The sequence below is a fragment of the Didymosphaeria variabile genome, assembly GCF_027946475.1.
Source record: "Didymosphaeria variabile strain IMI 356815 chromosome Unknown scaffold_5, whole genome shotgun sequence".
Classification (NCBI taxonomy): Eukaryota; Fungi; Ascomycota; class Dothideomycetes; order Pleosporales; family Didymosphaeriaceae; genus Didymosphaeria; species Didymosphaeria variabile.
Genome location: NW_026611624.1, coordinates 3009799 through 3289702, shown reverse-complemented (window position 1 = coordinate 3289702; position 279904 = coordinate 3009799). Strand labels below are relative to the sequence as shown.

Here is a 279904-nt window from a genome sequence, read left to right as displayed (position 1 = left end):
TCTATAAAGGACTGAAGTCAGATATTAGGTATAAAATAATTAGGATGGAGAAACTGATAACTCTACCCATAATAATTAAATAAGCTGTCTAAGTAGACGACGAGTTATTCCTGTAGAAATAAGATAATAAGGGAGGAAGCGGATATGGCGCGAATAGCTAAAACTGTAAAACCCATAATAAAGGGGACCTAATGGTCTTGGATGCTAACAAAGAAAAGGGATTGAGTTAGGACGCAATAAAGGAGAAGTAACGTAAAGAAGGCACCTGCTTTAGCTGTGGTAAGAAGGGTTATATAGCTAGGAACTGCCTAAGTAAAAGCTAGGATAAGTCTGTAAAAGGTACTAAAGAGGAACTAAGGAAACAGGAAACCTTAAGGGACGCTAAGGAGAAACTGGCTAGCAGTAAGGAACATAAGGCCACCTATTGGGCTAAGTGCTCCTAGGATACGTGCACATCGCATATAAAGATAAAGAAAGATACAGGATACTGGCTAATAGGTAAAAAGTTAGCGGCAACCTGAGAAGGATAAACAACTCCATGGCTTAAGGAACAAAATGCCCAAATCCTAGGATTCTTTAACATAAGCGACTTAAACAGTAAGTTAGAGGATGAAGAACAGGAGAGTAGTTTGGACGAATTAATTAACACCCCGTCCTAGTTAACTCTCTAAGGAGAAGAACCTTTCTCCTCGTCACCTATATAAGAAGCACTCATGTCTCCTAGAAAGAACGTCCGTATTAGAGGAATAGAGTACTTCTAGCCAGAAGGACTAGCCCTTAAAGTGGCTAAGATAATTAGGTTGGCCAATTTTAGATAACAAATTAAGGGAATACGCTTTTACTACAGAAACTCGTATGGAGAAATAATCCACAAAGTTTATAAAAACTAGAAGGTCTAGTTCCTAAGGAATACCAAGTTCACCAGCTTTAATAAGTGGGTCGAAAGGAACATGATTCTAGCGGCGGAGATGCCAGATAGCCAAACCTAGGCTTAAATAGCCAACAAAATTAGATAGGTAGACGAAGCACACACACCCTAAATTATAATAAAATACTGGATTCTAATTAAAGAAGAACGTTCGGAGGATAAAATTAAACCTATGGAAGGGGATGACCCCCAAACGCCGACTAAATATCTAGCGCATTACAAACTCTTATGGACGTTGTGTATAGTGGATAACTATCTAATGCACCTAGCACTAAAGAAGAAACACTGCGCCTTCCTAATCTAAATAATAGATAACCTACACAATAATCTCGTCTAAAGAGACGAAGTACACGGATAGCATCTAGAAAAGAAGGTTGGTGGATACCTAGTACTGGCTCTAGGACCCCTCCTACTACACAAGTGTGTTAAGGGACGACTATGGTACGAATGCCTAGAAAATAAGTGCCTAAAGCACGTGGCAATAAAAATCTAGACTAAGCATTGGCCAAAGGGCAAAGAAGCCCTTAGAGGGATGCTTAGGCCACATATAATACTTGAGGGAGAATACTAAGGGAGACCTATCTAAGCCATAATTAATAGTGGAGCTACCCGGAACTTCATATTAAAGGACTTTGTGGAGGAAGAAGGGCTCTGCTATATAAATAAAAGGGAACGACGGATCCTATATAATATTAAGGGACTGCTGTTCTAGGAGTAAATTAATATAGAAACCACGCTAGGAACCTTCCTATTAGACGGATTAGTAATTAATAATTTTACCATGGATCTGGCCAAAATGGATAACTAACAGGATGTGATCCTTAGGATGCCATGGCTAAGGTAAGTTAATCTAATTATCTATTGGGGAACCAAAGGAATTAAGTACCCCTATTGGCTGGCCGCCAGCAAAGAATAAATTCCAGGTATCCCAGAATAATACCAGGAGTTTACAGACATCTTTAACAAATTAGAAGGTTATTTACCGGAACATGCAGACTGGGATTGCGAAATTAAGCTAGAAGAAGGGGAATAACCCATATAGGGACTAGTTTACAAGACTATAGAAAAGGAATTTGAGGTCACTAAATAATATATTAAAAACAACCTTAAACGAGGATACATTCGACCTTCTGAATCTTCTGCGGCTTATAGAGTCACGTTCGTAGAGAAGAAAGATAACCCTAAACCACAGTTTTGTATAGATTTTAGGAAAACTAATACCATAACCAAGAAAGATTAATACCCGCTACCACTAATCTCGGACCTACAAGATTAGTTATGAGATGCGAAGATCTTTACACGCTTAGATGTTAAAAATGCATACCACTAAATTAGGATGAAGGAAGGCGAGGAATGGAAAATAGCCTTCTAAACCAAGCTGGGACTCTTTAAATATAAGGTTATGCCCTTTAGGCTTACTAACGCCCTAGCAGTGTTCTAATGACGAATTAATACCGTCTTAAGAGGATGCCTGGGAGAATACGTAATGGCATACCTAGATAACGTACTAATCTATTTAATAAATAAACAATAACACGAAGGGCACGTTAAGGAAGTGCTTAAACGAATAAGTAAGGCTAAGCTATACCTTAAGCTTAAGAAATGCGAGTTCTATGTAACCCAAACTATCTTTTTGGGGTTTGTGGTTAAACTAGGGAAACTTAAGATTAAATAAACCAAACTACAGGAGGTCTCTAAGTGGGGAACCCCTGAGTGTATTAAAGATGTTTAGTCCTTCCTAGGATTTTGTAATTATTGCAGGAAGTTTATCCTAGGGTGGACCAGGATTACGGAACCACTTATAAGGTTGACTAAGAAGGAAGTCCCTTTTGAGTGGATAGATGAGTGCTAATAAGTAATGGATTAGCTAAAAGAAGAATTTGTAAAGGAACCCGTTCTATGGATCTTTAACCCACGCTACCTGGCAATACTTAAAACCAACGCGTTAAATTTTGCTATAGGAGTATACTTGCTCCAGCGAGACCTAAAAATAGACGAGAAACACCTATGCAGCCATTATTCCTAAAAGATGAAGGCTACAGAGCTTAACTACGATATCTATAATAAGAAAATATTAGTAATAGTCGAAGCCTTTAAGGAATGGAGAACGTATCTCTAAGGAGCCAAATATTAGACACCTATGTTCTTAGATTATAAGAACCTAACGGGATTTATGACTAATAAAGCCCTCACCCCTAGGCAAGTAAGATGGGCATAGACCTTATTAACGTATAACTTTAAGATTATACATACCAGAGGAACGGAAAACCTTAGAGCTAATACCCTAAGCAGGCGACCGGACCTCTAAGGAAAGGTAGAGGTATTAGGAGCCTTGCTTAAGTTTGACGCTGATAGTACTATCGTATATAACGCACCTAAGCTTGTAGTAATAGTGGAAACACAAGCTAGCGTATGGCTTAATTGGATCTAGAAGGAAACTACGATTAATAAGGAAAGCACGAGCTACTTACTGGTAGGAATAAAGTACAAAGACGATATATATAAGGTCTTTAATAGGATCTTTATTCTAGTAAAGATCTAGAGAGAATTCGTACGATAATTCCACGAAGTGCTAGTATACGGCCACTAAGGAATTAAATAAACACTAGAATAACTAATAAGGGACTACTACTTCCCTTAAGCCTAGTAGATAGTTATGGAGGTCCTTAGGGATTGCGTAGACTACTATAGGAATAAACCAAATTGGCACGCACCGTATAGGTAATTATAACCCATGGAAGTACTAAATAGACTATAGGGAGTTGTCATAATGGACTTTATAATAGGATTACTAAAGTCTAAGGACCTAGACAACAAAGTTGAATATAATGGAGTAATGGTCGTTATTAATAAAATAACTAAGTACGCTTACTTCTTGCCATATAAGGAAGTTAGTAAGGTGGAATATGTGGCGTTCTGGTTCACCTCTACGATAATAGTATAGCACAGTACCCCTAATAAGATTATTACTAATAGAGATGTACGCTTTACATCTAAATTCTGGTAGATAGTATTCGCCCTTATAGGTATTAAATATAGCATGTCTATGGTATACTATCTACAAACAGATGGCTAGACTGAAAGAATAAACTAGATAGTAGAATAATTCCTTAGGTGTTACCTAAACTACTAATAAAATAACTGGGTGGGGTTGCTCCCTATGGTACAATTAGCCTATAATAGCTTATAATATAGTGCTACTGGAGTCTCACCGTTCTTCGCGAACTATGGATTCAACCTAGCAGCTTATTAAGTGCCCAGAATAATGAGATCCTGGAGCGTAGACGGAGAAGATTAGGCAAAAGAAATTACGTAAATCTATACCTAACTCTAGTAAGATGCCATATTCCTGCAAGGAAGGATGGGCAAATACTACGATCTTAAGCACAAGCCCACGCCTACGCTAGAGAAGGGAGAGAAGGTCTGGCTACTACAAAAAAATATTACTAGTAAACGACCATTAAATAAACTAGACTATCTGAAGATAGGACTATACGAGGTCCTTGAATAGATTACCCTAGTTTCGTTTAAACTACGCCTCCTAAATAACATAAAAATATATCTAGTGTTCTACGTAGCCTTACTAGAAAAGGCACCATAAGACGCAGAACCTGCGGTTTACGAAGTAGACACATACAGAGAATAGTAAGAAGAATAGGAAGTGGTAAGCATTAATGAACACTAACTAGTAAACGGTTAAAACTACTATAAGGTTAAATGGCTAGGACGCGACAGAAAAGGGAACCTATGGGACGATACCTAGGAACTAGAAAGTAATCTTAACTACCCTAAGAAGTTGGAAGAATTTCAGTCAAACTAATCTCTTAAAGAAAGCCTGGAGACATTAGACTAAGAGTTGGACCGCCTTATAGCAAATTATAAAGAACGCCACTATTAGAGAAGGTGTGAGCAGTGTCTTAAGAGACTGCTTTACCCTCTTTAGGACTATCCTATAGACTAGCGGCCTTTAGCTCCGCTTCTTCCTAATCTAGCTCGGCCTCTAGGAATGCTAACTAATAATCCTCCCACTTATTAAGAAGCTCCTTCTATTTCTGTAACCGTAATACCTTCGCTTGGGCAGCAGCAAGGGCATCTAGAATCTCCTCCTGAGCTTTCTCAGCCTCGATAAGTTCGGCTTGAATTTTGGCTTGGGAGCGACTAGTGTTACGCACTATAAATAATCAGTACAGATAGAATAATGGTGGTAGACAATATACTCTCAGCTACTAAGATGCCATTAACATTGTAAGAACTACAGACATTTAAACGAATACAAGCTTTGCAAGTGGGACGCCTAGGCGTATCACACAGAGAAAGCTTGCATGGAATTTTTAACCAATTATAGCAAGAGCAAGGCATAGTAAGGAATCTACAACGACTAATTTTATTAGTAAGCGCGAGTCGTTCGTTAGTTTTACAAGAAGGCATGGAGGGCGACAATAACCCAACTTATAATAGGGCTCGCCCTACTAATATAGTACCACCCCTGCAACAGATTAATCTTTAGGCTAAAGACTTAGAAGGGAGAGATAGTGTTACGGCTGCTACGCCATAACAGAATTACAGGACTTACATCAATGACAGCAGCGACCAATCAGATTATATAGGAGAAGAATACGATTATGGGTTAGATGCTGAGCATAATATGGGCACGTGAGGGAGTCACGTGATTGGATCTGTAGATCTGTGGAATAGAGCCACAGAGCCTAGATCTATAGGATCTGTGGGCAGAGCCTACAGAGCCACCATTGGATAGTAGTATATAGAGATAACGGATTACCACTAGGTAAGCCTTTATCGTTAATCCACGATACAGTTATCTGCATCTAGTTTCCTCGCGGAAGATTACTATTAAGCTTTTGGCAACATACTCTTATAGTAGTAATTAATTAATGTTTATACCATACGTGATCTATATAACCCTACACGCTACTCATCTCTCACCAGAACCCCAATAGGGCCACGGCTAGTGACAGAGTCCTAGAGGCCCCGTTACACTAGTCCTCTAACTTCTTATATTTTAAAGGGGCCTACCTATAGGTAATCTAGTTTTTTACTTTACTTTTTAGTTTTTAGATTTTTTTATAATAGGAAAACTTTATCCCCCCTTCTTAAAGGTTAGTCCCTTAATCCTTTATTTATCTATATTTTTAGATACTAAGAGGGATTTTTACGTAATTCTTTTGCGTAGGATTTTATAAAGTTCCCTTATTTTCTAAGCTTTATTATAAGCTCCTATAGAAAGACTTTCTATATCTCTTAGATTCTAGTAATAGACTAGTTTATATCTATAGTTAGCATAGTATAGGGAGTACCCTATTATACCTAACTTAGAGCTATTATACGCTAATTACACTGTTAGTAAGAGTTCTACCTAGTTATTCTACTATTTATTAATATAGAATTAAAGGTATTATTCTAGTATCTAGTTTATTTATTCTATCTATCCGTCTATCTAGGGGTGGAAACTCATTAAGAGTTTTCTATATATTCCTAGCGTTGCGGGTGAACGTATTCTAGTATTTAGATATAAAGAGTTTATTATAGTCTATAATAAATTCTTTAGGTAGGCCATATTCTATAAATAGCGCGTTATCTACCTTATATACTAGTTCCTTTACTAATATAGACTCTTCTATTAGCCTAAACTTAGTAGCTTTCGTAAGTTAATCTACTATAACTATAATAGTATCACATATGCGTTTTATTCCTAGTTATAGCAATCTTAGGAGTTTTACTATAAAATCTATTATTACACTTTACTATAGCCTTTCTACTAATAGTAGTAGTTATAGGAGTCTGTAAGGCTTATGTCTCTTAGGCTTATTCTTATAACATACTAAATAGTTGCTTATTTCCTTTATAACTTTTTACTTAAGTTTTAAGATAGTGTATTTATTTATAATGTAACGCGTTATTTCTTTAATACCTAGGTGTTTCTATTCCCTAGATTTATGTAGCTTCCTAATTAAGATAGGTATATATTAGTCTCTAATAATTATCCTTTGTTAGTGGTCCCTCTAGGTTTTATTAAAACTATTTTAGAGTAGATTATACTCTTATTTTTATTCCCTAGAGAGTTAGGAGTAGTCTCTTAAATTATACACCTCTAGTCCTATATACTAGAAAGAGGCTACTTAAGCTTTAATTTTTAGTTAGTTATACTCTAGCGTCCTATCTTTACGCGCCCTTAATATAGTATTATAGAGGTTAGATTTATCCTCTATTAGGTTTAATCTTCTACTTAAGGTGTCTGCAGCGCCGTTAAGCGTTCTAGGTTAATAGTAAATAGCAAAATTAAAGTTTACTAAGAATTCTACCTATTGTACTTATTATTAGTTAAGTTTCTTAGTTAATATAAAGCTAGTAAGGTTTTAGTAGTCTATCTACACCTTAGTCTTAAAGTATACTCCTATAAGTTAGGCTTTCTATTATTTAAAGGCATCTACTACCCCTAGTAGTTCCTTATTATAGATATTATAATTAAGTTCTACTCCTAAGAACTTTTATAAATAGTAGAACACTAGTCTCTACTTCTTATCCCTATCTAGCTATAAGAGGATTACTCCTATTATATAGTTAGATACGTCTATTTCTACCCTTATAGGTTTCCTTAGGTTAAATATCTAGAGTAGAGGTACTATAAGAAATATTCCTTTTAGCCTCTTAAATACCTCTAGAGGCCTTCTAGTAATTAGCTAGATAGCCTTATTATTCTTTTTCTTTATAAGATTAGTTAGTAGTGCCGTTATCTTAGAATAATCCTTAATAAACTTCTAGTAGAAGTTAGTAAACCCTAGGAAGGACTAGATATCCTTTACTAACTTAGGAACTAGCTATTTCTATATAGTAGCTATTTTCTTAGGATCTATAAATACTCCTTCCCTTAAGATAATAAATCCTAGATACTCTATTTTTATAATATAAAACTTATATTTATCTAGGTGTAGAAGTAACTTATACTCCTTTATTTTCTTAAGTACCTTCTTTATATATTCTACGTATTCTTCTAGCGTTCTACTAGAATAGATAAGTACATTATTAAGGTAGACTATATAGAATATATCTAAGTATTTATATAATACCTTATTTACTATAGCCTAAAATGTTATAGGCGCGTTTATTAGTCTAAAAGGCATAACTATATATTTATAGAGACTAAACTAGATTCTAAATATAGTCTTCTACTTATAGCCTTTAGCTATCTATATGCGATAATAACTATTGCATATATTAAATTTAGTAAACTATTTAGTCCTATAGAGCCTATCTATTAGCTCTATTATTAGTAGTAAAGGGTACTAGTTCTTAATAGTGGCGTTATTTAGCTACCTATAGTCTATATAGAGTTATAGCTTACTATTCTTCTTAGGTACCTATAGGATAGGGAACGCTATAGGGCTCTAACTATCTTAGATATAACCTCTTACTAGGTTTTTTTATAAGTACTCCCTTAGTTCCTATTCCTAATCTATAGATATTAGCCTTAGCTATTCTAGTTATAGTTTTATACCTTCTTCTAGTAGTATCTTATAATCCTATTCTTAGTAGTTAGGGAGTTCTTCTCCCTTAATTTCTTTAAAGAGTTCTATATACTTCTTATACTCTAGTAGAATTATTATCTTTTTTATTCTTTCTTAGAGATCTAAGCGTTATATCTAGATAATTCTTACTTATCCTAGGTTTTCTTTTAAAATCTTAGCTATCTAGATAGCTAAGATTCCCCCTATTTATCTTTTAACCTACTTATTTAGAGCTTCTAGAGTTATAGGTTACACCTACTTAGTATATTAGGCTCTAGTAACCTTTAAGGTTACTCCTTAACTCCTTATAGTCTATTTTACCTAATCTATATTAGGGTTATATATAACTAGCTAGTTATATCCTATAATAGCTTCTAGGCTTCCTAGGTCTATTATTATAAAGCTATATTAGCTTTTAAATCCCTTAATTCTAACTAGTAGTAGCATTATTTCTAGGTGTAGCTAGCCTCTACTATAGTCTTAGGAGAGCGTACTATCTACTATTTCTAACTAGGCTAGTACTTCTTTATTTTAGTATAGTAGATTATATTTTTCTACTATTTCTAGTAATATTAGATATCCTATTATACTAGGGTCTATTAAAGCCTTTACTTAGAATCCTCTAACTATAATCTACTTTATTATTTATAGTTTTATAGTGCTTTTAGCTTCTACCCTATAAGCCTTTAAAATGCCTTTACTAGCTTAGTTCCCTACCTAGTAGTATACTAGTTTTTTAACCATTTTTTTTCTCTATTATACACGCCTTTATAGTGGCATTATTTATGTAGTAGGTAGTTAGTCCTTAGTTATTAGAGTACTATCCTAAAGGGATTTAATACCTTCCCCCTTAGGTGTTATACTTTAGACCTTACTTCTAAAGCGTCCCTTAGGCACTCTATTATTACTCTCCTCTATTATTAGTTTACTATAAGTATACGTAGGCATTTAGATTCCTTACCTATTTCTTTATACTACTAATAGCCTATTATTATATATTCCTAGTGTAGTATAAACTTATAATTTAGATCTAATAGATCTATTACTATAGATTCCTTTTTACTAAGGTGTCTAAGGTATTCTAGCCTTCTATAGTCTATCTATTCTTAGGTTCCTATATAGTCTATATCTTTTTACTTTAGACACGTATCTACGCATTTATATTATAGGGTTTTATTATATTAGTTAGGGCCCTTAGGCTAATTACCTATTAAGTGTTTCTAGTTCTAATAGATAGGGTAATTATCTATATAGTATACTTCCTATACTAGGGGCCTATAGTCCCTTTTCTAGACATTAAATTAGTATATATAATAGTTCCTATCTTTACACTTATTTTTATCTAACCTATAGTATTCCCTATCCCCTAGGTTTTCTTATACCTAGCTCCTTCTATCCTAGTAGTAGAAATAGTCTATTATATAGCACTACTAGAACTCCTTCTATATATATATATTAATTATCTTAAGTTACTAGGTAGGGTTCTATAGTTTCCCCTAATAGGTTACTACCTATTTATACATTTAGTATATATCTAGTTCTATAATCTTTATTTTTATATAGTATTACCCTACTAGGTGCCTAAGTTCCCTATAGACCTAGTATTACTACTAGGTTACTCTACACACTACTATACCTCCCTTAGTAACTTAGTAGCCGTCTTTATCTAAATACCCTTTAGGATTAGTTAGTTAGGTTTCCTAAGATTTCTCCTTAGAATCTAGTATTATAGTATTATTAGGGACTTCGCCTAATTCTAGTATCTTAGGTTATAGCGTTGCTATAGCTATTCTAATTATATTAACTCTTTTACCTTACTCCTTATAGTTAGGGTAGTTAGCTTTAAAATACCCTTACTTCCTATAACTTAGGTAAGCCTTATCCTTAAAGTATTATTAGTAGATCTTATCCTATTTCTTTTACTATAGGGTATATTCCCTTTTATTTTACGCTTTATCCCCTATAATTATATTACTATCCTTATCCTATTTATCCCTATAGTTATACCTCTTTTAAGTATTAGCTTTCTAGTAGTATATAGGCCTAGTTACTTCCCACTTTTCCTAGTTTTATTTATATAGGTAGTTATCTATATGTATAGCTAGTTCTATTAGTACTCCTAGGTTATTAGGTTCTATATAGTACATAAGGCCGTCTTTTACTAACTCTTTTAGACTATTATAGAAGGCTAATTAGAGTAGCATATTATTCTAGTCTATCTTAGCTTAAAGTTACTTAAATATTAAGGCATATTTACCTATTAATATAGTTTATTTTAGCCTTTAGATCTATTACTTAGCCTACTTTGCTTTATTAACTTTGCTAAATATAATAGTTATTTATTCTTAGAACAACTTCTAGTCCTTAAAGACTAGTTTAGTATTCTCCTAATATTCCTTAATATTATCCTTATTTTCTATATAGTTGTCTACTAGGGGTTATATCTATCTAGTAGCCTATTCTACTATATATATTCCTATAGCTAACATTTAGTCTTATTCTTTACCTATAGTAGCTTTATAAGAGCAATTATATAGCTCTATATTAGTAAGGAATAGTTTTAACTTTTCTTAGTCTCTATTAAAGAGTTCTAGGACTTTAAATATTCCTTTAACTAGGGCAGTAACTATTACCTATCCCTAGAACTATTCTATTAATTATGCTAGTTGCTCTTAGAGTTATTAAATCTAATTAGCCTAGTTAGCTATAACTATAGCTACACTAGTTATAGGTCTAGAGGTAAAGCTTCTAGGCGCTACCCTTAACACTTATAAGCTAGTTAGTGTTACTATTACGTCTTGTACCTTTAGGTAGTTAAAGTGTTATAAGGGGTTTCTACGTACCTAACCTAGGTCAGACCTTATAGGTATTTAGTGGACAAGAGTGGATAAATAATAATAGGGCGCAAGAATATCCTAGCCTTACTATATAAGGCAAGGTAATAATTATATAAGAAGACTAATAGATCTTAGTATAGAAGATATACTCTAATTTTAACTATAGAACTTTAACTATAAAAAATAGGAAAGATTCTAAAGTCCCTTTAGACTATATACTATTCTTTATTATCTAGGAGATCCTACTTAGACTCTAAAGTCTTAGGACCTCCTAAGGTCCCTAGGGCCTTTAAGGTCCCTAGGGTCTCCTACTTATACTAGACCTTATTATATAATAGATAATATAAGCTACCTATCTAGCTAGCCTATAGGGCTTAATCTAGCTTACCTCTATTATTAATGTCCTAAGTGTAATCCTCCCTACTCGCCTTACTTAGTCCTGCCGTGATCGTAATACCCTATAGGTGCCCTATAAGTCCTAAAGTAGTTTTAATAAATAATCTATATAACTTTACGCCTTATTATAGAGGAGGGAGATATATTATAGGTAGAGTTTTATAAAGGAACTTAGTCCTAGACCTTATTATATAAACCCTATAATTAGTAAGAATTTAGAAGGGTATATAAGCTACCTTAGGAGACTTACTCTCCTCTCTATTAAATCTATTTTATACTCCTATTTATACTTAGCCTACTCGGCTAGGTGCCCCTAATAGTAGCTTCCTATAAACTAGTATTAAGCTAACTAAGTATATATTATATAGTAGACTTTTAGAGAGTAGAATTATAATTAATTCTAGTTTATTATAGGAGGGGATTAAACTTAGTGTTAGAATAGAAAGGGAGGGTAAATATAGTAAAGGTATCTAGAATAGGTATATTAAGTTAATAACTAGGCTCTATAACTCTTTAATTTAAAGTTATAATATTTATATTACTACCTAGTTCTCTTTTTACGTAGTTATAGTTCTTTATAGCTAAGTTAATAGCTCTTATACTTAAAAGAGGTCTATTAGGTATTCTAAGATCTCTTAACTACCTTATTTCTTATTTAAGCTCTCTTTTCCTAGGAAGACTAAATTTAATATAATAGACTAGCCCTAGGATTAAAATATAATAGGTATTAATTAAAGTATAAATTTAGTCTTAAGGGAGAGAAGGTATCTTACTAGGTTTTCTTTAGGTACCCCTTTTATACTAAGGTTCTAACTAAGAGGGAAAGGCTAGGGTAATAGTCTTAGCCTATAATAGTAAGGTCTAAAGTAGGTAGTAAATAATTAGATAAATAATTTACTATTTAAATTTCTTAAATAGCTTATAGTTCTTTATACTTTAAAATAGGCTAATAAATACTTGGCCTTACCTTTTAGGGCTAGTTAGTATCTAAATAGGGTATTTAATACTTATATACTATAGATTCTAATATTACCCCTCTTCTAAGTAGCTTTCTAGCCTTAGAGAAGCTTCTTAGCTCTTTTAAATATAAAAAGCCCTTATATAGGCCTAACTAGTGTTATAAATTTTTAGTAATTACTATATAATTAAAGTAATTACTAACTTAGTTACTACTTATAAAAATATAATTAGTAATAGTAATTAGTAACTAAGATTTTCCTAAATATAGTTAGTAATAGTAATTAGTAATTAAAATAGTAATACTAAGTAATTACTTAGTTACTATTTTAGTAATTAAAATAAAGTTATTAATTTATATAAATAAAGACTACTAGAAAACTTATTAGTTACTATTAATTACTATATTAGAAGAATTACTACTATTTTATAAGCTTTATATAGACTTTTTAACACTTTTATAAAAAAACGTTTTATACTTAGAAACGTTTTCTTTTTTCTCTAAACTTTTTAATTTTATCTATATAATAAGAAGCTACTATTAACTTTTTTAACTATACTATAGGACTAATTGTACTAATCTAGTTCTTATTAGTATTTTAGATTATAGTTTTCTATACTTTTAACTTAATTACTAAATAGTAATTATATTATTATATATAATTATATTTTTCTAAATATAATTAGTAATAGTAATCAGTAACTAAGTAATTACTTAGTAATACTATTTAGTAAGTAATATATAATTAAGTAATACTTATTATAGATTAGAGCTATACCTTTAAGAACTCTAAGGTGCTTTCTAAAGCGGCTAGCCCTACTAGCGCGCCTTAGTAGCCTTAGTAGCCCCGCACCTTATAGAGAAAGGCCTAGCCCTACACTACCTACTCTCTATAGCATTATTTTACTTATTTAGGTAGATAATATATAATTATCTTATATTTATTTAGATTATATACTAGACCTTTACACTATAATACTATCTAGTCTATAGGCTATAACCTATAGAGATCTTCCCTATAGGCCTATTATAATCTAAGAATTATAATAGTATACTAGTAGTAACACCTATCTATAGAAGATATTAAGTATAAAGCCCACCTATAGGACTCTCCTTTAGAATGTAATATAAGGGATTATAGAAGGTAGGCATATATATATATAAGAGATAACTACCTATAATAAGGACATAGCCCTTTCTATATAAATTAGTAGATAATTAGGCCTAACTAATAGCTCTATAGAGCGTAACTAATAAAACATAACCTATCTATAAATAAACTTAACCTATCTATAGATAAAGCTAACCTATCTATAGATAAAGCTAACCTATCTATAGATAAAGCTAACCTATCTATAGATAAATATTAAAGATAACACCTATAGATTATAGTATAACTACTTACTCTATAGAGCTAATAATATAATAACTCTATAGAGACCTCTACTATTACCTAATTAGGTATAGGCTATAGCCTTACCTCTACTATTTTCTAGCTTCGCCCTTAGGGCGTAAAACACCTTATAATAAAATAGCTCTTAAATAATAATATAATAATTATATTACCCTTACTATAGGTATAGTAAGTAAAGCTATCTATTACCCCTTAGTTATTAATAAGACTCTCTACTTCTAGTTACTACCTTTAAGTAGACCTACTATTATAACTTTCTAATAAGACTAACTATCTATATAGTAGTAAGATAATTTTATACCCCTAGAAACTTACTCTAGTGTATATTAGGGATAATATTATCTTTAAATAACTACGTCACTCTATATATATTTATAGTATAGTCTATTTATCTAACTATATAGAACGTTAACTTAGGAAACTATAAAAATAAGGCTCTAGTTAAAAAAGCGTGTAGCTATACCTACTTAGACTAAGTAGACCCTTATAGCTATACCTACTTAAACCTCTATATAATTTAAATAATAAATTACTTAGCTTCTTCTACTTACCTTATCTCTATATAACTTATTAGAGCAAATTAAGTAAATAACTAAGATATCTACTATAGCTAAGTCTCTAGATTATAATAAGCGTAGGGCGTAAGTACTACCTAGAGGTTAGGTAGATAGCTTTCTTACTAATAAGCTACGTAAAACTAGCTATATATATTAGTAATAGTAGTAGATTCTCTCTACTATCCTAGGACCTAATAACCTATTATAAGACTTATATAAAATACTACTATTATAGCTTATATTATAAAGACTCCTAGTATTATAAATATAACCTACTATAGTATCTCTATATAACTAGCTATCTATAAAATACCTAAGCCTTAAAAATAAAATTACGCTATTTATAGTACTACCTTATAACCCCTTTAGGATCTTTACGTTAAAGGATTTAGGAGAAACCCCTTATATAGTAAATATTAATACTAACTCCTATTACTAAGTAGTTATATTTATACCTAAGTTACCTAAGTTCTATAAGGTCTATAACCTATCTCCTAACTAATAGTATAGATAGATAATAATTCCTTAACCTATACTTTATTACTTAACCCCTTTATTATTACCTTAGGCTGCTTCTATACTACCTATAATTATCTTATATAAAGAGTTAAGCTAAGATAATAAGTTAGTTATAATAAATAATCTAGACACTATAGTAATTTATTATAAGGGAAAAGAACCTTCTAAGATACTATAGCTAGAGGACTTTAAGCTGCCTATGCTACTATTACTAGATAAGATATATTAGTTCTCTATATAATATAGTGTCTATACTACCTTTTAAGCTATAGAAGGTAATAAAGACTAGTTATAATTAGAATATATAATTAAGGATACTAAGGGTAATAATATACTTAAGGCTTTAATTATACCTAAGTAAATAGATAACTTTATAATAAGTGTCTAAGTATAACCCTATACCTAGTATAAAGTAATTCTAGCGCAGGTATATATAAACTATAAGTTAATCTAGTAATTTAGTAATCTTAACTTACTTAAGGATACTTTTAAGAAAATAAAGAAAGCTACATTTAAATATATTACTATAGATAAATAAAACTATATTAACTTTAGCTTACTCTTTAATAACTATAATAAATAAGGTAAGAACCTTACTAGAGCTTAATAAGAGGTTACTATCTTTAGGTCTTAGGCTTTTAAAGTAAAAGAAGCTATTTAGGAGTTACTATAGACTATTAAAATTACTTAGATTAAATAAAATACCTCTAATTATAATATTCTACGTCTCTATTATAAGCATAATAGTATTATAGATAACTTTACTTAAGCTAGGGCTAAGTTAAACTATATAGCTAATAGGGGTAATTATTAAACCTACCCTTATCTCTAATAAGAATATAATAAAGTAGAAGTAGACTATAATTACTACTACTCTTAATATAATAAAGTTTAATAAAACTACTACTTAGCTATCTAAGATAATAAGAATCTATAGTATAAGCTTAATAGTATATATTATAATTAAGAACCTTAGATCTTATAGTAAAACTAGCTATTACTACTAAAATAGTTTAGTAGACTAATAACTTCCTAACCTATATTATAATACCCTCTATTACCTCTAACTATATAATATATATTATAGGCTACTTAAGACCCTACTTACCTATTATAGCTAATTAAGTAAGATATTTATACTCTATATATAAACCCTATACTTAACTCCCTTTCTAAAGGAGCCGCCTTATACGCTAAGGGTTAAGGTATTAGAGACTATAATAGGCGTAAAGGATATAATAGATACCCTAGTTATAATAACTAAGACTATAATTATAATAACTCTCTAGGCGTATAAGATTATTATAACTATAGAGCTCTACCTACCTAACCTACTACTTCTAACTTATTCTATACTAGCTACAGCCGTTTATTATATAAGCTACCTAAAATTAATAACTTTTATAGTAATAGTAATAGGGAAAACTATAAAATATAGTAAATTACTATAGTAGATAAGTGCTCTTTAATTCCTACTAAAGCTAAGCGCATAAAATACTTATATAATAAGATTAAGAAGCCTACTTATAACCTTATTCTACCTATTTTACTTACTACTAGCACCTATCTTCTACTACTAAAGCCACTTAATAACTACTACCTTAACTATAACTAAATTCTTAAGGCTAAAGCTAAGCTATATAATAGCTCTCTAATATAGAAGTTAGAATAAATAATATAAAAATAGTAGAGACTATTCTTAGTAACTATTACTTTAGCTTATTATAATTCTATACTAACTCTAGATAAGGAGTATAAGAAAATTTAGTATACCTAATAACTAATAAATAAGGTCTTAGTAGATATAATATTAGTAAACCCTACTACTAATAACTCCCTAGTAGAGTTCCTTATAGTAGTATACTAGAATGCCTAATATCTAGCTAATAGTAAGAATATTACTTCTTATAAAAAAGTAGAGAATACTTAGTTATAATTTACTACTACTAGTAGCTTTTACTATAACTATAAACCCTAACGTAACTAGGATTAAGATGTTTAATACTTAGTATATAATAAGAGCGTAGGTTATCTAACTAAGCGTAAGCCTAATAACCTAATCTATTAGCTATATATTAAGAAGGCTATAATACGTAAGAAAGGTATATATTATTACTATAGAGAAAAGGGATACACTATAGTAGAGAATAGCTCCTACTAGTAAAAGGTATTAAAGGATATCTCTAGCCTTATCTCTACTATTATAGTAGAAGATGTTAGTAACTATTCTAAAAATAAGAATTAATTCTTATATAATAAAGATATTAATAACCTAGCTAAGTACGGAAATAAGAAGCTCTAGGACTAAATTATAACCTATAGCTAGATAATTAGTATATAGAATAATAACTTACCTAGTAATAAATCTATTAATAAATTTATTAATTAGAAGCCGCTACTACAGTTAATAAAGGCATTATTAAAGAGCTAATTATAGTCTATACTATCTCTACTATTACCCTAAATAAGATGCCTAATATAAAGTAGGTAACTAAGTAGTTAGAATTCTACTACTATATTAAGATACCTACTACTTATAAATAGCTCTAGAGTCTTAGCTTAATTAACTTAGGTACTACTACCTACTTTATCTATTTATAAGTTATTAAGAAATATAATCTTAAAGTTATCTAGCTTATACACCCTATTAGTCTAGTACTTACTAATAGAATACCCTTTACTAAACTCTATACTATAGTTAAGGTACTAATCCACTATAGATCCTATATAAGTTTAGTACTTTATTATATTACTAAGATTAGTAAGTTTAATATACTTATAGGGATAAATTAGTTAGATTACTACTAGTATATACCTAAGTTTAGGCCTATTTATTCTTTAAAGTTTACATTAGTATACTATCTTATTAACTATTATAAAGGGGCCATACTAGAGACTATCTATAATAATAAATTACCTACTAGTTTTATACGCTCTAAGACTAAGAGGAATAGTATTAATATTATCTCTAGAAAAGTTACTACTATAATAGCCTATAAGGACCCTAAGGCTATTACTTTTATTAAACCTTATTACTAGAAGTAATTTAATAAGAATCTAGGCCCTAATCTAGGTAGCACTAATAGCACTAACACTAACTAAGAAGTTTATAAAGAACACCTTTTTATAAATCTAGTAGATATAAACTATACTATAATAACTAAGGCGGACTTTCATAAGTATATAGATAAGATAAAATAACCTAAAATAATATATAAGGAGCTTCTTAGTAAACTACCTACCTAGCTAGCTAATAAAGTAGAAGTATTTAATTTAAGGAAAGTAAATAAGCTACTACTATACTATAAGGGCGTTAACTATAGTATTAATATAAAAGGCGCCTATATACGTCCTAAAATCTATAGGCTTACTTATAATAAAGTCTAAGCTATAAAAGCCTATATTAATAATATACTAGGTAAAGGCTTTATTTATCTTAGTATATTACCCTACATAGTACCTATTTTAGTTATTAAGAAACCTATAGGTAGATTACGTATATATATTAATTATTATATACTTAATGCTACTATAAAAAAAAACTAAAACACCCTACTAGCTATTAAGGAGATAATAGCGTAATTTACTAAAGCTAAAGTACTTACCCTTATTAATATTATTACTACTTTTAATTCTATACAAATTAAGAATAGAGATAAGGAAAAGATAGCCTTCTTAACTAGATATAGCCTTTATAAATACCTAGTTATGCCTTTTAGTCTATGCAACGCACCTAGAATATTTTAGAACTTTATTAATAATATATTATAATAATACTTAGACAACTTCTATATAGCCTATCTTAATAATATACTTATATATAGTAAATAAGAAGAAGATTATAAAGAGTATATATATACTATTATTAGTAAGCTCTATACTACTAGACTATTCTTAGATATTAATAAGTGTAGCTTTAAGATTAATAACGTTAAGTATCTAGGCCTTATTCTTACTATAGATAGCTTAGAAATAGATCCTAATAAGGTTAAAATATTACTTACTTAGTAACTACCTTAGAACCTTAAGAATGTGTAAGCTTTTCTAGGCTTTATAAACTTCTACTAGTGCTTTATCTTTACGTTTAGCTAGATTATAAAACTACTAATAGAACTTACTAAAACTATAACCTTAGAAAGTAAGGTAGATAAGTTCCCTATTATTATAGGGTTACCTACTACCTTAGCCTTTAAGTAGCTTAAATAAGTCTTTACTATAGCACCTATTCTTATTTACTTTAACACTAATTATAAGACTTAGCTAGAAACTAATACCTCTAGCTTTATAATAGCTATAGTTCTATTATAGATATATAATAGAGTGCTATACCCTATTACTTTCTTATTATATAAGATAACACCTACTAAGTGTAACTATAAGATTTATAATAAAGAGTTACTTACTATTATTTACACTTTTAAAGAATAGAGACTTAAGCTCTTAGGCACTAAAAAGCCTATTAATATTATTTTTAACTACTTAGCGCTATAATACTTTATAAGTAATAAATAGTTAAACTATAGATAAGCTTACTAGGTAGAATTTCTATCTAAATTTAATTTTGTAATTAGGTACTATTCTAGTAAATAGGGCATAAAACTAAACGCCCTTACGTAATGCCCTAGTAATCTTTCTAAAAGCGTAAATAATAAATAGTAATAGCACTAGGTCTAAACTATACTTAAGCTATATTACGTTACGCTAGAAGTTAAAGAGGTAATACTATATAATAATAATAAAAGTAGGGTAAGATATGCTATTTATATAGCGTAACTTATTATTAGTAAGGCTATGTATATAGTTATTAACCTAGTATATATAATATACTCACTTAGTAAGGTTTATAGCTATAATAAGGAGTTAATTAAAGAATTATTAGTATTATTTACCTTAGTATCTATAGTGTAGGAGCCTAAAGTAGAGGATAAGTCTATAAGAATTCCTACTACTAATAATGGTACCTCTAGTAAAGGTAATATATATAATAAGTTAGATAAGTATAGCTATAACTTCTTTCTAGCTATTAAAGAAGCTCTTATAGCTAATAAAGATCTCTAGAATATTATTACTATAAAAATTTAGGGTAGGCCGCGTATTCCCTACTACCTTATTTATAGTAATAAAAAGTATTAAGTAGAGTTTAGTAATTATAAAGTTATAGATAGTATCCTATATATTTATAATAAAGTCTAGATTCCTAATAATACTAAACTACGAATATCTATTATTAAGGACTTATATAACAAGCTTTACTCTAGCTACTTAGGTAAGCATAGTATATATAATAATCTTACCTACTAGTACTACTAGCCTAATATAACTATAGACGTTACTAGGTATACATATAACTATTTTACTTATATATATATAAAACCTAGGTAGAATAGTAAGAAGGGCCTTCTCTACCTACTACCTATTTCTAATTGCTATTAGAATAGTATCTTAGTTAACTAGATTATTAAGCTACTAGCCTATAATAATAATAATTCCTACTAACTATATAAAAATATTCTAACTATCGTTAATTACCTATCTAAGACTAAAAAGTTTATAGCTATTTTAAATATTAAAGTAGATATATTAGTCTAAGCCTTTATCTAATATATATAGCGTAATAAAGGGTACCTAGTAGATATTATAAGTAATTATAGCTCTTAGTTTATTACCTATTTTTAGAAAAGGCTCTACCTATACCTAGAAATAAAGCCTAAAGTGTCTACTTCTTACTATCTAGAGATAGATAGATAATCTAAAAATACTAATACCTAGGTTAAGTAATACCTATAAGCGTATACTAATTATAAATAAAATAACTAGGCTATATACTTACTAATAGTAAAATTTATTACTAATAGCTAAACTAGCTCTATAATAGGCTTAGCACCCTTTATAGTAACTAAAGGCTATCTATTTTATAGTAAGGTTATACCTACGCCTCTACCTATAGTATTAACTACACCTATGCACCTTAAAGTTACTAGAACTAATAAGCTAGTCTTTAAATTAAATAACCTCTAAGACTTCTATAAGTAGAATATAGCCTAGTCTTAACTAAAGTAAGCTAAATATACTAATACTAATTAGTGTTAAATCCAGAAAGGGTAGCTAGTCCTAAATAGGTTAAGGTTAGTTCTTAGGCAAGACTTACTAAGGGGAGGAAGAAGGGGTTCTTATTAATATAAAAGTATTTTATAAAGTGTAATAAGTTAATAAAGAGGCCTAAGTAAATCTAAATAATAGATTAAAACTTAGGTTAAATATAAGTATAAAGGTTTATTCTTATATTCCTATATAGGAATCTTACTTAGTTACTTAGGAGCCCTAAATAACTAAGTAGGTTACGTAATAGCTCTTAGCTACTTAGTTATTTAGGAACCCTAAGTAGCTAAGTAAGTTATGTAACTACTATCTAAGTAACTTAGCGTATCTTTATTTTATTATAATCTTAGTTATTATATCTTCTACCTTTATAAGCGCCTAAACTTCCCTACTATTATCTAGTTTATAATATTATCCCTCCCCTTTTTATTCTTTGCCCTAAAGAATTATGCCTACTAACTATTATCCTATAAAGCGTTGTTATAACCTTATTTTTACTATTAAAAACTATAGCATTATTATAGTATTAAAATGCTTATTCTATTAGTTATACGCCTATATTTATAAGGTCCATATTAGTTTAGGGAAGTATAGTAAGTATTAAAAGTAAGGTTTAAAGTATAATGTTACTATTACTTAGAATAAGTTCTTATAGTTAGTTACTAAGAAGAAGAAGTTAGAAGCGTAATTAGATAAAGTATAAAAGGAGTAGGATACTACTTTTAAAGCTATATATATAGCTTAAGTAAAAGAGGATTAGTTAAAGAAGTAGTTATTATAGAATAAGAAGTATACTAGTAAAGTTATTATAGTAGAGAGTGTAGCATTAGTAGAGTTAAATAAGAATCCTATTTAACCTACTTAGCCCACTAGTCCTATAGAGCTTCGCCCCTCTATCTAGTTAGTAATAGATAATCTTCCTTCTAACTTCTAGGAAAATATTCCTCCTACATCTAGTGGCTAGGTATATTACTAAATTATTATTATAGAGTAGTTTTCGTCTCCTCTAAAGTTGCTTCTAGTTACTCTAGTGTAGTAGTAGTTATGGACTCTCTTCTTTACTTATTTAAGAAGTAGCTAGTAGTTCTTTCTTAACTTACCCTCTAGTTCCTATATATTCTCTAAGTATAGGTAACCTTTCTATTTAACTAACTATTCCTATAGGAATTTATTATCCTAGAAGTCCTTTCTTCTAACTTTATAGTAACCTAGGAGTGTTTTAACTTTAAATTCTATTTCTTCCTCTAGCTAGTAATAGAAGGTGGTTTTAACTAGTGTCTCTAGGTCTACTAGTTCTAATAATAATATATAAAATACTAGGTGTATCTTTGCATCTAGTAGTAATTCTAATTTATAGTTTACTAGTAATATTTATTTAGAAATGTAAAATAGTCTAACCTTAATATAGTCTAGTTTCTTATACTTTTTCTTTTAAGTTTAAAGGTTCTTTATAAGTAGATATGCTTTATCCCCCTTCTTTAGCTAAGGTGCTATTTTTTATTTCTAATTTATATAGGAAATAGCTTACTATTAAGCTTTCTTAAGGTTTTCTTAGAGTTTATTATATATCTTTTCTATATTATCTACTATATCTATAGCTTCTTTTGCGTTAATATTTGTTAGTAGTTATTAGTTAAAGAGATTTAGATATTTTCTATATATAGCATAATAAGGTGTTTGCCCTATTACTATTAATACCTTATTATTATATGCTAATTATGCTATAGGTAGTAGTAAAACCTAGTTATTTTTCTATTTATTATAGTATATTTATAGATATATTTCTATAGTTTAATTTATCCTTTCTATTTTTCTATCTATCTGTAGATAATATGCTATAGATAGTTTTTATTTTATTCTAATAAGTGCTATAAATATTATCTAGAAGTTTAATATAAAGAGCTTATCTCTATTACTAATAATTATCTTTAGAATGCTATAGTGTCTAACCTACTTATCTTAAAAGAGGTAAGCTAGTTCTTTAGCTATTATATTCTTTAGATATAGAATTAATTCAATATAGCTTATAAATTAATATATAATTACTAAAATACTATTATATAAGGTTTTTATAGCTAGGTTAATTAAGTCTAGTATTCCTATAACAAAGTCTATAGTAATATCTTTAAAAGGTGCCATTAGTATCCTAATTAGTTATATTTCTCTATATTTAAGATATATACTATATTTATTCCTCTAGCATTCTACACATTTTTAGATATAACTAGTTACAGCTTCTTTTATTCCTCTAAAGGTGTAATTTTGTTATATAAGTTCTATTATTTTCGTGATGCCTAGATGTCCGTATATAGGGTTATTATGGTATTATCTAATAATCTTAGTCTATAGTTATTTTAGTACTTCCTAGTTTATAACTAAAAGTTAATTAAGTTCTACTATTAGCTTAAGAGATCTATTTTTATTTTTATAAAGGATTACTAAGTAGGTCTTAACCTTTTCTCCTACTAGATTACTTCGTCTACTAAGTATATCTGCTTATCCGTTTTCCTTTCCTACTATATAGATAATTTTAAACTTATACTATCTAGTAGTTTACAACTATCTTTATTATTATAGTGTTAGTTCTTTTGTTATTATAAACCTTAGTAGGTTCTTATAATTAGTGTAGATTTCTAGTATTAAATAACTAAGAGTGTAGATTCTCTAGTGTTTTAAGGCTTTAATAATAGCGTAGAGTTCTTTATTATATATATTATACTATATTTCTATATTATTAAACTTATATAAGTAGTAGGCTACTAGATGCTATTTACTATTCTATTCTTATTTTATATATACTCCTAGTGCGAGATTACTTATGTTAGTTTTAAATTATAGTAGTTTATTACTCCTAAAATAAACAAGAACTAGTTCTATAATATATACTATTTTAAGGAGTTAGAATAACATTCTACACTTATTTATTTATTTAAAAGGCGTATCCTTTCTAGTAAGGTTTATTAATAGTATTATAACCTTTACGTAATCTTTAATAAATTATTAATTAAATCTATAGAATTCTAAGAATTCTTAGATATTCTTTATAGTTTTTAGTATAGGCTAATTTCTAATACTCTCTATCTTACTTAGTACTATCTCGATTCCTTTAGTGGTAATAATATGTCCTAGGAATTTAAGTTATTTAACATAGAATTAGTATTTCTTAAGTTTAATTCTTAAGTGTACCTTATTTAGTGCTTTTAGTACTATCTATACGTACTTAGTATAGTTAGATTTATTCTTAGAAAAGATAAGAATGTTATCTATATATATAATAATAAATATATCTAAATATTTATAGAGTACATTATTAATAAGCGCCTAAAAGGTTACTAGTATATTAGTAAGTCTAAAAGGTATTACTAGGTACTTAAAGAGTCTATAGCGTAATTAAAATGCTATTTTCTATTCTTTACCTTCTTTTATTCTAACTAGGTAGTATCCGTCTTGTAAGTCTATTATTATAAAAACTTTTACTTATAAGAGTCTATCTCTAAGCTCTAAGATATTAGGTAATAGGTATCTATTTTTAATTATTATATTATTAATTACTTAGTAGTTAACGCATAGTCTATCTAATCTATCCTTCTTTTTAATAAATATAAAAGGACTTACTACTAGTAACTTTAATAGTCTAATATATCCTTTTACTAGGTTTATCTTAATAAATTTATATTCTTTATAGAGTTCTTCTCCTATCTTACTATATAGTAGTCTAAAGGGTGGCGTCTTCCCTTCTTCTAGGTTAATTATATAATCCTAGGGTTAATATTCTAGTAAGTTTACTTTTCTTTCCTTTTTTATAAATATATATATCTATACTTTATACTCTCTTAGTACTTCTAAGGATATACTTTCTTTCTTCTTCTTATACTTTATAACCTAGTAGTTCCTACTAGCGTCTACTAAGGGTAATTTCTATTTTTTAACTTTCTATTATAAGTCTATATTATTAATAATACTCTTATCTACTATTAATCTCTATTATTACGTAGGCTTAGCTTATAATACATATTTATAGTATTCTAAGAATAGTATTCTTAAATCCTAATTAATATATAGATTGTGCTTCCTTAACTAGGGTAATCCTAATATAACATTATACCTAGATCTATCTAGTATATTAAGTGTAATTATCTCCCTATATCTATAGATCTAAAGTATAGTAGTAACTTTGTAAGTAATATATAGCATATTTAGTATTTAACTTCTATTTATAATATAGATAAAATATACTTTATCCTTAAGTATTAGCTAGAGTCCTACTTATAGTGCTACTTCTTAGGATATAAAGTTTTCTAATACACCTAAATCTAGTAGTACCTTAATCTATATTTTATTAAGCTAAACTAGTAGCTTAATTAATACCTTACTATTAATAGCATTTAACTCTCTAATAGTATCTCTTTACCTATCTATTAGTCTTTAAGGGTTTCTTAGGCCTTAGGGGCTAGGATCTAGTCTAAAAAAGAACTATTTTTAGGAGCTAGGTAGTCTATATTCCCTTTTTATTATTCCTTTTACTCCTACTCTTCTTTTCTTCTACTATAGTTATTCTTCTACTATAGTTTCTCTTTAGAAGCTTTACCTTTCTATACTATACTTATTTCTATATAAATATTAATAATTATCCTTAGTTAGTTAGGGTTCTTACTAAATCTATAAATACGCTTATTGTCCTAGTGTCTACTATAATTAATATTTAAGTAAGTTTACTATCTATCTTAGGTGTATATTCTATTATAGAGCGTACTAGTTACTACATTTTATGTATTATTTATACTTAGAAAGTACAATTTTTCTTACTTATCCTATAAATATTTGTCGTATTTGTTAATTAGGTAATTATATTATTCCTAGCGGCATTATCGCTTATATAGTAGTTATTTACCTTTATATAGCTCTTTAGCTCTATAGTAGATTAGGTACTAGTCGTATTTATATTTAATCTATTAGATATTTAAGTGCTATAGGTTTTAGTAGTCTAGGTAGTACTTTTATAAGTAGTCTAGGTTCTTATTATAGAAGTTTTTACTAGGGTCTTATTATATATATCTATAATCTACCTATTGTCTATCTTCTTTTATAATAATTTCTAGTCGGCGTTTATTATAAGCTTCTAGCAGTATAGAGAATAATAGTAAGATTATTATAAGTAATAATAATATATCCCTATCTTATAGTTAGATTAGTAGTTTATCTAAGTATTCTTATACGTTTACTCTATTAGTAAAGATTACTTCTTTACCTTTAAACTATAGGTAAGGTATTAGTGTTTACTTAACTTCCTTATCTACTATTTTAGATTATTCTTCTTCTGTGTCCTTATAAAGTTATAAATTAGTTAATAACTCTAATCTAGATTTATTATTAAGTATAAGGTTATTAATAGCGTCTATAATAGTCTATTCTTCGTCCTTAATTTCCTTTATTAGGACAGTAAGTACATTTAACTACCTAATAACCTTATTCTTAGATCTATAGTTTCTAGTAATATGGCCTAGTTTACTATATATAAAATATATATAAGTCTTAGTCCCTTAGTGTTAGGTTCTATCTAAGATATATATATTAGGCTTATAAAAGCCTAATCCTTTTTCTTTTCCTTTACCTATATAGTTAAACTAGACATCTTCTATTAGCTAGTATCTATAGGAGTCTGTTAAATCCAGAAAGGGTAGCTAGTCCTAAATGGGTTAAGGTTGGTTCTTAGGCAAGACTTACTAAGGGAAGGAAGAAGGGGTTCTTATTAATATAAAAGTATCTTACGAAGTGTAACGAGTTAATAAGGAAGGCCTAAGTAAATCTAAACAATAGATTAAAACTTAGGTTAAACACGAGTATGAAGGTTCATCCTTATATTCCTATATAGGGATCTTGCTTAGTTGCTTAGGAGCCCTAAATAACTAAGTAGGTTACGTAATAACTCTTAGCTACTTAGTTGTTTAGGAACCCTAAGCAGCTGAGCGAGTTACGTGACTACTATCTAAGCGACTTAGCGCGTCCTTATCTTGTTGTAATCCCAGTCGTTGCATCTTCTGCCTTTATAAGCGCCCGAACTTCCCCATCGTTATCTGGTTCGTAACAGAGTCTTATAATGCGCGTTAAGGTCCTTTTAGTAGTACCCTATAGACTATAGGTGCTAGTTATCTAAAACTAATATTCCTTAGGTTACATTAAAATTCCTATTATAGTATAAACCATTCTCTATTAATCCTAATTAATTTGTTATATAATTTGTTAAGGGTCCTAATAATTCCCCTACTATATAGAAGTTCTTCTTGTAGAGGTTTCTTAAGACCTTATTTATATATTATTATTAGTAACTTATTATCCTAGTTAAGTTATATAGTGTTCTTACAGAACTCCGCTATATACTTAGCTACTAATTATTATTATATTATTGTTTAAATATTTTATACTATAATAGGTACCTTATTAGCGATTCTAAACATCTACTTAAGATGTTTTTTAAAGTTAGTATAGTCTTTAATAATATTAATTGCGTCTATATAGTTATCTACATATTCCTTATCTTTATTATCGTGGTCTATTTCTAGATACTTAGTTATCTAGAGTTAAATCCATTCTCTAGTATTACCTTATATATATATAGCTATAAAGATAACCTTTTATTTATCTTTAGGTTATTTATTAAGTTTAAAGAAATAGAGGTCTAACTAAAGAAGCTATATATTAGTATACTTTCTATTACTATAATATAAATTAGGTTTATATACTTTACTCTTAGAGTTACCTATTAGAGTAATAGTATTATTATCTAAAGCTATAGAAGAAGTAGGAGTCCTTATAGTTATATTAAGGGTGTTTAAGATGTTAAATCTAGAAAGGGTAGCTAGTCCTAAATAGGTTAAGGTTAGTTCTTAGGTAAGACTTACTAAGGGGAGGAAGAAGGGGTTCTTATTAATATAGAAGTATCTTATAAAGTATAATAAGTTAATAAGGAGGCCTAAGTAAATCTAAATAATAGATTAAAACTTAGGTTAAACATAAGTATAAAGGTTTATCCTTATATTCCTATATAGAAATCTTACTTAGTTACTTAGGAGCCCTAAATAACTAAGTAGGTTATATAACAGCTCTTAGCTACTTAGTTATTTAGGAACCCTAAGTAGCTAAGTAAGTTATATAACTACTATCTAAGTAACTTAGCGTGTCTTTATCTTATTATAACCCTAGTTATTGTATCTTCTACCTTTATAAGCGCCCGAACTTCCCCACCGTTATCTGGTTTGTAATAATTAGCTACCTATACTAGAGCTTTACGTTAGAGATTAAGTTATACTTAATACTAAGTTTATTAAGATAATAAGGCCTAGTAGATTACTTAATTTTAAGCTATAAGGACCTTTTACTATTACTTAGGTTATTAATTATAGGGCTACCTTTAAACTATAACTACCTCTAGAAATAGATTATATTTATAGTATTTTCTATCCTTAGTTACTTTACTATTATATTATAGACCTATTACCTAGTTAAGCCCTAGAAGCTAAAGAACCTTTTAAAGTTAACCTAGATAACCTAAAAGAATATATAGTTAAAGCTATTTATAATTACTATATTAATTACTAATTAAGTAATAAGTATAGACGCTAGAAGAAAGGCCTTTTATAGTATTTTATAAAGTAGAATAACTTCCTAATAGGTATAGATAACCTATTCTAGGAGCCTTAGTCCCTATTAATTACTATACCTAAATTAGTTTATAAATACTATAGTAGCTACTTACATAAGCCTACTATATATACTAAGTTTAGAGATCTACTATAATAGTAAGAGGTGCTAGACTAGGAGATAGAGGAGCTATATAAGATATAAGCCTATAGAAATACTCTACTACCTAGTAAGTAACTAAGTTATTCTAGATAAGGAGGTTACCTCTACTAAGGCCTACTAATATAACCTATAGCCTCTTTATATACGCTCTACTATATATCTATAAAGTATACTTACTAATATAGCTATATTACCCTATAATAGATTTACCTACTTGCCTAGACGCTATTCTACCTAATTATTTTAATTATAGTATACTCTAGTCTTAATAGAGCTAAGGCTTTTAGAGGGGGGGATAGTATTATAGATTAGAGCTATACCTCTAAGAACTCTAAGGTGCTTTCTAAAGTAGCTAGCCCTACTAGTACGCTTTAGTAGCCTTAGTAGCCCTATACCTTATAGAGAGAGGCCTAGCCCTACGCTACCTACTCTCTATAGTATTATTTTACTTATTTAGGTAGATAATATATAATCGTCTTATGTTTATTTAGATTATATGCCAGACCTTTATAATACTAATTACTAAAAAATTTATAATACTAGGCCTAACTAGGGCCAGCGTTTTATTTACTTTATAACTTACTAGTTACCCTTTTTCTTTTATATAGTATTACTATTTACTTAAACCTTATTTATATTAGAGCTAGACCTCTACTAAAGGCTTACTAATATATATATTATAATATATCTAGCTTTACTACTAATATAATACTAAGTTTCTAGTTATTACTATTACTATTACTATTACCTACTTAGCCTTTTATATACCTAAATTCTCTATAAGCTCCTACTACTAGATAAAAAATCTAATATAATAGAATTACTACTTTTATCCTTTATTCTTTACCTTTTATTCTTTATAGGTTATATTTATATCTATAGCACTATACTAAGTAGAATCTCTTATATCTAGAGAATACTTAGCCTACCTATTAACTTTATAGTAAATACTTTATTTTACCTAGTTTATACCTTTACCTTATAGTAGTATATAATACTATAGAGGTGCCTAATCTATATCTCTTTTTTATCTAGGTGCTATACTATAAGCTACTCTATTTTATATAACTAGAGTACCTTAACTATATCTATAGTTATAGTTACCTATACCCTACCTATATCTTCTTCCTTTTTTAACTAGTTCTTAACCTAGTTTATTTTCTTACTATATAGGAACCTCCCTATAGTAGCCTAGAACTCTAGAAAGTAGCTTATAGTATACTTCTAGACTTCTTTATTATTACTATAGATAGTAGGGTAAGCTACCTATAGTATATTAGCTAAATTAATCCTAATATAGAGGTTATATATTAGTAAGCCTAGTATAGAACTATAAGTAACGCTACTAAAAATAGAGAATAAAGGATAGTATACTAGAAGTAGGTATATTAAGCGCCTTTACTTTAGTTAGAATATATTATAATTACTTTAGTTAGAATATATTATAATTAAAGTACCTAGGTATTTAATAATTAATAAATTATAGGATAAGAGAGAAAGTATTATAGATAGCTATTACCTATCTATAAATACTTATCCTCTCCTAATAGTGCTCCTAACGCTTTCTCTTAATAACTATTTTAAAGGTTATAGTTAAGGTCTTTAGGCCACTCTCTATTATTAAAATTCTTAGCCTCTATAGGAGCACTATATAAGCTACGTAAATACCCTTTCTAGTCTAGCCTATATATAGGCTACCCTTAGTTACCTTCTTAGTTTACCTAGAGTACTTAGGAATAGTATTTCTTCTTAGACGTTAAATCTGTAAGAGGCTAAGAGCCTCCTTAAGTACTTAGTTATCTAAACCTTAGAAGCTTAATAGGGGTAACTAAGCTTATTAAACCTTAGAAGCTTAATAGGGGTAACTAAGCTTATATTAAAGTATAAAAACCTAAGCTAGAATATAGATAGAAATCTTATTAATCTATAAAAGTTCTACTCTAGCTATTTTAGCTTACTAAGCACCTAGCCCCTTATAAAATCTTCCTACTATAAAAACCCTTCTAGTAATAAACACACGATATAGGCCTAACTAGTGCTACTTAGCCTATATTAGTATAATTTAGAGTAACTTAGCTCTAAATAGCTTTTTTATATAAACTTATTAGTTTCTCTTACTTATTTTAGCACTAAGACTTTAGTACACTAAAAACGTTAATATATTCTAAATAATAGAATTTACTAAAAACCTTTATTTTTTTTATTTTCTACTTTCTAGCTACTAACCCTAGGTAATAGTAGAATAGCGTATTAGTAACGTGCCTAGATGCCCTCTAGTTTATACTAAGGCTATAAGTTTAAATCTCGCTCTTATTATAAAAAAGGCCCTTTTTAGTAGAAAAAAAGAAGTCTTTTTACTACTTCTTTTTATATACTTCTATAAACCTTAGAAGAGTTCTAATAAGCCTTCCTTATAATAAAAGGCCTAAAAAGAAATAAGACTAATTCTCTATTTTATATAGAGGGGTTTTTCTACTTCCCTTTATACTTTATTATTAGGACCTATAGTATATAAGCGTTAAATACCCTATTTAGGTACTAACTAGTCCTAGAAGGTAGGGCCTAGTATTTATTAGCCTATTATTAAAGTAAGAGCCTTAGAGATAACTAAGCCTTACTTAAGTAATTATAGGATAAAGGCTAGCTAAAGTAGCCTATATATAATTTATTAAATTAATTACGTAAGAATTCTTAGTATAAGTAAGGGCCTATCTTAGGTTATAAGTACTTATATATACTACCAATCTAGTATAATCTCCTATATAGTAATTCTAATTAATTAGCTTATTTACTAAGCTTATTTTCCTTAATAGTTATAAGTCTAGCGCTTTAAAGTAAAAATAGGATACTTTTCCCTATGCGCTTTCCTTTAAAAATACTTAGTAAAACTACTCTACCTATCTAAAAATTAATCTAAAAAATTAATTACTCTATTATAATAGTAGAAGCCTAGCTAGAGTAATACCTACTTAGGGATTATTTAACTAGCCTTACTAGTATAACTATCTTAAAATTATTACTAGTACTAAAGGAATCTAGGGCAAAATTAATCCTAATACTCTAATATAAAACTAATTAATTAAATAAAACTAAAATAACTTATACCTCCCTAATTCTAAGTTACTTATATAACTAGAGCTATTAACTATTTAAGAATAGGAGGAGTATAATTAATCTATTAAAGACTATAAAAAGTATAGAGAAAACTATAGAATTAAAATTATAGAATATTAAGTAGTATTCTTAGACTAGTAGGCTAAAAGTGTAAAAATTATAAATCTCTAGAACTAGGTAAATAAGACTATTTTACTTAATCTTATAGAAGTAGTAATAAATACCTATTTTAAAATAGAGTAACTAACACTTTAAAGCTTAATTTAAAAGCTTAAATAGAATCTAGCTCTAATAAATATAAGTATAATAACCCTTATGAGATCTAAATATTAGAACTACCTTAAAAAAGTTTATTAGTAAAATAGTAATATTTCTAAGTAGTTTACTACTTAGTAGATTATTTATTATAAAGCACTTACTTTAGTGTTATAAATTTTTAGTAATTACTATATAATTAAAGTAATTACTAACTTAGTTACTATTTTCAAAAATATAATTAGTAATAGTAATTAGTAACTAAGATTTTCCTAAATATAATTAGTAATAGTAATTAGTAACTAAGTTAGTAATACTAAGTAATTACTCAGTTACTATTTTAGTAACTAAGACTAAAAAGTTAGAATTATAACTTTTAAAGTTAATAATCAGGCTATATATATAGTATATATATATATAAAGCTTAGTTATAGCTTAGTTCTAGTCTCTAAGGTCTTATAATTAAAGTTTTAAGTTTTCTATATTTATAGACTTTAGACTTTATAACTTATAGCTATACTATTATATATTTACTGAATATTAGTTTACTATTCTATACTAACTAGGTAAATATAGCTTTCTAGAAACCTTTCTCTATATTATAATTATACTATAGTACTAGTAACTACGTTCTATTAACCTATTATAATACTTTAAAAAGTTATCTTTTAGTTATTTATAAGACCTTATTAGTACTTTTAGAAACTTATAAGATATAATTAATCTTTATAATAACTTATAAGTACTTTTATAATAATATAAAGAATCTATATCTTTATAGAATTAAGTATAGATATTAGCTTTTTATAATCTTTTATATAATTATATAAGTATAGCTTTTGAATATATAATAATCTATTCTTAGTAAACTATTTTAATCCTACTAGGTAGAACTACTATAGTACTATTATTAGCTAAAGTAAGTTACTACTTTCGTTTTTAGAAACCTAGTAAGCTTATCTTTTAACTTTTAGACTTTTTAGAAGATCTTACTTATCTTACTAGTTAGTTATATAAATATAACTTTTTAATTACGGAATTATATATTTATAGTAAACTATTTTAATCCTACTAAGTAGATTTACTATAGCATTAGTACTAGTAAAAATAAGTTACTACTTTCGTTTTTTAAAGAAAACTAAACTTTTAAACTTTACTTTTTATATTTATTATATATTCTTTCACTTTTTCACGGTTATAGTATATAAGATAGGCATATAAAGAATATAAAAATTAATTTAGTAAGTAAAAACTAGTAGGAAATCTAGTCTAATTCTATCCTTTCCTCTATATCTAGAGAATCTTCCTTATTAATAATCTCTTCCTTTTTATTAATAACCCCTTCCTCTTTAGGAATAACCTCTACCTTTTTATTAATAACCTCTTCCTTTTTAGAAGGCCCTTCCTTATTAAAAAGAAGGAGATTAGTAATAAAATCCTCCTCTTTTCTTTTAAAACTTCCTTTTAGGAAAGATCTTTTAGAAGGAAAACTTTCCTTTCTAAATTTATTAATTTCTTCTAAAGAATAGTATTCTTTATTTAAGAAATTAATAGCTTTAAGAAAATAAAGATCTTCTTTAAGAAAGAAGTCTTTATTATCTTTAGCTTCTTTCTTATTAGAAAGTTTACTTTTTATAAGTAAAACAGCTTATTATTAGTAATATTCCTAGCTTTAAAGCTAGAAATAAGGTCTAAAAAAGTTAGTATTTTTTAAAAGATAGGAGTAGAAGTTAGTACTTACTATAGTCTTTAAATAAAATACTAAGTTTTAGTAGGTAAGTATTAAGCCTTTTAAGGAGAACCCTCTCTTTAATATTAGAAGAATATAATAGATCTTTAAAGTCTAGATCTATTTTATCCTCTCTAATAATATCTAGTAGTATAGTTAGTAGAAGCTTTTTTTTAGAAAAAAGAACTAAAGAGGAAAAGACTTACTTAGAGTATTTCTAAATTTAGTACTATTATAGTACTTAAGACGCCTTAAATAGTAAACTATTCTTAAAATATTTAAATATTCTAGAATAGAAGTACTAAAGTTATCTTTAAAGCTATTAATAATAGTTTTTAGCATAGAATCTATCTTAGTAGATTTAACTACTATACTTCTATTAATAGAAGTTCGAATAAATTCTTATGTAGGAGTAGACATTTTAAAAGTAGGTAGGTGGGTAGGTAGGTAGATAGGAAGATAGTAGCGTAGGAAGTAGATAGTAGCGTAGGAAGTAAAGTAGTAAGCTTAGATGGTAGCTTAAAGAAAATAAAATAGAAGAAACTACTAGATTTATATACTAGTTTCTTTCTATAGAACTTTATATGTAAACGTTAGGTATTAGAAATCTATATTAGAAATCTAGATTAGAAATCTAGTATTAGAAGTCTAGTATTAGAAATCTAGTATTAGAAATCTAGTATTAGAAATCTAGTATTAGAAATCTAGTATTAGAAATCTAGTATTAGAAATCTAGTATTAGAAATCTATATTAGAAATCTATATTAGAAATCTAGATTAGAAATCTAGATTAGAAATCTAAAGTTTAGAAATTCAGAAGTAGAAACTTAGTAAGTTAATCTATATAAAAGCTCTAAGTTTCTACTAGAAATTCTTATAACTTTTTAGTTAACTACTTCTACTACTTTTACTAGAGTTCTAGAATTGTTATTTTTCTACCTACCTACACTATGGCTTTAAAGTTTTATTTTATAAAGGAGGATTTACTAGATCCTAACCTAGAACTACCTAGTATTTTAAAATTAGCTAGCGTCTTTAGTACTAGAAAGTTTACTTTAGAAATTCTACCTTTTAAGGAAAATAAATCTAGGCTTTTTAAAGCTACTTATAGTATTTATACCTATAGTAAAATTAGTAATTGGCCTTTTAATACTACGAATCTAAATAGTCACTTTAGAAATAAACACTATAGCTATCTAAATAGTAGTTTTTAAAATTCTAATCTAGAAGTAGAGAGTAATACTAGTAGTATTAATACTATTACTAACTATTTAAGTAATTCTAGTAGTAGTAATCTAGTAAGAAAAAGACCTAGTTTTATTTTATTTAATAAAGAATAATATAAAAATTTCTTACTTAGGTTTATTATAAATAATAATTTACCTTTTAGTATAATAGATAGTACTAGTTTTAAAGACTTACTAAAGTATCTAAAGATGATTTACCTAGTATTAGTAGAGAAACTATAAGAAGTAAGTTATCTACTTTATATAAAATAGAAACTTATAAATTAAAAGAGGAAATTAATAATAATAATAGTAAAGTATCTATTACTTTAGATAAGTGGAAGTCTAGTAATAACCTAGATTTTCTAGCTATTACTATACACCTCTATAATAATAGATTTTAATTAGAAAGCTATTTAATAGGTTTTAAGAATTTAAATCACCTAGATACTTATAGTAGTACTAATATTTACCCTATAATAGAAAAGGTTCTAGTTAGAGTATAATATTAGTAATAAACTTTAGGTATAACTAGAGATAATGCTACTAGTATTAATAGTACTATAAATATACTAAGTACTAATCTAAAATTTAAATACGATTATAATATAGTTAATATTAAGTGTTTTTCACATATTTTAAACCTAGTAAGTAATAGTTTTCTAGACTATACCTTTTTAATACTAATAATACTAATAAGTTTAATAGTAATATAGAATATATATTTTTAGAAATAATATAGATATTAATAGCTTATTAAAAGAGGGTAAGGCTTTACCTATTACTATTAGGAATTATATAAGTAGATTTAAAAATAATTACTTTCTTAAGAATACCTTTAGAAAAGTAGTAAAATAAAAGAATAAAAATAGTACTAGTAGAATAGAAAACTTAATTAAAGATAATACTACTAAGTAGTTATCTACTTATAATATAATTAAAAGATTTATATACTTTAGAAATATAATAAGGTTAATAGTCTAGGTGAAGCTAGTAGAAAATAAAATATTAATTTAGAAACTAAAATACTAGAGAAAGATTAGGATTATCTTATAGATCTAGTAACTATTCTAGATATTTTTAGAAAACCTACTATTAAGCTATAAATAACTAACTATTCTAATAACTATTATACTATAGTTTATATTACTAAATTATATAGAAGCTTTAATTCCTTAAGTAATAAAGATTTTTAAAATCCTTTTCTTACTACTAGATTAAAAGAAGCTAAAAAGAAGCTACTAGAATATTATCCTATTTTAGATAATAATATAGATAAACTTAAAGATTTATATTTAATTAATATTCTAAATTTATAATGGAAATTAGACTGGTTAAGACTATTTAGTAACCTATTCTAGATATTTAGTAACCTATTTAGATATTTAGTAACCTAAATATTAAAAAGAAAATAATTAGCTTTATAAAGCCTAAATTTAGGCACTTACATAGAAGAAATTAGGCCAAAATACCTAAATAGTAGGCTAAAAGAACTAAATTCTATACTAAAATAGCCTATTACTTATAATAGAGAAGCTAAAGTTAAAAACTAATATAAAGAAGGAAAGAGGTAGTATATAACCTAGAGTTAGTATAATAACCCCCTAATTTAGTAGGTATAAGTATATTCTAGCCTTCTCTTTAGGCTCTAGTGCCTAAAGTAAGCACTAATTAGTAGAATAGGGTATATAGTATAAAGTAGTTATAATAGGTTATTATATTTTATTATTTACTATACTAATTATAGCCCTTCCCTTAAATACCCTTTAAGCTCTACTAGAGAAAGCCTAAAGTTAGGCCTTTTTACCCTTTTTATAGCCTATACTACTAGCTAGTCTACCCTATTATATAAGGTAGAGGCTAATTTATATTTCTCTAGCTACTAGCTTTACTATGCCTTTAGGCCCTCTATTACTAATTATAATTTCTTTTAGCTCTTTTTTAGTATCTTTACTAACCTAATTAGTAATCTTACCTTTAAACACCTATTTTAATAGGCTATTTTTTAGTACTCTATTACCTAAGCTACCTAACTAATAGGCTAGTAAGCTACCTAGGCTCCCTAGCTAATAGGCTAGTAAGCTACCTTAGCTACCTAGCTAATAGGCTAGTAAGCTACCTAAGCTACCTAGCTAATAGGCTAGTTAGCTACCTAAGCCACCTAGCTAATAGGCTATAGAGCTATCTAAGCCGCCCCTAGTACTAACTACCTAGAACCCTAATTATAAAGGCTACTATTTCTAGCCTATTTCTATTATATAGATACCTAGCATTATTAAAGCTAAGATCTACCTAGAGGCTATAAAGTAGCTCTTATTAGCCTACTAACCTAATAGATATACCTTTTCTATTTAAAATATAAAGAAGGTAGAGGGTTTATAAGTATATATATACCTATACTATATAAAGGGTTACATAAGGGATACTACTATAAAAATAAGCTAAACTAGAATAACTAACTACTTAGTAAAGGCTACCCTATACTAATTTTATAGAAAGGGCTTAGGTATAGCCTAACTAGTTAAGTATAAATATAGGCTCTATAACTACCTACTAGAAATAAACTTTATAGTACTACCCTACTAGAGAGGCTTTACTAAAGTAGTATTAGTATAGGTATATACCTCTATTAGCCTAAAATAGCCCTTTTAAGAAATTCTAAAGTAGGTTCTTATCCTTAATATTACTATTACTTCTACTAATATTAAGAATCTTATAGCTAAGGTTAGGGCTAAAGCCCTTAATAGTATAATAAAAGTTAGAGTACTTCTTTACTATCTATATATATATAAGACTACTAAAGGCTATAAGTAGTAGAAAAGATAGGCCTTTAATATTAAGAATTAACTAAACTTTCTATTTTTTATCTACCTAAACTTAGCTAGGCTAATAAAATAGTACTAGTAGGTACTCTCTCTAGACTATACCTATAAAACTAATAAGTTTAATATACTACTTTTTTATATTACTAGAATAACTAGTTATAAGAAAATCTTTACTATTACCTACTACTTTCTTATAGGGGAGATAGAGGAAGCCTATCTCTAAGTAATTAAAATCCTAGCTTATTACCTAGAAGAGCTTAGTTATAGCCCTATAAAGACTATCCTTACTAACTAAGAGGCTATTCTTAAAAATACTATAGCTAAAATTTAGTCTTAGACTAGCTAGTACCTTTATATCTAGTATTTAAATATATAAGTAAAGATATAAGCTATTAAAAAGGTATAGGATATATACTATAGGGTAACTAATAAAGAGAAAGAGTATATTAATAAGAATTAAAAGGGGTTTCTAAGTACCTAGAATACCTTAGTTAGTTACTAAACTAAAAAGAACTTTAACTACTAATAGGCTACTATAGAGGTAGATTATACCTTATACCTATTACTATTAGGCTATATATATACTAAGCTCCTCCCTTAGTAGAAATAATAAGTAGAGTATTTTTACTACTTTATATATAATTTTAGGGAGAGGGTAACCTCCTACCTAAAAGCTTATTATAAGAAACTAAAAGCTAACCTTAGTATCTAGTAAGGCTATCTCCTTAATATTATAAGTAATATTAACCTTATATTATATACTTAGATAGCTAAGTATAGGGTAGCTCTTATCTTTAATAAGACTACTAATAAGAAGGAGTACCTAATCTACTAGCTATATAAGCTCTACCCTATTTATATAATAATAGTAATTAAACTAGTTAAATAATAGCTACTTCTTACTATAGAGGCCCTAGTAACTAGTTATAAAGATAACTATTTAGGTACTTTTATAGCTAAATATAGCCTACCTTATTACTATTATTTCTATAATATAGTAAAGGAGGCTAAAGAGCTAGGTAAATAGGTAATTAACCTAGTACTTATTATAAAATAGTAGTAGTTTAACCCTAAAAACGCTCCTAAGGAGCTAGAGATTTAGTATATTACTAGGGACCCTATAGTAGTATATAGTAAAAAGTACCCTAAAAATACTACTATAAAAACTCTACTAGGTACCCTATTTACTAGGTAGTATACTATACTAAGAATAAAAAAGAATTACTAGGACCTATTAGCCTATAAGTATATACTTACTACTTAGGTAGGTAATAGGGAGGATATACCTACTAGGTAATAGTTATAGGCTACTAGGCCCTATAGGTGCCCTCTAGGTAGGAGTAATACCTAAATTAAGGCTATAGTAAAGGCTAGTATAGGTAAGTAATAGGCTACTATAAAGGCTATAGCCTTTAGAAGTAAGTAAGATACTATATACCTTTTACTAGTATAGGTCTATAATATAATACTCTACTTTAGTAGCTACCTTAGGGTAGGACTATTTAGTTAAGTACTAAAAACTAGGTAGAAGTATACCCTAGCTAAGAACCTAGCGCCTATTACTAGTATTAAGTAGTAGGGCTAGCTACTAGAATTAAAAAATAAGCCTAAAAATTAGGCTATCTAGGTAAGTTTACCCTAAAATGTAATCTAATATAAAAGTACCTACCCCCTAAAGGTAATTATAAAAGTTATACCTTAATTAATTTAAAAATATATACTAAAAGTTTAAAAGTATATAGAGAGCACTAAAAAAGTATATATAAGTATAATGTTACAATTATAAAGAAGACTAATAGGGTATTAGTAGGAACTAGTATAAGGAGAGATAATACTAATAGTAATAAGGCTATAAGTAGTCTCTATTAGAAGCGCTAATAACTAATATTATATAATAATATCCTACATAAGTTAAGGCTTAGTATAATAATAAGATTATGTAATAATATCCTATATAATAGTAATGTCCTAGGGACAATAATAGCTTAGTAAAATAATAGTAAGGAATTAGATAATAGTAAGGGTTAGAAAGATTAGTATATAATCTAGAATACTCTCTATTTATTTCCTATTCTTTATAGTTAAATTCTATAGTTAAAATTAAAGTATATCTTCTATACTAAGATCTATTAGTCTTCTTATATAATTATTACCTTACCTTCTAAAGCAAGATTAGGATATTCTCTCACTCCCCTTTATTATTTATTCACTCTCGTCCACTAAATACCCGTAAGGCCGGCCTAGGTTAGGTACGTAGAAACACCTTATAACATATAAAGGTATATATATATAGGCTAGGAAGTACTAAAAAATATATATAAGTATACTAAAAGGTATATATAAGCGCTAAGGTATATATATATAGGCTAGGGAGTACTAAAAAATATATATAAGTATACTAAAAAGTATATATAAGTGCTAAGGTATATATATATAGATATATATAGCCCTAATTAAAGATCTTTAAAATTTCTATATCTAATTTATAATAGGAGTAGAGTAAACTACTCTACTAGTATTATATAGAGCTCTATAATTTTCTATATAAAAAAAGTTCTACTTAAAAATTTTCTAAGTAGTCTACTATATACTACTATAGATATATTAAATAAGGTTCCCTAAACCTATAAGAAGAAGTTAATATTAGGTTAAAAACCTTAATTACTTTACTTACTTCTAGACCTTTAGGGTTACTAAAAGGTAGCTTATAAGGTTAGGTTAAAATCCTACTAGCCTTTTTATACGGGTTAGGGGGTAGGTTACTTTATAGGGCCCTATTTCTTACTAGTCTAATCTATATTCCTAGTAGCTACTAGTAATATTAACTCTAATTAGCTAGTTATTTTAGGGTTAGATCTACTCTTAGCTACTTACTTAAGTTAGTTAATACCTATATTTATAAGTAGTCTAGCTCTTTAGCTTAGCTACACCTAGGTTTAGGGAAGAGAACTAAAGCCCTATTATTTTATAGTAGTAGGTACTACTTTATACCTATAAATTATTAGTAATTACTACTATCCTTTACTAGGTATTTAGGGGTAAGCTTTAGTAAATAATAGCCTATAAAAGGGCTTAATCTACTATAAGCTTCCTCCTTTTAGGAGATATATATAGTAAAGATTAGTAGCCTTATATTTAATACTTTCTATTATAGACTATTCTCTACTAAAATTAGTAAGGTTAGAATAGATATAAATTATAAATAGTATTAATTTAAAAAAGGTTAGTACTAGCTTTAGTAATACTTAGGTACTTTTACACTACCTTTATATAGGGTTTACCTAGGGCTAGATAGTTAGTACTAGCTTTAGTAGTATTTAGGTACTTTTATACTACCTTTATATAGGGTTTACCTAGGGCTAGAAAATAGAATACTTTATAAGTTTATATTAGCTTAGTATTAGCTTTAACTATATTTAGGTACTTTATCTTACCCTTATATAGGGTTTACCTAAGAGTTATATAAATTAAATACTTTTATATTTTTATATTAGGTAGGTTAGTACTAGCTTTAGCTATATTTAGGTACTTTTATTCTACCTTTATATAGGATTTACCTAGGAACTAAATACTATAATACTTAAATAAGCTACTAACTAAGTAAAAGATAGTAAAGTTCCTTACTTTATACTTTTATAGGTTACTTAATAGGCTCCTCTATTAGTTATATATTAGTGTTATAAACTAGAATATACCCTAAACCTTAGCGTTATATATTCCTTATATACTAGCTATTTTAATAATTAATTTTATAATAAAACTAGTCTATATAGCACTTATTATGCGCTAATAGGAAACTATAAAGCTAATAATAGTTATTACTAGTTAATATAAATTATATAGATACCTACTAGTAATACTAAGTTTCTAGGTTTTTTTCCTATTAGCTATATAGTAAACTATAAGCTTATTATAGCTATAATTAGGTAATATAAGTAAGGGTTTAGCTCTAGGTATATCTAGAAAGCCTAGATAGTATAAAGAAGGGGTAAGTTATAGGTAAAGTTGTATATAAAATCTATAGTAGGGTTTAGTAAGTAGTATTAATTAAGATCTAGTAAGTAGTAATTAATACTATAAGAATATAGGGTTAGGTATAATAAACTTATATACTTAATTAGAATTAGCTATATACCTTTAGGTATACCTCTTTACCTAATAATAAAAGAGGGTAATAGAGAACTAAGTTTACTATTCTATAAGTTTAAGGATAAGGTTCTTATAGCTTCCTTTAGAGAATAAAAAACTATTATATATAAAGTTCTAGTAAGATCTTAAGTTTTAGTAAAAAGTAAGATAGCCCTACTTAATATAAACTAGTCTAAAGTCTAAGTAAGTAGCCTAGATACTACTACTTAGTTTTAGCTAGGTAGGCTACTATTATTAAGAAATTAATATAATAATTTTATTACTAAGGTAGTAGGGGTCTATACGCCTATTAGTATAATTATAGTTTATATTTATCTAAAGGGTATAATTATTAAGTTATATTACCCTAAATAGGGGTAACTTTTAATAAAACTATAGTATAATATAGTATAAATTTTATAACTTTATAGTATAGTTAGTGCACTTTTATAGTAAGTATTACTAGGCCTACCTTAGTAGATACCTTAGACCTTTAGCACTTATCTTATAGAGCCTTTATAGTAAGGTATATAAAGGGCTATTCCCTTACTATCTCTCTTACTTTTTTTATTCCCTAGGACCTATACCTTCTATACTCTATAGATAGTGTCTCTTCTTAATAAGGTTAAGCCCTAAGGCTCTCCTTTATAGTCTATTAGTAATAGTGCTATAAGTACTTATCTAAGGGATAAATATTTACTATTTTTAATATTTAGGTTGCCAAATATCTAAATAGGTTGCCGAATATCTAGAATGGGTTACTAAATAGTCTTTACTATTAGATATTCTAAAAGCTTTAGACTATAGTCCTACTATAATTAATAATATAGTAGACTACTTTAAAGAAGTCTATAATAACTATAAAGAAATTCATAATACTAATATAAGTAATCCTACTAGTAATATAGATCTAGATTTAGATTTTAGTAATAGTAATAGTAATAATAAATTATATATTACTAGTAGTAATATTTATAATTTAGAAATAGAAAATAAATTAGAACTCTATTTAAAAGAGCCTAGAGTAGCTAGAGAAACTAGTATAGAAGAATACTATAATTCTAATAAAACTAGATTTCCTATTATTTATAGAATAGCTAAAGACTATTTAGCTATTTTATCTACTTTTAACGCTAGTGAATCTACCTTTTCTAAAGTAGGTAATATAGTTACTAAAAAACGGAATAGGTTACTACCTAGTACTATAAAAAAGCTAATAATCTTAAAAGAAAGAAAAATAGTAGTAGGTAAAGAAGAAGAGATTAATAATAATAAACTATTAATTACTACTAATAAGGTTAGTAAAAGATCTAGAAAAAGAAAGGTAAATAACCTATAAATAGTAGTATTAATATAGAAGAAGAAGAACTAGAAGATAGATCTACTACTAGTGTTACTAGCTATAGTAGTAATAGGAGTAATAGTAGTAATTATAGCTAAACTACTAAAGTTTAATATAATAAGTAGTAAAATAATAAGTTAAAAAGTTTATAAAAATAAGTTACTAAAGTTTTTATAAAAAAACGAAAATAGTACCTTATTTTTACTAGTACTAATACTATAGTAAATCTACTTAGTAGGATTAAAATAGTTTACTAAGAATACATAATTACGTATTTAAAAAGTTATATTTACTTAACTAACTAGTAAAATAAGTTAGATCTTCTAAAAAGTCTAGAAAGTTAAAAAGGAGCTTACTAGGTTTCTCTAAAAACAAAAGTAGTAACTTATTTTTACTAGTAGTAGCACTATAATAATTCTATTTACTAGGACTAAAATAGTTTACTAAGAATACATAATTACGTAGTTAAAAGGTTATATTTATATAACTAACTAGTAAGATAAGTAAGATCTTCTAAAAAGTCTAAAAGTTAAGAAAAGAGCTTTCTAGGTTTTTCTAAAAAATAAAAGTAGTAACTTATTTTTACTAGTACTAATGCTATAGTAAATCTACTTAGTAGGATTAATATAATACACTAAGAAGATATAATTATATATTAAAAAGGTAATACTTATGTAATAAAATTAGAAGATATAGTATCTTTTATAAAATTAGATTTTAAGCTTAATCTTCTAGAAACTAAGAGTTCTAAGTTCTATAAGCTTTTATAAAACTTACTATAAGTTATTATAAGTTACTATAAGACTTCTAAGCTACTATAAGTTACTATAGAATATTATTAGTTCCTATAAAAGTAACTTATTTTAACTATTTAATTATAACTAGATTTAATAGTATAAGATTAGCTTTTAAATAGTAATATACTATAGTATAGTGTCTAGTACCCTAATCTAGTTACATAATAGAAATATTTAGAATTTTAAACTTTAGTTACTAAAAAAGTAATTATATAATTATATATAATTATATTTTTAAATATATAATTAGTAATAGTAATTAGTAACTAAGTAATTACTAAATAGTAATAGTAACTAAGTAATTACTTAGTAATACTATTTAGGTCTAGACCTAGATCTAGGCCTATAGAACTATATAGGACACTTATAATAAGAGAGAACCTTCTATTCCTTTTTATACTTTCTTTATTTCTTTTTATACCTTTTCTATACTAATGTAGCACTAACTAATAGTAATCTAAATACTAATATACCTCTTACCTCTAGCTAACTAACCTTATAGTATACCTAGTACTTTCTAATAGTAACTTAATCTCTCTAGGTAGACTAATAATACCTCCTATACCTTCTATCTACACCTACTAATACCTTATAGCCTAAGTAATATACTCTAGCACTCTTAACTATATCTACTATATTATTATTAATAGCTACCTTTTACTTAATTTAATCTTAGCATAAGTTACTTTATATTAATAAGCTAGTGTAGATATAACCCTACTTACTTATATACTATTACCTATACTATAAAGGTAGGTTTATCTCTTATCCTATAGTAGATAAAACTAGTAGTATATAAAAGTACCCCTCTTAGTATATAATCTAAGCTATAGCCTAGGTAGGTGTTATACCTACTAGAAATATAATCTAGATATTATATAATAGTAAAGCTATTATGTAATCCTTATTAGCCTTTATATAATTAGTAAAAGGTCTAGTATAATAGGAAAATATATATTAATATAAAGTAACTATATAAACGCCTAATTAGTAGTAAAGCTATATAGAATTAGAAAAGTAACCTTATTACTATAAACCTAGATTTAGATTTAGCCTAGAGGGCTACCTATAGCTATAATAGCTCTACCTATAATAGGTACTATTACTATCTTTTTAAAGTTCTACTAGGGATTAGTATTATATAAAGAGAGGGATAAGAGTAGGAGACTTATATATAAAGATAAATTAAAAGGATTATATATAGGAAGATTAGATAGAATTAAAAATATTTAACTTTATATAATTTAGTAAGTACTTAAAACTATAAACTAAAAAAATTCTAAACTCTTAATTATATAATATACTAGTAGAAAGAATATAAAAGTTATAAGAAATAAAACTATAGTACTGGAAGCCTTCTTATATACTTAATAATAAGACTCTTAAAAACTACTACTATAATTTTATAATAGAGAATACCCTACCTTACTTCTATTTTATATAATAGAATAACTTATACTATAATTAAATAGAATAAGGATCTAGCTAATTATATACCTATTAAGATCTACCTTCCCTATAGTAATTTTATTATTTAAATAGAAGGAAATAGGTGTTTTTTTTTAGTTTTTTTTTTTTAGAGTAAAGCTGCTATTGCAACTACCTATTAGTAAAGAAATGGCTAGTTAGTACTATAAATTATCTAGAAATGGCTCTTTATTATGTCCTATATACGATAAGAGAAATAGGGTTTATAATTATATATATAGGGTGTATAATCTACTACTATAAATAGGGGAAGCTAGTAAGGGTAAAAAGGGGAGAGATAAATATAGAATTATATACTACTACTACTACTAAAAAAGAACGTTACTAGTATATATATAATTATATATATATAAGTATTTTAGATAGTATTAAGGTATATAAAGAATAAAGTAAGCTAACTTAGCTAAAGTATAGAAGGGTTTTCTATCTAAGCCCCTTATAAAGCTTAGAAAGGTAGATATAAATAACTAAAACTAGTTACCTTTTTATATTTCCTTTTACTTATAATATATTACACCCTATACTACGTATACACGTAAATATAGCTAACCTAATAATTAGAAATTTTTTTTTTTTACTAAGACTAGAATATCTAAGTATTTTAGTAAAAAGTAGTAATAATAGTTTAGAATCTAAAGCTAAAGTAATATTAGATATTAAAAAAAAAAAAAAAAAAAAAAAGTTTTTTTAAAAACAATAAGTAGTATAATTCTTTTTATACCTACTAATAGTAGTTTACCTAATTTTAATAGAGTAGATATAATATAACCAGTATTACTAATTTTTAGTAATTAGTATTACTTAATTATATATTAGTTACTTAATTATATATTAGTTACTTAATTATATATTAGTTACTTAATTATATATTAGTTACTTAATTATATATTAGTTACTAAATAGAATTTTTTTTTTTTTTTTTTTTAGAGTAAAGCTGCTATTACAACTACCTAATAGTAAAGAAATAGCTAGTTAGTGCTATATATAAACTAGAAACGGCTCTTTATTATATTCTATATATAATAAGATAAGATAAGAAAAGAAATAAGAAAGGTATATTTTATAAGGTTCTAGCTTACTAGCTTAATGGTTTCTCTACTACTAGAAGGTCTAACTAAGTTATAGCTCTATACCTCTAGAAAGCTATGATAAGTGGCGTAGTATACTTCTTAGTTAGGCTAATACTAAGCATATATTTATATAGAGGTCTTATAATATTAAGATTAGTAAAAGAAGATAATAGAGAGGCTCCTACTATATCTATTAAGTGCGTTAGTAGTAGTAATATCTAGTTATTAGAAAGTAACTTATAAGATAACTAAGTAGAAAAGGTATATAATACTTTAAGTAGTAATAGATATTCTATTCTATCTATAAATACTATAATAACTAGATAACTAATTCTTAGTAATAGATATAACCTAGCCTATACTAGTAAAGAATTTATCCTATATAATATATAATTACTAGTTAATATGCTCTAGAAGCTCTAGTACCTTAAATATAGCCTTAGACTTTACCTCTAATAAATACTTATGCCTAGTATAAGGATACTAAAGCTTCTAGTTCTAGAGAATAAGTTTATAGAGCTTATTAGTAAGTTAAGTATACTATTACTACGTAATATATTACTAACTAACTATATAGGCTAAATCCCCTAGTAGGCATAGAAGAATAAGGACTTTATTATTAACTAATAGAAGGATATTATTAGTATAGTTATATAGTATAGTCTAGGCTATTACCTATAGCTATATATATATAAGTATAGGGGGGCCTTTTCTTTTTAATTTCTACTAGTCTATAGCTAGTTAATATATATACTAACTATATTTAGTGTAGCTATAGTATACGCTATAAGTATTATACCTAGGTAGTAGTTATATAGGCCTTTAGGTAATAATATATATAGTATATATATAATAGGCCTTTAGGTAAAATTAATAATCTCTTTCTCTTTCTACTTATATTAAATAAATATGCAGTCCTAGGAAGAATATATAGGGTTATATAAAAAATATATAGAAAATAGTAATTTATAATAAAAAAAAGTTTTATAATAAGGCTATATCTCCTCTACTAGCTCTATGTAATTAACTAAAGCTTTAATACCTATAGAAAGAGTATTATCTAATACTAATTATATAAGGGCTATATTAGGTTTACCTTTAGTAAGTGTATTTACTAGGTTATTCTTTCTAGTAATCTATTACACTTTAGTAATCTCCTAATTTTTATATAATTATTAAAGAAATATAATATTAATTATAAGTTTCTTTTTATTTATTGTTCTAAGCTTTACTAGGTAATTATATAATAAGTATAAGTCTATATATATAATAACTAGGATTAATAGAAATTCTAGTATATAAAAGATTTAGTTAATAGTTATACTTAGTATAATAGTAATATTAAATCTAGTAACTATCCTATAGAGTTTATTTACTAAAACACTCCTTATAACCCTTTTATACTTAGTAGAGCTTTAGTAGATAATATTCCCTTATATAGTAAATTTTTACTTATATAATTTTTTACTTTAAGTTTAATTAGGTATCTAATCTAGGAGCTAAGGTCCTAGTTATTTATAAATAAACTATTTATAAAGATAAATAGTTTTACCCTCTATAACTCTATTAAAATATATATAATCCTCTTTAGTTATTCTTTATCTACTACTCTATTTATATATTTAGGGCCTTAATATCTACTAGTAGAGGTTTTCTTATTTATATAGTAATAGATAGGTTAAATATAGCTTTAGTTAGTATATTAAAGTAATATATACCCCTTATATATATTATTTAATATAGTTTTATATAGCTTTAGGGTCTTCTAGGTTAATTATATAAAATTCTTAACTTTATCTTTTCTAGGTAAGTAAAATAGTACTATTCTTAGCTAGTATAATTTTTTCTCTATTAAATTCTAAATATTTATATAATAATAGGAATAGTTTATTCTTTATATAAAGTTTAGTAGTATAGAGCTTAGTTTCCTCTCTTTAAGAGAAAGCTTAAAATATAATACTTAAGGTATTATCTATCTATATTTTTATAAGACTAAATATCTTAATTCCTTCTTAGGTATATAGAAAATAAAAGTTATATATTAAAAAACTATCTTAAGTCTCTATATATAGTAATTATAGTAAGTTTTAAACTAGTAGAGTTCTAATTCTACTATACTATATAGTAGTTATATAACTTAAAAGATTATATTTTTAGGAAAAATATAATCTATTTTCTTAAGTAGTCTTATATATAGTATATATAATAGCTTATTCTTAAATTAGGTATATATTTAGGTAATATTATATAGTTTATAACTTATATTATATAAATATAGAAAAGTTATACCTAAAGTAAGTAATAGCCTTTAGCTTATTTTTTAGATAGTTAGAAATTAAGTAAAAATAGATTTTTTCTCCTTATTAGAGTAACTAGTAAAGATATAGTAGGACTTTTTATATAGGGCTATAGCCTTACTCTTTACTTCTTTTACTATCCTTAATTTAAAGATTTTACTAGAATATTTAGTAGAATTATATACTATAACTTTAAAAATACTATTAATAATAAATATATTTATTTCTATATAGTCTACTTTCTTAAATAGTATACTAGGTGTAGTAATAATATAGTCTATATAGAGCTAAATTATAAATATAAAATCTACCTTCTTTTTCTAGGTTATGAAGATATTAGCTATATAGACTCTAGTATTCTTATATAGTTTTCCCCTTTTTCTTAGCTTCTCTAGCTCTAATTATATAATAGTATCTTCCTTTTCTAGAGGTATAGAAATATTATTCTAGAGTAAAGATTTATAGTATTCTTTAGAATAGGTCTATTATACTATTAGTAGTTTATTCTTTAGGTTAATAGTAATATCTAGGCTATTTATTAATTAAAGTATATATAGACTTATCTCTTCTTTCTTTTCCCTCTATATTAATACCTTAGATTTAATTAGAAGTAAGAAAATAGTATTAAAGTCTAGTCTATTTTTAGTATTAATTACCTAGCTAAGTATAACTTTTATATAATCTATTTATAATACTTTAGTTACCATTCTAATTATATTTACTTATACTATAATATTAGATAAAGGAGCTAAAGTATTACTTATTCTTAGATAAGCCCTAAAGACTAGTAAAGTGTTAAATCTAGAAAGGGTAGCTAGTTCTAAATGGGTTAGGGTTAGTTCTTGGGCAAGACTTACTAAGGGAAGGAAGAAGGGGTTCTTATTAATATAGAAGTATCTTGTAAAGTGTAATAAGTTAATAAGGGAGGCCTAAGTAAATCTAAATAATAGATTAAAATTTAGGTTAAATATAAGAATTAATAGTAATTCTTCTATTCCTATATACATAACTAATCCCATAATATCCTATAGTTTTATAAAATCCTAAACATGGGATCCGTAGGATTCTATAGTATATTACGTAACCTTCCTATTACGTGGTCCTAGTGTCCTAAGGCTTAGTATATAGAATACTATAGGACATTACCTAATCCTTTAGTAGGGCTATAGCCGCCTTTTATTATAAGTAGCTTTCTTCCTATGTTAGATCCTAGATCCTAATATCACCCCCTTTCTCCCTTTTATATACCCTTATATAATAATTAATATCCTCCTACAGTACTATCTATTATTATACTATTAGTAATTAAATAAATGCTATTAGGTGGATTACTATAGTGTCTTGCAAATATTATATTAAGAAGGGTTTAGCGTATAGGATATTATTATTAAAGGTGTAGTATAGGAATTACTATAAGAATAGTATTTCTAAATGTAAGCTATCTAAGCTAGTAGTTCCAAATTTCTCTTAGATTAATTCTAAAGTTAATTATCTTAAAAAATTAGAGGAGGCTATAGCTATAAAAGAGGAAGTAGTAATTACTACTCTATAAGCTATATAAGTAAAGCGTAATTATCTATTAAAATAGAAGCGTCTGCTTAAGGAGTGAGAAAATAAGTTACTAGAGGATTTAATAAAGTTTATAGAAGAGATTAAGCACCTAGAGGGGCTTAAGGCCCTAGGGTAGGACATTATTTAGTTAAAGGATAGTCTAATACTAGGTATTCTTACGTTAGACTAGTCTACTTATCCTCTACCTATAGATCCTAATGCTCCTAAGGTTGCCTCTTAGGTGTGTTTTTTATAGTACTATTTAATTTTCTATTAATAGTTATTTAGATTATTAATTAGTTCCTATATATTCTTACTGTGTGGGTATCCTTTCTACTTTATAAGATATAACTATTATTGTTAATTATAGTCTAGAATTATTTTAACTTTGAATTTAGTTTCTTCCTCTAGCTAGTAGTAGAAAGTGGTTTTAACTAGTGTCTTAGGGTCTGCTAGTTCTAATAGTAATATATAGAATATAGGGTGTATTCTTATATCTAGTAGTAATTCTAATCTGTAGTTTACTAGTGATATTTATTTAGAAATATAAAATAGTCTAACCTTAATATAATCTAGTTTCTTATGCTTTTTCTTTTAAGTTTAAAGGTTCTTTATAAGTAGATATGCTTTATCCCCCTTTTTTAGCTAAGGTGCTATTTTTTGTTTCTAATTTATGTAGGAAATAGCTTACTATTAAGCTTTCTTAAGGTTTTCTTAGAGTTTATTATATATATTTTTTATATTATCTACTATATCTATGGCTTCTTTTACGTTAATATTCGTTAGTAGTCGTTAGTTAAAGAGATTTGGATATTTTCTATGTGTGGTATAGTAAGGTATTTGCTTTATTACTATTAATACCTTATTATTATGTACTAGTTATGCTATAGGTAGTAGTGAAACCTAGTTATTTTTCTATTTATTATAGTATATTTATAGATATATTTCTATAGTTTAATTTATTCTTTCTATTTTTCTATCTGTCTGTAGATAATATACTATAAATAGTTTTTATTTTATTCTAATAAGTGCTATAAACGTTATCTAGAAGTTTAATATAAAGAGCTTATCTCTATTACTAATAATTATCTTTAGAATACTATAGTGTCTAACCTACTTATTTTAAAAAAGGTAAGCTAGCTTCTTAGCTATTATATTCTTTAGATATGGAATTAATTTAACGTAACTTATAAATTAATATATAATTACTAAAATGCTATTATATAAGGTTTTTATGGCTAGTTTAATTAAGTCTAGTATTTCTATAACAAAGTCTATAGTAATGTCTTTAAAAGGTGCTATTAGTATCCTAATTAGTTATATTTTTCTATACTTAAAGTGTGTGCTATATTTGTTTTTCTAGTATTCTATATATTTTTAGATATAACTAGGTATAGCTTCCTTTATTCCCTTAAATGTATAATTTTGTTATATAAGTTCTATTATTTTTGTGATGCCTAGATGTCTGTATATAGGGTTATTATAGTATTATTTAATAATCTTAGTTTATAGTTATTTTAGTACTTCTTAGTTTATAACTAAAAGTTAATTAAGTTCTACTATTAGTTTAAGAGATCTATTTTTATTTTTGTAAAGGATTACTAAGTAGGTCTTAACGTTTTCTTCTACTAGATTACTTTATCTACTAAGTGCGTCTGCTCGTCTATTTTCTTTTCCTACTATATAGATAATTTTAAACTTATACTGTCTAGTAGTCTATAATTATTTTTATTATTATAGTGTTAGTTCTTTTATTATTATAAACCTTAGTAGGTTCTTATAATCTATGTAGATTTCTAGCGTTAAATAGCTAAGAGTGTATATTCTCTAGTGTTTTAAGGCTTTAATAATAGCGTAGAGTTCTTTATTATATATATTATACTATGTTTCTACATTATTAAACTTACATAAGTAGTAGGCTACTAGATGCTATTTACTATTCTATTCTTATTTTATATATACTCCTAGTGTGAGATTACTTATGTTAGTTTTAAATTATAGTAGTTTATTACTCCTAAAATAAATAAGAACTAGTTCTATAATATATACTATTTTAAGGAGTTAGAATAACATTCTACACTTATTTATTTATTTAAAAGGCGTGTCCTTTCTAGTAAGGTTTATTAATAGTATTATAACCTTTGCGTAATCTTTAATAAATTATTAATTAAATCTATAGAATTCTAAGAATTCTTAGATATTTTTTATAGTTTTTAGTATAGGCTAATTTCTAATACTCTCTATCTTACTTAGTGCTATCTTAATTCCTTTAGTAGTAATAATGTATCTAAGAAATTTAAGTTATTTAATATTAAATTAGTATTTCTTAAGTTTAATTCTTAAGTGTATCTTATCTAGTGCTTTTAGTACTATCTATATATACTTAGTGTAGTTAGATTTATTCTTAGAGAAGATAAGAATGTTGTCTATATATATAATAATAAATATATCTAAATATTTATAGAGTATATTATTAATAAGTGCTTAAAAGGTTACTAGTGCGTTAGTAAGTCTAAAAGGTATTACTAGGTACTTAAAGAGTCTATAGTATAATTAAAATACTATTTTCTATTCTTTACCTTTCTTTATTCTAATTAGGTGGTATCTATCTTATAAGTCTATTATTATAAAGACTTTTGCTTATAAGAGTTTATCTCTAAGCTCTAAGATATTAGGTAATAGGTATCTATTCTTAATTATTATATTATTAATTACTTAGTAGTTAACATATAGTCTATCTAATCTATTCTTCTTTTTAATAAATATAAAGGGACTTACTACTAGTAACTTTAATAGTCTAATATATCCTTTTACTAGGTTTATCTTAATAAATTTATATTCTTTCTAGAGTTCTTCTCCTATTTTACTATATAGTAGTCTAAAGGGTGGCGTTTTCTCTTCTTTTAGGTTAATTATATAGTCCTAGGGTTAATATTCTAGTAGATTTACTTTTCCTTCCTTTTCTATAAATATATATATCTATACTTTATACTCCTTTAGTACTTCTAAGGGTATACCTTCTTCCTTCTTCTTATACTTTATAACCTAGTGGTTCCTACTAGCGTCTACTAAGAGTAATTTCTATTTTTTAACTTTCTATTATAAGTCTATATTATTAATAATACTCTTATCTACTATTAATCTCTATTATTACGTAGGCTTAGCTTATAATACATATTTATAGTGTTCTAAGGATAGCGTTCTTAAACCCTAATTAATATATAGGTTGTGCTTCCTTAACTAGGGTAATCCTAATATAATATTATACCTAGATCTATCTAGTACATTAAGTATAATTATCTCCCTATATTTATAGATCTAAAGTATAGTAGTAACTTTATAAGTAATATATAATGTGTTTAGTATTTAACTTCTATTTATAATATAGATAGAATAAGCTTTATCCTTAAGTATTAGCTAGAGTTCTACTTATAGTGCTACTTCTTAGGATATAAAGTTTTCTAATATACCTAAATCTAGTAGTACCTTAATCTATATTTTATTAAGCTAAACTAGTAGCTTAATTAATACCTTACTATTAATAGTATTTAACTCTCTAATAGTATCTCTTTACCTATCTATTAGTCTTTAAGGGTTTCTTAGGCCTTAGGGGCTAGGATCTAGTCTAAAAAAGAACTATTTTTAGGAGCTAGGTAGTCTATATTCCCTTTTTATTATTTCTTTTACTCCTACCCTTCTTTTCTTCTACTATAGTTATTCTTCTACTATAGTTTCTCTTTAGAAGCTTTACCTTTCTATACTATACTTATTTCTATATAAATGTTAATAATTATCCTTAGTTAGTTAGGGTTCTTACTAAATCTATAAATACGCTTATTATCCTAGTGTCTACTATAATTAATATTTAAGTAAGTTTACTATCTATCTTAGGTATATATTCTATTATAGAGCGTACTAGTTACTACATTTTATGTGTTATTTATACTTAGAAAGTACAATTTTTCTTACTTATCCTATAAATATTTGTCGTATTTGTTAATTAGGTAATTATATTATTCCTAGCGGCATTATCGCTTATATAGTAGTTATTTACCTTTATATAGCTCTTTAGCTCTATAGTAGATTAGGTACTAGTTATATTTACATTTAATCTATTAGATATTTAAGTGCTATAGGTTTTAGTAGTCTAGGTAGTACTTTTATAAGTAGTCTAGGTTCTTATTATAGAAGTTTTTACTAGGGTCTTATTATATATATCTATAATCTACCTATTGTCTATCTTCTTTTATAATAATTTCTAGTCGGCGTTTATTATAAGCTTCTGGTAGTATAGAGAATAATAGTAAGATTATTATAAGTAATAATAATATGTCCCTATCTTATAGTTAGATTAGTAGTTTATCTAAGTATTCTTATACATTTACTCTATTAATAAAGATTACTTCTTTACCTTTAAACTATAGGTAAGGTATTAGTGTCTACTTAACTTCCTTATTTACTATTTTAGATTATTCTTCTTCTATGTCCTTATAAAGTTGTAAATTAGTTAATAACTCTAATCTAGATTTATTATTAAGTATAAGGTTATTAATAGCGTTTATAATAGTCTATTCTTTGTCCTTAATTTCCTTTATTAGGACAGTAAGTATATTTAACTACCTAATAACCTTATTCTTAGATCTATAGTTCCTAGTAATATAGCCTAGCTTACTATATATAAAATATATATAAGTCTTAGTCCCTTATTATTAGATTTTATCTAAGATACGCATATTAGGCTTATAAAAGCCTAGTCCTTTTCCTTTTCCTTTACCTAAGTAGTTAAACTAGATATCTTCTATTAGCTAGTATCTATAGGAGTCTCTTAATTAGTATTAAGGTCCTTTTAGCAGCACCCTATAGACTATAGGTGCTAGTTATCTAAAACTAATATTCCTTAGGTTATATTAGAATTCCTATTATAGTATAAACTATTCTCTATTAATTCTAATTAATTTATTATATAATTTATTAAGGGTTCTAATAATTCCTCTACTATATAGAAGTTCTTCTTATAGAGGTTTCTTAAGACCTTATTTATATATTATTATTAGTAACTTATTATCCTAGTTAAGTTATATAGCGTTCTTATAGAACTCTACTATATACTTAGCTACTAATTATTACTATATTATAGTTTAAATATTTTGTGCTGTAATAGGTACCTTATTAGTAATTCTAAATATCTATTTAAGGTATTTCTTAAAGTTAGTATAGTCTTTAATAATATTAACTACGTCTATATAGTTATCTACATATTCCTTATCTTTATTATTATAGTCTATTTCTAGATACTTAGTTACATAGGGTTAAATCCATTCTCTAGTATTACCTTATATATAAGTGGCTATAAAGATAACCTTTTATTTATCTTTAGGTTATTTATTAAGTTTAAAGAAATAGAGGTCTAACTAAAGAAGCTAGATATTAGTATACTTTCTATTACTATAATATAAATTAGGTTTATATACTTTACTCTTAGAGTTACCTATTAGAGTAATAGTATTATCTAAAGCTATAGAAGAAGTAGGAGTCCTTATAGTTATATTAAGGGTATTTAAGATATTAAATCTAGAAAGGGTAGCTAGTCCTAAATAGGTTAAGGTTAGTTCTTAGGTAAGACTTACTAAGGGGAGGAAGAAGGGGTTCTTATTAATATAGAAGTATCTTATAAAGTATAATAAGTTAATAAGGAGACCTAAGTAAATCTAAATAATAGATTAAAACTTAGGTTAAATATAAGTATAAAGGTTTATTCTTATATTTCTATATAGGGATCTTACTTAGTTACTTAGGGGCCCTAAATAACTAAGTAAGTTACGTAATAGCTCTTAGCTGCTTAGGTATTTAGGAACCCTAAGTAGCTAAGCAAGTTACGTAACTACTATCTAAGCGACTTAGCGTATCTTTATCTTATTATAACCCTAGTTATTGCATCTTCTGCCTTTATAAGCGCCCGAACTTCCCCACCGTTATCTGGTTCGTAACACTCTAATAGAGACTACTTATAGCCTTATTACTATTAGTATTATCTCTCCTTACGCCAGTTCCTGCCGATACCCTATCGGTCTTCTTTGTGATCGTAACACTTTATACGAGTTAATTAGATATACCTACTGCCAAACATCTAGCTCACCGCTTAGTCCGCTAACAGCTCGAACTCTTCCTCCAATTTTTAGCGGACTTCCCTCCCAAACAACCCACTCTTCACCACCCGGTGCTTTTGGCTCATCTATTCCCAGCGCTTTGTACACGTTCCTACCAACAAGATCAAGACCTTGGTCAAGCTTTAACCTCCCCTCACTGTTTGCGTATGCAATGCCCGCCAGCAACCCCAAATCCCTCGTTTCCCAAGTTTCTTCCACGCTGATACCCACCAAAACACCCGCATCGAGAAGCAGATTGAGGGTTGTGCCGTTGGTCAGTGGTGCGCCCATCAGACACCGCTTCTGATCCCACGAGCCCTGGTGTGGTTGCAGTGGAGCAACAATGACGGGGATCTTGGCTGTTGCGAGTTCCGTGGCCACCAGGTGTGCTTCTGCGGCACCGATGATAACAACGTTGAGGATTGGCTTAATGGATGATGTTTTGGCCTTCGAGATCGCAGATTCGATCGTGGATTTCAGGCGGATGATGGAAGCGATAGTGTCGGCGCTATGAGCGGCAAGGATCAAAGGTAGTGTACCATTGACAACGCGTTTGAGATATGTCTTTTCTGCATAGATATCCTTGTTCGGCACGTCAGGAACGGTATCGTTGTCGTTCACTGCATCTAGAAGCTTCCCGCGCACAGCTGCGATAGCGGCAGATATACTAGCCGTCCCTTCTTTCTTCGCAGCAAGGGTCAGCACATAATGTAAGCCTACCTCATCAGCCCACACGGCATTTTCCTCTAAGCTATGTTTTGCGCCGGTACGGAACCCTGCACTGATACCCTTGGCTTCGAAGCCGTATTCGTTGGGAGCGGAAATGGCGCGTGTGACGCCATGCGCGTAGGCATGTGCGAGCTGCTTGCCGCCGAAGAGAAGACCATCGGTCGCGCGTGTTACGCCATCGCTCGGAGGTGGACCGTCATGCGTATCAGATTCTGAGTCAATTTCTGCAAGGCCAAGTGTGGTACTAAAAGCTGTGAGAGGAGGTGTCAGATGGCCATTTTCAAGATGTATAACAGGTGCTTTTGCGGATCTCGCAGCTTCCATCTCGGCAACGCAAGCGCCCAAGCATATCAACTTCCCATTCTCGAAAACTGCAGACGTGCTGTCGGCGTGCCGATCCATTGAAGGAGTATCCTTGTAGGTCTTGGGGTAAGCGTACGAGATGCCTGTGAATACAACAGATCCTCTGACCGAGGACATCTTGAGCTCGTTCGCAAGCGCCGTATCTGGCGTGATCGGCTCCCGTTCCGGCTTTCTTAGTTCATAGGGGTTTTCGAATTGTGGAGCGCCATCAATCCAGACTTGCACAGGCGCTGCGCCAGCGGCCAGCGGGTCGGAATCCCACAATACGATATCTGCATCGAAGCCCAATTTGATCTTGCCAATGCGACCGCCCAAGCCCAATAGCTCAGCAGGAGCTGAAGTTACACCGGCAAGAGCAGCATGGTAAGGTAGTCCGTTTCCGTATGCTTTCGCAGCCTCAAAGACCACATGTTGTGAGTTCAAAACTGGGTTATCGGATACATATGTCGGAGTGATGTTGTGAGCATAAAGATGAGCTCCAGCTCGCTCAGAGGCAGTATAGGCTTCCACTTTGTAGTACACTATATTCAGTCAGCATTGTGCTCATCGTCTACATAGCCATGCGAAATGGCTCACTGTTGTCTGCAAATAGTGCAGCAGCGGGTGTTCCGCCCCAAGCGCGCTTGAGCACTTCCGGTACCAGAAACGTTTGATGCGCGTGATGGAACGCATACACGCGAAACTTGAACTCATTCGTGTGCCTTACGAAAGCCTCCAGATCGGGAATCGTATAGCAGTGGGTATTGACCCTAACTTGACCTCTGAGCACTGCACCCAGTGACTCCCACTGCAAGTCTTGCTTCAAGTACGTAGCCATGTTCTCAACACCCACAGCATCGGCAGCGATACACCAATCATCTTGCTCACTGACATACTTCTGTGCCTGCTCAAGGGCATGGCGAAACTCCCACGCTTCGCCCAAACGACTGACCGGCCCATGCTCGCCTACCTTTCCATATGTACGCTTTGGGTTCTCACCGCAAGCCATCTTCATATAGCGCCAATTCCTATCAGGGTCCGCATAGAGATCTTGCTGGCTAATCTCCTCTCTGCCGTTCTTGTTGCCTACAGCGAACTTGAGGACGTAGGCTTCTCCGCCGACATTGTTCCCGCTTCCGGGAAGAAACAGACTTGTCGTGACACCACCGCTCTTGATGTACTCCATCTCCGGCTGCAGAGGGTCCACGCCGTCGATTGACCGGACATACGGAGTGATGTCAGTGGACATTTCGTTGGTGTCATCTTGTAAACCGCCTTCGCTTGACAGTCCAGCATGGCTGTGCATGTCGACAATACCCGCCGTCAACAGGCGGCCATGAGCCTCGAAAACGTTGGTATCGGAAGGCACGGACGCCAGTGGAATGCTAGGGCGTATTTGCGCAATCAGACCCTTGTCAACAAGAACATCGGACGATACCCATGACCAGCCTTTGCCAGCTCTTGCATCTTCGGCGGACGTACCTGCTGCAGGCTCGCCAGTCCAAATGGTAGCATTGCGAATTAGCCAGGGCTTCGTGCCCGTGACCCAACGTTTGTTATGATCACGTGCTGTGCTGGGCTCGGTCGGTCTCTTGCGTAGAGCGACACATATAGCGTGATCTTGTTGCAGCCGGTCAATTGAGAGAATGCTTGTAGGCTTCAGCGTGTTGGTGGCAATTTGGTACGCAGAAAAGGCGAGAAATGCTAGACAAGCTGTGGTGAGGATGCGGAAGCCTCGTCTCCTTCGTTTGCGGTTTATCCAGGTCGGCTGTGGCGCGGTCGAAGGTGCGGTTGCATCGCGGTATGTGGGAAGGCCATTGGAAAGTCGCTTATCCATGTTGGGTGGCGATGCGAGGTTATGCGATGCGCTTTGGGCCTTGGTACGGTTGCAGAGAATAGATCTCTGGAGAGACCAAGCCTAGATATACGAGAGTTGCTCCGTTCCACTCTAATTCGAAGAGGAAGGTCATTGGCGCCGTCGTCGTTGAGATAAGACGTTTGTGGATGTCCCCACTACCGGTAGGCTGGCGCCCCCGCACCCGCGAGAATCCAAGCTTCACTTGACCTTGACCTTGTCTCGGCCCTCATGACCGAGTACACAACGATATATATAAGTGCTTCTTCAGCATTTTACTGCGCGGGAAGGATAGACTGTTCGATGTGAAGGAAAGGTTTGCGAAAAATGGTCATGTGCGGCAGGTCGCCGGTTCCGTTGTTATTTCCGCTAAACTGTGTTGGGATTCCCTCCACAACCACAAACCCATTACGACACGTGAGATCGGGACATCAGCACTTCGCACGATCGCGTGACAAAATGGTTCACGCGTAACGTTCGAGCTTTTGCAGAACATTAAAGATCTCGAGGAACAGTTGCGTGCCGGACTGCATAGATAATCTCAGAGCCCACAAGGACTCCAAAGCGCTGTTCAGCTTTCAAGTCTAGTTTCGATGGCTTCGTGTAGAACGTTGATCAAATATTGCCTAGGTTCATGAAGCGGTAGGCACGTTGTCAGTCCAAGAAGCCCATCGACACCTCGAGAGAGAACCCTCCTCGTCGGCATTTCTAATATCTGCATCGCGCATCATCAGCTTACGTGTTCATGGGCTTTTTGCGATCATCCCACTCGCTCACCGAATTGTCTCGAACCAATTTACCGCCTGCGGGATGGGGTTCCTGGGGCAGCGCTGCAGACAGACATCTTGCATCCGGGTGGAGTGCAACTGGGCCGACGAAACCTGGACGCACGTGTGCGCATCTATCCATAGCTCCTCAATTTTGTTAATCGGGACTGTGGGGTAGCGCAATTTTACTGAGATTGCCGACATGGATGTGCGAGAGGCGACGAGATCAGTCTTATGTACATGTTGTGGGCGTAACCATCACTCGCCATTCGCAAACATTCCTGTTGTGCTCTATCGAGTTGAGAAGCATCGAAGCACCTCAACTCAAGTTCACTACCCAGCGCAGGGCTTGTGGCTTCTGGCCATGTCGAGTAGGGCGTTTCTCCTGTTGGCACATCCTGAACGAGTGCTCTCGCTCCAGTGCCATAATCTCTTTCTCATCTATACTCACTAATACATGAGTAATCTATTCACTCACACCTTGATGCCCTCAATTTCTGGGCTTCTCCAACATCCCCTCGCCGCATCCCCAACTACCGACACTGCGAGATCTTCGTTCTCCACAGGCCCGGCTAATCTTCCGATCGTGCTTCGCCATCGTATAACATTTACCCAGCCAAGCTTTTTCTAGTACTACCATGCACCCCAGATGCCAAGGTTTTACAGATCCTACTTATTGATGAATACAATCAAGCAGGAGCACGTGCGACTCGGCACTCATCTACACGACCTATCATGATGTTGGCGATTACGACCAGCAATCTGCGAAGAAACGTAACGCCGCACAACTTTGCGAGGCCTTGGTGTAATGTGAGGAGGAGTTGAGCTGGCTGGCACAGTATCCCTGTGGTCATGTTTCTTGCGGCATTCAGCTTCCGAAACTCAATATCAGCATGCAAACGCTGAACGTATAATAGCCCAAGAGGCACCCCGTGCCGAGACTTCAACCCATTCTCCCTCTCACAAACGATTGTCCATTTTAATAGAGTCGAAATGGTTCAACTCTCTCAAGCTGTGACTGCCGCCATTCTGGCAACTGGTGTCTTTGCTCACCCAGGCGGCAACGTCAACAAGGAGATTTTGAGGCGTCAAGCTCATCTCGATCATTCTGAACGCCGCAATGTTCAATCATGCAAAAGAGATCTCATCGGGAGTGGCTGGGTTAGGGAACAACACCAGAGGCGTGAGGCCAGGCTGCACGAACTTCGAGTTGCTGCTGGCTTTGCCCAGCCGGGAGACCTAGTTCGTCGAGATGTTGGCGAGGTCGAAGAGGAGTACGGTGTCCAGGCTTCATGCACCCTTGATCCTGAGGCGACTGAGGGCCCATACTGTAAGCGAGTTAGCCAGCTGCATAATCTTTCAATCACTAACTTGGACAGGGGTCGTGGGTGAATTGGTCCGCCAGGACCTACTTACTGGAGAGAAGGGTGCTATCACACACTTAGACATCAACGTTGTCGATACTTCGACCTGCAAGCCTGTCACTGACGCATATGTTGAGATGTGGGGTTCCAACTCTACTGTAAGTATAAGTTTGACTTTTCGTCAACCTCAAGCTGACGGTTCAGGGTGTTTACACTGGCGTTCAATCCCGTGGCAACGGCGATGGTGGCTCATCATCCCTAGTGAGCAATGCGCTTCGTGGATTGCAGCCGACCGGTGCGAATGGAACGGCCACATTCATCACTGTCATTCCAGGTCATTACGTTGGTCGCACAAACCACTTGCACAGTAAGACTCATTCCAATATTTCGACAAAGCTCCGAGCTAAACTTTCTCAGCTATCGTTCACCACGGTGCCACCCTCCTCCCTAACAACACTATTGCAGGCGGCACCATCTCTCACGTTGGTCAGTTCTACATCGAGCAGAACTTTCTCAATCAGGTCGAGAAGACCGCACCATACAACACGAACACTCAAAAGGTGACTACTAACGCCCAGGATATGCTCTTCAACATGGGCAAGCAGGGTGGCGACGATCCAGTAATGAAGATCTCGCTCATCGGCAGCAAAATTGAAGACGGCCTTTATGCAACCATCGATGTTGGTGTGAACCCGAAAGCTAGGCGCAACCCGGCACCCGTGAATATGTGGACATCCTCTGGAGGCAAGCCGTACCCGAATAGCCCATGGACTGGATACCCCGACACGTAAGTACTCGTTGCTTGTACGGGATCACGAACTGATAATCGATAGCTGCAAAAATTGTGGTTTCGGTGGAAGGCCTCCGACTATGTGAGGGCATACTGCGGAAGAAGTCGCTAGGCAAAAAAAGAATCCGCTCGCCTCATACTATATGTTTCACGTTGTCACTGCCCTATGGATGTGACCTATCTATAACTATATGTCGGTTTTGCCGGCCTCAAAATCATCCTTCCTTGCCTCCCGTGCCTATTACATTTAACATCGACCTCCTTCAACACAACACTTAATCGAAAGCGATTTGCATCCGCAATAGCCTACTTGCCGATCAAATCTTCGCATGTCCCCAACCTCTTCTTCGCCAATAGTCACCTTTGAGCTTCTCTACAGCGTGCAACCACAGCCTCACCTTTCCATTATCTTGGTCACCGTTTCCCTTCCTCCGTGATGAAAGGCTGCAATATCATCCCAATGAATCGCCCAATGAATCGCATCTTCCCCACAGACACTTCATGATCACAGCCTTGATCTCCCAGCCTTCTTCATCGGGTCCTGCACGATCAATGTTACCATGTCAGCGTGAGACGTTCGCTGCAGCGACTGGCTCAGCTTGGTTACCGTTATCTTGAATCTGGCCGACTGCTGCAAACTTCCCATCAAATCCAAGCATGGCTGGATTCAATGGGTATGTCGAAGAGACGGTTTGCCACTTCTAGTGTTTATTGGGGTAGAATGTCGAACGTCGTGTGGCCTTCATTCATCAAACCGTCAGAGTTTCAGCTAACGTACCTGTGTTGTGTCGTTTGGGGGCGCGACGCAGCCGTGTCTGGAGACTGGTCAATAGAGGAATATGGCTCGGACTAGGGATCAGAAGAGAGGGTTCAATTGCGATTGGTGCTGGTGATGGTGGGACGTTGAACGATATTGTACAAGTGTTTTTGATACTGCGTACTGGATACGCCGGACTTTCAGTATTTAGGTCTCAAAGCGGATTATGGTGGCACTCATTATTGAGCGCTAGAAGGTTTGAGCTGCTATATTAACATACTGGCCGTTGACACTAGTAGTCTCTTATGGAATAAAGAAAAGGGTCCAATTCCGACGTAATTTCTAACTAATTTCTAACATGATCAGTCAGGAGCTGTCCACTATACTTACGAAGCGGTCTTGATAGGTTGAGCCGGATGTGTGTATATCTACAGGTACAGTGTACCTGATACCATTCTCGTACCATATAGGTAGCTTTCGAAAGCTGCATATTCTCAAGCTCAGGTCAGAAGTGACAAAATCACACGAACGAGGCGTTCAAGATTCAAGATGCACTTCTTCCCGCATTGTTTTGAAAGTAGTGGATAGATTTTTCAGGGCCACGACAACATTGTACTATGAAGGAGCAGGAACGTTGTTCGAGTATAGGGCATTGTATAACTGTATAATGAACCAACATCGTGTGTGTCTTCCCTCATATAAGTAGCAGTAACTGCAAGGCCAATACCTCTAGACAGAAGGAATGACACACAATCGACAAACAGTTCACGACATTGTAACCAACATGTCCGTTCTGAACATCATTCTTGGAGTTTGGGGAAACGGCGCCCGTATGTTCTATGCGTCACTAAAGCAGCGGCTTTTTGCCCCAACAGCGCTCAACCGTATGAATGGCGCGAGTACAGTTTTGTTAGCTGGCAGTAAGATTCATGCCGACCCTTTCGCGGTGAATTCGCCAGTACACCCTAGCGATAGGTCGACGCCTAATTGGATGACCAACGGTATATCTCATTTCCATACGTATGAGGACCACATAGAGCCTTTCCCTGTTCTCACAATGTTCGATGTGGCAGAGTGTGAAGAAGCGGCTATGCAAGCTGCGCACGCTCAGGCTGATCTTTTGCCAAAACCACATCCGACATTTCTACCCGTCCTAGCCCCTATGGACGGCATGACTGCAGTAAGAACAGCAGTCATGCGAGATGATGACATCTTCATTCACGAGGCCGAAGCTCGTGATGCCCTGCGCACTGCTTTGCACTTCGCTGCCAGCAAGGCAAGATCACGGTACCAGCATTCTCATCCAGCCTTTACCACTCCGAAAACTCCATGGGTTCCGTACTCTTCTCCCCTCGCTGGCGAGATGATGAAGTACATCGGCAAAACTTATCAAAGTTGTCGCAACTCGATTCGGGCAGCGCCACCGTCCCAGATCCGCCTCGAGCTTGAGACGTGTCTTGTCCTTGCTTTCGCGCCGTACGTACTTTCTGGTGCTTTCAAATCTGCTAGTGGGAAGAACTCGATTGTGCCCGGATTTATTGCTTCCGCAATCGAGAGAGGTGCTTGTGGGGTTCCTTCTGCTACTCGTGAAGTTATTCAACTCTGCGAGGAGGGTCTTGTCGATGATGGAGAAGACTTATTGGGGATTTGGGCGGCGTGGATGTGGGTAGTGAAGGCTTATATAGGGGTCCTTGTGCTGCGGGATAGGCGCCGTCCAAAGGAAGATATCATCTGGGATTGAGTCGGCCTAACGAAACCCCCCTATTGCGCGGGCCGGCATTATCAGTTCGTCTAACCGGATGTGGAGATGATAGACTTATCACCACCAAATGCACATATGAGAGAGAGTCTGGAGGTCGCTTGCTTGGATTGATTAGTCTGGCGTTGATTGTATTTCTCTCATTGGTTGAAACATTTACGTCGTGCCGTTTAATATATACATGATATAGTTTGTGATTTTGTTTCAAAAGAACACATTATTGCTTTTGCTCATAGAGTAGTCACGTCTTCTCTCATGAAGCAACGCACCGACTCTACAGATGATTTTTATGCAATGTTACTGGTTGAGGTTAGCTGATTGTATCAATATGTGATATCATCGCCATCGTCAGAGCTACTTCAAATTATATCACTATGATGACACCTACTTAGGTTAGGACAATGAGTCGTTGATGTCTAATCGGGTGGGTGTGTTGTACCCTTCTGGATTGGATAAACCACTACAAAATACAAGTTGTATCGGTACTTTACGAAAAGGATAAGTCACCTTCCATGGTAGTAGGGTAGCTTCGAGATCAGATCTATATAACCTATCAGCCATCTGGTTAGCTGGGCTCCTTGGATAACGCTAATCTAGAGTGAAGTTTTACCAAGAAGGCCACCTTCTCGCCATACAGCCAATCAGCTTGTTAAGGATCACGTATATCTTACCTGAAAGCTAACCTAGTACTATAGAAGGTGGCACCTTTTCGCAAACGATAAGAACATATAACACTATCTCCCTAATTGAAGTTATCACACAATAGCGTTATCGCTGTATCGTGCATAACATCAAGATAAGCGATTCGGCGTCCGCAGTGACTTCAGCGGCCTCAAGCCTCGGCGCTGCCGCAGCAGGTCCCTACAACTACGCAGACGCAAACACTCCGGCTCAACATTCCTTGAACCAAACTGGTGAGTGTTACTCCACCACCTTCGCCTCATACGCCAGCAGATATAGTGTTGGCAATGCAACATACAATGCTCATCGCCCTGGTTGTTCCGGATTTGATATAAGTCGATGAAAGCAGGGAATGGCTCTGTGCTGCCAGTGGGAAGACCAATGGAGTAGCCGGCATCGCTCACTGTTGTGACGACGACGGCTCTTGCTCGCTCAGCCTTCCGCTTTTGGTGCTCATCAACTATATCGAAGTATTTAGCGGGGTTCGTGTTCGTCTTGTTGGTTGCTCTAGCGCTATTCCGCTTTACGATCTTGGAAGAACCAATGGATGCAGATTTTCCGGCCTTGGAGTCCTTCTTGAGCAACTTCGGAGCCATTATGCGCGAGCTAAGTAGTTGTGCGTTGGAGAGGGTCGATCTTGAGAGTAGAAAGCTCCTTATAAGCATGAATTGCATTGTGTCACCAATATAGTAAAGCTGTAGAAGCTCTTGTTACTGCACAACGCTGAAAGTCACAATGATAGTTGTGAATATGACGCACAGACTATGTCTAGTATTCGCGAACAAAGAAGCAGAACAACGACAGCAGCTTGGGAGAGTCTACTCGGGAGCTTTACGCAATTGAGAAAGTTTTGCATCGACTTGTTCGACGGGTCGCGAGTGCTCCGACTACAAATGAACGACAGCTGGGAATGGCTTAGTGAAGTTGCTTATGGTTGAAGACGCAGCCTACACGCCCTTCCCACTAGGCGCCTTCTCAGAGCTGATGATGAAAGTGAAGGTTTCGATCATCGTAAAGTGCGATAACTACCGTGAATTAATTGCGTAAGCGTATTCAAGAGCTCACCAGCATACCGCTCCGATATATCAGTACCTTTTTGCAGATACTATACCATAGGTATCATGTACAACCTCGCCCGAACGTCGACAAGTTTTTGACAACTACATCGATGAATTCGCCCACATTATATATACAGGCGCAAACCACGATGTGTCCCCTTCTCGAAAGTTTTCAAAGAGAGCAGGGTTTCTGGGCTGTATGGCACTGCAAGTTCTGGGTGAACCCTTACATTGATTGCATACATCGGTGCACAAGCTTCCTGTTTCTTCCCGAGAGCGGCAAACGTTCGTAGCGATCTGGCCATGGCACAAGGAATGGTAACACAGTAATCTATGGATTTGTGGTGTTAAGGCGATTGGTCTTGGTAGGGCTGGACCCTGCTTGATGTTGCGTCAGGAAGCGTTGTGTGGTGAGGGAGAAGTTGCACAGTCACATGATGTGGTGTCGGCCAATCGAAGGTCGTCCATATCGCTTACGCGGTACTTCGCCCAATCACAAATCAAATGACCGTGCTGACCGGAAACAAGGGCTATGACATCACGCTCGTTCCTGAGACGGTCCCCAGCCCAAGCTCCACAAATGGCCTCGAGAGAAGCCAACAACTGGTACGCTAAAGAACCCCCCTCACGCTGTGAACAGCCCACCCGCATTTTCATGCTTCTTCACCGCTCCACAGAGAAACCTAACGCAAAAAACACGACGTAAGAGCTCTGCAGCCTCTAAAGTACTTTTACCACATACGACAGCCTCCTCTATCAGCAATATGGCCGCCGCTACCGCTTGCCCAGGTGTGTTAAGCTGCTGGAGCTCTGCCTATGAATGCATCACTGGAGCTTCCGCCTGCGCGTATTCGAATAGCTGCTAATACCTGCCCAGTCATCGGCTCAACCAACGATGTTCTTCCACCTAACCATCCCGACGTCGACCTCACCAAAGATGGACAAGTAGGACACTCGCGCAAGCTACCCATAGCTGCTCTATGCTGACATTGTTTAGACCTGCCCCGTGGTAGGCGCCACCACCGACCACCACCACAACCTCCACAAGCACCCCTCAGTCCCCATCCCCGAGCCCAAGTCGCCCCTCGCGACCGAGTGCCCAGCACTGAAGAACGCGGTCCAGGAGCCCAAGAGCCAGGCCATGGACGACGCTATTTGTCCCGTGGTCGGGACCGCTACTACAATTCTACCCCCCGATCACCCCGATACGACCAAGGCGAAAGAGGGCGATGTATGCCCAGTGACGAAGGCGACGGTGGAACACCACAAGGAGAAGGTGCATACGCATCCCAGCTTGCAGGCGGCCAGTGATGTGGCTGTCTGCCCTGTCACGGGACAACATGGTCCCGCACATGCGTAGGCGGACATGATGGTGTATAGCGATAAGGTTGTTTGGGGCGTTAGACCGGCGCTTTGGCTTGTGATGTATGTTATGATTATGACACGGGATAAAGGCCTTGCTAGGCATCTCCATTGAACACCAATTGTACAAATGACAAAGCTGCGTGCGACGAATCTTGCTACTCTCAAGACGATTGACAGTGCGATACATCAAGGCCTTCAAGGAGATGATGCGCACTTTGCACACGCGAGATGGCCAAGCGAAACTTGATTGTCGTTATGAAGATCATGATTGGGATCGTGCGAGTATCTACGGCCGTAAATGGACCCACCTAGTAGTTATAGATAGGCATAGAGGGAGGGAACCCCGTAAGCCTCTCGCCCGGGGCAGGTCTGAACCTCTTCTCCTTATACCACTCTTGCGCCGTCTTGGATAGCTCCTCCACCTCGCTGAAGTCAAAGGCAGGCTTGGTAAGGCCATGGTAGATATCCTTGGACAGATCCGTACCAATGTTGTATACTTGGGCAAGGTACTTCTTCTGCGAGTTTGTCAAGTACCCTGAAATTCAGCTAAGTGTGTACATCAATGCCCGCCATCGCATTCCACTTCGTCCACCTCGGGTGGCGGGCATTGATGTACACACTTAGCTGAATTTCAGGGTACTTGACAAACTTGAGCATGTTGGCGGTATGCTTGATCGTGTACCTTGTCTCCTGCTCGCTCATGACGAGACGCGCGAGGAGCACGGCCCCCTCCTGAGGTAGCTCCTTGGATGGCCGTACGCCATGGCAGCGTAGATGGAGCCGATAGCGAGCGGCGTATGCGTCCGGGTGATAGTTTTCTGACGTCTGTCCACATTGATCGTGCAGGCGGGATGCGCACGATGTCAACAGGACGTCAGATGATTTCGCGTTCGCGCTAGAGAGCCGACGCTTTGGTGTGTTTGTGTGATGCTCAGGTTGCGTCAGGCCAATCAAAGCAGGGCTGATTCCAGCTGTGCTGCGGCCCAGTGGTCCGCGGAACACCAGCACACTCCCTACCAGTAATCAGCTTCGGGAGAACATAGCTGCCAATCGACATGGAGCATTATTCACGCGGCTGCTGCTTCTGTCCAGCTGATGTTGCTGTCGTCTGTGCATCGTACATAGTACGTAGTTGTTGCGTTCGTTGACCGTCTGCACCACCCACCCAGCTAACGCATCGCGGTGCAATTGGCTCGAATAAAATGCCGTCCCTGTTCTCACCTTCTCTGTCTACTTAGAACCTTCAATCCACAGTCTTGTCCGTGAGCAATCTCGACATGTTCGCTACACGCAACTTCGTAGCTCCAGTCGCTCGCGCTTCGTTTTGGCCTCAGCTACCTCGCATGCCAGTGCACGTCCAACTATTATCCTTGCGTGCTCGTGTTGCAGCAATGTCGACCGTCAGCGACGTTATCATCCATGATCACAAGGAGCTGAAGGACTATTTCAACGAAATCGTAAACTCGACCGACCACGATCATCAGGCTCGATACGGAAACCAGTTCGTCTGGGAGTTGGCCCGCCATTCGATCGCTGAGGAACTGATTGTCTACCCGGCTTTCGAGAAGTACCTCCCGGAGGGTAAGACCATGGCTGAGAGCGATCGCAAGCAACACCACCAGGTGAGAGGTGTTCGTTGTGTCGGGTGTTGACCTCGCTGATGACCCTAGCTCAAGGAACATCTCAAGGAATTTCAAAACATGAAGGCCTCCCATCCGGAATACGTTCCGAAACTCAAGTCTCTCTACACCTTGCTAGAACAACACATTGCTGAAGAGGAGAGGGACGATCTTCCCAAGTTCGAAAAGGCACTCAGCAACGAAGATGGCGTTTCCGCAAAGCTTGCCGCCAACTTCCAGCGCACCAAAAAATTCCTACCCACGAGGAGTCATCCCTCGGCTGGAGAGGCACGTAGCATCGTTTTGAATAGTCAAGCCCAAGCTTATGTACAATCAGAATCCCGCTTTCGAGTCAGCCATGGGACTGTTGGCAGCTCCTATCGATAAGCTGGCGGACATGTTCCGCAAATTCCCCGTTAAATAGAGCACGAGGTGTTTCTTCAAGCTTTGGGCGAGGACGGGCTGTGAACAAGGCCGACGTTCAAGGGGGGTCGGGGGTTGGAGAGCAAAAACGGTACGGGGATCAAGCTACTGTACGCTCCTCTGTGTATATAGATTAGCGTAAGAGGGTCTGGTAGATGCTAAAGTAGTGCACTAAGCTGCCAAAATAAGCTTACTACTATCGTATCAGGAGCTCTGCGGCCACTGTCCATGGGAAACATATAGAAAAGCGGGGCTTGATCACTATCTAACAGGCTCAGTTAGATGCGTAACGTTAGTTAATAGATTTCTACTCCTACGTTACCTCTACTAAAGCTATATAGCGAGTTATGTACACGCTAATAGTAAGAATAGTGATCACCCTGGTTTCCGCGCAATTTTTTCTATAGGTGGTGGCCGCAAAATTGTGAATAGCCCTAATATAGTTAATAGGCCGATAATCAGCCTTCCATAGTACACGGATTAGCTGAAGTTGACGAAAAGGTACCCAGAGCCATTGGAAGGCGGGCGTATAACTTTTTCAAAGCCACGAAACGACATATTCCAGTTGGTTGATGATGCGAGTAGTCAAAAGGGACCTACTTGTAGTACGAAACATAATGGAATCATGGTGACGACTTAATTTGCAGCAGGATGATGGGTTTGCCAGGGACGAGACGCGTTCGGCCCACTGAAGAGAAACTGCTCGATTAATTGGAAGAATAGAACAATGTTATGCTTTCGAATACCAGCCGAGTGCACGAATTCAGCCTCCGAAATCAACACAACAATCCGGGTACAATCCGGGTATACTTTGTGGTCCCGGGACATACAATGTAGAGGTTGCCTATCTAAATGCACTAGTCCTTGTGCCAATTTCTCCCTATTCGCATACGCTCCTCCAACTGGATACTGCGCCGCCCTCCGTCTTGTGGTCGCATGGACTGTACTCTCTTTCCTTCCTTCGCTATCATTGTCCCTTCACATATACGCGTCCTGTAGATCGGGCAGCGTTTCCCGGCGGCTAAATTACCTACTCGTGCACTGTTTCCTTCCTACGATGAGCTCACCACCCGCGTCGAGCGTTTGGCCACTTATCCGAACTGGAACGCCAAGGTTTATTGTTGGATATATGGAATATCGTGCCGTGCAAGGTTGATTTCTATCGACCCAGATTACGCTGCACGTGGGCGCGCAATGACCCAACTTCATCAATCGCAAACTCAAAATCAGAACCACGGACCAACTTACTAGACTCCTCGAATGGTCTGGGCGGACTTATCAGAGCGACATGCGACGTTGTATATTCCCTTGTCGAAGGAAATTAACTCGGGCTGTGACGACCAATCGCCGTCCCTTGTTGATCAGCTAGCTTGGGCGGAAATATACAGCAAGACGTGGACCGGGTCGAAAAACATCTGGTGGGATGGATAGGTGTGATAGAAAGAAGAGAGTTGAAATCCCTCTAAATATCCTAGGTGCGATTTGTACCATGAAGCGGTTTTCCAGCATCTACCATACTTGGCAATGCCCGAAACTTGATCTGCTCTATTCTTCACGCAACCTTGGAACGCGAGCAGCAAGCTGTCTCACTGTCGCCTTTCAGCATGCTTCACAGGATACTCTATTACCTGATGCTATTCTCCAGCATTACGTACGCTGCTACATCTACCCAGTGGCGAAGTCGATCCATCTACCAGATCCTTACAGATAGATTTGCGAGAACCGACGGCTCAACGACAGCACCATGCGACCCGGGTTACGAAGGCTTCTGTGGTGGCACTTGGGCTGGTATCACACAGAAGCTTGATTATATCCAGGGCATGGGTTTCGACGCGATCTGGATCTCCCCTGTGGTGGAACAAGTCTCCAACCCTACACGGGCATACCATGGATATTGCGCCAAGAACATTTACTCCTTGAATGACAAGTTCGGCAACAAGGATGATTTGAAGACGCTTGCGAAGGCGCTGCATGATCGCGACATGTATTTGATGGTGGATGTGGTACCGAACCATATGGCTTTTGACGGGAATGCGACAACTACGGATTATAGCACTTTCTACCCTTTCAATGATCGCTCGTTCTTCCACAACGTTTGCTTCATTACTGACTGGACAAACGTCACGCAGATACAGCGATGCTGGCTCGGCGGAGAAATCAACCCGTTGCCCGACCTCGATACCACTCTGCCTGAAGTGCGGACAGAGTGGAATACCTGGATCAAGTCGCTAGTCGCAAATTACTCCATCGACGGCATTCGTGTAGATACAGCTCAAAACATCGAGGAATCTTTCTTTCCCGCTTTCGGCAAGGCTGCGGGGAGTCTTCGCTCTAGGGGAGGTTGCCAGCTACTACACGCAGTATGCTTGCAATTATCAAAGATACATGGACGGAATCTTGGGATATCCGGCTTACTACACATCGGTGTGGTTCTTCAATGACACTCGTGCCCAATCATATAACATGCTATATGACTTTTCAAACACAAGCGCACTTTGTAGGGATACAAGTCTTGTTGGGGAGTTTATGGAGAACCACGACAAGCCGCGGTTTGCCAGCTATACGGACGATATGAGCTTGGTCACGAACAATATCGCATACATCATGCTAAAAGACGGTATTCCCATCATTTACCAGGGTCAGGAGCAACACTTGAAAGGTGGCGAAGACCCCCTTCAATCGCGAAGCAATATGGCTGTCCGGCTATAACACAGATGGAGAGCTCTACAAGTTCATCAAAAAATTGAATGCAATTCGAAAGATGGCTATAATCAAAGCAACATCCATCGTCACATCGTTTCTCACAAGCAAGGCGACCGTCGTTTACTACGACGCGCACAACGTAGCTTTTGCGAAAGGACCAGAGAGCGCGATGGTCTTGACGGTGATCAACAACAACGGAGCCAAAGCCGTGAACTACACTCTGCAAATCGCGACATCTGGGTTTGCACCACTGACTGAGGTCGTGGAACTATTGACCTGCACGCGGACAACGGTTGGTCTATTGGGAAATTTGACGGCGACGGTGACTGCGGGAAGGCCAATGGTTTTTTATCCTTACAGTCTTCTCGGAGGCACGAGCTGGTGCGGACTGTAGATTAATCGCCACTTTACATAGCATGATTGCCTCAAGTTATTGCATGCGAGCCCAGTGCGCCATACCACTGCCGATGTTCGTACTATTTCTGAAGTTGTGCAGGCTCTACTTCTCCGTATGGGCACTTGTCATCCTTGTATGCTAGGCACGATATGATCTTCTGTAGGAATGTGGCAAAGTCCTGCATGTTGGTAACCACGATCGGGAGTGGCTAATATTCTAGTTCTTCCGAGGCTGTACCTCTCGATGACCGTGTCTCTATGCGAGTCTGTCTGTTTAAGTGGACAAAGCGAATACCTGGTATGTACTGATCGATGATGAATGCATCGGGTCTGGTCGCAGAGCCCACCCCATCTTTCCATATCGGGATACGTCTTCTACAGATTTCGAAGGCGTGTCTGTATACTTCAGGTCTAATCTCCGCAGGAAGATCCAAGAGTGATTCTACCGGTTCGGGCGGGCTGATAGTCCTGTCGGATTACTTCAAACGCAAGTATTATAACAATCAAAGATGCAGGGACTCAACCTACTATAGAAGCCGTGAATTGGCTAAAGTGCTATATGAAAGGTATTCATTACATAAAAAGGTGGCCGAAGAACCTTTGTATAGCATAATTATTATTAGTGCTTGTCTAATTTAGTGTCTTGCGGCTTGCGGCTTGCACATAGCGCATATCCATGCGCACAAGAACTGGTATCAAAAGAATTTTGACACAGAGTCACCAATACGGCACAAAACCTGACTGTCTGCGCCATTCAAGCCAGCGACAACCTTTCCGCTGGCATAAGCGTCGCCGGACTATCAGATGGCGTTCCAAATCTATTGTAGAAACGTGGGCACACATAACTCTGGGTATCAATATGGCCATGAAGATCCCCAGAAGGAAAAAATACGGAAAAAGAGGATCGCTTCATCATTGATTTCGGATTTCTAGCGTCGAAGACAGGTTCTAGTCCAGTTCCAATACAATTAATCATCAATGCGAAACTATCACGATGGCCGAATGATCACAAAAGGATACTGTTGCGGTCTAACCAGGCCAGCAATGCTTGCATGCCATGACGCAGCGCTTCCCAACAACATCAAAAACGGCGTTCACGAGCGACATGTTGCAGAGTTGAACCGCATCTATGTCGACGACAATGCACGACTGCGCTCAGACAATCTGTCTGACATTACAGACGCGGTCTTGGAGATCGGGTTCCAACCGGACACATCTCTCGTTCTATACTAGGCTTCTCTACGATAGTTGGGCAAAGACTCTTTAACTTTGACAATGAGATGATGACAAAGACCAGTCATCATGTCTAACCAAATTCAACTCGTAGTCCCTATGTCTAACCAAAATTCAACTCGTTGTCCCTGCTAAGTCTAATACTACGCGTTACCTATGTTCCCGCCGGGCTCCAGGGCCTTGAAAGTACATATCGCATCATAAGACCCAAGGGAGCATTGCAGGATTCTCACATGGCGGACACAAGACGTACTCGCCACGACAGTAATCGCAGATGAGCACTTTAAGTAGTTGGGAACATAGACTAGTATGCATTGAGCCTGTAACCTCGAATATCTACCCTATTAGTCAACAACAACTACCTTTAAAGATCCATTGCCATCTCCAGATGTCAGGCAGAACTTTCCAGCCGCAGAGTCTTTGCGTTTGCGTTATCTTGCTCGACAGGCGCGCACACATGCCGCCCTGCCGAGATACCGCCTCTCATATCCTTGATAGAGACACATCAACTTTCTGTCTTTCGCGTAACTCCATTGGTGACCGCACAGTGAAATTGAGAAGAATGACAGGCATGATGTACGCCTGTTCCAGAATCAACAGAAGGTCTTTGCCAAGCGCGCTAGTGAATAATCTGACCTCGGTTACACTTGCCATCTTCCCCTTGGGCGCCTCTGGTCCCAAGAATTACCTCTCATTCCATCATGACTCTACCACATGTACGCACGTCGGAGCTCCAGATCTTTGACTTCATGCCTTGTGTTATCTTGGATTTGGTCCCACTCGGAACCCGAACCCGCTGAGATGCAGATGTCCTTATATTGCCATTCAAGCCCCAGTCTGCGACCTCCCGAGTCTGAAGCCAGCCGTTGTCCCAGATGTCCACAGACCGCTCGCTGACTAGCAAGTATAGCCCCTCGCGATTTACTCTGTCAAGATGTCACTCGCTAGGATACTACCTCGCGCACTGCGTGCTAGGTGTCGGACGGAAGTTTTTCTTCAAGTGGGAGCCGATGGAAGGCTCGATCAACAACGAAAACTCTGGTCTACGACTCTAGACGTTGGCGAATTTTGCAATGGCAAGAGCTACTTGGTGGTCGATCTGTTGTAGGTAGCCGTGTTAACGTAGGCCTTACAATTGTTCTAGAACAGCAAAGGTACGTCATTACGGTTCATTGCATACCCTTACGTTTTTGTGATGACTGGAGGCGACTCCATACACTTGAACTGCAGAAACTGTAGTCTACTGTCATTCATACGTTGAGGTTGGCTTATGCTAGCCCGCGTTAAGAGTGATGGGGAGCTGCGGGTTCGATGGACGAGACTAAGAAAGCTCTGATAAGCGCGAAAAGGCTATGAGATACGCAGTCATGAATCAAGTTGTCGATAGTTGACTTTTTTCAGGTTTGCAAGATGCGCCGGCCATTCGCGCGGTCATGAAGCCACTTTCATCGCTCTACCATGCTTGAGTACTGCGCCGCTGCAATGCCCGGCTGCAATCTCTCGACCACAGCGAAGAGCGAGGTACTGTGCACGCCACCAGGTGACATGTGTGCGAGGCGGCCACGGAGCGGTCACTACGACGGTCCACCAGCGACTGGGCAAGTCCGCAGCGCCGGACTTCAGCTCATCGATCTGTACCGATTTCCTATTTGGAGTTCCCGTTTGCACAGCTTACTTATTTCCGATTGAACGCCTAGGAAACGCCAGCTTGCCGTCAAAGCTTCTATGATAAGTTGTAATGTCGTGTTGGTCGGCTGCAAATTGCGAATGCCTAGAAGCTCCCTTGGGTGAGTTTGCCGACCCCACGCTCGGTCTCCGTCTAGGACGCGCCGTGGGAAGCGTTCCCAGAGTCTGGTTCTAAGCTTCATCTGAAGCTGGGCCTCGTGTGGAGCCCTTCACCATGTGGCCAAACGGTGCCACGAAGTCCAAGAGACGAAGGCACGGTCGTGGTCGTGGTCTTGGTCGAGCGTTCGTCGTTCAGCGTAGGTTATCGCCTTCTAGGAAGGTTGAATGGCACCTACACTTGGAACGTGTTCGTCTCTTCTTTGGTACGATGCCGTACCGTACTACATGGGACAACGCGGGGTATGTGGGCGCGACAAGCTTTCGTCGCTTCTCGCAGGGCATTGCCTCGTGAGGGCGCGCTTCGAAAGCCACGGCGGTGTCCCGAAAGCGTTGGGCAACACGCAGCCTCAGCGCGTTCGGCGACAGGGGCACGCTCATTCCAGTCGTTCGAATACCGTATGCGATTTCGATCGACAGGGCTCGGCGATCATTGCATCATATCCTTCAGGTGCTCCAGCGCGGGTGGGGCATACGCAAAAGAGCGTCTCTCCTGTCGCATCGAAATGCCGGCAAAGAACAAGCACAGCGAGACACAGCGAGTCGCCTCCACGCGCCAGAGCCGGACGGTTCGTGTCCCCGACGAGCGAGCAGGGCGCACGTGATGTCAGCTGGCGTCTCCATGCACAGCCTGCGCAGGGCCGAGGGCAGGGCTCGTGTGGCTTTCCAGCGGGCGTCGCCAAACCGCCGCGGCTGCCGGCTGCCAGGTCCCTGGCGCCCCTGATAGGGCCAGCGCGGGGCTGGGCAGGCTTCTGATGCCGCTAGTCCCCACAGCCGTTTCATGAAACACCACATGGAGTGCGCGAAGACCGCGCGCAGCCATTCAAGTCCGACAAGCCTTCGAAACAGGAGCTGCCATGCGCCGCCCTCAGTGGCCGCCGACGATCGACCGCCTGTCCTCATTTACGATAGCTCTGGGCGGAAATTGCGTGCAGGCGGACTGGCACTTTTAATAGAGACGCCCTGTTCGCAGGATTCCGGACTACAGTCCTCACATCACCTTCCTTTCGTGCTTTTGTGTGCCCTTTCTTATACCACACGCTCCCTTTGCTACATTCACTCCGCAGGACGATCTTCGTACTGGTACCTTCTTTATTCTTGCAACAAGAGCTCTTCTTTAGAGCGTTCATTCATTCACCTATTCACTCTTTGATTCACCGTCGACCAGTATTACCTAAGACTCGACGTCACCGAACAAACGATATTCTCTGCGAGGACTATCTTCTACACCCGAGAAGGCACAAGCCAAGGCTTCCCTAACTCGGTCACACCTTCCATATACCCACATCCCAATTCGGATTTTCCGCACACATCATGCGCTACATTCTCACCGCGAGCGCCTTCGCGGCCATCGCGAATGCGCAGACATGGTCGCAGTGCAACCCCATGGAGAAGGAATGCGATAACAACCCGGCCATCGCGAAGACCTTCGAGAGCAATTTCAAGAGCGGAGAGGGTGCACTCAAGGGATGGCAGCAAACCGCAAAGGGCGCCGAGTTCACCGACGAGGGCATCCTGTTCAGTGTCAAGAAGACGGGCGACGCTCCTACGATCCAGAGCGACGGCTACCTCCACTTCGGTTACGTTGAGGTCACAATGAAGGCTGCCCGAGGCGCGGGTATCGTTTCATCCATTGTCCTCGAGTCTGACGATCTGGACGAGGTTGACTGGGAATTCATCGGCAGCGACGCCACCCACGCCCAGATGAACTACTTCGGCAAGGGCAACACCACCGTCTACGATCGCATGATCATGGCCGATGTTGCCAGCATCGAGGAAGTGCACAGGTATGCGCTGAATTGGACCTCCGATGCCCTGACCTGGCTTATCGACGATGCCCCTGTGCGCACCCTTAACTACGGTGATGCCAACGGCGGCAAGAACTTCCCCCAGACACCTTGCAACGTCCGCATTGGTATCTGGGCTGGCGGTGACTCCAAGGACCAGGGAACCCGGGACTGGGCTGGCGGCAAGGTCGACTACTCTCAAGCTCCCTTCAACCAGGTCGTCGAGAAGGTCAAGATCACCAACTACTCTCCCGGAAAAGAGTACGAGTGGACAGACAAGTCTGGCTCGTTCGAGTCGATCAAGGTCATCGACGGTGAGGGCGTTTCCAGCGGCGGTTCCGCCAACAAGACTGAGCCCTCCACCACCGAGAAGGCCGGCGAGAACGGCGCTGCTGCGACCAGCACTCCCTGCACCGAGGAGGCTACCACCAGCACCCCACCCCCGGAGGAGACTCCCTGCGACTGCGAAGTTGAGACTGTTACCGTGACTGGCCCTCCCCGAGCACCGAGACTTCTGATGTCCCGCAGCCGCCTCAGAGCACCCCTCCCCACCGCAAACTTCGGACAGCCCGCCCCCACCAGAGTCGACCAGCTGCACTGAGTCCACCACGGAGTCGGTCCCGCCCCCACCTGCCACCTCCGACTCCCCACCACCTGAGTCGACCAGCGAAGTGCCCCCACCGCCTTCCAGCTCTGATGTGTAAGTCATATCAAAGGAAAATAAGGAACTTGAATCTTGCTGACCGTTTCCATAGCCCGCCGCCATCCACCTCTGATGTTCCCCAGAGTCTACTCCCCGCCAAGCCCACCAACTGAGAGCACCAGCGAGGTCCCACCACCGCCGCCGGAGTCGACTTCTTGCACTGAGTCTACCACCGAATCTGTTCCCACCCCCTGCCACCTCCGACTCGCCGCCGCCTCCTGAGACGACCGAGGAATCGAGTACCGTTCCGCCCTCGCCTCCTCAGACCACGCCCCCGACCGAGGAGAGTAGCTCCGTCCCGCCGCCTGAGGAGACGCCTTGCACTGAATCGACCGAGTCTGTCCCAACTCCGCCAGCCACTTCCGACTCTCCCCCCCCAGCAACCGAGACTACCCCAGCTCCCGAGACCTCTGCTTCGGCCCCGCCGCCAGAGGAGACTCCTTGCACTACCACCACGGGAGGTCCCTCCCCACCGCCAATTGAGACCCTCCGACAACTGCACTACGCTCGTGAGCGTCACTGCGCCTCCTTACCCGATCACCCCCACGGGCGGCATCATCGTCGACACCAGCGCGCCTCCCAGCGTTCCCTACCCCACCAACCCCACGGGCGCCATCCCCAACCCGCCCAACGGCACCAGCCCACCTGTCCAGGAATTCCCTGGCGCGGCGTCCACCAGCACTGTGAGCTACCTGCTCGCCGTCGCTGCTGGCCTCATGGTGCTCGCTTTGTAAGCACTCTAGAAGACGGATATGGAGCTTCACTTCTCGGCGAATGAATGTTTAATGGGCGCTGGCTTGGTGGCAGAAACGTGGGTATAGACATGGACGGGGTGTGCACTAGACAGACACTCGTGTGTAATGTTTGGGTGTGGGAATCATTGCGATTGGGATTTCTTGGCTGTGTATATACCTTATACCTTTCTCTCTGTTCAACTTCAATGTCCGGCTAGGCCGGTTTACATAACCTCGATTCTGGGTTTATTCTCGCTTGCATTCTGGGCGCACCACGGGCATATAGACAGCATGAAAGATAAATTCATTGCATACAATCGATACAGGTGTCTTCATCGTGAAGAAGACGTGGAGACGCAACGACGCCATCACAGGTATAGCAGGTCATGAGCTTCTATGTAGCAAAATGGGATACAAAACGGTCATGTAGAGTTACCAGTTAAGCATCTGATGCGTACCTCTGTTGCGGACCGTTCTACTTCCTGAATTGTAATTGTAAAGCGGAAAGAGCTTCTTCTCCTAGTATTCGTTAATACAGAGTAGCAAAGGCATGAGGTACTTACCTCCAAACGGATCTACAAGGATCTCATCCTCTTCTGCGATCAAGCAGCCGCCCCCGAACTTGAGCTTGTGCTCCCCGCCTTCTTCAAACGCAGTCACTGCATGCAGTCTCGTGGCGGGTTCTGTGCCTTCCTTGAACCAAGAGATCTTCTTTGGCAACATACTCCGGTCCTCGGTGAGATTTCGGCCAAGAATCCAGTCCCCGGACATCAGGCGGCCATCCTTCAGTGTGAATGTCGCCGGTTCAGAGCCGAGTTGCGCCTGGACAACGCTGTCGGTGTTGGGGGCAACGGGAGCGACTGGCTTCCCGTTGATATGTATGGTGAAAGACTCAGTAAGGCTCCCCATCTCCAACTGTCGGCGGACAAAAATCGGCGATGGTAATGGCCAGGATAATGCGATAATGCCCACGAAGAGTAAGCACACAAAGAGGACAGGACCGCTTCTAGGCAGAGCGAGCATGGGTCAAGCGCGTTAGGTGATGGAGACGGAGGAATCTGGAAAAATCTGCGGCTGGATTCTGCAAATGTTGTAGTGATCAGGACGCAAGCAAATGAGAGTGCTACTCATTTCATGCGAGGAGTGTGGAGTTGGAAAGTTGGGCTTCGCCACTAGTCCTACAAACGTACCTATAGTATGTTAGCGCCATGGCTCTCTATAGTAGAAACACGGCACCTGCCCAATCGCGCCACCGCCCCGGCACCTTCCAAACGCGTACTCCATCGCTTCCCTTTCGCCCACTCAAGAGCCACCTCGGAGGCCCAAATGTACCGCCACCTGGGCCATGTTTCCTCCGGCTCCAATACTATGAGCGCGTAGCAATATTATTGAGCCAAGAGATGCCACTGGAAGCTTGCACGGCGTCAACCGAGTCCGTACCATTGGGCAAGTGCACCACAAGGCGGCGACTCTTTCATCCATGATGTCTCGCTCTGGCCGAAGTCATGTTCAGGTAGCCAAGACTCCACATTTCAGAGCATGTCCAATGTTAATAGTACTGTGCTAACAAACAAAAGGGACGTCTGATAAACTGGGCCAAGAATAAGCTCACTTGGCCATCAGCCGAGCTACTTATGCTGGACTAGTCCACGTCGCAGTGATCGTCCAAGCAATGCGGTGTATGCACCACCCCCATGTTCGTATCTGCGCATCCCTCCTGTTATCTGCGATCGGCAGCAGCATCTTGGGCTATCTCCCGCTTGTTTGTCTAATTGAACGACCCTAGACTCTCGGTTTATACGCCTATTCATGCATGACTTCGGGGACCTAACTGGCGAGAGGAAGATGAGACAAGATTCACCTTCCGCATCTGCTTCACTACCGATAACGTGTGATCACTCAGACATTCAGGTACATGCCATAGCCAATGGCGGCCCTAACCTCGCTTGCGTGCCCCTGGAAAGACCCCATAGTCGATGAACTGGGTAGAACATGTTTGGAAGGACCTTCACCACCACTGCTTGGTACGGGCTCGGCCGGTTTGTGGGTATCCTGGGCAAGAGCTGCGATTGTGTCGGCGTATACGACCAGACTGAGAGCCACCACTGATATAAATTGCACCATGTTCTTCTCAAGTCCTTCATCCAGTCGCTCCATTCGCTTCAGGACCAGCTCCCATCATTCTTCAGACCTTCCGGACAGACCTCCAACATGCAGCTCAAGAATCTCTTCCTCGCGCTGCCCGCACTCGCGGCTTCTCTGCCTACAGCTGAGCCTCAGGATGATTTCTCCGTCCAGATTGTTGGTGGATCTGCTGCCACCGCCGGACAGTTCCCCTACATCGTCAGTGTCCAGGTCTCTGGCTCGCACTACTGCGGCGGTTCCCTACTGAACGCCGACACTGTCATCACGGCTGCCCACTGCGCCACTCGATCGGCTTCATCTTACACCATCCGTGCCGGAACTCTCGTAGGTTATTCCATGCAATATCGAACATGCAGGTCCCCATGCTGACATACACAGACCTGGGCCTCCGGAGGCGTCACGTCCAAGGTTTCGCAAGTGATTGTCAACCCCTCTTACTCGGGTAACAACAACGACATTGCCATCCTCAAGCTGTCCACATCGATCCCCACGAGCTCGACCATCAGCTACGTCAGCCTTCCCGCCTCCGGCTCCGACCCCGCTGCCGGCTCTTCCTCCACTGTTGCTGGATGGTATGGACCCGATCCCCCAAGATCTCTCGATAATGACTAATCCATAACACAGGGGAACCACTACCTCCGGCGGCTCCTCGATCCCCGCCTCCCTCCGCTACGTCACCGTCCCTATCGTCGCCCGCGCAACCTGCCAGTCTGAGTATGGCACATCCTCTATCACCACCAACATGGTTTGCGCTGCCGAGGCCGCTGGTGGAAAGGACTCTTGCCAGGGTGATTCTGGAGGTCCTCTCGTTGCTACTGGCACAAAGACTCTCATTGGTGTTGTTTCCTTCGGTAATGGTTGTGCTCTCCGCGGATACGCTGGTGTGTACACTCGCGTTGCGACCCAGCTGTCTTTCATCAACTCGAACGCATAAATAGGGTATTGGGTTAAAAGTCTGAAGATTGGGGACGGATGATGTTCAGCTCTGGAGTAATACCTGGAGCTTGGATATTGGACCTGGCGATAGAACATCTTTGATGAGGAATGACTGGGGCGATGGCATCAGGGTCTTTCTGTGGGGGCTGATTCTGTTCGATGGAGCACTACTTCAAAACTGAATTTACTGAATTGACTATGGAACCGCTGACAGAACTATGCATTCCCATCACACTTTGACCAAACATTATTCAATCTCTTCCACTTTACTTCCCACATTCTTCCCTTCCATATTCATAGTTGCAATGTGACGTGCTTGATCCACAAGGTTCTAATATTATACCCGGAAGACAATCCTCATGTGCCCCAAGCAGTACTATAATCATCGAGTGCAAGTCGCCGTAGGCTGAGTGTGCTGGGAAGATCTCGATTTTGGCTGGACTCAGTCTGGAGGCTCGAATCAATCGAAGACCATTACAGGTGCGCTGCTTAGACGTTGAATTAGACGTTCAGGGGGGAAATGTACGTTGGATTTAAACATGGGGCGCTTGTTGCAAGCCAGGGTTATAGGCTGGGGAAGTAAGATGACCGGGTGTTGTGCAGATATGATACGCGTCGCCTAACTCGATCTGAATGCCCGCCCGGTCCCTCTACCCAACCAAGTGATTGCGACTCTTGCTGTACAATTACGCTAATCGGGTAGTATGGTGATCATGGGCCATATGCTACAGAAGACGCCAGGCTTTGAACCGCGATACCCTCTGGCATAAACAGTGAGCAGAGTCTGCTCATATGCTCGGCTTGCCGAGGTCGACTGCTCATCATGTGATATCTGATCTAAATCAAGCGTGAAATGGTCTCTGTCCATAGCATTAGGCTTCTCCTATCTCGAGTTCCTCGATGCAAGTGTAAACCTTTATAGCAACATACCCTCCCCAATAGCTTTCCTATGCCCTTACCGCCCCGGATGCAGCCCCAACCCCTCGACTCCCCGCTCTCTCTCCACCCACTTCTTCACAAATTTCCCCCTCTCCTTCTCCTCTTTATCCCAATCTGCCCAACTCCTCTTCACCTCCCTCTCCAACCTCCTAGCCTGAGATCCCGCGATGGCCTCATTCTTCCCCCCGATTCTTTGGATGGAACGCACTACGTGGCCGCGCCAGGTGGTATCCACGACGGGGGCGCCTTTGATGGTGTGGGAGGGACTTCTAGCTACAGGAGAATGGGTGTCGGGAGTGAAAGACACGGCTTTCTTGGGACCCTTGCTTTTGGACTTGGATGAGGAGTGTGACAAGAGGCTGGATCTGCGACCGGAGGTTGCGGCGAGCAGAGGCTCGCGTTGTGGTAATTTGGGCGTGTTATTATATACCTTGGTTATATGATAGATTATGAAGCTTAGGAGGCGCTGGCAAGGGCGGATGTGCTGGTGTCGAGTGGTGGAATCATGGGTATCTAGGGACGTGTCCATAGTCACCGTGCTGCAGATTCTGGAGCGCAAAGTGCAGGCTGATAAGACTTGGCTCGCGTTGGGATGCTGTATCTGGGCGTGTGTAGTGTATGCTGGTATGACTTGAGTCGCACTACGTTGTTGGAGTTGGGATTACGTATATGTGGTATATAGACGGTAAGGTTGAGATGGCGAGGGAACAAAGACGATGTGTCGGGCATTTGTAGGAGCAGTGAAATTGTCTTTTGGGTAATCTACGGTACAGTGCTGAAGCGACCCAGGCTTTACCGTTTCTCTTCCCGTGCGCACTCAACAGTTTCCTACAACAACTTTAACAATTACGTCAGATTATATATCCACAGATCGCCAGATGACCGTGAAAAAGGATTCCGCAACACTCCAACTGACGTGTACGCCTACATGTGATAAAAGACCTCTGCGGCGCGAACCCGTCCCAGTTCCAGCGTGAATGAGCTCGGCTGCAATCTCGGTTGCAAAGGTCGCGGGACAGTCTTATTGAGTTTGGCGCACTTCGTCTGTTGTTCCATTTGCATTGGTCGTACCTGATCCTCCTTCTCGTCGTCGTGGTTCCCAGATGTGCTTGGATATTGCTCTGCTGTCTGGCATTAGCGAAGTCCTTGACAGACCATGCAGTCGCGGGTCATGCTTTTCCGTCTACTCCGGTATTGCAGATGCACATAGTATGACCTCGACTGAGTTAAAGGGAACGTACATGAAGGCCCACCTTCGCGAACCTCTGCCCATCGTCGCTCGCGAACTTTGCGATCGCGTGCTTCTTTGTGTTTGGCGGCTCTGTGGGTGCGCCTGGCGGTTAAGTAGGTATTGAGGCGAGAGAAGAGGGTGCGGACTGCACTACAGACCATGGCGGCGGAAGTGACGTGTTGGGGGACCGGTCAACTCGCGCTTGGAAGATGGGGGAAGTCGTGTCGTGTCTGCGATCAGATTGCGTGTTCAATGACCTGGAAGCTGTGTGAGGCGGGCTGACTGCGCGGACTGCTCGTAAGGACTCATTGCGTGAGGAATCCGCGCGTTGTAGACTGTTGGGATGGAAAAGAGGGGAGAGGGGGGCTAAATTAAAAAGCTGGAACCAGGGCTCATGACCTTGCCTGTATGTGTAACACGTCGACTGGGAATGGTCAGTCCTTGACAGCGAAAGCTGGCTATGTCCCCAGATCGCGCATATCCAGTGCTCGGTACACAGAGCGTGCTGCTCGGCGCCCAAGTGAGCAAGACTAAGCAAGGAGAATGACTTGACGGAAAGAGGAACGAAGAAGGTCTGACATTGAGAGACAGCTTGGAGGAAGGCGCTAAAAGTGAGTACGTGAACCTGGTGAGTATACTTGGGTAGGCCATAACGAGGGCCGAAGCTCAAGCTCGTCTACAGGAGCAAAGAAATGCGAGTTAGTCAGCTGTGCTGCGCACTCGAATAACGAAGGCGCTTTGACCTGAAAGTCCAGTTGATTTTCACTATACAGGTATCGGTAGGTAGAGGGCCCGATAGATATTGTCGAGGAGTGACGGGCACAGCACGGTGGGCAGTTTCTCCGGGCTTGGCAAATCGCGGGTCAAGCGACAGTCGCGTCGCGTCTGCTGCTAGTCGTGCGGGCATGCACGACGACGCCTGGACGACCATGTCCTGACCGCTCACACCCACCTGTAGCAACACGCATCAACGCATCACGCGTGCAGGGACGAATTGACGCATCGCGCACGCCCGCGCAGCCGCCACAATGGGCCACATCAAGCACATCACGATTCAGGGCTTCAAGACGTACAAGAACCAGGTCAAGACCGAGTCATTCTCGCCCAAGAGCAATGTCATTGTCGGTCGCAATGGCGCCGGCAAGACCAACTTCTTCTCGGCAGTACGCTTCGTGCTGGGCGACGATTATGAGAACATGAGCAAGGAGGAGCGCCAGGCGCTGCTGCACGTACGTTGACTTAGGCATGCGACAAACAGGACATGTGCTCACAGGCGCAGGAAGGATCTGGCGCCCCCGTGCAGTCGGCCTACGTTGAGGTCGTCTTTGATAACAGCGACGGCCGCTTCCATAACAGCAAGGACGAGTTCACCCTCCGGCGTACCATCGGCTTGAAGAAGGACGAGTTCTCCATGGACCGCAAGAACGCGACTCGCCGCGAGGTTAACGAGATGCTCGAAGCTGCCGGCTTGTCGCGATCGAACCCCTTCTACATTGTGCCCCAAGGCCGCGTGGCTACACTCACAAACATGAAGGACGAGGAGCGGCTGAACATGCTCAAGGAGATCTCGGGTTCCAGCGTGTACGAGAAGCGCCGCGCCGACAGTCTGAAACTGATGAACGACACGGACAGGTCGTGCGAACGCATTGACGGCCTCGTCGACGACATTAACACCCGCCTGCAGGAGCTCGAGGGCGAGAAGTCGGAACTCGAGGCCTACAACAAGAACGACCGCGAGCGCCGTGCCATTTTGCATACCCTGAACACACGCATCGAGGAGCGTCTAGAGGCCGATCTCAATCGAATAGAGGCCCGGAGACACAATGGCGCTGCGGATGTTGACAGCCAAAAGGCTGTGTTTGTGCAAAATGAGCTGGAGATGGACCAGATTACTGATAAGACCACGGAGCTACAAAGTGAAATCGACTTGTTGACAGCCGAGCGAACCCGCCTAGAGGACGACCGACGGAAAGCTTCGCGGCAAAAAGCTGCCATCGAGCTTGAGCTTAACGATCTCACCGACGGCCAATCGGCTGCAAAGCAGACTCAGAAACAACGCGATAGGGAGCTGGAGCAGGTGCGGCAAGACATCACCGCCCGCGAGAATGAGCTCTCGGAGCTGCTGCCCGAGTATACTACGAAGAAGGAAGAGGAGGATAACGTCAATTCCCAACTCGCCGAAGCCAGGGGACAGCAGAAGCGCCTCTTTGATAAACAGGGTCGAGGTGCTTCATACACCAGCAAGAGGCAACGCGACGATGCACTTCGGACAGAAATCGACGGCATTACGATGCAATTAGCGACTAGAAAGTCTGTGCAGATGCAGACTGACGACGACATAAAGGAGCTTCGAGTAGACATTGAAACTCTGGAGACGGAAATCTCCGATCTAGAGGCCAACCTATCCAACGAAGGCGACAACACTATCGGCCATGGAGAAGCCGTTCAGAAAACCAAGGATGCTCAACAAGTGCTTCTCGACAAACAGTCAAATCTCAACCGTGAGCAATACAGATTGCAGTCGCAGGTTCAAAACGCAAGCACGCAGTTGCGACATGCCCAAAGCAGCCTCAATCACTTGTTGGACCACGCAACTAGCCGCGGTTTAGAGACCTTGCAACGTCTGAAGGAAAGGCACAACTTGACCGGCATCTATGGTACGGTGGCAGATCTGATCCAGGTTCCCGCACCTTATAAGATCGCCACAGAGATAGCTGCGCAGGCGTCACTGTTCCACGTTGTTTGCGACACCGACGAGACTGCAGCGAAGTGCATCTCGTTACTCAACAAGGAGAAGGGGGGTCGTCTCACTTTCATGGCGCTGAACCGCGTCAGCCCACGGAACACACAGATTCCTCAAACCGCTGATGCGCAGCCATTGCTACCAAAACTTCGATACGATCCCAGGTTCGAGAAAGCTATTAAGCACGTATTTGGCAGAGTTGTCGTTTGTCCAGAGCTCAGCATCTGTCAGAGCCTTGTAAGAACGCATGAAGGAGTCCTGGCCCTCACCCCAGACGGCGATCGAGCACATAGGAAAGGTGGATACCATGGTGGATACTTCGATCCCAGCAAGTCCAAGATCGACGCATACAATAAGGCTGCCGATCTGAGATCGCAAGTCGAGGAACTGGAAACTCGTGAAAGCGAGATCAGGGATGAGCTAGACAGCCTTCGACAACAGGTCACCGCTGCGGCAAGCGAGGTTCGCAAGGCTGAGTACCAAAAGAACCATGCTGAAGACAGCTACATCCCAATGAGGCAGCGATTACGCGCAAAACAAGCAGAGTTGCAGCAAAAGAAAGACCGACTCGAGCGTTTCCAGCGAAACGCAACGCAGATTGCGCAAGACATCAACAATCTTGCCAGTCAGCAAAGTGACCTTGAGGCGGAGCTTGCATCCGATTTCAAGAAGGCGCTGACAAGGGACGAGGAAGAGCAGCTGCAGAGTCTAGGTGGGACCATCAGAGAATTGAACAAACAAGTCGCTGAGATCACATCGCAACGATCCGACCTGGAGAGTCGAAAGGCGGAGATTGAGGTCGAACTTCGCGAGAGCCTGCGACCAAGGCTTGACCAACTGCTGGCTCAACAAAGCGGCTCAGGCAATGGCGGAAACCAGTCGACACGGTTGAAGGAAGTTCAGCGCCAACTCAAGGCTGTCGATAGGACGATTACAGACCTAGACCGGCAAATACATGAGCTGGAGAGCTCACGCGACGAAGCCAGCTCGCAGCTCACAGAGCTGGAAGCCTCGAGGGCCGAGAAAGAGCAAGTGAATCGCAAGATCGCAAAAGCCATAGAAAACCACCAAGGCAACTTGGATAAGAACATGCAGAAGCGCGCCGAGCTAAAGAAGCAACTGGATGAGGTTCAGCGAGATCTTCGTGATCTCGGTACGCTGCCTGAAGACATCTACCGCCGGTACGCCAAGTGGTCTGAAGACAAGGTAGATTCCAGTCCCTCAATATGCAGTGCTAAACTAACGTGGTGCAGCTCGCCAGCGAACTCGAGAAGGTCAATAAGGCCCTCCGGAAGTTCAAGAACGTCAACAAGAAAGCCTTCCAACAATACGAAGACTTCACCAAGCGCCGCGAACAACTAATTCAACGCCGCGGCGAACTCAACACCTCACGCGAATCCATCGAGAATCTCATCGAAGTGCTGGACCAGCGCAAAGACGAGGCCATCGCGCGCACGTTCAAGCAAGTCTCCAAATACTTCTCTGAAGTCTTTGTGCAACTCGTGCCCGCGGGCAAAGGACGGCTTATCATCCAGCGGCGCTCCGACCGCGAAGCGCGCCGTGGCGAAGACGACGCTGAAGAAGACGCTCGACGAGCCAAAGGCGCCTCGGTGGAAAATTACACGGGCGTCGGCATCGCCGTGTCCTTCAACTCAAAGCACGACGAGCAGCAGCGCATCCAGCAGCTTTCCGGCGGCCAGAAGGCGCTATGCGCACTCGCCCTTGTTTTCGCGATCCAGCAGTGCGACCCGGCGCCTTTCTATCTCTTTGATGAGATCGATGCGAATCTCGACGCGCAGTACCGCACTGCTGTCGCAGAGATGCTGCGGAAATTGTCCGGTAAGGGCGGGGAGAGCGGCGAGGGCGGAGGCCAGTTCATCTGCACTACATTCAGGCCCGAGATGGTGCAGGTGGCGGATAAGTGCTATGCTGTCAGTTTTGTGAATGCGAGTAGTAGGATTGATGTGTTTGATAGGGAGGGGGCGTTGGATTTTGTGGAAACGAGTCAGAGGCCGGGAGCTTAGGCGGTTAATGGGGCCCAGAGTAAGTATGTTGCGATTCAGATGTAGGGGGGAAACGAGAGACGGGTGGCGATGAAGCAAGAGGATTTCTATCCTGAAGGTTTCTTTTCATGTGACTATGTTCATGGCAAGGGTGCTACGTGTATGACACAGGGATCGGGCGTGGTATACCAAGGGTTCAATGGAGTCGAGGTCAAAGTCATTTCGTAGTTCTTGTGCTCTGCTTCTCTTGGTGCGTTACTATCATCGAGCAGTGTTTGCCGTGCAGACTGGTAGCGACGCAGAGGGCAACGGTGCGAAGGTTGGCATCGCGATGAACGAAGGCATGGACGCAGCTTTGGGAATTGCTTCATGTGTTGTTTGAGCGGGTCGCGCGACTATATCCGGACAGGAAGCATGCTTACCCTTTCGACAAGAGTACCGAATGCTTGGCCACTTCGCATGACTTTCCATACTGCCCCTACATGGCCATTCGTGTACGTTTGCAAGGAGACGGCTTCACTTCTCAGGACACTAGCCGCGGTTACGAGCAACGCCAAAAAGCAACGTCAAGTCCGGAAACACGCACAACAGCCTACACCCAGTTTCCGTCGTCATCAGCGATTCGTTGCGGAACTGCACATCAGGACGAATCGTTTCTTGACTGTAAGTCTTGAACAGTAAAATCTTTTTTTGCACACGTCTCGATGGTAGACGATGATTTCTGGATGCACAAGTGTTATCTTGATCCGGTTCCACATTTGGGTGACGGGATACTGTGTGGACACCGCCCAGCATCGGATACATGCAGCCAGGCATTGCGTACCTTTCGCAGCTGTATTGCTATATTTGTTTCGTCTAGCGAGTGGAAACCTTGCAACAAGGCAGACTAGGTCCTGGCGGCATGAATGCTGTCGTCTATGTAGGTGAACAGGGCCTGCAGGGTACACGATCCGAGTCGGTCGTCGGCAGCACGCAGGTTGCTTTTGCCGTGTAGCACCTCTCAATTCCCCTTGCGGGTGTCGATCGGAGCGGGAGCATCTGTTTCCGCGAGGCGGGGATGAGTGAGGCTTCATGGGAATCTACGTCAAAACGGAGGGTGCGGAGATTCTTTGCTCCACGTAGTACCGTCCACTTTGCTTGACCTCTGCCGTCGCGTCGCGATTGGATGAAGAAAGTGGTGATGGTCCGCAGAAAGTGTTTGTAATGCAGGACCGGGGGAAGCGAGTGTGGACGAGCGAGGGTGCTTGCCCTTTCCCGGATGCCCACGCGCCGCCGCCGAGCTGCCGATTCCGCCAACCTGCGGCCCCCATCCCTCCTTCTTCCCAGCTCGTACACTCCGACGGCCACCTCCTTTGATCCAACATGTGTGCGCTCGGCTTCTTCGCACGAGCACACCAGGCGGGGATGCGCGTCGAGCTCGTGCCGACGACGTTCCACCGCAACCGTTGCGCCAGCGAGTCATTACACGGTTGAGCGATCCCTGCTCCCGCATCCTTCTGCTCCCTGATTGCATGTCGCTCGGCGCGTGGTTTTAAGTACGACCGTTGAGCCGGGGGACTGGGTCGGGCTTCGTACCATGTCTACACCTCGACATCTGTACTGAACCACACGTGCACGCGCTTCTTCGTCGTCTGTCGTTCCCGCTCCAGCTTACACGTCCTGATCCCCTACCATCTGGAAAGGCCCTGCTGTCAACCATCTCATTCCGTGATCGCGGGCTTAGCGGCATCTCAGAAGCGAGGAGGGGTCGTCGAAGCAAACTGTCGAGGTTGGGGACTGCTGGCGAAGAGAAGTGGGCACCGCGAGAGCAGAGGGTGGCTGGAAGAAGAGTGTTCATCGCATGCATAATCATTCGGCGTTCCGTAACGTCACAAAAGTCCGAGTCTCAGCCTTACCGCGGCTCTCCTACGCTGAATCCTTCCACGGTTGCCACTGAGCCTCACTGCACGAAACTGGTTGCGCAATCAAGACCGGAAGCTTAGCCCGGACTACTCAGAACAAAGTAACGGATCAGGCATCCTCGAGACTGATGAAACCTTACACTCAAGGGTTCGAATTCCTACAAACAGAACGTTCAAGGCATACTCGGGCCAAAGTTGAGCCAGCATCCAGGTACCCAGAGCAATCTCAACATACACATATCCCAAGGCTGCACACATTTAGCACATCTAGCCCATCAGACAGACTACTCCTACTTCCAGCATGCCACGCAGAACTCGAGCATGCGCGACATGCCGCCAGAAGCGTATAAAATGCGACGCCACGATGCCCCATTGCCTCATGTGCATACGCTTCAACAGACAATGTCCGGGTCCCACCGATGCGCCCCTTCTCTTTGTGGATACATCTTCCTATCCTTCTGGAAAGAAGCCCCGAGCCAAGAAACCCTCGCCTCAAGCCACTTCTCTGGAAGTCGCTCGACGATTTGAAGACGGCAGAGGTATAGCGGTCGGAGTCGGGCAATTGCCGGACGAGATGGCCTATGTATTACAGGTGGACGTGAGCCCAAGATACGTTCTGGGCGAGGCATTCTTCCAAAACCTGACCGCATTTATGTGCGCTGAAGGCAGACATGTCCCAGGTGCAGTTCGGCGCACCCCGAGCTGGTTGCACGCCCTGCCCAGGATGGCCGCTACGCTTCCTCCATCTGCAGCACGAAGCCCATCATCTGCCAACGGGAACGAAGCCCTGGCCTTAGCCCTTCGAGCCACGACTGCGGCGTTCAGCAGCTTAGAGATGAGGAACGATGCGCTACTACACCATGCCTACGGGCTGTACGGTGGTAGCTTGCGTACTCAAGGGAGGGTACTGCAAGAGAGAGGCGACAAAGCTGGAGACTTGTACATGGTCATGACAAGTCTGATGCTGACTTTGTTCGAATCAGTGGTAGCAAGTTCTGGGGATGGTTTCGCACTGCACAACATAGCTTGTGCAAAGATGATCGACAATGCGCTGGAGCAGGTATCAAAAGCGCGGGAGCGCAAGACCGGGAGTGGGGCTGGAGGAAGCGGACCTGGACCCATGCTCGTCAACGTCTTCTTTCATGTCAGGATACAGCTTTGTTTCGTGTACCTTACCACGTCCGATCCTCGAATACGCAACGATCCGGCCATGAAACGCGTTCTTCTCGGAGCTTGCGGTTGGACCAAAGAGAAATTACCACTCAACATGCAGATAGTAACGCCCTTCGCAAGACTCATGGAGCTCCAGTCGCACGCAGGGGAGGTATTGTCTCCCACGGAATTCGAGCAAAAGAGACAACAATACGAAACAGCGAGGGATGAGGTCAATCAGATGTGGAAAGATTATGTTCAACAAAGCAAAGGACAACGACTGTGCTGGACCAGTCCCGGGACCGGCCATACCGACTTCAGAGACCCGTTCACTAGCTTGACATATGCGTACTTCAGCGCTTGCTATATACTTCACGATTTACTGGCACCAACATACGCTGCGCACGCTGTGCATTCAACGTCGGTACTACCTTACATGCTCCCAATGTCATCCCAAAGATCTAAACCGACCTCACCCATATCCTCGTCATCTAGCAATGTCAGCCCAATATGGCCTTCAGCTGATTCCACCACACCGAGCTCATCACCACCTTTCGATATATTTTCCGACCCCTCGTTTCCACCACCTTCTACCACCGACCACTACGCGCTGATACTTTCCGTATCTTGGTACCTACGGCTCCGTGACACAGGCTTCGCCTACCTCCGGCTGCATTCACCACTGTTTCTGGTCGCCATGTACGCACCAAGTTTGGAACAGAGAAGTGTCGCGAGGATGGTTTTTGAGGATTGGAAGGTCGGTGCATTGAGAGGCATTGGGTGCTTAGCTATTGCAAAATTGAATAAGGAGCGTAGAGTGGTTGAGAGCCTTGGACCGTAACGGTCGCCTATAGTGGCGTGACCTAGACATTGTGTACAGTGTTCTATTGTGTTAAAATCGGATGCAGAAGGCCGGTATAGAATAGACTTAGCGAAAATGATAGCGTAAATTGCATGCATATTGAATTTCTTGGAATGACTCACACGATGACGAGACTAGGCGCTTACGATCAGATCATGTCCTCGTAGGCGAGCCTCACGGCCTTTAAACAAGGTTACTAGTCAAAGCAGGAAATGATTTGGCTCACATTCTAGATGATAACTGCATACGGAAAGAATGTACCTCAAACCCACTTGAAAGATAATACAACACTTCCACAGTCTACCATTAACCTTACCATTTCCGGAAGCGCACTGAGTAAAAGGCGTGAAAGGCTTACACCGAACTCAGCAGATGCCACTTGCAGCTAGCAGCGCATCTCAACTTTCAGCGCGGAACGGCGACAACGCTACCATCCGACCCGACCTGTTCACCCGATATAACCGCAGAGTCCAACATTATTCTACGAGAGCAGCAATATTCCCTATCCCAGATATCAAAGCATACAACAATCAATATGACACCCGCACTCAACGTCGGTGTCCTGATTTATGCGAGCGCCGACATCATGGACTTCAGTGGCCCAGTAGAAGTCTACTCCACACGCCCACCACCCGGCACCCCCCAAGTTTTCAACGTCACAACTTTCGCACACACCAACCCCGTCGGCGCCGAAGATGGCGTGCTAGTATACGTCCCCGGTGCCTCCTTCTCGGAAGTCGAACAACGTCTCGATAGCTACGACATCATTGTAGTTCCAGGCGCCCATCCAGATGTTCTCGCTGAGTTCATTGCAAGCGAGGACGGCCAAAAGACGCTAGCTCTTGTACAGAAATTCGCCAAGTTACCGCCGAGAAAGGAGACAGGGCATCGTATCCTGCAGTCTGTGTGCTCGGGCTCGATTATCCTGGGTGCAGCGGGTGTTTTGGCAGGACGAACGGCGACTACGCATCATATTTGCTACGATATGCTGAAGGAGTATGCTGATAAAGCTGCGGGAGGGGACTCTGGAATCAACATTGTGAAGAAGAGGTGGGTCGATGGTGGGGAGACAGAGGCTGGTGTGCGGATAGTGAATGCTGGAGGGGTCAGTTCAGGGATTGATGCGAGTCTTTGGGTCACCGAGTTGATTTGTGGTGAGAAACATTACAAGTACGTGGAAGAGATTCTGGAGTTTGAGAGGAGAGGAGAGGGTCAGGCGTGGTGAGACGTATATGGGAAAACCATACAACAGCTCGTCGATTTCTTGTGTTACCCCCAGAATAGGTAACGCAGGGCCCATACTTTCGAAGTGGCGATGCATGTGAGTATCGAGGATGTAACGTGTTTTCCCCATAATGGCAATATACGTAACGTCTTCGGTCTACACGCCACATGAACGTTCCCGCTTACCATGTGCGAACAAGAACCAAACGATTGATCAGATGAATCTGTTGTGTTTGTTGGATCACAAGACATTGGAGAGTATTACGCTGGTGTATCAGAATGGTACCTAGGGGAAGGGCGGTGGGGATTCGGAGGGAGGTAGTTTTCATGCGGTTGGTTGTCTGAATGAGGAAACATAAGTGGTGGGATTGGGAAAGAGGCGGAAAGGCCGATCTTTTTGGTTGAGTATGTGGGTTGAAAGGGAGCTGAAGGTATTGAGAGATTGCAGTAATTCAGACACCTGCTGGTATAGATCAAGTGGGAGTGCAGTATTTGTATTTGCATTCGGTGCGTTTGGCGTAGAAGTAAGGGACATAACATTGGATAAGGTATTGGTCTCCTTGATGTAAACCGTCAATTGTAAAAAAGATGTGGTGTTATAATTTACATCTTTTCGCTCTCGTAAAGCTACGTATTTTGTAACGCTACGTGACTTGTGGGCAAACACGACGATTTTTGCTTCCAAACGCCGCTACGTCTTTTGTTCGATCCTATATCAGCTTATGCGCACGCTTCACAGCATCGGAAACTAACTGTGATTGACGTATGACTTTCTTCGTGGGAGAACAGCTTGAAGCGCCTCAGCGCGGTCACCGAGAGCTACCCTGCGGATTGTGATCCATCGTATATGAGTAGTTTGGGTAATTTACACCCTGTTGCTCGGCGAAGGCTCCGTGTCCTGAAGGTTCAGTTCTCGACCACAAGTCGTCCAAGGTCAGCACGAATGGTGCGTCCTGATCGTAGCTGGTTATGAATGGGTTTGAAAACATGAACTGATTGCTGTAAGGGTCTTCAAGATACTGATACTGCTCTGGCTGGGAATGAAGCTGGTTCATCTGCGGCAAAAGCTGCTGATGTGCTTGTGATCGTTCTAAACCTGCCAGCAGCTGTGGACCTGCGGTCGCTTGACTAAAGCTGCCACTTCCGGGCCGATTATTGGACGCGACGTAGCCACCATACCACTGATTCGGTTGGAGTTGGGGGACGTGTCCACTGTCAGGGTAGGTGGGTGGTTCTTGTCGAGGATGGCCAAAACTCGGGGCGACATGCTCGTTCTTAATGTGCGCTGGCTCGTTATCAATCAAGAGCTCGCTGAAAATCGTCTGGAACCTCTGTTGCTGTATAATCTTGACGATGACTTTGTGCGCTCGTTCCACAACAGCGTCAGTGTGTCGCATCGCATTTAGCCAGTGGAACAATCTCTTCACGCTGTTCTTGACATCGACTTGGCTACCTTGCATGTGGTTCTGCTCATACGACAATTCTAAGAGCAAGACTGCCATCGCTTGCATAACTGGGCATTGGATCAGTAACCGAAAATTACTTCTTGCGTGAGTAATGCTTACTGTTGTGTACGATCGACCACCAGGGACCATTTTCATACAAGATCTCAGGACTTGAATCAATGGACAGCAGGCCGGCCAGAGCAAGCGCAGCTCTCACACAAGTTCGTGCCATCCGCTGGTCGAATGTTGCGGAGACATCGCTCTGATCGCGTATCTTGCGTCCAGAGCGACAAAGGCATGGTCGCGTGATCAGTATCTTGGTACTCAAGTAGTAGAATCGAAGCAAGAGGCTTTCACGCGATCCCTCTGGTGGTGGGAACATTTGTGTGTGGAGACTACCATTATCCGGCAATGCGCCGTGTTTCCAGTCGTCCAGCTCTTGGAGTAGATTGGGGATCGTGTTCTGAACGTACGCCCACGAGTACTGAGCAGTACGGGGAGAATATAGCGCAGCTAAGAGCTTTTGCGTAATAAGGCCGATGTTCAGATGCGCGTCTAGATACGATCGCGGAGCTTGTCGACGGCTCTTTCCTGCATTACTATTACTGGCCGGCGTGGCCGACTTGTCTTGTTCTCGGATCGATGGAGTAGAGCCTGCGGGACTATTCGAGGTAGATACCTCTTCAGCAAAAGTCATCGGCAGCGACACAGTACAATCTTCGTGGCCGAGCACACAAGGTCGCCCGGTAATGGCGCTAAGTTGGCACTCTATCGCGTGGAGGCTCCACCACGTGCGCAAAGTAATCTCCTTCTTGCCGACTGGTGTCTTCGGATCCTCGTTACGCAAATGGAGACCCAGGGCCAGAGCTAAGCGGATAGCTATCCCGATCATCACCCAGCCTCTGCTTACACGCCCAATGACCTGATAGTAGAAAGCCAACAAGCCAGACTCGTAATGGTTAGCAATGACCGTTCAAGGCGATACCAGTGAGTGGCATAGTTAGTTCGGAGGGTCTCCCCAAAACCTCTTAACTCACCACTTGTATCAAAGCCAAGTCTGGTGCAGCAGCGAATGGCCATGGACCCAGCAAGCGAACGGTTCTCGTCATATATACCAGGTGATCGCAATCCTCCCCCTGCCACTCCGCGTTGATCAAGTGAGAATATCGCGCGCCTATTGCGAACACTATGTTTAGTATCGCCAGCCATTTGTCCGGAACGGAGAACGGACGTTGTGAATTGACGGCCTGGAAGTAGCGCCGAAATTGGTCTTCGAATTGGGGCGGCAGGATAGGGAATGACTTGTGAACAGTTCGCATGTAGCACTCCAAAAGCTTCTCTGTGACCTCCTGTGGAGGTAGGTCGTAAGGGTTGACATCCATTTCCAAATCGCTGCTGTCGGAATCAAGATAGAACGAGGCTTCTGTGACAGGAATAGCTGGTTTGGTTTTCCGTGGAGAAGCATACTCGAGTGTTGTGATCGCATTGCTTGTATCCGAGATAGTTTGTTGATCAGGCCCCTCCGTTTTTTCTTGATCTTGCAGGGAGCGTAACCAGTGAACCCCCGCGCCCTGGCCCACGTAGCCGGTTGACCGTGATTTGCGGCTGCGCAGAAGGTCCTCGTCTAAACGAGCCAGTCCTTCCTCGGCGCGGGCATGATGTGCAATAGACGAGTATTGGTTGTCCTCCTTCTCCAGTTCTTCGGGTACTGATAGCTTCCTTCTCTTCAAAGTCCTGACCGAGACAGTTGACGAGGAGTCATCTTCGTATCCTTGTAGCGCGTCCTGGATGCGGGCTTTATCGGACTGGTCTAAGTTTTGTCGTAGGCTGAGTTCCCGCAGCAGCAGAACAAGATCCTTATTCTTGTTCGTAGCTGATTTCAGACGGTCCCGGCGCGCTTGATCGTACAAACAATCGAGATTGTTTGCAATGCAACCAGCGCAGCGTGGCGTGTCACCAGAGCATTTGACTTCTGTGGTGGGCTTGTCAGTGTGATTCGAAACTTTTACCTAACACTTACTCCGCTTCCTGCAGCTGAGACACTGTGGATGTTAGCACGGGCATATCGCGATGCAAAGTGGAAGAGTAAAGCACGTACTGCTCGTCCCGCGCGTGGCGTTGGTTGGCTCACATCCTGCTCGTCGGGCGGTTCTGGGGGGCCAGGGCGTGGCTGCCGGGGTATTGCCACTTTGGCCGCATCCGCAGCGGTATGGATCTCCATGAATGCCGTACTCAGCTGTTCGATACACGATGGAATAGGCGAATAGGCTCCGCGGGACCGCTAAGACCTGGGGTTGCGGGACTGTTCGGCTAATCCAGGCTTGAGGGTCGCGTCGGATGCGCGTGGTGAAGTATCCGGACGCTGGTTGATGTGGCGCGAGCAGTGAGCTTCGCCGCCGCCGCGGTGTTCACTTTCACTCGCGCTTCTGGGCTTGCAAGGAGCGTGATCGGGGCGCACAGAGAGGACAGTAAGCTGGATCAAGAGGATGGGGCGTCTCTGCGTTGATGCACACCTCAGGCATGACTGGCGCCCACAAGCAGCCACTTGCTCCTGTACTCACTTTTGGGTTGCAGATTCACCATCCACGGCCACGTCTTGACGGCTCACTGATCCGCGTCATTCGCGGCACGTTCATCCGACCTATAAGAAGGGGCGGACGACTCGCGCCCTCTAGCCTCGTGAAGCATGTCACAGCCCCCCTGTCATGATCGTGTGTACTCGTTCATGGAATGCAAAGCAACTGAATTCTCGGCGTTCAGGTGCTGTCGGTCTCAAGCATCGGGTCATGGGCTGCTCGACCGCACAATACAGCTCGTCGCCAACGAGCATAATGAAGGGGACGGCCACAGAAGGTGCCCCAAGCAACACATGAGCCGAAGATGGATTCAACGCACAAGGCCACGATGTCAACTGGAGACAGACGAGTGGTGTGGACAACGCCAGCAAAGTGCGGGTCTACGAGAGGCCATAGATATCGCGCTCAAGGCGGATCGAGTCTGCTGATAGCGCGTGAGGTTGGTGCGACCACACGGGAACACCAGAGGTAACAACACTGCGTCGCCCGCCAGCTTCCGATCACGTGCGGTGTCGTCATCGCTCACTAGCGCAAGTGCATCGTTCCTTCCCCAACGTCCTCCGCGCCCAGGTTCGCCACCGCAGATCCCGCGTGCTACCTACCGACCCGCACAAAGCATAAAACTGCCGAGAGGCTGAACGTCTGTGATTATCAATCAAGCAACCGTACTTGGGAGGCGAATGAGCGCTTATTTTCAAACTATTTCTAACTATATCGGCTAGTTATTTCCAAGCGACGTGCGCGATGCCAATAATGTGGGAATACACAGTACGCGGTCGACGGACGTAATTGGAAGGGTTTTCTCCCTAGCGAATTGAGCAGCATTCGGTCGCGGGATTTTGGTCCATGCAGCGCTTCATTCGACCGTCTGTCGGTTGCAGATCTCAGCATACCCAACAATGCGGACGTGACAAGGAGGCATTGCGGCGTGGCTTTCCTAACGTCTCGAAAACACATCGCTCTCACTGGATAGGATGGCGGGATTTTGGCCCGCGCAGCATGGATGTTTGGCCGTTTGCGGATCTCTTCGTCACCGGATCTCTGATCCGTTAGCATGTACAATTGCCCTATCACAACAACTATAGTCGAGGCGGGGGAAGCGTTACGTTGTGCTGCTGTACCACAAGGATAGTCTTCCTAGTGATAGAAATTACACAATATACGGGCGACATCACTACAATACGACGCAAGTCAAACGAACAAGAGCACGCAAAGATGGCGAAGCTACTCTTTCGATTATCCCTTCTCGACTAAGCTACCTCTGCAAGCGGTCAGGCTCAATGCACAGACCTCTTTGTTTCTTCTGATTCTGGTGTTATCTCTTCCTTCTCTCGCAACCTCACTGCACATCCTCGCTTGCAGCGTTCAACGTGCGTCTCATGCCATATTGTGACTCGTACAATCTTGCACGAAAGCAAGACGATCCTCAAAACTAACACCAGGAGTGAAGAAATACGTGTGGGGACTCGTACGCCGTAGAAGAAACTTTTGAACAACTGTTCGGGGTATCATAATTCGTGAAGACAAAGAATGTCCTGGACAAGGACGATGGCAAGCAGAAGAATAGAAGAGCCTCATGTCGATGGGACCTCTTCTTCCTCGTCGATATCCTGGAGGAAATCGAGGCCACTGTAGTCATCGTTGTCTGGCGAAGAAGCTGCGCTCAGTACTGAGCTCGTGCTTGATGACCGACGGATATTGTCCAGATCGAGCGACGAAGTGCTAGTCATGGGACTGGGTTTCGGTCTCGTTGATTGCGCATTTCCCAAAGAGGTGGGTGCGTCGACACCCAAAAGGTCGCCAGCGCATCGTGCAAGGTACTCGTCGACGGCCCAGAAACCACAGCCGGCGTGTCGCAAAACTTCATTCTTCAGCTCTAATATCTCTTCGCGGAGCATGGCTACATTCTCCTTGAGAGCCTTATTCTTGGAAGAGAAATCCCGTGCGCGCGCTTCGAGGCCATTGATGTACTCTTTCTTGCGTTGCCTGCACTTGTGGGCGGCAACTCGATTCTTCTCGAGATGCGACTGCCGGGCCGAGGATACCTGGAACGGGAAGCCATCGGCAGTGTAGTGCTCGGCCATGTGTGGCGTCGACTTTGGCCTTCCTCGCTTGCGCTTAGGTGGTTGGCCGTCTTGTTGGGGTTGCTGGGTCTGCACGGGAGCGGGATCCTTGGTTGAGGAGTGCCGCGAGGTGCGGCGTCGCTTCGAAGCAGGCTCGTCTTGTGCTAGTTGGTGAGGCTGGTAATTCTGCAATGCCTGCACCTGGTGATCCGGGAAGAGCGTCTCGTTGTGGAGCTCCTCGAGTGGGATCGAAGCCTCACGATGCGGGTCGCGTAGCGGTTCAGCAGGAGACAGTTCCTCGGGCGGGGTGACCTGGCCATAGCGCTCGACAGATGCAGCCGTGAGCAGAGAGGGCGGGATGGTAAAGGCCGACTGCGGGAAGGAGGGGGCGTTGCTGAAGGCAGCCCACTTATCGGAAGGAGAGTTGGCGCCGTTGTCGCCGTTGTCGAGCGCAAGGTATGCGTCGTTTGCCCACGATGGTTCCCCGAAGGCGTGATGGATGTTTGCTTCGACCTCCATTGTGGTGATGGCAGGCGGTGTTATGGCGGTTGGTATTGGCAGTGTGGATGCTGGAACGGTTACGGGTCTTGGTGTTTGTACGGATGTGGAATGTGGTTGCTGCAAGGCCGTGAGCGGGGTGGGATTATGTTATAGCAGTTGGCGGCTCAAATCGCCGAAGCATGCGCCCAAGGAATGGGTAGCAGTGTGGCAAGCAGACGAAAACGGTAGCGAGGTCCTGGAGGGGAAGTGCGGCGGAGGGGATCAGGGCGGAGGGGCTATAAGAGTCTCGTCCCGGCGGGAGATGGAAATCGGCCGACAATGGGGGAACCCGTCATGGCCAATGTGAAATCCCATCTGCTGGCAAGATCAGCTTGAATGCGAGCGATCGGTCGATGGCAGGAGGCGCGAGGCCGGGCGACGGCGAAGCGAGCCACACAGGCGCTGCAGAGGCGCCCACCCGCGCCAGGCAAAACTTGCTTGAACATGGCCTTTGCGCATGCCATTTCCGATCGCGATCGCGCGCAGCCCGAAAGCTCTCTACTGCTACCTGGCAGACAGAGAGTGCAGCAACCGCGCCCTCGCTGCTTGCATCGCGCCCGCCCGCCTGCTTCGGCCGTGCGAAGCTGCTGCCCCTGCCGTCGTCGGGCGGAGCAAAGGACACTTGCCCGCCGCGCAGACGAACGCGCCAACCCATGCTGCAGCACCTGTGAGGGTGCCAGCCTCGGCACCAGGCGTCTATGCATCGTGAAAACAGTGCGTCTGGCGCGCGAGGTCACGTTGCCCGACTGTCCCCGGGCCCTCTCCAGCGTCCCTGCCCGGCACCTTCGCAGTTTCACAGCACGTCTGCGCCCTGGTGACCCTTGCATCCAAGCTTGTCGCAATGTGTCGCTGGGTGCAAGCGGAGCGTCTTCAGAACAACGCTCCGAGTCGCGCTGCCATCCATCTTGCAGCACGTTTCGCACGTTCTGGAACCTCGTCGCCGTCCCCACGCCCCACCAACCTGCCTTTGACAACGTTGACACCATCCAAGCATGCGCCTATAGTCTGCGCAGGAACCTAGCGGAGCATCGACTTGCACCATGACGTCGCCAGTGGAGAGGCTTGCAGCTCCGCGGACCCGACCCCTGAAAATCTGGGGTGAGCTCTATCCCTCTCTACTCGCACCTTGGGATGTGCGGAAAAAACTCCCGCACCCAATCAGGGTGCAGGGGCTGGCCTTCCGTTCACCAACAGATTGGTAGCCCTGAGAGCCCACCGCTTTGACAACCCTGCATCCCCGTATCGTCGGCCGTCGTCCCAGGGCAGTGCGCGATCCTCGAGTCAATTGACGTCATCCGGATGATGGCATTGTCAATTTGCCCATGACGATCACTCCATTTCCCGATCGCTGAAAGGAGTTTGCCATGTGCAACCGTGCGCTGCTTCCCGCCATGCGATAGTGCACGCCTTCCAAACACACAGCGCTGATTAGCGGGATAGCTGCCGAGCTCCAACCTTCTGACGCCTGCCGTTGCGTTGTGGACTCTGGTACGCTCGCAGACGTGGGCTTTCTGCTGGCTGGAATCTGCTCTGGATAGTCATCGTTGGGAAGCACGCGTGGCTGGAACAGCGTGGTGCGGCAATCGCGCTCGGCTGCAACTGCAAAGCTTCCAGTTCATCGACAGTGAATGCTCCGAGTCAAAGTAAACCGCCATTGGCTACGCTGTCTTTTCAAAGCTCCGCGGAGAAACGCTGTCGCCTTGGCAGATACTGCGGGCAGCAGCAGTAACCATGGGTCCACGGTGGGGGGGCATCCCGCCTGACGGAAATCCGAATCGTTGCCTTCTGTTGTCGCGAACACCTTCACACGTGGTTCCATGTCACAGCTGAAAGCCCACCCCACCGTCTAATCGACCAAGTGGGACTGCATCATATTGCAACGAGTTAGCTTGGACGACTTCTCACGATGCTCGCACTGTCGATACTGTCCCCGCGCTACTATGCCCGGTATCCTTTACCGTGGCCAATGACCTGTAGCTTGCCGAGGGGTCGTCCCAAGGGCAACGCTGGGGGTCGGCGTGAACATACCCCGCATCATGAACCGCGGCGCTCTCATTCATGTCATGGGTAGGCTGGGATCCGTGAAAGCTGATGGGCCCGCCCAGTCTTCGAGCTACTCGCACCGTTACGTCGTGCGTAGGACCAGCGACCTGGAAACATGTGCTGGGACCCTGGATCCCCTCTTTGCCCAGATTGGCCACGGCATTCGGAGCCGATGACCTTCGCTGGGCTACTGCTACCATTGCGATAGACATGCCCCGGAAAGGGGGAAGGTGTCAGTAGTCTCCAGAGCATTTCTTTCCACTATACACCGTGCTCCCGGGTTGTATCGTCTCACACCTCGAGAGATGTCTTGTATAACTTATTGCCATCGTTGGCACGGCTCGAGAACTAAGTATTGCCAGCAACATCGCACGCGAACCTTTCTTCCGAACAATCACTTGTGGCTCGTCAGCCTGTGGACTCTATAAGCTTACCAGGTCGAAAAATGTCCTATTATCAATGCCGAGAGTACACGTAGCTCGCCACCCACACAAGGTCGTGGGCAACTCCTGTCTGGACTGAGAAGTCTACGACAACCCGACTGCTCATGCCTCCTCACCATCATCGTATTCCGATCGGGACTTCAAACGAGGAACGGTCACGATTCGACACGAGATTCGGTCTGAGCATCCTTCGCCCAGTAGTCAAGTATCGTAACGTGATCGGGAGCTAGCAGAAGTAGGCACAAGAGCATGGATGATACTATGGCTTGTCGGACGCCTATTGCAGGCTTGTTACTCGCCAATTCGTGAGAAGCGTAATGGTGGGTTTGTTGAGCACTTTACCATATACCCGTCTTACGATGAAAGGAGTCTTGCAGGATAAGGTTGTTCACTCGACTTGAGTGCTGGAAACTTGTTCTCTACGAGAAGCTGCGAGTGAGCGAGGATGGGCATCGTGGGAAAGGTTCAGATAGGGAGTGGCCTCCTTATGTTCCCTCTTAGGATCCGGGCACCCATATACGATCATTTGATTGATGGACCTGGATCTCGCATCTCGGAGAATGGGAAGTGCGCTGGAGGAGTTTAGGTGCCAACTCGATTATGAACAATGGGCGGTCCCGAGGTCGATGCCTCATCACGTGCGATCACCGCGGTGAAGCTCACAGGAAGCGAATCAGTGCACTGGACTTGATGCTGGTCTGTAGGCAACTATAAGTCGCATGTTTCTTCGCGTATGCCACTTGTTACTGAATGTATCGCAGGCACACCGAAATCACTGATATGCTCTACATGACACCGCGCCACAAAATCCACAACGCCATCGCTCTTCCACGATCTTCAACTATACTCTCACCCAGAGTATTGCAAAAGATCAAATCCATCACTCTCGAAGTCGGGTCACATGACAGCTTCTTCTTCGAGCGCCCGTTACGCTACTAGCCGGACGTAGAAGAGAGCCACGTAGATGCACATCGTCGGTCTTCACTCGCTGCGGTATATTTAGAGGAACCGTACTATCCCTCCCTTCTATCGTGTTGCTTATTGTAAACCGCACCATCACTGGGATGTCCAAGATCCTGAGGTACCCAGTACATGGGGCGCTGGATGCCAGGATCTTGAGAAGATGACGAGGCTCAGGACATTGAACAATGTGGTGGCACGCGACTTAATACTTGTGTGCAGTAAGAATAGCAGGTTTGACAAGGGGCAGTTCTTGGCTATCAATGACGGACAAGCGGAGCCGTTCATCCTCGAGCCGCTGATTAATGTGAAACGAGCGTTGGGTGGAGATTTGGACTTGTCGTTGATAATTGGCCGGGCTGTTATGGACGATGAATCGGTGTTCGAGGAAAGGGCGGTCGAACTTGGTATTGCTGTGGCGCGGACGAGGATCCTTTGCTGGGAGAGGGGGGTTTCCTTAAATTGTTATCAAAACACCGTCGTCGTTAGCTCAGATTTCACCAGGAGCTTTACACCATCTATTTATCCCTTAGTATATCCGAGATCTCAACTGCACTCGGTAGGACCTTAAAGGAAGACAGTGCAGTTCGATTTGATTTTGAGTGATCCCGTTGGCACGATACGCTGTCACGTTCAAAATCCACCTTAAGATTGATTCAATTCCTTTCCGTCTTGGTGACCATTCCCTTTGTCTACGGTGATTTATGTTATCAAGACAATATCTTCTCAAGGATCTCTACAAGCTCTTGAATTTCATCCTCCGTATTGTAGTGCACCATACTAACGCGCACAACACCCTCCGGTGCCAACCCCAACACCTCATCGCACAGCCTCTTGGAATAGAAATGACCCCATCTGAATCCAAGGTTGCTGATTTTGTCCGCCTGCTCCACGATCTCCCGCGAATCCTTGCCCTTCACCACGAATGAGATGGTCGGAACTCTGACAGTTGAATCTGATGAAGTAGAGCCTAGTACAGTGATGTCCTTGCGTGAGTTCAAAAACTCAAGCAGGATGGTCTGCAATTTTTCTTCATGCGCGACAATAGCATCGCTTTTGTCGGCCAGGTAATCGACTATGCAGGGAAGAGACTGCACATTTTCGTAGTTGGAAGCTGCGAAGCCGAGTTTGTCTTCGAGGGTTTTGGTGGAGTTGAAGTAGTGTGGGAGCGGTTTCACGTATTCTTGGGCGGCATTGCTGGCGTACAGGACAGCGATGTGTGGGCCGTAAACCTGGCTAAATCAGCACATGTATGTATAGGGGAAAGGCACGGAGATGGGCTGCGCTACCTTGTACCACGAGAACGCGTAGAAATCCACTCCAAAAGCTTTCACGTCAACCTTCCGATGGGGAGCGAAGCTCACACCATCCACACAAAACAACGCACCTGCCTCATGCACAGTATCTGCAATTGCCTTCACGTCATGAATCCCTCCCAATATATTGCTTACGTGGGTACACGCAACGAACTTTACCTTCGGCCCTAGCAGCGGTTTGAGGTTCTCAGGCGTAAGTTTCAGCTCTGGCTTAGGCGACTCCCACCACTTAACCGTAAGCTTCAGACGATCTGCCAAATGAAGCCAGGGCTTCACGTTCGTCTCATGTTCCATCTTCGAAAGAATGATCTCTGAGCCTTCGGGGATCTTTAGCGCCGACGAAAGGTTCATAAAGAGCTGGGTGGTAGAGCCTCCGAGGACGATCTCATCGCGGCCTGCATTCATGTAATTTGCGGCAGCCTGGTAGCCTTCTTCGTATCTGGTGTTGGAGATTTTGCCGGTGTGGTAGGAGGCGCCGAGTTGGACGTTGGTCTTTGACAAATATTGGGTTATGCTGTTTAGACTGTTTAGTAAATCTTTCTCTATAGCATACCAGAACAGAGCTTACGAGTCGATCACATCTCCCAGGGTCTGGCTTCCTCCAGCGTTGTCGAGAAATACCTGGTCTTGATTTAGTGCGGGGAAGCGATCGCGGGCTGCGGTAACGTCGAATGTTTCGGACATCTTGGTTGATGATAGTAAATAGAGGGTCTCTGGGCCAGATAGGTGATATGAAGACTTGAAGCTCTTATACGAAGATGTGATACTGTTGAAGGTGGACCGCATTTACAAATAGATGCACGACACATGCGGGTAGTGAGGGGTTAGCCAGATTAGGCAGGCGTATACTTGTGCATGCAATGACGCACGCCCTACTGCGAACGATCTGGTAACCTGCCATCGATTGTGTTCCCGGTATAGAAATCCTGTCTGCATCACGAAGTCCATGTCCAACGCAGAAAGTGTGCTCCAACATACTAGCAATGAAGGATCACCTACTATACGTCGACTCGAAAGATAATGTACTCATGGTAGGATATACATAAAATTTGTACGTACTCCAGTAGCGACGGTTAGCGACGGCGCTGCAACTTGCAGCGGTACGCTGGAATCCAGCCCCTCAAAGACAAACCTGGGCAACCGTTGGTGGAACGCGCTGCTACATATCAATGTTTCACGGAATGCACCCGCAGAGCTCATCCGAACGTTGAAGAGGAAAACAAAGGGTGGTTAAAGTCTCCCCCAGTTTCATCTTATGTGAATGCTGGCGAAGCAAATCGAACTTGAGCGCGATGTTAGTTGGGTGACACCAGTTGAGAGACTAATATTCGCATGGGGTTTGATGACGTGACTTTAGAGCCATTGATCGAGATATAAGGTTCACTGATCCAAAAAGCAGAAGACTGCGAGCATGTCGAGCTTACGTAAGGGTTGTTGGAAGGTTGTTTGTGAGGGTGAGCACCCCAGGGATCGCTTCCTAGGAATAATGTCTGCCTCAATCCTTCTTGTAGGCTTTCCACACCGCCGCCTCGAACTCTTTGATCAATGCCTCGCTCTTCTCATCGCCCCAAGGGATGACCTGCGTCGCAAAAAAATACGCCAGGCCCTTCTCGCGATTGGCATTCCAGCTTAGGTTCGCCATCCCATGCCATCCAAGCGTACCCTTGGGCTTGAAGTAGTCCTCTCGGTCGATGTCATGAGTGGTCAGGAACCCACCAAGCCCTTGATTGGGAGATACTCGGTCCATGCTGCGGCCCACGCATGGGGCGCACGCAATGTCCCACATCGACTTCTGCAACTTACTGCCCTCCTTGAATTGTGGTGTGAACATCGTGTCCATGGTCTCTTCCTTGAGCGTTACGGGTGACTCCTTGAGTGTATCGGCCAGAATGCGCATGTAATCGTCGATGGTAGAATAAATACCAGCACCGCCGCGCTCAGCCTCCGGTTCTTCCCATATAGGGGTCTTGCTTGGAGCGAGTGACCCATCTGGTCTCCGCTCGCTCATCTGCATGAGCTTCTCCGCTACCTCAGGTTTGCGCGGAAGGTGCCACGTCCAGGACTTGATCCCTAGCGGCTGAGCGATGTTTAGTGTGACATAGTCTTCGAATGCAGTCTTCGTCAGTCGTTCGACCAGCAAGCTTGCCCAGTCAAGATTAGTGCCTATACCGAAAGTCAACTGAAAAAAGTCCCTGTAAATGTTCGGTATCAGTCCTAACTTACCATAGTTCCACGTTCCTCCTGCCTCTGCAATTCGAGGAAACATGATCTCCTCGGTGCGGCCAGTGGACGGGAGTTGTGCGATTTCTCCACGTGAGCTACGCCACATTGTCAGTGTGGGGTTAAGCCAATCGTAGACTATGCCGCTCGAGTGGGTTAACAGTTGTCGCAGTGTGATGGGATTGGTGGCCTCGCGCAATTCGAAGAACTCTTTCCCTCCAGTCGCAGCAATGATAGGCTGCGATACGAGTTCTGGCAGGTGCACGTTGAGACTTTCGTCAAGCGTGATGAGGCCGCGTTCCACGCATTGGAGCGCTGCAATAGAAGCAACGAGCTTCGTGCACGATGCTATCCAATACACCTGGTCGGAGGTAAGCTCTGCCGCGTCCTCCCTTGCGCCATTGAACCCAGCAACATGCTTATATATGATGTTGCCTACGGCATGTGGTCAGCCTGATATTCGATGTTCGAAAACGGTGATCCGTTTCTTTCACAAAGCCTTGCTTGATCTGCAAACTTAAATGGCTGCGCTACTGTCGAACGTACCAGTCCTATCCACCACGGCTGCTGCAGCTCCGGGTACTCCATTAGCGCCTTTTTGCGTGGCCTGAGAAAATAACTCTTCAAAATGTTCCATATTGCGCGTCAGGTTGATGATTGGTAGTTTGGTGATTGGAGAGGATGCCTAGAAGTGTTGAGCTAACGCGGTAATCGAGGTCGCTCCTGGCTTTGTACTGGGCGCAAACAAGGGAAGCGCCAAGGAGGGGCACAGTTGCGAAGCGACTGCACAGCGAGCAGAAGTTACGCCCCGAGCGGATATAGGGATGACGTTGAACCTCCTCGGCGGAGACAAGCAGACCGCGAATTGAGTCTTGCGTGCGTCGCTCGGAAAGATGATAAACGCGAACGCTTTCTGAAGTCGCGCCGGTTACGCGCGTGCAATCGCTGTGGTCGCACATTCATCACATTTGTAAGCTTGCCATGCTACCAACAATAGCAGCAAGTGGTGCCCAAGGGTGTTACAGCTATACGTGGCTCTTAGTGGTTGCTTGCCAGCAGATCCCAGCAACGCAACAAGCGCAATGGTGTCATCGCTTCCGTAGGCCCCGACTTGCGGTGGCGGTCATGGAATCGTTCCAGCCATTACATTCCTACTGCCTGCGAACATACTCATAGTCGACGTGGCGTACAGGGCTGCATGATCAGGAACGCTGTTTGGGACATGAGGAACGGCCCGCTAGCTCGATTCAGCGCCGTTATGCGGGATTTCGAGTACGATGAAACTCTGCTTGCCGTTCTCTGCACACCTGATAAATGCTTCGAGGGCCCGAGTTAGGAAAACTCATTTGAGTTGCAGCGAATGGAGTAATGAGCGTTTGATCATTCACCGGTCCGAGGTCGAGGTCCATTGAATCTCTGTGATGCGATGGTCGCTGCGTATTAGGGTTGAGTTCAGTGTTTGAGTGATTAGTATTTTGATGTACAGCTTGGCGGCGCTCATTCTTAACTTGCAATAATCGCAACTCAGGACCTAGACATGCGCTGTTGATGGCGGTGTCGTAAGTCGACCACAGGCGGCGCATATGATCGGGCAGCTCGCCGTCTTCTTTCATCACTCCGGCATCAGCAGCGGCTTGGAGAAGTGCTTCTACGTCCATGGAAAGGTCGGAGAGGACTTGCAGTACATCGTCGCACCTCCTCCGCTCTGAGGCAGTAGCACTATCTTTTCGTTTTTGATAGGCACGTTGCGCCTCTCGTACCTGAGCCCGGCGTTTCTGCGCCGTTTAGCTTCTGCGCACGATACTGAGAGTATAGTAGCTACCTCTACAGCGCTCTCATCTCGCGGTGTATTCACGCGCGGCCTGCCTCTCCCTCTTCGAGCTGGTACTACGCCCGCATCCAGAGATAAGTTGTTGTCCGAAGCCGATGAAAGACTGTCAGCCACAGCGGATGCGTCCAGTTCCGTATTGTCCACAATAGGATGTAGCCACTTCATCATGTCAGTTTCGTGAGCTCGATCACCTTGAGACATATGTACTTGTCCTTCGGAGCATACATTGCCATAGCCGAGGCCGTATCCAGCATGCACGATAGCCTCGTCAGTGTGCGCCTTGTCCCCAAGAAACGCGTACATCATTACCCTACAAGCAACAAACTATAAAGACAACTGTGAAATTGCGAGTGATAACACTCGAGGCCGCCTAGAGGAAGAGGAAGGGTGAGACGCAACAGATCATTAATCAACAAAATCAGCTACCAACATCCGTTGGCCTGTGCGGAGGGTACCTAGCGTGGGCGCTACCCAGGCCCTGCAACGCCGCCATCATCTCATCATTGCACACTCCCGCTGAGCCATCTCCAAACGGCCCGCAATGCAGGCCGGCAAAATTCCGCCTGCTTGCTTTTGGGGGCCGATACGGACCCATCGCTGTCCTCCAGCAGAGCACGATAAGAGCTAGTCTTGGGAACTTCAAGCCACCAACCCCACAAGATGCAAGGCCCCATCTAGCCACCAATTGCCTCCAATCAATACTGAAGGGCAGATAGTCCGATCCAATTTTAGTGTACGCCACGCTCCGGCTTGATGTCGCGGCTGCTCCCATTGTTTTCGATACACTCCAGCGCTACCACATGCCGACATCACTGACCGCAGCACAACCTCCGTGATCCACCGCTCAAAGCTCATACCATCGACATATCCACCACTGGCATCTTGTACCATCCTCTATAGAAGTACATGCCAGACAGAGCGTTTCCCCAGTCCAGGCAACGCCTTCCCCCCGCCATGACTTTGACGAACTTGTACTGCACTCCGCTAGACTTCAGTAACTGATACGGGATATAGCCGAGTGCTCCGACTAAGCGACACGGAGGTCATCTCTAATGAGCACCGTCGGCAAGAATCTACGCTTTAACGCAAGGCCAAAAGCTTATGGACGAATTGAGGTTCGCATTACTCTAGGGTACGCAGTACAACTTCCAGGCATAGAACCTGCTCGTCAGGTTTTGAACCGTAGCGATGAGCTCGTCTGCTAAACTTCCAAGCGAAGATTATGAGAACAACAGCATTGTGGACTAGCTGCTCAAAGTTGCCTTCCTGCATTGGATATTGCGCAATGCGACGGCCGGAGGATGTTCCGAAGCTGTGTTGACTACTAACGAAGTCAGCTTCGCGAAAACTTGAGACATAGCCTGGCTCAGAGGTTCCAGGTCTACCAGCATCTTCCGAGGATCAACTGCGCGCATGATTGTCTTGACTGCGCTTATGCAATCGACTAAATTACCAGAGAGGGCTGCGATGTTGCGAACACTGGCGTGTTTGCTTGCAAGGTCGCTTGAGCGTTACTTCACGCTGTGCCAGCGTTGCAGGATGATATCAATTGTCTGGTCATTCGACCCTTTACGCCGCCACGAATATTGCGATACAGTTGAACTCAGCATCAGCCTCATGCAATTACGCGTCATGAGATAGAGTCAGGTGTAGCCCTTATCCTTTATCGCTCTTGGCTAGTGCTGATGAACGCGAAAATGGGGACAGTGGGCCTCGCTCGTACGCGCTACAGTGTCTGCGGACAGACGCCTCCCAACTTGCTCAGGCCCAAGGTTTGTTGTCATGACTATAGTCCTATGGAATGTAGACCTCCGAAGATCCAATAGCCGCTGACGTCGCGTGCATTTGCTAGCTCGCCTGTGTGGCGAGGTTCGACAGGATGTGCACAGCCCAGTCTTCTTACCTTGTGTTGCCTTGTGTGACAATAACCAGCAGGCGATTGTAAGCTCCCAAGAACTTTTGGACTGGGATCGATGTTGGGGGAAATGAACTACCTCGTGGTCTTCTCGCACGTAAAAAGGCTTGGTACCAAGAATCAAGAAGACGGCGTAATTTCATTAGTAAATTTCTGTACATGCTACGGCACCCTATTCCATCCAGTGGAAAATTCTGACCGTATACCGTACTACAGTCTACATCAGTCTATCCGAATGCTCCTGGACGCTGAACCTGAAGAAGCAAAGTTCGTTATGCCGGCGAGATAGTGCCGCACTTATGCAGTCACAGCGCAATATCTCACCTCCACAGGCACACTGGCCTGAGACGTCTATCGTATGCACGTTCGCGAGCCTTCTCTTCATGGCAGCTTCCACGGTACGTCTACTTCTAATATGTCCCGCCGCGAGAGCGATCGATGCTTAGTTCTTCCAACGCCACAAGGACTAGCAAACCGGAGAAGGATGCCAATGCAGATTGACATGAGCGCAGAAACTTGTTGGACTTCCTTTGCAACGCCAGGAGCAGACAGCCTCCTGAAGTTGCTGACGAGGCAGACACTGGGATCGGGAATAATCGAGCAAGTCACCTCTGAAACCCCGCATTTCTAGCACTTCTGGTATTGTCCGAGACTAGCTTGACAATGACGTTCGGATAAGCAGAGGAGGGCAGAGGGAAGGCGCTCGAGTTTCCAGACGATTTCGTAAAGAGTCCAGAAATAGTTGATCTGTGAACGCCCATGCTCATACTTGTATCCACAGCAGAGGCAGTCACCGGGGACACTGCGTTTGTAACTTCCACACAGATATCGACAGAAACTGGGATGACCTCTCGCGACGAACTGACTCAAGTCCAGCACATTCAACACCTGTCACTAATCAAGACACATATTTGACTACCGGAATCTAAGAGAGCGCGATGCATTGTACAGCCTCGCAGGCATCACTATCTGACCAAGAGACCAACCCAAGGGACGAACGATACAGGGAGTCGGTACATCATCAACGTTGAATGCGAGCTGGAAGTAGGTGGTACTGGATACTGCATTTTTCTCGTGACGCTTCCTAAGTGCGGTGCGTGCAAGAGTGACGCCACGGTCGTCTGTACTGGTTGTGTCGATATGGCCCTTTGCTCCGTTGCATGCCAAGAGAAGGACAAAACCGTCCACCATCTTCTCTGCACCACTTCCAAAGACTTCCAGGACCGCCGAGGTGAGAAATTCTTTCGCGGAATCTACTTCCCGGAGGATAGCAACAAGCCTTACTTTCTGTGCATCGGATTCGAAGGCGAGCGCACGTGAAAGCGAATGGTGGACGATGAACAAGTAAAGCAACTCGGCAGAGATTACACGAGATCGGTGGACTTTAGAAAGGACGTCCACTTCCGCCACGAGTACCATCTCCAGGTTGGATTGCATCACCGCCAGGACTTCAACTGCGACAGCTCCACCGTGAACACCAGCTCGGAGCCATAGACCGGCAATGAAAGCGCCACCCGGTGGTGCGGCCCACTGCTGGCACAGGGCGACAAGTACAGCTTCCACTAGTGTGGCTTTGACAAGGTGGACCCCAAGACCGTGAATACCGCGACTCAGACGTCGAGATGCAGGAGATGTCTCTCACACCAGCGGACCTCGATATCGTCATCTTGGACAAATAGCATGAACCAGAGCCATGATAAGTTGGGTAAGGAACTTCCAAACCGACTACAACGGAAAAAGTCTGAGGCAACCCAAAGTAGCTCTCAAACAGCAAAACTGGAAGCAAGCGATTCATAACCTGTGATCTATGCCGAAATGCGTAGTCGCCCAGCAAGTCCAGAATCAGATGACCATGCTGTGAAGTGCCGTCTTTCGAGAACATGCCATATTCAGTTCATCATGCTCAGTTCCACCTAGGTCGCCCCGTTGAGGCGCTAAACGTTGAGTTTGATTTCTTCGCCATGTATACAAGCAATTTTCTTCATCTTGACCGAAAATCTTCTATGTGCATTCCTTCTATAGAATACAGGAAGTGAGCGTGACGGCGCTCAGTGATAGTGCCACCAATCAGCATAGACGGCACGATGTCCTCCGTCATTGACGCCTGCAACGCCGTAATAAAACCAACCCATTCATACGCCGGGTATATTCGTGAAACAAAATACCAAACCCGGAGACGCCTCATTGCGCCAATGTAATTTCATGACGCAGCAGCTCCTCATGCGAAAGTACTCTAACAAAAACACCATCCCGTAATAACACACCAAGAAGGAATATAGTTCACCACCTCTAAACCTTCTCGCGGTGCTCAAGATTCTGCGACGTGATAGCATCGACCTTGTCAACAGCCCCATCCGCATACGACTCGCTAGGCTGCCACTTTGCCGACTTACGCGGGGTCGTCTCCTCCAGCATACGATCGACCTGCTCGAGCGAAAGGCCCTTCGTCTCCGGAACAAGGAAGTAGGCGAACAAGACGCACATGGTGCAAGTCGCGCCCCACACGAAGAAGACCTTGGACTTGAGGTTGCCCTTGTCCTCATCGACCATGTACGGCGTGACGTAGCCGATGACAAAGTTCCAGAGCCAGTTCGAGGCGGTAGAAAGAGCGACGCCCTTCGCGCGGATCGGGAGAGGAAAAATCTCACCGATGACGACCCAGGCGGCGGGGCCCCAAGTAGTGGCGAAGAAGAAGATGTAGAAGCATGTGAAGACGATGAGACAGATGCCAGCGGCCTTAGAGCCCTCGTCGACGGTACCGACAATGGCGATGATGAACTCGCAAACCAGCATGCCGACGGCACCGTAGATGAGAAGCATGCGACGGCCAAGCTTCTCAATGGTCCAGAAAGAGATCGGGGTTGAGACGACGTTAACAATGGTCGTGATCATGCTGATAAGGAATTCGTTCTTGATGCCAACCTGCTTGAAGAACGTGGTACCATAGTAGAAGACTGACACCGTTAGCGTTTGGTCAAATGTTGTGAATCGGGGTACTTACTGAAATTGACACCAGTCCACTGCTGCATCATCTGCAGAGCAATACCAAGAAACACACGGCGAAAGTTACCGGATGGTGCCCAACCACCGCGGAAACAGTCCAACCAGCTAGACTGCATGTGCTCAGACTCGAAGCGGTGGTTTGCTACTAACTCGGCGAGCTCATGCTTGATGTACGGCGAATCAACTGGGTGGCCGCGGAGCTTGCTCAGAGAGATAGCAGCATCATCAAAGCGATTCTTCTTGACAAAGTGGCGCGGAGACTCAGGAAGCAGGAACAGGCCGGTACCCAGGATCAAGGCCCAAAGCCATTGAAGGGACATGGCAATACGGTAGGAGCCGGAATTGTCAATGGCGTGCGTGCCCTGGTCGACGACCGATGCGAGCATGAGACCGATCGTGATGAAGAATTGGTAACCAGAGACAATGGCACCGCGAACGGCCTTGGGCGCAACTTCAGACATGTACAGGATGATGATGGCGGAGACGAAACCGACACCAAAGCCTGCAATGAGACGACCGGGAACGAGGAGGCCAACGGAGGACGACGCAACTTGAAAAACAACGCCGACGGAGAAGATGATACATCCAGTGATAATCGTGGGGCGGCGACCGATCCAGTCGGCCACGGAGCCTGCGATGAGCGCACCAAAGAATGTGCCAGCGGAAAGAATTGAGACAATTAGCGACTTTTGCCAGGTGGGGATTGCGTAGTCGGGAGCTGCATTTCTGTTAGCATTGCTGGCAGGTCCTGAAGGCGTGGCGCACTTACCTTGGCCATAGGTCTGCTTAAAGTAGTCCATAGCCAGTACGCCTGATATGTAGCCTGCACACATAGTCAGCGCAACCTCACAGATTGGAACGGTTTAGTGTACCGGAATCATAGCCAAATAGAATACCACCAAAGGCGGCAAACACGCAGAGGAGATAGCCACGCAGCGTGACCGGAGCCTCAACACGCGCATCGCCGCCACGGTGTGCAGCGGATGGTGCCCAGCGCATATTGACCGGACTCGTCGACAATCGGTTTTTGAAGCAAGGGATGTCGAGTTCTGCGTGTAATGCGCGTGGGCGTGGGGTTTACTCGAAGGTTGTGCAATGGAATGTGGGATTTTGGGTGAGGTCCCGCCGCGTTTATATCGAGGGGGGAGCGGGAGCAGACGCCCGGGTGGCCAAGTTTTGCGTGGCTGGTGCGATGGGAAATGACCGGAAGCGGTCGTGGGGGGCGCGTGATCTGTATCGTGAGGTGAACTCTGGGGTAGGGACAGAAGGTGAACGTTTGGTGAGTCCAGCGCATTGGGCGGTCCGGAATGGGAGGCGCACATGTCTGTCCCAATGCGGAAGGCATCGCACGGCAGGCACCAGACTTAACAGAAGAGCTGCAGAACATGTGCTCGGCCTCGAACAGCTATTCCCTATCCCGAACAGAGAATCTGTGGCACTCGAAGCCCAGACTGGCGAGTGCGCAACTCTCGAGACCTATATCACCACGTCACCAAGCGTCAAGCTGAGCAATGATGATACCACTACTTGACCTGCGTAATCCCGACAGGAACTCGATGCAATTGGACGTGCGAGTGATCTTCGCAGCCACGCCCGAAGCGGCCCGCCGCCCGTTTGTTCCAAACATTGAGCAGAAACACAAAGCATTACGATGATGCACAGGCCCAATGCGGCCAAAAGATCTACATACCACATTGAAACTGAGACAAGACAAAGAGGCCCGGATTGATCGGATGGCACGTTGGCATGGACCCCAGACCATATCGTGGAGTACCTGAACAGTTCTAGCGTGACCTAGAAGGCTCGAGGTGCAATGTGAATGTGAAGTCGGGTACACTGCATGTCGGCTGTGCCTTTTCCGACATAGTGAGAGTCGGCCTCGGCGGAGTCCGACATGTCCGATGGCGTGGTAGCGATGCCATGTCGCGAATTTCCCGGAGGGGTGGGCGCCAACCCAACGTTGGTCGTCTTTCATGTGTCGACGTTCTAGTTGTGTATGCCACGGCGTTGAAATACTTCGTCTAGCTCTTATCGTATGCTCATCCAGAAGCCAATAGGGACAAGTATACATTTGTTGGGTATCATCGCTGTCGATAACTATATCATGACTCCACGCTCACGTCGTCCCAAGCCTGTGCTCAATGCAATATCCGGGCCACACTCCGCGAGACCACAAGAATCCTAATCGGTCGTCGAGGTGACGAACACTCTCACGCCCTTCGAATTCAGACTAGTAACGGGGATGAAGAAATCGTGAGCCATCTCGACGTCCGTAACATCGGCTTCGAAGAGCTCAAACTTGAAGCGGCGGAACATCATGCCTAGAGTAAGGTAAAGCTCCGTCCACGCCAGCCTATCGCTTGTGAGCAAACACGGGAACAATCAAGGACAGCGTAAAAGGTATACTCACGTAATGCCCAAGCAAGACCGTGTTCCACGGCCGAATGAGACCATGAACCTATCCAGCGGAATGCCGTCATCCGTCTTCGGGTCGCCCAACCAACGTTCAGGAATGAACTCGCGCGATTGAGGGAAGATCTCCTCGTCGTGGCTCAGGTCTGGGATGCTCATGGAAACGCACGTGTTGGCAGGAATGACCCACTCCTTGTATCGAATCGGTTTGTCGTGCGTCCTCGGATTGCGCGCGCTCAGACCATAGCCCATGCGTACGGCCTCCATGATGCAAGCCTTCAGGTAGGGCATCTGCTCAAGCGGCTGAAGCTCCAGGGTGGCGCGATTTGGGATAGCTTTGACAAGATCGGCGTGAAGTCGCTCATAAACTTCAGGCTTGTTGATAATGTGGAAGGCAGCAATAGCGAGGGCGAAAGCGGTCGTCTCGACACCACCTCCAACAACGATCTGGGCTTCATCTTCGAGGCGTTGTTGCGTCTTATCCTCCGGTGGGAGCTTGGAGCCCAGGATTTCCTGGAAGATGGTCTTGTTCGCATCGTTGACCTTGACATCCTCACCCTTCAGATAACGTGCAATTACATCCCTTTGGTCCTGTACCGCTGTTTAGAACTGTCGCCGAAATTGTGACTGGCCGACAACTTACACGCTTGAACTTCAACAGCGGCTTTGCAGCAGGTTGCAGCCACTCGGTTATGAAGTCTGGCATCGAGTTCATGATCTCGAAGAAGTTAGTTCCAAGTGGTCAAGTGTCATGTCGGATAAAGTCAGAATATACCGGAAAGATTGCGGGGAATTGCGTCGCAACATGGCCAGTGCCTCCGATCTTGATGAAGGCCTCATGGAACGATGCAAATTCCGGGTCCTTGAGCTGGCCATAGTTGAAGCCGAAGAAATAATCCATGATTATGTCTCCGGTCAACGCTGGGAAGGCATGCGTGAGGTTCAAGGGCTCTTTGCGACCCTCAAACTCCCGCATGCGTGTCGAAAACGTCTCGACATGGCGATGGATGATATGAACAAATTCAATGATGGACCTCCGAGAGAACCTGTCAGGTGATGTGAGCACAACATGATGTGGTCAGGGATGGCCTGCATTCTTTCACGCAGGAAAGCACAGAACGAGCTTGCCTACATGGAACTCAGGGCTGCACGGCGCCGTTTATGGACTTGGGCGTCAGGTGTTGGGAGCAAGCCACCCTCGCTGCCGAAGCGCTTGTCCCATCCTTCTTTGAGGAGGTGAACGTTCTTGGGGTACACATGGTCGAAGAAGCGCGAGTCCCTAATGTGGATCTCATGCGGTGTGACACGAATAATGGGCCCTGAGACAGTTGTCAGCCATCTCCCACGCGAGATGTTGCAATTGAAGGCGCACACACCATACTGGTCGTGTAACTGCGATATCTTCTTCGAGTATTGTCCGTTCTTTACGATCTCGTAGTAGGCCTCATACCAGGACGTGACGGCGGCCAGGCGCGGCCCCGGGAACTTGGCCAGAGGGTGGAAAGACAACCGGTAAAGCACCAGGCCAAACCAATACGCCACGAAAGCGAAGACGACGACGCCCGTCAGCGAGGGTGAAGCCATGGGGACACGGTGGGGATCCATTGCCATGGTTCCGCGAGACCGGATGGTGCGGGCGAAGGTGGCATTTTGTCAAGCAAACGGAAACTCGCAAGCGCACAGGACGCTATTGCTGCAGACGCGGAACGCGTCTTCAACGTGGTTCGACGTCGCGCTTTCGCGCGGGTGAATTGCCCCTTCATGGCGCTGGCGTGCCGAGGGAATGCCGCCGCCATGCCGTTCAAGCCCCTGGCGTGTGGAGACTGTGGGATGCGGAGCGCTCGGGAGCCAAATCAGTGACAGCAGACGGCGCCTCGTCGAAAATGCAGCGGCGTCTATTGCTTGCCTGCAGCCCGTATTGAGCATCCGCCGCACGCCAGACGAATGGGTGGCCGATGAGTAACTGAATAGTCGAATGTGCCGGACTCTTGGTGCAACGCTGTACATAACCCCTCCTGCCTGCTCCCGCGCGACGCAGCTGGCAAGGGCTGTGAGCACTGAGGAGACTTGCGCATCCCTCTAAACGCCATGTCGGCCGCCACAAGCGTGCCCGCGACGGCGCCAGAACCAGCATCAGCACCAGCAGAGCCGTCTGCCACTGATTTGCCACCAGTGCCCGCGCCAGCCGACCAAGAAGCGAGCCACGAGGAAACTACCCTCGAGCTTGATACTGCGACCCCCTCGGACAGCGACGCAGACTCGGCCTTCGACGGCGGATCCACCGCGAGCACCTCGCTGGCCTCGTCCATCCTCAACTACGAATATTCAAACGGTCGTCGATACCATGGCTACCGTAGCGGCGCGTACGTTCTACCCAACGATGAAGACGAACAAGACCGTCTCGACCTACTGCATCACATCTTCCTGATGCTGCTCGACGGGAAGCTATACGCTTCGCCAACTGGTTCGGCTCCTGGGAGAGTGTTGGACATAGGGACTGGGACTGGCATATGGGCGTTGGATTTTGGCGACGAGAATCCCGGCTCAGAAGTAGTCGGCACCGATCTGTCGCCCATCCAGCCCAGCTGGGTGCCCCCGAACGTAAAGTTCTATATCGATGACGCGGAAAGCGAGTGGGTGTACAGTCCGCACGAGCGTTTCGATCTGATACATGCGCGGGGGTTGTCGGGCGCCATCAACGACTGGGAGAAGCTGTGCGCGCAGTGCTATGACAATCTCCAGCCGGGGGGATGGCTCGAGTTCCAGGAGCCGATGGCGTGGGTAGAGAGCGACGATGATACAATAGAGCGCGCCCATAATCTGCGACAGTGGCAGCAGTTGTGCAATGACGGGGCAGCGCAATTCGGGAAGGTCATCAAAGTAGGACATCTGCTTAAAGATCGACTGTTGAATGCAGGCTTTGTCGATGTCCACGAGAAAGTAGTAAAGGTCCGTACACAATGCAGGTCGTTCCTTGCGTCTTCAAATCGCCCCCAGATAAGCGAGATGCGGGGACTGGCGAGACATGCTCCAAGGTGTGAAGCGCTCGCGACAATTGTTGACCCTGTCACAGGTTCCTATCGGGCCATGGCCGAAGGATCCAAAGATGAAGGAGATTGGCCGGTACCAACGGGAGCACATGGCGATAGGTACGTCTCGCGCGAGTGTCGGATCTAGGCCTCATACTCATATACGCCGCCAGGTATTGAGCCATACACCCTGGGCTTTCTCGGGAAAGTGCTCGGCTGGAGCGAAGCAGAGTGCAAGATCATGATTGCGAAAGTGCGAGAAGAAGTGCGGGACAAAAGCTTGCACATGTACATCCGCTTCTACTTCGTCTATGGGCGAAAGCCAGAGAGCGCAGTGCACTGAACGCCGTCTTGTTCAGTACAGATACTCCACGTAGGATGAATTTTCCTACTTTTGCATGAAAGGGAGGACAAAGGAATTTCCGGTTTCTACCTTAGCAGCAAGAAATTGCGGCCGGAAGGCGACTACCTTGAGTTGTCCTTCGTTCATCGTGTTCATGTCCTCACATTGCGCTTCATCGTTGAAAGCATGCATCGTCTCAAGATCAAAGCATACAAATGGTTTTAAACCCCATCGACATGCCCTCCTACAGATGAAGCGCTGGTAGATCCTTTTACGATTGATGTTGGTACATCCCACCAATGCGGTCTTCGCAAACTCTTTCCCCGTAAGAGTGTCAACGCTTGAAAGTGCAACAACGCCAATCGAATCAACTGACACATCCCAGATCCTTCCCATAAGTCATTCCGTACATCATTATTACGTCATCCCAATCTAGTTCCATGACTCGTCAATTCCTCGCATCCGTATTTCCCCTCGTCACATACCTCTTCATGAGCCCGTTCTTGTCAATCACCCACATCAACCCAACCCCCAACCCCACCACCCTCCACCCTCTTAAAACCCATCAAAAAGTACAAACCTGCTTCCTTGGACGTACACCGAATCTCGTGTTGCTCAATGTGCACAATTTGTTTTGGAAGGATTGGCCAAGCGTTAAGGCCAATTCTAGGACGAGATGCCGGTGGTGAAGGAGGCGTCGAATACATAGTGGTAGGCATGTCTGCGGCTGGAGTATAATCGAACGATGGAGGTATAGATGGTTTGGAAGAAGTAATGTGGAGGTGTTGGGAGTGAAGTGTAGAAAGCAGCAATCCGTGGAATGCTCATTGACCCAGTTCAGTGAACGTCCAGAAGTACGAAATTTACTCTCCTTCGCAATGTACGCTTCTTGTATCGAACGTCGAGAGGTCGAGGTGTGGTTCTAACGAATAGAAAAGGATGTATATTGCGGCTGTTGCATGCGTCTGATCTGACCGTAGAGCAAGCCGACGCAGCAGCAGCCCGAAGGACTCACTGCGAAGACCGCTTGTCAAACAATATTCTGTGATTCTGTTCTCTATGCTCCAAGATGTACCCCTCGTGGTGCCAAGAATCCCGCATCCAACCACGGGTCAGGCCCGGGGTAGTCGCGCTCACGTGCACCGTCCAGGTGTGGTATCCGGTGTTGAAAATGCCTCAAGCACTGCCTCAAGCTAAACAGACAACAAGCTAGGAGATCTACGATACGTATACATACGCCGTACACATGTCTTGCGGCTCGCTCTCCGTCTGGTTTCCAAGGTTGTGTGGTCGCCGATGCGCTGTTTGACCAAACTGCACCGGCGATTCGTTCGACCTGAGCACACCGATGGTCTCATATGACACCATCGCGAATACATCTTTGTTGCATCGCACAGGACGTCCTCGGCACAAAAAGGTCAAGCGAAAATCCGGACAAGGCAATAGCAAGTGGTCTATACAAATCGATTCGATTAAACTGTGCATGCAAAATCGCCATGCCATGTCGCGCTATTGACAGGTTGCGGATATCGTGAGCGCCAAAAAGTGCTATAGCAAGTGAACAGGGATAAGTGCACCTTTACCATACGCCAAATTTTCCGTGGTGGGTGATGGGGCGCCGCCCACACCCGTACCCATGTCCCCAATGGGTTTATCAAAACTTCAGTTAAAGCGAAACCCCTAAAACACCATGCTGGCAGGTATTGAACGCTAGGATCAAGGTAATAAGTGTAAATGACTCGCGTTTGCTGCTCACCCTTCGCTAACAAAGCAATGCACCCTCACGGTGCCATCTTCACTGCCACTAATCAATCGGGAATCACTCAGACCTACGCAATTGACGGGACCCTCATGTCCAGACAATGTACGTTCGTGTTTACCGGTACGAGGATCCCAGATCTTGATTAGTTTGTCTTCGGCTCCGGAGACCAGACGTAGACTATCGGCAGCGAGGCTCCAGACGCCTTCAATGTGACCGAAAAAGCGGTGAATGGTACGGCCAGAAGGAACGTGCCAGAGGCGGATCGTTCCATCGAGCGATCCGGTGAGCATGTACGTCGGTGGCGCAGGTCTGTCTGGTTCATTCGGGAAGAGAGTTTCAGTGGTGAAGGTCTCTTGAGAGCTAGAGTATAGGTTCTCCGAAGCGAGCGATGCCGTGTCAGAGCCGTTATTGGCGTTGGGGACGAAATCCGCCTCGTCAATCTCGAACTCCCTGGGGAGGGGAAGAACTTGTTGGACCTGACCAACGTGGCCTTCGAATGTCTTAATGCAGGTCCTGGTCTCGAGGTCCCAAAGTTTGACAGTCTGGTCGTCGGAAGCGGAGAATAGTGTGCGAGAAGGAAGATCGATCTTGACAGAGTTGACCCAGTCCTCGTGTCCCCGCAATCTGAACTTTTGCTTCGTACCGAGGTCATGGACTGCGATGGTATGGTCCGCAGATCCCGAGGCAAGAAGCTTGTCTGCCATGTGCAGTCCAATGATTCCTGCCTCGTGAGCCGGGATGGTCGTCTTGCATTCGCCAGTCTTCCAGTCCCACACCTTCATGGTACCATCTAAGCTACCGGTGATCAGACGCGCATCATCGAATTGTAGACACCGTACGGGAAGTCGATGGCCACTGAGAGAGCGGATTTCGGTGCCTGTGTTGATGTCCCAGACTTTGATGGTGTTGTCGTAAGATCCGGTGATGAGTGTCTGCTCGTCGAATTGAAGACACATGACACCATTTGTGTGTCCTTTAAGGACACGCGTAGAATAACGACCATACTTCCAGTTGGTGCCTACCTTGAAACGATCCTTGTAAACATCCTTCCACGGCCTCTTCTTCGGCTGGTCGAAGTACGATGCCTGTTGATCTCGCAGTGACGATTGCATGGTGCAAGGTCGCTTAGATGACGCCTCCGGCGATGAAGGGTCATCCTCAGCAGAGCGTTTAGATCCAGCGGTAGTTTCGGAAAGGTCCGAGTTGTGGGGTACTAGAGGCGCTGGCGGTGCAGGGCCATCAACGGCAGGGGTGATATCGGGTGACCACTCGTTCAGTCCTCGGCCGGAAGCGCGCAGTTGGATGCGTCTCTTCTCTGTCCGGAGTCTCCGTTGGTCTAGCAATGGCAGGCCCCAACCGCACTTGGTACACTTCCTGTCAATGTGTTGTTCGCACATCTTGTGCCATACGACATCATCGTCTGCCAATTGTCTCCAACGCTGGCTCACTTGTGCGGCTTTACACAGGGAAGTAGTGTCGAGGTAGCAAAGGATTTTAAAGCCTAGCTCGGGTGGGAGTGCGGAGAGAAAGTCAATCTTGATGAGGTTGCGGACGTTGGATGAGATGAAGGATAGCTGGGGGAAGCAGCACGTCGAGAGAATGCCTTGAAGCATAAGGTTTCTTTGTCTGGCAGGGGCAGCGGAGAAGAGCGACCAAACGTTGGCGATGCTCTGCTGGTCGTTTTGCGATTCTCTCCCCAATTCCTTTGTATGTTAGCGATGTCCACGATACCAAGACACAAGTACCTACCTGTTGCAGCTGCTCCATGGTCGGCTCGTCTGCTTGCTTCCTACACAGCATGTCGGGTCGATGGCGGTAGCAGAACTTTGTGTTTGAGCGGCCATGGGCATGCTGCTCTCCGCCACCGCCCAGCGGATTGTATTGCTGGGGTATGTGCTCGGCGAGATACGGCGCAATCATCTTTTCGATCTTTGTAGAAGTATTCTTATTCACGAACGAATTGTTCTGTTCGGCGTCTGGCTCCCCGTCCTCCCCTCTGCGGTGTCGCACGCGCTCGGTAAGGCCTTCGTGGTCGTGGCCGAGCATTAGAGCGGTGTGGGGATCATGTACATGGGCAGGGTGATCGCGCAAGATGTCAGAATGTTGCGAAACGGACGTGCGCCATGACAGTCGTCGCCGTATGGGAGGGCTGTGCGATCGCGGAAGAGAGGTCGAATCGGTTGCGCGAGGTTCGGCGACATAAGTGGTATTTGACGCCATTCTGGGAGGTTTCGGTGCAATAGCGCAAAGGAGAGGGTCCCTATGAAGGTCCCGGCAGCGGATCACTCATGGAACCTCCGGATGGGCGGCGCTGAAGACGAGATATTCTCCAAGATGGCGTGCTGTTGCGCCCAGGGTCCTACGGTTCCACAAGCGGTGAGTGGGACGGGTGGTGACCACAGCGCCGGGGTCGCTGGGCGGAGGGTCGCTATATGTCCCCTGAGCGTGCGCGCAGAGATAACTGATGTTTCTGTTCACGTTGCGCGCAGATTGGGTGTCGGCTCTGTTGTTGCAAAGTGTGGGGGGACGTGGGTCACGATGACTAGAGAGAAGTCGCCGCCCGAGCACCTCAGAGCACGCAATCAAGAAAGATCAGGAAACGCCATCGCCACGCCCACCGGCCAGCACAAACCAACGCCCCCCGCGCCATGGCAGGTCTTGCCGAATCTCACAGAGCAGGCAGACTCGATCGAACGCTGACTCGGCCCTCATGCTGCTGTCGAGTTGTTGGAAGCTTCAACTCTTGCAGACACTGCACGTCAGCGTCCACGTCTGATTGGCGCGCGTTTCCCTTGCGATACCCTGACATGAATGAAGCGCCGGCTGCCGTTCCCCGCCCCACACTTCGCAGCTCTCCACCGCCGACAGCCGTGTAACTTCGCGCGCGCTCTGTTGCCTGTGCTCTTACCATCGACAATGTATCTCACTTGCGCGCTTCGTTTGAGTTTGTATGTTATGTGTCTGCCTTAGAAGATAACTTTGATCCCTGCGCTTTATCTACCTTGCTCACTGCTACTGACATACAGCCACACGAAATGCAATGGCCTCTTCACCGTCCCCGGCCTCCTCCACCACCAGCGCGAGCTCCCAAAGGTCGCTGCATCAGGACCGGCCCCAAACTCTTGAGGATCTTGTGACCCACTTCGTAGCCTCGAAACGCTCACTGCAGACGCAAACAATCCTATGGCGCGCCAACGGGATCGTGACCTCTGCGCGCGAGTTGCTGGAGGAGAACGCTATTCTTGCAGCTAAGAATATGTCCATTCGGAACATTGTGAATGAGCAGGTCGATGCGCTGGAGGCTGTTCGCCGTGGTATAGATGTTGTAGAGGCGGATGTGCAGGCCGAATTCAAGGTATGCTAGCCTCTCTACCCTTTACAGACGAGAAGGAAGTACTGACCATCCAGCAACTTCTTCATGACCTCGATACCTCGTTCGCTGGCCTGAAGTCCACCCTCGCCGTCTTGCGAGAAACGCCGATCGAGTCCGCTCTCCAGCCCTCCGGTACGCCGCAGAAGCACCTCTTTGATTTCATTGATAATACGACCGTTACCGCCTTGGAGAACTCACTTAGAGCCTGCATAGACAGGTACAATGAGGCCCGCTCAAGCCTTGAAGAGAGCACTGACGCTTTCGATACCTCGCTCGAGAACCTGAATTCCTCTATTGATAACGTCCCGAAGACGCCCGTCACAAGTCCCACCCCGAGCCCCATACCTAGCTTATATCGCGATCTCGAAGGACATGCGAGAGAGTCTGCACAAGCTTTCCAATCTCTAGTCAAGCATTATGACCTGTGCGTGACTGCCCTGCGGCACACGGAAGGAGGTGCGGCTGCTGTAACACAGGCCACCGGAGATGTGTCGTTACCCTCAGGCGACGATCATGGCCCACCTCCGGACCCGATTTCGGAAGAAGAGCGCCAGGAGATGCTGGGTGTGCTGGGAAGGGACGCCCAAGAAGTTGAAGATGTTGTGACGGAGATTCGCGAACACGGCTCTGAGATGTCGTACCTGCTATCGCAAATCGACGTTCACATCGCTCATCTACGGAACGAAGACTCGGCACTCGGCAGTATCCTCAAGATGATAGCGAACATTGCAACAGAGGTCAAAGGCCACATTGCCACCTCCAGAGCCTTCCATCGTTCTTGGTTGGAGGACACGCGACCTACACTGCTGAACGGAATAGAAGAGTGGGAGAGCCAGCGAGATTTCTACGAACGATTTGACCTGGCATATGCTGAGCTTTTGGTGGAGATTTCGTCACGAAGGCGAAGGTACGAGAAAGCGAAGCGGAAGGCCGAGGAAGCACAGAAAGAACTGGACAGGTTGCATGCTGAGGACGAGCGCGCACGTGAGCAGTTCACGCTCGCTCAAGGAGACTTCTTGCCACTAGATATCTGGCCTGGTTTGAGGGACCCACCCAGACGCTACGAAGTGCGCGCCGTTCCTATATCGCAAGAACAAGAGCTGGAGGAGGTTGAGGAGGATCAGGATACCGATCTCGTCGCCAAGAGTATCCCGCAGCTAGGACGCAATGTCGTAGAGCGTGCTTTGGTCAGGGTGAAAAGAAGGATGTGAGCTGCCAGATGCTGCACGGGACCGTGTTTGGGGAGCCGATATGGTCCGCATAACACCGCATGTCACCAAAAGCTGTCCAAAGGACAATTCCTTGCGCTACACACGCTATGATGGAGATTCTCGATCTGCTTTTAGTCATGATCCCACATACTGCGCCTGCCCGCGACTGAATATCCCAAATAAATTAGCTTCCCAGTCGATGAAGCGTGAGCCTACTTAGAAGATAGGTCAGCTATGCGTAGCTGGCAGTGATCGGAAGGGGGAAATTGGAACTCTAAGAAGAGATGCTCTGTCAAGTCTAGGACAGACGTTGATCGGTTGCAAATGACTCTTGGGTGGTTATAGCAGTAAAGAGAATTGTATAGTACCACACGCATCTATGGCTCCAAGGCACTCTAGCTATAGGAACAGGCCAAAACGCATCATTCAAGAAGGGCCTCATCATCCGTCTACCCAGCGCTTGATCTCGATGAGCAATGTAAATGTTCGAGAACCAGCGTTGCAGTAAATCAATTAATCAATGGGCAATCCTTGCGCGATTGCGGCGCCAGAGGCTCTTGCTAGTCTAGTGGGTACCTGACAGCGTGATAGCTTCACTTTAGTTGAGGTGCGTGGTGCATGAGTTGCGTTGGCATGCCTGGAGTCGTGGCGCAGGTAATCGTGAGTCATGGTACGGTTGACAGTGATGGCGTGTGAAGTTCCTGAAACCAAGACGAAAAGTCGTACAGTCTAAACAGTTGACAAGTCCTGAGAGTCGTCGACTATGCTTGTTGATTATGTTGGACAGCAGTATAGCGGGGTTGATCAGCCCTATAGAGGCGGTCTGCTTCCCCTCCCCTCCAAGCCTAGCCTAGCCTAGCACCTAACCCCTCGGTCGCCCTACACTACTAGTGTACTGACGTGTTATCGATACGAACTTTTTCTGCCCCTCGCGCGCCCGAGTCACTCGCTATTGCATGCCGCCATCGCCATATCTTATTGCTACGCCCACACCCTTAAGCAATACCATTTAGACTCCATAGGGACCCTTCGAACACTTCGATTGATTTTTACATCACCAACACGCATAGCCTCGTCACAGGTTACTTCGGAACCACCGTCCACAGCCATGGCGAGCACCGAACCGACCGTTTCCACCACCACCGAGCCCGTCGTCGATGACGAGAACGAGGACGACCTTGAAGACATCTTCGATCCGTCAGAGGACGATGAAGTGCCCGAACTCGTGTCTGGCCCTAACGCTCAGAAGAAGTCGAAACCTACAGCCAACACCAGCGCCTCCATAGACGACCAAGTGGCGTCGCTAGCCAAGCATGCAAGCCGAATCCGTCTCGACGACAGAATGGCCGGCACAGGCGGGGGTTCAGCAAGAGACAAGGACAAGGCCGATCGGGCGACGAGCGAGCAGGTGCTAGACCCACGAACGCGCATGATACTCCTGCAACTCCTCAACCGCAACATTGTGTCTGAGATCAATGGTGTCATCTCAACAGGCAAAGAGGCGAATGTTTATCATGCCGCTACCATATCTGAAGATGATGCGCAGCCGCTCCATCGAGCTATCAAGGTGTACAAGACGTCCATATTGGTTTTCAAGGACCGCGACAAGTACGTGACGGGCGAATTCCGTTTTCGCACGGGCTACAACAAAAGCAACAATCGGGCCATGGTGAAGGTGTGGGCAGAGAAAGAGATGCGAAACCTCAGGCGGATATACAACGCTGGTATCCCGGCTCCCGAGCCTCTATACTTGCGCCTACACGTTCTCGTCATGAGCTTCCTGGGCGACAAGAAGGGCTGGCCTGCTCCACGGCTCCGAGATGTTGTGTTCGAGGGTCTTACAATCGAAGAGGAAGAGCAAAAGTGGAATAGCTTATATATCCAGCTCCTGGGCTACATGCGAACTATGTACCAGACTTGCCGCCTTGTCCACGCTGATCTCAGCGAGTACAACCTACTTTACCACGAAAACAAGCTCTACATGATCGATGTCTCCCAATCCGTTGAGCACGACCACCCCCGCTCCCTGGAATTCCTGCGCATGGACGTAAAGAATGTGTCAGATTTCTTCCGGTCGCGTAACGTCGATGTGCTCTCCGAGCGGAAGGTGTTCCTCTTCGTGACTGGCGAACAGGGTGGGAAGGAGTTGACTGACATGGAGAAATATGTCCACAGTATGTTTGAGCAGAAGGATGGCCTGACCGCAGAGGAGAGGCAACAGGAAGACAACGTTGATGAAGTTTTCCGCAACCAGTATATCCCCCAGACGCTTGACCAGGTGTACGATATCGAACGTGACGCCGAGCTCGTCAATAGCGGGCAGGGTAATGACCTGATTTACCAGGGACTACTCGCTGGCAAAGCTGCTGATGGGACGCCGATGTCGCAAAACGAGTCTGATGCTTCGCAAGAGGGTAGCGACGCAGATGACACTACATCCGAGGATGAGGAGGGCACGTTCGAGGAACGCGAGAAGGGAACGCCGCGGGGGAAACGCAATATGGACAAAGATGCGAAGCGCGAGCATAAGAAAGCTGTGAAGGAGGAGAAGCGTGAGAAGCGCAAGGAGAAGATCCCGAAGCATTTGAAGAAGAAATTGGTGTCGCAGTCGTCGCGGAAGAAGTGAGGAGACTCAACGCATGCATACACATTTCAAATACAGCTAGGCACCACGGTTGGTTACGAACCATCCTCAGGGTAAGTCTACCACGCACCATCTTGTTGGACGGGAACTTTTGGGACTCGTGACGAAGAAAAGCCCGGCATTTCTGAGAACCTGCTATAGCGTGGTTTTCGCAAGATAACCCGCAAGGTGGGCGACTGGAACTAGGTGTCGCCGAATAGCCTCCCCTTTACTTCGATTGTGGTTGGCTTTGCGGATCAAAGAGAGCACTGAGAGTCATGCGGCTTGGATACTAGTTCAGTCATGACTAGAAGTACGATGTACTAACCGAAAAGCAGATACATACTCCAGAGCTTAATACAAAGCGCCGTGTCAGAAGTTCCGGTACGCTACGATCTCCGGACCAGGCAAACCAGACGCCTGTATGAAGATCTCTCACTGAATACCTAGCATCCAGAAAGGAAGATTCACGAGATCATGGGCGTACCCACGCGGGAGCCCAACGTAATGAGTATGACGCTACGTCCAAAGTACTATGTCTACATCACCAATTGTACAAGATCTTAAGGGTTTTACCTCTTGAGTATTTTACAGCATATTCTTCCTCCAGGCCCTCGTAGCCAGCTTCTCAATCTCCCCCACCTCCACCGGCCCCTTCACCTCGCCATCCTCCAATGCCTCCACAATTGCATCCGCAACCGTATCCGCCTTAAGCGGCTTGATCCCCCCTGCCCCCATCAACCAAGTCAGCCTCCCTCCCACGGCACTATTCACCATACTTGCGATCCCGCCCGCCGCAGCAATCGGCAGCGTAAATGTCCGACTCGAATCGTACATGAACGGCGCCCTTATGAACACGTTCCTCATACCAGAAAAGCTGGTGCCTATGATCTGCTCTGCCTCGCGCTTCGTCGTGATATACCTCTTAGGCAGCACAGGTGCCCCCGCCGCAGCACTAACATACAAATACGTCCGCACTTTCTTTGCCTCCGCCTCCTTCGCCAGGCTAACCGCACTGTCCCTGTTCATGACCTCATACGTGAGCTGTCCGTCTTTCTCCTGGGGCGTTAGCCGCTCTCCCTCTTTCCTTTCGAATGGATTCTGCGTCCCGGCTTTTGCGGCGCTGAAGGCGCGTTGAAGGCCGGATATGGGGGATTCGCGGCCAGAAACGACGCCTTTGTAGTCGGCTTCGAGGAGGATACCCATGGTGTGGACTACAGCAGTTGCGGAGGTGAGGTGCGAGGCGTAGGTGGACGGGTCGAGGACGTCGCCTTTTTCCCAGGATACGGAGGCGGACCAGGAAGGAGGGGTCGGGGAGGAGGAGACGGAGGGCCAGTTGGGGGTGCCAGAGCGTCTGTAGCAATATTTAGTTATGTTGAATAAGAAATAGGAAGTGGCAGTGCAGTGGACGAGTAACATACGATATCGAGGTTACAGCCCAGCCGCGTTGCGCCGCTGCTCTGCAGATGCGGCTTCCTGTGCGGTAGGTTAACACCAATGTACATTTGAGCTTCAATTGGGTGAAAGAAGGACTATGAAGGGAGTAACATACCAAGGAATCCATTTCCTCCGCAGACTACAAGCTTCTTCTTCGCTGCTGAAGCCATTGTTGTGTTGTATGCGGAGGAAAAACGCTTCGAAGCTTGAGGCTCAAAATGTCGAGTGGTGAGGTCACTCCACCGAAGCTATCCGCCGCAGTGGCAAGGGTCCCACGCGACCGCCAAGACTCCCGCGGCGAGCCCCAGATTTTAGAAGCGCATGTGAAGCTCCACGACTCCACAACGAACCTTAAAAACTTCCTTCCAATACGGCGCACCATCATACATTCGATCTTATTGTCAATAGCCCACCTTCTCTTACCGAAACATACCGCGACTTGCTGCGTCGAATACTGGTAGGCAGAGCGGCGGTGCGCTCTCGTCAAGATGCCCGCCCCCGCAGCAAACAAGCGCGTCAAGGCCAGTGAAGGCGCACGTCTGCCACCATAATCGCGAGCTAACGACGCGCAGAACAAGCGCGTGAGCCGGAATATCAGTGCGCATGCTTCAATGTGATTGCGCAACCTTCTTTCTAACACCCCCAGTCATTGGCTCCGAAGCCTGGGCCCTCCCTCCTGTAGGCCATCCCGACCGCCCCAAGGGTGTACCCGACGATCACACCAAGCGATGGACAGTCTACGTGCGACAACCAGACGGTGACCCTTCGCTCACAACGTGGCTCAACAAAGTCCAATTCAAGATCTTCAATACCTACGAGAACCCACTCCGCACTTGCGACAATCCGCCCTTCCAGGTAACCGAGACCGGCTGGGGCGGGTTCACCATCGATATACGGTTACATTTTCAGCCCATCAGCGGCGAGAAGGCTCAGTACAGGCAGCACTTCCTGCAATTGGAGAAATACGGCGATGAGAAGCTACAGGCAGAACAGGAGAAGACGGGCTGTGTGAGGAGCGAGTTTCTGGAGGTGGTGCAATTTAATGAACCGACCGAGGCACTATACGAGGCGCTCACTGCAGATGACCAATGGAGCTACCTTGCGCTTGGTGCGAAGGGTGGTAAGAAGACCTCGAGCATGAGCACAGGACCGAATGGGCGACCGAAGCGCGGTTTTCCAAATGGCGAGCGAAGTGCGCAGTTACCCGAGAAGGGTGGCGACGATATCCCATTCAGCCAGGAGCAGGAGGCTGAACTGATAAACCAGCTCAAAGCCAAGATGGCGGAGGTCGACAAGGCATTAGCAGGGGAGAACAAGAAGAGGGAAGAGACGGAGGCCAAACTTAAGTCGCTAAGGGAAGAGCTTGGACATGAGGCTGCCCAACAGGCGGCGCAACAAGCGAGCGGGGACAGAAGTCGGAGGAGGTGAGAGGTAGTCGAATAAAGTTCATGTTAGGATCAATCTGGTTGAGACGTTCTGCTGACGTTTAACGTGTCTAGTGGAAGGGAGCTGAGAAAGACGAGGAAGGCGAGAGGATCCGTTTGACGACCATTGTGGAAGGCGTTTTATTATGGTTCTGAGCACAGCGGAGGGATTCTGCCTCGATGCCCTCGACACGGGCTTACTTTACGCGGCGATCGCATCACCAAGGCGTTGGGAAATGGAACAGCTATGCTGGCGTACAAGCAGGAGGCGTTGGTGCCAGCTTACTGATATCTCTTCCTATTGCGGTCTCCAACTTAACATTACGAGGATGCTAATGCTTTCTCTGATGTCCCAACCAAGAACGCCGTACACATTCTTATACAGCGCCGCAGATCATGCCACCCACTCTGACCTCACCTGCCACCCGACTTATGCTTCATAGTATCAAAGTCAATCTCCGACTTCACCACAGTCTTACTCTTCCTTGTTACACCCTTCCCCGTACTCATCCCTTCCGTCCTTTCCACACCCTTCTCAACCCACTATCCATCTATCAGTTCATATCCAAACCCTCTGCCCTCTCGTCTATGGACAACTCACTGCTTCAGTATGCTTACTCAACTCGGGTGTCGCAGGACTGAAATCTAACGGGTTCACGACGTTTCCCTTCCCTGCCGTCTCTTTCGAAGTGACCGGTGAATCTGCGTTCTTGCTGAATGAAGCTTGTGATTGCTCTGCGACCATGTCGTCGCCGCCGGATTGGGAGTACTCGTTGCTGCGCAGATTTATGGCGGCGGGGTCGGAGGCTTCGCGCTCGCCGGTTTTGATGAAGTGGTTATCGGGGAGATTTGAGGGGCTGGGTGAACCGGAGGAGTAGTAGCGGGCAGGAAGGGGAAGGCGCCGGAGAAGGTGGGTGCGGAGCGGGATACGGATCATGGTGGAGGTTGTGGTGTCTGGTCCGATTGTTGGTTGTACAGTTCACGATCGTAGAAATGGTTGAATGTGCAGGATGAGCGGGACGGAAGGTGAACTACTGTGAAGCGAAGCGAAGGAAGATGCTTTACGCTTGTTCACAATTCCATGAGGCGCGAGTACAGTGATCATGATTGGCAGTGATGTAATGGGAGCGTATGGGTGCTAGCCCGATGCAGTAATCGAGGTGATCGAACCCCAGATTTCGTGATGCGCGAATGAGGAGTGATTGCATATGCAGGGTCTGAACAGTAGCGTAAACTCTTCGCAGAGCTTACAAGAGTCCCTGACGTGCGTGCTTAAGCTTGCACGATGTTGCAGAACAGCAACTCAACGTTGAGCGTTACATACTTGCTTTTTCTTCCCTTGGTCCAGAACGAGCAGGAATAAGATGATCCCCGAGTACCTTCAGCCTCTGCCTCACTGGCCGACGCTTGGCCGATCTGGAAGAACGTTCGATCGAACACCTCAAGGGCGGCCAGATGGTTCTCATGACAGGCTGCAAACGTTGTACATGCGGATGACAAACGCGACTTCTCCTTCCGCATTGCCAATCGTTGTTTGGGCCTGTGATGTCACGTACTTTCTTTGATGGGGAGGGCTGACTTCGTTCTGGCCAATCACAACCACGGGTGCTAATGCGATTCATAAGCAAAGCCCTCATGCAGCAGCTCTAGCGATGTCGAGTTGACTCATCTCTTCGCACCTTTCGGATCAGGTATCACGGGTAGACACATATTACCTGCGGAGGTCCGCTGAGGCTGCGACTTCAATCTTCTTCCACTGATCACTTTGTCGACTGCGACAACAGCAACGCAAGCTCACCTACCCGGCTGTAGGCGCTGACACTTTCAATTGATAACAGAACAGCTGGATACCCATCAAAATCCTTGCGGACATATGTGGTTAATAGTCCGCACACAATGACATCCAAACTCAGGAACGCATCTCTGCGCGAGACACTGTCTATCGCCCATACCGCCGAGTGCAAGCTCCGTCTCGAAGTAGACCGTCCAGATAGAGACCTCAGATTTATGCTTGGGCACGCGCTTACACTCGACTCGGTCTCGTTACGGTTGATTGAGATTGAACGCGAGGCGGCCACTGTCCAGCAGCCAAGCCATGCGAGCGGTATCAAATTCCAAGCGGCTTCGAACGGCTCGACGACAAGAAGAACGAGCCCGCCGCCAAGCAGATTGGCCGAAGTGCATGCAAGTGACGAGGACGAGGATGAGGAGGACAACTACGTTAGCAGCGATGACGAACAGGATGAGCTTTCGCTTACACGATTTCCTTCCGGACCTGCGAAACCACCGCAAGAGCCCCCGCAACTTGTCCCGTCTGAAGAGGATTCATCGGATGAGGAAGAACCGCCATCTCCGGAGCTGCCAAGTGAGGATGTGTTACGCAACATCACAAAAGGCGACGGCAATGAGGATCTCATGAACGCGTATGCAGGCGTCAGGAGGTGTCCTTGTCATGGCCATCACGAAAGTGCACCGAGAATATCGAGGATGTGGGAGATACCGGCAAAGGAGGGTGAGCAACGAGCAGATGGCGTCAGGATAGCTGTGGCCGAGGTTGCTGCGTAGAACGGGTTAATTTTCATCGCAAAGTCCTGTAGGACTGATAACGGCTCATGATTACCCGAAGCGAAAACTGATGCAAGGCGAAAATTGGTTGGGGACATATGGCGTATGGAACGCTTTCATGGCTGGGTTACAAGTTTTACTAATGCGATTGGGATGCAAACGTGCAAGTCCACTCTGACATCTTCTTCACACCCAAGGTGGTGATCTCTATGAGGTCTTCAACCCTGTAGCCTCGCGCTCAAGCATGAGAACATTTTGGTTCCATGGACACGGTCTCAGTCACATGAGTTATTAACATAGGATGAAAGACAATACTACCACCAACTTACGACTCGGAAGACTGAGATCAATAGCTTGAGTACACTACGTCTTGCGGCGGAGTCATGCTCTAGTTAGTCTGCATTTCTCTCTGGTGAACACACGCTGGGCACCACTAATTCACTATGGTAGTGCTTTATCCTCTTATCTACAAAGAGCTTCCATTGATAGCCAAGGCAACTATATCATCAACAAGGACTAACGTTGGGAGTACAATTTTGCTGGAGGTACAATAGACCAGTTATATCATGCCTGTATGCCTGTTCAAAATGGAGCCAGCGATGCCTCATTTCACAAGGACTTCAGGAGAATCACATGCAATCAATCGTTCCCTGAACGATACAAGAAAAACAAAGAATTCTTGGGACAAGTTGTTATATTGGCTCGCAGTCTACATTATATATGTACGCGCTACCGGTCCCTGTCCATTGCTTCCCCCACTCTCTCACCACCATCACCACCGAGACGATCTCATCGTCAAAGTATCCGAGCACATAGAGGAATGTATATGAAAGAACGTTAAAAAAGAAACGTGTAAGCAATCGCGTTATAGTTCTACGCAAGTGCAAAAGATGGCGTACGATCGGTTGACGAAATGGAAGAGCGAGTGCAAATGGTGTTCAGTGTTGCGGTGCCAGTGATGTTGTTGGCTCTGATGAAGCATCGATTGACGTTTCCAAATCGAAATATCTGGCTCGTGGGTGTGCTTTCCTAGACCTCAAACTCTGGGTTCGGGCTCGGGCTCGCGACGAGAGTCTGGCCTCCGATTTATGGGTTCAGGCTCGGCACTGCGCTTTTTGATGCCGCCCGATTCAGATCCATCACGTTGCCATCGAGCTCCGAGAGTCTCAGTGTCTTCGTCTTCGTCCTCAGCAGTGCGCTTATTCGATCCAGTCCTTGGACCACGAATACTTGGCTCCGGAGCAGCCGATCGCCCATGGTGGTTAGCATGGGCAGATCTAGCTTCGAGCGCTTCGAGAGCGTCGGAGTCCTCATCTTGGATCTCAGCTGAAGGAGCGTTGTTGACTGAGGGTTCAAGTTCGGCGGGGAAGGTTTCGGCACCCTGAGTTTGATAGCGGACGCGCTCGGGTTCAGCAGATCGTCGACGGCCGCTTCCTGCTCTGTCAAAAGGCTCAGGCTGACGCTTGCCGTTGCCATTGAGGTCTGATCGGCCGTCTTGCCAATAGTTTGGAAAGCGAAAGTTCTTCTTGCGGACATTCGGCTCGGAAAATCGAGTCTCGATGTCGGCCTGGCTGGGAGGTTCAGGCTGCCGTTTGCCGTTACCGGCTTTATCCGCATTGGAGCATACATATGCATACTGCTTGAGACATATTGGCCCAGTCCCAACCCCAGATGGCGATGGAGCCTCACTGGAGCAATCAAGATCGGGATGCGTAAGACATACTGATCCGTCGGCTTCCGGGACTGGTGCAGTGAGAATGGGGAGCACAAAAGTAGCTAGGATGAGTGTGGAGCGCATGTTATCGATGATGGGAATAGTACAGCTGTGTATATTTTGGATTTTCAACGGGTGCTCAGCACTTAAGTATATAAACAATAGTTGATGTGGGCACAGCCTCCAATTGAAGGGAATTGGTAAAGAGGGTTTCGGGATTTTCTGCCTTCTAACAAACGGCGAGTTTGGGGTTTTTATGTATTCTAGAATGGATTCGCTGTGTTACTCCCTATCTGAGTAACGATACTGTGCGAGCCTCGGGGAGTGTACTGAAGCGCCGGCCGTGCCGCACCGGTGAATGAGGCTGTGCCGACCATGTTCGTGATGAACAAGACCCCAACGCTCTACGCCAAAACGTTACGGGGCTGGTCTATACCGGGACAGGTAAGGTCTGCAGGCCATCCGAGAACGTGACTGGCCGAATATCGTGGCTAGTTACGATTTGGGTTACTGGACAATGCAATCAGATAAGCGCTTGGGTACGATGCGCCTAGCCGGCGAAATTCACGGATGCTCATAGAGTATCGATTGTGAGCTGATCGGCAGGCATTGACCAATACCTGCAAGCGCACCCCACCTAAACACGACAACCGTGGACTACGCCGCAGCGCTTTCAAATATGTTCTCAACTACCAAGAATTTGCTTGCCCAGACTGGAAGGCGTTCACATGGATTACCTGATTGACGCAATGTCTTGATGTGCTGAGATACAGAACCTACATGGAGCGCGTGCGGCTCATCCAGGAAACGCTCTTATTCCTTTTATCGGGGGGTAAAAGCAGCAGCGTTTATAGGTGCAAGGCAGACTTCGCAAGCATGTATCAAGCGCTGGGTAATCGATTGCAATTTTGGTCCAAGCAAGATTCGAGACTTGTTAAAATTCACATTGGAAGCATACCTACCTAGGTAGTTACATGCCGCCGGCAGAGGCGAACATAGGTACAGGCGATCACTACAGCGAGTCGATGGGTTAGCGTCATGCGTCGCGCGCTGAATGTGAAGGCATTCTACCGAACAAGAAGCTGAAACTGACAAACGAGGACAGAAGCCGTTTCCATGAAAGCTAGCGGTAATTCTTCTCTTCCGTTATTTGTCCACTTTACCTCCCATAATCGTGATTTAAGATGGAAGAGACGAATGATGATCGATCCAATGGGACCCTCTAAACAGCGTTTAGAGGGCCTGAACGGTACGTAGAGCAAGTTTGTCCGCATGCCCCATCGCTCGCTGTCGATGTACTATAACGTATACTTTCCACTGCCGATAGGCCTCGATGTGGCAGCATATCGGAAGAACGAACCTTGCGCGAGAGACAGCACGAAACGTTACCTGGCTGTCGATGCCTGACTGGGCTGTAATAAGCGTTCCCAATACTTTGTACTTCAATGTTCACAAGCCCTTAAACAAGTCCGGGTTCCCAATGTTAGAGTGTGGGCCATCGGAAACTTACAACCCCTTATGCCACCACTAGAATCATGTCTGGTTTTGCCTTGCGGCCCTCCGTGTCTTAGGAATTTCATGCAACAACCTTGTCATGACTTGAGTATCGCATGAAGGGCCCATGCAAGTCATATCATCCGATGTCGTAACACGGAGCCCATCAAAGGCCAGCAAAAGAGAACAATTCCAAGGATGGAGTTTCATTGGCATGTAGTCTACATATTGTATGTATACAGTCCATCCCTGTTCGGCGGCTTCATTCCCGCTCTCTTCTCCATGGGTTTACTTCTCAAGAAATCCAAACGTATACACAGAACATCGCACTAGGTAAGAGACGAGAAGGAAGTGCTATTTGTTTAACTCCGTGTGAGCAAGACCAAGGTCTGCGGCATTGTCTGGCCATAGCAGTCGGGAAGAAATTGTCCAGTGTTGCGGCTAAGATGTTCAGTTGGGCTGGGCCTCGTTGATGAGGGCGGCGCTGCTGAAGCCACGGGCCTTCAGAGCTTCGATGAGTCCGCTGGCCCAGGTAGAGCGTTTGCCGGCACCGCTGCGAGAGAAGGGTTCGGGCTGGGCCTCACGCTTGCCAGCACCGCTGCGATCAAAGGGCTGAGCCTCACGCTTGCCAGCACCGCTGCGATCAAAGGGCTGGGCCTCACGCTTGCCGGCACCGCTGCGAGAGAAGGGTTCGGGCTGGGCCTCACGCTTTCCGGCACCGCTGCGATCAAAGGGCTGGGCCTCACGTTTGCCAGCACCGCTGCGATCAAAGGGCTGGGCCTCACGCTTGCCGGCACCGCTGCGATCAAAGGGCTGAGCCTCACGCTTGCCGGCACCGCTGCGATCAAAGGGCTGAGCCTCACGCTTGCCGGCACCGCTGCGAGAGAAGGGTTCGGGCTGGGCCTCACGCTTGCCAGCACCGCTGCGATCAAAGGGCTGAGCCTCACGCTTGCCGGCACCGCTGCGAGAGAAAGGTTCGGGCTGGGCCTCGCGCTTGCCGGCACCGCTGCGAGAGAAAGGTTCAGGCTGGGCCTCGCGCTTGCCCGCTCCGCTGCGAGAGAAGGGTTCAGGCTGGGCCTCACGTTTGCCAGCACCGCTGCGAGAGAAAGGTTCAGGCTGGGCCTCGCGCTTGCCGGCACCGCTGCGAGAGAAGGGTTCGGGCTGGGCCTCACGTCTGCCAGCACCGCTGCGAGAGAATGGTTCAGGCTCAGCAGTACGCTTGCCAGCACCGCTGCGGCTGAAAGGTGTGGGCTCAGGAGAGCGACGCTCCAGCTCTTCCTCGTCCTCTACCTCCTCCTCATCGTCGTTAGAGCGACGGCCGGCACCACTACGCGAAAAGCGGCGCTCGAGTTCCTCCTCGTCCTCTACGTCGTCCTCCTCGTCGACAGAGCGACGGCCGGCACCACTGCGAGAAAAGGGTTCGGGCTCAGCAGTACGCTTGCCGGCACCGGCACGACTGAAACGGCGCTCCAGCTCTTCCTCGTCCTCTACATCATTATCAATGATAGAGCGACGGCCGGCACCACTGCGAGAGAAGGGCTCGGGCTCAGCAGTTCGCTTGCCAGCACCGGCACGACTGAAGCGCGCCTCGAGCACATCCTCAACAGCTTGGTCGCCTCCTTTCCTGATCCAAGGCTCAGCTGCCGGAAGGGGAGCGGCGAGAGCGCTAATAGCGATAGTTGCGATGATAAGTGCGGAACGCATGTTGTCGGGTATGTGGATTGTTTGTGATATTGATTTTTTGGGGGTATTGGTTTGCAGATGGTGCACAGCACGTGAAATTAGAGAAGCAGTAAAAGTAGGCACAGCCTATGATTAGAAGTTGAGATGCAAAGAATGCGTTGGGAAGATCCGGATCCTCTGGTCTTTGAATGATGGGCGTGGAGGTGTCCTTTATCCATTTCGAAACGGCCTCGGGCGGAGAATGGCATGGGATATCATGCGAACGCTCATTGGACCAGGGGTAAAGTGATTTTGGCTGCCGAAGCGCTGCGTTCTCGATGTTGTGGCATGCAGCCGTGATCTCGTGTTGATAAAAATAAGCGCTGCTCTAGGCTATGATAGGCTACGCTTAAGAGCATGTCAAGCATCCTCACGGTGCTCTAGCCGCCCGCAACCCGCCACGACGGCACCCAAACTCTCCAACCACTCATCGTTCGAGCCAAGATGTGCATCCAACCGAACCTCCCGCTTCCATTCACTCCAACTGCATGCACCCACAATGACACAATGGTGCACGGTCCGCTATTGGCAGGTGGGTCGGGCAGCTTAAGCGCCTGGCTTCTTCGTTGTAACTGCTTTGGCTATGTTGCATGAACCGTAAGCCACGCTGAAGCTCTTGACTGGTCCTTCGCATTATATTGATCCTGCGCAGATGGTACAGCATTATCCAATGACTTGGTGGGCCTGATCTCGGCTCCATCTTTCCCAACTGCGCCGCATAGGTGCGCCGGATTTCCTCCACGAAACTGGGCTGAGGTGTTCGATTCTGGAAGGTACTGGAACGAATTGACGTGTAGTGCGTGCGCCGAATATGTGATGATAACAAAATGGCGCATGGTGCTGCAGTCTGTTGACCCCCCTTCCCCCATTGGTGGAATGGACCGACGAACGTACCGATCTTGAGGTACTTCAGATATTGTCACCTATCACTGCCAGTGAATGGAATGAGCAGGCGGTACCATGGGCAAATTGACATACCGTGTGCAGGATTATGCGATGCCTCATTCTCAAAGCCGAAGAGAACCGACACGAGCATATGGGTAGAGTTGAGGATCTCTGATGTCACTGAGTGATTGATTAGGCACGTCTGCCCCGTAACTATGATTGATATTGAACAAACGCGAATTTAGACCAAACACACTTCACTATCTGATGTGGTCACTCGTTCTGACCGAGCGCATATAGAAGTGGCAGCTTCTTCGCTTGTACAATGCATTGGAGCTACTCGACCCGCTGTACACTGGATGCAAACCACCTATCCGAGTGGTGTCAACTAGATGTCAAGTTCCCTTGGCTTTTCACACCACCTAGCGTAACCGATGGCGTAGCGGGGAATGTGGAAAGGCTCAGCAAGCTTGGAACAGCAGGTCACAAGATGATTTAAGCCAACACGAATCTAGTATTCATCCATCACTATGTGACATTCATAAAAGAGTGTGAGCTGTATAGAGCCAAAAGACTCGGGAAGTTCAACCATCATCCACGGCGCTAATCATATCCATTCATTTGGCGGTGATTGGCGGAGCTTGTGTGATGCAATTGAACTCGTTGAGGAATGGCGATGTTTGTGGTCAGCAACTGAAGTTGGCGAGACACTGCTGGCACCAGAAAACCTCCAGCCCCGCTTCGGTATCCATTTCACTTTCACCATTTTCGCTTGTGCTCGAGGAGTTCCGTGTTCCTTTTCTGACCTCATCTTTTCTGTCATGTGGTCAGGCAGGCCATACAGAATGGTAGCAATGGCGGAAGTCTTCCAAACCCCAACGACACCATTTTCCTTGGAACTCCTTAGTATGGTTGCCAACAGGAACAAGCCTGTAAACGCGAGCAAACTCAAGGGAAGCGACAGCCACCACCAGCGAACTTCAACAATGGCCTCCTGGTCGTAAGAAGGACCAAGTACCATTTCAACGTCATTTGTCGCAGAACGTAGCAAATTCGTCATAGCCTCAGCCATATTGTCGAAATGCTTTGAGATGTTGTTGTATAAGAGAGGGTTGTAGGTTACGTTGCGCGTGTAAGGCACAATGGTTTTCCATCTTTTGTAGCTTAGCATGGCGTCATCCTCGTTCGTACTGTTGAGCAGAGTGTAGTACGATGGGAACGCATCGTCAAAAATGGAAAGTGTAAGGAGGTGAGTGTCGTTGTCGATGGTGTAGGTGTTTCCGTTCTTGCTCACCATGGTGATATTCTCTAGGTAGATGTACTCCCATAGATCCATGGCATTGTTCGGCATTGGGATATGTCTTGTAAGCCAAGGGCTTTCAGTCAAGGTGTTGTTGACAAAAACGTCAGTAACCTTCTCCACATAACCACCCTCCGAATAGGAGGATTCCAGGGTTTTGACAGCCCATGAAACGATACACTCATGAGCTATTGGAGTGGCGTTGTTATAGATGTTCTCCAAAGTCAGGCCCGACGCGACGACCGTATGCGATATTGGATTGCGGCTATTGTTGAGCTTGGGAACGTAGCCGGGCATGAAGTTTCGCGAGAAGATGTCGTAGAGGGGCTCCGCACGTACGATCAGAGTTTCACCAGAGTGATTCGAGTTGCGATCGACATTGTAGCCACTCATGAGGACGGGCTTGTCTGCCTTGAGCCACCAACCACACGAAGAACCATTCGGATAGATAAAGTCCATGACGCCCTCCGGGTCCGTGTTGGGGAACTGGACCCAATCCAATTTTGCCCTCTGGCATTTGAATTCCAGCTTGTCGGATGCATCTACGCACTCGCTGTGGACACCAAGAGTTTCATAAGTTTCCCAAGTACAATTGCTGTGAGGGCATGCCAGGGGAACTTCTGAGCGAATACCTCTTCCAAACGTGACCGACATGGTCCCGTTGTCGTAGAAGAATCGGGCTGCAATTCCAGTCATAGTTGCGTCAGTGTCCACGTTTTGAGTCCCGTTCCGGAATTCTTGACCCTGGGCGAAAGGTTCGTAGCCAAACGCTCTCTGTATACCGCCTTGACCCTCTTGAAGTCGCCAGACTTCCGGGTATTCAACGACTTGTTGGAAGAAAGGATCCAAAGCAAGAGCCATAAGGGTAACAGCTGCACCAAGAGCCGCGAGGGTCTTCCCTTTCGTGCGAACAAGGAGAAGAAAAGATCCCCAGGGACCTCGAGAAGCACTATCGAAGAGCTCAAAGTCCCACAACTTCTTCGAGCTGTCGCCTTGAAACCAACTCCACTTCAATTGTCCCAGCGCTTCTGACACAGGCAGCATGAGAGCAGCGGATGCAACCTTAGCCAGGACAGAAATGTACGCGTTCAAAGTTAGACCCAAGGGCCATCTCGGTATGGTTTTGTTCTTGTAGACGAAGAGCATCACGCATATACCAGCCATACATGCGGCACTCAAAGTCCAGCTGATGATCTCTATTATCCACCTCTTGACGACGTTGTGAGAGGAGGTATAATTCCAGAGCTTCTGCTCGACGCGTTGGGCGAAATTAGAAGCGTTTTGCGTGCTCTCGCTGCGTTCTTCCCCTCTCCTCTCTGCTGTACCAGGCGTGATCGGACTGATGTCATGTTTGAAAGGTGTATCCGAGATGCCCAAGCCAACCTGGCTCTTGCGGCCCCAGTCGAGTTCATCGAACTCGGTCGTTGTAGGAGAAAGTGGGGAGAAGGCATTCCGACGGAACCGAACTTGCGGTCTGCCTTCATCATCGATCTGAAGTGTGCGGCTAGGAGCTTGTGGTCTGGACCAACTTTCGCGGGGTGTCTCAATCGTAAGGGTAGGTACAGCTAGGTGTTGTCGATATGGTGGCACTTGCGGGGTGATGGAGTTGTATGAAGGCGGTGCGGCGGCTGGTGATACGGACACGCAGTGGATTGGCGTATCCCTCGAGCTTGTTTCACAGGTAGGACAAACATGCTCCGGTACATGTCTTGGCTGTACAGAATTTGACGTGTTCTTATCCTCCTTGCGCTCCTTGTGCTCCTCGCGATCTTCGCCCTGGTCGAGAAATATTGGAATGTTCGGGTTTGAGGACCAGTACGGGGACACTGGGAACCTCGGCATGATCAAATGATGAAGTAATAAGCGGACGCTCAGTCCAGACTGGTCTCGCTTGTTGAAAAATTATTATGTATCAAAAAGGTGTCTGCCCGCGGACTGAAAAGAACAAGAGGCTCAACAGTGGGACCGGAGTCTACCATAGCTTTAACTGAGGTACGGCGTCTGTGGCACGGTCGTCGCATAGAAGAGGCGTAATAACTATATTTGGCTGCCAACACGTCTGCCCAGGAATAGCGCTGGCCGATCTTGCATATCTCCAGTGACCGGGCAGCGGCACAAGCCCCCCAGAGGTGCGTCGCAAGCAAGCATGAGCTCTAAGGTGCCATGGTGGAGCCAGATTTGGAGAAGGATCGAGAGCCTAGCAAGTCGAACTAGGCAAGCCTTACAGCAGGTCCGATTACGCGCCGGAAGTTTCGCTTGGTGTTAGCTTCGCCTGGGGTTCATCTCATTTGGTGAAAGATCCCGGATTCGCGCCAGGGCAGTTTTTCGAGCCGCTTTTGCCTCGTCTATTCACCAATGGACGCTCAGGTGTGTTTCCTTGACGCGCTAAACCTGACCCCCACGCCCATGTTCATCAGCATTCAGGCGATCAGCACGCTAGCACGGACCAAAACCACAGCGCTTGCGGAAGAACAAGAGGTCCTCCCGCCTCCACAACGTTTGGCTTCGTATCGACTCCGTGTGCGTCCAATCACTGAAGCCTTCCTCCCTGTTGCTGTGTTATCGCGCGATAAGACAACGCTCCGATCGAGGCTCTTTGACCCCGCACCACGTCCACAAAAGGTCGAAGCTTCGCATGTATATTGCGGCACAGTTCCTCGCTACTCTTCGTTCACAACGGGCCGAATGGCAAAAGCCTCGCGTGAGTATAGCCGCTGACTAGCAATCGAACAGAATCCTGTTCACCGTGCCGGAACCTACGGTACGGCGAGGCCGGCAGTAAAGCAGCCGGTCTTTAGGCGGGCCTTTTTGTCCGTCTTGCTCGTTCGAGAGGGAATTGAAATCTAGATAGGCGTTATTGATCCATCCAGACATTGCTAATTCGAGACTTCAGATGAGCCGAGCATGATCTTCTTTTGGGTAAAGTGCAACTCTGGGGATCTACTGTCCATGCCCCCGATAACGGACGAGCACAAGAGAGCACGAGCATAGTGCCCAACGCAGTCATGCGGCGCAGCTCCAAGTCGTTGTCTCGGCACCACTTTTCCACCACTAGGGACACGTGATATTGGCCAGGATACAGACAAATCATTCTGATCCGCTATCACTCGCACCATGGGATATCTACTTGGGACTCAAGAACATGAGTGAATCTACGATGTACGTGCATCAAGGTTAGCGGGCCAAGGAGCTACATTCAGACAGACCATGAACGGACGCGTGTACTCATCCACCTAAATTCGATGGCGCCATGCGTGAGATCCGCCTTCATATCGCATAGTCTTGTTTTTATCAAAAATAGCCGATCGTATACAGTTTCTTGAGGATACTTCACAGTCAAGCGTTCGATATCTCGACTCTAACTCCCATTCGCACAACCGAACATATCATAAAGTGCTGACCACCCCGGCCCTAGAGCCTGACCGCACGGACCGTACCCGAATGCGTGGATTCAGCGGTCAAGATTCGAGTTCCAATTCCTACACAATCATAGGCTGGTAGGCTCTTATTTAACACTGTCTAAGCTCAGTGAAGTTTTCCTATAGACAAGTGACACATTGCGTGAGACGATTGACTATGTGAAGAATTCACAAGAGGCCAGGATGGTGTGAGCAACGTGACTCTATGTCCATAATGCTTCTCATGCATCTGTGGCGGCAGTTGATCAGTGATTTATCTCGATAGTTCGTCTATCACTACAAGTACTGGTGTGATAGCATATTGTACAAGGAGTTGTCCGGCTTCTCCCGTGTGCTATCAATCTCAAAGGAAGAAGATCGGCCGTATCATGCCTCTGTGCCGATATTGCCAACTACAAATCTTGAACTCACAATCTTCCGAGCGTTGCCGCACTCGCGCGTTTGGCGCCTAAATTAGCGTTTCCAATGGTCACAAACTAGCATGGGAACCTTGCCTGGAAACACTGCACGTCGTTGATCGTTTTGGGAATTGCACGCGTTATGTACACCACTTAGTAGCGTCGGCCCATTGTACCCTTTACTGGCACTGCCGCTGTGACTTAGTCTCCATTTGCCATTGCCCATTCCAGGATATTCATGAACACCTCTATTCAGTGACTCAAACATTCGACAGCTGTAACGGCACCGGATATACCCCATATTCAAATATTGTACGTGCTGATAGCGATACTGTGTTCAGCACGTACCTCCTCTGATCTGTCATAATCTTCCCAACCCACTCATGATCTCCCTAGCCTGTTTCCTTACCTTCTCCACGATTTCCTCCGCACCCTCCACCTCCTTCACAATGCCCACCCCGTGCCCACCCAAATCGCCGCTCTCCCCTTCCTCCCAATCGCGTAACCCTCATGATCCTCAAGAATAGCCTCATTATGCAATTTCTGTATCTCCTTCAAGCTTACGCCACTAACGTGATCCTCATAGCTCTGGACCAACAAACTCCTCCCATCATACCTAGACGCGCAGGTACGAAGTCAGCTAAGTCATAAAAGTGGAGATGGTACGAAGTGTTATGTCTAAGACAGATCGACTTCGTACCCGGGCATTGCGTACGCCTCAGGCCAGATGTTCGGCCCCTTCAGTTGATCAAACAGCTTACTCCTCTTCGTAACCTGCCCTCCATCTTCCGCTTCAATAACAGCAGCCTGGGCTACGGGGTGAATTGATACCTCCTTGCTGGCTAGAAACCTCGTCCCCATCGCCACACCCGCCGCCCCAAGCGCAAGCGCAGCAGCAACGCCCCTCCCATCTACAATACCCCCGCTCGCGAGCAGCGGAATGTCAACACACCCCTCTCTTTTTAGCGCATCCGCTGCCTCCGGCACCAGACTGATGACGCCCGCGCCTTTCTCGAAGCCATGGCCACCTGCATCCGCACCTTGGAGACAAATCGCATCCGGCCGCGCATCTTTTGCAACATGCAGCGCACCCTCCACGTTCCCCACTTGAACCCACACCTTCGTCTCCGGACTCGCGCTCCTCAGGGCCTCGATCCAACCCTTATAGTCACCTAGCCGCTTCGCAGCGAAGAGCCACACGACCGCGGGCTTGAATTCCTTGATCATGGGGACAACATCCTCGGCCTTACAAATGAACGCCAGGAAGCCTATGCCGAGGGGTAGCGTTTTCGACGCCTGAATAGAAGGGTTGGAGGAAGAGGCGAATGTAGAGCGTGCTTGAGTGAGTTGGGTAGAGAGCTGCGACATGTCGTTTAAGCAGCCGATGAGGCCGAGGCCACCGGCAAGGGACACAGAGGTCGCGAGGGTAGACCAGGCGAAGCCGCCCATGGGGGCGGAGATGAGAAGTGGGGATTTTGTCCATGGCAGATAGCTCCTTAGTTCGGTCGCCCAGTTGTTTCGTGATGCCATTCTGGTTGGTGGAAATTTGGTATCGGTCGGTCGGTGGTGAAGCGATTGTAGGATGGTCGAACAAGCTTCAAGCGGGCGAAGGTAGGTAGGTATACGTGAAGCTGGTTTCTGGGGGGCTAGAGAACTGATGTATATATCTCGAAAATGCTGACCAGTAGCTGTTCCTGGAATGGAGATATCTTGCTTCCTCTTTAGGCCGAATGTGGGGAAGGTGAAGGCTGAAGGCGCTAGTTTAGAGGATGTACAGTATGACGGGTCTTAGTAATCATGGACGCGTAGACTGGATGGCAAAAGAGAAGCGCAACTCCGCGGGAGGCCGCAGCTAAGTGGTATAAGCTCAATCGTCCGTTGTCAGGATACGTTCCCCCCATTTTGATGTTGTCTCTACTTACAATCTGGAGGCGGACAAACCATCCTGAAATCGGGCAAGCGAAGGCTCACGACCTCAATGCGATACGGATAATGGTGGATCGTGATGATGCATGTAGTTGATGCAAACGCGGCAAGAGCCCTACGAAGAATGTCAAGGACATAGGAGATCGATAGCGCAGACTATGCTATGGGTATAAAGCTATGCTAACCCCAAACCAACAACCGAACATGGACATAGTGAAGCTGAATTCGCAAAACAGTGAAAGCACCGACCCAGATACCCGGCTCAGCCTAACGTATGGAGAGCGCATCCTATCTACAAAAGGGAAGCTTTTTGACGGCGTCAAACTGAAAGTGGGAAGTGTCTATTTGGCGGAGGGCTTCTTGATGAGGCCAGAAAAGAAGGACATGAGCTTCTCGTTGTCCATGTTGGCGGATTCGGAACCATTGACGGGCGGCGTTGTAGTGGACTCGGATTCGCTGGCTCTGCTGGTCTCGCGTTCCTGTTGACAATGTGAGTAGGTCTTGTGACTGAAGCAAATTAGAGACGTACCTGTAATCGCTTGACCATTTCATCAGCGTTGACCTGGATACCGCCCATATTGAATTGCACGGGACCGATGTGCTCTTCCACCACGCCGGACGCATCGTCCGTGTATGTCCGGTAGTTGTCGACGTCTTTCTTCGCTGCTTTGACCTTTGCCTCATTCTCATCTTCGAGACGCAGTTGATCCAAAACCTTGACTTGCTCCTTGAGGAAGTCCTGCGTGTCTTGGCTCGATACTTCGATGCCGTTTATTTGCTTGGAGTGCAGAGCAGAGAGTGGGAAGTCCGATTCGGGATTCCTGATGGTCTCTTCGTAGATCGTGGTGGCAGAGGGTCCTTCTTCCTCTTCTTCTGCTTGCTGTGGCGGAACATCGGGTGCTTGCTCTTCGCCATCCACTGCAGCTTCACCGTTCGTGACCGCCCTCGTTTGTTGCGGAATCTGATCGATGTCGACCGACCATTTCTCACTAACTCCCTCAACGTCAAACCCATCTCTTAAGATCCTAATCTTAGCCCAAGAATCCCAATTCGGTGGGACCAAAACTCGGTCGCGGTCTGTCACATTGTGCTTCAACTGCTTCTGCTTAAGGAGGGACTTGATCCCCAGGGCAGAATGAATGAGCGTCTGAAGAGAACCTGGGGCCGACGGCATCGTATAAACAAGACTGGCGCCGTGCTTGAGAAGAATTGTCCGTAGATACTGTAGGATGAAGTCAAACTCCTCCTCCTTCCACCCCCGTTCTCGTTCCATGGCCTCGATCTTGTCGGCGTTCTGGCAAACAACACACAACGGTATACCCAGCGGTTCGTCCCACTCTCCAGGCCCCATAGGCACTTTGACATTGTCCAGCGCACTGCTCCCCTCCGCCCCGCCGACAGTGCGACCCTTATCCTGGAGTGTGGTAATATTCTCCTCAAGTACTTCCTTAGAAGCGTCGTCGAGCGATAGAATCAGGGATCGTAGAACGCGAATCCAGTCGCGAAGCTGTCGTATCCATAGCCAAGGGTGGTTCCAGTCAAGCAGAATTACTACTAGCATATGCGGGAGCGTACGCGGATTCAGGTACGGCTTAATAAGCGGTGTGAACGATGGCGACGGGTTCGCGAGGAGGTAGAGCGACAGACGAGCGAGGGTATCTGCACGAGTCAGTCTATTCCCTGAACTTTGGTTCATGGTGTATACCTTCATGATCAGTATCAAGCACGTCCTGATAGGTATAACCCAGCGCAAACTGATTTGCGATTGGTGGCTTCCGTCCTCTATCCGGGGGCCTTCGATTGTTTGTAGGATCTGTTGCTACTGATTCAAGGAATTCTCTCTGGGTTTCGGGGGTGCCGCCTGGTCACATTAGCATGTGCCCCTATGCCATGTATCCATGTGTCCCTACCGAGTACTAGCAAGCTCTTTTCAGGTAGTCGCTTTCCGCTCGAGATGTTGTCCAGCATAGGCTTCCATATTTCTTCCTTCTCCTGATCACTGCTGTTCGGCCGCCGCACGCCAAAGTTGGAGCTGCGCGCGTTGGCCATTGCGGAGAGGTTCGGAGGTTCCAGACGGCAGCGATGCGATCATGTGCTTTTTTGAAGGAGGCAGCGCAGCGCAAAACTGGAGTATAAGTGCGCGGGAGAAGAGCGATAAGGAGAGATGCGTAGTGAGGGCGCTGCGGGGATGCTGTGGAGGTATGGGATCCGTTTATTTGACGGAAGCTTTCCATGCAGGGATACGCGACTGCCAAGACGAATGTTCGGCTTGCCGTCACTTTCACGCGCTCATTTTACAACCAACTGCACCCCAGAAAATCCTACTGTCTTTCGCTCTCACGGAGGCGCCAACGTTCAGGAACCCCGCCCATTGGCGCATCCTCTCCACTGGAGCTTATCGTCACGCTCTGCTGCAGTTAGGCGCACATATGCCATGAACTCCATACGCGCGATTCAACAGCTCAACAAGCGCGAGCTCGAGGCAGGCATCAATCCGGAAGGCTCATGGCATACCGACTACCGCGACACTGCCTTCATCTACATTGGTGGTCTACCTTTCGAACTTTCTGAAGGCGATGTTATCACCATATTCTCACAATTTGGAGAGCCCGTGTGGATACGACTGGCGAGGGACAAAGAGACGGGCAAGTCAAAGGGTTTCGGATGGCTCAAGTACGAGGATCAGAGGAGCTGCGATCTGGCCGTGGATAATCTTGGAGGGGCGACGGTTATGGACAGGGTGTTGAAAGTGGACCACACAAGATACAAGCCGAAAGATGATGAGGACATGAAGGACAACACGATGGGAGAGGTTGACGACAACACGGCTGAGGGAGGGGGCCGACGCAAGAGACAGCGCATAGAAAGTGAGAGCGGTTCGGATGATGACCGTCCGCTGCTGCCAGAGGAGATCGAACTCGAAAAAGCAATACGAGATCTTGACGAGGAAGACCCAATGAAGGAATCGATGGTGGAGAGACTGCAGGAGAAAGCTGCATCTGCGGTCAAGAAGTACAAGAAGAGCAAACGAAAAGAGAAGGAGCGGGAGCAGAAGCACCATCGTTCATCAAAGCGAGACCGTAGCCGCGACCGCGATAGGGACCGCAGAAGGATCAAGCATGACGACTCGGAAGACGAGGACCGCCACACATTGAAGGAACGTTGGAGTCGGCGTGCGGATTCGGAAGATGAGGAGCGTCACAAGAAGAAGGAGCATCGAAGCAGGCAGAACTCAGACGATGAGCGCCGCCGCAGAAGCTCGCGGAGATCCCGCGATGACTCAAGGGCACGGGGGCAGGCTCGGGACAAAGTATCAGAACGAAGCGACCGTGATCGACGCCGCTACAGCTCGGATCAGGAGGACAGGAGACGTTCGCACTCGAAGCGGGCACCTTGAGGTCGGACACATCGAATAGGAGAAGAAAACAAAGACTCATTTACACAACGTATGGAGTTGCACCTGTGTCATAATCGACTACGCTCGTACACCAGATCGCTGGCGTCTATCGCATAACTATGCCCAAGGAAATACAAGCATTCAAGTCTGTATGAGTTGGACATACCTTAGGCTGTTCTTCTTTTTGCTTTGAGCGACAACTCTTTTTTCTTTATTTCTTCCCAAACCTCCAACCCTCAGCCCTCTAATGCAGAAAGCGCCTTGTATTAACACTTATGCCACACCTTTGTGAGTTGTTACTCACATGAAAGCACCAGGACGTTTTTGACGAATGTCCAGCTAAAGTTTGATCCAGATTCTGGCTACAATTCCGAGTTGGTCCCGACAAGAGCGTAAGCTAGCAGAGCCGACTCATTTCTAGGCAACACGGTTCGATTTCGTATGGCCGCAGGCTGGAGAATTACGAGTACACAGGCCACAAGGTCGCGCCCGATGCGATGGTAGAGGCGAATGAAACGGAGAAAACTCGGAAGCCGGCACTACCTTCTCTTCGACCATGTCGCAAAACGAGCGAGCCTAGCACCTGGAACATTTGCTTGAATTTCCTGTTTGATAAGTGCGACGTGGATTAGGAGGTGACTTCAACTGTCTTTCGGTCTGAGTAGTTGAGACTAACATGCTGTCCTAATTGTTGACTTGTTTCGCTCTACTTGGGTGAGCATGCAGTGTTCGTTGCTGTGTGCAAACCAGCGGTCTGTAGACGGAGGCGCGCCAACACACTGAAGGATCGAGACCAAAGCAACAATCCTGATATGCTATTGAACATCCATCAACCCAGGAGATAACGATACTCAACAAATTTTATTGTGGGACGGTGTCGCATCCAGCTCACGGTTACGCGTAGGTGGTGAGCTCGACGCTGGCGGTGGTGTGACGTGTGGCGCAACTTGTCGCTCACCGTGTTGTTATCGCAGCGCACAGACCCTCTAACGATCGGATACCGTCTCACTCGGGAATATCCGCTGTCCGACAACGTGATCTTGACGGTGTAGGCGAAGCCAATTTTTTGAGCCTCTGTGAGCCTCATTTCCAAGCCCTTATAAACCTCTGAGCCTCTCATCCTATGAATCTCGTTAAGCAGACATTCACCATTGTTACTCGCAACAACGACTAGCTCAACACCAACTTCCGGAGAACCTTCCGGATAAAGCCAACAATCAACACCAACGACAGGCTAGCTCTCCCATGACCGCAACCTCGATATCGCCAGTCATCATTCGACCAGCGTTTCCAACACTATCAGAAGAATCGACACCGAACAGTTCGAGTTCTTCAACACCAGCAACTTCACCACCTCAAACGCCCTGCGAGACGTGTTTTACAGCGGCTGCTGCTTCGCGACAACACGAAACACAACCCACATACCTCCAGGCCAATTCGTATCCCCATAACATTTTTATTCCAAAATCGAAGACCAATCGGTTGAGGACACAAGAGCAAGAATGGCAACATACGCCCTCTACTACCATCCATATCCCGCCGTGGTATACAACCGAGCGAGCACATATCCAACCGCTGCGCCTTCGCATCCTACACTCCAGCTACTCGGTTCAGAACCAGGCGTACCACGACCAACAAGGCAAGAGCAAAGCCCCGGGTGCGCTCTGTCTGATGTCCAATGCCAGTCCGTACCCTCGAGCCTGAAACCCCAGCCCGGCACGACCTCCACCCAAGAAGACTCATTTTTCTTCAAGCTCCCCGCAGAGCTCAGGAATCAAATCTACAACGAGCTTCTTTGCCCCGACGCCGTAAACCTGAACAGCATCACGAAGAGAGCAAACGACCTCAACGTGCGGCACTACAACCAGACCTCGACATCGACATCCCTCCACCCAGCTATCCTGTCAACCTGCCGCAAGATCCACGACGAAGCGACTGCGCTGCTCTACGCGCCTCACATATTTCACGCGCACCCTTCTCTCCTGACTTCGCTTCCGCATCTTACGTCCTCTGCGAAACCCGTGCTGTACCCCAGCGTTACAAACCTCATCTCGCGCTGGCAAATCTGTCTGCGATTGGACACGGACCCGCAATTTACCGCTACACAAGCTGCGGCTGCGTTCTCTGGCGCGGAGTACCTCGAAATCCGGGTCTGGCAAGCGCAGTTTGAAGCGTGCGACTACGCTGTTTTGAAGCTGTTCACTGCTGTCCGTGGCGTGCAATTTGCACGTGTGGGAGGTGACGTGGATGCGAAGCTAGCAAGGTGGCTGGAGGAGCAGATGATGAGACCCAAAGAAGAAGCGTGTGAGGGAGCATGCCAGGGTGACGAAGTGTGTTTGTGGAAGGGAATGGGAGAGATGCTTTGTGGCAGGTGTTATGATAAGGTGTCCAGCTTAGGGACAGGTGTACTGCGGTTGCAGGAAATAAGATGAGGGGAAAGCGATGTCAAGGGATGGATTGGGTTTGGGCCAGGGATGCTCAGGGTTTGGAGCGATATTATCTCTTCCGTGTTCTAGATGTTTAGAATCACCTACACGTTGTAACCCATGCGTACCTGACAAATTGGAAATGTGTCGCGAGTTCGTTACCATCGCTTCTGCACATCGTTGTTGCTTGAGCTGGGTGATAGAGGGTTCAATCAAAAGTTTTGCCGTCTTAGTTGTGGGCTTACAGTTCATCAGCGCACTAGCCCAGCAAGGAAATGTCAGGAGACAGATTTCTATCGTAGAAGATGTGAAGAGCAGATGTGAACAACTTATCAGATTACCTCTCTGGCCAATGTCCCGACGAGCACCGAATTCAACATACACGATGGTATATTCTACCCAAACGGCTCGCGGCACCACTTCACAATTACTCATTCAACGTTTCGCGTTGGGACAGCAACGCAACTCAGGTCCCACGCAGCCCGCAGACGATCAACGATCGTCAAATAGTCGTAAGAGACCCACAACTTGACCCACATTTTCTCTACCCAGATCTCCACCTACCACAGTATAACCACGCGTCTAACCTCACATCATGTCACACCACTGGTGTACATCACATCACTTCGATGGGGAAAGTCAACTCGGTGCATTACCTCACGATGTCCATCACATCGAAGTCTCGGTTGGGCGCTTGAAACGAGACACACACACAATCCTCGCGCCCCCAAAACAGCCTTTCCACCCACGGTACCCACGACCCACGCATCCTCAGACTCAAGCAGGTGCAGGGACGACTGGACCAGTTCAAAGGCCAGACTTGCTATCCCTGCGACCGCATCGCAGTAAGTACCCACCCACCTTGCGCGTACCTGAGGGCCTGTGAGGTGTAGATTAAATGTGTCACTGGTGTGATGCAGGGTCTGGATTCTGCATCGTGAGTCGTGACATGTGCAGAGCACGGTGAGATGAAGTACCGTCATTTGATGTTGGCAAGAGCAAAAGCGCGGTACTGCATCTGATTAATGCGAAGATTGCCTGGCGTTAGTGCTGTGGGCAAGCCAGTTCTGGAAGGCAAGAGCGAGCGATGGTGGGCGATGGTGGGCGATGATACCAGCGACAGCAGCAGGATCGTGAGGCAAAAATCTGATAAGATGGCTCCGAGATCCTGGTGGTTGCCTATCCGATGATGCTCCGAGCGTGCGATCGGAGTTCGAAGTGAAGGCATCCGTCGGAATGCCAAGCGTCGGACTGGTTAAGGTTCTCAGCCTGTCATGTGAATCCGCGATTGTGGTGGTGTGACGCGTCGACTAGGAACTTCGAGAACACCCCGTGCATAAGCGTAAAAGCCGGAACGATCTGGGGACTGAGTCACATTCACACCGCAAGGACAACTAGGTTCGACGAGGTTTGTTGTTTGGTAGATTCAAGGATCAATCAACTCGGTCCTCTACCAGGCATTATTGTATGTGCTATGTAAGACTTTTGTTCATCGTGAAGGTGAAATTCGAAACTCAAGATTGCCCAAAGATTCGTTGGCGAGGCTTTGAGCCATCCAGCCATATCCAAAACTCCGCGCTAGTGTACAAATCCCAAATTGTTGAAGCACTGAGGTATTGTGAAAGCGAAGATGCTTCTGGTGAAATAAAAAAAACTCGATGTTGAATTATACAACATGGGGTATATCCGTCTCCAATCCTACCGTTGTTAATCCAGAAGTCTGCGACCTTTTGTGGGAATAAGGAAATTCGTAATGTGATGCTTCTCAACCAAGGTGAAGGTCATCGTGATCATCGTGCAGTGGTGGGCCATCGTAGTCGGTAATGTAGGTGGGTGGGCTAGCGGGAACGTCCTCGTACAGTGGTGGTTGCTCCTCATCCCAGGAAATGCCCATGCCAGAGCGCTCGGTAAGCACGAGGTGAAACTGCGTTCGGAGGACACGAGCAGCGCCGGTGGGGGTTGCCTGGCTCAGCTTCTTGAGCGGAGCCCATTCTTCGGCAACGACCATCTCGATGACCAAATTGTGCCTAACGCTCATTCCGCTCTGGCTATCCATGTCGCAGAGAGGGTTGTGGGCGATGTTGCACCGGGCGCGGAATTCGCAGTCGATGTTGCCCTCGGTGAAGTCTGTCTTCCATCCAGTTTTGACCTCCTCGTTGGCAATGGTGCGGGTGTCATCGTGGAGAATGCCCTTTCCTTCTCCGCCGACCTTGTTGGCGTGCTTTGGGCAAGCGGGGGAGATGGACTTCTGGGTCTCCTCGATGCGCCAATTGAGCTTGCGGAGGCGCCAGCGCGACTGCGAGTCATCTTTAGTCTGTGTTACACCAGAGAGGCGCATTTCGACGCCAAAGTCGCCAATAGGATGGACGACCGGGGGCAATTTGACCGATGCGGTAAGGTTGGTGGGAGGGAAAATGCGGATCGAGTGCTTATCAGGACCGGGGACGATTGATCGCTTGATGTCCAGAGCGCGCTTGTACTCGAGCTTCTTGCCATTGGACAAGGTAGCAACAGCGTCCAGGTAGTAATCGAGGGTGGTAATTTGGCCGTGCGTAGTTGCAGGCAGGTGGCCAGGGACCAGATGGCTGAAAGGGAAGGAGTGGTCGCCAAAGTTCAACTTGACGGCTCCCCGCAAAAACTCCCACTTGTGGATCTCGGTGGTCTGGGAAGCGCAGTCTGGGCAATGCTGGTGCACAGGCTTCCTTGTAGTAACAATGGCAAGAAGCCGCATCACCATCTTATCGACGGTAACATTTGGCTCGTGCACCTCAATCTTGAGCAAGCCAGAAATGATGGCACCAGTGGATGCTTGCGGCGAGTTGAAGAAGACTAGAGGAGGCGACTCGACCACCATGTTCAGAATGGCTGCAGGCTGGGGTTCCACTTTGGGACTGGCCTTTGGGCTTTTCTTGAACGAGTTCTGACGAGAGCCCAGGCCATGACGTTTGAAAGCCTCCATGACGAGCGACTCTTGTGATTTGTTTTTCGAGGGGCGCTCGACAGAGTAGACAGGGGGGAACAGAGGCGGTATGTCGGAATGGTTCTTCTGGCCCTTTAACTGGTCAAAGGGCGGCGATGACGCAGGCGCGGGGCGAACAAGAGAAAGAAGACGGCCCGGCATATTCCAAGCTAGCGGACAGAGGTCGCTGCAAAGAAATCCGGGGTGCGTGAGGGCGGGCGTCGAGGTGTGCTGGGCTGCGATAAGGAAATGCAGTGGTGTGTGGGGTATCTCCGGGGGGCGTTGATGCGGTTCGCTGTGAGAGAGCCCTACGAGTTGATCTTGTGGGAATTCAATTGATGGAGCAAGACAAGCGGACAGAACATTGCGGTGAGGTCAAAATAGCAGGACCTGGGGGAGCAAGCCTTTTAAAGAAGCCTTTCGAATGACGGTCGGGGTTTTTACATGATGAAAATTCCATGACTGGTAGCCCCCCGTGCAGCATCTGATGGCATGGCGCAACCGCCTCCAAGCTTTTCACAAGCAGCGCTAGCCTGCTTCCAGGCGCCGCATCCCTGCCCGGCTGAGTGCGTCTTTGGGTCAGGAGGCTGCCTGCACCTGCCGCGCACGGCCTGCCGCTGCTTTGTGATCGCCAGCACGCCTCTGCGCGCTCGGCCAACCTCACCTCCAGCGGCCTGCATACCCGTCGCCAGCTTCGCTCTCCCTTTGGCACGTTGCTTAGCGGCTGACTCACCGCATGGCGCCTTTGAGACCCCTACGTGTACTGAGCATGCAATGACGACCGCATTGTCTCCGGAGCTACGGCGTACTCCATCGGAACTCAGCCTTTGCGCGCCGACGGCCAAGTCGCCCACATTGCGATTCTCCTACACGCTGCGCCATGGATCCTGGGGATGTTAGGTACCCGCGGTGCTCTCCGCCGTCATTGGGCCATCATACATGGCACGAGGATCGCGAGACGTCTCCCCCGCAATCTTCAGAGAGCATGGCGTCGTGGAGTTGGCATGCGGGCGTCGAGCAGTCGAGCATCTCCTCGGAGCTCCCCAGACGTGCTGCATGGCTGCGGCCGTTTCAAGGCGCATCTCGTCCCCTCTGACCGCTCTTCAACGTGCCTCACTCGAAGTCGTGTCCTTGTTCGCGAATTGTGCAACTCCCAACCCACGCCACATTTCGTGATGCATCCAAATCCACTGTGGGTTTTATGCCAAGGCGCCGCACGTTAGGTAATGTCGAAAATTCTGCTAGGGACCCGTCGACCAAGCGGAGCAGCGACATGGTGCCCGTGTACAGCCTCGCCTGACTCACCTCAGGGATGCTCGCACCGAAGGCCGCACCTGAGCCCATCGCGAATGTTTCTGTAACGCATCTCCACCCACCAGCAATCCAGACTCTTCTGCACATCGATCCAAACCGTCGCTACGCGATCAAGCAACACCGCATGCAGCAAGAGTTGGCAGGCATCCCCACCGTTCCGGGCGCGACACGTCGGCAGCGCTTGAGACGAGATGCAGCCATACCGCTCGCATCCAACGTGACCTCCATGGTGACTTCGTCGTGGCATCTCACGATGCTTCGCTTATTTTTGGCAAACGGAGCCTCATCCGGAAGGGCTAAGCTAGCTGGATCGCCTGCCGTCGTTAAGCGCGTGCATCGCTCCAGTTTCGGGCATAGTTATGCAGCCTCTGCATCCCAACATCGCAATCCTATACCGCAGACCCACCGCAACCGTTTCGCGGTGGAGCCGACGAGCAGTTTCTTCGCAAATCGTTGACGCCAGTCCAGCATAGTACTCCTTCACGCCTTTGCTTTCGACACGTGCTCCAAAACTTGCCTTCGCGACGGTCTGGCCACCGTCCACGCATTACCGGCTTGCGCCATTCCAATGTTTCATGACTTGAACACATCACGATATTGCACCCTGCTCACCGCTCATCAGGATTACTCCTCGACTTTGCTGTACAGCGCAACGGCCTATGAGACGCGATATGCCGGAATATATGCGCTGGACGAGGAGGTTCCCATCTCCATCGGCATGTGGCTTGTAAGGACGGAGTTGAGCGGTGTCCAGCCCTACGCGTCGATCCGAGCATCTTCTCGCCGCGGTATCCCGGCCATCGCGACGTGATCACCTCTCGAACTGTCGTCTTGGTTCTGCAACAAAAAACCAAGGCTTGGTGACAGCCAACTTCTCCGCTCGTATCAAATGTTGCATCTTGTCACTGTGTCGATCTTGTGCTGCACCGCAAGTAGTGGCCGCGTTCGGATGCGGACCGAAAGATGCAGGGCGTCCCTAGCATCATGTGCGCCATCCATCGAAGTGCCGTCCGCAACGCACATGCAGCTCGCGATGTCGCAGCCACGTAGCCACGCTTCTAGTCCCTGCAATAGAACTTTCTCTCCCCGGCTTGCAGACCTCTCCTGAATAGCATCGCAAAGTCGCAACGTTCCAGCACTGTCGTATAGACTTGCCTGAACCGTCCTAGCCGGATCGTAGCTCCGAATTGGGTGCCAGAACGCGGACAGTGGCTGATGAGGCTGACAGGCGTGTCAGTGTACTTCGGTGTCCTCTTCTCTTTCACTACTCCTTTCCCAGTCAATTGATCCTTGTATCACAACCTCCTATGATGTCTACGAAGCAAGGGAATCCCACATATTGGATCGAAGTAATAGGTTACTCCCAATGGCACAAGGCAGAGCCACGTTTGCTTTGAGTGCAGTCTCTTTACCGATGATGGTACTAATATCTTTGACATCCCCTTATACCACCAAATTCGAACGCTTGCTTCAGCTCAAACGTGTGCTCAAGGTCGAGCGATCCCTCATCATGGGCGGGCGGAAGGCCCTCATGGAACATACCCTCAGCTAGACAGTCTGGTCTGGTTGAAATTCACTTCGCGGTGTCTCCTTATGCACATCCCTAGAGTACGCATGTGGCTTTGACAGACTTCCCGCGCATGAAGCCTTCCAATGGAAAGAGACCGAATAGCCGATGCTAGAATATGTGGGAATTTTAGCGCGCACTCATGTTTTCACAAGTAGCCGTCGTCGTACACAATGTTTTGGCTCATTTTCGACGGAAAACTGGACTCTATTGATTGCTAGTCATGCTGCATTCTCGACCAGCAGTCCGTGTCAACTTAATTTATACGGATAGCCAGGATCTCGACTAGCTGTATCGTCCTTCCTCACGGCTTTCGATAACCGTTCAGTACAGAACCTATGCGCGGTACAACTCATCAGTTCCGGCACTTGAAGAAGCAGCTCAAGACCATGTCCTAGTTCAATTAGCAAACACATCTCATATCATCGTTTACGCAACTCACCCTCTCGACCTCAGGGCCGGTCTTGTCGCAGCGTATCTCGTTCTTCGACCACCGCTGATCATACCTGCACCCGTACCTCGTTGTCTCCCCATCGTCGTCCTCATTCCAAGTTACAGTCTCTGGAAGATGCGTGATCGGATTCTTCCAGGCCCAGCCGAAGTGCACCTTGCCGTTGCCACCGCCGTTGGGTCCATCAACAGCGAGACGGTCGACGAAGAGATCGCCGTCAATCAACTCGTTGCGGCTGGTGATATGGATGGCGAGTGGGTCGGCTGAGATGATGCGCTCGTCGTTGGGAACGGGTACAGCGGACATCGATGGGGTGAGCAGGTTAGAGACCTTGGCAACGGTGATCTTGGTGGTGGTGGGGCGGAAGGTGCATTTTTCCGTGATGTGAGTGGTGAAAGTGCAGTTCCCTGGGGGTGGAGGTTAGTACAACAGTATAAATGATGTCGCACCAGACAAGGCCCAGTTGCGCCGAGTTGACTCACGAGCATCTCGGGTGACGAGGGCGCCAGGTACTGCGGCAGCCGTTGCGGCGAACACGAGGAGAATGAGGAGGTTGTAAAGCATTGTGTACGCAATCGAGATCCTCTCCGATTGATTACCTGTTTCGTGGTAGGGGCAAGGTGGGACAAGCTCGCAATGCTTTACAGAGGTTGACTTGATGGGATACAGACAGTCAAGCTAGCAAAGGCGAGTTTAAGATCAATTGGTAAGTAAATGAACTGATCCGAGCTTAGGTATTACAGCCGAGCCACGTGCATGACTTCCGAAGTAAAAGACAGTACAAGCAAACGCTCCTTCAATGCCGCTTTTGAGCTATCCCTCGCTACTTAGACCCGATTAGGTGCCCCGTGTGACTTCACCCTGCCCTTCCGAATCCGGCTCATGCTTCCTCAAAAGTCCGAATCAGCTACCGCATTGCACTTGAACCAGCAGTTCAAGAACTTGTCCTGTGCACCGTTAGGATTGATCTCTGTACCTTCAGGTCATACACTATACACACCCGCTCGTCCGTAGGATGAGCACCATCACATCTCGCCGCGGGTAAGTTCCAATCCTGCTGCACGATGCAGCCGTATCGGCCATCCGTCCCTTCCTTGTTCTCGCTCCATCTCTCTGTGACGGGACGCCCTCCAGAAGGCCCGTATGTCCACTGGAACTCGACTTGCGTGTTGTTGGGACGTTCAATCTCGAGTCTACCGGTAATACTCTCTCTGGAATTGCTCGCGTAGATGGTGAGCGGCCTTTCGTCGATGTCAAGCCCCTCCGTGTAGTTAGTGATACCGTTCCCCCATGGCGAGAGAATCGTGTTGAGGCGAGCTGAGGTACGGAGGTCGGGGGTAGTGTCGAGTTGGCAGACCTCGGTGATGTGCACGGTGAAGGTACAATTTACTAGGATGTGTGTCAGCGGCTCCATCAGATGTTGAAGTACAATGTGTATGATGGTACGTGTGTCGACTTGACATACGGTGATGACCATTAGGAGCCTGCGGGCCAGGCGTGGCCATGCCCATTACGAGAAATGAGATGAAGGTGAGAAAAATGACGAGCATCCTTGCTGCGACCGTATTGGAGGCTACTCTTCTGATGTGCACTTTTCTCTCGTCGCAAGAGTATCGTAAACCTGGAATTATTCGGCTGCAGGTTATAAGTGTCAACTGATCTCCAAATCACGGAGGTAGGATGGAATGTATACAAGGCGCAAGCAGCTGTGAACGCTTGCAAGTAAGAAACCTGTAACAAGTGCTCGAGTTCAACGCATGTGCACGGACTCGAAGTGAAGGTAGCACAACCGTAAAGCGGAAATGAACACTCAATTTCCGCATGCATATGCGTATGTTGTAGTCTGGGTAACTCGGCCCATAGAGTGCGCCGAATTGTGTTGACCTAGTATCATTGATTGCAATTTGAACCGGTCGTATATCCGATCCCTACATTTTTCTACATTGGATTCCAGCCCGCGCGTGCTGGGAAACTAGTGGTGGAGGTCTACGAATCCATGATGTCGATCTATCGATACGTAATAATAGACACAGGGATGTTGCCCAATCAACTGGTGGTTAGGTATGAAGGGGTATTGTTATTCGATGTGCCGTGTCAACTCTAGATCTGTATGGAGTTGTAAGAAAAGCGCTCCATACATCGCAGAATGCAACACCTCCTTGCTAGAATCATGAATTGATACCGGCCATCGTTGTGCAAACGATCAAAACCGATGAGGAGACCATCCATATGCGGACCGTAAATGAACCGTACTACGTAAGTTCAGGAAGACCATCTATGACCTCGGGCCGAAATGAACCTTGTCACCTACTTGTTAGGCTTGTACGAACGTTCGAACGGATAAGTCATTATGTAATACTTACGATCGTCTATCACTCATGCACTCAATGTCCAAGAAGCCATGCTAACATACCCGCTGGGCCCCTCGCTTCTTGTAGTTGATACAAGCACTCACCAAGAGCCTTGATAGCCTCTGAGCTGAAGCTCCATACCTTCGTATCAAGCCAAGCCGTGTCATCCTCGCTACGGAAGCGGTCACCCTAGTTACACGAGGATGTCATCTTGTCGTAGGTCTTGTCCTGAAACCGCGGCCGGGCAAATGCGAATTTTGGCCCTTACTAGACTGCTTTTTGGCGTCTTTGATGCTGAAGAAGGCAAACGTGGTTGCGTAGTTGAGGTTGAGATATTGACGGAGCAGGTGGCTGCGGCCCAGTCGGGGTCGGAAGAGGCGGTGTTGGTATCATTGGTGGTGCCGGCGATGTTGCTGTTGCCTGTTGGTATTGCGTGGACAAGGCTGACCGCGAAAGTGCTGAAGAGTAGCCGAAAGTGCATATTTCCTGAGATCGTTAGCTATATCCTATTTCAGCGTAAACGTATGGAATATAAAGGTGACGAATGGGTCCGGAGTATCGCTAATCTGAACTTGTCGTTCATGACTTTGAGATTTATTCTCAGACCGTTTTCAGGGCTTGGGTTGATTGAGAATACAAAACCAGGATACTGGTTGGAATCAAAACTAACGGAACGTCTATAAGAGTGTAGTGCCGATATGCTGAAGCGCTCGGATGTCTTACACAAGTAAGATTAGAGTGGTGAGTGTGAATATTAATACCAGACACCTGAGTTACGTCCCGCGGTACAGAGGTGAGGTCAACCTTGCTCAAGGCAGCTTTGGCCCAGCGTTCGATAGGGTCTCTCCAGTCGAATAGTCCCAGGGTCGATTCGCATAATGGGTATAGCTTTAGTTCCAGCTTTTACCTTCGCTACCTCCCTCTACTTGTACAGGCACAAATACGTACTATAGCACGAGCTTCATGATAGAGCACACGTCAACACTTGCGATCATGGTGCTAGGGAAAATAACGCAGGAGATACGGGCTTCGCCCCAGCACATATAGCCACGACCGACTGGAGAGATGTCCGTAGAAAAGTTTCGCGTTTTGTTATAGAATTGCTACACCTACGAGCGAACGTACCTCAAGCCTAACATCCTAAACCCCGATCCTTCCCTCTAAGCAGTCGCCAACTTCTTCAACCCCGCTTCACCCCCATTAAATACATCACTATCGCCCCCAAACTCATTACTATCCTTATACTGCCAGATAGTCTGATACGGCCAACCCCCCGGGATCGTCCCCGGCGCACTCGCCCACCTCGCCAACATCAACGGACTATCATCCTTGAAGGCGTCGCTATTTCCGGTGCAGGTCGTCCACCAGCTCAGATTTGTGTAGATGACGGGATACCGGCCTGTCAGGCTGTGGTACTGATCAGAAAAGGACTTGATCCAAGCGACCGTTTGGGTGGTGGAGAGGCCTCCGCAGTCGGAGACTTCGAGGTCGAGCATGCCTGGGAGGGTGATGCCATCGGAGGTCCAGCCGCCACCGTGCGCGACGAAGTAATTTGCCTGTGCGGCGCCTGAGCTGGACCCCGGCTGCGCGAAGTGGTAAGCACCGCGGATGAAGCCTGCGGACGTGGCGCCGCTGTAGTGAGAGGAGAACTGTGGTGCTTGGGTCAGGGGAGGCGCTCAGACAGGGTAAAAGCAGGATGTGTACCTTGGGGTCTTGGTAGGTCGTGCCTTCTGTGGCTTTGATATAGACAAAGCGGAGACCGCCTGCATACGCAGCTTCAAAGTCGACGGTGGTTTGATAATGGGAGATATCAAAGCCTTGGACGTCCGCGCAGGCTGTTGAGGCCAGCAAGGCCAGCGTTGAGAGGTACGATGCGAATCTCATGGTGGTACGATCGTGTTGAGCGCTTGGAGATCAGGCCGAGTTTGTCTTCGTTGTGCGTATGCGTATATCCCAGGATATCCAGACATCTTTTATATTCTTACTCTGTCTCTGATACGAACTCCTGGCAAACCAGTCCTCGGACGGTGCACGACACTAATCCCAAACCTTCACTCTTTAGCGGGCATTGCGACGATCCCGGTGTACGCCCCCAATCGAAACCCAGTTCCTCAACCATGTGTGCGTTTCGCTTCGTATTCCGGACTTGTCTTCGCCTCCGATCATCATACATTTGTTTCATACGGGCAGGTGCGTTTCGCGACACGCATACTAAAGTCCTCGCATTCGGACACTCATGGCGTAGAAGCTCAGATTCGGAGGGGCATCTCCTGGTGCTGGGAATATGGCAGAGCTATGGTGCAGACTATGGCAGGCGCACTCGGCTACACTGTTACCGCAAGGGCGATTAAGACAGAAGAGTCAAGCCTTGCACCCGACGTATGAGGCTGAACGGCCAAGAAGGAGGCGCGCAATGTGGAGGGCAAACTGACATCATGTCCGACGTGGCGGCAGAAATAGAATCGTGGCTCGGGAGCGCATTCAATCGAGGAATGAATACGAAATTGCCCTATGGAGTGAGGCCAGTAATGGCGCGCGGAATAGCCCTACAAATCTCGGTGCGGATCGGCGTAGCTGTCCAACTCAAGCATGCCATGGACATGGGTACTCTCTCTTAGCGGCCAAATGGCGAAACGAATTTGATTTCCGCAACCAGGAGAAAGGCCAAGAAAAGGGTTCCGTCCAAAGAAGTGACATGTCTAGAATGCAGGTGCCCGGAATGTGGATGTTCGATCGAACAAGTTGAGATGCGATCGATTCTGGCCGTGATCATATGTAAGAATACCATTACACGATAGTCGTGATCCTATGTTCATGGTCGCGTAGCTGCGCTCGCAACTCGTTGCGAATCCGCACGTGCCTATGTACAATCCATCGTGCGCCCCATAGCATGCAATTCCCAATGCAGACAAGCCAAAGCCTGATCGATGTCAGAATGCCACCAGGCCGTGACAAGCCGTCAAAACGCCGTGAAGAACGATGCAAAACGCCGCAGGCCCAATGCCTGTTCTTAAATAACCAACCAATATGCGCCGCCGACCGTTGCAACAGTCATGAAGATTGTAAGAATCGCCGCGCCCGCTTTATCTCCTGCTGTAGCGACGCCATAATCTATCTGCGGTATTCCCTCGTCTTCACCGGTACCAAGCCCGGGGTCTCCCTTACTGGTCCCGCCACTGTTAGAGGTCAATGGAGCCTTGGAGTATGGAACCATGTTTGCACTGATGATACTGAGGGCAGCCAGCTGTTGACCGACGCCTGACTTGCCATCATAGCCATTCCAGTACCATCGATTTCCGCATTCATATTGACCACCGCCCGTGGTGGAGGGGCCAACGCAAGATTGCGCTGCCGCAACGCCTGACTTCTGCAGATGTGGCATGACCAGAGGTGCGGTGAACGGCGCGAGTTGAGCGGAAACAGCGTACCACCTAGCAAGGTAGCCTTTGAAGGAGACCATGTCGCCGTTGCAGTTCTGCGGTCCTTCGCAAGGTTCTGTCATGATGCCGTTGTTCTGGGTGGGGAAGAAAATGGATGTTTTGTTAATGAACCCAGTCAGGCGCTGGGCCCACAGATCGGAACCGTTGGTGTAATTGTACATCTGCTGTTGTTAGTCGATGGCGCAGCGCATGCAGTGGATGCGTGGATGACTTACGTATGCGGCGCCTCCGATCATGATGCCGTAGTTATAAGTCCACTGGTTCTGGTCCGGCTTGGTACAATTGCCCTCCGTGCTGGCACCATCGTAAACGACGTAATCTTTTGTGACCAGCGGGCTTGTGTTCTCCAGCCAGTCAAAGATCTCCACAGCCCTGTTCGCGTACGTTTCGTTGCCCGTAAACAGCGCCAGCCGAGCTGACAGCTGGAAGTATCCACCGTTGGAAGCCAAATTCTTGTAATTCCAGCCCGGCAACCACTGGTATATCTGCCATCGTACTCCGCCACCGCACGTCGCAGATTCCCAGCGCGTCGCAAGCTGGTTCCAGATGGACTGACTGAGAGCGAGCCAGCCGGGTGTTCCGTCGGGAGGGTTGGGAAAGTTGTACTCGGCGGCACTCATAAGCGTGAAGGCCCAGAACAACTGGTCGTCGTTACCTTCGTCCTTGGACTGGTTCGCGGGCATCTACAAGGCGTTAGTGGTTGTAGCGATGCCCCGCAAATTCCGTGGGGCTTGTACAATGCGGGCCCGCAGGACGGCACTGGAATGCAACTCACAAAATCCCACTTGTCTCCTGCTTGGTGTATCAGACCGTCCCGGATCATGTCATTGTAGTCCTCGTCACCGGTATAGTACCAATAGTCGATCAATTGGCCAAACATGGCACCGGCTTGCCACCAATAGTACGGAGGATAGGTCAACAAGCCGGTTATGCCGGAGATGACCTGGTTGTCTGTTGTGGCGTACATGGACCACAGTACCTGAGCGACATGTTTGGCAGCGGCGCGCACCGAATCCTGGTTTGTCGGGTCGAGGTCGATAGCTGATGCGGGGAGCGAACACAGGTTCACTGCCAAGAGTGACACGGCAGTGCAAGCCTGCGTGGCGCGGAAAAGCTTCATGTCTGCAACATGTGTATCTGTGGCGAGGGGAAGAAGAGCGGGCGGGCGGAGACGAAGCGACAGCAAGACGAGGCCACGGCGACAGCTATCGTGGAAGCAGGTGTAGGAAAAGGCAAGAGCCAAGTGCCCGTGGAAGCCGGTTTAAGGCGCTGAGGAATGCACGAACGAGCGCAGAACAATGGATCCGGCGCAAGCACACACGCCTGAGCGCCATGGTTGCAGGCTTGCAGCACGTCACGCACCCAGACGTCGGCATCGGGGCCAGTGACGGCGCGCTCTGCCAGGAGCCGCTGCTTTGCCGTCATCGAAAGGCGCCAAAAGTGGTCTTCCGTCATGGTTCGCTGCCTGCTTCGGGCAAGTGCCGCTTATTGTGGCCCGCCCGGCTCGTGTTCCTGAGCATGTCAGCGTCTTAGTCTCGCTGCGAGGGAGCATGCTGTGGCCCCGAGTTGGGGATGCTGCAACCTCCAAGCTTCCCAAGGACGGTGAAGCATGGCCAAAGGTGGAGACGGAAGCCCGCGCGTGGAGCTTAATCTGCGCCTTCGACGCGCTAGTCCCGACCCGTCACCCTGCCTTGCACCTGGGTGCCAAAACACCGACGAGCAAGCCCACTCTTCGACATGACGATCGTCACGTCAAGGAAGTAGCTGTTTCAGCAGTCTGGAGGCCACTATATCAACTGCACAGCCGCCTCCGTCGTCGGGAGATGCATTTCACCGACCTTTCCGCGCAACCCCGCTGAGGCTGAGTGCGGTACTGTCGTTCAGATGTCACGTTTCACGATTATTGTGGCATCTCTAAAAGGGGCATCCGAGGACAGATACACCCACAAGGCTCGCAAGAGAAGGTTAATGGCGAAGGACGCTGCGATCAAGTACACCCGGGGTCTCCTGAACTACCAACGCCCTCAACAAAGACTGCCGTAGTTGCAGCTATCCCCCGTACCACCAGTGACCTTGACTCCGCTGAAGGTGATGTTCGAGCAGCTGCCACTGCCGCAGAGAATATAGTAGTCCTTCGCTTTCGAAGCAACGGTGCCAGTAACAGTCTCAAAGGCCACGTCACTGATCTTGACTCCGTTAGTAGGTGTGCCCGATGGGCCGCCATTGAGGTAATCCTGCTCGACAATCTCACCAAACGTTAGCTGGAACGGTCCATGCAAACGCGGCTCCGGTACACTTACGATGCCGTACCCGCTGATGTTGGACAGCGTGATATTCTGGTAAACAATGTTCTGGACTACGCTGTTTGTGGCGCCCGACACAGTCTTGATGCGCACGCCGTTCTGGCTATTCTTAACGGCGCTGTCGTAGAAAGAGATGTCCTTGATGGTAGTGTCGCCTGAGACGGTCAGTTACTTCCCAAAGCATGGCTTGCTTGCAGGGTTACATACTGCCAACACTACCGATTGACAGACCGTGAGAACCATCGCACGAGGCGTTCCTGACGGTGACATTACTAGCGCCGCTACTGACCGCAACGCAATCGTCTTGATTGATGACGGTGATGTCTTGGAGGAGGACGTTTGTAGCCTTCACATTGAAGCCATCCGTGCTAGTACTTGGTCAGAGTGGATCCCTATCGCAGCAGGCTCGAGACTACCATACTTATGTGCGGCAGGCTTTCCCCCTGATAAACTGTTCGGAGCATCGCCAGCCGAATTGTCCAACTTGACATTCTTGACCACCAGGTTTGACCCTCCAAGCGTGAAGCCATGAGCAGGATAGTTTTGGATGGAAAGATTCTCAATGAGTGACTTGGTGCCAGCGGCTTTGACCTGGATGAAATGGCCTGGCCTGCAATAACTCGATTAGGTATAATCGTTGACGGTCAGAACGGACAGGACATTACTTCTCAACGCCATTGTCACCTTGTCCATCCCACCATGCCGCTCCGTTACCGTCAATGATGGCCCCCGATGCAGCAGTGATGTGGAAGTCAGTGCCGCCAATCAGAATGAGAGGGCTCTCCCAAGCTTTGAAGCCGAAGGTCTGCGATGCTACGTATCAATTCAATTCCTCACCAATGTGAGTGATTTTCCAGTGCAAACGTACAGTAGTTCCAGCAAAGGTTACGGTAGTGCTGGGCTTCACTTTTGTGAGGTCGAGCTGGCTGCCAGCAGGAACAGCAATGTTGCTAAGCGTGATAGCTGTACACGAAGCAATAGCGGCAGAGACTTGGCTGTACGCCGTTGCCGTACATGAGGTTGCTGCTGGAGCGGCGAGCGATGTGGTGGCTAGCAGAGCACCGCCCAACGCAGCGAGGATGGATTTGGACATTGTGAGGTCGCCAACGAATAGGGAACTGCTGTTGAGACACTACCAGAAAGGAAGTACAGAGGCACCAATATCGCTGAGAAGTCCTGATATTTGAGTTCTCATAGTCACTCGCACCCACGCCACGACACAGAGGTCAACGATCCTAGGAGCCCTAAAACATGATGCCCGTGTCGTCCAATTCGAGGTCAGATTTCTCCGCGCGATCCGTCAATGGGAACCTTGTGGTGCATTGAAACATTAATATATCTAGGAACGTGTCCGCCGAAGCGTTGTTTCGCGCACCAATCAAGTTCCGCAACCTGCCCGTTCTCGCGTTTCGCAATACCAGTCGCGGCGAAACTTAAGCTTTTAGTTAAGCTCGGATGCACAAGGCTTGGGATTGCTTGGTGCACGGTGTAGAACATTCCGTCCGGCGCAATGCGCGCTATTCGTAAGGGTCGATTGTTGCACTGGACGGACTGTGTGCGGGAGATTGAAAGGGCCGTTGCTTTCGCTTGTAAACAAGCGGTCTCTCCCGAAGAGTAGCCCCGTGGTAGTCGGTCACTTGCTTCTCTTTCTATTCCAACGCATAGAGAATTTTCCTTTGAGATATTGATGCGGGAATACTATTTCCCTTGATTTGTTCAAGGATACGTATTACGTTAAGCCGCTGTCATTAGTGGTGAGTCACACTATTAAACTTGCGACGGATTAGACGAGCGCGGAATGAGCGCGGGCAACCGACTGCAGGACGCATAGCTACTATCCCAGAAGCTACCGCAGCATAGTTTACATTCAATCTCAGGATCAGGGGGGTAATACCAGTCTCGTTCGCTCGTGGTGGTTGCCAATAGGTGGATCACGGGAGGTCGAGAGAGCCCATTCCCGATGTAGGAACTGTCCGATACCTTTCTTTCTAACAGTATAGATACAGCAACTAAGCTGCACGTTTAGCATGTCATAATCTGTTATCCCACCTCTCTACCCTCAGAATCTTTGCTCCTCGCCGTTGGGATATGATGTATGATGTAACGCCTTCCTCCATTATCTCCATCCAGAGTGTGACCCTTATGGGTGTCCCATAGCAAGGTTGTGCTTATCGCTTCTTTAACTCTTTTCGAGCTCACTCATTCATGTTGTCTTTACTCTTCCTGCTCTTCAGACTATGCCAGCAATGCCTACGCCCACAGCCGCCATGGCTCCCACCTTCCACTCCGGCCCTACGGTCTTGGCAGAGCCCTGTATCACTGTTCTCGTAATTCCCAACCGACCCGTAATCGTTCCCATGCCTATTTCTCCCTCTCCCGGTAATGGAGCGGTTTCCGACAGTGGCTGGTTGTGGAGCGTGATCGTGTGAGGAAGCCATGTCCGAGAGGTCCCGATCCACGTCTCGAGCCATTGTACGGTGATAAATACTCCAGGCTCACGTGGCGAAGCCAGCGCAGGTCCATTCGTTGGTGGTGTCAGAGGTACGGCGGCGGGTGGAGCAGGCGGTACTGCAAGCGGTGCGGCCGGCGCAACGCCAGGAGGGATAGGGGGTAAATTTGCAGGAGGGATGGCTGGCACAGCTACTGCGGGTGCTGGTGCAATGGGTGGAACGGCAGCATTGGCTTCAACTGGCGCTGCCGGTGGAATATGTGGTACTTGTCGCAGACTACGTGATACTGTCAACGATAACTGTGCTATTATCTTTTCAACCGACTCACTCGAGGGTCTCCACATTTGAACCGTCCAAAACTTCAGTTATTGAGGGAGCATCAGAGGCTGGCGCCGAAGCTGGACTCGCTAAAACTGTTGTAGCGGAAGTAGAGGTGAAGCGTAGAAGTTCGGCGAATTCCATCGCTTCACTGATGGCAAAGCATGATAGCAAGATTGCGATGATCATTGTTCGCATTTTCAAGGGCGCAGGGCCTTCCGGAGGCTTGTTGTGCGTATCAGCTTCGTTTCAAATGCAGGTATCCCAACTTACCAATAAATGCAGCTGCCAAAAATTCAAGAGGCGAAGCTTCAATCCAAGACCGGTGTGTATACGTGTTCGCTATTCAGTAAAGCGCTTGGCATGAGTCGCGATGCTGTACCGCTGCCGTCGAATGTCGATACAAGCACTGTTCTTTAAAACGTTCCGCTACCGCAAGCACAATTCGATCACCATGTATGCTGCTCAGGTCAGCCCGGATGCAATGTACTGCGTACGGAAGATGCTATGAAAGCGCGCTTGTAAAGAGCGACGACGTAAGGAGCGAGGTAACGGTGCTGAATGAGAGTGTGGTGAATGTAAGACATTCAATGAAAGCTATGCATTGTGTGAGTGAGATAGAGACCTGCGCGTACATTATCTATGGCGTGACGATATTTCTTGAGGCAGGAGCTGTTATCATCATCCGGGCAGGCGGTAACGTGGAATGCAGGAAGTTTGCTCAAGTAGGAAGCAAGGGATGTCCCTCCATAGCGGCTTTTTCTCCTTATCTTCTCGAGAACGCTATAGTGCCATTATTTTCGAAGATTACTATACCCGATGCCTGTACTATCTCTTCATGTGCAGACTTACAGGCGACGGGGGCTCAGGGATGTTCGACTATAAGCTCATCTCTGGTTTTTGTATGGTTGCAGAGGGCCCTCTTACTATGGAGATGTTTCAATTGCAGAGAACTGCTGCCTCTAAAACAGCAAGTTGCAGTCCCAAGTGGATCTCTTCCTCGTTGTAGGCCACGTTGCGTTTCCAGTTCCGTCTCCCAACTGCAATTCTTTCTTTACTTCACCCCTTACGTCGGATCTTTGGGATTTAGCCACAGGTACAGCCGTTCAGACCTGTTGAACACCCCCACACGACTCTGTTCCCGTCCGCGGAGTCAGTCGCGGGTCAACTCAATACGCCTGACTTCGAGCCCACCGCCCACCAGCAAAAAGCTTACGCACGCTATACCGATTTTTCACCTCGTACTTGATCATAATGTCTGCAATGGCACATTTGCTTCCGTCGCGGCTTAGCTTGTTCTTCTGTTGAGCGGTGATGAATGAGAGCGAAAAAACGACACTACCTAGGTATGCCACACCTTTAGGGCCCAGGCCCACCCACTGCCTCTCCCGCTAAGAAATGGCCTTATTCTACCACTTCTTCAACCTCACAACCTCTCAAGCACCACCGCTGAAACCGAGCCTCATGACTATAATAGTTCATCACAATCACAGTCGATGGAACATAGCCAAGGCTGTGATCAGGAGATAAAAGAATTAGGTGCTCCATTCCTACTGCATGAGCGCTAATATAACAGCACTATCAGCGCGCCACATACCATCAAAGCTCAATAGCTGGCAGTTTGTTTGTGTTGTTCGTGCCATCAGAGGTCAACTCCTAAACCTCTTCTTGTTTCATCTGCGTTCAATGTCGTCGAGTTGTCTCGAAAAAAAGCGAAATCTTTGCATCAATGATGTGTGGAAGTCATGAAGATCAGCCTCAGGGAGATCAAGATCTTTCTCCGTGGCCGGAACTTCGTGAAGATGAGCGGTTTGGTGGTTTACTAAGCGAAAGAGCTGACCGGTCAAGGTTGCGTAGAGTAGTTTCAAGACACACGATGTAGCATGAATACAGCACATGCGATAGGGTCAGGCAACCTTACTGACGATTGTCATATCGGCTTGTAAGATTTAGTGATGTTGTTGTGCTGACCACATAACGAGAGCGGTCGATGGGTGGCAAGGCTTGGAGGCCGGTGAGTGAGTGAAGAGATTTTCTTATTCTATCGTGGCTGCACGAAGGTTTCACAATATCACCTTAACGTGACTACCATTGCTGCCTTGCAAACATACCCAGCCGGTCTATTCTGAACTATCCATTGCGCATATTGAAAGGCTAAAGTCTATGGGATCTCATTTGAGTCTACTTGCGGACAAATCCTCTAGTTCTACTTTATTTAGTCATTTCCCGCACACTCCAATGCTCATGATCGTCCACGAGGCATACGATCACGCCTCTACAATCTTATTCGCGGCCCAGATATCCGGAAGAGCTGTGTAGACCAAAGAACTCCACTGCTCATCGGATGTGAAATCTCTCGAGTTGAGTATCACAGCCCAGTCATAGTTCTCCTGGCCCTCGCTGCGCGCGTATGAGCGAGCGCCAGATACGCTGCCGTCACGGGAGTTCATCCAATCGCGACCGCCAATCGTCCAGACAGCTAGAGTCACTTTAGTCAACTCAGGCAAAGTTTTTGTGAATGCGAGATTACTCACCATTCTTGCCGATGAACCTCGCAATCGTGCTCGCAGACGCCCTCAACCCAAAAGAACCAACAGCTTCTTCCTTGATATCGCCATCTCCTCCCGCGGTATTCGGCACCAGCACCTCCTCTTGCGGAAACAGAGGGCTGAAGTTGGTGTATCTCGTCTCCTGAACGACGGGATCGTTAACATGCTTCTCAGCCGCAGTGGCGAAGAGCTCGGCCTCGAGGCCCCCGGTCAAGACTCGCTCCTTGAGAAACTCAACGTAGGGTGTGCCCGTCAAGTTGGTGACAACGTAGCTGAGGAGCATCGTTCCAAAATTGGAGTAGGCGTAGCCGCCGTCGCCAGGGGTGAAGTCCAGAGGCCGGTCAACCATGTATTCAATCATGTCACGGAGCGTTTGGGGACTGGAGCTGTTCTTGGAGCGTGCCACTTCGCGGAACATGAATCCGATATCTCCGGAGACGGCGCGGTCGTACCCGGCGGTGTGATGGACAAGGTGCTCAACGGTGATGTTGTTCGCGCGCTCGTCGGATGGCTTGTAACCCAGGAGTGGGTAAACGGTCGTTGTGAGGTTAAGGAGTCCATCGTCGATGAGGCGCTGGGTAGCCGCATGGGTGAACATCTTGCTCACGCTGCCGAGAAGCATCTTGTCCGTGGGCTGCACGACAGCACGGTCGCTTTCAGCTAGGGTGAAGGCACGTTCGCCGAGAAGATTTCCTTCGCGGGCAATAGCCACCTGTGCTTGCCGGATGCCGTTCCATTCCATCCAATTGCGCATAGTAGCATCGAGCGCGGAGGTCACAGCGTCATTGTCTTCGAACCCAACGACCTTGCCGTTGGCGTTCCAATTCTGAGACAGAGGCGTGGTGTGCTCGGCGAAAATAGCGGTATAAACCACATCGTCGCCATTACCGCCGCCCTGAAGTTGGAGCAGAGAAAGTCCCTTCTTCGCCTGCGCCTCAACTTCCGCCTTGAGTTGAGATTCCGTTAGTCCGACCTTTGACTCCCACTTCCCGACACTGGTGTCCTCGAACAAGGATGAAACGAGGTGATCGTTGGTAACATCAAGGTAGGTCGGCCTCCAGAAGCGCTTCTGTATCTCTGCACTGTAGGTCTTCTCGTAATCGAATACAACAGTATCCGTTTGGTAGTATGTCGATTGTTTTCTGTTCCCGATGTTTTCATGCCCGACTATACAGTACCGGCGATTGGTGGGCGAACCATAGACGCTGACGCCCTTGACGAGCATATTCAGACCCATAGTAGCATTAGCATATGCGTATGGGGTATCCATGCCACATTTCAGTCTTTCAGAGATATCAGCCTGCTCCATCACACCGGCGAAGACGGCGCTTCCGACAGGTCCAGTGGCGGAGACATGTGTCGAGACGTAGCCCTTGTTCTTCCAAGATTCGTACCAGGAGTTGAAAGTGACCTCGTCAGCGCTCGCGATCGTTTCAAACTCTGCACCTTCGGCCTTGGACCAGACGGCCGCGTACTTGACATTTGGCGGCGCTCCAAAGACGCTCAGAGACCTGACGCGATATCCTCCTGCTTTCAAGCTCTTGCTGCGTTCTTCGTGTTCTGCACTTGTGACGCCGTAGTAAGTGTCGGAGTCTGTGCCATTACGCCTGGATATTTTTTTGTTCTCTTCGGATGGCAAGGACAAGGCAAAAGAAATTAATGGTAACAGATGGAAGATCGAGCGTGAAAACAGCATTATGTCCAAATTACGAATATATACAGCAAGAAACGAACGTGGTGGCACTACAACATGTCCGCGCAGAGCATCAATATATAGGGCACGCTGAGCTGTGCTGGAAAAGATCTCCAGATACCTGGGGACGAGATCTTTGGCGAGATGATGCTCAATGCAGGTGGAGTGGGTCTCGGCAGCTCGGTCGAATTGTCATTTACCAAGGACAAGCTCCTATTTTAAGTCTTGACTCCAAGGACATGGAGTGTTAGGACATCGCAGCAGCGATCACTACGCAAAACTTCTGAGCCAGTGGCATCCTGTTGCCATGCAGAAGAGTAGACATCATGTCGTATACCAACGAACTTTCGATGGTCTTGGGACGGTTGGGAAGCACTAAACGGTCGGGCCGCTCGGAGATGGGCTGTACTTGAAACAAAAGTCGTCTATTCAGGGACAAAAAGTTATGTAAGCCCAACGCAGGTCCTCACGTGGTCCATCGAGAATCGAAAGCATAATCTGCCCCTTAGCGATGTTTGACCCCGAGTATCCCAAGCTCATGCACAAACCAGTAACCGCCTCCTAGATTTTTTGACCAGGTGAGGTCAATGTTTGACGATACATCTGATTCCAGGTCATGATCTGGAGCCATGAGCCCAAAATGTGAACCACAATAGGGATGGTGAGAGCGGGGAGGTAGTAGAAGAAAATGCACCTCGACAGGACAGCCATCTTCAATAATAGTAATCCCATCACTAGTTTCGCAGCTATGACTCCGACTGGGGTCTGCGCACGTCCTTCGGTCGTTGAACGCCTCACATGTTATTGCTGTCCATGCGCTCAATTGCAACAGCCTAGCGGAAGTCGCTCCAAGCCAGCTACCGCGTCTTCCGAGCTACGTTACTCGCCTTCCTACTCGGTGCCCTGCACTTTTCAACCTCGCCTAGCTACGAATGTTGGTTGATGGTGTTCATACAGATGTATTGTAATCGCTATTCTACTTTTCGCCAACCCATGCAGCCCCGACATCCAAAGCAAAAAGCCTCCCAGCTCCCCAGAAAGTGGTATCGATATTCAAGGAAAGCTTGATAACATATGCGTGACTAAACCTGCCGGACAGGAAGAAAAGAAGTGAAAAAGTGTGGGACTCTCGCGGTGGAGGACCCTAAGTGAAACAGGCGTAGATACAAGAAGCGAAGCGTAGCAAACACTACTCAAGAAGGTAGTAAAGGGAACGGTCCGGCATAAGAGCAGCTGTGGGAGATTCCACACTCAGAAGAAAGGTGAAATGCGAAATCATGAACTTGTACAAACGCCGCGTCTCCTCGCGCTAAATCGTGGAAAGAAATGGGGACGAGTGGAAGGCGGTACGTGCGGATTTTACGCCTGGCCGCGAAGCCATTAGCGCTCAGAAGAACGACTACAGTAATTCCCAGATCAAGAAACCGACGAGGATCGAGATATACGTGATGTGTACGCTGAACAGCCTTCCGGCACCGTTGCCGTTCGTTGTGTGATATATGGTCTGTCCAGGTGTTTTGCCGTCCTCCTGAGAGAAGAAGTACGTCTGAGCATCGTTGCCGTCAGGCGCCACAGTCTGCGCTGGTATTGAGCAAACCTTTGAGGGATCAAAGGTCGGGCACTGCTTCTTATGCTTGTCATTTCGTGACAGGTCAGTCGAATTGAAGTACGTCTTGACGTACGATACAGTCATCGACGTGTCCTGTCCTGGAGGTCCTGCCGACCACAGGGGATCGCCGTTGCTCCAGTGGTTCATGAACATATGTCCGGGGTCGCTTGGAATGTTCTGGGTCATCTCGTGCATGATCTGGCCGTCGACGTAGAAGATGACACTGCCGGGCGTCCAGTCAAAGCGGTACTCGTGGAACTTCTCATCTGGTCTGAATGGAAGATGCTGGACCTGATATCCGGCTGTGCCGGACGCGTCGTAACCGTTTCGCACAGACTGAGGAGATTGCAGCACTAGTTGGACTGTTCCTTGGGATTCGTTAAACTGCCTGGAGAGAAATTCCATATCGATCTCTTGCGAGTTGTTGTAGAACTGTGGCAGTCAGCGAAACCATGCATATTTCCGCGGCAAAGCTGATGCACACCCAGAAAAAGGCGCCGCATGTCCCGCTCGTTGCTGAGAGCTTCATGCCGATGCGATAGCTACCGTAATGCGTGTCATTGCGCACTGTAGCCAATTCTGCACCGCTTATGAACCCATGCGAATGGTCACCGCGAACCCACAGCTTCAATCCTGCGTCACCGCCATTCACCGAGTCGCCTGACCATGCCTGACCGTTTTTCAACGGGTTCAGCTCTGCATTTGCGACATCGAACTCTTTGCCATATGGTCCTCGCGCATCCTTGGCCGAGACATTGTACTCCTGTGGCTGCCAACCGAATGTTGTGATATTGTCGCCGCTGGTGTGTAAGAAATCGTTTTCCATAAGATCAGTGAAGACCTCAGACGTTGTGCTGTTGGTTCCATCGAGGGAGTAGCCGCACTCGCAGTCGGCATTGGCTGGAGAGGCGCGTTAGCGCTGAAGGATTGCGGTCGCTTGCGAAAATGCTGGGATAGATACATACCGAAGCGAGACATTGTGAGGGCTAGCCACGGTAATGCGCCGAAGGCGTCACGAAGCTTGAACATTGCGGAAAGACGTGGTGGTAGTGAGCGTATAGAAGGTGAAGAGACTATGAACAAGGGGTCAAAAGAGCGGCAAAGAGGGCGAAGGCGATCAAGGAGGTATCAGAGCGAGCGAGGAGGTCAGGAGGGGCGGGTATCTGGGGAAGAGGGCAAGCAGGCCAACCCTCCTTCCAACCTGCCCAAACAGAGAGCTACTTCTCTAGGCCAGAGGAGAGCACGGCCCCGTGTGCATCTCAGAGCCAACGGCGATTTTGCAAACGGGCAGGACAACTAGTAACTGATAGTGCCAGACGATGGCCGAGTGAAAACGGTGCGGGCAAATAGCGGAGACGTGACGCTCGACGCCGAGTTGTCCAGTGCACACCCGCCTGTCAAAACCAAGAGGCGGGAAGAACGGCAGCCTCCACCGGTTTGGTTATGCTGCAATGCGGAGCCTCCACTTGGCCGACCGGGCCAGCCAACGTCCAGCGGATGGCTGCAGACAGACGCTGTGCAACCAGGCCTCCCTTTTGCATACTCCTGTATCCCTCGCCAGCGACCGGGAAAGTGGTCGTGTGGTGGCGACAATGCATTCGGACAGCTCGCAATGCTCGCCGCAAGGGACTCCTGGCCTGTCTCGAACCCCACTTGCTGGAAACGAGAAAGGCCATCTTGGTGATGCCGTTTGGGACGTGCTTTGGCCGTGCAACGTTGGCAGGGTGGATGCTCTATCTGTGGCGGACCTGAACGCGGTGCCGCACGAGAAAGGCTGGAAAACATCGAACATGCCCACCAAAGACGGCGTGCATGACAGACCTGCAACCATGGCTTTCGCGCCTGTAATGACTCCGCCTCCGCTCTTTGGCTTGATGTGTTGACTGGCAGACGTCGTGTCCCTGCTCTCGGACCAAATCAACGCCACCTGGGGGACGAGCGAACCACCAATCACCGCATCGCCCAGCCCGCGCCGGTGCGCCCTTTTTAGACTCTGTGCCCACGACGACGAGTACACCGAGTTCATGATCCAATAGCCAAAGCATCGACACCTCGCTTCATTGATTACAGAGATAGCAGCTAAATAAGCAGTCCATTGAAAGCCCCTCTGCCAGACCTTTCCAAGACCTAGCGCTGAACATGAAGATTAATACTCGCAGTGCTTCACCACATGCCCGTCGTAGCTTGTACCAAGCTTGCGTATAAAACGCCCCGTAATGCGCGCCTCGGGAAGTCGTGTCCGTGAAAATCAAAAATAGCGTCGTTCATTTCCTGCTAACGCCAAGTCGACTTCGTGTCATCAAGAATGTCAAATGCGTTTGTGGGGTATCATCACAAGAATCCAGACTCAGAGAGAAGCCTATTAAGCTGTCAATCCACTGAAAACTGCAGTTTAGACCATGTCATCACTGACCTTGCAATCTTCTCATCTTCACGCTCTCGGGGTTCAACCTGTAGACTCGTCTCGTACATCTCGTGCACGTCACCCGCCGAGTTCATGTTGGTCAATATGTAATCCTGCAATTCTGGAACAGGTTGCAGCGGGTATGGCACGTTCTGGTACTGCTGGATGTCGCGGATCACTTCGGCAGTCTTCGCACGTTTGGCGAAATTGATGAGATTGGTCTTCTTGATCAAGGAAGGGATACCATCTTCAATGAACGTCAAATCGGTAAGATACACACCTAGCCTGTTAGCAAGGGTTCAGGAATACCGGGATAGAACAAGCATACCGAAGAAGGGAATGCATGGCGGATTCGCCTTGTGCAGTGTCTCTCGATAGTCTGTGAAGTTCTTGGTACTACCCATGAGCTTCCGCATGTTCTCCAAAGTGGTCATCGATCGCGCGTTCACAGCTTGCCACGTCCTGTTAAGTCGAGCAATGGGAGCCGTGCCGAGGGCGGAGATGATCGAGGTTAGAGTCGAAAAATTGTTCAATAGACGGCATTTCTCTGCCACGTTCACGAAGTGCTTGATGACGATCACTCTTCGCTTGACGTCTTGTTGAGTCAAGATCATCTGCGCAACCCAGTTCGTCAACTGATTCGAGTGAAGAATCAGCGCTTTCACATTCGAGGCCGGATCAGGTTCGCCGGGCGCCAGCTTCTTCTGCCAGGTCTTGTTGAGACACTCGGTAGGACGGATTTTGCCGTAGAGTCGCGATTCGATAATGGTCAATTGCCGAGCGAACTCTGTAGGATCAATGTCAAGGAATTTCAGCTTCTTCATGTGCTTGGGCAATATTGGTTGTGGTGTCTGAGCATTCAGAGTGAGAACCATTCGTTTTGTCGGCATATCAGGACCTCGAGATCGTTGTTCGACCGATGTCATCAGTGGAGCAGCACCAGGAGTACTGGTCGTCGCAACGTGATCCTTAGCAAAGTTATACACCCTCTGGATTAGAATCCTTGCCTCTTCGTCATTGCCTTCCATCCAGTAGTTGTCAAACCAGCTCTTGAGAATGTTTACCACGCGGAAACGGATCGGCTTCTGCTTCTTATCGACCCAAGTCTGGTAGTCTTCCTTTGCAAGACCGTACGGCGGTTGAATGCTCCATCTCTTGACGAGCATCTCGAAGAGCTCTGAAGCAGTTGTGAAAGAACGGTAAGTCAGAAGAAAGGTATTGTTGAACGCAGGGTCCAGTCGATCGTGTCGCGTCAGCTGTTCTACAAGTCCCTGAAGCGTACCTCCACGAAGCTGCGCTGGGTTTGACTTGTGATCGTAGGATATTTCGCCCTCGTGGTCGAGCTTGAGGAATTCGGGCACCTCTTCAACCGTTGTTTGAGGGATATTGGGCACCTCTCCGAAGAAGTCTTTGATCTTCTTGCTGCTATTGGCTGTGCGAATTGGTTCCACCACTTTATCTTCAAGTGACGTACCCTCGCTATACGTGTGGGATTGCGGCACGTCTTTCAAAAGTGGCCTCGAGCTGCCTGGGCCTCCGAGGGCGTGTGAGCTCCCTACTTCCGTGTCCGTATTTCGTCGTGGGTCATTGCGCACTGCAATGTCACCTAAAGGTACAGCTTCTGACAAGTGCTGTAGTAGACCGTATTGTTGCACGATACTGGTTTCGAGATCGCGCGAAACGGCTCGACAGCCGTTGATCCTTTCTTCCAGGGAGTCGCAACGATTCTCGGCCCACTCATCAGCTAGTGGGGCAGCGACACCTTGGCAGGTAATGACCAGCTCTGAAACCAAATCATAGACCTTTTGCTTTTGTATGCTGAACTCGCCTAATTGTTGCCCTTGCAGAGTCGAGCTGAGGGCAGAGAGATTGATTGACTCAATCGTGGAGATCCAGGGACGGCAAACGTCCAAAACTTTCCCGGCGGCGTTGCAGACGCTGTCGCCGATGATTTGATGTCTATAGGGCGTCACAATTTTGTCGCGAACGACAAGCTGCTCATCCAGCCTCCGAATGCTAGAGACGATCAAACGCTTCAGATCTTCCAGGCGCTCTAGCACACGAGAGTCAAGCTTCACGGTAGGCTCGACCATCGGTTCGTAGTCTTCCTGGTCGATGAACGAGGTCTGACCCGAATTATTCCGGACGTCAACGCCATTATTGTGCCAATTGCCACCTGCAGAATTACCGACCACGAAGCCAGGAACGAGGCGAGGAATGTCTTCCCCGCGTTGTTGTCGAGCGACCTCAACAAAGCCATATACACCGTTGAGAACGCCATCGGCCTCTTTCAGACACTTCGAATATGAATCTGGTGGAGGGAAGTCTGCAGCAGCAATGTGGGAGGACAGGACTAGCTTTGAAAATCTGGACATAGTCTCACGGAAGTGGGGATAGAGAGCCTTGTTGGTGGAAATAATGGAGGGATTACCGGAGTGATTGTCGGTTGTTCCAGATCCAGCGGCAAGAATCAACCGCAAATGGTCAGAGATGTCTTCTGCACGCTTTACGAATTCGGAGCGATCGCTGTTGTTGATCGCCTGTCGATACCGCTCAATGGCTCGGCGCATGTCCTCAACCATGCGATTCCATGTGAGAGGTATGGGGTTAACATCATCGTAAAATTTTCGAGAAGAGGCAGACGGCATGGGCGAACCCCCCGTAGGGTTGTTAGCAAACGAGGTGGCAGTGGTTCCAAGAGGGGGGATGCTGGCGATCGAAAAGCTCGTACCATTTGCATCCACCGACCGGTCGAAGGAAGGATGTTGGTTCATGGAATCCATTGACGTCGCAGGCGAGACGCCGTCTGAGAGCCTCTTGCGCCCTGGCTAAGGGGAAATGTCAGTAGATACGTTGAATGGGTCTGACTGCGCCGAGCTTACCAAAGAGCTGTGCGAGCCCATCATGCCCGGACCCTCGAAGTCCGAAGCTGAATTTTCATCGTCTGTATCCTCCACATTATAGCCCGAAGCCAGCAGTTCTGCCGGTGGCCTCGAGGAGTCTGGTATGAAGACGTTCACGCGATCGTGTGGACCATTTTCGTTGGCTGAGGGTGTTTCGAGGGGCAGCTCCATGGTGCTCACACCAGTAAGAGTATTGAAGTAGAACAAGCGGCCGTCGGAGGTGGCCTGCGGTATCCAAAACGCTGCTTCCTCCTCTTTGCTGTTATCGTTGCCATTGCGCTCGATGGGCAGGATCGTGTCATTGCCGTTGATCGACTCGGTGTCAGAGTTGGTGTAGTCGGTGCCACCCAGATCGGACTGCGTGTCGTCGTCGACGACATCTGCACCGTTCCGGTCGTCTTGCACGTCGTCGTCGGAGCGGGTGACGACCGCACAGTAGTTGCTCGGAAACCAACCGCGAACGCCGTTGATCACGCCGTCCCACCAGCCGCTCTCCAGCTGCGTGATGACCTGGATAATGTCACCCTGCCGGAAACTCAAGCTCGTGCGATCGTCGGCGTCGTAGTCGTAGAGGGCGCGCACGAACATACTCCCGGGCGGAGGCACTGTGCCATTGAACGCCATGCTGATGCCTCGTCGCGTCGCTGCGCGGGGGAGACGTGCGTTTTCTTTGAGAGGGAGCGGAGCGTTGGCGTTAGCCCCACCGGCAGCTGCAGGAGCCCTTGAACGGAAGCCCTAGACGGAGGGCTGCTGAGGTGAACACCCGCTTCGAGATGTCTATGAGCTCCGCGTGCTGTGGGCGGGCGGCGCTGCGATCTGCGTGTGGAAAGGGGATCGGTGTGACCGCCGCTGGGCGCTTGTTCCCATTCGTAGCTGCGGGAGCTTCGCAGCGAATGAGCAGTGCAAACAGACGTGCGGACAGAGACACAAAAGCGAAAACCGGTTCTGAGTGTGCAAGACGCGCCAGGAGGGGGCTTTGAATGCGGCTGCAGAACCCGAGGCAGCTGGACAGGACTCCGTGAGGGATTGCACACCGGAACTGCCTCAAGATCCATGGATGGGGCCTACGCACGTGATCCGTCGATACCCTTGACCTTGACCACATGTGCATGCATCCAGAGCTCCTTCATTGGCGCATCGCCGCAACGCGCATCGTGTATGCCGGTCGAGTATACATTTACGCGTGGTTCATATGTTATTGGAGGATCACGACGGTATACAACACATCTATGCCCGTTGTCTGCAACGACTTGTATACATTCTGAGGCGCATTGTCACCACCTGTGAAAGCACACGGTTCCCTACCTGTCAAACCGCGACGATGCCAGCCACGAGACAGCTCCTCGAGGTTGCCCCACCTCGACTTCACATCTAGACCGCCTCTCGGAGGGGAGGCCTTGACGGAAAACACACCTGTTGCCGGCTGACTCAAGTCCAGCGACGCGCAGCTCCGAGTCCCGATCAGACCCACGGCTTGAGCTCGGAAGGGAGTCTTGACCGACAATGCCCTGTGCAACGGGATGGGCCGTGTTCATAGCAAGGCGACCCGTGGAACGCCCACCTCTCATCCGTCTGCAGGACGGTTGCCCTACCACGACATCGCCTGCATACCTAGCTAAACGGACCCTCGAATTGCTCCACGACATCGCAAAGATGCTGTCTGGCTTGAATGCCATCGTTGCAGGCCGCGTTTGGAGATGAAAATACAATACTCGTTATGCGCCGGGGAACGTGCAGGCTTCACCTTGCCGGAAGGTGCTTAGAACCGTTAGCCGTTCGCGTGGAAACGGACGACGTGCGCCCCTCAGCGCGGGTGGGTTTGAGGCTTCAGCTCTAACTCCTCCGAGAAAGCATGTTTTCCACGTGAAGAGATGGTGTCAGGGCTTCTGTGCCATGCGCACATAGCTAAAAACTTTGTCGCGTAGCTAGTTATTGAGCGAAACTCTCTCGGTCCTAGTATTGTAATGTTATCCGAAGCCTGTCATACATCACTGCGACCCTCGTCGTGGCAATGACTTCCGTCGAGCATCCTCAACAAATCATCCCAAAGCCCACGGCGTGTTCCTGCGCAACGGGAAGGTGCCGCGATCCGCATATGAAACCAGGAGCAGACCCATTTCTTCTGGAGCATTACGGAATCGGTATTAGCGCGGGGGTTTGGATGCAAAAGCAATGCCCCTCCATCTTCTCTTACAGCTTTTTGAGGAGGGGAGGGCACATGGCGGGAGGCTCGCCCGAACGTGTCTCATTTCACTCCGGTCTCAGCGTGGCAAAAGGTAAGTAACCGTTGGACAAGTTCTTGGCGAGCGAGGCGCGTCTCCAACTCTTTTACCGCCGGTTACCCATGCGTAAGGATCCAGGTCGTCGCCCGCGACCCTTGGAGGCGAGCGGGCTCGGCCGGGCAACGACCAGACAAGTCATCTTCCTGCTGGCCAGGATCAGTTGAGCCTTGATTCTCCCATTCCGAACTTGTTCATATTTTTGCGCTTTCTGCGGTAGGTATGCCGTGGGCAACTGTGTCGCACTGTCAGAAGTGCCTGCACGATTTTACACTTGCAACCAAGACTGAGACAACTCTCGCCCTCTCATGCGACATTCGATGGTGCTAAAGCTAGGCTGGTGGGTCCGGGGAAGAATATCCAGCTCCCGTTGCTACGGGCCTTCGCTAGGAACGAGTAAGTTGGTGCCGATCGGTCCCGGCGCATCCAAGATTACTCGTGGGCGTAGCCTCGCTGTTGGTGAAATTTAGAGGCTCGTCCTGGCGTCATTGCGTGAGACAAAGGCGCCCCCTTTTCCATCGTCGTCATAAGATGAGCATAGCGAAGGTGGGCTGAGGGGGCCATCGCTCACCCCTCTGCTGTAATGTTTACCGCTGTGTCAGTAACGTTAGGCACGAAGAAGGATCGGAAGGCGGTGTGAATATGCGGTCGTTGGCAGAAGTGGACCGCTTGAAGATACATAGGGCATAGCGAGTCCATACCGCTCTTTGTGCACGCTGTGCTGCTCGATCAAGATTATTGACGGCTCCGTCGTACAGCACTATGGCGCGACTAGGTCTTGCGTTCGCGAGGCACGTACTTGGGCACAGGTTGGTGGAAAGGCGGTTGGACGGCGAACTACCATGTTGCGCTCCAGTCAGCTCGCAGTGGGCGCGGCTGCAGCGCGGGATGTAGGCTGTGAGGTTGTGGTGTAAATGTCGCTTGGAGGAACTCGGTGGTGGTTGCGCGGCGGGAGCTGTCTGCAAGCTCCAATTTGGAGGGGCACGGCAAGAGCAGCCCCGCTGCGAACCAAAGTGTCAACAAGAGGAGGGGCAGCGCGCATCAACACCACATGCACGCAAGTCAGCGTCAGGGAATAAACAACGGGGCGGGAGCCTTGGAAAACAAACGAGAGCCGCATCCCGCGACGGACGTGGCACCAGCACCACGCCCCCAGCTAGCCTCGCTCACGCTGGGCCTCGAATGACTAACCCTACCCCTCGCTCTTTCCCTCTCCCCCTTTAGTTCGCTAAGGTCGTCGCTCTTGCCCGCGCTCGCCTTTCACCCATCACCTCCATTATTTTCATCCCACCCAACGTCGCAAACAACCCTCGAGTTGTCTGTCTATCACCGGCTTCAACCCGGCACGCCTATTTCTATGCGAACGCCGACTTCGACGCGAAGGAATGCTACTAGACTCGCCCTGCACGCTTTAATACCCTCGCGCACCCGGCAGCACCGCCCTCACATCCGAGCAACCTCGCCGTAGAGACAAAGCCCCCTCTACCGGTCCATGCCCGCTGCTGCCATGACCATGGCCTCCGCCGCCTCATCCCCCGCCGTCCGCAAGTCGGGCTCCGCACCCGAAAAGAAGTACAAATGCCAGTTCTGCAACCGCGCCTTCAGCCGGAGCGAGCACCGCAGTCGCCATGAAAGATCGCGTAAGTTGTTTTTGATACTCTGCTAGAATCCCGTCTTGATGGCGGTGTGCATTGAGACGACGCGCCGCCCGGCAGTGATGTCTGAGTGCTCGTGGTGATCCTGGTGCGACACCACACTCTTCACGACGGTCGCGCTACACGTTCGTGTCATGTCATCTTCTGTGCTTTCGCTTGTGTGAGATGGTTGTTGCGACCCATTTTTGATGCTTTGTTGATGCGGGAAGTCGCGAAGCTTGCGCGTTGCGGGGTTTCTGTTGCTAACTACCCCTCACAGACACGAAGGAACGCCCTTTCAAATGCCACAAATGCCGAAGCACCTTCGTTCGTCGCGACCTCCTATTGCGCCACGATCGCACCGTCCACGCAAAAGATGGTGGCGTTCCACTGACCAGCGAGGTCAAACGCCGCACCAACAACAAGACGCAAGAAGAGAATGTCGCACCAGGCCCGTCCAAAGGAGTCATGGCTCACGACTCGGCAACTACTCTGGAGCAGATCGAGGCCAGCAGTGAAGAGATGGTAGACATAGAAGCGGCGGCCATGCTAATGACCGACTTCCGCCATAAGGCCATGGCTAGCCAGGAGCCTGAGATGTCTACTGAAGCCCCAAACGCCGTCATCTCGCCCACTGGACCTCCAATGATGGAGCCTGTTGTTACTTATCCTGCCCCGGGCTCCATGTCGTTGCCGCAAATGCCTTGGGGAGACTCCATGGTGCCCGAGTCTAGGACACACGGCGCTCAAGACACGCATCCCGCTTTCAATAGCGCCAGCGCTCTTAGCTCGCATCCTCACCAACTGCCGCCGCTGATGGAACGCCAGATGTCAAACTCCAGTATTCCGCCTACCTTCCAGCCTATGAGCAGCTCTGCCGCTGCCGCCGGTCTAGGGACGCCAGGTGCTCTCTCGCCCTATCCGGGTATGCTCGGCCCGGTGTCACCTGTCGATTACCGCAGGTCTCCAGGTCCTAGCCAGGCACTTATGGTCGCGCGAGCGCCTCAAGTGGAAAACGACGAACAATGCGCCAAGATCATTGAGAACATTAGGCAATACGACAGCGAGAACGCCCTGTTGGAGACTTTCCATCTACCAAGTCTGAACACCGTTAACAGGTTGCTCAAAACGTACTTCGACCTCTTCCATCATCATCTACCATTTCTGCACCCAGCCACGTTCCGACCAACGGAAGTTTCAGCTCCGCTACTCCTTGCTGTGCTTTCAATTGGTGCACTCTATATCTTCGACCAAGATCAGGCGTACATGCTTCACATCGGCTCTAAAGTTCTCGTAAACCAGTTCTTACAGAACAAAGAGAACTTCAGCTCTCGCAAGTGCCCACTATGGACAATGCAAAGTACTTTACTCAACATGATATTCGCAAGCTGGAGCGGTGACCCGAAGGGTCTTGAGTGGGCTTGCTCTATCAAGAGCCTTTTGGCTAATATGGTAGCCGGAAATCGCTATGAACTCAAGCTTCGCTCAGAGGCTCGGGAGAATGCGCAACCGAGTCACGAAGAGTGGACTGTAGACGAGCAGTGTCGCCGTACTTACTACGCGGTGTACATCTTTTTCGGCCTGATGACCTTGACCTACAACCACACACCTGCCATGGGCTTCAACGAGTTTGACACACTTGAGCTCCCGTCATCTGAATCTCTTTGGACAATGGAGGTATCTGATGAGGAGTCGTGGCGCGAGAGCGTTTCCGCCTCCAAGATCATTACCTTCCGCCAGGCCCATGACAATCTCTTCCAAGGGGAACCAGCTCAGTACAGCGCTTTTGCTACCCGTGTCATGATCAACGCGTTGTTCTTGGAAGTATGGTACCACAAGCGTAGCCCTGAGGCTTTGCAGGACGTCGTGACTGAGTACAAGCTGAGGCTTGCATTGGAGACCTGGGAGAAGTCTCTCGAACTTTGCGAACCTGAGACTGTCGTGGTCCAGCTGAGTGCGCCCCACAAAGGTCATCCACTGATCTTCAACGCCATGGCCATGTATAGGAACACCCGAACAAGGCTTGTGGTAGACCTGAAGTCTGTTCAGGAAGCTTTACGCTACCATGACTCCTACGAGGTTGCTGCAGCTATGACGAATGCACGGGATAAGGTGCAGCGATCTGAGGAGATGATCAAGGTCATTCAAGAGTGCTTTGACTGCATCGAAGTTGCAGCTGTTCAAGGGATCCGGTGGGTGGCACGTACTTCAGCCACCAACTGGAGCATCGAACACCCTCTGACTGGTATGGATCTTATGGTCATCCTTACGCTTTGGTTGTACCGCCTGGAACACGATGAGGAGCCCGCCACCGAGGAAGAATTAGCCATGTACAACAAGCTTCGGAATCTGTTCGATGACGACTCTGTCGATGTGTATGGGGCCAAGCTTAGCTCTACTGTGGCTCGCCTTTGGGGCAGCATGATTGATGAGGTGGTCGTTTGGGGGTAAGTGATCGTGTCTATCTATGTTAAATCTATGCTGACTAGTGCCAGTATCACCAAGCTGATGGGTGAAGCCTTCAAACTCCACTCTCAGGCTCTTGTGGGCTACGAAGACGCCATGTCTGAACGCTCAGGCTCCGCGACGCCCTCAATGGCTGCGGGCGGTGTTCAAGTTCTCGAAATGCAAATGGCTTACTAGGCCTGCCAGCACCGCTCTTGATGACTTTCACGACCTTTTATTCTTGTCTCCATTTTACTCTTAGACTGTTTGAACATGTCCACCTCGCTCATCTCCCAATGGTTTGGAGCATGGCTCGGAGTTTGGTGTGCTGTTCTCAATTTCGCTGCATATGAGGTGCTGTGAGTTTTATTCTATCTCTGTCGATCTCGATTTCATTTTCAAGAATGGGTTCATCTGGCGCATGGGGCGGTCTTGGTCCATTGTAGACGCAGTTGGGCTTGGGCTTGCCCCTTCTGGACATGGGGTCACACTACTAATACCTCTCCTACTCTTACATACCCTTTGATTGCTTTGGAAACTACTGTTGGTGGCTGGCCCCATGCTGCGCTTCTTGTTCGTCACGGTTGTGCTCTGACACTCCGTTAATGTTTTGCTTTCTTGCTTTCTCGTTTCCGCTGTATCTCCTCATCTCCTTTCGTCTGTTTTCTTATCGCATATACCATTAGTGCTTGTTCCATTTGTCTTCGCGATGATGGAGTGAGCAGGACGGCGGGTCAATGGGCAGTGGGGATGTTTTCAAGGGCGCTGCGGGTTGCTATATAGTCATGTATAATAGGATGCATTGGATGAACCTTTGCTGGTGTTTGCCCAATTCTGTGTCAGCAAGACGTTGCGAACAATGCAGATTGAGTGGGAACCTGCGAGTTGAAACTGCTGCCAAGATATTGTGGGCGCCAAGGCGCTAAGTTCGTGCAGCTTCGAAATTTTGGACGGAAAAAGTGCGAAGCTCGACAGCCAACACCAAAGAACGCGTCGGCCCGCCAGCACCCCTAGAACCGGCTGCTCTCTCTGCAAGAAGCTGCTGCCAACCCTTCACTTGTGACTCCACACTCTATCCTTCCCACTTTCCCGGTCTACACCCACGCAACAGTCACCGCGCACGCACTCGCAATGGGCAAGGACAAGGAAGAGAAGAGAGTGAAGGACAAGAAGGAGAAGAAGGAAAAGAAAGAGAAGCGCTCCGAGGTAGACGGCGTCAAGAAGTCCAAGAAGGAGAAGAAGTCCAAGCTCAACGGCGATGTCGCAGACGCACTGGAGAAGGAGCTCGTGAAGGAGCCCGAGGAGAGTCTTGTAAGAATCGTGGACGAGGACGGCGAGGTTGCTCCCAGAGACATTCCCGCGAGCGCGTTGGTGCCCATCGCGGAACCGCTTCTCGAAGAGTCGAAGGAGGTGAAGAAGGTGCTCAAGACGGTCAAGAAGTGTAAGCTGCCTTTCCTGCACGGCCAGGGGATTGAAGATCCAGATGCTAATACGTGTACAGCCGCTAAGACCAAGACCCTCCGCCGCGGCGTCAAGGAAGTAGTTAAGTTCCTCCGCAAGTCATCCTCCAACGCACCACCCTCGTCCGACATCTCCAACCCCTCGGCCATCGTCGTTATTGCTGCCGACATCTCGCCCATGGACGTCATCTCCCACATCCCCGTCCTCTGCGAAGACCACAATGTGCCATACCTCTTCGTCAAGAGCCGTGCAGAGTTAGGTGAGGCGAGCGCAACGAAAAGGCCCACCAGTGTCGTGCTTGTAGGTAGAGAGAGAGCGAGCAAGAAGAAGGACATTGGCGACGACGACAAGGCTGAGTGGGATGAGGCGTATGGCACGCTGAGAGATATCGTTATCAAGGCTAGCAAGACGGTGCGGAAATAGGCGACCATGGTGGTTGTTCTTGTGTACCTTCAAGGGGTCCGTCCATAAAAAACGGCGGTGGGCGTTTGGCGTTGAATCGGCCCAAGGGCTTTTTACTCGGTTCTCCCGACGGCATTGTATGAAGGCTTCAGTTCTTACGCGACTGTTCCCAGTCGACGATAGTGTTGCGACAGTCAGGATTGTCTAGATAACATACAGCTGATAAACTTGATGCAATGCTGCAAGGCTTGTGCATGATGTCGCGTCCATCCATGAATCCCTTTCTCGTCAAAGCCCATCGTCCTGCAGACTAACTGCTACAATCAATACTAGATCAGCCAGGAACTTGTGCTCCTGAAAGCCTGCACTGGTAGTTCTCCAGGTCTGTACCTACACCGCACACCGCATGGCCTAGACGCACGTAACGCAGTGTAGAACCGAAGCCGCATAGAGAAACACGTCTTGCCGCACACTATATGTGAACGTGTATAAGTGGTCCTACAGCTCGCACCAAATATGTGGATCGCACCTGTAAGATTTTGCGACGGAATATTGCAGCTCTTGAGTGAGCGTGGAAGGCTAACTAGAAGGTTTTCTCCCTCCTCGAAAGTGCTCTATGTTCCCAGACCAGAGTATACGACGCGGTGCAAAATATCACGCAGAAAGATTATTTACGCTCGAGGGACATGGCAAGTTTTGCATTGCTCTATATACCCTCTAGAAAACCACCGCCCAGACCCTTTTGAGCAATAGACTCGATACACATGCAGATCATATCGCGTAACCAGATTGTGGTATCTAGTCCTCGTCCTCGTCGGCCTCGTCGTTGACGACGTTGAAGAAGCGGAGCTCATACACACCCTTGGAGGTGGAAACGACGCGGAGCCAGTCACGGAGCTGCTGCTTCTTGAGGAACTTCTTGGTACTACATGGGCATCAGCAATAGGCCTTCATGGTGCATGTGGTGAACGTACAGGTACTTCAAGTAACGGCCGGAGAACTCCTGGTGGGCAATGACCTCGATCTTGCCGTCGCCCTGCTGGGAGATTTGGATGGTCTCGCCGAGGTTACCGGTGCGGCCCTCGACCTTGATCCGGTCGTGGAGGAACTTCTCGAAGGCCTGGATGTCGAAGATCTTGTCGTTGACAGGCTGTGAGCAGTTGATGATGAACTTCTTGGTGATCTTCTGGCCCTTCTTCGCGGCGGCACCGCCGGTTGCGCGTTTCTACATTGAGTACTTAGCCTACTGTTCTGTGCGAGGGAGCGCTGTGCTCAACCAAGCGGACAGCAAAGCGGTGTACGTACAGTTGCTGGCATTGTGAATGAAAGAGTGGTTATACGCAAAGAAGTGGTTATCCTGCGCTGGGCGTGTGGTGTAGATATTTGCTTAAGAGGGTCGTCGAAAAGTTCGCGGTCGCTAAGCTTTTTCGCGCGTTGTGGGCGCTTACGTGATTCGGCTCGGAGTAGTTCGTGCGCTGCGATTGGCTGGCGCTAGAAGTGCAAGAATGCTCCCATTTGCGCAGGTCTCAAGAAGTATCGAATACTTCAAATATCGTCCAGTGCGAGCCATAACATAGCATATCGTAAGAAGGTCATTCATTGTGTCGAGGCTCTTATGCGCAGCTTGGAATTGGAGTTGTCCGGACGTAAGGTTACTTTGCAGCTCATCACATGCAGCCTGACGCTGGACACCACTACCCAAAGTCTGTTTTCTGTATCCTTCTTCTGCGTTCGACCAAGTCAAGCCGAGTTTCTATTTCGTTGTCCAGATTGCTTTGCTTATCCACTCCATCCTATCCTCGAATATAGACTTCTCCAGTATTCGGTCATGCCGCATGACCCAGATGAGCCGCATATTAAGCATCTGGGGTCACGCAGAAAAGCTTAACCGTCTGGTCCAAATCAGTTCGGCAAGTCGTTAATTGGTATACCACTGGCTTTTGACCAACCACACCACGCGCATGCTGTGGAGCCTAAGACCTCCTAGGACTCGCCGGCCCGGAATTGCGATAGTAATATACAAACTCTCAATATCTGACCACTATCGCATCTATTCACGGATGACCACTGAATCAAAACCCAGGCCGTCGCACATGATGAGGAGTCGGGTGGCGATATGACATTGGTAGAAGAAGGGTAGGTAGGCGATATTGGAAGAGAAGGCGGTATAAAGGGCAATCGGTCGTACATCACCTTGGTTGTGCCGTCTCGTATCATCAGTGTATCCTACATCCAAGTCAAAATGTTGTTCTCCAGCGCTGTTGCCGCCGTTGCTCTCCTCGCCGCCGAGGCTTCCGCCCATGGTGCCGTGACCAGCTACGTGATCGATGGCACAACGTATCCTGGATACGAAGGCTTCGCGCCCGCCACCGGCCCCAAGACCATCGAAAGACAATGGCCTGATTACAACCCAACTCTTAGGTACGTACTATCGGGGTACAAAGTGGGTGTTCATGGTGGGCGATTGTCCAAGACTTCGAGCGTTACACCTCTAAGTTTGAAAGTCTCAGACATCAGCAGCTAGCCAGAACACCTACTTCGCCCACTTGCCTGACTCCTAAACATTACACTGACTTTGTAACCCCACCTGTAGCGTGACCGATAAGAAGGTCATGTGCAATGGTGGCACGTCCGCAGACCTCAGCGCCCCGGTGAAGGCTGGAGGCAAGGTCAAGGCCATCTGGAAACAGTGGACTCACGCTCAAGGCCCTGTCATGGTTTGGATGTACAAGTGCGCTGGCGACTTCAAATCATGCGATGGATCAGGCAAGAAATGGTTCAAGGTCAGTCACATTGTCAATCGCCACGATGCACAAGGGTCGGAGGCTAACTTGACTAGATCGACGAGAAGGGAATGACCGCCCCTCCTCTTTCTGGCACTGCGTGGGGTACGAACGACGTGTTGAAAAACCTCTATTGGGTAAGCAATGTCGGGGTACAACGTGGGTGTTCATGCGGAGCGAATGTCTAAGACTCCAGGCCTTTCACCTCTAAGTCTGATATCTTCTGACATCGGTAGCCGGCTACAACACCTACTTCACCCACTTCTCTTATTTATGAACATTACACTGACTTTGTACCCCCACCTTTAGGAGTCTACCATCCCCAGCTCTCTTGCTGCAGGCAACTACCTTATCCGTCACGAACTCCTCGCTCTCCACCAGGCCAACACACCCCAGTTCTACGCTGAGTGCGCTCAATTGCAGGTCACTGGTAGCGGCTCTGGCCAACCTAGCGGTGACTTTCTTGCCACCATCCCCGGTTACGCGCCCCAGAGCGACCCAGGAATCACCGTCGATACATACGGAAGCAAGGCTACAACGTACACTCCGCCTGGACCCAAGGTTTGGAGTGGTTAGAGAAATAAAGGACGCTATTTTCAATATTCCTGCTTCATCCGTCGATCGAGGCTTCTTACCCTGTATTTACTTGCATACGATGCAATGAAAACCTTTGCATCTCTCAACATTTATTTGCATTTGGTACACTGACGGACGTACTAAATAGAGAATTCACTATGCTCGTTGCACGTCTAGAGGAAGCGGATGTCACGCGCAAATCTTCCGGTGAGATATCCAGGGAATAGAGTAGCTCGCAGCAACTGAACTGTCTCGAAAGTGTTATTTGAAAGACAGCTGGATCCTCAGGGCAGAGCTTACTCGCAGGTTTGCGATAGGTGCCATGATGTTATCTTATCTGTGAATCTGATCTTGATACAATCTAACAACCTTGGAACTGATCAGGTATCCAGAGTCGATCCGGGTCTGTTCCGATGCTCTCAAGCCTGCGCCTCACTTTGTTCTTACTATATTCTGTCTTTGCACCTGAAGCTCCTGCTTCTTTATTGTTTACATTTTAGTCGACCGAACTACCACTTCGCGATGACTATGAATGGCTAAGCATGAAGACCCCAGGACTCGTTCGCAGTACGGTGCCAGGAAGTTTAGACCCCACACAAACTTCCGGAGCCATAACGCTAACCCTTCCCCGCAGCGCGCTTTCTGTGGCTCAATTTCCGCGATCGTACGTCGATGGCACATTCACATGCGTTATCGTCCTTCTGCCTGCGCACTCTTTGCGTCGCGTCGCACAACAGATCGCGTCACCCAGTATAGCGGAGCGAGCGAGCAAGCAAGCAAGCAGATGTCCTTGCCTATGCACGGTATTTTCTCCCCGAAGACATCACTCGTGAGGATCATTAGGAGTAACGAGGGGCTGCAAAGGCCGTGAGCTACAGCGCACGCGAGCGAGGGGCTTGGAGCTGAGGTGTGCATCCTGAAACATGGAGCAGTGCGACAAGTCCGTCTCAACTAACAGCCGAACACGACATAAGCCGGGCGTTGGACGCAGCAGCATCGCATTAGACTTGCTTCTTGCCCACCAACATTCTTTAACCGGCCTCTTGCTTTGCTAATACTCTTTTTTCTCTCTTGCCTGGACGCAGTTTCTTGCCCCCATCTTCCTGCACCAGTTACGCGCTCACCGTGCCGCGCAAGCACGTTAGCCGCAACAGCTTCGCCTGATCGCCCCCAAGTTGAAACACTACGCGAGACCACGCCGAGGACACCGCGCACTCATCTTTGAAATAGCAGTTCATAACGCTCATCACTATCCCGAGCGCTTAGAAAATACGGCGCAGTCACGGCGCAGCAGCGCTCGCATTGATCCTTTCCTTTCACAAGTTGTCTTTTCGATATATTTATCGAGCTGGTCTCGCCTCCTTGCAAGATGCCGGGTTTCATTGTGCAGTTCTACGCTCTTCTTTTCTTAGCATACGTTGTCTTTTCCATTATCAAAATCACGAAAGATGAAGCAAAAGTCGTCGTTCCTCTCCGCGACCTGGCGCTTCCTCTCCCTGTGCGCAGCAGCCGGTCTCTGCACAGCCGGACCTCTTCTCCAGCCCGGAGTACTATCACTAGGCCTCGCTCAACATCAAGCTCTACCCGGGCACCAAGTTCAATCATCTCCAAGCCAGCCTCAACCTCGAGCTCCACCTCAAGACGAAGCTCCTTCTCCCTCTGGTCCCGCAAGTCGAAGCCGACTTCCGCAATCGGGTCTGCAGCATCCAAGCCTAAACCAAAGAAGCCAGTATCGCTTCGCAGCATCGCAACAGCGACGAGCAAATACAGGGGTATGCACCTTCACGGTCTCCCAAGTCCAAGCCTGCACTCCGGATTCCATTTCGGCGGAGCTGGTCAACTACCTGCAAATTAATACGCTGTATTCGCCCTATGGCACAGAAGCTGCGGATGTACACGACATTCGTCACCAAAGGCCAATTGCAGAGTACAATAGCTACCAACGCCTACTTGCTTACAAGCCCTGGGAGGTCACGAGCGTGGAAGGCAATAGCCGCACTCTTACCATTATTGAGGGTGAAGATGGTCATCTTCGGATGTCCTACGGTGGTGCTGAGTGGACGGAGGACACACGAGCTGAAGATGAAGGTCCAGGATGGTGCGAGGAAGCAGAGTGGTATGAAGCAGACGACTGGGGCTGTCCGCATGGGAACGAAAAGGTCCAAAGGGTGAGTCTGAGTTGCGCAAAACTACACATGAGAACATTGCTGACCTGGAACAGAAGAGGACGGTTCACTGTGGTTTCCCATGCGCGAGAATCGAAAGATTGGAATTAAGGTGACCTTGTACGATGGGGCGGACAATTGGGCTCCTTGTTTCAGTTCAGTCTAAGATTACGCGGTGTCGAGTCTACACGTTGAAACTCTTCGAAACAACCCAATATACATTCTTACCAGCTGAGCTGTTGGCCATTTGAGGCTTGAATATGGTGGTCCGACCCTGCCGTGGGACAAGGCAGACATGCACATAGATTGTCCACTTAGGACTCACCAACCCAACGGAAAGAAATATTTTGAAACGAAACATGGCCTACCAAGATTGCAATTGCTCCCTGTATCCGACAGTAACGGCATGTCAAGCGACACGTCAATCGCGCCGCGTGACATCGGACATGTGCCTGTCAAGCTGAAGCAGGGCCTTAGTGGCGCAGTACTCGTACAGATTGCATAGACACATGGCATCATGGTTCCACTCCTCAATGGCCGTTAATAAATATACGGCGGTGGCGTTCGTGGCGTTAATGCCGTTGTGCCTCTTAGTTATCGATCAGCGCATCGATGGCTAGATGCGCCCACTGCCGTCAAGTATAGTGAAGAGCCTCAACAATTTCCGTCGGTGGTGGCCTAGGATATACACGGAATCATAACTGCGAGTTTAATTAGCGGAAAATAGCTGATCTGATGGTTATAGCATTGTAACGGTTCGTAGTACGCGGCCAGGACCACGAGGTTGACGTGGCTTTCGACCTTGTTGCATGATTTGGCTCAAGAAAAGCCATGCGTAACATTCAATGCCTGGTATAGCTTGCACAACGACCAGCCTGTTTATATGTTCTATAGAGTGCGCTGCTTCGTAGTGCGTGTTCTGGTATAGGTGTTGTTCGATGGAACAAAAAAGTGCATGCTGAGACGCTCAGGACATGAGAATACCTTCTATAGGTATCATGGTCTTATTTACGAAGATATAGGATCACACGTTTTACTGTCCAAGCTTACTCATCATGGACTCTGCAATCATCTTTTAGTGACATAATTGGAATGGTAGCAATGCTAAAGAAAGCAGCATGTCCGGGAGGAACACTGTCGCCCGAGGCATGATCAACCAATGCGTGGCGCTAGTGCTGCAGTCTAACAAGGCTGAAGTGTTTAACCGCCCATTACAGATCTAGGTTGACTGCAGATGACCTCTGGGAGCGAAGCGAAGAAAGATATCCAAGCTCTGCGTTCTGAGGTGCTGAGTCGGATGACCCAAGCAGTGAATTACCCTTATTGTCGAAGTGGGTGAGTCTCGCTCACAGCTGGCGGGTTGCAGTATTGTTGCTCTGCAGTGATAAGACGCTCCTCCACGAACAAATGGTCATGCCAAACAAGGAGACCTGAACAATGCTCGGGTGATCGTATGACCCGGTGAATTCGTCCTGAACTTCTCGGCGACGCCATTTCGAACTTAGAGCTGACGCGTACTGTGCGTACCTTCACATATCATACCAGCAGATCCCAAGTTCACCGCGACGGCCACAATCAAGTTCAACTTTTGCGTTACAGGCCGCGCAGTCGGAGTGTATCGCAAACGTACGTTTATGTATTATGGGTAGGCTGAGCACATTTTTGAACGGTTCAATGCATATCATGGATGTTCGCTAGTGAGTGTTCAGCTATAGACGTTTGATGTTCATCTGGAACGGCTGTTAGCCAGCGAATAGGCCTCAGTCCACGCATCTTTATACGTATACGTAGAAAACCGCCTCAGCCAATGAGTACGATTCTATCCACAGAAAGTTCAACTTCGTTTACGTACGCAACCGGCTTTCGATCACCACTTATGCCAGTCATACGCCCAAGACGGCGGTTCTCGTTCGGATAATCCGTTCGGAAATCCCGATCCCGAGGCCCCCTTCTCATCAATCGTCGACACAGCGAAACGCTCGCTTCGGAAGGCGTGGATCCCGTCTGCACCCAGTTCTCTCCCGCGACCCGGAAGAACCTCCGCGATCGTCGGGAACGCGCTGTGAAGGAGCCTGTCCATGTTAACGAATCGCTGCGTCACATGATGTACAAGAACCGGAGACACCCCTTACGGCCTGAGCATGGTGGTAGGTGTAGCCCTGAAATTTGGGACATTTACCATTTCTCCGTGAGGGTTACGCCACAAGACGCGCATGCGCCACAGGAAACCAAACCTGAGGAAACAAGGCAAGTTTCACCGCCCGCTATTTCCGCCGTAATTGTCCCGCTGCGCGGATTATGGGCGTGATGTTTCCTATTTGTTTCGACAGCCTCGTCTCCGAGTCTTCTTGTTTTGTACGGTAGCCTTTGTCGCAAGGCCTACAATGTGGGAGTGGGAAAGACTGCATGGTGATGATTGGGCAGTGCATATGTTTTCTAACACCCTCCTTCTCACCCTGCGCAATCTTTCCGCGTCTGCAATATGTTGATGGCATGATCCTTGTTGAGACGTTCGACGGAAATGCTTTTTTTTGACGGAAATATCGAAGTGGGAGAGGATCAAACAAGTCCCGCCTCATCGCCTGAGGCTCTGCTCTCGCGATGAGTGATCGCATCGTCCAACACTGCGAAACAGTTGACTGTAAATTAAGGGCACTGGTATTGTTGGGTGCTCGCTTGGCAGCGGCAGCGAGGTAGATGCGGGATGGCGATGAAGAAAGTTATAGCGGTCGGGTATGCGCGACTCAGCAACGCTGTAAGAATCATATTGGCTGCAACACTGATCATATTGGACAGGGAAGGAGATAGGCGCCGGTAATTTAAAGTACAAACCATCGGCTCGTGTCAAATCAGCTAGTGCAGCTTGGAAGCTTGGTGGTGGGTTACAAATTATATTGGAGATTCAGGATTGTAGAACAATCGCCTTATTGGGCGCTGATGCCATGATCAAGTACCAGGAATAACCAACCGAGAGTCGTCAATTTCATAATGTCCAAAACGCCGTTGTGATCGCGCTCGCTCGTAACCGCGTCTACCAGCCGCCTTGCTGGTTGTGATGTTTCTTGTCCTTGTGCTTGTCTTCGAGTTTTGAACCTAGAACAGCTCCCGCGAGGGCGCCGATTATTCCGTGACCACCCATCTTGTTACCACCGAAGTATCCGGCAGCACCGCCGCCTAGAGCGCCCATGAGACCTCGGTCGCCCTCAGCCTGTGCGTTGGGATCGGTAGGTCCGTACTGCCCCTGCTGTCCATGCTGGCCGTACTGGCCCTGGGGGTACTGATCTTGCGGGTAACCGCCCTGCTGGGGAAACTGTTGCGCAGGTGCTTGGCCCGGGTATGATTGCTGGCCGTAAGCCCTGAAGTAAGTTAATTACTTGTTTCGCAGCTCGAGCGTGATAGCGAATGAGGAGACTTACCCTTGTTGGTTATATTGCTGGTTATGATCGTAGCCCTGCTGACCGTTTTGAAAGCCGCCATGTGCGGGAGGTCCGTAGCCTCCGTATTGCTGTTGTTGGTGCTGCTGTTCCTGGCCATACTGTTGCTGTGGCGGGTACTGCTGGCCGTAGCCCTGGTCATAGCCACCCTGCTGTGGCGGCGGGTAGCCTTGCTGGCTTGGGGCGGGCGATCCGTACGAAGGCGCACCACCATACTGGCTATTCTGGGGGTACTGCTGGCCGTACTGCTGCTGGCCGTACTGATCATAGGGGTTCGACATTGTGGAGATGACGTGTGGGTTGAGGATGAAGGGCGATGCGGATGTTTGTGGGCTGAACGGGAGGGGTATTGAGGGGTACAGGCAATGACGGAAGTCGCAGAAGACGGTGCGAAAGGTGGAATAAGATGTCCAGCGGGACGCAATCGATGCTTGGGCAATCTTTATACACTAGACTACGGCATCTCGGATCCGGCCTGCTGACTGAAGAGAATTGCCTCTGTTGAGTAACGAGGCGAAGCAACAACGAACATTCGAGCTGACCTCGTGGCGCTCAGCCTCCTCGGTGAAGAGGTACCAACACGAACGGACTGCTCCTCAATCGTACGCAGTTTGCCCCGCAAACAGCCTGCGAGCCCATCGTAGGCGCAACGACTCCTGGCACCGCGGCGAGGCTCTTTCGCGTCGTCCTGCGGCATGCAACAGCGAACCTGAGCCAGCCCGACCGGACCGGTGGCGCAGCCGACTGTGGCTTGGCTGCCGTCATGCGTGGCGCCTCGCGAGGTGCACGTCACCTTCCTCGCAGCAGAAGAAGAGGAACTCGTACCACTGGGACGGCACACACAACGAGATGATGACTTGAGACGCTTCACTGGCATCGTCACGCCTCGACGACCGTGGTGTCCCCGCGGCGCCATTCCGCCTAGCGAGTCCAGCTCGAAGCGGGTGTTGAAACACGGCCACGCTGCCCTGAGACAGGTCCAAGACAAGCTTTCAGGGGTTGCTCCAACCTTCTGATGCGCTTGCTCCATGCTCAAGCAGACTCCCGGGCCACAATTGCCCGAAAGGGCCAATTACTCGCAGTTAAGGTTCCTAAAGTTGCCTCTCGAGGGCAAATGCCTGCTGCTGAGGCCGCTAATCTCGCTGCTTCGCGCTGCGAGGGTGCCCACACGCACCTGGACTTCTCAAACCGACACGGGACCAGAAGCCACAGATTGGCTAGCGTCCTTCATGCGCGCTCTCATATCCCCTCACTGTCCTGTCGCAGTACCATGTAGTCTCGAGCGTTCGCCCAGCCTTTGCTGCTCGCTGCTGACTTGCCTCCGTCTGTCCTTCGTTCCGCAGCCGGGCTGCTGTTGCTAATACTCCACACTTTCGTTCACCTTCGCTTCTCTTCTCACCCTCTGGCAGCGGTCCTAGCAGGCTTAGGACTACCCTTACCATTGATTCGAGACCATCTTGTCGCGGGCGAAATTCAGATGTTGTTTGTTGGAACTCGTTGAGCGGCAGGATTGAGAGGGCCATCGGCCCACGCCCCGACCATTCAACATGCCGGCTCCAAGGCTTCAGAGGAGACTGGATCAAGTGAAATATGTCGTGGTGGAGAGGTCCGAGGACGACCAGGCACAAGAGGCGGAAAGTTCGCGCGTGACGGCGACAGCTACACCAACTACCTTCATCAGCCGTCCGCAGGGTTACGCTCAACCCCAACCCACCGCTCTACGAATCCGGGATGACGACGACGACGACGATAAGATACCGCCAGTGGTACGAGACCGTCTAAACCAGTCCAACCGCATTATTCAGCTAACTGGAATAGTTTACCTTTACCGTGATGGGTGGTGCGCAATCAACGGGAGGAGCCCTCGCTGCCAACGACCCAACTGCGACAGTGGTGGTTGCAATCCCGCCGCCTCCCCCACAAGACGGTGCTCATGGGAAAGACGGCGGCGGAGGGCACAAGGGCGGTATCTCGCAGACAACCGAGCACCTGCTCATCGCAGCTGGATCCATTGGTATGAAAGCAGCACATTACAAAGTAATCCATGTCTTCGACTAACACGGACAGGTGCCACGATTATCATCGTCATGATCGTGCTGGCGATCTACACGATGCGCAAACGGGGTCTCACGCTCGCTCAAGCCATCAGACAAGGAAAACATCAAGTCACCCGTCGCGGCCCACCGCCACCGCCCAAATTCCGGGGCGATTGGGATGCGAAGCAATCATTCAGCAACGAATACGGTGCCCTTCGAAACAACACAGTTACCCCCCCGCAAGCGGCATTAGCTCGTTCCGGTTCCTTCACATCCCAGAGGCCTCCCATGGCTCTTGGTCGTAGTGACAGGTGCGTGCTATGAGATGTAAATAAACGCCGTTCATTCGGTCGACTGACTCGAAGCAGCTTCAACCTACAGAATGCAAGGAAAGCTTCTGTTGATGGGCAAGGATCAACGTTCCTTTTGGGATCCCCGCCTCCGCCTCGCCGCAACAACTCACACCGTAGTGGCCCTAGCATAACTCCATCCTCTGCTGTCCTCGGTCAAGACTCACGACGAAGCGTCTCTACCCATAACACTCGCTCGGTCGGTGACGACGCCTCCACTCTCATATACAACGACGTTTCTCAGGAACGTGAAATGTCTCCTTTACCACCCCCACCAACCTTCAAACAGTTCCTTAACAACAGACCATCTATCTCTGGCAAGGCAGGCTTTGGTGGCATGATGAGCAGATTCAGCTGGACAAACTCTAACGCACCACAAACACCCAAAATCACGACCCAGCAAGAGCCCTACCACGGCGGCCGTGAAAGCTATATGACATCCCGTTCCTCCGTTCCCCGCTTCCGTACCGTCGACTCCTGGGTTAACCAGCAAACAAACCGCATCGAAGCACAGAAGCTGAAAGATCAATTTCGCTTAACCTCCAGCTCTACCGTCTATTCGCAAGACGACGAAAACGACCACGTCCCCGAAGTTCCCGCTATGCCGAAGAACGTCGAACGGCTCCGCGAGAGCTCCGCACCAATGAGTGCTTCCCTGCCTCTCCGCGCACCCGCCACCCCTCCTCTTCCCATCTCCAAAGGCCTTCCAGGCAAAAACATTAAGCACGAGCGCCACGATACCCGCACCACCGTCGACACGGCACCGATTTTCAAACAGCATCCCGGCACCGAGGTTCGCTTCAGTACGCGCAGCGCAGTTCCCTCCGAAATACTCGACCGCGGCCGCCCTAACAACGTCCTGTCGTAAGCACAGCATAGCGCACCACATGCTATTTCATTCTTGTTCTGCTTCTGAATCGAGTACCCCATTTATCGTATCGCGTTAGCATTTGCATTTGAGTGGCAGGCCAGGAAAATGGTAGGGATGGAGGGATGTACGCAGGTCTCAAGCAATAAGATGAGGCTATTGATTTTAATTATATGTGAGCGTCTTGAGGACGACGCACTGTTGCATGTGTGTATATTATGGCTGGGCTCGTATGGGAAGGGAGCATTATTCAATATAATATTAACATTCAACATTCACCACCCTGGGGCTATCGCTATGGGGCTTTTGCTGTGTGATGTTGTTTCACGTACTCTTCTCTAGATTCGGTTCCGAGCGATCACTTACCTAGATGGAGCACTGTGTCGCGCGTACCCAACCCTGCTTTCGCACGGAGACTGACTTCTGCACGGAAAACCAACGACGCGCATCTAGATTCGCAAGTCCAACTTGCCTGACTAACATTGAAGGCCGGGCCCCATAGAATCCGATGCCTTGGGACCTGGGGTCTCAGATCTGAAAGCAGTTTCATGTGTGGCGCGGCAGCGGTAGGGTTGATGGAGTGCGGCACGCCTGATCAGGTGAGGTGGGCGCTTCCGAGGTATCGGTCGCTGCACATGTTTGTCTTGTTCAGCAGATGTCTTTGTTTGGCTGCTGCTCTCATCGAATGGACGAACCGAGAAGGGGTCGATGTCTGGGATGTGAGCTCGTTTTCGACATGATTATGCGTTCCTGGTCAGCACGTGCGTGACTCGCTCGAAAGTTGCGTTGTGCTGGGAAGTCAAGTCATGGTGATAGGATAAGTATGAGTAATATACACCACATTACTGCGTCACTGCACTCAACACACACCATCCGGTACATCGAAGCTATCTGTCCTCGCACTCGAACTGTACTTCGCGCCCTCACCCAATCCCCTCTTTGCGAAACCGGTCCAGATCTCGCAAGCATTCGCGCCACCGGTCAAAGCCAGATCCGCATCTAGGATGGCATCTCGTGCAGTCACGAAGTTCGGGTTGCAGGGTTGCAGCGCCATGCCGTCCAATACCAACTTCAGCAAGAGGTACTTTCCGTCTGTTGGCACACCATTGCTGTCGAACTCGGGCGAGGGCCCATCGTTCTTGCCGTACTTCTCGATCAGGTTCCAGAGCACTTCGTAGAGCATCGTCGCCCAGATGGTACCGATGTAGTGCACCTTGGTCAGCGCATCCGCGTCGCTGTAAATGTGCGGGTTGGTTGTCTGGTTCGTCGAGTAGACGTATGGTCGAAGACCGGCGGAGGTGCCGTAAACCCAAGCGCCCATGGGGTAGTCAGTTGCGCGCGTGTCGTTGGGTTTTAGACGGATGGCAGTGGCGTAGAAGTCACCCCAGCCTTCACCCATACCGCCGCTTTCAAGGACGCTGAGGCAGCCGGAGTTCTTGGGACCGCCCGTCAGACGGTTGCTGAGGCCGTGCGTGTACTCGTGGATGACGACGCCGGCTTCGAACGCACCGTCTCTCCATGGCTCGGTCCGGTTCCACATGTACATTCGCATTCTTGCGCGCTGGCCGTCAACTGGAGTCTGGAAGTTGGCGTTGTTCAACCCTGCATCGTCTCAGTAATAGGTGTGATATGCATGGGAGGAGTACAGACCTGCGCCATCTTGAGCATTCAGGTAGACGAAATCGTTGCCTACACCACCCTGACCATTGTTGTTGGTCTCAAAATTACCGGCGGCTTCGGTGAAGCCGAGCTGGTAGAGCAGGTCGTGGTAGGTATTCGCAGTGTAGAAGAGCTGGGTGATGGATGCGTTGATGTAGCTCTTCCACTCGCTCTCCTCTGGGGTGTACGGGTACTCAAAGTCAAGATCTGCCTCGTGCGGTCGTGGGAGGTTCAGGTAATCTGTGCGATCATCCCAGTTACTCTGAGCAACACCATTGTTGCCCCAAGTGGTGTCGTAGGATGTCGAGCCGTCATTGTGCCACCCGAATTCGCTAGCAACCTTGTTAAAAGGGTCTGTAATGGTGACACGTTCTCCTTCCGTAGGGTCATTGAGGCCCCAAGGGCTGGGGAATATTAGTTTTGTCCTCGCCAATCTGGCGCGTGATAACTTACTAGACTTCATATGTTGCATCGGCACCGTAGTCTACGACATGGTGGATCCTCTCGCCATCCTCGGCATCGACGTATGTGAGAAGCCAGTTAACATCGACATCGGTCTCGACCCTCCAGCTGAGTGCGAGGCCGTCACCTGTTTGCACGTAGACCAGGCGAGCTTCCGGATCCGAAACGGTACCCGTGGTGTCCTTCATGGTGTAGACATTGGATTCGGTCTCCTCAGCCTTGGCCTTGTCGGCAGAAGCAGGAAGCTGAAGTGTGCGCACGGCGGTCTTCAGGGCCTCAGTAGGCTCGACAGTATCTCGCCTCCTCAACGCCGATGGAATTTTGCCTTGGTAAAACGAGTTCCCGAACGAGAACACTTTGCCGTCACGGTCAACGTTGACATTGAAGTCCGCATTGTCGATGTCCAAGTCATTGACGGTCTGCTTGAAGTTGAAGTGCGCAATCCCGTTATTGCCCACATAATGATCATCGACGAGACGGAAAGTTGCACCTGGGATCTAATACAATGTAAGCCTAAGTCTTCGGAGACTATATATCCCGGAGTGCCTTACAGTTGCCTTTATCAACTCGGTGGCGGTGTCCACAGGGTCAGCTCGCTTGTTGAAGGATGTAATTGATGGGTCGGACTGAGCACTGGTGGCATTCGCGTACACTGTCTCAAGGACCTGGCGGAATGCATTGAGATCCACAGCTCGTCTGCTCAGTGTCCGTGGAGCGTGAGCGGGATGCCCATAGGCATGCTGAGTTGCCAACGAAGCCAATGATGCGAGAAGGAAGGACCGCATACTTATTACTTCCAGTCGTTGTGTTGCCTGATCCAGCTGACACAGTGTACAACACGGATTAGAGCACACGCCAATCAAACAAGCGATTGAACAAGCCACACGATGTTCAACATTGTGCTCATCTTCTCCTTCTTATACTGTAACGATCTTCAACGAAATCCACCAGAGTATCACCATCTCTGTACACCTGACTTGCCAATAGTCGCAAAGCCACTGCTGGTAGTAGTACCCTTCGATACCTAACCCTAGTCTCGGGAGGTATATGCAGGTCAGTGTCTTCCCGGCTGCCTTTTGCAGATAAGGCCCCATTGCGATATCTGTTGTAATCCTCTGTAACAGAGTAGCCAAGAATGGGGCCCTGAGTTCCTGCAGGCTGGGCACTATAGTACACTGTAGTCGTCTTAATGATGCGAGTTCGACCTTCCTGATTGGGTGAATGTGTGGATGTAGTGATAGCAGGGGTGCTTAGGCATACCGTACTTGGCAGTGTACCGGCATACGGAGCTTCTGCGATTCACTTTGTCACGCACGATTTCGGTATAGTTGTAGGGCGCCTGGGATACGGCGTCGGTGATCTTTTCTAGTGTAGATCGGTTCCTCGAAACTTCCAAATGGCAACATAACGGCCAGTGTCATATTCGAAGCTGTGCACTTTAAGATTGCTCGGTTGGATTTCCGCGGCAGCATTTCTAGCTCGGCAAAATTAGTGCCTGCCGTTTTGGGTTGTGCCGTTTGGTATCTTGGTCCGCGCCAAGGTGATCGATCACGGAGAGAAAATGGCAAGCTCTTCCCGAGGAATAAAAAAAGAGCTCGTGTGGGTTGTGCTATCTTATGCTGGTGTGAGATGAAGGAAGGTTGCTATGAATGTGGAAGAAGAGTGCACGCACGCTAAGACACGACTAGGTAGCGCGGCAATTTCTAAATAACTCAACCCTTAACATCCGCAGCTCAATCGATCTGGCGTGCTATTGCCCTACTCGAGACGGGGCTCCCTCCATCCTGCTGAGTAACCTTAACGCGTCTTTCGGAGGGACCGCTTGTGGGGATCAACGCAAGAAACAATGGTACCTAGTACACGCGAAAACACATATCTACGGACCTCGGCATGATGCGATACGATTGGGGAAATCAGAAGAAGCGGTGACAAAGTTCGACATGCCCATCGAGAGATGTTTCCGATTGTTATGGTATATGGCATGTCGCAAATTGTGTTAACGTAAAACTTCTGCCATTGTGGTCCTCCCCGTCCGACCTTACGTAGTAGTATAGCTGCAATGCGCAGCACAGATCTGTAATATCGCCCCAATCTTCCTTGTGACCCTGCCTCTGCTTAGCATGCCTAGGTAAGCAATTCCGGTAGCTGTGTCACACTTCCGAATCTCAAATGATAGGGATGTCAAGCGCTTCTCTCCTAGATTTCGAATCGGGATCGAGGTATGGCACCTCCCCAATGCTGGACGCCCTTACACCAGTCCTGTTGCCATTAACGAGATGTGTATCAGGCTGTGTATCATCAGCTAACGGTCTACACCCTTGTATCAATATAACATACCGTGGCAGCATGCCAAACGCAACTATTGTTCCAAATCGCCGCCGCATTCTTCGTCCACTTCATCCTCGCAATACAGTCGTGATTCCGCGTGATCAACCTCATCACATACTCTCTGATCATCTGGTCCTCGTAGCTATAAACGTCGTTGATCTTCGTGACATGCAATCCGACACCCGCAAATATAGCCTTCCAACCTGTAATCCGGTTCGTCCGCACCACCGGATGGCTGGGAGCAAACTCATCACCAACGTTCAGCGGGCTCCCCCTGGGACTCATGACTTCATATCCACCAGCATCTGCAGCAGTTTTGAAGACGGGTTGCGCGCAAGTTGCTGTTAGCGTTTCCAGGTAGCTGCGGAAGGCAGGTGACATGCGGTCGTAAACTTCGTAGCCGGAACACCAGAGCGTGTCGCCGCCATGAGGAGGCGTTTCTTCCATTTTGAGGAACGAGAAGTCGGAGGGTGCATTTTCGAAGGTGCTGTCGCTGTGCCATTCGCGAGAGAGATCTCGGGGTTCCGTGGGGGCGCGTCGGGCCATTGTTTTGTAGATTTTCTTTTGGGCTTCGGAGTTGATGACATATATGTTCTCATCAGTCGTTCCATCCGACAAGGTCAAATTCCCTGTATCGCGATAGATCGGATGCACATGTAGCCCATTCTCCTCAGGCCTTCCACTCAGCTTTCCAAGTAAATCGCAAAATTTCTTCTGGTCGGCCATGTCAAGGTCATTCTGGTCCCGGAAGAAAACGACGCCTCGTTCAGAAATGATAACTGCTAAATCGCGGATCTGCTCTTCGGCGTTTGGAGCATTTAGTATATCGGTGACTTTCACATCGGGATACTCGCGGCCAATGATAGGAGTGATTTCGAAATAACGTAGATGATCGAGGGAACCGGAGTACCTCAGTGGGGTCGGGCAAGAAGGGCAAGACGTAGGGATGCTGGAGTAAGCGGTGCCATTTGAAGTATCGTTACTGTCCTCGGTTGCTGAAGGCATACTGTCTGCGAGAAGAACATCTTAGTTCGGTCTCAGTCATAGGGCGCGAATGGTGTTTGTATATGATGAAGCCGCTTATAGACAACCGAACAAGTTCTAAGAGATTGCGGGGGATCGACGAAGCCAATCGTGTGAATTCTTGTACGTCAGCTTGCGCGACACACCTCAGAAGAAAGCACATTGAATTGCCGATGGCAACCAGGAAGCGGCCTAGTGACCACGATTTAGTTAAGGTTGTTGCTGATGGAAAGAGCTGCCCCACTCCTGCCCCACATTCTTCTCTCCACACTCCGGGACCTAGATCTTGAAAAAGCTTCGATTCTATGAAGCTCATGGCAGTTAACAATACTTCGTAGATCTAGAATAGGAGATCAGAACACATAGGGATAAAAAGGTCCGTGCTAATTGACTTCCTGCTTAAGTTACCGATTGGATTCGAATGGCCTGGGAACACAGATTGCCCAAACATCCTACAGTGACCTGACTACCAACCAGGAGCCACGGAAGCTTTGAAATGTCTGACGGCCATTCCGTTGTACGCGTTGAACTCAGCTTTTTCCGTCGTACCATGCAACGCTTTATATTTGTGTATACTCCATATCATCCCGCTATGTTCACGCATTTGCCCGTGAGATGCCCGAGATCCTTTCATCTACCAACTGTCCCTCAAACCACGCGCCATGCAGGAACCCATAATAATTCGCAGAAGTGTGCTCTCCCCCAAAGACCAGGCGTTCCACATTAGCGCGCAGGTCCAGGTGATCCTCAAGCGTCGTGCCAATGGGCCAAACAGAGTAGCTATTGTACGATTATGGTTCACTGCTCCTGCTGGGGAGAAGAAGCCCGTAGGTTTTAGGACATTATGGAGGGGAAACATTTGACGGAGCGCTTTTACTTAGTCACTTCGTCATCTTGCTGTTCGATGCGTTAACCTTCGCGGCCTACGACAGTAACGAAGATGGTATTCGATCCTGGCAGGAATACTAGGTACACCACACAAGCTCTACCACACTAGGTGGTATCCTCACGTGGTAGACGAGGAGTTCATATGGAAGTGAACATCGTCATACCAAAAGCTTTCGTTACTATGGTAGAAAATCTTCGTATAGGTGCCTATTTGGAAGAGAAGAATGGCGATGGGTGTATCTTTCCACTCTGAAAGCCAAGGTGAAAAGAGGACGGCATCGTGCTGTACAACGCCTAGCGAGCTAGTGAAATCGCATAGTCGGCCTCAATACAGTTACTATCGTTCAAGTCTAATTCGAAGCCCGAGTTCGAACGTTGCATGTCAGTGACAATGGAATTCAACAGCAAGCGAGGATGCTGCATGTTGTCAGCACAGGTATCAAGCGAGTGGCCACGGTGGGCAAGAGGAATGAAGGACGGAGCAGAAGGAAATGACTCCCGAAAGAGCGAAAGTACAAACTGCCTCAAGATCCGAAAAGGCTACATCAATAAAAGAACGAGCTGATGGCGAGCGGCATGCGTCTGAGTGTCGTTCTTCCTTTCTATGCCTGGGTGAGCAGGGCCTTGTACATGCCGTGCCCCCGCCAATTGATGCATGTTCTATGCGATTCATTTTAAGTGAGAGCATTCGATTGCGAGACAAAGAGAGAACGTGAATCTATGTCGCATGTACTAAGGAACATGTTCAGGTGCAGGGGTGACGCGAGCAGCACGTGCGCGCGTATCACCAGGGACCCGTGGACCCACTGGAAACGCGTGTTGAGCTGTGCCACGACGTCAGCAAACATCCCGCAGCTGTTCAACCCCTCTTCCTTGTGCTCATGACTGTAGAGCGCGTCGCGTCGACGATGAAGTGGGCTCGCTAATTGGCGATTTTGGTGCTGGTGTAGAAAATAGTGCGGGGTTTGGACTGCATGTGATTTCGTCAAAATCTGCGTGCCACCCGTTAATTGCTCATTCATCATTACAACTCAATTGTGCGACAAAGAACCTTGCAGCTTCTCAGCATATTCGCTTTGGCTACAGCCACGAAAATCCTCCAGTCTACAAAGCGCGTCTGCGATACAGCAAGTACGACAATGTCTAACAAGCAGCTGAGTAGCAGAAAACCCGATCAAGGTATTGGCGGAGCAATTGCATGAGACCGGTGTTCACCAACCAGAGTAACTGGCCGGTGATCTGAGAAATACGGTCTGAACTTGATCAGGTCAAAGCCTGCGAAAGGACATCATGCTTTGCGGCCCTCGCAAAGACGCTGCTGATGAGTACAGGGCCTCATGGATCCCGATCGGCGCCCCTCCGCTGCCCACGATGAGAAGACCTCACGCATGGTCCTGGCGCCAAATGAAGGCCTCCCGACGAATTGTTCGGATACAAACCGCCAGAGGTTTACCGGAAGATGGCAGGCAAAATGGAAGAGCTTCGAAGGACTCATGGCCGAGTACAGCGTGGAGTCGAGAGGCATACAACGTGTAGAACCTGACGAGCGCCACAACCTACGCCAGCTCGGCTATTCTCAGATCGCCATGCTGTGGATCTCAATCAATCTGGCCGCGAACAACATCACGCTGGGTATGCTAGGCCCGGCTGTGTTCGAGCTGGGATTCATGGATTCATGTCTCTGCGCTGTTTTTGGTATGCTGGTTGGATGCCTACCGGTGGCTTACATCGCTACGTTTGGTCCTAGGAGCGGAAACCGAACTATGATATTCTCTAGGTATATCATGGGCTGGTGGCCATCGAAGATCGTGGTGGTTCTCAACCTTATTGTGTTTCTCGGATACTCTCTGATCGACTGCGTGGTCGCTGGTCAGATCTTGTCTGGAGTGTCGGATAACAACATGTCGGTCGTGGTTGGCATTATCGTTGTCGCTCTCATCACATGGGTCATTACCACCTTCGGATATCAAGTTTTCCACTACTACGAAAGATACGCCTGGCTTTCCCAGCTTATCATCCTCAGCATGCTTGCTGGAGTCGCGGGACCGAACTTCAACATAGCTTCCGCGTCGCTCGTTTCCGGTGATACTTTAGCCGCCAACCGCCTCTCGTTCTTTGGCCTCACACTTGCTGCGGCCATTACCTACAGCGGAGGAGCTGCAGATCTGTTCGTCTATTATCCTGAGCACACCGCTGGGTGGAAAATATTCACTGTGACAATGCTTGGGCTCACATCCAGCTTCACCTTTGCCTTCATCCTCGGTATTGGTCTAGCCAGCGGCATGTCGACGATGCCCTCCTGGGAAGCCTCTTACAGCATCTCGCAAGGCGCCCTCATCGTCGAAGGCTTCAAGCCCCTTGGAAGCTTTGGTAGCTTTTGCAGCGTTCTTGTAGCCTTAGGTCTGGTGCAGAACTTGATCGTTCCGACTTATGCTTCCGGCATCGACGCTCAGGTTCTCGGACGCTGGGCTAGTTTGGTACCACGAGTGGTCTGGAACACCGTAGGTGTCATCATCTACACAGTGTGTGCCCTTGCAGGACGCAGTCATTTGGCTGAGATCTTCACCAACTTCCTCGCGCTAATGGGTTACTGGGTGTCTATCTGGATAGCTATCATTCTGGAAGAGCATTTAATCTTCAGGCGAACCACAGGGTTCAATTGGCAGATCTGGAACGTCAGGAAGAAGCTCCCGGTCGGCATTGCCGCTATAATAGCGTTCATTGTGGGCTGGGTTGGAGCCATCCTATGCATGGCGCAGGTGTGGTATATTGGTCCGATTGCAAAGCACCTGGGCGATTACGGTGCTGATGTAAGTATGATCTTCTGGGTTAGTTATTGTGTTTTTCTAATAGTTATAGATGGGCAACTATGTCGGGTTTGCTTGGGCCGCGGTCATCTACCCACCGATCCGCTTCTGGGAGCTCAAGAGATTCGGAAGATAGGCTGTTGAAGATAGATTGCAGGTAGGGAGCGACTTGCCTACGCTGCCAAGGGGGACGGGTGATACTTCGCGCGTACGCAACGATCTGTTGCAGTTCTGCTCCGCCGTAGTACCTAGGTAATGCCTAGAACACGTGCGCGCCCCTCCCCCTAGGGCGGGTTAAGCTACGACAGAGAGTACTCGAAGTTCTTTCAGCGTGGCAGTTATGTCATCATGGCAGTAGAAGAGGCGGGTTTGGTTTTCCATGCAATACACCACTCTTGTGAAAGCATCTCGTTCCGTTCTTTATGCACGTTTCCTGTGTCTCACCAATTCACACTTCACTAAAGAGGCTACCGGAAACTTCTTGTTCTTTTTACATGTCATTGACGTCGGGGCAATCTCCCCAACAAGACTTGTCCAGACTTGTACGCCAACCCTTTGGCCTCAATCTACCATAGGTAGCCTTTGCGAGCAGTCCACGGGTCGAGAAACGAAACGTGATCACCACGCTGGAGCTTTACGGCCTGGCAGACGTTTGAGGCTCAAGTACACTCTGCGGCCATCTAACAATTACATACTAGGCTTGCGGACACCATGTTCACTCAAAATGCTTCATTGAGCCCATCTTGTATGCTTGCCTGTCCGGCTTCACCTGCTCTTGCTAGAACTAGTCGCTCCTTCCTCGACAACAACAATCCCACCTTGGCATCGTCGCCTTCACTCAGGACCCTCGCACTTCTATTCCGAGTTGCGTCGTTCACCCAAACGTCTTCGCTTGCCGTCCCGCACTTTCAGCCATGCCTACATGTAGGTTTTGCTTCCTTCCCACAACAAATATGACCACCTAAACAACATAGCTGCCGAAGACGACCTGATCGACCTCTCAAGCGTCCCCCTCTCAACAAGCATGACGGCTACCCGTTCCGCAAGCTCGCCATATGGGCCTGCCGGCAAGATAGCGGAGAACAACAAGCCGCGGCAAATTTCGAACGATAGCTTCGCGAGCCTGACTGGCCTCATGAAGTCGAAGAAGACCTGGGCTGTCACGCCGAAGCCTCTTATTCCTAGTGAGTAGTCTATGATCCGCTTGCACTCTTACTTACTTTGCAATAACATAACATCTACGACCCGCGAAGATGACTGACTTGGTGCAGTTGCTCATGGCCGAACTAATCCGGCTTCCCCAGCCGAGATCACGTCCAACACTCCCACCCCCACCTCTACTCACCCTGCTCTTGGCACGGCGAGCGAGGTTGCTGTTGTGTCTGGTCGAGGCCTTGGTCCAATATCCGATGGCAGAATCTCCCTCGACACTCGCCTGTCACCAGCGTCGCCTACTGCGGAGGTCCGGGACTATGACGAGACTGACATGAGAAAGATGGAGGACATGATTGCTCAAATGCGCAACTTGGACACCGAGGCCCCGTCTGAGTGGGAGGTTGTTCCGGCTCAGCCCACAAGTCGGCAGCCGGTTGAGCCCCTCTCCCAGGCATTTACTGAAGTCGGTTCAGCGGATCCTGCTTTGACGAACAGCCAATTCAGCCAGTCCCTGTCTAGTGCGTCTGCCTTTGGGTTTCGTACAACGAATGAGCAGCTCGTCTCCCGCTCGAAGGATAGTGACTCTGCCTTTCACCCTGCGATTCACCAGTCCATCGTTCGCTGCACCCCGCAGGTCTGGGACACTATGATCCAACAGATGACAGTCCTCAAGAAGGAGAAGATGGAAGCTCTTGCCAAGCTTGCATCCTTGGAGCGCGACTATGATCTGCGCCGTCAGGCCAAGGGCGACAACTCGAGCGAGCTCGATGAGCTACGATATCGACTTCAGCTCAATAAGGATCACAAAGCCGTCATGAGTCGAGACATCCGCCAAAAGGACGTTGAGTTGCTCAACAAGGACCTTAAGCTTGACACTCTGAAGAAGCAAGTTGTGGACATGGCGGCCATGCAAGAACAGATCGAGAGGCTCAACGCTGAGGCTTGCTATCTTCGTGCCGAGGCTGCAAAAGTTGCCGAGAACAAAGCTGCGGATGTCGGGCAAGTAACTGAGATTATTCAATTCAAGGATCAAGAGATCGCGCAGTTGAAGGAGGCGATCGCTAGTACTAAGGCGAAAGTGTCCGATCACCAAACTCGGGCGGAGAATCTGATCGATACCCAAACCGCGAGAGAGAAGAAATTGTAAGTTTGAATAAGAATCATCAAGACCTCGTAATCTTGTTAATAAGTTGTAGGAGGCGACTTGATCAGCAACTCCGCGCGGCTCAGGACACCGAGGAGAAACTACTCGACGATCTTGAGCTGCTCAAGACGGCAAGTGCTCTGTAACGTACGACCCGCAGGGCGATTACTGACATTTGTCAGGAGATCCGTCCTCTCAAGATGCAGGCCAAGGACCTCGAAACTCAGCTTCGCGAGAAGTCGTCAAGCTGCGATCGCATGCGCAACGACCTCAAGCATACCGAGAAGAGGCTCGAAGTCGCCTCCAATGCCCTCCACAAGATTGAGCACCACAAACAGCTCAAGGGCGCGGCCCACCTCATTGTACCGAGCGACCAGACCAAGCTGCCGAGGCTTGTGCTTTCTTGTATGGAGTGCTACGCCAAGAACATCACCTGTGATGCGAACAGTCGCTGTCACAACTGTGAGTCATTCAATAGAACTACATCGTAGATCATCCACTGATATGTTCTGCGCTAAACTAGGTGCCATCAACGGTGAGAAATGTCGTCGCTGGAGGTGTTCTCAGGTGCACATCCTCCGCGGTGGCTGCCAGGACTATCCGTGCCATCTTACCCACGATGCCAATGGATGGCTTATGCTGAAGCAAGAGCAACCGCAGTGGTAATCGGTGAGTCCTACATTTGCTTATGCAGCGAGCGAATTTTGCTGGGTGCTTTTACTACCGTGGCTTCTTCCTTGGCGGTTGGGCGTTAGGCTTTGGCAAATGGAGTCGAAGGGAATGTTCAAGGGGTGGTGGCAAATGTTTGGCGAGCGGTGTGAGGAATGCTTTGGCAAATCTTTGGCTTTCGGAGGCCGTTATAGAAGCATTCAGCCTAGTAGTCGCTAGGAACTCCAACGATATGTCCTCACTGCAGCTCATGTCTGCTGACTGGGCGGCAGATGGGACGTCTTCACCTAGCACCATGAACGGTAATGCACTCGTCCTCCGTGTGCGACCGACCGACCGAGTGTGTATCGTGCGAATGCGTACCATGCATCTTTATGTAACTTTAGTAGCATCGGTGGTAGCTACATAAGGTATTGCGATTCTAGTCTTTGCTATCGAAGTGGTCTCAACCCCCTTTTATTCCATAATGGCGAAAGCCTCCAATAACCTTGTTACCGCAGCTATCGTAGCGTCTACCTTTCTGTCTTAATTAAGCCCTCTTCCAGGACGAAACACACGTTCCCAAAGGCATACTCGGATCTAAATAGATCGTTGTCGGTCCTTCAGGGTCCAAGACTCATCTTCGGTCCACTACCAGGCCCAGATAATGCCTTTCTCACATCTGCACACAGCTCTATCGTTGCCTGTCATATTTACCCTCTCCATTGTTATCCTTCGGCGCATCAACCATCTCAAAGGAGCGGTCGAACCATAGAGTTAGGAGGCATCACTCTAATCATATCACGAGTTCTGCCTTGAACTGCACATGTGAGTTGACCCTGGAACGTGGTATCCACAGTGCATAAGCTCAGATCCTGACTAACCTGATTAGGACGCGTTAGTGTGAGACCAAGACAGACGCGGACATGATGTCAACGCCGATTCTAATGATCGCTTCATAACGCGAACAACTACCTGACGTAGAACGAAGTCAATCGAGGTCGCAATATAGTGCGAGGATATGTCGCCATGGCGCGTCCAAACTCATCAGAAGCCACCCCCTTACTCGGAAACGGCACCATGCGTCTACGGAGATTCCTCAGCGACACCCGCCCGCGGAAGCATTTGCCCTTCAGCGAGCGACTACATCATTTTACCTGGTCATGGTTCGAGTGTACGATGTCGACAGGCGCGATTGCCACGGTGCTTGGCCAGCAACCCTTCAGCTTTGATGGCCTAAAAATAATCGGCAAAGTCTTCTTCATCCTGGATCTGGTCCTATTTCTCACCTTCTGTGGGTGTATAACATACCGCTTCATCCGTACACAACGCGGATCGCTGTCTGCGAGCTTGCATCATCCGCATGAAAGCTTCTTTTTCGGGACCTTTTGGGTCAGCATCGCGTTGATCTTGTACTGCATCCAACAATATGGGGTTCCTTCGTCAGGACCGTGGCTCGTCAAGGCGCTCGAGATCCTCTTCTGGACCTATGCGGGGTGCGCTATACTAGTCGCGGTCTTCCAATATCATGTCATTTTCGATACAGAGCAGCTGCCTGTCGTGGATGCGCTCCCGGCCTGGATTCTGCCTGTCTACCCTTTCCTTGTACTGGGCCCGCTCTCGGCTGTGCTTGAGTATAGCCAACCGCCGGAGAGCGCACTCCCCATCATGATTGGCGGTATCTGTTTCGAAGGCCTGGGTTGGGGTGTCGCGTTGATCATGTACACGATCTACGTAACGCGCCTCATCGGCAGCGAGTTGCCTGAGCCGAGTAAGAGGCCAGCTATGTATGTTGCTGTCGGACCGGCAGCATACACCGCAAACACTTTGGTCGCACTAGGCATGCAAGCCCCCAAAGTTATACCGGCAAACTTCCTAGGCATTGGTTCCTTCCCCGTTGGCGACGTCTGGAAAGCCATCGGCGTACCCGCAGGCATCTTCCTCTGGCTTCTTGCCTTCTGGTTCTGCGCGCTGTCCACTGTATCCATCATCTCCTCGTGGAAGGAGATGCACTTTACGTTGAACTGGTGGGCCTTTATATTCCCGAACGTTGGATTGACCATTGCGCTCATTCAAATCGCGAACGCATTGGAAAGTGATGGAATGAAGGCGGTTTGCTCGGCAATGACGGTCATCTTGGTCATTTTGTGGCTCTTCGTGGCGGTGATGAATATGCGGGCGGTTTGGAGAGGTGATGTACTTTGGCCTGGCATGGACGAGGATATGGAAGACATTGAGGGACATGGGCACGATGAAGAAGATCGAATAGAGTAGTGAATAGACGATGTTCGTAGCTTATTGTACGCGTGCGCACGAGCGGTAATAAATGATGAGGTCTACGTTCAATATCGTTGTAACCTGTACCTTACGTGTACACAGCGAGCATCTGCTGTACCGATGTCAATGACTTTCCAGACTCCCCGGGAATGGGCTCTTGTGTGGAGCTCACGTGCACCCGCTGTCCAGGATGCAGGAACGGCAGCCTCGGGATCTCCTTCTAGCGCGCATATCTGTCCTCGCAAGCATGAACGCGCTGCTCGCAATGAATTGTGAAACACGCGCGTCGAGCATCGGCAGGCTAGCCCTTTGCGAAACCTTGGCCTCGGTTCAGCTGGTCAGCTCACACGATGAAACGTGGACAAGTGGTGAGCTGCTGCGCCTCAAGCTCAAGCGGGCGGATGGATGCAGCTCTTCAACAGCTGCCCTTCCCCAGCAGACTAGTCAGCATAACGAAGCCACATGTGGGAAGCTCAGGATCGTGCTTTGTGCATGCACTCGGGGATATGCTTGTGCATGCGTACGGGTCTGGTGTGTTGTATGAACAAAACCAGCCATCGCGCCGTGGCAGAAACGGCCGGGGGGCAGTCTCGATGCGCAAAACGCAACTGCTCGCAACGACGGCATCGGGAACCCTCTGCCATTTGCCATGACGTTGGGTGCGATAATAATCTGTTGATGCTATCGCCAGGGTTCGCGCCTTGTTAAGCCTGTTGACGAGCAGTCCCTCTCCGCAGCGCCGCCATCCGCCCCATCGCGCTCAGAAACTGCATCTCCCCATCGCCTCGGACGCAGGAGGTCACCGAGTCGCTGTACTGACGCTGCACTAACGGCGCCTTGCCTCTCGCTAGTTCGTGCAACTGTCAAGCGTCAACCTGCCTGTTGCTGCACCCCGCCCAGACGTCCGCCTTGTTACTGCCTGGCTTGTCCTCGCCCGGACCTGCGTCGCCCTTCCGCTCGCTCCAAGTCTTTCCGCTTCGTACGCTCGCTTTCCCCCTGTTGACGATCCAGGACGCCATGTGCTTTGTGGAATAGAGTAGCCACAGCACCGCGCCTGCCAGCACACCCCCGACGCACTCCGCCGCCCGTTTCATCCACGCCCGGCAAGCCTCGACCGCCTAAAGCGCTGCTGTTTCCCACGTCGAGCCTGTCTGTCCTTAGGCGCCTGTTACTCCCCTACCTCGCTCGACGCTGCCTGTTCACCTGGCACCCGTTTCCTCGCCCTGTTTCCACGCACGCGACCGCAAGCCCCACCGGAGCAAACGTGTGGGCCTCGCTATCGACGCTGTATCCTGACCTGGAGCTCCAATCACACCGCAGTCCGTATTCTGGACAGTGAACATGAAGAGAGGGACCCGAGGGCGATGATGGCAACGTGCACTGCGCCCAATGGCGCCCGCGCAATACGGGACTGCAGGCAACGCGACCTCCCTTCTATACAACCCACACAACCTCCCCCACGACCGCGACGGAAACGAAGGCCGGGTTCGCTGTCAAAGTTCAGCTTTACCGTCGTACTCCTCGTAATGCTGGCAGCACTCCCGGTGGCCAGCGCCGTCTTCATAAATTTCGACAACTGTCTGGATTCCAATTACCGGCGCCAAACAGATCCAGTACGTCTGCAGTTCACGCCCTACCATGTCTGGGCCAAATTCAACAACACCGATTCCACACACAGCTTGAATGTTACCATCTATGGAAATGTGTCCGGACAACTCACAAGCGGCGACTATCCTCCACCCTCGTCTCCCAGATGGAAGGATCCCAAGGATTCTTTCGGCAAGATTCCCAATGCGTTGCAGGTGGGCAAAGAAAGCAACCCTGGCGGAGTAGCTACGACCCTGTTTCCAACTTTTGATGCGCTCACCTATTCGTCATGGAACCCCGGCGCGCTACAATTCTGCAACTATACCGTAAATAAAGAGTGCCCGCTTGCGCCCGTCTTTCCATCGACTGTGCCCGAAGGGACAAATCTCAGCGACCCCACCGTACTGCCAGCATTCGGCATCCAAAGGGATTTCTATAGCAGTTACTCCTTCACGACATGGGAAGCCACGTTTCGTATTGTTGCCGGTGACGAGCTCGCTACTACTATTGGATGCATTTCAGCTACAATAACTCCAGATTTAGGACCCAATTTGAGCGGAGCTCTACGTTACAGTCCCGCCGCCATTCTTATCCTTGTAGGCGTTACTACCGTTTTCGCCGGAATGTACAGCCCATGGGGGTCCACCAATATATTCCGTTGGACCAGCAACTATGGCAGAGACGAGGATCTACTGCGGCTGGTCACGCCTGGGTTCGGAGACTGTCTTCAGTACATCCAGTTCATTGTATTGGCTGGCAGCTTGAACCTGCAGTATCCAGGCTATTTCCAACCTGTGATCAGCCGGGCAAGCTGGTCAACGCTCATGTTCAATCAGAGCTTCGTTAGCGGTCTCAACGGAACGCAGAGTCTGGATGATGGCATTTACTTTGTGAACGGTACTTATGGATTGTCGCGCCTGAGCAAATTCGTCGGCATATCAGAGGACCAAGATGTATGGGCTGGCATGGCTATCTGGCTGCTTGTGCTGATCGGCATCGTCGTATTGCTGGTGCAGCTGGGCTTCTTCTTGCGCTGGGTCTTCCGCCTCTTCACCAATGCGCAGGATACCGATCTCCGTGGTAAGAATTGGCCTTTCACAGCTGGCAACATTGTGCGCATCGTGCTCAACTGGTTCATGCTTCCCATCATCACACTATCGTTATTCCAAATGGTGGTCGCCCCGGATTCAGCTGCATCAGTTGTGGCTTGTGCTGTAATCCTTCTTATTGGAGTCACTGGAGCAGCAGTGTGGATATTCTGGATGATCTTCACGACTCGACCGCGTGCTCACCTCTTTGACGATCTGCCTACTGTTCTTACGTATGGCCCGTTGTACAACACCTATTCCGACGATGCGGCCCCGTTCGCATTCATCCCGGTTTTACTGACCGTGATCCGCGGCATCGCCATCGGAGCTATCCAACCATCCGGCATCGCACAGATCATCATTCTGGCCATCTGCGAGGTTATTCTCATTATGACATTGCACGCTTTCCGGCCTTTCCAGTCGAATACGTCCATGAACGCATACCACACTTTCTTCGCTGCAGTCCGGCTCGCTTGCATTCTACTCATGATAGCGTTCGTTCCTTCTCTAGGAGTGTCCGAAGCACCGAAGGGATGGATTGGGTATGCTATCCTTCTGCTCCATGCGATCGTCTTGGTCTTTGGATTCTTCCTCAACTCTCTCCAAACCATCATCGAAGTTGCTGCTAGGCTCACGGGCGCAGGAGCGGACCAGCGTGGAGGTCTTACAAAGGTTTTCGGCAAACGCGATCTTGCTAAGCGTAATCATCGACATCAGCGCAGTAGCTTGAACTCCAACGCGGCAATGCTTGCCCACGATGGAAACAAGGGCTCCATTCAGCTTAGTGGAGGGCGAGCTCGTAGCCTTTCTGGAAGCTCTGCTGTTCTTCTAAACGGGCCTTATGGTGGTAATCGTGAAAGCGTCGGTTTCGATGGCTTCAGCCAAGGGGAGTACAGCCATGGAGGAACAAGTCCTGGAACGCCGGGTACTAATGCAACTCCTTTTACCTTCCTGGCAGGATCCACGTCGAGCTCTCGACGGCCGACTATGGGCACAATGTTGGAGAACCCTGACCCCTACTATCGACCGCCCAGGGCGCGGAAGCAGACCATGGATTCGATGACGGCGGCGAATGTGCCGAATAGACGATCTCACAGTGCCGACATGACGAACACGCCATACGCAGACAGTCCAGACGTAGAAAGCGGGGATTTGGGCGAGGGACCGTCATCGTGGTCACCTGGAAAGCGATCGATAACTCCAGCCTTCCTACGCATGCAGCGCGATGACTCTGATCCCAGTATCGAGCGCCGGAACAACACCGACTATTCTGTTCGAGAGTCGGACTTCTACTATGGTCTCCGCGGGCCTGCTCTATCATCCCAGCCCACGCGCAAGCTGAAGACTGGACCGGCTGATCCAATGGGTCCTGTTGCATCGGCCTCAGGCTGGTTCAAGAGTCTAGGATTCTTTGCTGGTAAGAAAAAGGAGAAGGGCAAGGGCTTTGAAGTCGTCCGCAGCACGCGTATGCCGCCGCAAATGATCGCTGAAGAGGAGGAAGAATCTCCGCATATGCCCCAAGAGCCCTACCACGACAGTCCGACTAGATCTCCGAGTGATAAGAAGAATTCGACGCAGCAGGGCAGTCCTGGTGTGGCTACGGCAGCTGGTGCTATTAGACGTTCAAGCGTCAGCGAATCAGATAAGAGTAGTGATGAGGAATACGACGACATGCCACACACCAGAGTACCTGACCTAGCTCCTACCCTCGGTCCAATCGATGCAGGTGGTGGAATCGAGCTTCCCAGTAGGATTGGATCTCGCGCATCGCACGCATCCCGGAATCAGCCGCCGAGCCGCGCTCCCACGATACCACGCAAGAGCTCTCGGCGGACTCCTTCTACAGACGCAGCCATCCTAGATAGTAGCAACCGACTATCATCGGTCATGGCATCTCCGCCGGGCACGCCTGGACGATTGTCTGCGCACAACCCTGGCAATCATAATCAGCGTCTTCGCCCAGCACGAGACACTCTGCCCATTCGATTACCCTTCGGATCCACAGATCCCTCACCTTCCCCAGATCCAAGTCCGAACCATTCAGCAGCTTCAAGTCTGTATCCGACGCATGACGGCGATTACAATGCGTTGGACGCTGCAGACTCCCTGGCACCGCCTCCGAACATTCAGACCGGGGAGCGGCCTTTGAGTACCGGTTACGTTCATCAGCACGTGGCACGCGACAGCATTCAGAACGACAACCATGTTCCCGGCAGCCATCTAGAGACGTCGGCGGAGATCATTGATCGAAGCAGAAGCGTCAGTACGCAAGGCAGCCTGGGCAACCAGCGCAGATAATGCAGCTATTATTACTCTAACCTAATTTGTTCTGAATTCATCTGTACAGCTTTTCAGATGGTTGAGGAAGCGACGGTGTTTATACAGCACCACACTGTCCCTAGTGTAATCCGAAGCCATACCGGCTTTGTGTCACGAATTTCCTTACTGTACTACTCATCGTCATCAAAAAGGGGTTTTCGGTGTTTTTAGCGGTCTTGGGGCGGGAATCGTCGGGCTCCACCATAGCGCACATGCATGGGAATCTTTGGGTGTATAATCTACGGCTAGCAGAGCAAGTACCACATATAGGTGTCTACATAATACAGCAGTTTGATCGCCAATTCATCAAGACCATGGCTGTGAGTTGCGTATGGTAAATGATGGAGGTACTGGGGTCGGATGTTTGTTGTTCCAGTCGCGTGATGAGGGGAACCGTGCCCAATGCATGCATCTCAATGCTCCCGGCGATAAGGCAACTCGAGGCCTGAGGTTCTTCCCCATGCCCTCCAAGCTGCATTCATCACGCACGCTTGGAGCGGACCAGCCTTGACACTACTCATTTCCTTGACTTGTATCTCGCTACCCACTGAAGTACTGCGGTGCAGTCGGTGCCCTCTTTCCACGCGCTTCGCCCCTCACTGTCGACTGCGGACCCACACTGTCACACAGCGGTCTGGATTCACCAGTCGTCCTGAACGTGAGCTCCTGAGCAGCAGAGTAGCGTTCCCTAGTCCTTGTACATCTCCTCCTGCCTCACAGAAGGCTGCAACTCTTTTCAAGCCCGCATTATTAAGCGCGGTGGCGGCATGTTACGATGACCTCCCCAACGCCGCACTTCCTCCAACGCCGTTCCTTGAGCTCCTCGTCTTCGTCCTCCGACGTCTCCGACCGCGGCCCTCCGCGCGACACACATGCCAGCGTCGTTCTAGGGCATCGCCAGCCTCATGTAATGGACGCCAGGGTCGCCTTCTCGCACAGCTCGCCGAACCTAGGCCACCAGCTCGATGGCGCGAACAACAGCTCCGCTGCGCCCCGAAACGCTGCCAGCATGCATCCACCGCGTACGCATTCCCACGGCGCCGTTGCGTCGCATTTTCTTGCCCAATCGAATGAAGCATACGGAGGACAGACGTGGATGGACTTTCTCCGCGACACTGGAGCCGACTCAAGCGCCAGAACTCAACAGCCACATGCTCCACCACAACCAAACCTTCACGCACCGCTGCCACCGCTACCCATGGATTCTCTCCAGAACCGTCCTTCGCCGCACACGTTCTCCGCACGCCCGCCGGCTCACACTGAGGGACGCTCCTCGCGCAGTTCAACGGAGCGGAAGAGGAGGCTAACAACAGCAGACTCGCCGTTCCGGAGACCGTCGAGTATAAGAATGCATTCCGAAGATCAGTCCGGATCTAGCCACAATCCCGTCATGTTGGGCTCCTCGCCTGCTGCTGCTGCGTCCTCCCATCGGCCGTCACTACAGTATCATCCAAGCCCAAGCAGGAGAGACAGCGAGTTTGTGTTGCCGCGGTGGCAGCCGGACTCGGAGGTGACGCATTGCTTCGTTTGCGGGAGCCATTTTACCTTCTTCTATAGAAAGCACCATTGCAGGTAGGTGCTGTTTTTTGGTCGTCTTTACACCTCATTCACATGGTTGTTCCCAACACCTTTGAAACCAAGATCACCGGCTTATAATGCTGACATATCTGCAGAAAATGTGGAAGAGTTGTTTGCTCCGCTTGCTCGCCGCATCGAATAACAATCCCACGCCAGTACATCGTTCATCCGCCCCACGACAGTCCCAATATCATTGATCTGACTAGCGAGGAGGATGACCACCCAATGTCCCGCTACGGCCCGTTTGGTAACCCAGCGCTAGGTGGCGGCGAGGAAGTCCGCGTATGCAATCCCTGTGTACCTGATCCGAACTATAGCCCCCCACCGCAGCATGGCCAATCTTCTCCCTTTCCTCCATTCTCGCCAATAGCACATTCACCGCATCTTCCACCCTCGAATGCATTTCCACGCGGCTCCCGATCCTTACATAGGTCCACCCAAAGTGTCAACGACAGCGCGCGCACAATCAGCCATGGTGAAGCTCCGCGTTCACGCGACCTATTCACAGATCGGAGGACCAGCTATCAGGGAGCAACTCACGTAGCCGACCTGTGGCCGCCAACTCAAGCACCTCCCCACGGATATGACCAGCCACCCTCCTACGATCATCGTGCCAGGCCACATTCACGTTCGTTACTTGTTTCCAATCCTCAATTTGATCCTAGCAATTTTCCTGGCCACAGCATGCCCAGCTCAAGACGTAGCTTTTTCGCACACGGCCCGCCAGCGCCAGGCCCTGCTCCGCAAGCGCAGCCCACTCCTCGCCGACAAATTGCGGAAGAAGACGAGTGTCCCGTCTGCGGCAATGAACTCCCCACAAAAGGCTCAGACGGTGATGAGACCGCACGCACCCAGCACGTTGAGGAATGCATAGCTCTCCACTCTGGATCTCCGCCGCCACCAGCGACTACTCCCGCAGATCTATCATCAACCAGTCTGCCGAGCCAACGGACTCGTGGCATGAGCAGTGCTGCAGGTAACGGCGAGGGTTCGAGCAACCGGATGAGTATGATGGCGCGCGGAATGGTGCCGTACGTGGCGACGGAGAAAGATTGTGTCGATGAGGAGGGCAACGAGGCCGAGTGCGTGATCTGCTTTGAGGAGTTTGAGGCGGGTGATAGGATGGCCAGGTTGGTTTGCTGGTGCAAGTTCCATGAAGCGAGTTTTCCCCCTTCACACTCTTTCAGGGATATACACTAACAAGGATGCAGTCCTGCATAAGAGAATGGTGGGACAAGAAGGGCAGAGGAGCGTGTCCGACCCACCAGCTGCAGTACTGAGCCCTTTCTCTGGCCGGACACCGTTGGCGCTGCTATCTGTACCTGCGTCGGCATTCTTGGAGCGTTGGAAAGCAAAGACGAACTTGATCACGATTTATCCTTTTCTACAACTGGCGTTATGGATATACCCACTTACACTTTTCATTGAACGTTTCTCCGCTGCATAGGCACAGCTATCAACCCTCACTCATACTCATATAAAACGGCGCGATAGGATGGTGAACACTCGTTGTGTAAGCGTAGGAATCGGCCTGGGCGTTCAGTGTAGCGTTTGATAATGCGATATGATAACGTTCTCATGATGTGTTTTGCTTTGCGTGCAAACTAAGTTTATTCCATGTTATTACCACAGATGAGTTTAAAATCTACGGAAAGTCTTGCTCAGTGCTGTATCATCTCCAGGTACGATACATGTATGTTATCTATTTCCGCTATTCACTTATGTACAATTTAATGCACGACCCAGAGTCTATGTGACGTCTCATGGCTTCGCATCCGTAGAGACTAATGCAGCTTGTTAGGTGACTTCTACTTTCTCGGCACCTACAAGGCGACCGCCCTCTCCCTAGGTGGATGGCAACACCTTCCTGATCGCTTCTCTCCCAGTCAGTCTGTTCATCCACCCACTGACCTCCGTGAATCGTTCCAATTCATACGGTTTGAGCTCGTCGTTCAAGATCTTAGGGACGGCCAATTGGTAGGGAATGAATGCGATATCGGCATATGTCACACGGTCTCCAGCTAGCCATGGCTCGCTTCCGTATCGCGCCCTCTGATTCTTCAGGTGTCCCTCCAACACCGAAGTCACGCGTTTCATTTCTGCCATATATCTATGCAACGCTGACGGCAAATGCTCAGTATGGTATTTCTTGAACCATACCGCCTGTCCATAGTATGGTCCTTGGCCAGAAACTTGGAAATATAACCATTGCTTGGTATGGTATGCGCCATGTGTACCGAGAGCGTAGCTCAACTGGCGATCGTGATCGTAATTCTCCACGAGGTACTCGATGATGGCACCGGACTCCCAGAGGGTCAGATTGGTATTAGGGTCATAGATGGCAGGTAAGCGGCCATTTGGATTTACGGCGAGGTACTCAGGGTCCTTGGCCTTGTCGAGGCCGATGTGAATGATCTCGTGAGGAAGGTTGAGTTCGGCAGCGACCATGGCGACTTTTAGAGGGTTCGGACCATCTGTGCTCCAGATTTTGATCGGTCTGATAGACGACATTGTAGGCAGGTGAGGATGGTCAAGGGGGTCAAAGGTTTGGTTACGCGTATCAATTTTCCACGTTGACGAGAAACTGAACGAAAGTACGTTCTACATAATCTTGATTTACTTAGTATATATAACACATTTCTGGTGCCTGCCGCGTTTTTGCAGCGGTCTCCCTGTATCCCAGCGGTGAAGTTGTCCAAGATGCCCGAGAAAGTAAGAGGTCGGCGTGTCGGTATCGGAACACCGACATTCACAGCGCTAGTGATCGTCCTACAGGAAGGTAGGCGGAGCAAGCTAAAACAATTCCCTCTCGTGCTTAGCACTCTTACCTGCCCAGGTGAGCATGGATCAATGTCAGTTTTCATGCTTTGATAATCTCATGTCTGAAGACTCGGGTCGGAGATTATCTCGAGGCGAGTTCCGACAGGATCGTGGCCACTGAACCGGTCCAGAGGCACCGACGAGTCCGAAATCATCGTTTGAGAGAAATACATAGCAAGAAACGAAGACGAGGCTGCCCTATAAAGCTAACATGATCGCTACTGATTTGTTCCGCACTACGAAAGTACAACGCAGACAATCGCACCATAACAATCTCCCCTCGCTTTTCCACAAAGATATCCAAGATGATTTCTACCTCCAACTTCGCCATTTTTGCTCTCCTTGGGAATGCCTTTGCCCTTCCGAGTCCCAGAACTACGAAGCTACCGATTGAAGCTGGTTGTGGAGAGCTCAATGTGTTCTACACGTGAGTTTACAGCCAGACACCTCCGATCAGATTTTCCAGACTAATTAAAGTCAAACAGGGGGTTTACCGCCTATCATCCCTACGTAGCTGCCCAGAACTTCTCGCTCGACGAGGTTGACAAGGGCTTGCGACACGGTGCTGCCGACCTCGTCAAGGCTGGTTTCAATGTCCACGGTGACCACCCAATACCACATCTTCGCCCAGACCAGCTCGTCTAATTCCTTTCTATAGTTATGTTTCAAGGCCCCGAGGAGCCGCTATCTAACCTTGCCGATCGACTGAAAGGGAAGCACTGGGATTTCACTTCCATCGGGTTCGGCGTCCGAGGCTTCGCGAATGGAACAGCTACGACTCGATTCGAAGGTCATTCAACCTCACATCTTGGGTGACTACTATGACTAACTGCTCGAAGACATCTCATACCTGTTCGGTGAGTTGGCACCTACGGCGCCAAGTGTATACAATTGGGGCCCTACGTCGTTTGCCGAAGCCGTCACTAGGCGTGTGAAACTCACCGAGGATTGCACCGATAAACCTGGAAAGCTGCTTGTAAGTGGTATCCTATGACGCGGATCATGCATTTTTTAAGGCGGTATCACACAGGGATACGAAGAGCTCTGCGATCCAAGCATCTGCGAGAAGACTACCAACATCTTGGATGGAGATTTGGATAAGCTCACGTTCGACGAGAACTAGGCTTTATGGAACATGTAAGCATGTAATGGGACAACCATGAGTGCAACATGTCTAGGAAATGGCTGGGCTCAATAAGGCGCTCGTTCTGATGACTGAGCGACATGGAGCGTATCGTGAGAGTTCGTTTACGGCTTTTCGCCTGTCAGGTCGGAATAGTGGTGGCTTTCGTTGCACTGGTTTTGTGATTCTTATCTTTCTGGCTTCGTAGCCTCTCTATATTCATCAACATAAGATTAGGTCTACCTTTTTTACCACTAAGTATTGCATTCCCTTATGTGTGTGACCTGGACGCGTGCGCGCAGTCATTTTACAACGCGAGTTGATCAAGTCCTCCACATCCGTACCAGAGCCTACAACTCACTGATCAACATGATTATCCGGAGATCTCGAGTTTGAGCGTCTCCAGCCACCACTCGCTCTACACTTTCGTGTAATTTCCAGCAAACCAACCTCATCACAGCCCTATATCCTCCCACGTCCTCCTCCCCACTACTCCATTTTCTCTCTCATATCGTGTTACAACAGGAGTGCCTTTTTCTCGAGGCAACAGATAGCGGCGAGAAACGAACCCCCCCCGTCGCTCCTTCTCCATGTCTTAGAATCTTCCATCTTCGTAGGAGCGCATGACGGGCGTAGGAGACTTGGCATAGATGACAGTGCGGTGAGCGCCGTATACGTTTAATGGTGGGTTGGAGAGAACAAAGAAGGGAGAAGGGAGGCGGCGACTGTGGGTATGGAGCAATTCGATAGAGCATCGCTTGCGCCAATTTCCGGGGGGAGTACACAGCTGACGAAGGATGAGATTGGTTGTGAGGAGCAATAAAGGGGAGGATAGGAGGGTAGCGGAGGACAGAAGGGCAAGTGAATGTAGGTGAGTTGGTTAATAGCATTTGAAAACGTATGGCTGCCTGTGTTGCTCCTTTCTCGCCTTCTGGTGGCCGTAACTGTGTTGATGAGGCCTTAGCTTATACTATATAATGCTTGAGGTGTTATACATTAATGTGCTAAGTTTTCATATGTTTACTACAGGGCGAGTCTGAACATGCACGCTACCATCTGTTAGAACAGTGTCGTGAATGCCCTTATTCGCAGCTGGTATGTCTTCGCGCTGTCACAATTCTCCCCTAATCACGACTACGTAGATGTAGATAATACGAAAGTGCTAATAACTGCTATGCGACTCTATTAGGGCACGGACGATGCTAAACTAGCATGCGCACGATGAGCGTAAAAATTTACTGAGCGATGGGTCGAATGAGTCTATAGTCTATTCAGTGTACCTTCACACCGCGACAAAGGGACCGCGTTAAGCATGAAAGATGGATCATGAGCTGACTTGCGAGTCTCCGCGCGTTTGATGTGATGGACTGGAGAGAAGGCACGGTGCGAGTTGACGTGCTACTAGAGAGTCCACGGGTATGAGACACATCAAGATACGACTAGAGGAGTGCTATAGCAGTCTCACTTCAAGAAAGTGAAGAAGGGAGCGGTCTAGGGCAGGTCCTACTATCCAAAGTAGGACTAACACAGACTGTGACTGTTGTTATCATAGAGTACTCACCTCTACTCTACAACTCACACGTCATTCGTCGGCGACACCTCCGACGTCCCTCTCGCGACACCGTAGACCTAGCCTCACTACTACACCCACTCGAGCAGGTCCATGTAGTCTACCCACATATAAGCAAATCGCACTTGCGCATTCGCCTACGCGGCACGGGGAAGCATATCCGCGCTGCGCGCCTGGACCCACCAATATCCATCGAGGCGCACCCCTGCATCATCGACTCCACGATCTGAACGCCAGGGTCCCCAAGATCTCGCCTACAGGTCTAGGTCCACGCCCTAAAACGGCAGCACCACCATCTTTTTTTTTCGCGAGCGCAACCAAGGATAATTGGCCACGCACAAAGTGTACGATAATGGCAGTGGGTCCGGTAGAGCTGAGATTGTGGTGCAAAGCTGCAACTAGGGTGGCGGGCGTCTAAGTAGCGGTGTGGGGCGTGCAAAAGTCGAGGATGGAGAGAAGGCGAAAGAGGCGAGACACCATACGATGCAATGCGATCTCAATGGGGTTATGCGGCTAGTGACTAGCTACGGCGGGCCGCGTTGTAAGGCATCTGTTCGGATGAAATGTATGGTTTGCTTTGGGTAGTTCAATGTCGTGTGAACCCATGGAGGGCAGTCCGACGAACGTCGGTACGAGTTTTGATGTTCATGGCTGCCTCGTGCCGTGACGATCTGTGGGGAAGATGGACCAAATCAGGCCCCTTGCAATTTGAGTTGTTGACTCAGAATACGACCAGAGCTCTGTAGTGAGGCGATCCCGATGTTGGTCAGGTCGAGCGGTAAGTGCCGTGGAGATCTTTTGTCAACCTGTTGACACGAGAGGTGTGATAAAAGCGGCCTACGATAGCGTCTTGACCCGTTTCGAGTTATTCAACATGTCGATGCATCCTGATCGGTGCTTGAAAGCCGGGTAGCCCACCATGTTTGAGGTTGTCGACGCAAGAATCGTACGATGAGGACGCACATGGTAGCAGATTACCGGTCCAGTGACATGCACGCCATAGGTCTCGCTCGGATGAATCTTACCGATCTAGATGCTGGAGATGCATCGTTGGATGAGGGCCGATCTTGGAGCACGACAAGACCAATGCGTGGCAACGCCACGCCGGTGGCGTAGATTGGCTGGTAAGGCGGACAGGTCGATTCGACTTATCGTTTTATCAAACGTACTGCTTTGGTAAGGCCCGTGCTTGTCGCGGTTCGAGATGCAATCAACGAGGGGACTTGTTGCCGAAAGGTGCAATGCGAAGCGAACAGAAGTGATGGAGTATGAGCATACGAGGTACTGTTCCGGTTGTGCGTGAGCTAGACTGTCTGTGGAGCAGCAACTTCGCCGTTCAGCCTCGCCTTGGAAACCTGTTTTCCGTGGCACGATTAGTGAACACAGCTCGAAGTCCAACAGTGGTGTGGAGGATCTTCATGCTGCGACGACGGACTGGACCGTGTATGATGATGATCAGGCAAGAAAGGCGGAGTCATCGTATGATTGCTGGGGCTGCTACACGCTCCGGTGTCCCAGAGCAGCAGAGGTTCCGGTGGAATGGGGCTGAAGCTGTCACAGCCGGCGTGGGTGCGAGGCGCAAAGGGCCCGACTGCTGTCATCTGCGGCGCAGGCTCGCGTATCTGTTGGCATGGCGGCGAGATGCCAGCCCAGCTGCAGGCCTTGTCCATGGTGGCAAAGCCAACGTAGTTGCATGACGTTGGCCACGGCCTCACCTGGCTGGCGTCGACGGGTTGGGGCACGACGGCAGAGATGAGCATGATGACCACATGGGTGCGGCGCGAAGGGTCTGCGACGGTGCTACAGCGGACTCGGTCGCTAAGAGACCAACTTCCTTTTTGGGTCCAGGTCGTCGTGTGGTGGTGCCGCCGAACGCCTGTCACCTCCCGGTCGTTCGGGAGCGCTCGATCGGTGCCCACGAACGGGCCGTCCCCTGTGTTGGGACGCGAGAGGGTGCGGGTGAAGGCCTGTGCTGCATCTGCTCGCCCGTCTCAGCCTCCTCTGCTCACGCTTGCCAGCGGCGAGGCTGCAGCTCGAGAAGCGAGAGGGCAACCACAGGCTCGGCGTGACCAGCGGGGCGGGATGCGTCTCAGCAGCAGATGCTTCGGGCGTCGCAGGCTGACGTAACCCAAGGGCGCCGCTGTTGTCGGCACATGCGTCCGTCTGATGGCCGCGTGCGTGCGTGCGTGGGAATGCATCTCAGGGAACATGGAACATGGAGTGGGTGGTGCACGATGTGGGTGACAGGATTGCTTTTTCCGTCGGATGCTCCTCGCTGACTAACCTCGCATGCAGAAGGTGCTACAGGGCGCGCAGGGCCAGAGCACAGTACCATCCGACTATTGACAAGACGGCCGTTGCGGCGTGCATCTAGTGCCGCCTTGAAACCATGCGTATCCTCCAAAATGCGCCCTTGTCCGCGAGTAATCCTCCCTATCCAAGCAGTAACGAAAAGAACAACCTGGAGCGACTTTCCATGTACACCAAGGCGAGACCGGAGACGGCTTCCTTGAGAACCCGAGTGCGAACAATGTACAAGGCCTGACACAACATCCGGCGAAAAACAAAACATACATACAGAGAAGCGTTGGGACGGAAAGGGCTGAAGTGCCCATCGCAGCCGTTTACTGAGGCTGCTGCTGCTGCCTGGGTCCGTGGTCTTTGGTCCATGTCCACCCGTCCATCGTCACAAAGTGTTCAGCCTGACTTCCCCCAGGTGCTGGCACAGGCTCGTTGCTTGTCGACGACAAGTGGAAGGGAAATGTGTGCTGCCACGTAGTCATCGGAGCACTCTCCTGCGTGTAAGCAGGGATGGCCTGGCCTCGGTGCACATGTTGCGAAAACGTCAACCTGGGCTCTGAAGCACTCGAAGACGGTGCCGCGGGTCGGGCCGCCCATGATGGATGTACGGTTGGGTTGTTGAAGGCTACGAAGTGCGCTGGAGCCGATGCCGTCACGTACTCCGGCAACGCCTGCAACGGGGGTCGCGGCGAAGCGAAATGCGACATGGTTCGATGCAACCTGCCGGCATCCAACTCTTCGTTCCAGTTGCCCTCCGTCCTGCCTGTCTGGCTGTGGCATCCTCGCCCGACGCTCGCTGCATTCACATCCTGGCTTTCTTCACCGTGCTTAGTGGCTCGCAACTCCGATGCCATGGATGGCGGAGGATCCTGGTGCAGCGACGGGTACGAGTGGTGTCTCAAATGAGGCGGCGCATCTTCGTGAAGACCCGTCGGCCTGTCTCTCACACTGTGTTGGTGGTCGTGCTGTTCTTGCAGCATTGTCGCAGACGTCGGAGGCGAGGTCGGAGCTGTCAGACCCTGTGGCTGAACATCTTGTGAGCGCGCTGTCGAAAACGTCGCGAATCGGTCTCGTGCCGATCCTGGGGACCCTGATTCATCTTGCCTCTGTTCCGAGGATCGAGTATCTCGAACTTCCTCACGCCATCTGAACTTTGCCTTCTCCAATTGCACCTCCTCAACTTGCTTTTGATCTGCTTCTTCCTTGACCTGCATCGGCACCGAAATTCCGCCTTCTGGAAACCCCCGTGACATGCTCCATGTCAACGGCGCAAAAGCCTCCGGAACGAAAGACTGGAGGCCAGGGTCTTCGAGCAAAAGCATGCCAGTGTTGCCCATCACCGTGTCATGCATGACGCCGGAGCCCTGTCGAGCCTCACTTCCCACTCCATCTTGCATCTCAACATCACAGCCCGAAACCCCGCCTCTTGACAACATGGGCGGATGCAATCTGACGTGCGTGTCGGGTGCGCGACTCATTCGTCCAAGTTCGGCCAAACCCCAGCTCACCCTCTCTACAGCCATGCTGGCAAGCTCGTGCACCCCATTCTTTTCTAGTTGTTGGAATACGACATATGCTTTCTCCACTTTTTCGATACGGTTGAGGTCTCCCGTTTCCATTGCGTCGAGTAGTAGTATCATGCATGAATTGAACGCCTGTTGTCCCATAGTCCAGGTGATCTGGGCAGCCGGAACGCGGAGGTGAAAAAAAAGAAACGCTGTCAGCAGATCTTGCGAGGACGACAAGACCAAGGCTCGACCCCTCAGTAAGGGTTTTGGAGCACCCGGAGCCGAAGGATATGTGTTGACGGGCTGGAGAGATGCCGGTGCAGCTCGCAATGTTGATACATTGTGTGGAGGGAAGAATTGTGCCGTTTGCTTTTCGATGCGCTGGCGATTGAGCAAGATTAGGTACGTGTGGGTTTTGCAGTAAAATACTGTGTGCGTAAGCAATTGATGCGAATAATGGGCCAAGTTAGGGCATGACACACCAGCTGCCATGGTCCCAAGTGGCCATTCCGGTACCTCCTTGTTCTTGTCCAGCCACCGTTCGTCAAATTGGAGCATTTCCGGCATAGTGTCCAGCAGATTCCTGAGTTGGTCTGTGAACTCGTCAATCTTGCTGTTATTGAGGCGATCGCTACTCAATATTTGCCTCGCCAGAAGGGTGAAGTGGTTGGCAAACTCTCCAAATCGTAGCATCTGCGGGTTCGTGGTGAGCTCATGCGGCGGTGGACAGTCACCAATACCACTGATGCCGAGTGGTCGACCTAAAGTCATCGAGTACTCCTGATCCATATGCAGCATCCACCACCATATTGTTTGCCGAATCGAGCATTCTCTTTGTGTGGGCGGTGCCGGATCAAGATATTTTGGATGTCGATGCAGGCCGATTGAATGTGCGAGGCGGATGGTAGTTCCAAATAATGTCCATGCATCGAGGAAGCGGCCACTGTTGGTCAGGAAGGGACCAATCATTATGAGTGCCTGTATACTGAGTAGGGAAGGTTTATGCATGAAGGACGCCATGCGTAGCGCTTGCATGGCAGCCGCGACTGAGCCTTCTGTTAGAGCCTTGGAAACAAGAGTTTGCTTGAGCACTGACTGTAGACGTTCCCTCTTTGTAGTTCTGCTTTCATGGTGTCTGCCTTCCATTGACCTCCGCACCTATCCCAGGCCGAATATTGTGAGCCCAAGGCCAAAGCTGCAAAAAGAAGCGCTAGCATGTCGGGACACATCTGCGCGTTCTTCCTAGGATCCGAAAGAAAACGTTCGACTTCGTCTCGTGTAATCTCCATGGGTACATGAGGGAATGCGCAAAGATGGACTCGCTTCTCAAAAAAGTTCAAATACTCCAGAAGCTCCTCAGTGGTGGGAAGACAGCTCAATAGCTCCGGAATGCCCTCTTCGGGCGTGGCTTTGAAAATCGTCGCGAATGGATGCGGAGGTGGAGATTTTGAAGTATACATGTCAGGACCACGAGGCATAAGGTGCGCAAGAGATTGTGACGATCCAGGAGCCAAATGAATACTTGCGAACTGCTCCGCTTGTCAGGTGGGGTTCTCCGTGGATACGTTTGCACCTACATCTGTCACGACATTGGCAAGTCCCGGGCTACCGAAATATATGCTGTCAGACCATTCGGATCCTTGGAAACGTTTCTGTTTGGCCGCGCGACGTCTCTGTGACAAACCTGTTGGGCGCTCACCAAATTGCGAATCCGGAGAACCTTCATGGTCGGATTCATGCGCCTCGAGGGGGATCTTGGAGGCGCGTAAGCGTTCCTTGAGGCGGAGGTTCTCAGCACGCAGCTTTCGAATCTCGTATGACTGTTGAATGGGCGCATAGTCGCCTCCATCTGCCACAAAGTGGCATTCTTTCGGTGCTCCTCGAGCGCAGCATGCTGAGCATGGCTTAGTTCGATCGCACTGAGTGGCTTTAGCAAACTCACTGATCAGAGCTAACAGTCCTACATACCTTGACCTTTCTCTCCCGGCATTTTGTGCACGAAAGCAGCTGACGAGGCTGTTGGGTCTGGTGTCTCCTCTTGAGGGCTGGCACATGTGCTGATTCACTCATTTCGAGTGAGGCCTATATGTAGTGGCGATATCAACATCCAGGAAAGCGACTTCGAAAAGGGTATTAAGTGATGCGGACTTGGTCTTCCGGAGAAGTACGACCGTGATAGGCGTGAGAGCTATATAACCCCTTGACCGAACGTAGGCCGGTCTAGGCGAACAGTTCCAACGGACGGTATGGACCCCACACAAAGCTCCTTACCCTATAGAGATGCCGACGCAAGACTTACATGAAAGATAGGCCAAGATGAGAAATTCATCCTCTGAAGCCTCATTATGCGGCCAGAACACTTTCGATTGGAGCGAAAAGAAATCGCGCCGAAACGTAAAGGTAGATGGCTCACCGAAGTTTCGTATTACCCTGTTAGTCTTGGTGCATCGAAGCCGCGGGCTTATTTGTTCACAGGCACCATTTTCGAGTCGCACAAGCTTATCGCCAAGTGATGGAGCCGCAGGGAAGGTGGCATGGGTACCCGCGGACCAGGTCTGGTACAATACGTGACGCATGATACAGATCTCACGCTTACCACTCGAGTGGGCCGGTCCTTTGGAGACCCTTCCCCGTGCATGCTGCATCTACCGACCTGTCGGATCCACTGCCTCGTTTTTGCGGTTGCTGTAGCCTTGCTTTTTCTTCGCTTAGGAAAGCCTCACGCCAGTAGCCGGATGCGCGAGTGGAGGGCGCTGTTGAGACGGATGCGCCTTCGGCTGGCTCGTTCTTTGTTGGTGTAATTGTGGCATTTGGCTAATGCTGGAGGCTTTGCCAATCCATTTGGCAATTGGCAACGCACATTTACTCGGCTACCCTTCTCTTCTTCCATAGGACCTCCACAGGCACGAATACACCTCTAGCATCCACACTCAATATTTGCAATAGCAAATTCAAGATTGCGGATACAAGTCGAGAGTTCCGCGCATCGCCCGTGCAGTTTGTAGTTCCGTTGCACCAAACGCCTCATACCGCATGCGTGGTTAACGACTACCCTTGAACGCTCTCATCGCCGAAGCCGGATCTCTGTCAGATTATGGTTCGCAGACCAGCAGAGCACCAGCGACGCCATGCGATCAAGGTCACACAATGCACGCGCCGAGGAAACCCTCAAAACGATGGCAACTTTCCCATGTACGACATCTGGACCTTCTGTCGCCAATCTCACGGTTTGCTGAATTAGTATTATCTTATCTACTGATTGTCTAAACCTGGTTTTTCAAGCGCTCGACCTCACATTTCTTCGTCTCGGTGGATTAGTCTGACAGCATCTACGTGTATGTGACTCTTGAATGGATCGATGTAATTGATCTTCGCTTCCCAACGGTCGCCAACCTGATACTCTCCGACTGGACTGTTTGAAAGGATAACGTTCATACCATACCCTTCGAAGAACCCTTTTGACCCAGTGATTGGATCTGGTCGTTTAACTCTCACTATGAAAGTTTCTGGTAAGGGTGCCTCCTGGTAGTAGAAGGCTCGTATGAATGCTTGTACAGCCCAGAATTCACTAGAGTGCGTTTTCGCCCTCCTGATAATTCTTTCCCGGGGAGAAAGAGTGATAATAGATTCCTGCATTTGGCGATGGGAAAAGGGTAAGATGGGTCGTGGTGAGCCTGCCAATGCTCTTGCATCGAGCTTCTGGCCAGTGCGTGCCTCGAACCGTAACGCAGCTTCGATCTGCCAGTGGGCGATCATGTCGCTGAATCGCCGCAGCGGGCTGGTGACCTTGATGTGGGCTTTAGCGCCAAGAACGTGGTGAGGGATCGGTGAGGAATGTGCTATGGAACGACCCAAAGCGCCAAGGTACAGTTGTGCAACACGCATGCTTAAGGAGCCGTTCTTCTCCAGATGTGGGAAAAGAACCTGTTCGCGAAATTGTGCCAAAGGAAGAGGCGCGCTTGGAGACTCCACTGTGCCCCTGAACATGACGGGAATGTTACGCTCAGCACACCAGGACCCTGCCGTGCGGCACGCGAGAAGCATCATCTCTTCGACGATGTTGCTGGAAGTAATGGTGCCAACAAAGTATCCGGTGTCCTTGGGAATTTCACCGCGAAGCTCGATAATTGGATCGCCAATCACTCGCCGTGATTTTCCAATTGAAGGTGGCATCCAAGTTAAGCCTCCTACATTGGGTTTCTCATAGACAGCAACTTCTGCTTTGTCTGGCCTGCCAAGTCGGACACCGCCAGCAGCTTGGCGCCCCTTCCATAGAGCTTGACCTGCTGCATACAGATCACGAAGGTTTTGTAGTTGCTCAGCAGCTAATCGGGGCGAGGGACGGCTCCTCTTGTCAACATGAGGGTCACCGCCGACTACTAGACGTTTAGCTTCTCCTGGTAAATGTTCATCTAGATAAGTCGCGAGTTCTTCGGGAGTGATGCTAACGACCTTTCTTATGATGCCGTGCTGAATCTTGGTCTCGAGCGTATATCCAGAGTCATCGATTCGCGCGCTGAACGTGATGACAGGCCGGTTGTTGGCAAGACTGAAATAATTCTGCGAGGCCCAGGAAGGTAACATGGCGAACGATCTCTCTGGAGTGTAAACACTTTCCGTCATATGAGCAGCGAGGCCTGACAAAACGTGAGACTTATTGAAGAAGGCCGTTGGATTGGCAACATGCACATGTATCCAATATTCCGACGGACTTCCGTGTACTCTTTCGATGGATACACCGTCATCGATTTCTTTGGCATCAGCGGAGTCAATGCAGTACACCGTAAGTGGACCCCAATCACGACGCATGTCGGCCATGGCGTCCTGGAAATCTGGTCTTCTCCTCGTCAATTCAGCTTTCGTATTGAGAAGCTCGAGGTTTCGGGACAGGCGAACGGTCGGCAACATCAGATTCTCGTTGTAGATGGCACGATTCTCAAACGGCGTGGTGACTCCAATCTCTTGCAAGAGGATATGCCCCGCAGATTTCCCCATAACCGGAAATGGCTTGTTTTGCGAATCTATGTCGTTGTAGCAACCAGTGGCGTGGAGAATGGAAGCGCAGGCCGAGTGCAGATTTGGCATACTAGCGAACTGGTCCATGAGTACCCATGCTTGCAAAAAGCTGACAATTTGTTGATCGGTCTTGGTGAAGTCTTCGCCCAAGATGGTCGTCTTTATACCGGGCAAGTTTTGCGCCGATGATACTTCGGATTGATCCGGTCCTACAAAGCCATGGTTTAATTGGCGACCTTTTCGACTCTCTGCGATGAGACGCTGTGCTTTTTTTACGAACTCTCGGATGTACTCAGCACCGGCGCTGCGGTTCAGCTGCTTATTGTTTTCGTTATTGGCGAGCGCAGCTTGATCTTCTCGGTAGTCTCGGACCCATTCATGTACAGTCTCCACCATTTCCACATCAACCTTAGGTCTGATGGCGAAGATATTGGTCAAGCGTTGGCTGTGTACATCCGAGCGAAATCGGAACTCATTGTGCTTGAGGGCTTTACGTACGGCTAGCAGGGCAGACGGTGATGGCGACCATGTTGGGTCATCTTTCCCTAGCAGCGTCTTCGCGATTTGCGGTAATGTCATCATACGAGTGCGGGTGGCGTCGGCAAGGGTCGAGTAGGCGGTGTCAAGCACTGGCGCATTTGTTCGGTAGATGCGCTCTGATTCTTCTGTGAGTTGAGAGAGCAGATCCTGAACAGGGGCGCCTAACTTCCGCGGCACTTGAATGCCATGATCTGGTAGCACGCCCTCAGTCTTCGTAGGCAGATATGGAATCAAAGGCTGCAAAGCGGCGGGATTGATTGCCCCAGGCACTGCAAAGGAGATGTGGCCCTGCTTAGAGTGGACCCATCGTCCGTTGACCGAGTAGAATTGGCTGGTGAGGTCCAATTGCTGCACAAATACAGCCAGAACTGGTTCACGTCCGGGCATGGACAGCTCGACGACATCTCCTGGCTTCAGGAAAAGTCCGATGGTGACAAGCTCGTCGTCCTCATCCTCATGATCCCGCATCTGTCCATTTCCTTCTAGGTCTTCATCGGCCTTGCTTCCATAGCTGAGCTTGGCCAAGTTGTTTTGAATGTCGCCGTGGGCCGGATGGTTTTCGAAGGCACTCAGTGCCAGCTCATCTGGTCCGCCGAATTGCTCATTCCATTGTTCGAGTCGTTGCCGTGTAGCGAGCTTATGACGGGATGGGTGTAATAATGTTGGGTCTATCGAAGGTTGAACGGGCGAGTTTAGGGCGATTTGAGAGATCTATGACGGTCAGCTTGACTCTAGCGATCATTGAGGTTCGCAACAAACAGGTTGAGTGGCGTGAAGAGCGCGTCGCGGAAGGCGTGAGGCGACTTTCGGGGCAAGTCCATCTTTGCGCAGGACCCTCTGCGTGAAGGTTCGTCGTTGGTTAGCAAATCGCCATTGGCACTGCCAGCAGATACTCGGCGTCTGTGATAATGATTTGAACCCTATCATGTTGTGATTCTGTGAAGTGCATTTGGTTCTTCCCCCATGTCAAAAAGTTGGGGAGGCGCGACCTGTCGGATGGTCCAAGCTTACCTAGTGTCGCCGCATTGCTTCCGCGAACTCACATGCTCTGCTTCTACTCCTCCACTCTCCCACACACAAAAGGTACGTTTTATTATTTACTTTGGTACTTTCTGTCAATTTCGTGATGATTTTAAAAATTATAGCATGTATTATCCGACCAGCGCTTTGCGTTGGAGGGCGGAGCAAACTTTTTTCTGACCCAAATTTCACTCCTTCTACGCACATCGCAACACACTGTGCTACGCTGACAGACCAAAGTATCCATAGACGACCATCATGGCACCATCGAAAGCGCCTACGGGCCACTTCTCGATATTGTACTTCGCCGCCGCGTCGACGTTCACAAACAAGGCCAGCGAGCATCTGCCTGCGCCCGCGGAAGCTCGCAACCTCTTTTCTAAGCTCGAGGAGTTGTATCCCGGCATTAAAGACAAGGTGCTAAGTAGCTGTGCGGTGACAGTCAACATGGCATACATCGACATTGATGGTGATGATGCTCCTGACCTTGAATTGGTGATCAAAGATGGCGACGAGGTGGCTATTATTCCGCCTGTAAGCTCGGGATGAGCAGGCAAGTGGCAGAGATTACATTGCCACCAATGCCGAACGGGAGATGAGTGCACACGCGCTCACAGAGCATCGATATTTGCGCGGAGCGCTCCGAATGCGAAAGCTCTCAGTGTCTTCTCGGAGCTTGTTCGCTGGTTTGTTTCAGTGAAGGATCAGAATCTAGGCTGTCAGGCCACACTCAGCTAAATGAGGAATTAATCGGTCACTCGTACCACGACACTATACTGCGAAACGGCCGCGCCACACGGGGTCGCACTTTCCAGCGCGGTCCAATTCGGACAGTATGCTACGTAGAGAGATGTCTTTACTAATGGACGTGAGTGCAATGATTCTGTGTAATGATTCTTTGAGTGGAATGGATTTCAATGTTGACGCTTGACTTTGTCCGTTATGCTACGTATGACACATGGTGGGTTGACTCAACGCGTAAGAGCGCGTTCTGTCCTTCTACTTTAACTCGGGTGACAACCATCAGGAGGAACACAGAGCGGGGATGATTCTACGAGCATTTTTTCACATGGGATAAGGCCCTACAAGTTTTACCTTTTGTACTGCTGTGTCGACTTGTTCTTCGGCTTGGCGCCTCGCCTAGTACGTCAGTGAGGAAGGAACTCCACCGCTCCACTGCAAACGCAATCCCGGCGGCACCGGTCTGTTCACTCCCCGACGCCGACGAACTCGCCAACCACGCAGCTATGGCGGAGAACATTGATCCGCGACTGCAGCAATTCAGCTCTCTGCCCCCGCGTTCTCTGGCGCAGCAGTCGTACACGACCGGTCCGGCGCAGCCACTGCAAAACAGCGCGACTCCATACTACCTCCCCACACCAAACAATGCGCCGACGCGGCCGAGCAACATCGACCCGGCTTTCGAGCAGACATCACCGACTGGTCCAGAAGAATCGCACGACGAGGACGACCACGATGACGGCGATCTCGATGGGTATATTGCGCCTCAGCAGACTCGCAAACATCATCTTGCTGACAGCGTCATAGAGCCCATGGCACGCCCGGTTCCGGCAAGTCTCCGCACGACCTGAAGAGGCCGCGCGCCTGCGATTCATGCCGGGGACTCAAAGTGAGCAGTACAAAGTCTCAATTGTGAACACCTAAGTTTACCCATTCCTCCAGGTTCGATGCGACCAAGAGCGGCCTGAACAGCCATGCAAGCGCTGCGCGAAGGCCAACCGTGCATGGTAAGGATACACTGTCAGGTCCCAATTCCAGAGATGCACCATGTTTGTCCTAAGCCAGCCTGGGATATTTTATCGCATCATCGTCTTGGGACGCTTGCCACTGCGCCGTGCTGATTTATTGTCGCCAGCATTACGACCCCACCGACCCGAAAGCGCCAGAAGAAGGCCGACAGTCGAGTTGCCGAGCTAGAGCGCAAGATCGATGCATTGACCGCCACCCTGCATGCGCAAAAGGGTGCTCCAGAGCCCAGAAACTACCCGGGCATGCCACAGTATGAGGGTGGTCCCACACCATACCCACAACCAGAGGGAGGTTTCAGAGCCGGCAGTATAGTGCACGACTGGTCGAATGCACCTTCGGCACAGGAGCGTTACCCAGACATACCGCCCGGGTACGGTCCTGCCCAGAGCATGCAACGTGGGCCGGATAACAAGCGGAGGAAGCTGGTCGACGGGAGCAGTCATACTGCCGTAAGTCGAAATGTGTCGCTTTATCACCATCCCTAACGCGACCAGACAATACCCGAAGATATGGACGCGGTTCACCGTGATCTGATTGAGCATATCGACATGAAGCGCACCGGAAGGAAGGGCATCCACACCGATCACTCAAATATAAATACGTTGATCGATAGTCTCATGACTCCAGAAACCGCGGAGCGCATCTTCCAGAGATACGTGAACGAGATATGTCCGCATTTTCCTGCAGTGCCCTTTCCGGCGGGTACCACTGCACGAGAGCTGAGGGAGAAGAAGCCGTTGCTTTTTCTGTCAATTTTGGCCGGCTCATCACACGGAGCTGCGGAACAGCTGGTTTCCCAGGACGTACAGCGTGATCTCACTAAAATCCTCAAGGACCAATTTGCCGATATCATCTGGCGAAATGGCGAAAAGTCTCTGGAAGTGGTCCAAGCGCTGCAAGTCGGCGTGCTATGGTACCGACCGCCACTGCATTACGAGCAGCATAACTTCTATATGATGGTCAACTGTGCCGCAGTCATGGCACTTGATCTTGGTCTCGGGAGAAGGAACACACCAACTGTCATGAAATTAGCCGTGGGCCCTTTCCGTCGATGTCACCCGAACACCAGTAGCATCGAGTCACGCAGGACGTTCCTTGTCTGCTACTACCTCTGCATGAGCATCACCATGGTACTCCGGAGACCAATTCTGTTGCGATGGACCAAATATATGGAGGAAAGCGTGAAACTTCTCGAGACTTCTCCCGAGGCGCTTCCTTCGGATAAGATTCTCTGCCAGCACGTGAAGATGGCGCATATCGGCGAGAACATATCTGTGCAATTTTGCATGGATGACCCTTCTGTGGAGGTGGCTATATCAGAGCCCAAGGTCATTTACGCTTTGAAAATATTCGAGAATGAACTCCAACAACTTAGGGACGATAACGCGTCTCTATTCAAGGATGTTGATCGTAAGCCGCACATACCTTTCGCCACGAAGGTCTGCTAACCTTTAGCAGCCGCTCTGCGACTTGCTGAGCATGTTACGAATCTGTATATGCACGAGATTGCGTTACATCACAATCAAAGCCCTGCTGATTTTCAGCCACCTTTTCCACAGGAAACATTTGCCTCTGGTGTGTCTTCCAAGGAAGCTGTAGGCCCTGCTCATATCGGCGCGCTTGGCGAATGTCTCACGGCCACGCACGGCATTCTCGATACTATTCTCAGCGTGCCTCTCGACACCCTACTTACATTACCTGTTATTTTTTGTAAGTTGCCGAACCGCTGATGTAGGTTCTCAACTGATGATCATTACGTAGGCGTGCGAGCAATCTACGCGATCGTATGCTTGATGAAAATGTGGGTATCTGTTACGAGCTCGGGCGAAGTTGGGAACTTTATCAACAAGGATCTTCTGCAAATCGAAGCCTACACCGAGCGCTTGGTCACAATGTTCAACGCCATAGTATCTCGCGATGCACAGTCCCCACATGGCAAGTTTTATTTCGTGGCGAAGCGATTACAGGAGCGTTTCGCCCATATTAAGGAGGGGGCATCGAAGACCGAGCATTCGTCGGATGGGAACGAGGACTCGCGCTCCTCGACTACCAAATCGACGTCCAAGCCACGTTCGCGCCAATCGTCCCAAAACCAGACACCCCTTCACCTACTCTCCGAGGTCGCAATGGGAAGCAGCAACACCGCCCCTTCCCAACCCGTGTCCCAAGCCCCCTCCCAGCCGCAACAACAGCAGCAAGCGCAGGCTCAGATGCAGCAGACACAGGCGCCGCCACAAGCATTGCAAAGCTGGTATCCAGGTATGCCAAATCAGCAGCTTGCGCCGGATATTATGGGCATGCCGCAGGGCAATTTCGATCCGAACTTCGACTTCACTCAGTTCGATTTGAGCACGGGCTCGGACGCTGATCTGAGTGCACTGTTCATTCCTGACAGCATGATGTGGAACTTCCCACTGGGTAGTATGCAAGGGTACGGTAGCTTCTAGATTAGACGACGCTACAAGTTGATGCCATGGGATGGTGTACGGCTTCATGAGTCTACGATTTAGGTTCTTGCACGGTGTCTTTGTAGTAGCGAAAAGCATTCGCAGTTCTACCTGCTGTAGCTTAGTCAAGATAGATGAAGTGGGCCTTGATGCCTTTAACCCATGCATGTAATCTTTGCGGTGCTCAACAGTCCAATTAGATGTGCTGCGTTTGCGGAGACACAAGCATCTTGACTGACTACAATTGTGTGGATGTGGTAATAGGCTTTACAATATCATATCGCAATTTCCAAGAATTCGTTGTAAAGTGAGTCACCCTAGGATACAAAATCTACATACTGCCTGGTGACCTTGTTTGTTGACAAGCTAATAGCCGGACCTTCATGTCGACACAAGAACCACATCGCCTACATCATCGGGCCCTTGATGATCCTATGCTGACCTAGCATGCTCTAAAGTAGTCATCGTTGACCAGCGTTCAATATGTGCCCAATCGTACAATCAACAACTCTCCCCGTGATGCGTCATGCACCCTAGCCCGGAGCTAAACGGCGCACGGCGGCCGCGAGGCTGCACCCTTACTACGACCGGTGCTACCATAACCACAGGGCGCCTGAAGCCACGCAACGGCATCGGAAGGCACGAAACAATCGATTTCGAGTGGAATGATATACGAGGTGGTGTGGGGTCGAAGCAGGACGGTGGGAGCGGCCGCCGGAGTAGAAGGGGTCGAGCGGATGCGTAAAGGCTGGCTCTCGTCCGGTCCGGTGGGAAGCTGTGCATGAGGGTGCCATAGGAAAGGTACGTGAGGGACATGTATAAAAGGGCTGGGTTTGGATGTCAAATCGTCACTTCTAACTCAACTCAACACTCTCAACTGCCTGATCCTTTGTAAAAGTACTCGCTCGTGCTGGACGCTCTGTGAAAGAGAAGCTCGGCAAAAACAAGATTCATTGAGCTTCGTATTTCAGACGACCACCACATATATTCAGCAAACAATGGCTTCTTCACAACCCCTCGCCGGAAAAGTGGCACTTATTACCGGCGCCTCGCAAGGTATCGGCGCAGCAACCGCGCTGCAACTCGCAGAGCTCGGCGCCAAAATCGTCGTTAATTATTCCTCGAACTCCAAACCCGCTGAAGAATTAGTACAAAAGATCGGATCCGATAAAGCAATCGCCATTAAAGCAAATGCCGGCGACCTCGAAGACATTGAGCGACTGGTCGAGGAGACGCTCAAATGGGGCGGTGGCAGGATCGACATCCTCATTCCAAACGCGGCGGCAGGAGCACTGGCGAATGGACTGGACAATACTTCAGAGGCGGACTTCGACAGCGTCGTGGGATTGAATGTTAAAGGGCCGTTTTTCTTGGTACAGGTGAGATTCCGAGGACAAGACTGCTGTAACTATTAGGCATGCCTGACACGTGAATAGAAAGCAGCACCCCACATGCCCTCCGGCGCGCACATCCTCCTGGTCTCCACCTCCCTCACCGGCCTCTCTAACATCACGCCCAACTACCTGCTCTACGTGACCACCAAAGGCGCTATCGAGCAGATGACGCGCGTGCTTGCGAAAGATCTCGGCCGCAAGGGTATCTTGGTGAATGCGATTGCGCCAGGGCCAACCGCCACGGCGTTGTTTTTGAAGGGGAAGAGCGAAGATTTGGTCAAGACTATAGCGGGGTGGACCCCGTTTAATCGATTGGGGACGCCGGAGGATGTTGCGAGGGCAGTGGGGTGGTTAGTGGGTGGAAACACATGGGTGCACGGCCAGACCATAAAATGCAATGGGGGCTTGGCCTGAAAGAGCTGAAATGCATGATTTCACGCATAGTATTAAGTGATCTACAAACGCTTGCTGCCTCTCTCCACTCACGATTTGCACATTCACATGCTTCAATCATCGCAGCAGAAGGAGGCTTTGGAAAGACATACGAACGGCGGCTCCTAATCCATTCAGATGAAGGCTTTATATACTTGTGTCCTACCGTTTCCTCCTACTGAAGCACTGTGGCTCCTTTCAGTATCGTTTTGCAACTCCAGGTTCAATGGCTCTAACATTGGGAGTTATTAGAGGCTTGTGTCGTACAAATGTCTGACCAGCGCGTCTCACCGATTTGCAACGAAAGGTATTTACTGTCACCTTACTCCTATCACATCCCTTTTACCGTTTCTCTATTTTGAGATGGTCTAACAAGCACTTTCAAGTCAATCGTCCAAAAGGTCTACAAAAACTCAACTTACCCACCTTAGGTGGTCCTTGTTGTCACCAATCCCAAAATGTCCTTGTTCGAGAGGAAAAAGGAGCAAAAAGTGGCAAAAGAAGAGGTCGTGCCCGGAATCGAACCGGGGTTGCCGGAATGTCCTGAGATGATCAGAATCCGGAGTGATAACCGCTACACTACACAACCTTTGAAGGTTGGGGCACAATCCAATGAATTGATGCTAATCTGGAAATTTTCACAGTATATATAGCATTTGAAGAATTGGGCAGCGAGCCGTTACGTTGATCGAGGTGTACCACATTAAGATGCATGGTGCGACATGTTTGTGACAAATTTTCCTTGTGAAAGGTTGAGTCAAATTTTTACCCCGCCACATGCACGCTAAGTGGGGGTTCCGCGACAATACGGCAACACAACAAAGAAGTATCAGGCAACATTGAGGTCTTCGATATCAAAAGAGTCTTGAAATCCAGCAAATTGTTCTATGCATTGCATGGACTTCCGTGTCGGAACTCTGGTTTGGTAAGCTGATCGAGAGTTCGCGAACTCACTGAACAGTTTTCTGTACGTGGGTGAACAACAAAAGTCTTTACGCCCTTCCAGGTTGGGACGTAGCTGGACAGTCATTCAAGCCCGCAATCATTTGCGTATTCAGGGTCAGCCTCTTTGGAATCTGACGCGTATGTTCGTAACACACCTGCATGCAGAAGATATGTGACAAAGGGCCCGCGTGCGATCTCGTGTTGATCAGGCTCTGACAATGAGACAATCGCACAGTAACAGTCGTTGCCCTCGCAATATCTGAGCCTTACGGTCAGAGCAATGTTGAGTATGAGATGGAATCAAGGCGGACCTTCGCCGGGCATTTGTTTGGTCGCAGTAAAAACATCATCATAAGAACGAACCCGAAATCGTTCGGCCCCATACTTCGGACTCGCATACTAATACGTGCAGCGGCGCAAACATAGCTCAGAATTGTGGTCCAAATCTCCGGGACATGTTTCCAATCTCATGATAGTGGGTACAGGCGTAAACGAAGGAAGATAGCGGAGATTATCAGATCTGCACTTAACGCCGTATCTGCATGTAAACACCCATTTCTGTGAGACGAATTACTTTTGCCCCTCGTGTTCGCAACATTCCGGCCTTGCTGTGTAAGGCGGACAGTCCCGCTTGCTGCACAGATGAGGCGTGTTTCATCATACATTGGTAGATCATAATAACATCAGAGCGATCTCCGAATGCGCGGTGCTGCATGATCAACTCAAGCAGGTATGACCTGCAGCAGTGTGGACATCTGGAGATTGAGCAGACTAACTTTTTGCAATGTCAGATATGGACAGTTGCTTCGCTACAGATCATGATATTGTTTGCACGATCGGTTGGCAGAATGGCCCTGTTCGTGATAACACACGGCAAGAGAGCTTTCGCGCGAGTTCCGTCTACAACAGGTGAACCAGCTGCCAGGGAAGCGTAAGGCGGGTGGCGTTACTTCGGTCATGCATCATCCTCGGCGAACGTATATAGCGCGGATTTAGGCCCACATTCAGCTTTCAACAGCGCGGTGAAATCCGCGGACGGCAGGTTCTCCTGAGGATCCAGGCGAACCTCCGTTGTCAGGCTTCAAGAAGATGGATGTTGCTGGATCGGAACCAAAGCCCTCGAGTGAGACATATGATCGAGGCGAATATCTGCCCGAGTCGCAATACTTTCCTTGTCCCTCACACGCATGCGTTTGCGAGAACCCTGCCGAGGTATGTGAAGCGGCAGTAAACATGGGCTTGGGCCACTACGACCGCTGTAGACGCTATTGATTCCAATCCTGCCAGCAATAACAGATGTAGCAACGTGTGTACAGGTCAGACTGACTTGAGCTTTACCGAGGCTGACTTGAATTTTGGTTAGCGTCCCACTAATCCTAATTAGTTAAACATGTTTAAAACATTTTTAAATCTTATTTAAATCTTATTTAAATTATGTTTTAAACATGTTTAAAAAGATAACTTTAAATAAATAAAGTATATAAAAAATATTAAAAATATTCTAAATAACCCTAATCTTATACTAACTCTAACCTTATACTAACCCTAATTCTAAGTTTTCTTTCTTTATTTTTTAAAATATATTTAAATCTTATTTAAATCTTATTTAAATCTTATTTAAATTATGTTTTAAACATAATTTTAACATATTTCTTAATATAGTTAAATATATAGGTGAGCTAACCTAATGTTACAAACTAGATAATGGTGGGGAAGTTTAGGCGCTTATAAAGGTAGAAGATATAATAACTAGAATTATAATAAGATAAGGATACGCTAAGTTACTTAGATAGTAGTTATGTAACTTACTTAGCTACTTAGGGTTCCTAAATAACTAAGTAGCTAAGAGTTATTATGTAACCTACTTAGTTATTTAGGGCTCCTAAGTAACTAAGTAAGATCCCTATATAGGAATATAAGAATAAACCTTTATACTTATATTTAACCTAAGTTTTAATCTATTATTTAGATTTACTTAGGCCTCCCTTATTAACTTATTATACTTTATAAGATACTTCTATATTAATAAGAACCCCTTCTTCCTCCCCTTAGTAAGTCTTACCTAAGAACTAACCTTAACCTATTTAGGACTAGCTACCCTCTCTAGATTTAATATCTTAAATACCCTTAATATAACTATAAGGACTTCTACTTCTTCTATAGCTTTAGATAATAATACTATTACTCTAATAGGTAACTCTAAGAGTAAAGTATATAAACCTAATTTATACTATAGTAATAGAAAGTATACTAATATCTAGCTTCTTTAGTTAGACCTCTATTTCTTTAAACTTAATAAATAACCTAAAGATAAATAAAAGATTATTTTTATAGCTACTTATATATAAGGTAATACTAGAGAATAGATTTAACCTTACGTAACTAAGTATCTAGAAATAGACTATAATAATAAAGATAAGGAATACGTAGATAACTATATAGACGTAGTTAATATTATTAAAGACTATACTAACTTTAAGAAATATCTTAAATAGATATTTAGAATTACTAATAAGGTACCTATTATAGCACGAAATATTTAAACTATAATATAATAACGATTAGTAGCTAAGTATATAGTAGAGTTCTATAAAAATGCTATATAACTTAACTAGGATAATAAGTTACTAATAATAATATATAAATAAGGTCTTAAGAAACCTCTATAAGAAGAACTTCTACGTAGTAGAGGAATTATTAGAACCCTTAATAAATTATATAATAAATTAATTAGGATTAATAGAGAATAGTTTACACTATAATAGGAATTTTAATATAACCTAAGGAATATTAGTTTTAGATAACTAGTACCTATAGTCTATAGAGTGCTACTAAAAGGACCTTAACGCTAATTATAAGACTCCTATAGATACTAGCTAATAGAAGATATCTAGTTTAACTACTTAGGTAAAGGAAAAGAAAAAGAACTAGGCTTTTATAAGCCTAATATATGTATCTTAGATAGAACCTAATACTAGGGGACTAAGACTTATATATATTTTATATATAGTAAACTAGGCTATATTACTAGGAACTATAGATCTAAGAATAAGGTTATTAGGTAGTTAAATATACTTACTATCCTAATAAAGGAAATTAAGGATAAAGAATAGACTATTATAAACACTATTAATAACCTTATACTTAACGACAAATCTAGATTAGAGTTATTAACTAATTCACGACTTTATAAGGATATAGAAGAAGAATAATCTAAAATAGTAGATAAGAAAGTTAAGTAGATACTAATACCTTATCTATAGTTTAAAGGTAAAGAAGTAATCTTTACTAATAGAGTAAATATATAGGAATACTTAGATAAACTACTAATCTAACTATAAAATAGAGATATATTATTATTACCTATAATAATTTTACTATTATTCTCTATACTACTAGAAGCTTATAATAAACGCTAACTAGAAATTATTATAAAGGAGGACAGATAATAGGTAGATTATAAATATATATAATAAGACCCTAGTAAACACTTCTATAATAAGAACCTAGACTATTTATAAAAGTACTACCTAGACCACTAAAACCTATAGCACTTAAATATCTAATAGATTAAATATAGATATAACTAGTGCCTAACCCACTATAGAGCTAAGGAGCTATATAGAGGTAATTAACTACTAAATAAATAATAATACTATTAGGAATAGTATAATTACCTAATTAATAAATGCGATAAATATCTATAGGATAAGTAAGAAAGGCTATACTTCCTAAGTATAAATAATATATAAAATATAGTAACTAGTACGCTCTATAATAGGATATACACTTAAGACGGATAGTAAACTTACTTAAATACTAATTATAGTAGATACTAGGATAATAAACGTATCTATAGATTTAGTAAGAACCCTAACTAACTAAGAATAATTATTAATATTTATATAGAAATAAATATAGTATAGAAAGGTAAAGCTTCTAAAAAGAAACTATAGTAGAAGAATAACTATAGTAGAAGAAGAGAAGGGTAGAAATAAAAAGAATAATAATAAGGGAATATAGACTATTTAGCTCCTAAAAGAAATAGTTCTTTTTTAGACTAAATCCTGGCCTATAAGGCCTAAGAAACCCTTAAAAACTAATAGATAGGTAGGAAGACGCTATTAGAGAATTAAATACTATTAATAGTAAGGCATTAATTAAGCTACTAGTTTAGCTTAATAAAATATAGATTAAGGCACTATTAGATTTAGGCGTATTAGAAAACTTTATATTCTAAGAAGTAGTACTATAAGTAGGACTCTAGCTAATACTTAAGGACGAAGCTTATCCTATTTATATTATAAATAGAAGCTAAATGCTAAATATACTATATATTACTTATAAAGTTACTGCTATACTTTAGATCTATAGATATAGGGAGATAATTATACTTAATATACTAAATAGATCTAGATATAATATTATATTAGAATTACCCTAGTTAAGGAAGTATAACCTATATATTAACTAGGATTTAAGAACGCTATCCTTAGAACGCTATAAATATACATTATAAGCTAAGCCTACGTAATAATAGAGATTAATAGTAGATAAGAGTGTTATTAATAATATAAACTTATAATAGAAAGTTAAAAAATGGAAATTACCCTTAGTAGATGCTAGTAGGAACTACTAGGTTATAAAGTATAAAAAGAAGAAAGAAAGCATACCCTTAGAAGTACCTAGAGAGTATAAAGTATAGATATATATATTTATAGAGAAGAAAGGAAAGGTAAACCTACTAGAATATTAACCCTAGGATTATATAATTAACCTAGAAAAAGGGAAGACGCCACCCTTTAGACTACTATATAGTAAAATAGGAGAAGAACTCTAGAAAGAATATAAATTTATTAAGATAAACCTAGTAAAAGGATATATTAGACTATTAAAGTTACTAGTAGTAAGTCCCTTTATATTTGTTAAAAAGAAGGATAGATTAGATAGACTATATGTTAACTATTAAGTAATTAATAATATAATAATTAAGAATAGATACCTATTACCTAATATCTTAGAGCTTAGAGATAGACTCTTAAGAGTAAAAGTCTTTATAATAATAGACTTAAGAGATAGATACTACCTAATTAGAATAAAGAAAGGTAAAGAATAGAAGATAGTATTTTAATTATACTATAGACTCTTTAAGTACCTAGTAATACCTTTTAGTCTTACTAATGCACTAGTAACCTTTTAAGCACTTATTAATAATATACTCTATAAATATTTAGATATATTTATTATTATATATATAGACAACATTCTTATTTTTTCTAAGAATAAATCTAACTATACTAAGTACGTATAGATAGTACTAAAAGTACTAGATAAGGTATACTTAAGGATTAAACTTAAGAAATGCTAATTTAACGTTAAATAACTTAAATTCCTTAGATATATTATTACTATAGAAGGAATTAAGATAGTACTAAGTAAGATAGAGAGTATTAGAAACTAGTCTATACTAAAAACTATAAAAATATCTAAGAATTCTTAGAATTCTGTAAATTTAATTAATAGTTTATTAAAGATTACGTAAAGGTTATAATACTATTAATAAACCTTACTAGAAAGGACATGCCTTTTAAATAGATAAATAAGTATAGAATATTATTCTAACTCCTTAAAATAGTATGTATAATAGAACTAGTTCTTATTTATTTTAGGAGTAATAAACTACTATAATTTAAAACTAACGTAAGTAATCTCACACTAGGAGTATGCGTAAAATAGAAATAAAATAGTAAATAGTATCTAATAGCCTACTACTTATATAAGTTTAATAACGTAGAAACATGGTATAACGTATATAATAAAGAACTCTATACTATTATTAAAGCCTTAAAACACTAGAGAATCTATACTCTTAGCTGTTTAACGCTAGAAATCTATATAGATTATAAAAACCTACTTAGGTTTATAATAATAAAGGAACTAACACTATAATAATAAAGATGGTTATAGACCACTAGATAGTATAAGTTTAAAATTATCTATATAGTAGGAAAAGAAAATGGATAAGTAGATGCACTTAGTAGATAAAGTAATCTAGTAGGAGAAAAGGTTAAGACCTACTTAGTAATTCTTTATAGAAATAAAAATAGATCTCTTAAACTAATAGTAGAACTTAACTAACTTTTAGTTATAAACTAAGAAGTACTAAAGTAACTATAAACTAAGATTATTAGATAATACTATAATAACCTAATATACGGACACCTAGGCATTACAAAAACATTAGAATTAATTTAGAGGAACTATATATTTAGAGGAATTAAGGAAGCTATAATAGCGTATATCTATAAATGTGTAGACTACTAGAAAAACAAACATAGTACACATCTTAAGTATAGAGAAATATAACTAATTAAGATACTAATAGCACCTTTTAAAGATATTACTATAGACTTTATTATAGGAATACTAGACTTAATTAACCTAGCCACGAAAACCTTATATAATAGCATTTTAGTAATTATATATTAATTTATAAGCTATATTGAATTAATTCCATGTCTAAAGAATATAATAGCCAAAGAACTAGCTTACCTCTTTTAGGATAAGTAGGTTAGACACCATAGCATTCTAAAGATAATTATTAGTGATAGAGATAAGCTCTTTATATTAAACTTTTAGATAATATTTATAGTACTTATTAGAATAAAATAAAAACTATCTACGGCATATTATCTATAGATAGATAGAGAAAAATAGAAAGAATAAATTAAACTATAGAAATATATTTATAAATATACTATAATAAATAAAAAAATAACTAGGTTTTACTATTACCTATGGCATAATTAGCACATAATAATAAAGTATTAATAGTATTAAGGTAAATACCTTACTATACTATATATAGAAAATATCTAAATCTCTTTAACTAACGACTACTAACGAATATTAACGTAAAAGAAGCCACAGATATAGTAGATAATATAAAAAAAATATATAATAAACTCTAAGAAAACCTTAAGAAAGCTTAATAGTAAAGTATTTTATATATAAACTAGAAACGAAAAATGGCACCTTAGCTAAAGAAGGGGATAAAGTATATCTACTTATAAAGAATCTTTAAACTTAGAAGAAAAAATATAAAAAACTAGACTATATTAAGGTTAGACTATTTTATATTTCTAAATAAATATTACTAGTAAACTATAGATTAGAATTACTACTAGATATAAAAGTACACCTAGTATTCTATATATTACTATTAGAACTAGTAGATCCTAAGACACTAGTTAAAACTACCTTCTATTATAGAGCTAAAGAAGAAACTAAATTTAAAGTTAAAAGTATTATATATATAAGAACCTATAAAGGAATCTAATAGTACCTTATTAAGTAGAAAGGATACCCTAATAGTAAAAATACTTAGGAACTAAGAAGTAATCTAGATAACTATTAATAAAAGGTTAGAGAATATAAATAAAACCTTTAGAACCCTATTATATAATAAAGAGGGTAAGGACGTACCTAGCCACTAGATATAGGAGGAATATTTTTCTAGAAATTAGAAGAAAAATTATCTATTACTAACTAGATAGAGGGATAAAGCTCTATAGAACTAGTAGGCTAAGTAGGCTAAATAGAATCTTTATTTAACTTTACTAATACTATGCTTTCTACTATAATAACTTTACTAGTATACTTTTTATTCTATAATAACTACTTCTTTAACTAATTCTCTTTTACTTAAGCTATATATATAGCTTTAAAAGTAGTATCTTACTCCTTTTATATTTTATCTAATTACGCTTCTAATTTCTTCTTCTTAGTAACTAACTGTAAGAACTTATTTTAAGTAATAGTAATATTACACTTTAAATCTTACTTCTAATACTTACTATACTTTCCTAAACTAATATGGACCTTATAAATATAGGCGTATAACTAATAGAATAAATATTTTAACACTATAATAATGCTATAGTTTTTAATAGTAAAAATAAGGTTATAGCAACGCTTTATAGGATAATAGTTAGTAGGCATAATTCTTTAGGGCAAAGAATAAGAAGGGGAGGGATAATATTATAAACTAGATAATAGTAGGGAAGTTTAGGCGCTTATAAAAATAGAAGATATAATAACTAGGATTATAATAAGATAAGGACGTGCTAAGTTACTTAGATAGTAGTTATATAACTTACTTAGCTACTTAGGGTTTCTAAATAACTAAGTAGCTAAGAGTTATTATATAACCTACTTAGTTATTTAGGGCTCCTAAGTAACTAAGTAAGATCCCTATATAGGAATATAAGAATAAATCTTTATACTTATATTTAACCTAAGTTTTAATCTATTATTTAGATTTACTTAGGCCTCCCTTATTAACTTATTACACTTTATAAGATACTTCTATATTAATAAGAACCCCTTCTTCCTCCCCTTAGTAAGTCTTGCCCGAGAACTAACCTTAACCCATTTAGGACTAGCTACCCTCTCTGGATTTAACACCTGACTTAAAAAGTTAAAATTAAGCCGAGGCTATACCCGTTTAGGCATAGTCAGGTCAGCCGCCAATATCCGAAGTCAGCTTGACCTGAGTCCTTATGTAGCAACGTGTCGCAACCGCCGTCTATAAGTGGCAAAAGAGGAAAGCGCATCTTCGGGGAACCCCAGAAGAAATGAGTCGTGCAGCATCTCTGCCTTTGGCGGTATCGGTTCCAATTCGCTGGAACACGCTATTAAACTTTCCGAAAATCATCGTTCGATAAGCACCAATGCGGTCGGACCGAGCCTGGATTGCTCGTGTATAAACCTTGAGATCACTTGCTCTGAGGTGCAGTTCGTTAGAGATGCGTGATTCTGGTAGCACACACACGTCTTGGTGTCTCGAGTCATTATTTGTGAGGCCGCGGAAGGGTTCGCTAGTCGAACCACGAAGATTTCTTCTCGTTCCCTAACACTGACACTACGGAAGTTCCAATGGACTTCTTTTGTAGGGATGTCCAATATCACTAGGACAACAGGGGTTTCCAGTCCAAATCCACTTCAGCGTTCTCTTGTAAGCCCAGGATCCGAAAGATTTTCCGTGGGACGCATCCACCCCACATCATGATTGACTGACTTGCGTTCCTGGAGGATTTCATGCATGTTCATGCATGGTGACATCTCGCTAATCTGCGGACCCGATCCGGATTCGGCAAAGAGGTAGACGACTAGCCAGCCGTCCAAGCCTTCGGTGCAGCCGTACGCACTTTGGGAACCTTCTTCGAACACGCTACTAGTCTAGACCTTGCATGGCATTCGCGGCCCCGTCATGTTCAAGACCCGTTTTCAGATAAAGAACGAGTTCCGTTCTTGTTAGCTGTAAAGATCGTTCCACCTCAGACCATTTCTTTCCCACTTGTTTAACTGAGCCAGGTTGTCTTTTCTTCAACGAAGTCCTACGTCTAAGTTTAGGAGTCATGCCCTTGACATGGAAAGAAACGCGACCAGGACGGTGGGAGCGACCCCAATCATGCCTGGAGAAAATCAATCTCCTCAACCGAAACGTTGATAAAGCACTTGATCGCGACAACTGGGCGAAGACTGCTGTTGCTAAAGTCGAATTCGACTCGAAACTTGAAGATCCTGAGCACGCCTTGAAGCAAGCGTGGAAGCAGGTCCGGTACAACTACCCCGAAGTCGCAGCGTTTCCCTATGAAGGCACCTACATGTATCGGATTGGAAACCCGGAGCAGGTACAGCTATGGGTGTCGGCGACTTTTGTCATCGAGCGCAATACCAGCATCGATGAACTCTTCGGACACCTCCCCAGGAACGAACAGATGATGTGCTATTATCTTCCAGATACCTCAGAGATACTCGTTCGCTCACCACATTATCGGCTTGATGCCCGAGGTGCAATCTTCATTCTCAATTATCTTATCAAATCACTGGCCAACCCGGACCCAGTTCTCATCTTTGGTGGCTGCGCTGGCAATCTCTCTCCAAGTATCGATGACGCGCTCAATATTCCGTTTGAGTACAATGCGAAGATTGAAGAAGCAGCCGCAAAACGACTGGCCTCACTAGAGCCGCACAATCCTCTCATTGAGCTCACGCCTAATGCTAAACCGAATCGTGCGGGTGCAACTAGGCGTCGTTTCATCAGATTGAGCGAAGCTGAAACGAAGTCGATCACCAAAGGAGCCAAGTCCGCAGGTATGGATTACACCGCTGCAATGCACGCCGCTGTGATTGCGGCAGTCGTCCGACTCGCACCGCCTACCGAGGTTCAAAGCTATATGGCTTCATTCCACTGCGACCTTCGCTACCTGATCCCGAAGTCAAGCAAGACTAAGGCCGCCCCGACAGTCTGCACCGACGCGATCACCACTGAGGTCGAAGTCTCCCCTACAACAGACCTAAACTCGTATTACAAGCAACTTGCGCCGGGATACGCCGCCGGATACGCACCCTACCTCGAATCCACTGCTTGCTTCCACGAGCAACTCGCGAAAAAGAAGTACGCTGACGGTAAAGGGTATGAATTTACAGACGGCCAAGCACAACCTCGTCTAGGTCCGCTCGGTATCATCGACGACCAGCTCACTAAACAGGTCAAGGGCGTGGTGCGCGTGAAGGATTTCTGGCTTGGAGGCGAGACTCTGACCAAACGCAAGATGGTGCATAACTGGATTTGGGAGGACCAGATGGTATTCAGTTGCTGTTACAACGAGAAATATTGGGATGATCAGTTCGTGGAGCATTTCCTGCAAACGATTAAGGATGTGCTGATGGAGGAGGTGGCGAAGACGTCATCATCGAGCTTGTCAAGCAAGCTGAAGGGGATGATGCTCAAGTGAAACGTCGTCTTGGTAGGAATGGGGCGGAGTTCAGAGGTTATGATTTTGGGCGCAATATACACCACTGTCGTTTGGAGCGGTCATCTAGCATTGCTTCGGCGTCTCTTATGAAACGTACATAACTCAATTGCTCTAATACAAGTAAGCGGGTCGGTGTCGCATACTGTGTATGTACCCATACAGTCAGGTTGCGGAAACAGTGCGATCGCGCGAGTCAATATTGAGACGCGAGTGATAGCAGGCGGCTCATTGAGTGATAGCTGTGATGATGAGGCACAGCATTATTGACGATCATTTCAAGGGTATGATTCATGAGCTAACGTTTCTGGAATAAGGCTGTGACTGTCGTGCATAACAACCCTGCTGCGCCGCACGTCCTTTCCTGCAGCACTGCGATGCTTTTATGGTAACTTGGGAACAAAAGTCCATTGCAATAAACCTGCCTGATTCAATACGAACGCGTCCATCCAGCTCCATCGGCAAATTCCAAATGCCGAGAACGTGTGCTTCTCCGCACAAAGAGCAGTGCATACGCCATAGATTTACGTGTCGTGTAGCCGTTCTTACGAAATTGCATGCGTCCTAACGGAGACAACATTGAAAATTTCATATCGCATTCGACACATTCTGCATCTGGTATTGAACTGTGGCCGACGAGCCCGACGCCTGAGATTATTAAGAAATACATTGGCATCATCATGATCCCTTAGTCCCAATCTCCTGAGCCCAGGTCCACAGGAATACCCTGGTCCAGGTCGCGCATGATCTCGTCGATGTTCCATGGCTCCCATTTGTATCCCGGCGGATAATTCGGCGGGATGTTAGGGTCCTGGTCGAGCGATACGCCCGCCCTCATGCCCTTGAGGCACTTCTCTGTGCAGTGTCAGCAAGAGTTGGCTCAGGCTGCGATGAATGCACAGCTTGAATACGTACCATAGTTGCCGTACACGTATTCTTCCGGATCATGAGCCCAGACCCACTTAGGATGCTTCGGTTGCGCCTTCTTGGGGTCAAGCTTAACCTGATCACACGCTAATGTTAGCCAGACTGGTTGCATGAACAGTAATCAGTCTTTGGACATACCTTGTTCCAGTCAGTGTCTTGCAGCCGCTCTGCATTTGAGAACCCCAGCTTCTGCGCACACGCACATCTCAGGAAGCGGAGCCTGACATGGGCTTTCACCGCGTCAGGCACGGCTCCTTTGCCGTCCAACTTGACACCCAACTCCAGACAGCTCGCGAGACTGACGGCGTCCTCGATCGCTTGTGTTGCGCCATTGCCTGAACTGGGCAAGAAGCTATGCGCACAATCGCCAATCTGGACCACGCGGGCACTAGGCGAATGCCATTTAGGTTGAGGATTGCGCCAAAAGAGCTCGAAGTTGACGATCGTGTCCGGAGGCGTCAGAGCAATGAGTTTCTTCAAGATGGGTGCCCACTCGGGGGCTGTGGGCGACGTGAGCGACTTGTCCATGTTTTGCAGGACCGATTCGGACGACACGGTATGGTGCCATGACTCTGCCTCGGTGCCGGTCGCATCGTGATTGATTATCCAACATACGGTACCCTCGCGATTGAGTGTGAGGCCGTAGGCTCCCGGACCGAGGAATGTGCGCACGATAGGGTCCTCGCCTTTCATCGAAAAAAACTCCCTTACTTCCGGGTCCTTGTCAAGCACTTCGACAGGGAACACCGCCTGCACAGCGACATCTGTCAGCATTTCACCGCGGTATGAGTATCGCTTGCACTTACCCTCCACATGGCTCGGCCTGAGCTAGCCGCGCGTACTTTCCCTCCCACGATGGCTTGGCTCTTGCTGCCAATGCCATCGGCAGCAATCACAATGTCTGCCTCGAACTTCTCACCCTCGTCCGTCTCCACGCCCGCTTTGTTCTTGTCCTCGAAATATCCCATGACGCGCTTGTTGAACAAAAACGGAATGCCCAATCGCTGCGCTTGGTTGATAAACATCTTATACACAAGTGGCCGCATCTGGAAAGCGCCGGGCGGCGTGTTCGGATCCAGACCAACGGCACGCAACCTCTCGGACACCCTCATGGCGGGAATCATGAGCTCTCCGTCATGCTTGAACGTCTCGAGGTAGCAGGTTTGCATCGAGATCTCGTCATATTCGGAGCGCATGGCTGGCCAGTGCTTGAAGAACTTGGTACCTGATAAACCCATGAAGTACATGTCGCCTGTCAATGTCATGCGTCAACGGCCTTGGTCCTCATCATGGCCAGCTCTGGGACCAAGCGGATGGGAGAGTCCACACATACCCATTGTGTTAATGTCAGGTCCCCGTTCGAGGACCCGCACGCGGTGGCCTTTTCGTACGCACTCGATCGCCGCTGTGAGGCCGGCAAGGCCGGCGCCAACAATCAATACATTGACGCCGGAATCGGGGTAGTCGCCAAACATCATCGCCGTGCCATCGTAGGAAAGGACGCTGTTTGAGCTTGAACGACGAGAGCCATTGCTTGTATACGGACTCGAGCCCACGTACGTTGGCCGAGTCTCTTCCTCAGGTATATGTATGTAACCCATGTTGCCCTCTGTGTCAGCTGCCAAAGGTTATGGCTAATCAAATAAGGAGTAATCAGGGGTGAAGGTATCCGGGGTCGGTAGTGAGTTAATCAGTCGCCCTCCTTTATACTTATTCTATATCGACAGCATGGGCCATACCTTCTTGGTCAGTAAATCTCGCCAAGGCAAGGCCGCACTCGTACCACTGCGGGAGCCAACATGGTGAGCCGCGGTGCTGCATACTCAGCCAGTCATCGCCAAGGTTGACAAGGTCGATGGTCGGTTGGCCCGTCGGACCCCCACATCACAGCTTTCAGAAAAGCAGATGATATGAAAACGGACGTGCGTCCGTGAAGATAGCAGGGCTGACTGTGGACCAAAACAGATGGTTGCGGAGTAGGGCCGCTGGCGCCTTCCGTCTGTAACCCGCATGTCGATCCCCGTTGCAAGTCTTGGTTGACGTATGTAAGAAACATGGTCGTTTCAGACCGGTGGTATCACGCATCTCAGCCGAGTCGGACAAACATTCAGCCCAAAAGGGTGAATTCGGGTGCTCGCAGCATCGGTGCCTGGCTGGACAGTATGCTCTTTCCAATTGTTGATATCCCTGGGAGGATCCTGAGGAATGTTAGAGGCCGTCTTGATGACCGCCACAGCTTGCTCCAGGTATAGTCCAACGCACCTCTATACCACTTTCGAAACCATAAATACTCCACAGACGGACGCTCTCACAGACGCCGAGGACTCCAACGTCATCCGATATACACGCGCAGTATATGTTACGCAAGTGCCGCGCAAACCGTTGGTTTTCACCCTGCATCAACTGTGCCTAACTCTTGCGTTACTGTCACACTGTTCATCGACGCCGTCCGAATGGCATCGCAGGAACACTCGAGGCCAAGAGACCAAGGTTCGGATCCGTGGAGCCGGCGGTTATGATAGTCACTTTCAACAACAGAACTATCGGTTATGTCACATGTGTTAGCGCGTACTACCCGCCCACGTGCAACGAATCGCAAGCTTGCTAGCGTTCATATGAACTACAAAGGTACTACTGCAGTACTGACCGGACCTGCACCCAGCGACATATGCCAAGCTGGATCTAAGGGCCTATGTCTTGGCTACGCGCGCCACTGCATACCTCTGCCCCTGGGCATGTTCCCATACCACTGGGCCCGGCGTGGTGTTGCGCATAGCCAAGCTCAAGTTCCAAAGTCTTGGGAGTTCTGGGCGACCGCACGTGCGGATGGTGGCTTCGGGTCTCCAAGGTGGGATGTCTGAACACCGAAATCTTGAGGGTGTTAAACGCGATCATGATAGGCGCAGCCACGAAACTGAGGCATGCTGCCGTGTGACAACAAACGTGTGCTGGGCTTTAGACATGACATGAGCTGACGACGGCCGTGAGAGAAGCAATCTCTCCGGGCGAATCAATTGTTACCAATCTTCAAGCGAAAGATGCATTCCGACAAAGATATGCATGGGATCTCGAAATGATACACGAGGCTCACATGTCCGGTCCGGTCAGGAGAGGGCTGGCTGACGGGATGTGTGACCCAGTCTGCAATATCCAATTGCGTCGGCTTGCGAGTCTCTCTAGAACTCTGACTGTGGTATCTTTGCTGCCGGGCGGAGAGAGCGTGTCTACCATCAGTGAGCTGGTTTGAACCGTGGGCACGCTCCTTCTAGATTGCTGATGTATTCGGATCGAGCGCACAGGAAGACATTTGGGCTTCCCGTAGGTCACCCCCACAGATGACGCAAGATGCCAAGCGATCATGATATATATTGAAGGAGTATTCCGCTTCGACCTTGCTGTTTACAAGTACAATGGCGAAGGTCAGGCTGAGTAGTATCAACATATTGCAGTGACTGTGAACATCACGCTCATGAACTATACTCGAACTGTGCAGTTTGTTATGCTCACAACGTCATGATACTCCAAATATCAGTTTATGTGCATTGTTAGGTCCCAATTTGCAAAAGTTGATTCACCAAAGCGGTGGTCGACAACAGCGCGAGGAGCACGGAGACTTTTTAATCAGCACCGAACGTCGGAGGAGCCGCTTGATTACAATTTTCGATCCCACAGCAACCCGACGTGATCACACTTACTCAAATATCTTTGAAAACGCAAAGGATCAGTTTGACAAGGCGATTCCTTGTACAGTACTAAAAAAAAAAGAAGCAAAAAGGTTTCAGAGAACTGCGTTACCCCAGGATGGTTAATACGGAAGATCTAGCAAGCTGATATTGTATGGTTCAGGGCGTACAGTGGGCACATTCGCTACCGCTACCCAAACTTCCGTCAAGGAACAGCCGCAGGTCGGATCTATGGAAAGGCTCCAATTGGATGAATTGTACGCCGAATCCTTATGGTACCGATCGGACGTGCCCACAACCCTGTACCAATGAAGAGTAGGGACGGCCAAGCTTTTGTCCTTGACTTTCACCAAGACCTAATCTAGCTCTCCAGACATGCATGGTCATCATAATCTTGATTGCTCTCTACGAGGAAACTCTGAGCACAGCGATGGCCAGTACATTTCCTTTGCACATCGGGTAGCTTGCCCAAACGACTTCAATGGGCAATGCCTACCACTAGAAGAACCGAGCCGGCAACAGCTCTTGAGCTCCGAAGCTCACTCTTGGATAATCACAAGATTCTGACATGCACCAGTCTCATGCGCACTAGGACACATTCTGTCTATAGCAGGCTACCGGAAATGTACGTCGCATATGATGAGGCAGATACTCGTGTGACGTATACCTACGAGGGCGAAACACTTGTGCAGCACGTGTCCTCAAGTACCTGCAATATCAATCTGGATTACTTGCTGATGCTTGGCCGGGCCTGCGATCCGTATCCACCAGCAGTGCATGTGTTACAATACTCAAGTCGATACCAGTGTTCAACAAAAGCTTCCACAAGGCCTTATCATAGGTCTCGGCATGTCCAGATTGACCCTGAGCTACTACTCGAACTACAATCTCTAGCCGATGGGCAAACAGTCCATCAACACTCTCTTCGAAATTTTTGTGCGTTTGTCATGTATCTCGAAGTCGAGCCTATCAAGTAAACGAGGGACAAACTCCATGGCAGACGAAGCCTTGGGTCAAGAGGCGCCATGGACAATGGCTAGCATCACAGATCCCACCTTCCATTCTTCTTCCACGCCTCAGTCAACTCTCTCTTTGTCCTCGGCGGCAGCTCATCTGTCCTCCTCAGTCCGACCAGCTCACCTTTCTCAAAATCCTGTAGCATAGTCAGCACTCCCTTCCTCACCAAGATCATGTACGTATACATACCTCTCTTCGATCCCAATACCCGATGTCCTCCCACGGACAACTCTCCCCCGTCTTCCCCGCGGCACTCGTCCCATCCACCCTATCCACGGCGAGGAAACAGCATTCCTCGCAGGCGGGGCGGTGACAGGAAGCGCACTTGTGGCCGTAGTATGCAGGGGCTTTTACGACATGGTTTTCCAGGGTGGAAAAACAGGGGGCGAAGTGGATTGAGGAGGTGTGGACGTTTGAGTGCATGCAATTGGGCCGACAGCAGCGCCAGCGGTGAATTAGGGGGATGGGTGGTGTGTGGGTGGCGGAGGCTTTGCGTGAGGGCATAGTCAGTTTGCGATAGGTAGTCTTTTAGGGAGAGATGCTTCTCAGGCTCAGGCTGGCCAGTGTAGGAAGGAGAAGTTGCGTGCGCAGGGTGTATGTAAGTATATCGTAGGTGCGATGTGAAGCGAAGGTGTTTGAAGAGAAAGATGACGGTGTAGGTGACCTGTAGGTGAGTGCCATGGTTGGTGGAGACGCGGTAGAGTATTTGCTGCTCAAGGCGTGTGGGTGAATGGGGACTGGTGACGGAAAACGTGAATGTCTTCTGGCTGTTGCGGCGCTATGATGTCGGACTCAACATGCAAATGTGCGAAGAGCACAAACTAGGGACAGTGCCGGGTATGTATGCGTATGTTTGGGTCCTGTATTAAGACGCTTGCGCCCATGTAAACGCGTTGCATCCTATCTAGCACGATAAACGAAAACGGTGCTCAAGGTTAGCTTGAGAAATAGGGAAGGCTTTTGCGGGAGGCTAGATGACTACTGAGCGCTGTTGGCATCACCGTGCGACGACTTGCACAGGAATAGGAAACCGCGTGAATGGTCAACATGGCGCTTGCCGTATTTGTCAGTGGCACGGCTCGTGTTCAGGCAGGCACGATCGCCGCCCGTTTCAGGGGCGCCGTCAATGCGGGACATGGGAACACCGATGTACACATGGAACTGTGAGACGACGCCATCACGGTACTGTGGAACGGTGCCCATCGCGATGGAGAAAGTGGTGGTGCAAGTCGACGTGCACTCCCTACCTTCTCGAAAACACGTGGAGCGGGTGGGTGCTTGCGCTTGCGGGCCCTGGACAACTGGCGGGGCCAGGGCGTGGCTCGGTGGAGCGCCTGAACTCGGTGCTGCTCTGCTGCTGCTCGAGGCCCAGCAAGAGAGACAGGCAGAGACACGGGTGCGACCGTGGAGAGGGGAGTGCTGGTGGCCACGGTGCAGGACAGTCCTCGGCGCTCATAGCGCGCGCATTCGTAGAAGCAAGCCGCAAGCAACAACAGGCAGCGCCCTGCAGCATCGCCATGGCCAAAGCGGCAACGCTGCCGCCGAACATGATTAGCGGCCCTCCGCCCTCCTTCTCCAGACCTGCCAGGGCGGCCCACCACACGAGCCCGCGCGCACTCATCTCTCGCCGCTCACTGCGCACTTTCCGAGCCTCCTTTTCCACCGCGCTTCTTCCCTTCGTTGTCCCTTCTTTGGACGTTCCCCCGGATACATAGTTAATAATTCCCCACACGCTCGCTACTCGCCCCTCGACCACAACAATCAGGGGAACCCAGCACCTGCCTCATCGACCCCATTCGCTCAGCGCTCACGACTGCCGTTTCAGCACATTACTTGGAAGGCCATCCGCATACACTCGCTCTCGCAACCCTTTTCGGGCGGGCGCCTTGCACTCGTTGACAGCTGCACTGCGCTTAGCCACCTTACACGACAGCCTGCACCCGCGCACACGATAACGGCCGGCCATGGTCCGAAACGCCTTCACAGCCGCCGTTGCGGCGGCAGCTCTTGCTGCCTCCGCCTTCGCCCAGACATGCACAAGGGACTCCAAGTGCCCCAAGGACACGCCTTGCTGTGGCCGTACGTCTCCTCGCACATGCACAACCTACAGTCTTGCTGACAGACGCAGTCTATGGCGAATGTGGTGTCGGCGCCTTCTGCTTGGGAGGATGCGATCCTACCATGTCGTCCACCTTCGACTCCTGCGTGCCGAACCCCGTCTGCAAGAGCGGCACCTACAACTTCAACGACCTGAACGACGTGCAGTCCATCGACAAGTACCTCGGTGACAATTCCAAGATCAACTGGCAGGCCCAAGGCAACCCCGTCAAATATCCGTCTGGCGGTGTTGCCCTGACCATGGCTGAGGGCACCGTTGGGACGCTGCTGGCCTCGACCTTCTACGTATGGTACGGCAAGATCTGCGCCACCATGTCTACCAGCCAGGGTCAGGGTGTCGTCACGGCTTTCATCATGATGTCCGATGTCAAGGACGAAATTGATTTCGAATTCATCGGCAATGATGTCGGCAATGCGCAGTCTAATTGGTATTCGCAGGGTGTCACCAACTGTAAGTTGTGAGACCTCCTCGCCTGATATTGGTCTAACTTGGGTTGCAGACCTGAACATGGAGGAGCTCAAGGTTTCCCCCGATACCGTATCCAAGACGCACGAATACTGCGTGGATTGGTCCGAAGACGAGCTCAGTTGGTCCGTTGACGGCAACAAGGGCCGCACCGTGAAGCGCTCAGACTCCTGGAACGGGACTGCTGGCCGCTTCGACTTTCCCCAGACCCCTTCGCGCATCATGCTTTCGCTCTGGCCTGCCGGTCTTCCGTCAAACGGCAAAGGAACCATCGACTGGGCTGGCGGTGAGATCGATTGGAATAGCAAGTACATGACCAACGGCATGTACGCTGCTCTTGTCACCAAGGTTACCGTCGACTGCTACGACGCTCCTTCTGGTATCAAGTCGACTGGATCCAAGAGCTACAAGTACACCGACGAGAACCCCACCAACAATACGGTCGAGATGACCAACGATATCATTGTCTTGGGATCCCTCATGGACACCGGTGACGAGCCTGGATCCACGGCCTCGGCCTCGGCATCCAAATCCAGCTCCGCCGCCAAGGCGACTAAGTCGGTAAACATGGTCCCTGGAGGAAATCCCGGTGGTGGTGCCCGCCAGGAGACTCCCGTCGCTGCTTCCAACACAGCTCAAGCTACGTCCGGATCTTCAGAAAGTGGTTCATCGGGCAGCAGTGAAAGCAGCGGCTCAAGCAGCGGCAGCAGCGGTAGCAGCGGTAGCAGTGGCTGGTCGCAAGGCGACACTGGCGCCACTGGCAACACTGGTTCAGCACCTAGCCTCGCCAAGATTAGTGGCTCTACGATTGCCATTGTCTTTGCCATCTTCGGCCTTCTTGTCCTGTAGAAGGATCTCACAGTCGGTTTATTTTCGGCTTGCCAATGACCCCGATCATGAGCACACGTTCCTTCGCTACCTAGCCATTCTTGCCCATCCTTACTATATCCCTGGTGTTCCGGTCTGTCCGAAAAACCAACTTCCATATTGTTCAGTTTCTTCCCAGGAGCATTGGAGTCGGCGAGCGAGCGGAATCCTTGACTGCTGAAGCGAGTATCTACATGTTCATAATCGCATTTGGAATAAGTTAATGTCAACGTTGGATCGCTAGGACCTTACGTAGGAAACGGCTTTCTTAGCATCACTCCTTTGATATTGTGAATATTGCGGAGGTGAGGGGACATGGGCGGCGTTGATAGTGAGAAATGAAGTGTGTATACGCTAGTTTGGGTTCTCTGCTGTGAGTTTGTCTACGGCTTTTGCAAGCTATAGACGGTGCTGGCGAATGCGATAGCATCGACTCATGGTTTTGCCCAGGGTGTACCCCCACAACGACCTCGGGTGTTGGCAACGACGCTGATTGAGCGGGGAAGTACCCGTAGCTGAAGCGTCCGGCAGACGTTACTTTTGACATGGCAAGTGCGCGATGAAATTTACAAGGCTGTTTCGTTGGCATGTTCAGCCCATACGTGTCGGACGCTATATCAAGTGTGAAGAGTCGGCAAACACGTACGCTGGTTGTCTTACAGCCTTAATGTTCTCGCCGGGCGAAACGATTCTCATGGCTGGCTAGAGATGCGTGTCTGCGTACTCAATTCGCCGGTTGTGAATTTTGGGCATTAACAGGGTCAGATACGAGGTTGCTGTTAGCGTTACCGTTTAGATGGTGAAGTGTGGATGGCGGGCCGCGGTATGCGGTGGCACGTTCGAAGAGCTGGAGGAGCTGTGTTGCTTCAAGCACTGAGCTACTTGGGCGTGGACTTGTGGTCGTACATATTAAGGATGAAAAATATGCGACAGCGCGTCGAGAATTGAGTCGGAAGCTATGTGGATTGTTAATCCTAGGTGTTGAGTTGTCGGGGCGTGGCTGAACGCCTCTCGTGGAGATGCAAATGGAGATGGTGAGCAGGCAGTGGCCTGATGACAGTCGTTGGACGTAATCGGTGTCACGAGGCCTAGACCTTGGCATGGGTCATATGTGTCACTAGCTAGCATCATTGCTCATAATCAATACATACAGTTCGTATACACTCATATTTGGTGAGCATAAGCGATCACACGTTGCCGATGGACTCAGGAACCTTTATGAGGTGTTCAAGTAGGTATGCTATTCGGTATAGCCTTCATGTCGGTTTCGCGGACGCTGTTGTAGTCAAAGAGTGCGTCAGGAAGCGAATGGTAAGATCAAGAGGGTGTATTTGACATCAGACTTGTATTTGAGCACAGTCATAAGTCTGCGTTGCCACATGTTCTGAGCAGCTATATGATTCATAGAGCTCCTGAAATTGGGACAGCTAAGTCTGTCAGTCATATGTACTTGTTTAGAACTGACGCGTACGATGAGCACACGCAAGTTATGTTAGACGACTGCGTCGAGTCGCTGTGCGGAGCCAAGAAGGTACAAATAGGCCTACATAAGGACCCTTTTGCATTCCCTCACCAACTCTTCCATTACCAATTTCTTACAAGCACCGTCCAAAGCGATAGAGCACGTTTCGTTCCAGTGGCATACCTTCCGCACAGCATCTCAAAGAAACAGACAAACGTACCAGGGAGCCGAACCCGCAACATGGCGAACCGTTACAATCCATACACAGTGCGAAAACAGCCCGCAAAACAATTGGGCGTATCTGACCCCAAGAATTGGGCCCATACGCCTGGGAGGTGGGTCGCCTTCGGCGCCACTGCCGAGCAAGACCCACCTTCAACCTCTAACTGCTTCGTCGAGAACACCAGTGGCAGTGAGGAATGCTTCAAATTTGACGTCACCGGCACACCATACTACCGTTTTCAGTGCACACCTCGGGCCTGTGGCAACCCCAAATGCCAGGGCAACAGCAGGGTCCTGATGAACTTCACGCCTCCGGGGTGGGACCTGGGTCACCCTGGATTTGGTGCGTACGGTAACCCGATGAATCCGGATTATCAGGGGACAAAGGACCAGGGGTTCTTTATTGAACAGGACGGCCAGTTGGTGTGGAATAGTGCGAAGTGGGGAGCTGAACAGCCGCCAGGATGGGGTCATTAGGCCGGGGATGCCATGGTTAGTGAGTACGGAGGACGAGAACGATGTCATTCGAAGGAGAGCGCCAGGCTTTTCCTGATCTTTGAATTTTTTTTGACGGCTTCTCGTCCCTGGCTTTGAAACTGACTACTTTCATTGTTCGAAATTGAAATCCTGTAGCTATTTGCTCATGAATCCTACGCATATGTTTGCTTTGCCACGAGACAATTATACACTTGAGCACACATTGCATCTCGGTCTTTGTCCCAGGTCAACTCAGGCGGACTAATAATTCAGTCCTGATAATCTAGCCTACGGCTTTTGGTATCGTCGGAGTCTGTGAATGCAGGCAAATTCGTCCATCTGAGACGGCAGGAAAGCAACCGAGCTCAACTTATAGGAACTTTTATCGAGGAAAGGAACTGTTCGGGTCACTGTCTATAATATAATACGTTGGGCATATGCGATTGGGATTCCCTTTGCAATCATTACTTCTGCATCGACATCTGGCGACCACATCAACCCTGGTGAGCTTTTGTGCACATACTCTCCTGCCTCAATCACTGACGTCTTCCAGCTATAACTCTTTTGCTTTGCATTCTGCCAAGGTTTCCCATGGTAGAAAGTCCGTACTACATATTTGCAGAGATATTTGGAGCCTTCGCAGCCGGCTTGACCCTCATGGGACAGTATCATGAGCAGATACCGGCCTTCGCTGCGGAGTCAATCTCGGAAGGGAATGGGATCGTCTACAATGGTGGACCTGCGAGTATTATTTGCAGTTTCACTGGGCTCACTCAAAACAACCTTGGACACCTCTGCATGATAGAATTCTTCGTCGACAGCTTCATCGTTAGAACAAATGCATTCACCATTTTGACGTAAGTTCACCCAAGTCTAGGGTATCATAATTTGGGCGGCGCTTGACCCCGCCACCCCATTCATCACTCCCGCATCAGCACCTGCCGTAATAGGTCTTGCATATGGAAAGCACGTTCATGCCTTCCCTTCCATCTTATCACTCACTGGCAGTCGAGCAGCATGATTTGAAGCTTCGCCATCATCATCATGTCCACCAATCTAGCGCATGATCTCGGTACGGTGGCGAAGCGTCTCCTACAGGAAGTGCAGTCGGATCGGTATCCTAGTAGACGTTCTAGCGTCCTTCTTCGCCACCGCATACTACGAGATGCTTATGCGGGACAATCTAAAGAAGCTTGACCAGGACATGCTGTGCATGTTGATGAGGAAGAGGGAATGCAGAGGCACTCGACGAACACGAGGACATTGGAGATGGAGACTGGCGCGACGGCTGTGGCGAGGCAACCAGAGGAATCAGGCTTGATGTGAGAAGGAACAATTGAATTAAGGAGGCTATTCGGGCGCGCAATAGGCACTTACGTTGGTCGCCGAGGTTAAAGGTGGGTTTTTGTTGACGTATTATAGCAGTGTCTGACGAAACTGTAGAATCATGTTCAGTAGCAATGTTCAAAGAGCCGCATGCAGCTGTGCAATGCGAAATGATAATCGCCGACGCCGGTCTTCGGCATCGGACTTTCACCATGTCGGTCTACGACCACCACCGCGACCGCGAGTCATGGTTCCAGCATTGTTCTCCACCGTCATGCCCCAACAGTCATCAAATCTGCCTTCTCGTGGTTTCGCGCCACTTCATGATGTGTGCATCGCTCATGTTGGGCCGAAAGTTCGGATACCGGCGGATTTGTGAATCGCCCCCAAATGGATGCTCGTACCTGCATAGACAATGCTACCAGCGTAAGAAACACTACTACGCACGACACGAAATCACTTAATGCGTCACTAATCAGCAAGTAATCTGAGCCACAGCACGCATACCCTGCTCGATCCGAGCTGCAATCATTTGAACATCTGTCGATCATGGAGCCACCATACACTTGGACCAATCTATGATATACTGTTGTTATACGAGCCTGATCCTAGCGCTCGGCTCATTTCACGTGGTTTTGGGTTGTTGTCCTCGGACTTGAGTAATCTGCACATCGCCTCTTAATCATGCAAGTTCTCCATCGCAAGTCTGGTTTTCATTTCCCTTTTTATTCTATCTAGCAAAATTTCCATTCGTTGATAATACCCTTGATGCATCTAAATATGGGGTCTCCCCTTCGTTCTCTTATATTCATCGCGACCTTCTGCAGCGCTGTTGTGCTGGTTTCTGCTAACTCGGTAGAGACCTCCTTTTCGCCCAGGCAGGCAACAGCGGGCTTCACATGCTCTTATCCCGGATACCAGAGCTGCAATAGCAAGAAAGAGAGAAGTTGCTGGGTTAAGAAGAGTGGTAAAATTTACAGTATTGACACTGATTACGAAGATGACTTTCCGATTGGCATCACAAGAACTGTAGGTGGCATTCTCTATAGTCTCATATACTTCCCCCTGTCTTCAAACTTCTACTCTAACTTAGATCAGTTTAACTTGGAAATAGCCGAGAAAGTAGTAAGCCCTGATGGCTTCGCAAAGGTTGCACAAGTGGTGAACGGCCAATTTCCTGGCCCGGCCATCGAAGCATGCTGGGGCGACACGATCGTTGTGAATGTCAAGAACACGATCAAGAATAACGGTACCACGGTGCACTTCCACGGCCTTCGCATGTTCCACGAAAACAACTTTGACGGTACCAACGGTCAGTACAGATGATAGGCTTGAAGACATTACATGCTGACAGAGCCAGCTATCACTCAATGCCCTATTGCTGAGGGTGATACGTTTACCTACAAATTTCAGCTCAGGCAATATGGACACAGCTGGTATCATTCACACTACAGCTCTCAGTACGGCGAAGGGACTTTTGGCCCAGTGATCATCCACGGACCCTCGACAGGCAATTGGGATGAGGAGATCGATCCGATTATGGTGCACGAATGGCATCATGCTAGTGCTTACGACGCCTTCTACGAGTCGATGACCTCTCCAGCACCACCCAAGGCTGACCTTATAACGCTCAACGGCATTGGTCGCAACAATGAACTCGGCACGGGCTCCTTTTTCCAACAGACATTCGAGCAAAATAAGAAGTATCTTCTTCGAATTACCAACAGCGCCATCGACTTCCATTTCCACTTTTCGATCGATAACCATCTGCTTCAGGTTGTCTCTGTGGACTATGTGCCCATAAAGCCTTTCTGGACAAATTCGCTTTCGGTCGGCATTGGCCAGCGTTACGGTGTCATTGTTCATGCCAATCAGACGGCTTCTACCAATGGAAAATACTGGATACGCACAGAGTACTTCGATGGCAATGTTCAGGATGCCACCTTTTGTCAATTTCCTCAACAGAACTATCCGCCGAACCAAACTGATACACAACGTGTGGGTATCCTGAGTTATAAGGGTTCAGGCTCTGGTGACCCCAAGACATCGAGGTGGCCTGTAAAGGTTGGCTGTAAGGATCCTGTTTTTGAGCCTCACCTTGAGTGGAATGTGACGCCCCCACAAAACGATGTGCTCAAGAACGCGCTTTATGTGGGAATTGATAGAAGCAAAGAGGTTCATGGCGCATTCCGTTGGCTGCTTGCAGAGCAGCCTCAATGGCTCAATTACTCCAATCCAACGCTTCTGAATTTGGGTAATACGACCTGGATCTCTGACTACGTTCTAGAGCCATGTAAGCTATCGACAAATCGTCATTTCCATTGCAGATCTGATACTTTTCGGCAGACTCCTACAACGATCCTGAAGGTTTCGTCTACTTCATCATCAACTCAGGCGGCGGCCCTAGCAATCTCGTTGGCGTATGTTCTCAATATGATTTACCCTTCGCGATACTCCTTAGGTTCGCATCTGCTAACTTTCACTAAGGGCACCCACCCAATGCATCTTCATGGCCACGACTTCGCCATTCTCTCGCAAGGTGAAGGTCCCTTCGATCCAGCAAATCCTGTGTATAATACAGCCAATCCGCCTCGCCGGGATACCGCCATGCTCCCGGCAATGGGCCACCTCGCCCTCGCCTATAAGACCGACAACCCTGGTGCTTGGCTTCTCCACTGTCACATCGGCTGGCATGCCGGATCGGGTATGTCACTTCAAATCCTTGAGCGACAGAAGGAGATCACAGCATGGATTGGTGGCTCCGCTGCTTTTGAACCTGCGAAGAGAGGCTGCAAGAACTGGAATGCCTTTTTGGCCAAACATAAAGATGACCCGAATGTCTTCAACCCGGATAACCAGGATGATTCAGGCATATGAGAAGCTTGTATTTATGCTTGATCTTTTTGTATTCACTTTGTTGCGTTACGGGAGGGACGTGTGAGGGAGCTACAAGCATTCAGAACATTAGACGAGCATTTACATAGGACTTTTCGGTTACCACAACAACAGCGGGAATTTTGACCTTCATAAGCTCGCCGCCAGCGTTGAGCAAACATCCTCTTACTGTACATGTATCTATTTAATATTTTACTCGGAAAGATTATTTGTGAGGTCTTGGTCTTTGCGAAACTCAGAGATTGTGTTACAACTCGTACTCGTACGACCGATTCCTAATAATAAAGCCCCGTAGTCTCGCCGTATTTACCGTTTCGGAGCTGCGTACAGTTCCAGAAGCTCGCATCAGCCTAAACATACTCGCATTCGTATACGCGTCTTCAAAATTGGTTTCGCGAGATTGTTTCACTCCGAGCCACTTCAAACCTCGGCAGGGCGTATGCTGACGTGTAGTGTGCATACCCATAATGTAGAAGCACCTTTCAACTGTGTCGCTGTTCGCGGCCGCCCTACAGATTAAGAAATGTACTATAGTAGTATGGTCTCAATTTGTGTACAATAGTATAGAAAATGATCATTTAGCAATTCCTTGTAAACTGCTATTATAGCAGTTGAGACAGCTTACTAAGGGGTTCTATTAGCTGCAGAGAGGTATCCGTGGTTAGCCAAGTGAATTGAAGCTTTGAGCACTTTAGGATCTTATACCTTTATCGTCACCATTGCTTATACCTATAGCCAGCACCCACATAGGCCATCGTATAGGTATTTTATAGCTACCTAAGAATACCTACGCGTATAAACTTTGCCTAAATTACCTAAGGATTATATTTTTAAAGTGCTAGTGTAGGTGCTTATTAAGGTATTTGTTAGGATCTAAGGTCTAATAGATAGTAGGATAACCTATTATATAGTAAGAGCCTCTAAGTAAGTACGTATACACTATAGGTAATACCTATTTAGGAGTTAGGGTGCTTTAAGAAGGTTATATAACTACTTTCTAGTAAGTACTCTTTAGAGAGTGCTCCCTAGTAAGCGCTCTCTAGTAAGTAGCTATATATAACTAAGTATATAGGAATAGAAAAATTACCTTAATTCTTATATTTAACCTAAGTTTTAATCTATTATTTAGATTTACTTAGGCCTTCCTTATTAACTTATTATACTTTATAAGATACTTCTATACTAATAAGAACCCCTTTTTTCTTCCCTTAGTAAGTCTTACCTAAGAACTAACCTTAACCTATTTAGGACTAGCTACCCTTTCTAGATTTAATATCTTAAACACCCTTAATATAACTATAAGAACTCCTACTTCTTCTATAGCTTTAGATAATATTACTATTACTCTAATAGGTAACTCTAAGAGTAAAGTATATAAACCTAATTTATATTATAGTAATAGAAAGTATACTAATATCTAGCTTCTTTAGTTAGACCTCTATTTCTTTAAACTTAATAAATAACCTAAAGATAAATAAAAGGTTATCTTTATAGCTACGTATATATAAGGTAATACTAGAGAATAGATTTAACCCTATATAACTAAGTATCTAGAAATAGACTATAATAATAAAGACGAAGTGTTACGGCTACTATACTGTAACGGAATTATAGGACTTACGTTAATAATAGTAGTAACTAATTAGATTATATAGGAGAAGAATATAATTATAGGTTAGATACTAAGCATAATATAGGCACGTAAGTAAGTTACGTAATTAGATCTATAGATCTATAGAATAGAGCTATAGAGCCTAGATCTATAGGATTTATAGGTAGAGCCTATATGTAATGGGGCCTCTAGGACTCTGTTACTAGCCGTGGCCCTATTGGGGTTCTGGTGAGAGATGAGTAGCGTGCAGGGTTGTATAGATTACGTGTGGTGTGAACGTTAATTAATCACTACTATGAGAGTATGTTGCCAAAAGCTTAATAGTAATCTTCCGCGAGGAAACTAGATGCAGATAACTGTATTATAGATTAATAATAAAGGCTTACCTAGTGGTAATCCATTATCTCTATATACTGCTATCTAATAGTGGCTCTATAGGCTCTGCCCATAGATCCTATAGATCTAGGCTCTGTGGCTCTATTCTATAGATCTATAGATCTAATTACGTGACTCCCTTACGTGCCCATATTGTGCTTAGTATCTAACCTATAATTGTATTCTTCTCCCACATAATCTGATTAGTCGCTGCTGTTATTAACGTAAGTCCCATAATTCTATTATGGTGTAGTAGCCATAACACTATCTCCCCCTTCTAAGTCTTTGGCCTAAAGATTAATCTGTTATAGGGGTGGTGCTATATTAGTGGGGCGAGCCCTATTATAAGTTAGGTTGTTGTTGCCCTCCATACCTTCTTGTAAAACCAACGAACGACTCACGCTTGCTAATAAAATTAGTTGTCGCGGATTCCTTGCTATGCCTTGCTCTTACTATAATTAGTTAAAAATTCTATGTAAGCTTTCTCCGCATAATACGCCTAGGCGTCCCGCTTACAAAGCTTATGTTTGTTCGAATGTCTGTGGTTCTTATAATATTAATAGCATTTTAGTGGCTAAGAGTATATTATCTACTACTATTGTTCTATCTATACTAATTATTCGTAGTGCGTAACACTGGTTGCTCCCAAGCTAAAATTTAAGCCGAACTTGTCGAGGCTGAGAAAGCTTAGGAGGAGATTCTGGATGCCCTTACTACTACCTAAGCGAAGGTATTACGGTTACGGAAATAGAAGGAGCTTCTTAATAAGTAGGAGGATTATTAGTTGGCGTTTCTAGAGGCTGAGCTAGATTAGGAAGAAGTAAAGCTAAAGGCCGCTAGTCTGTAGAATAGTCCTAAAGAGGGTAAAGTAGTTTCTTAAGACGCTGCTTATACCTTCTCTAATAGTGGCGTTCTTTATAATTTGCTATAAGGTGGTCTAACTCTTAGTCTAATATCTCTAGGCTTTCTTTAAGAGATTGGTTTGACCGAAATTCTTCTAACTTCTTAGGGTAGTTAAGATTACTTTCTAGTTTCTAGGTGTTGTCCTATAGGTTCCCTTTTCTATTGCGTCCTAGCCATTTAACCTTATAGTAGTTTTAACTGTTTACTAGTTAGTGTTTATTAATGCTTACCACTTCCTATTCTTCTTGCTGTTCTCTGTATGTGTCTGCTTTATAAACTGTAGGTTCCGCGTCTTGTGGTGCCTTTTCTAGTAAGGCTACGTAGAACACTGGGTGTATTTTCATGTTATTTAGGAGGCGTAGTTTAAACGAAACTGGGGTAATCTATTTAAGGACCTCGTATGGTCCTATCTTTAGATAGTCTAGTTTATTTAATAGTTGTTTACTAGTAATGTTTTTTTGTAGTAGCCAGACCTTCTCTCCCTTCTCTAGCGCAGGCGTGGGCTTGTGCTTAAGATTGTAGTATTTACCCATCCTTCCTTACAGGAATATGGTATCTTACTAGAGTTGGGTGTGGATTTATATAATTTCTTTTGCCTAATCTTCTCCGTCTGCGCTCTAGGATCCCATTGTCCTAGGCACTTAATAAGCTGCTGGGTTAAATCTATAGTTTACGAAGAATGGTGAGACTCTAGTAGCACTGTGTTGTGAGCTATTATAGGCTAATTGTGCCATGGGGAGTAACCCCACCTAGTTATTTTATTGGTAGTTTAGGTAATACCTAAGGAATTGTTCTACTATCTAGTTTATTCTTTTGGTCTGGCCATCTGTTTGTGGATAGTATGCCGTAGACATGCTATGTTTAATACCTATAAGGGCGAATGCCGTCTGCTAGAATTTAGATGTGAAGCGTATATCTCTATTAGTAATAATCTTATTAGGGGCACTGTGCTATGCTATTATTATAGAGGTAAACTAGAACGCTATATATTCTGCCTTACTAACTTCCTTATGTGGCAAGAAGTAAGCGTACTTAGTTATTTTATTAATAACAACCATTACTCCGTCGTATTTGACTTTATTATCTAGGTCCTTAGACTTTAGTAATCCTATTATAAAGTCCATTATAACAACTCCCTATAGTCTATTTAGTACTTCCATGGGTTGTAATTACCCATACAGTGCGTGCTAATTTGGTTTATTTCTATGGTAGTCTATGCAATCCCTAAGGACCTCCGTAACTATCTGCCAGGCTTAAGGGAAGTAGTAGTCCCTTATTAGTTATTCTAGTGTTTGTTTAATTCCTTAGTAGCCGTGTACTGACACTTTATAGAATTATTATATGAATTCTCTCTAGATCTTTACTGGAATGAAGATCCTGTTAAAGACCTTATACACATCGTCTTTGTACTTTATTCCTGCTAGTAAGTAGCTTATGCTTTCCTTATTAATTGCAGTTTCCTTCTAGATCCAATTAAGCCACACGCTGGCTTATGTTTCTACTATTACTGTAAGCTTAGGTGCGTTGTATACAATAGTACTATTAGCGTTAAACTTAAGTAAGGCTCCTAATACCTCTACCTTTCCTTAGAGGTCTAGTTACCTACTTAGGGTATTAGCTCTAAGGTTTTCCGTTCCTCTAGTATGTATAATCTTAAAGTTATACGTTAATAAGGTCTGTGCCCATCTTACTTGCCTAGGGGTGAGGGCTTTGTTAGTTATAAATCCTATTAGGTTCTTATAATCTAAGAACACAGGTGTCTAATATTTAGCTTCTTAGAGATACGTTCTCCATTCCTTAAAGGCTTTAACTATTGCTAATATTTCCTTATTATGGATATTGTAGTTGAGCTCCGTAGCCTTTATCTTTTGGGAATAATGGCTGCATGGGTGTTTCTCGTCTATTTTTAGGTCTCACTAGAGCAAGTATGCTCCTATAGTAAAATTTGACGCGTTAGTTTTAAGTATTACTAGGTAGCGTGGGTTAAAGATCTATAGAATAGGTTCCTTTACGAATTCTTCTTTTAGCTAATCCATTGCTTATTAGCACTCGTCTGTCTACTTAAAAGGGACTTCCTTCTTAGTTAACCTTGTAAGTGGTTCCGTGATCCTAGTCTACCCTAGGATAAACTTCCTATAATAATTGTAAAATCCTAGGAAGGACTAAACATCTTTAATACACTTAGGGGTTCCCTACTTAGAGACCTCCTGTAGTTTGGTTTATTTAATCTTAAGTTTCCCTAGTTCGACTACGAACCCCAAAAAGATGGTTTAGGTTATATAGAACTTACATTTCTTAAGCTTAAGGTATAGCTTAGCCTTACTTATTTATTTAAGCACTTCCTTAACGTGCCCTTCGTGTTGTTGTTTGTTTATTAAATAGATTAGTACGTTATCTAGGTATGCCATTGCGTATTCTCCTAGGCATCCTCTTAAGACGGTATTAATTTGTTGTTGGAACACTGCTAGGGCGTTGGTGAGCCTAAAGGGCATGACCTTATATTTAAAGAGTCCTAGCTTGGTTTAGAAGGCTATTTTCCATTCCTTGCCTTCCTTTATCCTAATTTAGTGGTATGCATTTTTAATATCTAAGCGTATAAAGATCTTCGCATCTCGTAACTAATCTTGTAGGTCTGAGATTAGTGGTAGTAGGTATTAATCTTTCTTAGTTATGGTATTGGTTTTCCTAAAATCTATATAAAACTGTAGTTTAGGGTTATCTTTCTTCTCTGCGAACGTGACTCTATGAGCCGTAGAAGATTTAGAAGGTTAAATGTATCCTTGTTTAAGGTTGTTTTTAATATATTGTTTAGTGACCTTAAATTCCTTTTCTATAGTCTTATAAACTAGTCCCTATGTGGGTTATTCCCCTTCTTCTAGCTTAATTTCGCAATCCCAGTCTGTATGTTCTGGTAAATAACCTTCTGGTTCGTTAAAGATGTCTGTGAACTCCTGGTATTATTCTGGGATACCTGGAATTCGTTCTTTGCTGGCGGCCAGCTAATAGGGGTACTTAATTCCTTTGGTTCCCCAATGGATAATTAGATTAACTTACCTTAGCCATAGCATCCTGAGGATCACATCCTATTGGTTATCTATTTTGGCTAGATCTATGGTGAAATTGTTAATTACCAATCTGTCTAATAGGAAGGTTCCTGGCGTGGTTTCTATGTTAATTTGCTCCTGGAATAGCAGTCCCTTAATATTATATAGGATCCATCGTTCCCTTTTATTTATATAGCGGAGCCCTTCTTCCTCTATAAAGTCCTTTAATATAAAGTTCTAGGTAGCTCTGCTGTTAATTATGGCTTAGATAGGTCTCCCCTTAGTATTCTCCCTTGAGCATTACATATGGCCCAAGCATCCCTCTAAGGGCTTCTTTGCCCTTTGGCTAATGCTTAGTCTAGATTTTTGTTGCCACGTGCTTTGGGCACTTATTTTCTAGGTATTCGTACCATGGTCGTCCCTTAACACACTCGTGTGGTAGGAGGGGTCCTAGAGCTAGTACTAGGTATCTACTAACCTTCTTTTCTAGATGCTATCTATGTACTTTGTCTCTTTAGACGAGATTGTTATGTGGGTTATCTATTATTTAGATTGGGAAGGCGTAGTGTTTCTTCTTTGGTGCTAGGTGCATTAGATAGTTGTCTACTATGCATAACGTCTATAAGAGTTCGTAATACGCTGGATGTTTAGTTAGCGTTTAGGGGTTATCCCCCCTTCTATGGGTTTAATTTTATCCTCTAAACGTTCTTCTTTAATTAGAATCTAGTATTTTATTGCAATTTAGGGTGTGTGTGCTTTGTCTACCTATCTGATTTTGTTGGCTATTTAAGCCTAGGTTTGGCTATCTGGCATCTCCACCGCTAGAATTATGTTCCTTTC

The 279904-nt window shown here is 46.4% G+C and overlaps 68 protein-coding genes and 1 non-coding gene across 69 annotated transcripts; 34 read left to right on the top strand and 35 right to left on the bottom strand.

The window, feature by feature from the left end:
* Nucleotides 1-56966: 56966 nt before the first annotated feature.
* Nucleotides 56967-59907, bottom strand: N0V89_007536 (uncharacterized protein; the record flags this gene model as incomplete). The annotated part of the gene is made up of 2 exons (XM_056216298.1): nt 56967-58612; nt 58668-59907. The coding sequence occupies 2 exons, from the start codon at nt 59905-59907 to the stop codon at nt 56967-56969; spliced, it is 2886 nt and encodes a 961-aa protein (XP_056070545.1).
* A 1778-nt stretch (nt 59908-61685) lies between these two features.
* N0V89_007535 (uncharacterized protein) lies at nt 61686-62847 on the top strand (the record flags this gene model as incomplete). Its single annotated transcript, XM_056216297.1, has 4 exons — nt 61686-62022; nt 62072-62214; nt 62261-62423; nt 62474-62847. 4 exons carry the CDS (start codon nt 61686-61688, stop codon nt 62845-62847), a joined length of 1017 nt encoding a protein of 338 aa, XP_056070544.1.
* Nucleotides 62848-65865: 3018 nt separating this feature from the next.
* On the bottom strand, nt 65866-66639 carry N0V89_007534 (uncharacterized protein; the record flags this gene model as incomplete). Its single annotated transcript, XM_056216296.1, has 2 exons — nt 65866-65903; nt 66342-66639. 2 exons carry the CDS (start codon nt 66637-66639, stop codon nt 65866-65868), a joined length of 336 nt encoding a protein of 111 aa, XP_056070543.1.
* A 1042-nt stretch (nt 66640-67681) lies between these two features.
* On the top strand, nt 67682-68461 carry N0V89_007533 (uncharacterized protein; the record flags this gene model as incomplete). The annotated part of the gene is made up of 3 exons (XM_056216295.1): nt 67682-67733; nt 67979-68046; nt 68099-68461. The coding sequence occupies 3 exons, from the start codon at nt 67682-67684 to the stop codon at nt 68459-68461; spliced, it is 483 nt and encodes a 160-aa protein (XP_056070542.1).
* A 313-nt stretch (nt 68462-68774) lies between these two features.
* Nucleotides 68775-69168, bottom strand: N0V89_007532 (uncharacterized protein; the record flags this gene model as incomplete). Its single annotated transcript, XM_056216294.1, has 2 exons — nt 68775-69001; nt 69087-69168. 2 exons carry the CDS (start codon nt 69166-69168, stop codon nt 68775-68777), a joined length of 309 nt encoding a protein of 102 aa, XP_056070541.1.
* A 689-nt stretch (nt 69169-69857) lies between these two features.
* N0V89_007531 (uncharacterized protein) lies at nt 69858-70509 on the top strand (the record flags this gene model as incomplete). The annotated part of the gene is given in 3 exon segments (XM_056216293.1): nt 69858-70088; nt 70137-70377; nt 70397-70509. 3 exon segments carry the CDS (start codon nt 69858-69860, stop codon nt 70507-70509), a joined length of 585 nt encoding a protein of 194 aa, XP_056070540.1.
* A 1603-nt stretch (nt 70510-72112) lies between these two features.
* Nucleotides 72113-73605, top strand: N0V89_007530 (uncharacterized protein; the record flags this gene model as incomplete). Its single annotated transcript, XM_056216292.1, has 2 exons — nt 72113-72868; nt 73168-73605. The coding sequence occupies 2 exons, from the start codon at nt 72113-72115 to the stop codon at nt 73603-73605; spliced, it is 1194 nt and encodes a 397-aa protein (XP_056070539.1).
* Nucleotides 73606-77996: 4391 nt separating this feature from the next.
* Nucleotides 77997-79070, top strand: N0V89_007529 (uncharacterized protein; the record flags this gene model as incomplete). The annotated part of the gene is made up of 1 exon (XM_056216291.1): nt 77997-79070. The coding sequence occupies one exon, from the start codon at nt 77997-77999 to the stop codon at nt 79068-79070; it is 1074 nt and encodes a 357-aa protein (XP_056070538.1).
* Nucleotides 79071-80381: 1311 nt separating this feature from the next.
* On the bottom strand, nt 80382-80929 carry N0V89_007528 (uncharacterized protein; the record flags this gene model as incomplete). The annotated part of the gene is made up of 2 exons (XM_056216290.1): nt 80382-80425; nt 80470-80929. The coding sequence occupies 2 exons, from the start codon at nt 80927-80929 to the stop codon at nt 80382-80384; spliced, it is 504 nt and encodes a 167-aa protein (XP_056070537.1).
* A 1188-nt stretch (nt 80930-82117) lies between these two features.
* N0V89_007527 (uncharacterized protein) lies at nt 82118-82985 on the top strand (the record flags this gene model as incomplete). The annotated part of the gene is made up of 3 exons (XM_056216289.1): nt 82118-82375; nt 82430-82623; nt 82676-82985. The coding sequence occupies 3 exons, from the start codon at nt 82118-82120 to the stop codon at nt 82983-82985; spliced, it is 762 nt and encodes a 253-aa protein (XP_056070536.1).
* A 3200-nt stretch (nt 82986-86185) lies between these two features.
* On the top strand, nt 86186-89924 carry SMC3 (Structural maintenance of chromosomes protein 3; the record flags this gene model as incomplete). Its single annotated transcript, XM_056216288.1, has 3 exons — nt 86186-86386; nt 86431-89106; nt 89154-89924. The coding sequence occupies 3 exons, from the start codon at nt 86186-86188 to the stop codon at nt 89922-89924; spliced, it is 3648 nt and encodes a 1215-aa protein (XP_056070535.1).
* A 4429-nt stretch (nt 89925-94353) lies between these two features.
* N0V89_007525 (uncharacterized protein) lies at nt 94354-95043 on the top strand (the record flags this gene model as incomplete). Its single annotated transcript, XM_056216287.1, has 1 exon — nt 94354-95043. The coding sequence occupies one exon, from the start codon at nt 94354-94356 to the stop codon at nt 95041-95043; it is 690 nt and encodes a 229-aa protein (XP_056070534.1).
* Nucleotides 95044-95851: 808 nt separating this feature from the next.
* Nucleotides 95852-98708, bottom strand: N0V89_007524 (uncharacterized protein; the record flags this gene model as incomplete). Its single annotated transcript, XM_056216286.1, has 5 exons — nt 95852-96555; nt 96608-97436; nt 97525-98459; nt 98508-98529; nt 98586-98708. 5 exons carry the CDS (start codon nt 98706-98708, stop codon nt 95852-95854), a joined length of 2613 nt encoding a protein of 870 aa, XP_056070533.1.
* Nucleotides 98709-100637: 1929 nt separating this feature from the next.
* Nucleotides 100638-101645, bottom strand: N0V89_007523 (uncharacterized protein; the record flags this gene model as incomplete). Its single annotated transcript, XM_056216285.1, has 1 exon — nt 100638-101645. One exon carries the CDS (start codon nt 101643-101645, stop codon nt 100638-100640), a length of 1008 nt encoding a protein of 335 aa, XP_056070532.1.
* Nucleotides 101646-105822: 4177 nt separating this feature from the next.
* Nucleotides 105823-107112, bottom strand: N0V89_007522 (uncharacterized protein; the record flags this gene model as incomplete). Its single annotated transcript, XM_056216284.1, has 3 exons — nt 105823-106344; nt 106402-106942; nt 106997-107112. The coding sequence occupies 3 exons, from the start codon at nt 107110-107112 to the stop codon at nt 105823-105825; spliced, it is 1179 nt and encodes a 392-aa protein (XP_056070531.1).
* Nucleotides 107113-107923: 811 nt separating this feature from the next.
* Nucleotides 107924-109092, bottom strand: N0V89_007521 (uncharacterized protein; the record flags this gene model as incomplete). Its single annotated transcript, XM_056216283.1, has 2 exons — nt 107924-109040; nt 109088-109092. 2 exons carry the CDS (start codon nt 109090-109092, stop codon nt 107924-107926), a joined length of 1122 nt encoding a protein of 373 aa, XP_056070530.1.
* Nucleotides 109093-114683: 5591 nt separating this feature from the next.
* Nucleotides 114684-116396, bottom strand: N0V89_007520 (uncharacterized protein; the record flags this gene model as incomplete). The annotated part of the gene is made up of 4 exons (XM_056216282.1): nt 114684-115348; nt 115396-116115; nt 116167-116220; nt 116270-116396. The coding sequence occupies 4 exons, from the start codon at nt 116394-116396 to the stop codon at nt 114684-114686; spliced, it is 1566 nt and encodes a 521-aa protein (XP_056070529.1).
* Nucleotides 116397-117578: 1182 nt separating this feature from the next.
* N0V89_007519 (uncharacterized protein) lies at nt 117579-119393 on the bottom strand (the record flags this gene model as incomplete). Its single annotated transcript, XM_056216281.1, has 5 exons — nt 117579-117750; nt 117808-118400; nt 118453-118527; nt 118585-118855; nt 118942-119393. The coding sequence occupies 5 exons, from the start codon at nt 119391-119393 to the stop codon at nt 117579-117581; spliced, it is 1563 nt and encodes a 520-aa protein (XP_056070528.1).
* A 504-nt stretch (nt 119394-119897) lies between these two features.
* Nucleotides 119898-121181, top strand: N0V89_007518 (uncharacterized protein; the record flags this gene model as incomplete). The annotated part of the gene is made up of 3 exons (XM_056216280.1): nt 119898-120758; nt 120883-120958; nt 121012-121181. The coding sequence occupies 3 exons, from the start codon at nt 119898-119900 to the stop codon at nt 121179-121181; spliced, it is 1107 nt and encodes a 368-aa protein (XP_056070527.1).
* A 1752-nt stretch (nt 121182-122933) lies between these two features.
* Nucleotides 122934-124989, bottom strand: N0V89_007517 (uncharacterized protein; the record flags this gene model as incomplete). The annotated part of the gene is made up of 2 exons (XM_056216279.1): nt 122934-124646; nt 124693-124989. The coding sequence occupies 2 exons, from the start codon at nt 124987-124989 to the stop codon at nt 122934-122936; spliced, it is 2010 nt and encodes a 669-aa protein (XP_056070526.1).
* Nucleotides 124990-125983: 994 nt separating this feature from the next.
* On the top strand, nt 125984-127527 carry atg17 (Autophagy- protein 17; the record flags this gene model as incomplete). Its single annotated transcript, XM_056216278.1, has 2 exons — nt 125984-126298; nt 126352-127527. The coding sequence occupies 2 exons, from the start codon at nt 125984-125986 to the stop codon at nt 127525-127527; spliced, it is 1491 nt and encodes a 496-aa protein (XP_056070525.1).
* Nucleotides 127528-128635: 1108 nt separating this feature from the next.
* rio1 (Serine/threonine-protein kinase rio1) lies at nt 128636-130153 on the top strand (the record flags this gene model as incomplete). The annotated part of the gene is made up of 1 exon (XM_056216277.1): nt 128636-130153. The coding sequence occupies one exon, from the start codon at nt 128636-128638 to the stop codon at nt 130151-130153; it is 1518 nt and encodes a 505-aa protein (XP_056070524.1).
* Nucleotides 130154-130738: 585 nt separating this feature from the next.
* On the bottom strand, nt 130739-131757 carry N0V89_007514 (uncharacterized protein; the record flags this gene model as incomplete). Its single annotated transcript, XM_056216276.1, has 3 exons — nt 130739-131504; nt 131572-131626; nt 131703-131757. 3 exons carry the CDS (start codon nt 131755-131757, stop codon nt 130739-130741), a joined length of 876 nt encoding a protein of 291 aa, XP_056070523.1.
* Nucleotides 131758-132075: 318 nt separating this feature from the next.
* On the top strand, nt 132076-133015 carry YAF9 (NuA4 histone H4 acetyltransferase complex and the SWR1 complex subunit; the record flags this gene model as incomplete). The annotated part of the gene is made up of 3 exons (XM_056216275.1): nt 132076-132108; nt 132160-132184; nt 132234-133015. The coding sequence occupies 3 exons, from the start codon at nt 132076-132078 to the stop codon at nt 133013-133015; spliced, it is 840 nt and encodes a 279-aa protein (XP_056070522.1).
* A 410-nt stretch (nt 133016-133425) lies between these two features.
* On the bottom strand, nt 133426-133948 carry N0V89_007512 (uncharacterized protein; the record flags this gene model as incomplete). Its single annotated transcript, XM_056216274.1, has 2 exons — nt 133426-133554; nt 133613-133948. The coding sequence occupies 2 exons, from the start codon at nt 133946-133948 to the stop codon at nt 133426-133428; spliced, it is 465 nt and encodes a 154-aa protein (XP_056070521.1).
* A 959-nt stretch (nt 133949-134907) lies between these two features.
* On the top strand, nt 134908-135576 carry N0V89_007511 (uncharacterized protein; the record flags this gene model as incomplete). Its single annotated transcript, XM_056216273.1, has 1 exon — nt 134908-135576. One exon carries the CDS (start codon nt 134908-134910, stop codon nt 135574-135576), a length of 669 nt encoding a protein of 222 aa, XP_056070520.1.
* A 1036-nt stretch (nt 135577-136612) lies between these two features.
* N0V89_007510 (uncharacterized protein) lies at nt 136613-137374 on the bottom strand (the record flags this gene model as incomplete). Its single annotated transcript, XM_056216272.1, has 1 exon — nt 136613-137374. One exon carries the CDS (start codon nt 137372-137374, stop codon nt 136613-136615), a length of 762 nt encoding a protein of 253 aa, XP_056070519.1.
* A 1860-nt stretch (nt 137375-139234) lies between these two features.
* Nucleotides 139235-140488, bottom strand: N0V89_007509 (uncharacterized protein; the record flags this gene model as incomplete). Its single annotated transcript, XM_056216271.1, has 1 exon — nt 139235-140488. One exon carries the CDS (start codon nt 140486-140488, stop codon nt 139235-139237), a length of 1254 nt encoding a protein of 417 aa, XP_056070518.1.
* A 1510-nt stretch (nt 140489-141998) lies between these two features.
* N0V89_007508 (uncharacterized protein) lies at nt 141999-144533 on the bottom strand (the record flags this gene model as incomplete). Its single annotated transcript, XM_056216270.1, has 1 exon — nt 141999-144533. The coding sequence occupies one exon, from the start codon at nt 144531-144533 to the stop codon at nt 141999-142001; it is 2535 nt and encodes an 844-aa protein (XP_056070517.1).
* A 2653-nt stretch (nt 144534-147186) lies between these two features.
* N0V89_007507 (uncharacterized protein) lies at nt 147187-148038 on the bottom strand (the record flags this gene model as incomplete). The annotated part of the gene is made up of 1 exon (XM_056216269.1): nt 147187-148038. One exon carries the CDS (start codon nt 148036-148038, stop codon nt 147187-147189), a length of 852 nt encoding a protein of 283 aa, XP_056070516.1.
* Nucleotides 148039-148775: 737 nt separating this feature from the next.
* N0V89_007506 (uncharacterized protein) lies at nt 148776-150483 on the bottom strand (the record flags this gene model as incomplete). Its single annotated transcript, XM_056216268.1, has 4 exons — nt 148776-148913; nt 148964-150093; nt 150140-150295; nt 150345-150483. 4 exons carry the CDS (start codon nt 150481-150483, stop codon nt 148776-148778), a joined length of 1563 nt encoding a protein of 520 aa, XP_056070515.1.
* Nucleotides 150484-150868: 385 nt separating this feature from the next.
* cwf29 (RNA-binding protein Cwf29) lies at nt 150869-151831 on the top strand (the record flags this gene model as incomplete). Its single annotated transcript, XM_056216267.1, has 1 exon — nt 150869-151831. The coding sequence occupies one exon, from the start codon at nt 150869-150871 to the stop codon at nt 151829-151831; it is 963 nt and encodes a 320-aa protein (XP_056070514.1).
* A 1502-nt stretch (nt 151832-153333) lies between these two features.
* N0V89_007504 (uncharacterized protein) lies at nt 153334-154263 on the top strand (the record flags this gene model as incomplete). Its single annotated transcript, XM_056216266.1, has 1 exon — nt 153334-154263. One exon carries the CDS (start codon nt 153334-153336, stop codon nt 154261-154263), a length of 930 nt encoding a protein of 309 aa, XP_056070513.1.
* A 1759-nt stretch (nt 154264-156022) lies between these two features.
* LDB19 (Endocytosis regulator) lies at nt 156023-157378 on the bottom strand (the record flags this gene model as incomplete). Its single annotated transcript, XM_056216265.1, has 1 exon — nt 156023-157378. One exon carries the CDS (start codon nt 157376-157378, stop codon nt 156023-156025), a length of 1356 nt encoding a protein of 451 aa, XP_056070512.1.
* Nucleotides 157379-160452: 3074 nt separating this feature from the next.
* On the bottom strand, nt 160453-162059 carry N0V89_007502 (uncharacterized protein; the record flags this gene model as incomplete). The annotated part of the gene is made up of 6 exons (XM_056216264.1): nt 160453-160491; nt 160540-160955; nt 161031-161131; nt 161491-161524; nt 161578-161937; nt 162014-162059. 6 exons carry the CDS (start codon nt 162057-162059, stop codon nt 160453-160455), a joined length of 996 nt encoding a protein of 331 aa, XP_056070511.1.
* Nucleotides 162060-164059: 2000 nt separating this feature from the next.
* N0V89_007501 (uncharacterized protein) lies at nt 164060-164783 on the bottom strand (the record flags this gene model as incomplete). Its single annotated transcript, XM_056216263.1, has 2 exons — nt 164060-164548; nt 164604-164783. The coding sequence occupies 2 exons, from the start codon at nt 164781-164783 to the stop codon at nt 164060-164062; spliced, it is 669 nt and encodes a 222-aa protein (XP_056070510.1).
* Nucleotides 164784-165909: 1126 nt separating this feature from the next.
* On the bottom strand, nt 165910-167459 carry N0V89_007500 (uncharacterized protein; the record flags this gene model as incomplete). The annotated part of the gene is made up of 3 exons (XM_056216262.1): nt 165910-166500; nt 166555-167022; nt 167115-167459. The coding sequence occupies 3 exons, from the start codon at nt 167457-167459 to the stop codon at nt 165910-165912; spliced, it is 1404 nt and encodes a 467-aa protein (XP_056070509.1).
* A 904-nt stretch (nt 167460-168363) lies between these two features.
* Nucleotides 168364-169735, bottom strand: N0V89_007499 (uncharacterized protein; the record flags this gene model as incomplete). Its single annotated transcript, XM_056216261.1, has 6 exons — nt 168364-168797; nt 168850-169010; nt 169064-169252; nt 169308-169447; nt 169511-169605; nt 169657-169735. The coding sequence occupies 6 exons, from the start codon at nt 169733-169735 to the stop codon at nt 168364-168366; spliced, it is 1098 nt and encodes a 365-aa protein (XP_056070508.1).
* Nucleotides 169736-173677: 3942 nt separating this feature from the next.
* On the bottom strand, nt 173678-175655 carry N0V89_007498 (uncharacterized protein; the record flags this gene model as incomplete). Its single annotated transcript, XM_056216260.1, has 3 exons — nt 173678-173889; nt 173945-175566; nt 175651-175655. The coding sequence occupies 3 exons, from the start codon at nt 175653-175655 to the stop codon at nt 173678-173680; spliced, it is 1839 nt and encodes a 612-aa protein (XP_056070507.1).
* Nucleotides 175656-177051: 1396 nt separating this feature from the next.
* N0V89_007497 (uncharacterized protein) lies at nt 177052-178239 on the bottom strand (the record flags this gene model as incomplete). Its single annotated transcript, XM_056216259.1, has 3 exons — nt 177052-177693; nt 177830-178161; nt 178227-178239. 3 exons carry the CDS (start codon nt 178237-178239, stop codon nt 177052-177054), a joined length of 987 nt encoding a protein of 328 aa, XP_056070506.1.
* A 1392-nt stretch (nt 178240-179631) lies between these two features.
* CDC25 (cell division cycle- protein) lies at nt 179632-183192 on the bottom strand (the record flags this gene model as incomplete). Its single annotated transcript, XM_056216258.1, has 3 exons — nt 179632-179945; nt 179994-182493; nt 182548-183192. 3 exons carry the CDS (start codon nt 183190-183192, stop codon nt 179632-179634), a joined length of 3459 nt encoding a protein of 1152 aa, XP_056070505.1.
* A 3147-nt stretch (nt 183193-186339) lies between these two features.
* Nucleotides 186340-189124, top strand: N0V89_007495 (uncharacterized protein; the record flags this gene model as incomplete). The annotated part of the gene is made up of 3 exons (XM_056216257.1): nt 186340-186487; nt 186762-188928; nt 188977-189124. The coding sequence occupies 3 exons, from the start codon at nt 186340-186342 to the stop codon at nt 189122-189124; spliced, it is 2463 nt and encodes an 820-aa protein (XP_056070504.1).
* Nucleotides 189125-190057: 933 nt separating this feature from the next.
* N0V89_007494 (uncharacterized protein) lies at nt 190058-190810 on the top strand (the record flags this gene model as incomplete). The annotated part of the gene is made up of 2 exons (XM_056216256.1): nt 190058-190367; nt 190428-190810. The coding sequence occupies 2 exons, from the start codon at nt 190058-190060 to the stop codon at nt 190808-190810; spliced, it is 693 nt and encodes a 230-aa protein (XP_056070503.1).
* A 777-nt stretch (nt 190811-191587) lies between these two features.
* On the bottom strand, nt 191588-192106 carry RPL22 (60S ribosomal protein L22; the record flags this gene model as incomplete). The annotated part of the gene is made up of 3 exons (XM_056216255.1): nt 191588-191714; nt 191764-192014; nt 192095-192106. 3 exons carry the CDS (start codon nt 192104-192106, stop codon nt 191588-191590), a joined length of 390 nt encoding a protein of 129 aa, XP_056070502.1.
* Nucleotides 192107-193031: 925 nt separating this feature from the next.
* N0V89_007492 (uncharacterized protein) lies at nt 193032-194148 on the top strand (the record flags this gene model as incomplete). Its single annotated transcript, XM_056216254.1, has 4 exons — nt 193032-193210; nt 193383-193572; nt 193629-193709; nt 193882-194148. The coding sequence occupies 4 exons, from the start codon at nt 193032-193034 to the stop codon at nt 194146-194148; spliced, it is 717 nt and encodes a 238-aa protein (XP_056070501.1).
* A 1872-nt stretch (nt 194149-196020) lies between these two features.
* On the top strand, nt 196021-196424 carry N0V89_007491 (uncharacterized protein; the record flags this gene model as incomplete). Its single annotated transcript, XM_056216253.1, has 2 exons — nt 196021-196316; nt 196370-196424. The coding sequence occupies 2 exons, from the start codon at nt 196021-196023 to the stop codon at nt 196422-196424; spliced, it is 351 nt and encodes a 116-aa protein (XP_056070500.1).
* A 2920-nt stretch (nt 196425-199344) lies between these two features.
* N0V89_007490 (uncharacterized protein) lies at nt 199345-200028 on the bottom strand (the record flags this gene model as incomplete). The annotated part of the gene is made up of 2 exons (XM_056216252.1): nt 199345-199669; nt 199730-200028. 2 exons carry the CDS (start codon nt 200026-200028, stop codon nt 199345-199347), a joined length of 624 nt encoding a protein of 207 aa, XP_056070499.1.
* A 1266-nt stretch (nt 200029-201294) lies between these two features.
* Nucleotides 201295-203001, top strand: N0V89_007489 (uncharacterized protein; the record flags this gene model as incomplete). The annotated part of the gene is made up of 4 exons (XM_056216251.1): nt 201295-201513; nt 201566-201761; nt 201815-202094; nt 202254-203001. 4 exons carry the CDS (start codon nt 201295-201297, stop codon nt 202999-203001), a joined length of 1443 nt encoding a protein of 480 aa, XP_056070498.1.
* An 859-nt stretch (nt 203002-203860) lies between these two features.
* Nucleotides 203861-205907, bottom strand: N0V89_007488 (uncharacterized protein; the record flags this gene model as incomplete). The annotated part of the gene is made up of 4 exons (XM_056216250.1): nt 203861-204603; nt 204652-205064; nt 205114-205619; nt 205674-205907. 4 exons carry the CDS (start codon nt 205905-205907, stop codon nt 203861-203863), a joined length of 1896 nt encoding a protein of 631 aa, XP_056070497.1.
* Nucleotides 205908-207287: 1380 nt separating this feature from the next.
* On the bottom strand, nt 207288-208455 carry N0V89_007487 (uncharacterized protein; the record flags this gene model as incomplete). Its single annotated transcript, XM_056216249.1, has 2 exons — nt 207288-207410; nt 207460-208455. 2 exons carry the CDS (start codon nt 208453-208455, stop codon nt 207288-207290), a joined length of 1119 nt encoding a protein of 372 aa, XP_056070496.1.
* A 1787-nt stretch (nt 208456-210242) lies between these two features.
* TPN1 (Vitamin B6 transporter) lies at nt 210243-212304 on the top strand (the record flags this gene model as incomplete). The annotated part of the gene is made up of 3 exons (XM_056216248.1): nt 210243-210248; nt 210693-212171; nt 212221-212304. 3 exons carry the CDS (start codon nt 210243-210245, stop codon nt 212302-212304), a joined length of 1569 nt encoding a protein of 522 aa, XP_056070495.1.
* Nucleotides 212305-213082: 778 nt separating this feature from the next.
* On the top strand, nt 213083-214958 carry N0V89_007485 (uncharacterized protein; the record flags this gene model as incomplete). The annotated part of the gene is given in 5 exon segments (XM_056216247.1): nt 213083-213092; nt 213143-213352; nt 213440-214466; nt 214520-214609; nt 214628-214958. The coding sequence occupies 5 exon segments, from the start codon at nt 213083-213085 to the stop codon at nt 214956-214958; spliced, it is 1668 nt and encodes a 555-aa protein (XP_056070494.1).
* A 1186-nt stretch (nt 214959-216144) lies between these two features.
* On the top strand, nt 216145-217389 carry N0V89_007484 (uncharacterized protein; the record flags this gene model as incomplete). The annotated part of the gene is made up of 1 exon (XM_056216246.1): nt 216145-217389. The coding sequence occupies one exon, from the start codon at nt 216145-216147 to the stop codon at nt 217387-217389; it is 1245 nt and encodes a 414-aa protein (XP_056070493.1).
* A 1370-nt stretch (nt 217390-218759) lies between these two features.
* On the top strand, nt 218760-222365 carry N0V89_007483 (uncharacterized protein; the record flags this gene model as incomplete). The annotated part of the gene is made up of 2 exons (XM_056216245.1): nt 218760-218767; nt 218810-222365. 2 exons carry the CDS (start codon nt 218760-218762, stop codon nt 222363-222365), a joined length of 3564 nt encoding a protein of 1187 aa, XP_056070492.1.
* Nucleotides 222366-224648: 2283 nt separating this feature from the next.
* Nucleotides 224649-225185, top strand: N0V89_007482 (uncharacterized protein; the record flags this gene model as incomplete). Its single annotated transcript, XM_056216244.1, has 2 exons — nt 224649-225094; nt 225176-225185. The coding sequence occupies 2 exons, from the start codon at nt 224649-224651 to the stop codon at nt 225183-225185; spliced, it is 456 nt and encodes a 151-aa protein (XP_056070491.1).
* Nucleotides 225186-225809: 624 nt separating this feature from the next.
* On the bottom strand, nt 225810-226475 carry URE2_3 (glutathione S- transferase, nitrogen catabolite repression regulator; the record flags this gene model as incomplete). The annotated part of the gene is made up of 1 exon (XM_056216243.1): nt 225810-226475. One exon carries the CDS (start codon nt 226473-226475, stop codon nt 225810-225812), a length of 666 nt encoding a protein of 221 aa, XP_056070490.1.
* Nucleotides 226476-227089: 614 nt separating this feature from the next.
* On the top strand, nt 227090-227429 carry N0V89_007480 (uncharacterized protein; the record flags this gene model as incomplete). The annotated part of the gene is made up of 2 exons (XM_056216242.1): nt 227090-227211; nt 227270-227429. 2 exons carry the CDS (start codon nt 227090-227092, stop codon nt 227427-227429), a joined length of 282 nt encoding a protein of 93 aa, XP_056070489.1.
* A 15-nt stretch (nt 227430-227444) lies between these two features.
* On the top strand, nt 227445-227907 carry N0V89_007479 (uncharacterized protein; the record flags this gene model as incomplete). Its single annotated transcript, XM_056216241.1, has 3 exons — nt 227445-227574; nt 227624-227760; nt 227815-227907. 3 exons carry the CDS (start codon nt 227445-227447, stop codon nt 227905-227907), a joined length of 360 nt encoding a protein of 119 aa, XP_056070488.1.
* A 4194-nt stretch (nt 227908-232101) lies between these two features.
* N0V89_007478 (uncharacterized protein) lies at nt 232102-235276 on the bottom strand (the record flags this gene model as incomplete). The annotated part of the gene is made up of 4 exons (XM_056216240.1): nt 232102-234047; nt 234383-234815; nt 234864-235135; nt 235255-235276. 4 exons carry the CDS (start codon nt 235274-235276, stop codon nt 232102-232104), a joined length of 2673 nt encoding a protein of 890 aa, XP_056070487.1.
* Nucleotides 235277-236577: 1301 nt separating this feature from the next.
* Nucleotides 236578-239663, bottom strand: MSU1 (3'-5' RNA exonuclease complex component; the record flags this gene model as incomplete). The annotated part of the gene is made up of 2 exons (XM_056216239.1): nt 236578-239553; nt 239598-239663. 2 exons carry the CDS (start codon nt 239661-239663, stop codon nt 236578-236580), a joined length of 3042 nt encoding a protein of 1013 aa, XP_056070486.1.
* A 457-nt stretch (nt 239664-240120) lies between these two features.
* N0V89_007476 (uncharacterized protein) lies at nt 240121-240411 on the top strand (the record flags this gene model as incomplete). Its single annotated transcript, XM_056216238.1, has 1 exon — nt 240121-240411. The coding sequence occupies one exon, from the start codon at nt 240121-240123 to the stop codon at nt 240409-240411; it is 291 nt and encodes a 96-aa protein (XP_056070485.1).
* A 698-nt stretch (nt 240412-241109) lies between these two features.
* N0V89_007475 (uncharacterized protein) lies at nt 241110-244079 on the top strand (the record flags this gene model as incomplete). The annotated part of the gene is made up of 5 exons (XM_056216237.1): nt 241110-241357; nt 241739-242081; nt 242127-243042; nt 243091-243342; nt 243394-244079. 5 exons carry the CDS (start codon nt 241110-241112, stop codon nt 244077-244079), a joined length of 2445 nt encoding a protein of 814 aa, XP_056070484.1.
* Nucleotides 244080-245077: 998 nt separating this feature from the next.
* N0V89_007474 (uncharacterized protein) lies at nt 245078-245887 on the top strand (the record flags this gene model as incomplete). The annotated part of the gene is made up of 2 exons (XM_056216236.1): nt 245078-245458; nt 245516-245887. 2 exons carry the CDS (start codon nt 245078-245080, stop codon nt 245885-245887), a joined length of 753 nt encoding a protein of 250 aa, XP_056070483.1.
* A 522-nt stretch (nt 245888-246409) lies between these two features.
* N0V89_007473 lies at nt 246410-246494 on the bottom strand. The gene has a single exon. It is a non-coding gene; the product is annotated as a tRNA-Gln (tRNA).
* Nucleotides 246495-256269: 9775 nt separating this feature from the next.
* Nucleotides 256270-257652, top strand: N0V89_007472 (uncharacterized protein; the record flags this gene model as incomplete). Its single annotated transcript, XM_056216235.1, has 1 exon — nt 256270-257652. One exon carries the CDS (start codon nt 256270-256272, stop codon nt 257650-257652), a length of 1383 nt encoding a protein of 460 aa, XP_056070482.1.
* Nucleotides 257653-258358: 706 nt separating this feature from the next.
* On the bottom strand, nt 258359-259934 carry N0V89_007471 (uncharacterized protein; the record flags this gene model as incomplete). Its single annotated transcript, XM_056216234.1, has 5 exons — nt 258359-258525; nt 258586-258673; nt 258736-259347; nt 259404-259849; nt 259931-259934. 5 exons carry the CDS (start codon nt 259932-259934, stop codon nt 258359-258361), a joined length of 1317 nt encoding a protein of 438 aa, XP_056070481.1.
* A 5544-nt stretch (nt 259935-265478) lies between these two features.
* On the top strand, nt 265479-266730 carry UTR2 (putative glycosidase CRH2; the record flags this gene model as incomplete). The annotated part of the gene is made up of 2 exons (XM_056216233.1): nt 265479-265866; nt 265916-266730. The coding sequence occupies 2 exons, from the start codon at nt 265479-265481 to the stop codon at nt 266728-266730; spliced, it is 1203 nt and encodes a 400-aa protein (XP_056070480.1).
* Nucleotides 266731-268450: 1720 nt separating this feature from the next.
* On the top strand, nt 268451-268909 carry N0V89_007469 (uncharacterized protein; the record flags this gene model as incomplete). Its single annotated transcript, XM_056216232.1, has 1 exon — nt 268451-268909. The coding sequence occupies one exon, from the start codon at nt 268451-268453 to the stop codon at nt 268907-268909; it is 459 nt and encodes a 152-aa protein (XP_056070479.1).
* A 2106-nt stretch (nt 268910-271015) lies between these two features.
* N0V89_007468 (uncharacterized protein) lies at nt 271016-273112 on the top strand (the record flags this gene model as incomplete). Its single annotated transcript, XM_056216231.1, has 5 exons — nt 271016-271264; nt 271334-271547; nt 271596-272528; nt 272582-272655; nt 272723-273112. 5 exons carry the CDS (start codon nt 271016-271018, stop codon nt 273110-273112), a joined length of 1860 nt encoding a protein of 619 aa, XP_056070478.1.
* Between the last annotated feature and the right edge of the window lie 6792 nt (nt 273113-279904).